This window comes from Brachyhypopomus gauderio, chromosome 21 (genome assembly GCF_052324685.1).
Source record: "Brachyhypopomus gauderio isolate BG-103 chromosome 21, BGAUD_0.2, whole genome shotgun sequence".
Taxonomy (NCBI): domain Eukaryota; kingdom Metazoa; phylum Chordata; class Actinopteri; order Gymnotiformes; family Hypopomidae; genus Brachyhypopomus; species Brachyhypopomus gauderio.
Genome location: NC_135231.1, coordinates 3,542,744 through 3,831,101, shown reverse-complemented (window position 1 = coordinate 3,831,101; position 288,358 = coordinate 3,542,744). Strand labels below are relative to the sequence as shown.

The 288,358-nt window shown below is 40.6% G+C and overlaps 8 protein-coding genes and 1 long non-coding RNA gene across 29 annotated transcripts in view; 5 read left to right on the top strand and 4 right to left on the bottom strand.

Moving 5' to 3' along the window:
• Positions 1-9,844, top strand: part of ccm2l (CCM2 like scaffold protein) — a 15,396-nt gene extending 5,552 nt beyond the window's left edge. For all 4 annotated transcript variants that reach the window (XM_076984307.1, XM_076984306.1, XM_076984304.1 and 1 more), the window contains 9 exons: positions 1,584-1,751; positions 3,602-3,685; positions 3,772-3,955; positions 4,481-5,088; positions 6,817-6,946; positions 7,332-7,395; positions 7,809-7,968; positions 8,148-8,286; positions 9,470-9,844. In XM_076984307.1, coding sequence (XP_076840422.1) covers positions 1,584-1,751; positions 3,602-3,685; positions 3,772-3,955; positions 4,481-5,088; positions 6,817-6,946; positions 7,332-7,395; positions 7,809-7,968; positions 8,148-8,286; positions 9,470-9,750 — 1,818 coding nt within the window. In that variant the 3' untranslated portion in view covers positions 9,751-9,844. The remainder of the gene's footprint in view (positions 1-1,583; positions 1,752-3,601; positions 3,686-3,771; positions 3,956-4,480; positions 5,089-6,816; positions 6,947-7,331; positions 7,396-7,808; positions 7,969-8,147; positions 8,287-9,469) is intronic.
• Positions 9,845-12,303: 2,459 nt separating this feature from the next.
• On the top strand, positions 12,304-39,998 carry cables2b (Cdk5 and Abl enzyme substrate 2b). The gene is made up of 9 exons (XM_076984310.1): positions 12,304-13,230; positions 19,813-19,905; positions 21,280-21,357; positions 24,081-24,189; positions 25,238-25,388; positions 32,095-32,189; positions 33,488-33,594; positions 34,844-35,048; positions 37,361-39,998. The coding sequence occupies exons 1-9, from the start codon at positions 12,698-12,700 to the stop codon at positions 37,499-37,501; spliced, it is 1,512 nt and encodes a 503-aa protein (XP_076840425.1). The 5' UTR covers positions 12,304-12,697; the 3' UTR covers positions 37,502-39,998.
• Positions 28,921-30,785, top strand: LOC143485105 (uncharacterized). The gene is made up of 2 exons (XM_076984311.1): positions 28,921-29,968; positions 30,115-30,785. Exons 1-2 carry the CDS (start codon positions 29,890-29,892, stop codon positions 30,705-30,707), a joined length of 672 nt encoding a protein of 223 aa, XP_076840426.1. The 5' UTR covers positions 28,921-29,889; the 3' UTR covers positions 30,708-30,785.
• A 10,745-nt stretch (positions 39,999-50,743) lies between the features above and the next one.
• LOC143485112 (potassium/sodium hyperpolarization-activated cyclic nucleotide-gated channel 2-like) lies at positions 50,744-115,759 on the bottom strand. Of its 7 annotated transcripts, XM_076984330.1 has the most exons (14): positions 115,436-115,759; positions 115,004-115,113; positions 114,258-114,453; positions 113,945-114,046; positions 113,149-113,280; positions 112,539-112,691; positions 112,275-112,368; positions 111,829-111,956; positions 111,429-111,575; positions 111,096-111,333; positions 110,821-110,974; positions 51,458-51,653; positions 51,261-51,353; positions 50,744-51,028 (listed from the first exon to the last, which is right to left on the bottom strand). In XM_076984330.1, the coding sequence occupies exons 3-12, from the start codon at positions 114,438-114,440 to the stop codon at positions 51,611-51,613; spliced, it is 1,374 nt and encodes a 457-aa protein (XP_076840445.1). In that variant the 5' UTR covers positions 114,441-114,453; positions 115,004-115,113; positions 115,436-115,759; the 3' UTR covers positions 50,744-51,028; positions 51,261-51,353; positions 51,458-51,610. The 7 variants fall into 7 exon arrangements, with proteins under 7 accessions (XP_076840445.1, XP_076840444.1, XP_076840440.1 ...); XM_076984329.1 differs by lacking the exon at positions 115,436-115,759 and having other exon boundaries at positions 111,829-111,872; positions 115,004-115,406; XM_076984325.1 differs by lacking the exon at positions 115,436-115,759 and having other exon boundaries at positions 50,746-51,028; positions 115,004-115,405.
• Positions 115,760-116,510: 751 nt separating this feature from the next.
• Positions 116,511-118,169, top strand: LOC143485022 (uncharacterized). The gene is made up of 3 exons (XR_013122774.1): positions 116,511-116,602; positions 117,337-117,430; positions 118,076-118,169. It is a non-coding gene; the product is annotated as an uncharacterized LOC143485022 (long non-coding RNA).
• A 7,830-nt stretch (positions 118,170-125,999) lies between these two features.
• Positions 126,000-198,319, top strand: syt2a (synaptotagmin IIa). Of its 5 annotated transcripts, XM_076983791.1 has the most exons (10): positions 126,000-126,279; positions 156,828-156,977; positions 175,134-175,356; positions 179,029-179,189; positions 184,222-184,359; positions 185,352-185,519; positions 191,973-192,140; positions 193,632-193,749; positions 194,276-194,409; positions 195,104-198,319. In XM_076983791.1, the coding sequence occupies exons 3-10, from the start codon at positions 175,161-175,163 to the stop codon at positions 195,317-195,319; spliced, it is 1,299 nt and encodes a 432-aa protein (XP_076839906.1). In that variant the 5' UTR covers positions 126,000-126,279; positions 156,828-156,977; positions 175,134-175,160; the 3' UTR covers positions 195,320-198,319. The 5 variants fall into 5 exon arrangements, with proteins under 5 accessions (XP_076839906.1, XP_076839905.1, XP_076839907.1 ...); XM_076983790.1 differs by lacking the exon at positions 156,828-156,977; XM_076983792.1 differs by lacking the exons at positions 126,000-126,279; positions 156,828-156,977 and adding an exon at positions 159,879-160,066 and having other exon boundaries at positions 184,228-184,359.
• Positions 198,320-201,312: 2,993 nt separating this feature from the next.
• On the bottom strand, positions 201,313-241,019 carry LOC143484901 (protein phosphatase 1 regulatory subunit 12B-like). 4 transcript variants are annotated; one of them, XR_013122738.1, is made up of 9 exons: positions 240,711-241,018; positions 229,999-230,015; positions 229,746-229,866; positions 212,941-213,045; positions 212,089-212,139; positions 211,755-211,805; positions 210,996-211,076; positions 203,636-203,750; positions 201,313-202,960 (listed from the first exon to the last, which is right to left on the bottom strand). XR_013122738.1 is itself a non-coding variant. In XM_076983941.1 (8 exons), exons 1-7 carry the CDS (start codon positions 240,813-240,815, stop codon positions 203,664-203,666), a joined length of 537 nt encoding a protein of 178 aa, XP_076840056.1. In that variant the 5' UTR covers positions 240,816-241,019; the 3' UTR covers positions 201,313-202,960; positions 203,636-203,663. The 4 variants fall into 4 exon arrangements, 3 of the variants coding, with proteins under 3 accessions (XP_076840056.1, XP_076840057.1, XP_076840055.1); XM_076983941.1 differs by lacking the exon at positions 210,996-211,076 and having other exon boundaries at positions 240,711-241,019; XM_076983942.1 differs by having other exon boundaries at positions 201,313-203,750.
• Positions 241,020-248,844: 7,825 nt separating this feature from the next.
• On the bottom strand, positions 248,845-266,381 carry LOC143485279 (uncharacterized). Its single transcript, XM_076984661.1, has 6 exons — positions 266,244-266,381; positions 265,206-265,296; positions 264,646-264,858; positions 249,159-249,282; positions 248,976-249,070; positions 248,845-248,874 (listed from the first exon to the last, which is right to left on the bottom strand). The coding sequence occupies exons 1-6, from the start codon at positions 266,261-266,263 to the stop codon at positions 248,845-248,847; spliced, it is 573 nt and encodes a 190-aa protein (XP_076840776.1). The 5' UTR covers positions 266,264-266,381.
• A 6,283-nt stretch (positions 266,382-272,664) lies between these two features.
• Positions 272,665-284,424, bottom strand: spo11 (SPO11 initiator of meiotic double stranded breaks). Of its 5 annotated transcripts, none has more exons than XM_076984427.1 (14): positions 284,137-284,424; positions 282,976-283,121; positions 282,774-282,887; positions 282,444-282,532; positions 280,293-280,359; positions 278,654-278,762; positions 278,445-278,531; positions 278,028-278,064; positions 276,142-276,251; positions 275,929-276,028; positions 275,469-275,506; positions 273,611-273,687; positions 273,273-273,384; positions 272,665-273,073 (listed from the first exon to the last, which is right to left on the bottom strand). In XM_076984427.1, the coding sequence occupies exons 2-14, from the start codon at positions 283,077-283,079 to the stop codon at positions 272,954-272,956; spliced, it is 1,164 nt and encodes a 387-aa protein (XP_076840542.1). In that variant the 5' UTR covers positions 283,080-283,121; positions 284,137-284,424; the 3' UTR covers positions 272,665-272,953. The 5 variants fall into 5 exon arrangements, with proteins under 5 accessions (XP_076840542.1, XP_076840541.1, XP_076840544.1 ...); XM_076984426.1 differs by lacking the exon at positions 284,137-284,424 and adding an exon at positions 283,205-283,508; XM_076984429.1 differs by lacking the exon at positions 282,976-283,121.
• Positions 284,425-288,358: the final 3,934 nt, after the last annotated feature.

The following is a 288,358-nucleotide window of genomic DNA, read 5'->3' as shown; positions in this document are numbered from 1 at the left end:
TGTCTCTGTAGGAGCTGTCTCTCCACTCTCACTGCTGTCTCTCTGATGATGTCTCTGCACGAGCTGTCTCTCCACTCTCACAGCTGTGTCTCTGATGATGTCTCTGTAGGAGCTGTCTCCAGTCTCACAGCTGTCTCTCTGATGATGTCTCTGCACGAGCTGTCTCTCCACTCTCACTGCTGTCTCTCTGATGATGTCTCTGTAGGAGCTGTCTCTCCACTCTCACAGCTGTCTCTCTGATGATGTCTCTGCACGAGCTGTCTCTCCACTCTCACTGCTGTCTCTCTGATGATGTCTCTGTAGGAGCTGTCTCTCCACTCTCACTGCTGTCTCTCTGATGATGTCTCTGCACGAGCTGTCTCTCCACTCTCACAGCTGTCTCACTGATGATGTCTCTGCACGAGCTGTCTCTCCACTCTCACAGCTGTCTCTCTGATGATGTCTCTGCACGAGCTGTCTCTCCACTCTCTCTGCTGTCTCTCTGATGATGTCTCTGCACGAGCTGTCTCTCCACTCTCACAGCTGTCTCACTGATGATGTCTCTGCACGAGCTGTCTCTCCACTCTCACAGCTGTCTCTCTGATGATGTCTCTGCACGAGCTGTCTCTCCACTCTCTCTGCTGTCTCTCTGATGATGTCTCTGTAGGAGCTGTCTCTCCACTCTCACAGCTGTCTCACTGATGATGTCTCTGCACGAGCTGTCTCTCCACTCTCACAGCTGTCTCTCTGATGATGTCTCTGCACGAGCTGTCTCTCCACTCTCTCTGCTGTCTCTCTGATGATGTCTCTGTAGGAGCTGTCTCTCCACTCTCACTGCTGTCTCTCTGATGATGTCTCTGCACGAGCTGTCTCTCCACTCTCACTGCTGTCTCTCTGATGATGGCTCTGTAGGAGCTGTCTCTCCACTCTCACAGCTGTCTCTCTGATGATGTCTCTGCAGGAGCTGCAGGCACTTCATTCATGTTTAGTGTTGGGTGAACCTGCACAAGAGCAGCTGTTGAACTAAAGCTAAAGCAGCCTAGCAGATCACAATCACTGGCAGGTCACGTGGCTAATTGGGTTTTCTCTCATTTGGTATGATGTATGATGTGGCACAAAATGGATGTCTTCACTCAGGGCTTCAGCTGTGGTGTAATTTCAGGTTTCATAGGAGACATGCTTCACTATCACAATCAGAACATTTAAAAGAAAAGCTTGAATGCTTTCAGATGTTATTTGGGGCCCCTATACAAAGTGCTTTGTTGTGTGTGTGTGTGTGTAACAAGCTAAATGTTTTGTCTGTATGTGTCAATTTTGTCAAATGCACTTCTACTGTTCTAATATAAATTATACTGAGATATACAAAATATATTTATTCTTCATGTCTCTGTTAGACTACTGTGCACACTGCATGGATATATGTATATACTGGACATACTGTGTGTATATATATATATATATATATATATATATATATATATATATATATGTGCAAATACTGCCGATTGGGTGAATCCTTCATCTTCAGCTGGACTTGACTGCTGGCCTGTCCTGTCTTCGCTCCCTTTCCCCACATGACCATGTCTCCGTGTCTCCTCCTGGAGGGGTTCGTCTCACCTATCAAGCGCCTGGTGTTCCCAAAGTCGTCCCGGCGCCAAGCAGAGAGGGCAGGTGCACGCCGGCGCCCCCTCCACACCGTGCCCCTCTACCCGCCCGACTTTCTCATCCACCCAGAGCGCCTCATCTTCGACTATGTGGAGAAGGAGGTCAAGGTGAGTGGCTCACGCCCGAGTCATCACGCTCACGCCCGTGTCATCACGCTCACGCCCGTGTCATCACGCTCACGCCCGTGTCATCACGCTCACGCCCGTGTCATCACGCTCACGCCCGTGTCATCACGCTCACGCCCGCGTCATCACGCACACGCCCGCGTCATCACGCACACGCCTGTGTCATCACGCTCACGCCCGTGTCATCACGCTCACGCCCGTGTCATCACGCTCACGCCCGTGTCATCACGCTCACGCCCGTGTCATCACGCTCACTCCCGTGTCACCACGGTCACTCTCGTGTCACCACGCTCACGCCCGTGTCATCACGCTCACTCCAGAGGTGGGACCAAGTCAGTGTTTTGCAAGTCTCAAGTAAGTCCAAGTCTTTATCCTCAAGTCCCGAGTCAAGTCTCAAGCAAAGACAGTCAACTCAAGTCAAGTCTCGAGTCAAGACAGGCAACCGTCAAGTCAAGTCCCAAGTCTGAAACTTGGAATTTCAAGTCCTTTCGAGTCTTTTTTTTTTTTTACAGGCACGCTTTACGAATGCTACGCTGATGCGTTTCTTTACTCGTTTTGTTGGTGTCCGCCAGCCAAAAGATGACAGATCATTTACATTTTATCTTCTCTTAATTACATAAATGTACTTAAACAAGAATGTTTCGTTACATCATTTTACACGAAAATAGCAAGCTTCATCATAAGCAAGATGCTGTCATTACGAATGGTTATTCTAAACATTTGGATAAAATGTTTAAATATAGACTAATAAAAGGTTAGGGTTATTTTTTCATTGTTTTCTGTTATTGTGGGGTCACGGTGTAGGCTACTATTGTTACCTGGAGATTCAGTGGGGTCACATATTCTGATGGCTGCCGTCAGAATTGGTGACCCCAGTTAAAAAGGCTCACCTGTACATCCCATTCATGATTTCTTTGTTGGCTGCAATGGTGAGGGGATGGTAAATCTTGTTTAAGTACATTTATGTAATTAAGAGACGATAAAATGTAAATATAAACATCTGTCATATTTTGGCTCGTGGACACCAACAAAACGAGTAAAGAAGGTGCATCAGCGTAGTTTACGTAGAATTCGTAAAGCGTTTGTGCCTCTGAACAGAAACTGAAATAGCGCCCCCTGTGGTCACAAAACTCGACGGTCACAGAATCTGGTGTAACACCGGTCTGCGTCAGAAGGACGGAAATGAAATTAATGGGGCGCACTTTATAAATATTAATATACGTTTTAAAATTTAGATTTGGGGTAAAAAAAAAATCAAGTCTTTGCAAGTAAACAGGTTCAAGTCCAATTCAAGTCCCAAGTTATTGATGTAAAAGTCCAAGTCAAGTCTAAGTCTCTGAATATTTTTTCAAGTCAAGTCAAAAGTCTTAATATTAATGACTCGAGTCTGACTCGAGTCCAAGTCATGTGACTCGAGTCCCCACCTCTGGCTCACTCCCGTGTCACCACGCTCACTCCCGTGTCACCACGCTCACTCCCGTGTCACCACGCTCACGCCCGTGTCACCACGCTCACGCCCGCGTCATCACGCTCACGCCCGCGTCATCACCGTCACACCCGTGTCACTACGCTCACGCCCGTGTCATCACCGTCACGCCCGTGTCATCACGCTCACGCCCGTGTCATCACGGTCACACCCGTGCCACCAGCCTCACACTTAAGTTTTGTCGTTCACATTGCTAATGCTTCCACATTTAGAGTCCACTGAGGAAGGGCAGCGTGTCAGCTTTAGGGTTAGATGAGGCCAGAGGGTCCTACCTAGCTGCAAGAGGCCAGAGGGTCACCACTTCCTGTTTCAGTATTATCTTTGTGTATTCCCCACCTCTTTACAGTTCCTAGGTCACCTGACATGGGTGTCGTGCTTGCTAAACCCCTCCAGCCGCGATGAACTGCTACAGCTCCTGGACATGGCCAGGGTGAGTGCCCTCCCACCCCACCGCTCCGCATCCAATCCGGGGCGAGCGGCCGGCCCCGTAAACGCCCCGTTTCCTGGCGCTTGCAGAGGCTGAAGGTCCTGCCGCTGCAGACGAGCGTGGAGCAGGACTGCATCCTGAGCCTGTCGGCCCGCTGCCTGCTGCTCACCTGGAGGGACAACGAGAAGCTGCTGCTGCGCGTCCCCACGCACGAGATCGCCGCTGCCTCCTACCTGCGGGACGACGCACTGCACCTGCTGGTGCTCAAAACAGGTGAACGGAGGCGCCCGTCTTCAAGCTGGGTTTGGGCGTTAGAGGCCCATATTAAGACCATGACTAGAGTACAAAGAATTTAAATTGGCAGTGCAGTTCAAGACAACGGTTAATCCAAGTCTTCAGAGCAGTGACATAGGTGTGATTTACATTGGGGACACTGGGGACATGAACCCACCAAATTTTAGAAATGTACTGTGAATATTTTTAATATACCTTTTTATATAACTTTCAATAATACATATACAGGCTAATACATAACTTTTAAACATAATAAAATTTAATGAGATTTTTTTAAAGCTAATAAAATGAAACATACTATGTTCCTAATAAAAGTAAAAAATGTTAATCCTTAAGTTTTGTCACTCAGAGCTCATCTTTTGAGTGGAGGGGCAGCTGAATTGAATGTTCTACCTGGTCTACATTCTTCAGCACTTTTCAATGTTACATTGTTTTGATTATTTATGAGTGGACAATACTCCCTTATTCAGCTATTGTCTGATGTTTTATTCATATATGTCCCAGGTCTTAACGTGGACACCATCCTAGCAAACGAAAGTCAAGAGAAACGGCCTACAGGCCTCGAGGGTCGCCGCCAGACCATGAGCAACGCCGACCCTCGGCCTGCAGGGGGCACCATGGAGCGACGACACACTATATGCGGCGTGGACTGGAGGCCGTCCACGCGCCATGAGTCTAAGCAGAGCGCAGGCGGGGTGGGGTCTGCCGGGGGAGGGGCCGGGGGTGGCAGCAGCAGCGGAGGGGGCAGTTTGGAACGGAGGCAGGTTGGGGGCAGCTGGGAACGCCGCCAGACCCGGAAGCCGTGCGGGGGCAGCTGGGAGAAGAGGCCTGTAGGGGGCAGCTGGGAGCGGCGTGGCCCTGCGGGGGGTGGAGGGGGAGGGGTAGTGGGTGGCAGCTGGGAGAAGAGGCACGGTCCTGGCGGGAAAGCAGGGGGCAGCTGGGAGAGGAAGCAGGGGCAGGGTGGCAGCTGGGAGCGCAGGCAGGCCTGCATGGGGAGCTGGGAGAGGGGCAAGACTTACGGCAGCTGGGAGAGGAGGAACCACAACCCCCTGGAGCCCACGCCATGCCCTGACGCTTACTGCAACCTGGTCGTGCTGGCTGTGGAGAACAGGGTGAGAGGCTGAAGGTGGAGCAGAGTCATTGTGATTCATGCACTGATGGATAAACAGACTGGAGAACAGATGGTGATGGCGATGGGTGGGATGGGATGGATCCTTGGATGGAGGGATGGATGGCAGTACAGAGAGAAGACTCGTAGATGATTGGTTGGTTAAACAGACAAATAGTCTTCCATGCACTCCTAAGTAGCAGTGATTTCACTGTTTCTCAAATCAATCCCAGTCAGCCAGGGAACATGGAGAGCAAAACAGAAAGTCCAGTGATCCAGTAATAAAACATTATAGTCCAGGATCCAGTAATAAAACATTGTAGTCCAGTGATCCAGTAATAAAACATTGTAGTCCAGTGATCCTGTAATAAAAAATTGTAGTCCAGTGATCCTGTAATAAAACATTGTAGTCCAGTGATCCTGTAATAAAACATTGTAGTCCAGTGATCCTGTAATAAAACATTGTAGTCCAGTGATCCTGTAATAAAACATTGTAGTCCAGTGATCCTGTAATAAAACATTGTAGTCCAGTGATCCAGTAATAAAACACTATAGTCCAGTAATCCTGTAATAAAACATTGTAGTCCAGTGATCCAGTAATAAAACATTGTAGTCCAGTGATCCAGTAATAAAACATTGTAGTCCAGTGATCCTGTAATAAAACATTGTAGTCCAGTGATCCAGTAATAAAACATTATAGTCCAGTGATCCAGTAATAAAACATTGTAGTCCAGTGATCCAGTAATAAAACATTGTAGTCCAGTGATCCAGTAATAAAACATTATAGTCCAGTGATCCAGTAATAAAACATTGTAGTCCAGTGATCCAGTAATAAAACATTGTAGTCCAGTGATCTCTCACTGTATCACGCTTCCTTCTTCGTAGCTTCACTCCATCATGGATTTTTTTGTTGGATCTAAATATTTATCATGGAATTTTCGCTGCATCTTGGATTTCTGGAAACAATGTTTTCTTTTTCTTTTACTGTACATACTGTACATGGGGCACTATTGTTGGATAATATAAATGTTTTATGCGGTTTTACTGTATGGGAAATGTTTATGAGTCTGGTTAGCTTTTATAAGGGCTTATATAAAAATAGTCAAATAATTATATGAATTCGACTTAATGAATTTTCCCACTTCACGTGGTGATCTGGAATGTATTCACTGTGATGGAGGTGGGATCACTGTACTGTGACTTTAGCTGTACAGCCTGAGAATGGAGAGGCTAGAGCAAACGGAGAGGAAACCGTGCAGCATCCTCTCACGTAGCCTCTCACGTAGCCTCTCACGCATCCTCTCACGCATCCTCTCACGCAGCCTCTCACGCAGCCTCTCACGCATCCTCTCACGCATCCTCTCACGCAGCCTCTCACGCATCCTCTCACGCAGCCTCTCACGCATCCTCTCACGCGTCCTCTCACGCAGCCTCTCACGCATCCTCTCACGCAGCCTCTCACGCAGCCTCTCACGCAGCCTCTCACGCATCCTCTCACGCGTCCTCTCACGCGTCCTCTCACGCGTCCTCTCACGCATCCTCTCACGCAGCCTCTCACGTGAGAGAGAGAGAGAGAGAGAGAGAGAGAGAGAGAGAGAGATATGAAATGGTTAGGTTGGTGCATTTCTATACCCTATGTGTTGATGTTTGTGTGTATCTGTGTTGGTTCAGGTTTAGATTTTCTGACATTATTATTGTTCCTTTCTGTCCACGAACACGCTGGCACGGACAGGACGCTGCAGAGGAGTACTGCGCCCTCATATGTCAGATGTTTCAAATCATCTATGGCCATCAGACCATCGAGTGTGTGGACAGGGCAGGATATCACTACGCCATGCCTGACCGCTACTGGCTCCAGAGAAGTGAGTGTCAAGCACAACAGCCAATCACGAATAGACAAACTCTGGACACACATCACCTCAAAACCACACACGACTGCCGTCCCTGGGACGGAAGGGACATGCTGTCTCCAGGACCCTGTTGTCGTGTGGACGTGGTGCATGTGAAGTCAACTGACGTTTTTGCTGTTTTAATGGCTTTGCCCATCCATGCTGTCTTCTGTCACACTAAAGTGAGACCTCCCACCTCCTTAACGCTGTCTCATCACAGTATATAATGAGGTCTGCAAGGCTGGTGCCATTATTTATCACTGCATTATGTGCTCATAAGCACGGGGAAGAAACAAATGGTTGTGTACTGGTTAATGTGCACTACTTTGTCTAATCAGACCTCGCTTCTGTTTCCAAGGTGACAGCTGCCTGACGGATATGACATACGGCTATGACACAGACTTCAGCTGCTGCAGCTCATAGTGAGTGTAGGACGGACACTAATGTCCGTGTGTGTGTGTGTGTGCACATACAAGTGTTTTTTTTGTATCTTATTAGCAGATACCAAATAAGTGTTTATGTGCTATAATGATAAATTCTAAAAAGAAGTATAATTGTGTGTGTGAACGTGCACGCATGTGTTTGTGTATGTGTGTCTGGGTGTACGTGTGTGTGTGTGTGTGTATGCTACACTGGAGAGGACAAACATGTGGGAATATGCTTATGTTTGGAGGCAATCCTCACACAGCACAACAGCACCCTGGAGGTCATGGCCTGAGATCCCTTGATATGCTTCTCCAGTCATGTGGTGTGTGTGTGTGTGTGTGTGTGTGTGTGTGTGTGTGTGTGTGTGTGTGTGTGTGTGTGTGTGTGTGTGTGTGTGTGTTTTCCATAGCGATGGTTCTCAGGACGCCTTTGAACCCTACTACAGCGAGAACTACACCGACAACTCATCGCTCTCCTACCAGGACTCCCATCGCAGTCAGGCGTCTATACACAGTGACTCGGAACCCAGCAGTGCGAGCCTTCAGCTAATGCAAGACTATATGATTACAGTGAGACACACACACACACGAACAGGAACACTTTCTTCTAAGTACCAGTTATTAGGTTCAAACCAATAATGAGCCATCTAAAAAGTGGTGTCCGAGCTACCTTTCCCAAGTGTGGTCCCCTCACGCAGTGCTGTCCCCTCATGTTCGCACATGTGACGTGTGTCCCCTGCTCTGTCTAGCTGCGGAGTAAACTCTCACCCCAGGAGATACAGCAGTTCGCTCTGCTGCTCAGGGAGTACCGCGTGGGCGCGCCCTTGGACCAGTTCTGCACAGACCTGCTCCGACTCTACGGAGACTCGCGCAAATTCCTCCTGCTTGGTGAGCCTCCGTCCACTCCACATACCTCCACCTCCCACCGACCCCACCCTCTGCACTACCCCCTGACCCAGAGACAGGAGCCATCATTTTGCCGTGGGCTATTGCTTTAATCTCCTTCCTTTTAATCTACAATTCTTCCCGCCACCCCCCTGCCCTCTTTCTGTCGAATCTGTCTCAATTTTTACGTTTTTCCCAGTCCAGTGAAGTCGCACCTCCTATTTGAATATTCATGGGCTGTCTGGCTTGTCAACATGTTTAGGGTTGGGAGCATTGGGCTCAAACTTTATCTTATTAGTATGACTAGATACCATCCAAGCTGCTGAATATTTATGAGCACCTGTCTGAATCTTGGATAGATGGAATGAAGATCTAAGAATGTCATTCCAGTGTACTTTCTGCAGTGATATGTTTTGTTTACTACTCCAGAACTACCTTTCGTAGAGGAAAATAGCAATGATGCAGATCATGGAGCAGAATGTTTGCTTTATTCTGAAATGCCTTGAAGTGGTATAAACAACACATTTCCAAAACAAAGATTTCCATGACTGCTCACAAGATCTCAGAGGTGCATATTGGGAAAATTCATGTCATTTTCTAGCGCAGGGCGAACAGGATACACTGGCACGCTTGAGTGTGTATGCTACAGTGACTCGATTATATAACACGGCTGCCTCCACCCCTGTCTGCTCCCATCCCCGTCAAACCATAACCCAGACCTCAGCAGACGCACCAGCCCTCACCCCGCTGCCCGGGGCCTGCTGCATCTGTGCATATGACACACAGCACAACTCTAGATCTACAGCTAAAAAGACCAAACGACAGTGTTGTACCGTACGCGTGCCATTCACAAACTTTGTGAGCACCTTCCTATGGATGATAGTCCAACCTCGTTACATACACCCACACACCAATATGTTTACTGTTTAGAGAAATCCTGGAGACAGATGTGGAGACCGTGTGTACACATGTACTCGCACGGTTTGTTTCTGACCAATCCCTGCTGTGGATGAATAATCTGTGATAATCTCTACATGCCTTGCAGATTGCTCCCTGCTTATTTCATTCTTTCTTCTTTAAAGAGAAAAATGACTCGGGTCCTTCATGCACTGCAGCAGGCCCATGTTGAGAAGGAGTCCTTCCAAAAACCAGCTGCCTCTTTGATCCCATGCATGTTTGTGGGCAGGTATGAGGCCCTTTATCCCCGACCCGGACGTGGGAGCTTTTGAGGCGTTTCTGGAGGGTATCGGCATCCGCGAGGGTGGCATCCTGACCGACAGCTTCGGCCGGATCAAACGCAGCATGAGCAGCACGTCGGCGACGGCCGTGCGCGGCTACGACGGCGGATCGGCGCCGTGCGGAGCGCACGACTTCAACCGTCGAATCAGTGACATCGCGCACGACATCGAGGCGCTCGGGTTTGAGGAGGGAGACGGCGACATCGAGGAGGAGGACTACTACCTCTGAGAGAAGCAGAGAGGAAGAGAGAGAGAGAGTGAGAGGAGAGAGAGAGAGAGAGAGAGAGAGAGAGAGAGAGAGAGAGAGAGAGAGAGAGAAAATGTCAGAGAAATAGCAAATAGCAAAAAGATTATCTTGTCTGTCTTCATGTGAACTTAGAAAATGACCAGAAAATGACCGTTTAAAAACAAAGCTAAATAATTCTCCCTCTTTGCCTCTTGATGTGGCCGGTGCTTAGCACTTTAATGTCAGTAAGTAAGTCTTGCATTCAATTTGCATCTGTGGATTTGCATATCATTTTTGTGCTTGTTCCTGTGTCATGCCTTCCATGTGACTCTATTACAAACTAGATCTGCAGTATAATGAGGGGGAGTGCCTGGGCGAATAATAACACCAACAGCTTGGCAGTAGTGACAGAGAGAGAGAGAGAGAGAGAGAGAGAGAGAGAGAGAGAGAGAGAGAGAGAGAGAGAGAGAGAGAGAGAGAGAGAGCAGTAGGAGGAGAAGGATGCCACTTCTGCTGCTTGGATGCTAGTGTGTAAGAGGCCACGGCTGACTTGTTCTGTGTGCTTGATCAGTGGCCCTAATTCCAGGGGAAACAGCAGATAAAAGTCCCGTATGTCATCCACTCTGGTGGCACTGTCACCTTCCCACAAGCCATTGCCCGCCTCTGGTCTGAGCTGGGAACAGACTGCCAACTGGTACTGCACAGAGAACCCTTAAAGTTACCTAAGGGCACCTGCACCTATGACGCTAATCACCACTTATGCAACCAGCCACTTTTGTTTTTGTTTTTTTTCTTCAGTCACATGATACTGAGTGGATCTCCATTTTGGGGAGTAAACACTGATATGGCAACACTGTAGCCAACAGCAAGGAGATTTTTAAGTGAAGGAAAAATGCATATATTTTGATCTCAGTTCTGAGTTTCATAAAACCACAGAAACTGAAGCCTAATGCAAGCTTTGCTCCAGTTTAATATTTTGAATAATACCAATAAATGTTACTATTTCAGGATCTCCATATTTTAAGATGTAATATGGTAATAAACTGAATCAATTTAGTAATGACATCTAGGCCTTTTTCCTTTTATAGCCTTACTACTGCTTACTAGAATAGAATACCCTATATGGACAAAAGTATTGGGACAAACCTCTTAATCACTGAATTCAGGTGATTCGTTCAGTCCCATTACCACAGGTGTATAAAATCAGGCACCCAGCCATGGTATTATTAAAAAGCAGCCTTTGGTGCAGGGGTGCATAGTACACAGAGGTCGCAAACGCACCGCCGACTCAATTACTGCAAAGTTCGACACCTCTGGCATTAACTCCAGCACAAACACTGCACACTTTCCATTCAAATGGCTCTCCATGGCTGAGCAGCTGCATGCAAGTCTTACATCACTGAGCACAATGCCCAGCATCTGATGGAGTGGTGTTAAGAACACTGCCACAGGGCTCTGGAGCTGGGGAAACGTGTTGAGCTTTGACTCCTCTGTCCCAAGGAAGAGAAACGCTTCAGCATACAGATACATATTGGACAATTGTTGTGTCCAACTTTGTCTAACAGTTTGGCGGAGGCCCTTTTCTGAACCGGCATGAATGTGCCCCAGTGCACAGAACAAGGTCCATAAAGACACGGTGGGGCGAGTGTGGTGTGGGAAAACATCCCTGGCCCCTGGCCTTGGGATGAACTGTAATGAAGACCAGACCCTATCGTCCAACGTCAGTGTCTGACCTCACAAATGCTGGATGAGTGGACAAGAATTCCCACAGCCACACTCCTAAGTCCTGTAGAAACCTTCACAGAAGAGCTGAAGCTGCAATAGCAATAACTCCATATTAATGCCTATGGATTTAGAGTGGGGTGACTTAAAAGCTAAAAGCTCCTGTAAGGATCATTTGTTGGTCTTCCAATACTTCCAATAATATAGTGTAGCTAACGTTGGACTGTATCTCAGTTGGTGTACCGCCCTAACAACAATACTATTATCAACACATACACTACTGGGGAAAGAAATCGTTTTACCGTTAGGTAAACAAACAAACAAAAAAAAACATTAGGCATTACATTAGGCAGGTCACAATGCCCTTAGCTAGTTCTAGCAACATAAATACGACCATAGCGGAAGCACATTTCCTCACGAACGAGAGAGTTGTTATTAATCTGTTATTGATCTGGTGCTGATGGGTCGCGGTATTTGGGAGTACTGCAGTGACCTCTGGATTCGGTACAGCTTCGGTGTGTAATGGAAGGACGCCAGATAGCGATTGTTTGTGCATGGACCAGTGTTGGTGCTGTACTGCAGTGCGCTCTGCCCCGCGCTACAACACTCTTGAACTGATTAGGGGGGAAAACCTCAGAATATTACTGCGCTAGTGTTCTCTTACGGATATCACTTTTATCATACGCTATGTGCGCTTTCTGCGAGCAGGTCGCAGACCGACGGGTACACTACCAGTGATCATTTCAGATTGGGTATGTTTGAAAGGTTCTTAATTATTTTATTTTTTTAATGTAAATGTTGGCGAAATATGTTTAACTTTGTTATTCAGTCATTTCAAACTGCTCTGACATTCGACTTGATGACCTCAGCTTGGTTTTGTTTTTAAGCTCACTCAATGTCTAGCCAAACGCTGAATAGCAAGCAATGAACAACATTAAAGGAACCATGGGGCAGAAATGATAATAAAACCACTGTACGGTAAATCTACTATACTCTACCGGATTCAGACGCCTCGGAATATGCCATGTCCTTTGATGTTTATACTTTGCCGTTAATAGGCGCATGTGATACTGTTTCAAGCGTTTCATGACAGGCCAATCGCATGTAGGGATTCTCTGTCTATTTAACATAATTCCTCACACCGCGCCAATGAGATTGAAGTAGGCGTGGACCGGGTCGTAGCGCCAGGGTAGAAAGCCTGGAGCGTAATTTGTATCCTCACTTGAGAATGGCGGCTGCTGCGTGCGGTACGCAAACTACGTCGAGCGCTTGCACAGGCAAACTGCATAGAGAGCATCTTCGAAAAAGTAGAGATTCGCGAAGAAGACAAGCAGCGCTGTTGTTCCTCACTAATATATCACTCGACGGGCGTCCAGTGCTGCACATAAACAACCCTGTCGCTGCGAGCCAGGGAGATGCTGAACTGGAAGGCGCCGACATTGGGTCCACAATAAACGAACTAACCCCGGCGTCAAGTACTTGTGGACCCTTCCCCAACCTGTCCAGCTGCAGTGGCGGGTGTCCCGTTCCCAGATTCGGGATCTTGAACGTTCCCCCAATTCTGGTCCTGCCGTCCGATGCAGAGTACGGTCATGTGGGGAGCACCGACGTGGACACGACCGAGCACGAAAGGGGGTCCATTTCATCGCAGGGGCATCTCCTCTCGCCGTCAAGCCTTCAGCCCACTCCACTGGGGACGCGAAAGTCCCCGACACTGCTCTCCGTCCACAGTTGCAACTCGTCATTGGACTCTCGACAAAGGTGCGTCGCTATCAAACACTTTGAAGCTCAATGTCGGAACTGTGGCTTTTAGATGCGGTTCGTTGGTCTGACAGCTTCTGATCATTCGTTGTAACTTTAACCAAACTGGTGCTATAGACTTACGTGTTACACTCCCAATAAACTGTGTTTTTATTACTGTTTTATTACAAACAATGTGTATTCTGGTCACTTTGCCGTGCTGTAAAAAAATATGTATCGCATGTGAAACGCTTTCAAACAAACGTGAACGTGGTAGGCGAAGCAGCAGCCAGAGCGCGAGACACGTTGCTGGCGTGACGAGCGCGCGACAATGTTTACATTCGTTATCGCCGCTGTAGTGGAGCTCGTGCTTCATACCGGCCACCGTGTTTTAGGAAAAGCGTAACACTTGCTCTAAATGTTGCTTGTAGCACTTTTCATCCAGGTTATATTTGTAAATATGTAGAGAATTATTATTATTTATTATTATTTATTAACCTTTAATTTAACCAGGCAAGCCAGTAAGAACAATATTCTTATTTACAATGGCGGCCTGACAAGCGCCACAGGACACTTGAGAAGAAAAGAGAAACAGAAAAAAGAAAAAGAGAAGTAAAGAAGATAAAAAATTTAAGAACAATTACAAGCATCAATAAGTAATTTCTTAATGCAGTCCTTGAAGGCAGTTAATGAAATAAAAGTGTCCAATTTTAGGGTTTCTTGCAGTTTGTTCCAGTCGTTGGCAGCAGCATGTTGAAATGCAGTACAGCCTAGAGCAGTAGATGTTTTAGAAGGTTTTAGCTTAATATATGATGAAGACCTTGTGTTATATGTAGCTGAATCTATTTGCAGTAAATTACATAGATAAGGAGGTGAATGACCAAGTAGAGTTTTGTAGATAAAGGTAAACCAGTGAATTTTACGTCGAGTGAACAGAGAGGGCCAGTTAACAGATGAGTAGAGCGTACAATGATGAGTTCTAAATGGAGCGTTTGTTGCAAACCGTATGGCAGAATGATATAGAGTGTCCAACTTATGAAGCAAGGATTTGGAAGCTGATTGATAGATAATGTCACCATAATCAAACAGAGGAAGTATAGTCATTTGAATGAGCATAAGTTTGACCGCTATAGTAAATGAAGAACGATTTCTGTATAAAAAACTAAGTTTTGCCTTAATCTTTAATTGTAACATGGAGATATGATGGGAAAATGATAGTGAACTGTCTAACCAAATGCCTAAATATTTATAAGTGTTGACCAATTCCAGAACCTTACCCTCGATGGATGAGATCTTTAGAGGAGGAGAGGATTCCATCCCTTTTCGACTAAACCACATAACTTTGGTCTTAGAGGAGTTTAGCGTTAGATTGAGGGTACAAAAAGCCTGTTGAATTTGAATAAAACTGTCCTGGAGACCTTTTTCCACAGAAGCAGGGGAGGGGCCAGTGGCATACAAGATTGTGTCATCAGCATACAGGTGAATAAATGAATTTTGTGCAGCATGAAAGATGTTGTTAATGTATATAGAGAACAATGTAGGTCCTAGTATTGAGCCCTGTGGAACACCTTTAAGTACAGAGAAAGGGTGAGAAAGGCAATTATCTAGCCTAACCTGCTGTGTCCTATCAGAAAGATAATGAGAAAACCAGGCCAAAGAATGATCTGAAACTCCGACGCTGACCAACCTACTTAGAAGAATGGAATGGTCTACAGAATCAAAGGCTTTAGCTAAGTCTATGAATATTGCAGCGCAATATTGTTTTGCATCTAATGCATGAGTAATATCATTAAGGACCTTCATGGTGGCAGTGACACAGCCATAGCCTGGGCGAAAACCAGATTGCATCGGACAAAGAATATTATTTTCATCGAGATACTTAGTGAGCTGCCTATTTACGAGTTTCTCTAAAACTTTAGATAAGCATGGCAGAATAGAGATAGGCCTGTACGAGTTTGGATCAGCCTGATCACCACCTTTAAAAAGAGGACGGATAATAGCTGTTTTCCAATCAGCGGGTAATTCAGATGAACAAACAGATAAGTTAAAAAGATCTGTGACAGGGGCTGCAATAAAACGAGCTGCAGAATTTAGAAAAAATGGTGCTAGCTCATCTAACCCTGGGGACTTTTTGGGGTCCAGTGCCAACAGTTCAGTTAAAACCTCACATACTGAGAAGGGCTGAATTGTAAACGTAGAACTGGGCCTGGTAAAAGAAGAAGCTGCAAAGGGAGGGGAAATAGGGAGAGAGTCCAGTAAACTATTTGTCAGCCCAGCAGAATTTAAGGGTTCATAAAACTGACCAGGATTGCTAAAATGTTGATTAAAAATATCCGCCATACGTTTTTTATCAGAGACTAAAATATCGCCAGATCTTAGTGCCGACGGCGTGCCGACTGGTTTATGTTCCAACTCTCTGACAGTTTTCCAGAACAGACGAGAATCAGAACCACAACGTTTAAATTGCTCCTTGTAATAATTAGATTTAGACTGACGCACTGCTTGTGTAGATTTATTCCGAATCTGTCGGAACAGAAGCCAGTCTAGGGGGGACCCAGTCAAGCGTGCTTTGCGCCAAGCAGCATTTTTTTGCTGTAATAGTACAGCTAAGTCTCGGGAAAACCAAGGGCTATTACGATTCTTTAATCGTAAACGTTTGATAGGTGCATGCTTGTCAACAACTGAGTTAAAAAGGTCTAAGAATAGATTCCAAGCATCATTTACCGTAGGGATCAGGCTGACTCTGCTCCAGTTGACCTCAACTATGTCACGTAAAAAAGCTTGAATGTTAAAATGTTTAAGAATCCGTTTTTTACTAATGAGGGCAGGTAGTTTAACAGAGTGACCTTTACGGACACAGGCTATGAAACAATGGTCACTAATGTCATTACAGAATACGCCAGAAAGGTAACGATGTGGGGAATTTGCATAATGAATTCGCTTCATCCAGTTATATTTGTAAATACGTAGGGAATCTGCATAATTAATTCGTTCTACCTAAAAGACTTTCTAGCACTCCCTGTTTTACACGCCCTGTTTGAACAGATAAGCCTGTTAGTAACTTAGTTTGAAAACACACTTTTAAATTATTCAGACAAGAGAGGTACTAAAATAACTTTAACTGTCCTTACACGGGGAACAAAGAATGCAAGGGGACATTTAAGAAAAAGGATACTCTCCCTCTTCCTGGTCAGAAACCTTCTGAGTGAACATTGCAGATGACATCATGATGTGTGTACTGTTTGCCCAAACTTGGTCATTATGTTGCCCAAACTTCGTTATGCTTGACAATAGTTTACTTGTCTAACAGAAGGAAGTGAGAAAGTCACACTCATGGTTATATTTATCCAGCACTCATGACCTAGGTTGATGAGAGGGATATCTGTGTGGTGTTGAGTAGCAGGGGGGGTCGTCTGTCACGTCACTGTCTACACAGCCTCCTCTTCCCCTTTCTTTCTTTAGAGTGGGTGTGGTTATTATTGGTGGCTGCTTGGCTTAGGGTGGGCATAGCCGGTGAATTCTGGGTAGAAGGTTGACATTTTGCGTGTCCTGTGTCCCTCATGCTAGTAAATGGCCGGTGAGATCAAAGCTCCCAGAGCAGCAGCCTGTGGTGTGTGCCAGCCACATAGTTTCTGCAGGCCTGAACACATCACCCCTCCACTGTTGCTGCCTGGCCAGCACTGAGCCAACTGCGGAAATCTGAAAAGAAGAGCTCTTTTAATACCTAATAATTGTGATTGATTGGACATGGAATCCTTTTCCTCTTCCAATGCCAATATAACTATGGCTGCCAGTAATGTTATTGGTTCAGTTACTCAGTAATAAAACTGACGGAAAAAGGCGGTATAAACTGTCATATCACCCCCCGCACTTCTACCACAAGATCGTGGTATTTCAAATTTTTTTGACATTTTTACTTTGAATATGAGTTATGAGCGTCATTTCCTTCTTCTGAGCTGAGGTCAGCGCCGTTGCATTGAGGTCGCGACTTTTCCAGTGTGGCGGTTTCAGACGTCTTTGCCCGAGCAGGCAGGGTTGGGAGGGGGCGGGACTCGGGTCCATGATGCCACAACAGCATGCAGGACCTTTTCCCACCTTCTCTGAGCATACGGGCTCTTTAAATAAGTCAGTGTTTACGGCAGTATGAATTAGCACAAACTGCAGCTCTGAGACAACACTGCAGGAGGTGAGATTGAGAGTCAGGTAGAGGAGAGACAAGACCTGCAAATAAATAAGCTAACAGTTGCTCTTCACTGCTGGATTCGTTGTGTGTATCTGTGTGGGGGTCTTTGTACAGTCAATTCTCTTTGGGGGTGGGACCTTAGCATGTACATATGTGTAAGATGGTGAAATGACTTCCTCTGAGCAGTGGTTAACAGCTTGAACGTAACCACAGGAAGATAGCGCTAAAAACAAATAACTTTAGTTAAAAGATTTTTGTAAATAACTTTAATCATATATTTTAACATGCTTCACTTGACTTCATATCTTAAGAACTGCCACGTTATCACACCTGACTTTGTTTGGCTATACCATCATCATTTGTTCAACAGACCTTTTTAGCATGTCAGCCATGGGCTGATAGTAAAGAAGCCAGAGCAATCGAGAACCCCGCAGTGATTCCTGGGCCCTCGCAAAATATATGAGCCTCCACCTCTCCTCCAGGCTCCACCCCCTTCTGCACTGGCATGATTTGGCTTCACACTGGCCCAGCTACTTTAACCCAAACACCTATCTGACGCTCTCAGCACAAGGTGTGTGAGCTCTGGGACGGCGTGTCCACGGAGGTGAGCCGCATGTCCTCCGGCCCCAGCAGGACCTGGGCTTCAAAGCTGCGTGGCATACAGTCGCGGGAGGATTAGCGCTGGCTTTTTAGCCCCAAATCCCCCAAACGTGGACTGGGGAAGGCGATAACCAGCTCTGCAGTTAAGGGACCACCCATACCACATCTTGAGTCATGGAGATATTCAGGACCTGAGAAGAGAGAGAGATTCAAATCAAATCAAATATATTTGTATAGCGCTTTTCACAACACATTCCTATCCTGAGAGTATGTTATTCCAAGAGATGTCCTTATCCCGGGGTAGGACGGTAATCCCTTTCACTCCTGCTTATCCTTGGTCAGTTTGGCATATTAAGAAGCACTGCAATGCGAAAAGGAATTTATAAAGAGAGACGTATTCTCCTGTGCACAACGGAGACCTTGGTGCTGCATTCATTCATTTATTTATTTCCTTATTTATTCACTTATATTCTCTGACAACCATTCGATATGCACAATTTAAGAAAAAAATGACAAACTGACTGACACAATCTATAGTACAAAAGTAGCTTCGGTTTCGGCGAGCAGCCGTTCGTGGTTGCAGTCATGCAGACTGAAGGCAGGGGCCTCGGTGTGCATATCTAGACAGACAGATGCGCCTGGCTTACTCATTTGATTATATTAGGAGAAGGCAAGCGATTCACCACTGCCAATCACCATGACCGATACCACCGCGTTCCTGATGCGTCCACACGTGGGCCTGTTCCTCTGGCTCTGATCCCACTCGGTTCTGCTCCTCCACTGTGGTACCGGAAGCAGGACGACGGCAGGATTTAAGCAGACACGGGGCAAGGGGGCATGAGCTCTGAGCTGGCCTGATAGGAGCCATGCTCTGGAGATTTAAGAGAATCCTCAGCTGACCGGTGTGAAACCGGTCGCGCTTCTGATGTCCGAGAGAGGAAGTCATCGGCTCTCTCTCCTCCCTCTCACCAGACGCGTCCTCCCTTGCCTGTCTGGCTCGGATAACACATGCTGCTGACCCGTGTGGGCCATTAAGGTCACCGGTCGCTCCTGAAGCCGAACAGATGAAGGGCTTGGCAGGAGAGAGCAGTGCCCAACATGCCGATTGTGTAACGCGGTTTTTCGTATTGTGTAACATGGTTTTTACTGTTGTGTAACATGTCTATATAGAGAAAGGTGCTCTGCCCAGATCTTATGGAGAACATCACACAGTCAGAAAGGGGTGACATTAGGCTCTGGTGAGGCTTTTAACAGCATGACAGCAGACACTACATTTTAAATAGAACTCACACTCTGGGCTTTACAGGATATAACCAGTATGACCCCCCTCTATTAACGTAATATCAGTGTGCAGATAGTGTGCTATTGCCAAACTTTCCAGAGTATCTGTTCTGAATGCAATAAAGGCTTTTTGACAGATACAAAAGCATATGATGGAGGAAAGGGTCACATAACCTCTCCTCCCCACTGTCTGCTGCCCCCAGTCCAGTATCTGTTAGAGCTGAAGTGAACCAGCAGCACGCAGCTGCCTGTTTCATTAGGTGCATTGAGCGATTCCCACAGAGAAGAGAAAAGCGCTCTACAACACCCCTGCCCTCCATACATTAGAAACACCTCAGCCCTAAAAGCACATGTAGACATGCTGTGCAAAGGCTGTTCATTTGTGTTTGATGCTCTTAAACAATAAGATTTGTTTTCTCCATCCCTCTTGCTCTCTGTCTGTTTCTCTCTGTCTTTCTATCTCTCTCTTTCTCTTTCTCTCTGTCTGCCTCTCTCTTTCTTTCTGTCTGTCTCACTCTATCTCTTTGTCTCTCTCTCAGGACCCGTAACCTGTCTGGCTCCTCTCGGCCACGCCCCTTGAAGAAGGTTCACTTCATTAAGAGTATGCGACAGTATGACACCAGAGGTAGCAGGTATATGCGTGCGTTCTCCTCTTCATATCCGGAATTGCTTTATCCCCTTTATTTTGAGGTTCATGTGATTTGATCATAACCTGTACAGTATTTTATAGGAATTTTTGTGTGTATTTCTAGTTTTACCTCTAGTTTTTGCTATTACTGTTTGAGTTCAGTAGGTGAGGGCTGATATCCTGTAGATCAAGCTCTGAGTCACAGCAATAACATGCTTTGCGTTTTCCCAACTCCATAACTCGATTCGCAGAGTGCTTGCTAATTAGCTGATGAGCCATATCACTTACTTCAGACAGAAGCAAAAATGCAAAATGTCATGAACCCTGACCTCTGGGCCTGGGAAGGACTGTCATAGACATAGTCGACCAGGCTGACTCAGAGCCCACAAGGCCCTTCGTAAAAAGGCCCTGGAACTTCTAGAACTCCCCAAAAGAGTCTGCCCTGTGACACACCTGTGACGAGAATGATATATATGAATAACATTTAAAGCAAGACTTTGAAGTCTCAGATCAGGGCTAGACCTTGGTTGGTTATGAGAGGACCTGGGGGGGCAGGTTCAGTGCAGAGTGCCTCTAGGGCAGCGCTCAGTCACCTCTCCTGTTGCTGGAGGGCCTGTCCACCCTGTAGGGCTGGGGGAGTGGAGAGAGGGTTGGGGCTCGCGGAGAGAGATTTGCGGTTGAGAGTTTTTCATGCTGCTTCCCAGCCACCCACCTCCCCGAAGGGACTCTTCTCTGCTGAGGAACAACTGCTGTGTTTATTACACACTCATTATAAAACAGTCCCACACACGCCCTGCTTTTCCATGAGAGTTTTTTTCTTCTTGAGTTTTTTTTTTTACACACACACAAAAAAAAAATACATATACATGCGCACAGTCACATGTCCTATTCAGCGTAATAGGAGGAAGGGGGAATTAGTGACTCCGATAGGCTGATAAGATATTTTCCACTGGCTATTGGCCTACTCTACCCATAATAAACTATTTTTAACTACCGGCAAAAGATAATATGGTCACAGTGGCAAATGCAATTGGTAATGGCAACAGTCACGATAGTGTGTGAAAGAGAGAGAGCGTGCGAGTAAGGTGCGGAGTGATAGAGATCAGTTCCAGCATAGCTCTGTGACTCGTGTGTGTGTGTGTGTGTGTGTGTGTGTGTGTGTGTGTGTGTGTGTGTGTGTGTGTGGTGGAGATGTGGCGTTTGATCTCCACTGCACAGCCACAGTGGCACGTGCAGTCGTGCTGTGTAACTGTTAACCTCGAGGGTGTAGCGGGTCTTTTGAGCAGATTCACCACCTGTCACCGGCTCACCCACAGAGAGGGAGAGCGATTGCGCATTTTAACGTCCAGAGGTTTTGTTTGTTTTTTTTCCACTGCAGGATCGTGCTGGTCTGTGCTAGGGGATCGCTGTGCGCCGCCTTCTCTGTGTTGCCATATGGAGAGAGCTTCCACATCAGGTACTACGACAAGCAAACACTCATGGTGCTTTTGACTAACGCTTCATTAGTTGCTCTACCAAGCTCTGCGGTCCAGAGCGTGCTTCAGTGCTTCAATCAGCTCCCTCTGCCTCCGCATAGTTTCTCAACAATCTCCCCTCCTGTCCTCACCTCCCCAATCTCCCCTCCTGTCCTCACCTCCCCAATCTCCCCTCCTGTCCTCACCTCCCCAATCTCCCCTCCTGTCCTCACCTCCCCAATCTCCCCTCCTGTCCTCACCTCCCCAATCTCCCCTCCTGTCCTCACCTCCCCAATCTCCCCTCCTGTCCTCACGTCCCCAATCTCCCCTCTTGTCCTCACCTCCCCAATCTCCCCTCCTGTCCTCACCTCCCCAATCTCCCCTCCTGTCCTCACGTCCCCAATCTCCCCTCCTGTCCTCACCTCCCCAATCTCCCCTCCTGTCCTCACCTCCCCAATCTCCCCTCTTGTCCTCACCTCCCCAATCTCCCCTCCTGTCCTCACCTCCCCAATCTCCCCTCCTGTCCCCACGTCCCCAATCTCCCCTCCTGTCCCCACGTCCCCAATCTCCCCTCCTGTCCCCACGTCCCCAATCTCCCCTCCTGTCCTCACCTCCCCAATCTCCCCTCCTGTCCTCACCTCCCCAATCTCCCCTCCTGTCCCCACGTCCCCAATCTCCCCTCCTGTCCTCACCTCCCCAATCTCCCCTCCTGTCCCCACGTCCCCAATCTCCCCTCCTGTCCTCACCTCCCCAATCTCCCCTCCTGTCCTCACCTCCCCAATCTCCCCTCCTGTCCTCACCTCCCCAATCTCCCCTCTTGTCCTCACCTCCCCAATCTCCCCTCCTGTCCTCACCTCCCCAATCTCCCCTCCTGTCCCCACGTCCCCAATCTCCCCTCCTGTCCTCACCTCCCCAATCTCCCCTCCTGTCCTCACCTCCCCAATCTCCCCTCCTGTCCTCACCTCCCCAATCTCCCCTCCTGTCCTCACCTCCCCAATCTCCCCTCCTGTCCTCACCTCCCCAATCTCCCCTCCTGTCCTCACCTCCCCAATCTCCCCTCCTGTCCTCACCTCCCCAATCTCCCCTCCTGTCCTCACCTCCCCAATCTCCCCTCTTGTCCTCACCTCCCCAATCTCCCCTCCTGTCCTCACCTCCCCAATCTCCCCTCCTGTCCTCACGTCCCCAATCTCCCCTCCTGTCCTCACGTCCCCAATCTCCCCTCCTGTCCTCACCTCCCCAATCTCCCCTCCTGTCCTCACCTCCCCAATCTCCCCTCCTGTCCTCACCTCCCCAATCTCCCCTCCTGTCCTCACCTCCCCAATCTCCCCTCCTGTCCTCACCTCCCCAATCTCCCCTCCTGTCCTCACGTCCCCAATCTCCCCTCCTGTCCTCACCTCCCCAATCTCCCCTCCTGTCCTCACCTCCCCAATCTCCCCTCCTGTCCTCACCTCCCCAATCTCCCCTCCTGTCCTCACGTCCCCAATCTCCCCTCCTGTCCTCACCTCCCCAATCTCCCCTCCTGTCCTCACCTCCCCAATCTCCCCTCCTGTCCTCACCTCCCCAATCTCCCCTCCTGTCCTCACCTCCCCAATCTCCCCTCCTGTCCTCACCTCCCCAATCTCCCCTCCTGTCCTCACCTCCCCAATCTCCCCTCCTGTCCTCACCTCCCCAATCTCCCCTCTTGTCCTCACGTCCCCAATCTCCCCTCTTGTCCTCACCTCCCCAATCTCCCCTCTTGTCCTCACCTCCCCAATCTCCCCTCCTGTCCTCACCTCCCCAATCTCCCCTCCTGTCCTCACCTCCCCAATCTCCCCTCCTGTCCTCACGTCCCCAATCTCCCCTCCTGTCCTCACGTCCCCAATCTCCCCTCCTGTCCTCACGTCCCCTTTGTTCCAGGATTTTCTGTAAGTAAACATCAGATTGCCACAGTCCTTTCTGAACGTAACCTTCTATTTTCATACTCGTTCTCTGTAAATGAGAGTGTCTGAGGGAGTGATACTCAGAACTTGTGTACCGTGTTGGACCCATGGTGAGCAGGATGGCAGAACGTCCCTCCTGGGATCCAGGGGCGGGCCTGTGCAAATGACTGAAGCAGGAATGTTTCCCACAGTACTGAGCTGAGCAGGACGTGACCCAGTCACTAACCTCCCTGCTTTTCCCACCCTCCCCTCCATGCTTTCTCCCAGACCTGTCCGCTGGAACCCAGAATGGGGAGAACAGGTTCTGGGGAGTGTAGTCCATTTGCTCCTTGTTTTGTTCCATAAACAAGGAGAGAGTGGGAGAGTGAGACATTTATTATTTCTCTCTAATGGAGCCATGACAGATCTGTGATGATGATGATGATGATGGTTAGTGGGGGTATTGTATGTGGATCAAGACAGCTCAAACATCAAGCAGATCTGGTCAGTTTTCATCTGTACGTGTGTTATCGTGTGGAGAGCTGCTGTTCGTGAGCTGTAGATGGTACACAAGACACTGAACCTAATGTGCTGACTGAACACAGACAAGGAAGAGAGGTGAACTATTAGCAGACCTGAGAACTCCTCTCCTGCACAGCCTATGCATTCTAAGTGTGACTAATTTAATCCAGATGTAATTAAAAGAGAATTGGCTTTTTGTTCATTGACACTTCTTCTGAAAGTGATACCCATAATTACTCACCAAAGCACACAAAGAGTGAATTCTGAAGTGTCTCTCTCTCTTTCTCTGTCTTTCTCTTTTTCAGTGACCCAACACTGACCAACCAACGGCGGAGACATTCCTCTGGAGGAATCTCCTCTACCCTCGAGACGCTTCCTGGGTTGGATGGGGTGGAGCTCGGCATGTACGGAAGCGTAAGGATTGGATTACTCCGGCTGTCAGTCATCTGTCAGGAGCTGTCATTGGAGGAACACTTCCTGGTGTTCATGACCAATGCCCTGCTCAGTACTGACAGCTTCATTTCATTTTGACGTGCTTCATGGTGACACGATGATGATGATGATGATGATGAATGTTCAATTTATATAGCGCCTTTCAGAATACCCAAGGCGCTTTACAATTTAACACAGGTACAAGTCACAGACAACCAATCACACACACACCGGCGAGATGCGGCAGGCAATTGCACACAGCGTACTCTCTACCGGAAGCCACAGCCCCCTGGGGGACTGAATGGGTTGCAGGAAGGGGAGAGAGGACAGACCCTAGTGACAGACCCTAGTGACAGAGCACCATCCACCACTGGGCATACAAGCACGCACACACACACACACTACTTTTTATTGAACATATCCCACGCAACACAGGGAGAACATGGAAACTCCACTCAGATAGGGACTTGAACCCAAGACCCCAGTGCTGAGAGGCAAACGTGCTAACCACCAAGCCACCGTGTTGCCCATGGGTGATGATGCATGGGAATTGTAGGGAAGTACACAAAGTTCTCAGAGCTCAAAGGTTTTCAACCCGATGATCAGCAGGACTTCTCCTGGCTATTCCAATGTGAAGCTGATCATCTAACAAGAAACACAGCAGACAACCCCTGTAGTAATGCATGCGGAAAAGTGAATGCTAACCAACACAAAAGGATCAATTGCTATTGTAGCTGCTGTTCATATCTGAACAGGTAAAGTACAAGCAAAGACATCATCTCATACTAAAGGTCATTGCTATTGCTATGGCAGCATTGAAGATAGGAATCTCCAAGAAAACTGATTTATACTTTTAGAACTTTAGAACCCCATGCGATGAATGTTGTGAATGTTAAAGATGTAATGTAATTTAATCTTGCACCTTGCTTGCACAGCTGATTAAGGACATCTGTCTGTAATATCCTGTTTCTCTGGAATTGGATGACGTTTATGGCTGGAATTAATGAGTGTGTGTTTGTGTGTGTGGTAGACTGTATCCTACGCCCAGTTCTTGTACCCCACGAATGCCCTGGTTTGTGAACAAGCGCCAGAGATGTCTCTGCAGATGCCCTACTCCAGAAACAGCATCCAACGGAGCTACCCTTCCTCACGGCTGAGCAGCACAGCGGCCCTCAACCTGGGTATGACGCGCACACACACACACACACACACACACACACACACACACACACATGTGAAAAAACACATTTTTGCTGCATCAGCCAAATCAGCCTGGACTGCAGTGTCACACACACACACACACGCACAGTTGGCTATGATATATTCATGTGTCTCATGTACACAGTCATGCTACATCACTCTCCTGGGAGCAAGCTTGGCCCTGTCCAGCCTTGGCTTACACTGCCCCTCACTGTGGCAGGTTCATCTGAGATTTGAGATTCATTGATCCTTTTGTGACCCGAAACAGATTGAAATACTTTAGGAGTGTGTGTGTGTGTGTGTGTGTGTGTGTGTGTGTGTGTGTGTGTGTGTGTGTGCGCGTGACCTTCAATAACACACATATTGGTGGCCATTACACTGTGAGACTCACACAGACACACAGAGCTGGAAATAAGGCCCAGATGTGCTGCGTGACTCACTGAAGGAGGAAGACCACTGCCCCAGCTGCCCGTTAACATCTCAGCCAGGACCCACACGTGCGCTGGGCAAATCCTGTCTTCTTGTACACTGGAGGGGTCATTAACACAGCTCTTGCTGCTCTCTGCATCCATACCCTTTATTTAGCAACCCTTCATTAACACGACCCATCTCCGCTCTTACTGTGTGTGTCTGTGCGTAACTGTCAGGGCACTTGTAGGCAGACCAAGTACTTGAATGAAATATGGAAGAGCCTTACACACAACACATAAAATTCCAGATTCTTTATATGCAGACTTCAAACACACTTCTCGCACTGGGCTGTCTAGCGGTGTGGTCTGGTCAAGGGCTATTCACTGACTTCCTGTTACAGAGCTTTTATCTGAATGGCATGTGTTCATAGGTTGCTAGCTAACGGAGTGGTTACCAGCGAGAACAGTGATGAGCACCTTGTTGCCTATAGAGACATATCATTGTTCTCCCATTAAACAGATTGTTAGGTGTATTGCATTCAAGAATGATTCGTTATCGGCAGCTGGATGCTTTGTTGGAGATGTTCACACTCACATGTTCGTAAGGTGGGTAGCTATGGTGATGGGATTAGTGTAATTATTGTTAATCTGGTGTGTTCAGATTTGTCAAACGTGTGGAGACAATCAATTTTTGCTTCTTAGGTCTTAATGGGAACGCATTCTAATCGCACCTGTAAGACTTTAGATTCTATAGCACTGCTTTCATATGAAATCACATTCAATACTATTTATTTATGGTCTATTTTGACCATAATGTAATGTTTTATTAATATTTAAGTTTTTTATAAAAGAATACAAAATAAACCACAAAACTTTAATATTAAGAAATGTATTTATATTTACTTTTTCACCATGGACAGCTTTGCTTGTTGATCCTTTGAGATGTTTCTAGATCGATGACTCAAAGGAATGAGAGCTGCCTGAGTGATTGAGAGCACATGAAAACTGGGCTGTGTCAGGACCTGTACCACCACAACACAACGCTCAGAAAAAACTCTCTGCCAGGAAAACCTATCCATAAAACACTTGCACAAAGACCAAGATATTGTGCGGTCCATGGGGTTTTGTACATGCAGAAATCCAACGTGCAGAAATCCAGCTAATCTCTTAAGACACATTTAAATACTGTTTACAGACATGTTATCTTTTTCTTGCCCCAAAAAGCTTCATTGCCGGGGCTTAAACCTTTAGAAATGTGTTTGGTGGAGGTGGAGCTTCAGTTCCTGTAGGTGACATATACCTGCTCAGCAACTCAGACACTGCGGTCCATTACATTACATTCATCTTGCTTATCTTAATTTATTATTGTCACGTAGGGCAACGCCCCCTCTCGTAGCTGTCACTCTGGGTTCCCTCATGTCCATGTTCCCTGCCTGTTTGTCCCGCCCTGCTCGTTTGTCGCGTTTATTCCTTGTTTGTTGCCACGCCCCAGTGTTATTGCCATCACCTGTCCCTCGTTAAATGTCATTGTATAAAAGTCCCAGTATTCCCCCTGTCTAGTATCCATGGTTTTGTTTGTCTACCAGTCGGCTTCTGCTTTGTTCAGTCTGTATCGTGCTCCTGTTACCCATGCTTTCGTGTTTCTCCGTTCATGCCAGTCATCCTGTTGTTCGTGAGTACTCCCCGTTTGCTGCCCAGTTGCCCTGTGTTATCTGTTTGTTTTAGTTATTCTACGTTTTACCCGTGTTTTGTTTTCCTAGTCCTGAGTTATGTCAAGTCGTGTTTCGTGTTCTGATTGCCCCTACGTTATGACCCCTGCCTGTTCTTTCGACTCCGGTTTTGGTATTCCCTGCATTAAATCTCGCTCATCTCTGCATTTGTGTCCGTCTCCTCGCTCCGTTGCTTCTGCAACGTTACAATTATCTAAATACTTATTTATTACTTGAAATGTGCATCAAACATATAATATTATTAATATAATTTATTATTATATAATAATAATATAATATTTTGGCAATTTTTGCAGCATATTAGATCCTGTCCTCCCTTAGGAGATTACCAAACAGTGTGACCCTGTTGAAAAGTGTATTGTGCTGGATGTTGGTCTGGTGAAACTAGGCCGACCTCGATATTTTGTTTAATCCAGCATCAAACAATAACAAAACACTAATACCATAAACAAACAACTGGCAGGCTCATTTTTATTTGTGTTGTTGTTCCCAAAAGGGAATTATGCCTCTTTAGGTGATGACACTTGTTCAAAAGGTTTTGCGAAAGACAAACTTCATTTCACTGATTTATAATGAGAACCAAAGAAGCTGAATGCTGCACTTTGTAATATGTCTGTTTGCTTTGAATAATCAGACATGTTTGGATAGTAGATTGAAGAGGAAGTCTTCATATCTGCTGTTCACATGGTGTTTGACACATGGTGGGATACATGTGACGGTCCAACTGGTTTATTGTACTACGTGTGATGTATATTTACTAGGTCAGTCAATCTACAATATGGCCTTGTAAGTACTTGATAAGTTTATTTTCCAGCATTTTCTCAAAATTATTTGTGTATGTGTAGTATGGATGAGAACACGTCATATACAGCAATCCAACACAGATCAAAAGTTCAGTTCAGCTGATTTCAGCTCAGAATAAGCCAACACACTTTCTTCTTGTCTCTTTACTCTTCATTTTCTTGACAAATCCTTCTTTCAATATCTTTTTTCTCAGAACTTATTAAATCAAATCTGAAGGGAATTTACATCTTAACCTACAAGCTTAATAATATAGTTATTAAGCATAAGACATATGTGTTAGTAGTGACTGAATTATATAGTTACAAGAGATCAGATCGTCACCAGAAACAGAAACTCTTACTTCTTAATTCAGTTCACTGGTCTGAGCCAATTAGCAAGCCAGGCAGTTGGACCAAAATTATTGGGAGGGATTTTAACTTCCTGAATCTGAAGTACAATCCTTTGGGAGGGAATACTTGGCAACCTGCACTGAGGAATTCGTTTTTGAATCCAGGTGTGTGTGTGTGTGTGTGTGTGTGTGTGTGTGTGTGTGTGTTCAACAGCTGTTTTCCTGAATTAGTGTATGACGACATGTTTTTCTGTGCCATTATTGAAAGCAGCGCATCTATGAAGTCAACAAACGTGATGGTTCTTTTCACATACACACATGCCCTGCACTGCCTTCACATGCTGTCTGAAAAATTGTCTGCAGATTTTCATTCTGCATGTGTTTTTATTGAGAAGACTTACAGTGACTAGACTCATGAATGTATATTCACAAAAGAATACAAAAACATCTTGAGCTGATGACATCTGTTTTTTGTTATTCAGTTTTTTTTTCCAAACTAAACAAATAAGAATGACTCCCAGGGTTCAGGGTTGAAAAGTGCTGGAATTCTGCCTAAAGCATTTGAAAATGCTAGAATTTATAACTGACTAAAAGTTGCTTGTATTACGTTAGAAATATAAGCATTGTAATTCCAGCGCAAAACCTGACAATGGGAAGACATTAAGTGCATTTTGAAAATAACTACCTTTACCATTAAACTACCAATATATGCTTGCTTGGTGGCTAATCTTTACCAAAATTAAATCTATTTTAACATTTATTACCATCTATTTTAACATTTACTTTTGCTGTTACCAAACACAGTACCATCTCTTTTAATGTGAAAAAAGTGAATTAATCATTTTGAGGATGTGTGTATTTGTATAAAGGTGTAATTCACTACAGCTGTAAGAAGCTGGAAAATATTAAAAATGGACCACAAATGTGCTTGAATTTGACCTTGGAAAATGTTTAAGAACCATGCAGGTACCAGCCAGGCTGCGTCAGGTTATTGTAGCAGCCTGGCTGGTTTAGTTTCTTTGGTTAAAAAATTGCAAACATGTGCTAAGCAACTTCGGAATGTTTGGTTTAGAATGTTTGGTTTAGAATGTTTGGTAGGGAAGGTGTAATGTTTGAAGCTCAGTTTCCGTGCTGAAAAGCTCACAACTGGTTGTATGTGATTTTGCTTTGCGATTTCCAATCATATATTTGTCCATTTTTCATCTGAATAATGAATTGTTACCTCCGGAGAACTGACCTGCCAGAGCCTGGGCAGGTACACTTCAGAGAGACATATTTTACCACTCATGGTGAGACAAAATATTTGTATCATTTTATACTTGTATATAAGACACTAAATTTAGTAAATGCTTGTCAGTATGGATTTCCTTAAGCTTATTCATAAAAGAATATTCAATACCAGTCTTTGGTATCATGTCATGTGTGTCCATAACAGGTGCAAACCCCTGGCTCTCAATACTGCCGGTGCCTGTCTTTACTGGGGATGGTGGTTATGTCACCGAGTGTCCTCAGATGCCTGACAGCCTAAAGGATCCTTATGCTGACCAGGAGCTGTACCTGCAGCAGCTCTACTTACAGGACCCCTACTTAAAGGAGTACAACAGACTGCACCTCTACTGGCAGCAGCTCTGCCAGCAGCATCCTCAATGTCTTCCGCTCTATTGGGACTGGAAAGTACACAGCCACACCTCGTACCTGTCCTACATGGAGCAATATCGTGCGGCCTTCAACAACATCCGCATTGAGAAAGCTGTCAGGCATCAGAGGACAACTCAACTCTTATCTAATATGAGGAAGAGAAAGAGGGAGGCCTTCTATGTCTCCAACTTGGGGTTGGGGGCTCAGGCTGGTGAGGCTCAAACTCTCAGCAAGAGGCCTCGTCTGAACGTCCTCTGTGAGGAGCCGGATACATTTCATGCTGCCATTACTAAGACAGGAGAAGTGATCTTCTCAGAGCCCATTCTAGACCTGCTGGAGGGGATCCCAAACATTCTGGATCTGGCTGCAGAGATGGGCTTCTGTGTCTGAGGGCCTTTGGGATCGGAGTCTTCCATATTTTTCTTGATTGTTTTACATTTCTTACCTTATTAAAAATAGATGCATTCAGTTCTACACAAGTATTGTATACCTCTTTTCTGAAAAAACTGAACAAAGAATGTTATTCTTTACCATAAACAGGTTCTCTAAATCTATGTAGGCATGTATTTACATTTACATTTATGGCATTTGGCAGACGCCCTTATCCAGAGCGACTTACATTTTTATCTCATTTTTATACAAGTGAGCAATTGAGGGTTAAGGGCCTTGCTCAGGGGCACCTCAGTCACGGCCTCAGGTCTGGGAATCGAACCCACGACCCTCCAGTCACAAGACCAGTTCCCTACCACCAGGCCATGACTGCCCATTTACTGGGGAAAGGTCTTTTGTATAGATGTGTAGACTGTACACAAATTTTTCAACATGATGAATCTGAGTACACAGATGCAACACAAGCTAAATGGTTATTTAAATGGTTAAATGGTTTTAACCATGCAAGACATTTAAGAACTAATTCTTTTTTACAATGGCTGCCTTGTAAGTGCAGAGCACACTTGTAAAGAGAAGAACTCATACTTGTCCAAGACTTGCTGCAAAAACTGACTTAAAGAAAGTAGTGGATATGCAAGATGAGTTTTATATAGCAGTGTAAACCAGTGGGTGTTATGATGACTGTGCAGAGAGGGCCGTGATGATAGATAACACAGAGAGCAATGGTGTGTTCAAGAGGGTCATTTGTTACAAATCAAATAGCAAAATGATGAATGCTGTCCAGCTTCTTAAGGTTGCCTTTGCATGCAGATGTCTAAATGATGTCACTATAATGAAACATGGGAATGATGGTCATATGGACAATTGTACGTGTGGTAACAGTTGTAAAGGAGGAATAATTGCTACATAGAAAATTCGAAAAGTTTGCCTTAAATTTTGACTACAATGTGGTGACATGGTGCAAGAAGGACAATGCAAGCCAAATTACTACAGTTTTGTAAACCATAACCCGCTCAAGTTTGGTGCCATCACTAGTGGTAATTTCAGAACTGGCAGGGAGCAAGGCCCCTTCTGGTTATACCATATAACTAGACAACACCTTTAGACACAAGGCATAACTGAGACAGAAAGCTACATTTACATGCTACACCTTATTGGAGAGTTAGAAAACCATGCCAGACTGTCACCACTAACTCCAATATAACCTAATTTGTACTTCTGGATACTACATTTCTTTAGCGTTACTACAGAACTAACCTAAGTGCACAAGTTTACAAATCTGTCCAGCTCCCAGATAGATACACAACTACACCAGCATAAACAGGCACCCCTATTGAATGCAACATGCAGCATTCACGAAGGTGTTTCTATGTGTGGTCTTTTGCAGGTCTGGATGACGGTGATTATGATCCCAACCTACTGAGTGATCCACAGTGGCCTTGCGGGAAGCACAAGAGAGTCCTGATATTTGCCTCCTATATGGTGAGTTGGAGGGAGGGAGGGGAGGTTTGGAGTTGCTGTTGTGATGTGAAGAGTATCAGGTGAATAGCACTTTGGCAATGGGATGAACAAACTAGGGGCTGCTTGTGCTGATTAACTGTACTTGGTTGCTGGCATTCATGCTGGGGCCTGCAATGTTTTGACCAAAACTATTTACATTTGTCAGTTTATCACACATCCTTGTATCCCTTATCTGGAACGCCCACACTGGCACAGAATGCTCACTGTACACACACACAACACAGACAGAAACTAAAGAGTGATTTGTTAGAGGATTAATTTACATACTAAAGCCTTCCATGATCTCATCACAAATTACTAACCCATTAAGAATATATACGAATTAAGAATATAGGACGTCCTCGGGTTATGCCAGTCCTGAGTTACGATGTTTCGTGGTTACGACACATCTCCCATTTACCGTATAAAGCCTTGTTTCGACTTAAGTGGTTTTGCGTCGTAAACATTTCATTTCCTGTTTTCATTATTAAACGTATTTTATATGTGTTTTTTGATAACTACTGTGTTAGGATAGGATAAGTGCTTACAGTATGTTATTTACGCACAGTATGTACGTATGTTCCGACATGCACTGTAAATCGGTTTATGACGCGATGTAGGAACAGATCAACATCGTAAGTCGAGGACCCCCTGTATATTGTGCAGCCCTAATTTAGACTGTTAGAGCTGCTGGTGTGTGTGTTATGATATTATGATACTATTATTAGTATATTTAAACTTTTCCTTAGAAGGAAATTGCCAGGTTCTAGGTGTTTTGTGCATACACGCCTACTGGAAGAGCAGAATGCTGTCTGCAGTCTAAGGGAACTTCTTCTGCAGTAGTCTGTGTGTGGAAGCCACACTATTACTATGCCTGATCACTTCCTGTTCTCCATCCCTCCCCGATCATCTGTCCTGTCTTTGCTAAAGTGAATCCATAAGTGATTTGTTTAGGTGTGTTTGTGGGGTCAGATTCGGGTTGATCCATGTATCTTCACTAATCGTACCACTCCATCTCTCTCACTCTCGCTCTCTCTCTCTCACACACATGCATACACAGCTAAAGAGGCTTGATGGCTGTCTGTGTGACTCACAGCCTTGGTGCTGTGTGAATGAGCTTCAAACAAAGCCTGCAGATATAGAGTCAGAATGTACACCTTAACACACCTTAATCACCAAGCACACCTTAATCCTGCTGATTGCAGCTTGTGAGCCAACACGTTTGGCGATGCTGGTGCAAGAGAGTAACACACCAGCAACATTCTGTCTCCGTCTCTCAGACAACAGTGATCGAGTATGTGAAACCGTCGGATCTGAAGAAAGACATGAATGAGACCTTTAAAGAGAAGTTTCCTCACATCAGGCTCACACTCAGCAAGATCAGGAGGTAAACATCCCTACACACAGTCCTACACACTGTCTCTACACCAAGAGGAGGTATCCCGGGGCAGATCAGGATTTTCCTATTTGTTTTCCTAGGCTTGTAGCACATGGAGAGGTTCGCATGCACAGTTAGCACATGCTTGCTCATTGGCCCTCTCATTGGTCCTAAACGTCTATCACCCCACACTCTGCTCCATGCCTGACGAAAAATGTCAGTGCTACAAGGAGTTGGGTATGACCGAATGTAAATTACACTCCACAAGGTCTCGATGAGACACACGTTCAACTAATCATAATCAGGCATGTGAGACTTCCAAGACTGCATCAATGGAGACTACATTCACACCAGGGCAAATGGCAAACTATTCAGTCTCACTCTCCTCCAAGCCAAGACCAAGGTCCTCGTTCGAGAGCTGCTGTGTGTGGATGACACGGCATTTTCATTTCTCATTGAATGTCTCTCAAATGCCTGCAAGGACTTTAGGTTGACCATGAGCTTGAAGAACACCCAGGTCCTCGCTAAGGACACCGACCCCCTGCCTGCCATCACCATTGATGGCCTAACCCGGGAGATAGTAGACTCTTCATTGGCTCCACAGTGTCCAGCTGCCTGTCCATAGATGCAGAGGTTGGCAACTGGATTTGCAAGGCAGCCGCCACTATGTCCAGGTTGAACAAATGGGTGTGAAGCAACACAGCTGGATGAATGCTGAACCCATCCCCAAGAAAATGCTCTTTGTCAAGATCCCAGAACGTTCCAGAGTCAGGAGACCCCAGCTCTGATTCCATGACATCTACAAACACAACCTGAAGTTAGACTACATCGACAACTGGGAAGTCATTGCAGAACACCGAGCAGCCCGGGGGAAAAGCAGTATAAAAGAGAGGCCATGCGGCCGCGAGAAGGAAAAACCACGAGAGGAGAAGCAAACTAACAAAATCCTTGTGCCACCAGTCTGACCCTTCCAGGGAGAGCAAGATGTAGGATGCCTACTCTTACAAATTAAGATCACTAATCCCAAAACTTGTAATTCAGTTCACAGAAACTTGCAGGGGCTAAAAAAAGTCTTTCAAATTTAAATTTAAATTAAAGACTTTAAATTTCAGAATGATACAGCATGAAGATGGATTAGCTCAAAATATGCAGAAGCAAAGAATACACAGATGCCATTAGAGGTGAATAAATAATATGAGGCGTGTTTTCATTTCTGTCTGTCTGTCTGTGTCTGTTGGTCCCGGCGCGTCAATGCCAGCCTGAAGAGAGAGATCCGGGTAGCCGGAGAGGAGTGTGGCCTGCAGCCGAGCTCCGTTGCCATGGCCTTTGCTTACTTCGAGAAGCTGGTCTTGCAGGGCCGTCTGAGCAAGGCCAACCGCAAGCTGGTGGCCGCCGCCTGCCTCCTGCTGGCCGCCAAGATCAGCAGTGACCTCCGGAAACCGGAGGTCAAGCAGCTGATCGACGTGAGTGCAAACAAGACAGAAAGGACTGATCAAAGAGTTATACAAGCAAACTGCTAGGAGAAGGAATCAATACACATGCATACAGTGGGATGCGAAAGTTTGGGCACCCTTGTTAATTTTCCTGATTTACCTTTATAAATCATTGAATGTTTGAATAAAAAAATTCAGTTAAATATATCATATAGGGGACAAACACAGTGATATTTGAAAAGTGAAATGAAGTTTATATGATTTACAGAAAGTGTGCAATAATTGTCTAAACAAAAATAGGCAGGTGCATAAGTTTGGGCACCCAAAAAAAACCCTTAACTTAATATTTTGTAGATTCTCCTTTTGCAAAAATAACAGCCTCTAAACGCTTCTATAGCTTCTAATGAGAGTCTAGATTGTGGCTGATGGTATTTTAGACCATTCTTCTTTACAAAACATCTCTAGTTCATTCAGGTTTGATGGTTTCCGAGCATGGACAGCTCTCTTTAAGCGACACAACAGATTTTCAATAATATTCAGGTCTGAGGACTGAGATGGCCATTCCAGAACGATCTACTTATTCCTCTACATGAATGTGTTAGTAGATGTTGAGTAGTGTTTAGGGTCTTAGTAGATGTTGAGCAGTGTTTAGGGTCTTAGTAGATGTTGAGCAGTGTTTAGGGTGGTTGTAGATGTTGAGCAGTGTTCAGGGTCATTGTCCTGTTGGAAGATCCAGCCCCGGTTCAGCTTCATCACTGATTCCTGGACATTGGTCTCCATAATCTGCTGATATTGATTGGAATCCATGCGTCCCTCAACTTTAACAAGATTCCCAGTCCCTGTACTGGCCACACAGCCCCACAGCATGATGGAACCACCACCAAATTTTACTGTAGGTAGCAGGTGGTTTTCTTGGAGTGATGTGTTTTTTCCTCCATGCATAACGGCGCTTGTTATGGCCAAATAACTCTATTTTGTTTTCATCAATCCACTGCACCTTACTCCAAAATGAAGCTGGCTCGTCCAAATGTGCTTTAGCGTACCTCAAGCAGCTCTGTTTGTGATGTGGGTGGAGAAAAGGCTTCCTCTGCATCACTCACCCATACAGCATCTCCTTGTGTAAAGTGCGCCGAATAGTTGAACGATGCACAGTGACTCCATCAGTAGCAAGATGATGTTGTAGGTCTTTGGTGCTGGTCTGTGGGTTGACTCTGACTGTTCTCAACATCCTTCGCTTCTGTTTATTCTGTTTATAGATTTTGCTTGTACTGTACCTGTCTACTTCCATTTTCTCACAATGTTTTTCATACTGGAGACTGAAAGCTGAAATCTCTGACATAGCTTAGCGGTATCCTTCCCCTAAACCATGACAGTGAAGAATCTTTGTTTTCAGGTCATTTAAAAGTTGTTTTGAATCTCCCATGCTGCTCTTCAGAGGAGATGCAAAGAGGAGAAAAACATACAATTGCCACCCTTAACTGCCCTTTCTTATAATTGGAGTCACCTATGTATGGAGGTCAAGGGTCACAGAACTTACCAAACCAAATTTGAGTTCCAATAATTAGTTCTAAAGGTTTTGAAATCAATAAAATGTGCCCAAACTTATGCACTTGCCTATTTTTGTTTAGACAATTATTGCACATTTTCTGTAAATCATATAAACTTCATTTCACCTCTCAAATGTGTTTGTCCCCTATATGATATATTTAACTGAATTTTTTTAATCCAAACATTCAATGATTTATAAAGGTAAATCAGAAAAATTAATAAGGGTCCCCAAACTTTCGCATCCCACTGTACATACATGAATGTGTTTGTGTGTGTCTGTGTGTGTGTGTGTGTGTGTGTGTGTGTGTGTGTGTGTGTGTTCAGTTCGCAGTAATGAATGACATTAGTATCACATAGGAAAAGGTCAACTTTAGTTAAGAAGAGCTTGAATATGACATTGTAATTAGTTAGCGTTTGGCATTGTATTGAAACTACCGTTTTGAGTAGTATTGAATGTGAATACGTCTGCGTGAATGCACCTGTTCTTTGGGTATTAAACAGCCTTTTCTGTAAGGTTGCTTTTAAGTTAACAATAATCATTGATTTGAGTCACTTAAAGTTGACAAGTTCAGAATCATTTTGTTTCATTTTATTTCCGCACAGATTACACACACCAAAGTGCTAGAAAACACAGATGTTAAAATAACAGCTTAAATAACAGCTAACTATAATCATGCTCTGGAGCTCTATTCGCTGAATTCCAAACCCATGTTCCCTTAAAGCTCAGCCAATCAGAGCGAGCGCTGCAGGTCCTTCACTAACCCTCTGCCCCTCACTGTCTCTTCTCTTTACAGAAGCTGGAGGAGAGGTTCCGCATTAGCAGGAGGGAGCTGATTGCCTTTGAATTCAATGTGCTGGTGGCTCTAGAGATGGCCCTCTACCTGCCTGAGAGCAAGGTCATGCCCCACTACCGCCGCCTGGTGCAGCAGTCCTGAGCTTGCCAGCCCCAGCCAGCCGACAGAGGCCCCCTTTGAGTGAATGTTATGCAGACCAGCCTCCGGGAAGGGGGGGGGGGGGGCGGTTTTCACTAAGTGCTTGTGGGTTATACTGAATATTTGTTCTTGCTTTTTGTGTTTGTTTTTGGGACTCATGCGAGGGAAATTAAATGACAGTAATATTAGTTAAGGCCTTTAAATCAACTCCAAACACTCAAATAACAAGGGAGATTTCCAACATCTATATGTATGTGCACGCTAATGACATTATACAACAAAGTAACTTTTTTAAGCACACTGAAAAACAGCCTATATAATTTACTGTAACTATAAATTATTATACTTCTAGGCATTCCTGCTTTTAACCTATTAATGGTGATAATGTGTATAATTTTACGCAATGTATGAATTGTACTACACTTGTACTACACCACTGTCCCACTAGTGGGCAGTATTTGACAGTGGTCTGTGTTGAGACTTTCAAGAAGTATAAGAAGGCTCTGATTGGGAAACTATTTGCTCTACATTAGAGCTGATTCAAACTAAAGCACATTTACTGTGCTTCAATGTTCTAGTTCAGTGTTTGTAAAACTACTTAAAACATGGACTGTGCCCTAAAACTCTGTTTGCCATGCTATTGATCATGGTTCCATGAGTTTTCATACATTTCTGCCTTCAATAAGGAACTGCATTACTGTGTTCTATGTGCAATAACTAGTGGACACACACTGGTCGTTACTTCCTCCTCCACTGGTATACACAGAAAAAAAGCACAAAAATCAAAACATTTACTCTATACTGTAAGTAATCGTAATTTATAGTAATTGAAATACTTTCTCTTCTTGCTTTGACTCATCCTCCACAAGATGAAACTTTTAGTGGTGAAAGTAGCTCTTGTGAGCTTCTGATAGCCTTATCACTATGAAGTGATTTACTTTGCTTGTCAGTGTGAAAGATGGTGCCATTTTATAGCTCATCTATGATTGGCTTATAGCAAAAAACACCAAAATGAGAGTGAAAGAATGTTTCTTCAGTATGTGTTTGTGTTAATATCAAGTTAGCTTTTTTTTATTATTGTTTCTGCTTTCCAGATTTTGTTTATTGAATTTGTGATTATTTACAGTATCAATAATCTATCAAATATGGTGCATATATGTGTCTTTTTCTATAATCATCACAATGACAAAATTTGATAATATATATTTTAGAATGTTGTATGCTCCTACCATAGATACTGTGATTTTCAGAGACTACAGCAAATTGAGAATGTTTGCACTTTAGTGGGGTGGTGTGTATTTATGCTGTAGTGTAGAAATATTGTCCTAGTGAGGGATCATCAAAAACAGTCCCATAGATGCCCTTGTTCTGACTCCCTGGTGTTTGTGGTAAATGCATATAACAGAGTGCTTAGTGGGGACAGTCAGTCTTCTAACAGGACTCAAAGGAACTGGGACAACATTCACTTTCTGCCCATGATTCTTCACATTATGCAGTAGTTTGTGGTATCTTTGCAAAAAAAGAACCGGTGTTCACAATCGTAGGTCATTGAACTTCAAATGCCATTGAACTTGTGGTAAACAATGGTAATTACCATATGTATGACATCATTGGGGAAAAGGTGAATTCATGGAAGTCATTTTGTTTCCCCTCTCAGGCTATATGCCAAATTCATGATAGTCTGCATTTATCTGCACTTATGTCATATTAGATATACACACAATCATTTGATCTTCTTTTTTTTTGTAAAGAATGACTTAACCATGTGACCGCAAGAAAGCTAACGTTAGCACACTAATGAACTTCCAGGAAGCAGTCTTTCTGACTGAGGCATATTTGCCCTATTTTTACCTGGAGAGATATTCATAGAGTAGTAAGTGCCTGAGAGAATTAATTGATTCATAAACGGGAGGGGAAAAAAAGACTGAAAGCCAAACCTGGACGGGATAGTTAGTGCAGCGCTACACTGTGATTTTTCTGTAGAGTACAGTCCCCAACAGCTACAGTTTCTGTGTCACCACACTTGTCATAATGTAAAGTAACGCAATAAGCAGGTAGTGGATTATGAAGCTTTATAAAGTTATTCAGCAGCTCCTGCAGTCTGCTGGTTTCTTCAGCCTGCCTGGTGCAGCACCATTCCTGCTACACAGAGCAGATGCATCACAGAACCAGCAGAGGGTCGTATAGGGCTTGCTGTAGAGGTACAGGAAATTGTGAAGCCTGTTTCACAAGTCTTCTGTTTAATAGTCTTATTTAGTCTTCCCCTTTTCTAAAATCATGTGCAAACTACATTTTAGAAATAGAATGAGCAAGCTTCTCACTGTTTTTTTTTTCTTTAGCAAAATATATTTTTTCCACTTGACTCAATGTCCTTGTTAATTGCCTTTTCCTGTAACGTTTGCATATTGTCATATGTATTTTACCTATATGAGGAGTACTGTGTTTTTGTTTGTACAATATACTACAAAAGAGCACTTTGAAAATATATTTTAAGATTTCACTACTAATTGGAATGAAAGATTTTTTTTGCATTTTAAATGACTAAGCAATGGTGGGTCTCACACTGAGACAGAAAATATATTATGACAATAAAAAAAAAAAATATGAGACAGAAAATATATTTTAAGATTTCACTACTAATTGGAATGAAAGATTTTTTTTGCATTTTAAATGACTAAGCAATGGTGGGTCTCACACTGAGACAGTTGTAATTAATCACATTAATTCCCTCTGAATTAAAAAATATATATCTTTAGGGGTTCTATAAAAAACAAATGAACCAAAACGGTATTGTCACGTTGAGGACCCTGGGCCCTCCCCTTTGGGCGTGTGTTCACGTAGTCCGCGTGTCATCGTCTGCGTCTGTGGATACTCGTGGTGGTGGTTCCGTCTAGTGATTATCCGTCTCACCTGTGCCTAGTCTCGTCATCACGTGGGGCTAATGTGGTTTGTCTACTTAATGTGCGTTCGCGCAGTGTCCTGTGCTCGTCGTTGTCTACAGTCTACACGTTGCTGTGTGCGTGTTTCTGTTCTCCGTGCGCTATTGCGCAATATATGTTAATTAAAGTGACGTCAGTTACGCAAAGCAAGGATCCCGTGTCTCATCCTTCGCCACGAGCCGCGCGTCACAGGTATGATGAAACTGCAGTTATTTTCTCAACAACTATGGTTTGCTCTGATAGTAACAGAATGTAAATGTTTATTCATTCTTTAATTAATTTATTCAGACATTTTTATCAAACACAAATTAAACATTATCAAAACCAATAATATTAATTAAAATAAAATGATTCCTATTATTATTTAAATTTTATTATTATTTATTGCATGGTGTTTTCACTGAAAATCTGCATTCGATGAGAAACAAATTTCCACATTGTGACGGGCAGGGTGAGCAACTCAAAAAGGAAGCGATCACGCCAAGTCTCAGGGAAAGAGGATGGTTTAATAGAAAGTGTGCAAACCAAAAACCCGTGCATTATTCCAAATGAAGGAAATAATAACCAGCAGTCAACTGGTACAAAGACAAGACGTATATAGACGAACAAACGACCCTCAGGTGAGACGGATCACGGGTCCCGCCCACCTGAGGGACGAACATCACGTGACCAAAAACAGGACCGCTGCCGCTGTAACCGTGGGCGACCGGTAGGGGGCCTCCCCACAACGTGACAGACCCCCCCACCAAAGCCGCACTCCCCTCCGGATGTGCGGCTTACAGCGGCAGCACACAAAACACAACAAAGGGGCGGGAGGGCGGGGACAAGACAGGGACCCGTTCCCTGCCGTCCTGAGCTGAAACACAACACATAAGCTCCTCGTCACAGGACGCAGACCAGGCAGGGACCCGTTCCCTGCAGTCCTGGAGCTGAAAACATAAAACACATAGGTTAGCTCGCCTCCTGGGCGGGACCCTGGACCGACTGGGCCGTCAACAATACGATAACCACGCCCCGGTCGGTCATAGGGCCCTCGCGCCCTAACCGGCCTTAGGCCGCTTAAGCCCCACTGCTGTGTGCGGACCAGGAGCACATGGCCCAACACACGTCACAGGTGTGGATGTGTGCAGGCCGCCACACTGGGGTGCGGCCACGGCTTCCACCAACCACCTCCCGAACCTACCTCCTCGCTCGGAGCTGACCCCTGCCCTTTCGCTAGGGGTCACCCCAGACTCCTGGGGAGTGAACCCCTCCCCGGGGCCCCTCATCTCAAGGTGGACTCCTCCACCCAACCCAGGAGCGCCAGAGACCAGGGCCCTGGCAATCCGCAACAGGGACACGCTGGTCACCCCGAGCTCGAAGGAGAGGGTCTCCTCCTGGAGACCCCACTAGGTCCGGGAGTACCGCAGTCCACCACCAGGAGCGACCTGCAACACATCACACACACACGCACACAGACAACACATAACACAAAACGCGCACTGCTCCGACCACTGACCCCCCTTTTACACAGGGGGGAAGGGACCCCTTCTTGGCATGAGGAGACACCCTGTCCTTACACCCCAGGCATCCTCCGCCTACAAAGGGGTACAGGGGCTCCTCTTTGCTCAGGGGTCCCTCCCAACCGGTCAGGTCTCCTGATGGAGCAGTGCCTTCTGAGCCACATGTCGTGGCTCAGGAACCCCATAGCTCCCCCCCAAAAACATTTAGGGGGGGCCCCTCCGGGGAACAACAAAACAAAAAACACAGACACAACATTTAACATATACGCACCCAAGGTGCCCTCCGTGCCACATCCAGTGGCACGGGACCTCTAATGGGCCCCTCCCCACACACAGTGAAGAGGGGTGCAAGAGAGGAATTACATAAAACAAAGCACGCTACACTCTAGGACAAAACGAACACGCAAAGACAGAACACAAACAAACGGACAGGACCCACCGATGCGCGTGCTCTGCGGAGCGCGACGCGCCCACTCCAGCTCTCTCTCTCACCGTTTTCACCACGGGATCCGTAGATCTTTGGAGAGAGAGAGCTATGCGCGAGCGGCTTGCGCGCCACGCCCACAGCGACACGTCCCTCTGGCTCGCAGGCGAAAGGAGCAGAGAGAATCGCGTCTCACGCATTCTAGCGCGCAGCACGCATCGATGGACCCATCTACATACACACACAAACACCACCAGCGAAACACACACCACAGCACACTCACACACTCGCTCACGTCCGCGTCGTTATTAAAACACAACGTACATACACACACACATACAGACGATAACGAATAATGGACGTGCGCAATGTGAGGCACCGGTAGTTTCGCTGGGCGAGAGCGGAGTCTACTGGTCCCCAGCTCTAGTCACTGCCGTGTGATTTTACGGGTTTAAACACAAACAACATTTAAACACGGCGGGACGAGTGGGGACAGACTCAACACTCTCTCAGACAATACACGACAAACACACAGCACGTAGACAAACACTTACCACGAGACATGACCACGAACGAAGGAGAAAGCAAAGGAGACTGGCGGCTTCCGAAGGTGGCTGGTTATTCTGTGACGGGCAGGGTGAGCAACTCAAAAAGGAAGCGATCACGCCAAGTCTCAGGGAAAGAGGATGGTTTAATAGAAAGTGTGCAAACCAAAAACCCGTGCATTGTTCCAAATGAAGGAAATAATAACCAGCAGTCAACTGGTACAAAGACAAGACGTATATAGACGAACAAATGACCCTCAGGTGAGACGGATCACGGGTCCCGCCCACCTGAGGGACGAACATCACGTGACCAAAAACAGGACCGCTGCCGCTGTAACCGGGGGCGACCGGTAGGGGGCCCCCCCACAACGTGACACACATGAACTACTCCCAGGATCAAGATTACCATTATCCTTGTGATTAATGTGTGCCTGGACCATAAACCGTATGTACAGTGTATATATATATATATATATATATAGGGGTGGGATGCGATTAAAAAATTAATCAAATTAATTGGAAGCTTTGTAATTAATGAATCGAAATTAATTGCATTTTAATCACATTTCAGTATTTAACATGAGAAATATTAATTTAAGTTCGAATGATGAATGAATCAATGAACTTAATCAATGAATGAATCAATGAACTTAAGCATAAACTTCAACATCTTGTTTATTTTTCCACCAGTCTACTACACAGACCAATAGATGAGTGCAGAAAACAGTTCAGAACACTGGAAATTCTGACCAAAAATGTTGTTTAATTTTGGGAGTTTTGCTCAGGATATTGGAAGAATTGAAGTAAATCAGATGTTTTTTAATACCATTTTAGATGGTATACTTTTCTTAAATTTCCCAGGCCTCTGCCACAGGCATCTCCATAGTGCCTAGAAGTGGTCTTCTGCATGCTCAAAGCAAATGACTGGATCTTCATCATCTATAGATTCATCATCTATAATATGAGCTGTGACACCAAGATAATTCTTGTTGCTAACAGAGGTCCAGTGATCCCCAGTCATAGTCATTTGTGGCGCTCTTCACAATAACCTGTTTTACTTCCCTTCCTCATCATACAGCTGCTGGATTTTCTTCGACATTGTCTTTCTGGGGTAAGTTTCCCAAAACGTTCTTAGCGTTAAGTACTTCGTAACCTCGTTCTTACGTAAGAAGTACTTAGCGCTAAGAACGTTTTGGGAAACTCACCCCTGGACGGTAGTTCGTAACTTGCATCAGTTGACGCAATGTGCAGCGCTTCTTGTAAGCCTTTATCTTCGACCACAGAGAGCGAACAACACTAAATAATATGACGCGTCATGTATAAACGCTGCGGAGTCGCGCGCTACGGTCACTCGCGAAAGTTTAATCCAGTCTTGGTCCAACAAAGGTAATTTAAAAACCGTATTTAAACCGTATTTAAAAATACGGACGTTTGGTCACCCTATCGTACTAGTAATACATTTAGTAGCTAAGTTATCATTACTGACCTGCGCGTTAACCCCATGTTTTGCGTTCCTACATAAAGTGCAAATAACACTATTTTTGTTTGTACTTCCATAAGTTTCTTATATTTAAATTTCCCCTTCAGTCATCATGATCTTATTGTGCGTCCATATAATCTGTGTGTCTGGAACTCGTGCACTGAGAAACATTCCACGGTGCAAAAGTGTCTCGTCGCCGTTAATCTATTCTTAAAAGTTGGGTTGGGAACTGGGTCAAAATGGGTAAGCAAACTATGATGACTTTCAACTTGATAGTTTAGCTCAGCTGTATTCCTAACCAGATTGCACAGTAGGGGCGAGAACGAGTTTTCAAACCTGTGAATTACAAATCGTTCGTGTGTTTACATGGATGCAGCCACGAAGTCGCCAGGTTTGCTTCATGGAAAATTCATTTTTAGTAACGTAAAGGCTGTGTTCGAAATAGATTACTACATACTGGATACTGCATACTGGACTCAGTATATACTGGATACTGCATACTGGTCCTCGTAGTAGTATGCAGTACAGTTTCCAGTATGTGACAAAAGCAAAGCATACTACGGGGTCACGTGATCGTAGCGTTGCATGATGGGATGCAGTACACCACGAAGATAGCTCTGTTTGCGTACTGGAATATTTTGCGGAAGTAGTAGGTCATCCGAGTATGTTTCGCGTACTGGAAAATTTCATTTTGGTCACATACTGCATACGGCATACTGATTTGGGGCTCGATCAGTACGCCAGTAGTATGTAGTAGTTCGAAATAGATTACTACATACTGGATACTGCATACTGGACTCAGTATATACTGGATACTGCATACTGGTCCTCGTAGTAGTATGCAGTACAGTTTCCAGTATGCGACAAAAGCAAAGCACACTACGGGGTCACGTGAACGTAGCGTTGCATGATGGGATGCAGTACACCACGAAGATAGCTCTGTTCGCGTACTGGAATATTTTGCGGAAGTAGTAGGTCATCCGGGTATGTTTCGCGTACTGGAAATTTTCATTTTGGTCACATACTGCATACGACATACTGATTTGGGGCTCGATCAGTATGCCAGTAGTATGTAGTAGACTATTTCGAACACAGCCAAAGTGTTACCGGAGCGGAGCTCGGAGCGGTCGTTTTCTGCATGGTCCTAGTGCTAGATTTGTCGCTATTTAAATATTTCTTTTTAACCGTTAAAACTACAGAGGACCAAAACTGACTTTTGAAAATTACGTCCGTGAGGTTAAATGTACTAAATGTTGGCTTACATTTCAAATATCATGTTTAGCTGAATAAACATGTTATTTAATGTAGGGGAGAGTGGGGTGAGTTGTGCCAGTTTTTACTTAAAGTGACTTTAAAGTGAGACTATGACAGTAATGCTTCCAACTAGAATATGTACATATATTTCAGGATGTGGGGCATCCCTGGAATCAGTCACTTTGGATGTGAAATATAGTATTTAAGAAATTCAGCTTTTTGAAAAAAGTGGTCTCGTGGCACAACTTGCCCCCAGTGCGGGGTAAGTTGTGCCATTGGAGAGAATACATTGGGGTAAATTGTGCCATTGATTACTGAAGTAAAACAATATATTTTGATCTCAAGAACTGGAATGCTATATAAAAGCTAGTCAAATTCAATACAAAATTACTAATTTAAGGTTTATTTAAAGTTACTTTACAACATCAAAGGCCAATTTTCTACAAGCCTATTGTGCCACATGAGCACACAAAAGATACATTTTCTTAAACAAGGCCTAACACTTCAGAACAAAATGAAACAAAAACAGTAGCAAATATTAAGTATATAGGCATATATCTTAATTTTTCCCTTATTGATCCATTGCAGTTTACATTTACATTTGCATAAGTTGAAGCTATATGCTTTAAATAAGTCCAGTTCTTTTATATCCTATTTCTTTTCCATCTATCTTTTTCTTCTCCATGTATTGTTTTAATGACATATGATCCTGCATATGCTCATCTCCCTCGCCACCTGACCAATAGACTTCCCTTCTCCACCTCTTCACTACTCTGTTCATGTCCTCTAGAGGAGTGGATGCCCTGCATGTCTTCCTCTTATAACTCCGTGGCATGATGGTCTATTTCTATTTTGGGTCTAAAATTAAGAATGTCACATAGTTTAAGTGATTAAATATAAGAATACAATGTACAATTACAAAAAAAAAACAATATGTTTAAAATATTGATAAGTGGGAGTGAGCTGTGCCACTGGCACAACTTACCCCAGGCCCTATGGCACAAATCACCCCAACCCCACCATTTGGGAAAAATGCATCATCCAGTAGTTTTGGGCTAACATCATGCTAGCTGCATAGACTCATAGTGTAGCTTACCAAAGCACTAAAACATGTGTAAAATGTTTTCATACTTCTCTATAACTGTTCGGACACAACAATCAAAAATCCTTGATCATAGGAATTTTACTTTGAAAGGCAAAAAACAGTTTTTTGAAATTAAATGTGCTTTCCTCTCATGCAATGAGGCTCTCTTCTTTGCAGGATGAGTAAAATGAATGTTTTTTCAAAAATGTGTGGTCACATAACCAATTTCTTCTCTGGTTCCCTAGAAACAGGGGGTGGCACAACTTCCCCCCTGGCACAAATCACCCCACTCTCCCCTACAGTATGTAGGCTTACAAATTCATGTTTAACTGAATAAACCGTTGAACACGAGTAGCCTACATTTTATTGAGCATGTTTTTTTTTCTTCAAGTATCAAAGTAGAACAGCTTCCTCAAGCAATCATTGATGCATTTTGGAAACAGGAGATGAGCCCCTGGTCTAATGCACCCTCTGTATTAAGAAACCCTATCTCAAAAACGGACTTTTAGTCATTACTTGGGTAGCACGCATATGAGCCATTTTAATATAGATTAATCTAGATTAATTTCAAGATTTCAGTGAGATTAATCTAGATAAAAAAAAATTAATCTATGCCCACCCCTAATATATATATATATATATATATATATATATATATATATATAATTACATTACATTTCTATCTATTCACTAACTGTAGTCAATGTTTCTTTGAACATACAGCTCGAATTCATCAATGAACAGCAGGTGGCTGACAGCAGTTCAACTCCTGAATACCACACCCACTCTTAATGCATGCATCTCCTTGGTATATACCAAACTTTATCACGATGTGGACAACTGTCCTAGCTTCTAAAGTTGACTTCTAATGTTGTCCTTTAGTATTCCACTGAGTCCTGAATGAAGGCCTTCGTGGTGACTGTAGGCCTAGGTCGGGGGTCAGCAACCCACGGTTCTAGAGCCACATGCGGCTCTTTGGCGCTGCCCTAGCAGCTCCCTGGAGCTTTTTCAAAAATGTTTGAAACTGTAAAAAGATGGGGGAGAGAAATATATTTTTTGTTTTAATATAGTTTTTGTAGGAGACAAACATGACACCAACATTCTTAACGTTTTCCAATGCTGTAAGAATGTGTAGAATAAATTAAATTAAATTGCAACATTTATGTCAACGAAGATTTGTGTCATAGCCTGCGACACACGTTTCTATTAGCAGGGCGAGAAAGATCATGCTTGGCCAAAGCCACAAATGGAGCGAAATTGAAAGCCTCCCAACACCCGAGAAACTTGTCTATGACACATGGAATGCTCTTCCTGACAATTATAGGAACATGAAGACATATGCATTTGGGGTATTATCCATCTTTGGATCAACATACCTGTGCAAACAGATATTTTCAAACATGAACTACATCAACTCAAAATATCGCACCCGCCTCACAGATGAGAGTTTGCAGTCCTGCGTCAAGATTAAAGTTACATCTTACATGCCCGATGTTGAGAAGCTGACCAGTGATGTCCGAAAACAGAAGTCACATTAAACGGGTTGCGGTTTTATTTTTATAAAAAAATTTGCGTTTTATTGCACTTTGTTTAGTGCCCAAATAAGGGGCATGTTATGCACGTTCCATTTTGTTGTTTTTTCGAATCGTAAAAATAAAAATGACATCAAAAATCGGATTTATTTATTGAACTTCTTTAATTTCATCAAATCAATGAAACATAATTAATTAATATTGTAATGAAGTTAAACTTGAGGCAGCGTCCTACAACAGCAGGCATGTGGTGTGTCGTTCTCTACAGAACACACTGCAGGGAGAAAAAACATTTAATCATGAATGGTCATTATGTCAGAGTTGCCAACTCTCATGCAATGAGTGTGAGACACACGCATTTGACTGTCTTCACACACTCACACGTCATACATCCGATTTCTCACGCTGAAAAAAATCAAGTTTATTTATCTCTGATCTACATCTATGATTCGACGAGTTACTAGTTCGCCAACCACTGGCAAACGATTGATCACGATATAATACTTCATTTGTGTGGCAACCCTGTTATCTATTTGTAGTCATTTTGATAGTAGGCTAATATAGATACATACATCATGTATTGCCTTCATTATAAGGCTTATATAAGGCTTTAAAATTTTTTGCGGCTCCAGACTATTTGTTTTTTATTTTTTTGGTCCAATATGGCTCTTTCAACATTTTGGGTTGCCGACCCCTGGTCTAGGTATTCAAGAATCATATGCTTTCTTGTAGTTCACTCAGGCAGCATTTAGGCTGTTCCATTCTGGGCCAGTAGATTATGATTTGAGACTCTGGTGTCAGTAGATAATGATTTGAGACTCTGGTGTGCTCATGTATGTACACATATACTCAGTCAGCTTGACCAAAAAAAATAATTTAACTGAAAGAAATGGGCATGGGTTTAAAACCTGGAAATTTTAGATTTTTTCTTCTAATAAATATTTTCTTTCAAAGGATTTTTGGTGCATTAACCTCCGAAAAATATGATTAAGATGTAGAACGCATTACGATCTACTGCAATACAAGATGTAGGCGTGCACTTAAAAATTCTGCATACATAGCACGACAGATGGCGTAATCGCTGTTAAGTGTGTTACTTTTATTTTGAAATAAAAGTGAGGGACAGGAAATATGTTTTTTTTTATTGCAGCTGTCTTCACAAACTGCAGCAACCGTACTCTAATTACAATTTCAAAGCATCTCACTTTGAAAGAATTTGACTTATCCAATAATAATGCATTATCAAGCATTATCAAGTTCAGTGTTATTTGACTGCCTGAAATCTTCAACACTGCTTTAAATTATATAAAATAAAACAGATGCAACCACTGATAATTAACAGTAACAGAATTAGTTTTCTAGTTTTCATACTGAATTTAGGCTACAGAAACATTTTATTTGTGAAGATGTCACAGAAAATCAGCTCTCTGTAGTGCAACTTACCATTCCTTTATGTTGTTTTAGGTTTGTCATTGTTTGTCAACAAACTGATAAAAAAACAGAGGAACAGCTACTCCTGTCCAACTAAAGACGAAAGCCAGCTACAGCATGAGCAGAGACAACACACACCCTGGACACTGGATTCACCCTCCACGACAAAAGTGATTTGACCTACACAACTAGCTGAGATCAGCACTAGAGACAAATTATGACAAAATTTGTCAGATTAAAAAAAAAAAATTTTATACCTTCTGTGACGCCGAAGGCATCGGGACAGAGGCAGCCGGAGACGTGGGTGGAACAGTAGGGTGTTTATTCTCCATGACTCAAACCGGTAGCAGTAACGACAGCGAAGCCTTAGTAATGCTCGCGGCGCGTTCACACACACACAGCGACGCTTTAGTAATGCACGTAGCGTGTTCATCAACAGAGAAGCTTTAGAGATGCTCGTAGCGCAAACACGGGAAGAGAACTCTTGTGAAAAGCTCGCCGGATCCAGAGACGCCCGTACCGGCAATGTGCAGCACTGGACCGGTACGACCTGCGGGCTTAAAAAGAGCAACATAATAGAGAACAGGTGATTGTGACTGTGGGAGTGGTTGCGTGCTCGGGGGTGTGTGCTAGGATCGGCTGCTGGTCGGGATGCGCGCCGTCCTGTGGCGACCCGGCACCCTCACCGTGACACCTTCAAGTAGCAGAAAAGAGCTTACACAATTCAGTTTCCCACAAATACATAATTAGATAAATTGACATGACACAAAATATAAAATTTTTTAAATCATTTATTGCAGCCACTTCTCATTGGCTACAGAATTTCATCAACTTTAATAAAATATTTACTTTGCAGTTCAGATTTCCTGACAATAACAACACAACTTTGAAATCCAACTAAAAAACAAAATCATTCTTCTCAGAACTTTACTGGCCTTTAAAAAGAACCAGGTTTGTGCACTTCTGATGCAGCTTCTGCTTCTGCAGCAAGGAAGAACGTATCCATAATTATCCATAAATGTATCAAAGTATCCCTAATTTATTAAATTAAACTATTTGTGTTTTTCTGTATAAAACATGATTACTCCATATTCTGTGCTGTCCTTTAATGCTTACTGTGCAGTTTATGTACCTCTATATGCAGCTGATGCTCCAGTTCAGAGTTTATCATGTCTTTCTCTGAAAGCTGTTCCAGCAAAGTCTTGCAGAGAGACTTTGCTCTTTTTTCTCTGTCTTTGCCATTTTTTGCCTTCTTCCTGAGCCTTTCCAAGTCTTCTCCCAGCTTGGATACCTGATTGCTGCGAACGGAATCTTGGTCATCATTTTGATAGGTATGTTCCTGCAAAAAATGACAGTATGATCAAGAATACTTGATCATTAGTTGTAAATGCCAAGCTTAAAAGCAGCTCTCAGAAAGGTCTAATAAATGATAAAAATTCTTGTTTGAAGTTCTAATTCTGGTGTCTGCCAATCTTTGATGCAGATCTGAGCACTGTCATGGACGGAGCAAAGGTTAGTGATGGGCTAACCATTGCTCCGTCTAGTTGCTGACAATAAAACACAACCCTTACCACACATATGTATGACGTACTTGGCTCACTGCATTGAAGGGGTCTCAGGGCACATGCACTGTTATGGCTCCTTCTCTTAGCTGGTAGCTTTTGCTGACAGAAATATGAAATAAAATCCTTAAGTTGTATGATAACATGGATGACACCAGCAAAAATATTAATAGTTAAAAACACGGTAAAAATGTTAGCAATACTACCTGCAAATGGTCTGGGAGGTTGAAAATCTGCGGCACTGCTCCTTCTCTAACATGTGCCCTCTTCAGTGTACGGTTGATATCAGTGGGCAAGCAGTGAGCACTGCATATCCTTTCTGTGGATGACGGTCCTCTCAGACGTCCACACTTTTTCACTCACAAATTGTACAGCTGATATTTTCTTTGTTTGTTGGGAAATCTGTGTAGAAAAATGGCATTTATTATGCGGAGATGACGTCATTTAGCGCGTTCTAGCAGCCAATAGCGTTTTTTTTATTCTTGAGGTGTTGGTAAGGTCGACTCCTGTACCCGGTCATCACAGCCATTCGCACGAGTGCTTTGCAACGAGTAACAGTACGTACGGTGTATACAGTACAGTATTTCAATACTACAAACGTTTTTTTGTAGTACTGTAATAACTATTTCTCCTACATTTATTTTATTGTTTAATTATACATGTTGCGTGTGCCTTTATTAATAAAGAACATGTCTTTTTTTCCACATTTACGCTAGTTTTGTGACTTTTTTAAGGACCGGAACCAATTACTATACTTTACATTGTTAAATTGCTTCGAGAACCGAGCAGTTCGAGATACGAGCACGGGTCTGGAACGGATTAAACTCATATCTCGAGGTACCACTGTACTGTAATGAGCAAGTCGGAGGCAGCTGTACACAAGCAGAGAAGCACACACGGCATGCAGCCCTGGACACTACATACAGCAGGAAGGTTGGTGTAATGTACCTGCTGTAAACTCTCAGTCATACTGTGGCACTTTTTAAATTTACTGGGTAATAAGAGCTGCCACATTATTCACTCTGACCCAACAGACCTGTTGTGTGTGTGTGTGTTTTTGCAGGTACAGCCCTTAAAGACACTGTATGTGATGTGTGTACTGCTGGTACCTACTCAAATGGCTCTCTTCAAACCTGTCAGCCACATCCAAAGTGAGTTCACTTGTCTACTGTCACTGAATGATTACAGTGATCAGTTGTGAATTTTCCAGTGCTGAGTAGTTTAGAGCTATGGTATGCTGGGTGTTCAAGGACTCTATGATATAGAGGACTACAACTACAGTGTAAATACAGTAATGAGTGAAGAGAGAAACAGGATCATCAGAGTTGCAGCTTGTAGTGTAGAAACTGATCCCATCAATGATTTCGGAATCAGTACAGGCAGAAATCTTCGTTATACTTCATACAATTTGTATTCAATATTACTTCATTATGCTTTTGATTTCACTCTGACAGACGTGAAGATTTTGGTCTTGTAGAAAAAAAGCCAGGAACCTGTTCTACTGATGCTGAATGTGGAAAGCAAACCTCTTATTCTGTAATAGCTACAATCCTATTTGGGGTTGATGTGGTGATGGTGGTGGTGGTGGCAGTATTCATGGTTCTTAAAAAGACGCACAAGCCCGTCCAGCATGCAGGCAATGATTTGACACTTATGTAACTCTTAATTCAGTGTCTATTACATGCTATTGTTAAATTATTAAATTATGGAACTTATTAATGGGATTTTAAAGGAAACGTTTACATTTACGGCATTTAGCAGACGCTCTTATCCAGAGCAACTTACAAAGTGCTTTGCATCTGATCACAGATGCTGTGTCATCATCTGTGGATGAAGACAAGTTGAGAAGGTGAGTCTCTGATTGTGAGGAAGCGTTAAGTATTTTTTTTCTTGGTAGAAAAACTCAAATAAATAATATAGCCGCAAGCGGCAATTGGCGGGTTCACACACGAATAGGCCACTTGGCTTCAATAGGCAATAGACCCAATAGGTCCTTTAGACCCAAAAGAAGCTGTTTGAGTGGAAAAAATGCACAAATAAATCAATGTGCAAAAAAATGTTCAATTGGGGCTCTAAAGGCCCAAAAGGATCAAAATAATTTGTATTGGCAAAATGATTCAAATCACAGAACTAAATCACATGCTGAGATCAGCTTTGTGTGTGTGTTTGTGTGGTATTTCATGTGAGAAATAGTTTTCAGTCCGTTCCGATGTTTGGCCACTAGATGGAGCCCAAGTACTACCATACTGATATCTCATTAATCTCAGTAATGCAATATGACATTTTGGTGAATTAAAAGGTTCATTTCTGGTCAGGCAGTGCACTTTTTGTTATAAGATGCAATTGCAATGTTATAGAACTTATTGATCTGGATCATACAAGACCAATTACTTGTCTGTATTCTGCATAACAAGATTGCAGCATGAGTTTTTATGTTTTCTTAGGTTTTTGGGTACTGTAGCGCCCCCGACAGGCCAATTTGAACCAAACTTAGCATACCTCACAAGGACTTCAGGATATAAAAGCCTTTCAAATTGGGAATTGATTGCATACATGGTTTATGAGTTATAGCAATATAGGTCATATATGGCATGGCCACAATGATATAATGGGAAAATGGACCAATCAGAAAAATAAAAATCCAACATTTTTTTACTCAGTTTTTACCTACAGAGTCTACTGATTATGCTCATAGCAATTTTTCCATAATTGGATCAAATTCCTATGACTAGTTTGTAAATAGCTATTTTCAAACAATAGATGAATGTGACAAAAGTATGCATTTTTTAATAGGACTTGTAATTGCAAAGTTGTCAGGTCTACTGCAAGGAATAAAAAGAAACAAGTTGCATGTTCCTAAGTGAAAATTTGGAGGAGTTATGCATGATTTTCACAAATAGCGCCAACTAGTGGCCAAATGTTTCAAAACTGCACAGCATGACACATAGTCCTGAGATATGCAAAGTGGTGAGGTTTGATGTTGTTTGGCCAATGGTAAGTTTGTCAAATGGCCAATTAATTCAAATAAAAATTAATTGGCTCATGGCGGCCATGTTTTTTGAGTGATGATGTCATCATTGTGTGTCTTGATATCACTTGGGGCCCTGATGATGCCTGTAAAGTTTTGGCTTGATGTGACTAATGGTTTCTGAGAAACAGTTTTTCCCATGTTATAGCGCCCCCTATTGGACAATCGTGGCCAGCTTTGACCTGTGACCTCGGAGTCATGTGCCCTAACAACTGTTAAAATTTTATGAAGATCGGTCAAAGCGTTCCTGAGATATGGCTGTTTAAGTAAATTTGGCCACGCCTCGGAGCTATTGATTGACATGTGACAGCCAGACTATATGCAAATCTCAAAATGTTTTTAAGCAACTTTGATAATGAGATTCTCCTGAATATTTTGACACCAAGGATGTGGTGATCCGATAAAAAACCAGGGACTAGTATAAAAAAGTAGGTTTTGCATATTATGCAAATTAGCAAAAAATCTAAGTAGGCGGAGCTTAATGGTTCTTGAGGCTTTTTTGTTTGGCTTGAGCCAAGGAATCCATCAGAAGTGGAATTTTGTTTCTAGGCCCTACGGTTTGGGAGATATGGACCAAAACGCAAAATGGTGCGCTATAGCGCCACCATCAGGCCAATGTGGGTCCCTGTCTCTATTTCTCTCATTGCACACCTGCTGCACCTTGGTGCCAAGTTTGGTCTTTCTGGGCCTTACGGTTTAGGCTGCAGTATGCGTTTTACAGGGGGAAAAATAATAATAAATATAGCCGCAAGCGGCGATTGGCGGGTTCACACAAAAAAAGGCACAAAAGCCCAAAGGGTCTTTTAGACCAACAAGTGATATGAAGCTACTTCAGTCTAAAAAATGGACAGATAAAGTAATTTGCAAAAAATTATTCAACTGGGGCAATAAAGGCCCAAAAGATCAAAACAAAATGTATTGGCAAAATGATTCAGATCATAGAAGTTAATCAAATGCTGTGATTAGCTTTGTATGTGTGTGTTTGTGTGTTTTTTCATGTATGCATTAAGGGCTTTGTTGGTTGGCTTGAGCCAATGAATACAGCTGAAGTAGAATTTTGTTTCTAGGCCATACAGTGTGGAAGATATATGCAAAATAATTCAGACCATACAACTAAATCAAATGCTGAGATTAGGTTAAAAGCACTGACACACTGACCCAGGGGCCTAGTCAAATAAATATACCCTTGGCTGAATTTGACTGAAGTTGTGATCATAGCAGCAGGGGAGCTCTTGTTAATGCCCCACATGTAAACCCCACTCTTTAACCCTTTTCATTTAGCTGACAAAATCTGTCACATGTGAATCTCAAACAAACCAAAGAGTGATGGCTTAGTATACAATAAAATAACACAAATATTCTTACCTTTGCCTGTTCATGATGTTCTCATCCCTACTCTGACATGTTCTCACTGTTGTGCCCTTAGTAGGGAGGCCACTAGGAATGTGTATCTAACAAGACTTTGATGATAAGTAAAGCATGCAGTTATTTAGAGGTTGTGTGTGAAATGTGAATTACATGTCTCTGTCCTCTCTTATGTCATTTCAGGATGTATAGAGGGCATGTGTTGAGAGTGTGGATGGAAAAATGAAGCTAAATATCAGATAGTGTGTTGGAAATGGCTAGAGAAATGTATATATGTAGCATATAGGAAGTCCTGTGTGAGGGTGTGTGGAAAAAAGAAGTTAAATATCTGTATATTAGTCACTGGGTAATTGGTGGTAATGGCTAGAATTAGTGTGTATGTGAAACCTATAGGCCAGAGAGGCCTTTGTTTTTGTGAGTGCATGTGAAAGAGAGAGAGGGAGGAGGGAGAGCCCAAGGGTTGTAAAGTGTTAGAAGCATGGGGGAGTGGAGGAGGGGGGCAGCGTGTGTGAGAATGGCAAACGTGCGTGTCTTATTCAACTGAGGCAATAAAGGCCCAAAAGATCAAAATAAAATGTATTGGCAAAATGATTCAGATCATAGAAGTTAATCAAATGCTGTGATTAGCTTTGTATGTGTGTGTTTGTGTGTTTTTTCATGTATGCAGTAAGGGCTTCTTGAGGCTTTTTTGGTTAGCTTGAGCAAAGGAATACAGCTGAAGTAGAATTTTGTTTCTAGGCCATACAGTGTGGAAGATATTAGCAAAATGATTCAGACCATACAACTAAATCAAATGCTGAGATTAGGTTAAAAGCACTGACACACTGACCCAGGGGCCTAGTCAAATAAATATACCTTTGGCTGAATTTGTCAGAAGTTGTGAACATAGCAGCAGGAGAGCTCTTGTTAATGCCCCACATGTAAACCCCACTCTTTAACCCTTTTCATTTAGCTGACGAAATCTGTCACATGTGAATCTCAAACAAACCAAAGAGTGATGGCTTACTATACAATAAAATAACACAAATATTCTTATCTTTGCATGTTCATGATGTTCTCATCCCTACTCTGACATGTTCTCACTGTTGTGCCCATAGTAGGGAGGCCACTAGGAATGTGTATCTAACAAGACTTTGATGATAAGTAAAGCATGCAGTTATATAGAGGTTGTGTGTGAAATGTGAATTACATATCTCTGTCCTCTCTTATGTCATTTCAGGATGTATAGAGGGCATGAGTTGAGAGTGTGGATGGAAAAGTGAAGCTAAATATCAGTTAGTGTGTTGGAAATGGCTAGAGAAATGTATATATGAAGCATATAGGAAGTCCTGTGTGAGGGTGTGTGGAAAAAAAGAAGCTAAATATCTGTATATTAGTCACTGGGTAATTGGTAGTAATGGCTAGAATTAGTGTGTATGTAAAACCTATAGGCCAGAGAGGCCTTTGTTTTTGTGAGTGCATGTGAAAGAGAGAGAGGGAGGAGGGAGAGCCCAAGGGTTGTAAAATGTTAGAAGGATGGGGGAGTGGAGGAGGGTGGCAGCGTGTGCGAGAATGGCACGTGCGTGTGGGCTGAGCAGCTCTCGTCTTCTCCCTGCACAGCTCAGTATGGAAAATGAAAATATTCACTGTAGAGCTGTTTGTGGACGGATTTGGCTCAAAATTGGCACATCACACCACAATGGTCATGTGAATGTGGATGTCAATTTTCATAACAATCAGACATACTATGGCGTAGTTATTGAACTGTGAATTTGATGTGTTACGATGGTAGCATTGTGATGCATATGAAAAATATTAATTTGTGAAAACCTTAGGATTTTCTCCCTAATCTTAGCATTTCAGAGTCTGCTGAGTATTACAAGGTGTGATTTAAAGGTGATGGAGTTAAAATGCTAGGACTAGTATGAAAATGACAAGTTATATATATTTGATAATAGTGAAAAAGTGGTACATTTTTGCAAAGCACATGTAATTAGAAAGTTGCTAGGAATTCTGCATACAATCATATGAGTGCAAGCATTTCTTGATAAGTGAAAATATGTAGGAGAAATTCTGGATTTTCTAGTATAGCGCCACCTAGTGGTGCAATTCCCTTCTAACATGAGTATGTCTTAGAGGGTGTGTACATGAACATACCATGTCAGTTTCATGTGTATGTACCTATGGTAAGTCTGTCAAATGGCCAATTAATTCAAATAAAAATTAATTAGCTCATGGCGGCCATGTTTTTTGAGTGATGATGTCATCCATGTGTGCCTTGATACCACTTGGGCCCCTGATGATGCGTGTAAAGTTTTGGCTCGATGTGACCAACGGTTTCTGAGATACAGTTTTTCCCATGTTATAGCGCCCCCTATTGGACAATCGTGGCCAGCTTTGACCTGTGACCTTTGAATCATGTGCTCTAACAACTGATAAATTTTCATGAAGATTGGTCAAAGCATTGCTGAGATATAGCTGCTGAAGTCAATTTGGCCACGCCTCAAAGCTATTGATTGACATGTGACAACCAGACTGTATACCAATGTCACAGTTTTGTTGATATTCCTTGATAATGAGATTCTTGTGAATGTTTTGACACCAAGATTGTGGTGATCAGATGAAAAACCAGGGACTAGTATAAAAAAGTAGGTTTTGCATATTATGCAAATTAGCAAAAAATCTAAGTAGGCGGAGCTTAATGGTTCTTGAGGCTTTTTTGTTTGTCTGGAGCCAAGGAATGCACCTGAAGTGGAATTTTGTTTCTAGGACCTACGGGGTGGGAGATATGAACCCAAACGCAAAATGCTGCGCTATAGCGCCACCATCAGGCCAATTTGGGTGTCTGTACTTTAGCACGGTCCCGCAAACAGACTACACCAGTCTGCCAATTTTGGTCTACCTGGGCCTTACGGTCTAGGCTGCAGTATGCGTTTTATGCGGAGAAAAATAATAATAAGAAATATAGCCGCAAGCGGCGATTGGCGGGTTCACACAAAAAAAGGCAAAAAAGCCCAAAGGGTCTTTTAGACCAACAAATTGGCCTCTTGGCCTCAATAGGCAAAAAGAAGCCCAATAGGTCCTTTAGACCCAAAAGTGAATAGAAGCTGTTTGAGTGGAAAAAATGCATAAGTAAATCAATGTGACAAAACATTCAATTCAACCATGGACTTCACAAGGACTTCAGGATATAAAAGACATTTCACTCAAGGACTTCAGTGTATAAAAGCCTTTCAAATTGGGAGTTGATCACTTACATGGTTTATGAGTTATAGCAATAAAGGTCATTTATGGCATGGCCAGAAGGATATAATGGAAAAATTGACCAATCAGAAAAATAAAAATGCAATATTTTTTCCATATTTAGTTAACTACAGTGTCTACTGATTATGCCTATGCCATTTTTGCCATCATTGGATCAAATTCCTAGGACTAGTTCTTAAAGAGCTATTTTCAAACAATTGATGAATGTGACAAAAGTATGCATTTTTTAATAGGACTTGTAATTGCAAAGTTGTCAGGTCTACTGCAAGGTATAAAAAGAAACAAGTTGCATGTTCCTAAGTGAAAATTTGGAGGAGTTATGCATGATTTTCACAAATAGCGCCACCTAGTGGCCAAATGTTTCAACACTGCACAGTATGACACATAGTCCTGGGATATGCACAGTGATGAGGTTTCATGTTGATTGGCCAATGGTAAGTCTGTCAAATGGCCAATTAATTCAAATAAAAATTAATTGGCTCATGGCGGCCATGTTTTTTGAGTGATGAGGTCATCATTGTGTGCCTTGATACCACTTGGGCCCCTGATGATGCCTGTAAAGTTTGGGCTTGATGTGACTAATGGTTTCTGAGAAACAAATTTCCCCATGTTATAGCGCCCCCTTTTGGACAATCGTGGCCAGCTTTGACCTGTGACCTCTGAGTCATGTGCCCTAACAACTGATAAATTTTCATAAAGATAGGTCAAAGCAATGCTGAGATATAGCTGCTGAAGTCAATTTGGCCACGCCTCAGAGCTATTGATTGACATGTGACAACCAGACTGTATACCAATGTCACAGTTTTGTTGATGTTCCTTGATAATGAGATTCTTGTGAATATTTTGACACCAAGATTGTGGTGATCAGATGAAAAACCAGGGACTAGTATGAAAAAGTAGGTTTTGCATATTATGCAAATTAGCAAAAATCTAAGTAGGCGGAGCTTAATGGTTCTTGAGGCTTTTTTGTTTGTCTGGAGCCAAGGAATGCACCTGAAGTGGAATTTTGTTTCTACGACCTACGGGGTGGGAGATATGAACCCAAACGCAAAATGCTGCGCTATAGCGCCACCATCAGGCCAATTTGGGTGTCTGTACTTAAGCACGGTCCCGCAAACAGACTACACCAGTCTGCCAAGTTTGGTCTCCCTGGGCCTTACGGTTTAGGCTGCAGTATGCGTTTTATGCGGAGAAAAATAATAATAATAATAAGAAAGAAGAAAAAACCTAACAATAACAATAGGTTTCCCACACTACGTGTGTGAACCCTAAATATAGCCGCAAGCGGCAATGAGCGGGCTCCTCGCAAGTGGCATAGGTACCGACTTGCATGCCTGCGGCGAAGGCATAGTAGATATGGCTAGGCCAGTGTGTATGTGAAACCTATTGGTAGGCCAGTGCATGTGTGTGCATGTGTAATAGAGAGAGAGAGGGGTTTGGTGTGATAATGTTTGTTTTCATCAGTTAGAGCTGTGTATGTGTGTGAGTGATTGCATATAATGGGCAGTCTTAGTTGTCACAGTGAACTCACATGTCTGACATGACAGTGTATGTGCTCAATTTGTGATGCATACACATAAGTAGGTGTATGTGTGTGTGTGTGTGTGTGTGAATTAGGTGTTTATATGTGTTACTCTAATGTATGAGTAGGCATGGCTAAGGCAGTGTGTATGTGAAGCTTATAGGGAGGCCTGTTTTTTCTGTGAGTGCATGTGAAATAGAGAGAGGGAGGGGGAGACAGAGACCATGGGTTGTTAAGTGTTAGAAGGTTGGGGGAGTGTGGGGGGGAGTGGATGAGAGGGGCACTCTGCGTGTGTGAGAAGTGAGTGCATGTGAAATAGAGAGAGGGAGGGGGAGACAGAGACATGGGTTGTTAAGTGTTAGAAGGTTGGGGGAGTGTGGGGGGAGTGGATGAGAGGGGCACTCTGCGTCTGCGAGAATGAGAGCGTGCGTGCCTGCAAAAGGCTCTCTACCGCTCCTTGCACTGCTGAGTATGGAAATTGAAAATATTCACTGTAGAGTCATTTGTGGACGGATTTAGCTCAAACTTGGCACATATCACCTCAATGGTCATGTGAATGTGCATGTCAATTTTCATAAACATAGGACATACTATAGCGGAGTTATTAAAATATGAATTTGATGTGTTATGATGGTACCATTGTGATGCATATGAAAAATATAAATTTGTGGAAATCTTAGGATTTTTTGCACAACATTTGCATTGCATAGTCTGCTGAGTATATCAAGGTGTGATTTGAGGTGATGGAGTGAAAATCCTAGGCGTAGTATGGAAAGTGGAAATTATACATATTTGATAATATATGAAAATCCGTACATTTTTGTAAAGCACTTGCAATTACAAAGTTGTTAAGGATTCTACGTAGAATCATATGAGTCCAAGTTTGTTGTTTTATGTCATACTATGTGGGCGTAATTCAGGAGTTTCTAGTATAGCGCCACCTAGTGGTGCAATTGCCATCATACCCCAGTATGTCTTAGAGGGTGTGCACCTGAACATGCCATGTGAGTTTCAGGTCAATTGACATATGTAAAGCTTGTAAAGCTTGTGAAATTGTATACTGACAGCTAATTGGTCGATGGTGGCGGCCATATTGGACATATGATGGTGCAGACCTAGGACCTGTCTCAGAGGTGCATGTAGATGATGCATACCAAGTTTCGTGTTATTTGGCCAATCGGTGTGTGCAGGAGAGTTTTTTGGCAGTTATAGCGCCCCCTAGGTGTGAATGTGTGCCAAAATGTATGGGCAGGTGTAGACGCCCAACAGGTACATGTATATGAAATTTGGTGTGAATATGTAAAAGTATGCATGAGATACAGCAGAAAATGTGCATTTTTGGCTGTGAAATTTTTGCCCCTTGACTTGTGTGGCATGTGGCCACGCCCATGTGCAGAAATGTGCATTTTTTGTTAAAGATTATTAAAGTTCAGACTCTTCTGAACGTTTTGATACCACATATGTGCATGTATGTGAAAAATCCAGGGACTAGTTAGCTCTCAAAAATGTGTGCGATTTTGCATATTATGCAAATTAGCTCGAAAACGAAGTAGGCGGAGCTTATGGGTTCTTGAGGCTTTTTGGTAGGTTTGGAGACAAGGAACATGTATATGAAAAAATTTTTAATTTAGGACATACGTGGTACTGGCAATTTACTTGAATGCGTTTGCGTGCGCTGTAGCGCCACCTATGGGCGGATTTGGCTGGCGTCTTGCGCCTGAGTAGCGGGAGGGACTACTACCTATTGACCAAGTTTCAAGTCTGTAGGCCTTACGGTTTGGGCTGTGCGATCCGTTTTAAGGCAGAAAAAGAATAATAATAATAAGGAGAAAAATCCTAACAATTACAATAGGCCTCCAGCACCTTTGGTGCTCGGAGCCCTAAAAAGAAGAAAAAAGAAAAATCCTAGCAATTACAATAGGGTTCCCACACTATGTGTGTGAACCCTAATAATAATAATAATAATAAAAATCGGAACAAAAACAATAGGGTTCCAGCACCGGTGGTGCTTGGACCCCTAATAATCGGAACAAATACAATAGGGTTCCAGCACCACTGGTGCTTGGACCCCTAAATATAGCCGCAAGCGGCAATTACGGGGTCCAAGCTGAGGTTTGGCAAGATTTTGCACCCACTGGCACAACATTATGTAAAGCTTTATGAAATGTACATGAAAGTATATGAAGCACGTTCGTGAATGAAGTACCTGCTCAAAAAACAGAATCTAAACGGCAGCTTTTTAAACTTATGGTGGAATATTGCCTAACGTGGGATTCGAACCCCCGTTGTCCACGTGCATTGCGGCTGGGAGCACATTGCTCTACCCATTGAGCTAATGGGTCTGACTGGATTACAGGCTCAACTCTAACTCTTTTGAGGAAAAGAATGACCTTTGATCTGCATGCATGTTCAGCATAGAAAATGAAAATATTCACAGTACAACCATTTGTGGATGGATTTGGCACAAACTTGGCAGATATCACCTCAGTGGTCTTCTGAATGTGTCTGTCCATTTTCATAACAATCAGACATTATATAGGGGAGTTTTTGAAATATGCAGTTCATATGTCATGACGGTACCATTGTGATGCATATGAAAAATATTAAATTGCAAGAATCTTAGAATTTGTTCCACCAGTTTTGTATTTCACATGCTGCTGGATATTATAATATGTGATTTGAGGTGATGGAGTGAAAATCCTAGGACTAGTATGAAAAGTGTAAATTATATGTATTGGATTATACACAAAAATCTGTACTTTTTTGCAAAGCACTTGCAATTACAAAGTTGTTAGTGATTTTGCATAGAATCATATGAGATCATGATTGTCCTTCTACATGAAAGCATGTAGGAGTAATTCAGGAATTTCTAGTATAGCGCCACCTAGTGGTGCAATTCCCGTCATACTTTGATATGTATTAGAGGGTGTGTAGATGAACATAATATGTGAGTTTCATGTTGATTGGCATATGATAAGCTTGTGAAAGGTGTACTGAAAGCTGATTGGTCGATAGCGGCGGCCATATTGGACATATGATGGTGCAGGTCAAGGACCTGTGTCATAGGTGCATATAGATGATGCGTACCAAGTTTGGAGTTATTTGGCCAATCGGTGTGGGCAGGAGAGTTTTTTGGCCGTTATAGCGCCACCTAGGTGTGCATGTCTGCCAAAATGTATGTGCCGGTCTAGACACCCAATAGGTACATGTGTGTGAAATTTGGAGTGAATACATGAAAGTATGCCTGAGATACAGCAGAATATGTGGATTTTTGGCGAAGGAATTTTCGACGCTTGACTTGTGATGCATGTGGCCACGCCCATGTGCAGAAATGTGCACTTTGGCTCCATAACAATTAAAGTTCAGACTCTTCTGAACACCTAGATACCACATATGTGCATGTATGTGAAAAATCCAGGGACTAGTACGCGCTCAAAAATGTGTGGGTATTTGCATATTATGCAAATTAGCTCGACATGTAAGGGGCGGAGCATATGGCTTCAATGAAACTTTTTTTAGATGAGCACATGCATGATCAGATGAAGTTTACATTTTGTCTCTAGGACATACGGTGTAGGAGAAACACCTGTTTAAACTTTTTCATGCGATTTTGTGCGCTATAGCGCCACCTATGGTCGGATCGGGCCGGCGTGTTGCGCCTGAGTAGCGGAGAGGAGTACTACAAGTTGGCCAAAGGAGAAGTCTGTAGGTCTTACGGTTTAGGCTGCACAACGCGTTTTAGCGGAGAAAAAGAATAATAATAATAAATATAGCCGCAAGCGGCAATTACGGGGTCCAAGCTGAGGTTTGGCAAGATTTGCGCACCCACTGGTACATCATGTAAAGGTATTTGAAATGTATATGAAAGTATATGAAGCACGTTCGTGAATAAAGTACCTGCTCAAAAAACAGAATCTAAATGGCAGCTTTTTAAACTTATGGGGGAATACTGCCCAACGTGGGATTCGAACCCCCGTTGTCCACGTGCATTGTGGCTGGGAGCACATTGCTCTAGCCATTGAGCTAATGGGTCTGACTGGATTACAGGCTCAACTCTTAACTCTTTTGAGGAAAAGAATGACCTTTGATCTGCATGCATGTTCAGCATAGAAAATGAAAATATTCACAGTACAACCATTTGTGGATGGATTTGGCACAAACTTGGCAGATATCACCTCAGTGGTCTTCTGAATGTGTCTGTCCATTTTCATAACAATCAGACATTATATAGGGGAGTTTTTGAAATATGCAGTTCATATGTCATGACGGTACCATTGTGATGCATATGAAAAATATTAAATTGCAAGAATCTTAGAATTTGTTCTACCAGTTTTGTATTTCACATGCTGCTGGATATTATAATATGTGATTTGAGGTGATGGAGTGAAAATTCTAGGATTTGTATGAAAAGTGTAAATTATATGTATTGGATTATACACAAAAATCTGTACTTTTTTGCAAAGCACTTGCAATTACAAAGTTGTTAGTGATTTTGCATAGAATCATATGAGATCATGATTGTCCTTCTACATGAAAGCATGTAGGAGTAATTCAGGAATTTCTAGTATAGCGCCACCTAGTGGTGCAATTCCCGTCATACTTTGATATGTATTAGAGGGTGTGTAGATGAACATAATATGTGAGTTTCATGTTGATTGGCATATGATAAGCTTGTGAAAGGTGTACTGAAAGCTGATTGGTCGATAGCGGCGGCCATATTGGACATATGATGGTGCAGGTCAAGGACCTGTGTCATAGGTGCATATAGATGATGCGTACCAAGTTTGGAGTTATTTGGCCAATCGGTGTGGGCAGGAGAGTTTTTTGGCCGTTATAGCGCCACCTAGGTGTGCATGTCTGCCAAAATGCATGTGCAGGTCTAGACACCCAATAGGTACATGTGTGTGAAATTTGGAGTGAATACATGAAAGTATGCCTGAGATACAGCAGAATATGTGGATTTTTGGCGAAGGAATTTTCGACGCTTGACTTGTGATGCATGTGGCCACGCCCATGTGCAGAAATGTGCACTTTGGCTCCATAACTAATAAAGTTCAGACTCTTGTGAGCGCCTGGATACCACATATGTGCATGTATGTGAAAAATCCAGGGACTAGTACGCGCTCAAAAATGTGTGGGTATTTGCATATTATGCAAATTAGCTCGACATGTAAGGGGCGGAGCATATAGCTTCAATGGAACTTTTTTTAGATGAGCTCATGCCTGATCAGATGCAGTTTGAATTTTATCTCTAGGACATACGGTGTAGGAGAAACACCTATGTAAACTTTTTCATGCGATTTTGTGCGCTATAGCGCCACCTATGGTCGGATCGGGCTGGCGTGTTGCGCCTGAGTAGCGGAGAGGAGTACTACAAGTTGGCCAAAGGAGAAGTCTGTAGGACTTACGGTTTAGGCTGCACGACGCGTTTTAGCGGAGAAAAAGAATAATAATAATAATAATAATAATAATAATAATAATCAGAACAATTACAATAGGGTTCCAGCACCGCTGGTGCTTGGACCCCTAATAAATATAGCCGCAAGCGGCAATTACGGGGTCCAAGCACAGGGTATGGGCACCATCTGGCACGCCTGAGATGCGTAAGCATGTGTGTGTAATCACTGGGTAGGTATCGGTGAAGCAATGTGTATATGAAACCTATAGGTAGGCCATTGCATGTGTGTGCATGTGTAAGAAAGATGTAGGGGTAATTCAGGAAATTCTAGTATAGCGCCACCTAGTGGTGCAATTCCCGTCATACTTGAGTATGTCTTAGAGGATGTGTAGATGAACATAATATGTGAGTTTCATGTTGATTGGCTTATGATAAGCTTGTGAAATGTGAACTGAAAGCTGATTGGTCGATAGCGGCGGCCATATTGGACATATGATGGTGCAGGTCAAGGACCTGTGTCATAGGTGCATATAGATGATGCGTACCAAGTTTGGAGTTATTTGGCCAATCGGTGTGGGCAGGAGAGTTTTTTGGCCGTTATAGCGCCACCTAGGTGTGCATGTCTGCCAAAATGTATGTACCGGTCTAGACACCCAATAGGTACATGTGTGTGAAATTTGGAGTGAATACATGAAAGTATGCCTGAGATACAGCAGAATATGTGGATTTTTGGCGAAGGAATTTTCTACGCTTGACTTGTGATGCATGTGGCCACACCCATGTGCAGAAATGTGCACTTTGGCTCCATAACAATTAAAGTTCAGACTCTTGTGAGCGCCTGGATACCACATATGTGCATGTATGTGAAAAATCCAGGGACTAGTACGCGCTCAAAAATGTGTGGGTATTTGCATATTATGCAAATTAGCTCGACATGTAAGGGGCGGAGCATATAGCTTCAATGGAACTTTTTTTAGATGAGCTCATGCCTGATCAGATGCAGTTTGAATTTTATCTCTAGGACATACGGTGTAGGAGAAACACCTGTGTAAACTTTTTCATGCGATTTTGTGCGCTATAGCGCCACCTATGGTCGGATCGGGCTGGCGTGTTGCGCCTGAGTAGCGGAGAGGAGTACTACAAGTTGGCCAAAGGAGAAGTCTGTAGGACTTACGGTTTAGGCTGCACGACGCGTTTTAGCGGAGAAAAAGAATAATAATAATAAATATAGCCGCAAGCGGCAATTACGGGGTCCAAGCACAGGGTATGGGCACCATCTGGCACGCCTGAGATGCGTAAGCATGTGTGTGTAATCACTGGGTAGGTATGGGTGAAGCAATGTGTATATGAAACCTATAGGTAGGCCATTGCATGTGTGTGCATGTGTAAGAAAGATGTAGGGGTAATTCAGGAAATTCTAGTATAGCGCCACCTAGTGGTGCAATTCCCGTCATACTTGAGTATGTCTTAGAGGGTGTGTAGATGAACATAATATGTGAGTTTCATGTTGATTGGCATATGATAAGCTTGTGAAAGGTGTACTGAAAGCTGATTGGTCGATAGCGGCGGCCATATTGGACATATGATGGTGCAGGTCAAGGACCTGTGTCATAGGTGCATATAGATGATGCGTACCAAGTTTGGAGTTATTTGGCCAATCGGTGTGGGCAGGAGAGTTTTTTGGCCGTTATAGCGCCACCTAGGTGTGCATGTCTGCCAAAATGTATGTACCGGTCTAGACACCCAATAGGTACATGTGTGTGAAATTTGGAGTGAATACATGAAAGTATGCCTGAGATACAGCAGAATATGTGGATTTTTGGCGAAGAAATTTTCTACGCTTGAATTGTGATGCATGTGGCCACGCCCATGTGCAGAAATGTGCACTTTGGCTCCATAACAATTAAAGTTCAGACTCTTGTGAGCGCCTGGATACCACATATGTGCATGTATGTGAAAAATCCAGGGACTAGTACGCGCTCAAAAATGTGTGCAAATTTGCATATTATGCAAATTAGCTCGACATGTAAGGGGCGGAGCATATGGCTTCAATGGAACTTTTTTTAGATGAGCACATGCCTGATCAGGTGAAGTTTACATTTTGTCTCTAGGACATACGGTTTAGGAGAAACACCAGTTTAAACTTTTTCATGCGTTTTTGTGCGCTATAGCGCCACCTATGGTCGGATCGGGCTGGCGTGTTGCGCCTGAGTAGCGGAGAGGAGTACTACAAGTTGGCCAAAGGAGAAGTCTGTAGGTCTTACGGTTTAGGCTGCACAACGAGTTTTAAGGCAGAAAAAAAATTGGCATATGAAAAGCTTGTGAAAGGTGTACTGAAAGCTGATTGGTCGATAGCGGCGGCCATATTGGACATATGATGGTGCAGGTCAAGGACCTGTGTCATAGGTGCATATAGATGATGCGTACCAAGTTTGGAGTTATTTGGCCAATCGGTGTGGGCAGGAGAGTTTTTTGGCCGTTATAGCGCCACCTAGATGTGCATGTCTGCCAAAATGCATGTGCAGGTCTAGACACCCAGTAGGTACATGTGTGTGAAATTTGGTATGAATACGTGAAAGAATGCCTGAGATATAGCAGAATATGTGGATTTTTGGCGAAGGAATTTTCTACGCTTGACTTGTGATGCATGTGGCCACGCCCATGTGCAGAAATGTGCACTTTGGCTCCATAATAATTAAAGTTCAGACTCTTCTGAGCGCCTGGATATCACATATGTGCATGTATGTGAAAAATCCAGGGACTAGTACGCGCTCAAAAATTTGTGCAAATTTGCATATTTTGCAAATTAGCTCGACATGTAAGGGGCGGAGCATATGGCTTCAATGGAACTTTTTTTAGAGGAGCTCATGCCTGATCATATGCAGTTTACATTTTGTCTCTAGGACATACGGTGTAGGAGAAACACCTGTGTAAACTTTTTCATGCGTTTGTGTGCGCTATAGCGCCACCTAGGGTCGTATCGGGCTGGCGTGTTGCGCCTGAGTAGCGGAGAGGAGTACTACAAGTTGGCCAAAGGAGAAGTCTGTAGGTCTTACGGTTTAGGCTGCACAACGCGTTTTAGCGGAGAAAAAGAATAATAATAATAATAATAATAATAATAATAATAATAATAATAATAATAATCGGAACAAATACAATAGGGTTCCAGCACCGGTGGTGCTTGGACCCCTAAATATAGCCGCAAGCGGCAATTGGCGGGTTCACACACGAATAGGCTTCTTGGCCTCAATAGGCAGAGGCCCAAAAGGTCCTTTAGACCCTAAATGTGAAAAGAAGCTATTTGAGTGGAAAAAAATGCACAAATAAATCAATGTGCAAAAAAAGGTTCAATTAGGGCACTAAAGGCCCAAAAGGATCAAAATAATGTGTATTGGGAAATTGAGTCAGATCACAGAACTAAATCACATGCTGAGATCAGCTTTGTGTGTGTTTGTATGGTGTTTCATGTAATAGTTTTCAGTCAGTTCCGGAATATGGCCACTAGATGGAGGCCAAGTACTACCATACTGATATCTCATTAATCTCAGTAATGAAATAGGACATTTTGGTGACTTAAAAGGTTAATTTCTGGTCAGGCAGTGTACTTTATGTAAAAAAAAAAGATTCAGTTGAGGCAGTAAAGACACAAAAGGTTCAAAATAAATTGTATTGGCAAAATGATTCAGATCACAGAACTAAATCACATGCTGAGATCAGCTTTGTGTGTGTTTTTGTGTGGTGTTTCATGTGAGCAATAGTTTTCAGTCCGTTTCGATGTTTGGCCACTAGATGGAGCCCAAGTACTACCATACTGATATCTCATTAATCTCAGTAATGCAATATGACATTTTGGTGAATTAAAAGGTTCATTTCTGGTCAGGCAGTGCACTTTTTGTTATAAGATGCAATTGCAATGTTATAGAACTTATTGATCTGGATCATACAAGACCAATTACTTGTCTGTATTCTGCATAACAAGATTGCAGCATGAGTTTTTATGTTTTCTTAGGTTTTTGGGTACTGTAGCGCCCCCGACAGGCCAATTTGAACCAAACTTGGCATGCCTCACAAGGACTTCAGGATATAAAAGCCTTTTAAATTGGGAGTTGATTGCATACATGGTTTATGAGTTATAGCAATATAGGTCATATATGGCATGGCCACAATGATATAATGGGAAAATGGACCAATCAGAAAAATAAAAATCCAAAATTTTTTTAATCACTTTTTACCTACAGAGTCTACTGATTATGCTCATAGCAATTTTGCCATAATTGGATCAAATTCCTATGACTAGTTCTTAAAGAGCTATTTTCAAACAATTGATGAATGTGACAAAAGTATGCATTTTTTAATAGGACTTGTAATTGCAAAGTTGTCAGGTCTACTGCAAGGAATAAAAAGAAACAAGTTGCATGTTCCTAAGTGAAAATTTGGAGGAGTTATGCATGATTTTCACAAATAGCGCCACCTAGTGGCCAAATGTTTCAAAACTGCACAGCATGACACATAGTCCTGAGATATGCACAGTGTTGAGGTTTCATGTTGTTTGGCCAATGGTAAGTCTGTCAAATGGCCAATTAATTCAAATAAAAATTAATTGGCTCATGGCGGCCATGTTTTTTGAGTGATGATGTCATCATTGTGTGTCTTGATATCACTTGGGCCCCTGATGATGCCTGTAAAGTTTTGGCTTGATGTGACTAATGGTTTCTGAGAAACAGTTTTTCCCATGTTATAGCGCCCCCTATTGGACAATCGTGGCCAGCTTTGACCTATGACCTCGGAGTCATGTGCCCTAACAACTGTTAAAATTTTATGAAGATCCGTCAAAGCGTTGCTGAGATATAGCTGTTTAAGTAAATTTGGCCACGCCCCAGAGCTATTGATTGACATGTCACAACGACACTGTATGCAAATGTCACAATTTTTTCCAGGAATATTGATAATGAGATTCTTCTGAACATTTTGATACCAAGCTTGTGGTGATCGGATGAAAAACCAGGGACTAGTATAAAAAAGTAGGTTTTGCATATTATGCAAATTAGCAAAAAATCTAAGTAGGCGGAGCTTAATGGTTCTTGAGGCTTTTTTGTTTGGCTTGAACCAAGGAATCCATCAGAAGTGGAATTTTGTTTCTAGGCCCTACGGTTTGGGAGATATGGACCAAAACGCAAAATGGTGCGCTATAGCGCCACCATCAGGCCAATGTGGGTCTCTGTACTTTAGCACGGTCTCGCAAAGAGACTACACCATTCTGCCAAGTTTGGTGTCTCTGGGCCTTACGGTCTAGGCTGCAGTATGCGTTTTATGCGGAGAAAAATAATAATAATAAGAAGAAAAAAGAAAAATTCGAGCAATTACAATAGGTTTCCCACACTACGTGTGTGAACCCTAAATATAGCCGCAAGCGGCAATTACGGGGTCCAAGCTGAGGTTTGGCAAGATTTTGCACCCACTGGCACAACATTATGTAAAGCTTTATGAAATGTACATGAAAGTATATGAAGCACGTTCGTGAATGAAGTACCTGCTCAAAAAACAGAATCTAAATGGCAGCTTTTTAAACTTATGGTGGAATACTGCCCAACGTGGGATTCGAACCCCCGTGCATTGTGGCTGGGAGCACATTGCTCTACCCATTGAGCTAATGGGTCTGACTGGATTACAGGCTCAACTCTAACTCTTTTGAGGAAAAGAATGACCTTTGATCTGCATGCATGTTCAGCATAGAAAATGAAAATATTCACAGTACAACCATTTGTGGATGGATTTGGCACAAACTTGGCAGATATCACCTCAGTGGTCTTCTGAATGTGTCTGTCCATTTTCATAACAATCAGACATTATATAGGGGAGTTTTTGAAATATGCAGTTCATATGTCATGACGGTACCATTGTGATGCATATGAAAAATATTAAATTGCAAGAATCTTAGAATTTATTCCACCAGTTTTGTATTTCACATGCTGCTGGATATTATAATATGTGATTTGAGGTGATGGAGTGAAAATCCTAGGACTAGTATGAAAAGTGTAAATTATATGTATTGGATTATACACAAAAATCTGTACTTTTTTGCAAAGCACTTGCAATTACAAAGTTGTTAGTGATTTTGCATAGAATCATATGAGATCATGATTGTCCTTCTACATGAAAGCATGTAGGAGTAATTCAGGAATTTCTAGTATAGCGCCACCTAGTGGTGCAATTCCCGTCATACTTTGATATGTATTAGAGGGTGTGTAGATGAACATAATATGTGAGTTTCATGTTGATTGGCATATGATAAGCTTGTGAAAGGTGTACTGAAAGCTGATTGGTCGATAGCGGCGGCCATATTGGACATATGATGGTGCAGGTCAAGGACCTGTGTCATAGGTGCATATAGATGATGCGTACCAAGTTTGGAGTTATTTGGCCAATCGGTGTGGGCAGGAGAGTTTTTTGGCCGTTATAGCGCCACCTAGGTGTGCATGTCTGCCAAAATGTATGTGCCGGTCTAGACACCCAATAGGTACATGTGTGTGAAATTTGGAGTGAATACATGAAAGTATGCCTGAGATACAGCAGAATATGTGGATTTTTGGCGAAGGAATTTTCGACGCTTGACTTCTGATGCATGTGGCCACGCCCATGTGCAGAAATGTGCACTTTGGCTCCATAACTATTAAAGTTCAGACTCTTGTGAGCGCCTGGATACCACATATGTGCATGTATGTGAAAAATCCAGGGACTAGTACGCGCTCAAAAATGTGTGGGTATTTGCATATTATGCAAATTAGCTCGACATGTAAGGGGCGGAGCATATAGCTTCAATGGAACTTTTTTTAGATGAGCTCATGCCTGATCAGATGCAGTTTGAATTTTATCTCTAGGACATACGGTGTAGGAGAAACACCTGTGTAAACTTTTTCATGCGATTTTGTGCGCTATAGCGCCACCTATGGTCGGATCGGGCTGGCGTGTTGCGCCTGAGTAGCGGAGAGGAGTACTACAAGTTGGCCAAAGGAGAAGTCTGTAGGACTTACGGTTTAGGCTGCACGACGCGTTTTAGCGGAGAAAAAGAATAATAATAATAATAATAATAATCAGAACAATTACAATAGGGTTCCAGCACCGCTGGTGCTTGGACCCCTAAATATAGCCGCAAGCGGCAATTGGCGGGTTCACACACGAATAGGCCACTTGGCTTCAACAGGCAATAGACCCAATAGGTCCTTTAGACCCAAAAGAAGCTGTTTGAGTGGAAAAAATGCACAAATAAATCAATGTGCAAAAAATGTTCAATTGGGGCACTAAAGGCCCAAAGGATCAAAATAATGTGTATTGGCAAAATGATTCAGATCACAGAACTAAATCACATGCTGAGATCAGCTTTGTGTGTGTTTGTGTGGCGTTTCATGTGAGCAATAGTTTTCAGTCAGTTCTGGTGTTTGGCCACTAGATGGAGCCCAAGTACTACCATACTGATATCTCATTAATCTCAGTAATGTAATAGGACATTTTGGTGAAATAAAAGGTTCATTTCTGGTCAGGCAGTGCACTTTTTGTTATGAGATGTAATTGCAATGTTATAGACCTCATTGATTTGAATCATACAAGCCCCATTACTTGTCTGTATTCTGCATAACAGCATTGCTGCATGAGTTTTTATGATTTCTTAGGTTTTTGGGTACTGTAGCGCCCCCGACAGGCCAATGTGAACCAAACGTGGCCTACCTCACAAGGACCTCAGTGTATTAAAGCCTTTCAAATTGGGAGTTGATCACTTACATGGTTTATGAGTTATAGCAATAAAGGTCATTTATGGCATGGCCAGAAGGATATAATGGAAAAATTGACCAATCAGAAAAATATAAATGCAACATTTTTTCCATATTTAGTTAACTACAGTGTCTACAGATTATGCCTATGCCATTTTTGCCATCATTGGATCAAATTCCATGGACTAGTTCTTAAAGAGCTATTTTCAAACAATTGATGAATGTGACAAAAGTATGCATTTTTTAATAGGACTTGTAATTGCAAACTTGTCAGGCGTACTGCAAGGACTCAAAAGAATCAAGCGGCATGTTCCTAAGTGAAAATTTGGAGGAGTTATGCATGATTTTCACAAATAGCGCCACCTAGTGGCCAAATGTTTTAAAACTGCACAGCATGACACATAGTCCTGAGAAATGCACAGTGGTGAGGTTTCATGTTGATTGGGCAATAGTAAGTCTATCAAATGGCCAATTAGGTCAAATCAAAATTAATTGGCTCATGGCGGCCATGTTTTTTGAGTGATGATGTCATCATTGTGTCCCTTGATACCAATTAGGCCCTTGATGATGCCTGTAAAGTTTTGGCTTGATGTGACTAATGGTTTCTGAGAAACAGTTTTTCCCATGTTATAGCGCCCCCTATTGGACAATCTGGGCCAGCTTTGACGTGTGACCTCAGAGTCATGTGCCCTAACAACTGATAAATTTTCATGAAGATTGGTCAAAGCGTTGCTGAGATCTAGCTGCTGAAGTAAATTTGGCCACGCCTCAGAGCTATTGATTGACATGTCACAACGACAATGTATGCAAATGTAACAATTTTGTTCAAATTTATTGATAATGAGATTCTTCTGAATATTTTGACACCAAGATTGAAGAAATCCGATGAAAAACCAGGGACTAGTATAAAAAAGTAGGTTTTGCCTATTATGCAAATTAGCAAAAAATCTAAGTAGGCGGAGCTTAATGGTTCTTGAGGCTTTTTTGTTTGTCTGGAGCCAAGGAATGCACCTGAAGTGGAATTTTGTTTCTACGACCTACGGGGTGGGAGATATGGACCAAAACGCAAAATGCTGCGCTATAGCGCCACCATCAGGCCAATGTGGGTCTCTGTACTTTAGCACGGTCCCGCAAACAGACTACACCAGTCTGCCAAGTTTGGTCTTCCTGGGCCTTACGGTTTAGGCTGCAGTATGCGTTTTATCCGGAGAAAAATAATAATAATAAATATAGCCGCAAGCGGCGATTGGCGGGTTCACACAAAAAAAGGCAAAAAAGCCCAAAGGGTCTTTTAGACCAACAAATTGGCCTCTTGGCCTCAATAGTCAAAAAGAAGCCCAATAGGTCCTTTAGACCCAAAAGTGAATAGAAGCTGTTTGAGTGGAAAAAATGCATAAGTAAATCAATGTGACAAAACATTCAATTCAACTGAGGCACTAAAGGCCCAAAAGGATCAAAATAATGTGTATTGGCAAAATGATTCAGATCACAGAACTAAATCACATGCTGAGATCAGCTTTGTGTGCGTTTGTGTGGTGTTACATGTGAGCAATTGTTTTCAGTCAGTTTCGGTGTTTGGCCACTAGATGGAGCCCAAGTACTATCATACTGATATCTCATTAATCTCAGTAATGCAATGACATTTTGGTGAATTAAAAGGTTCATTTCTGGTCAGGCAGTGCACTTTTTGTTATGAGATGTAATTGCAATGTTATAGACCTCATTGATCTGAATCATACAAGCCCCATTACTTGTCTGTATTCTGCATAACAAGATTGCTGCGTGAGTTTTTATGATTTCTCAGGTTTTTGGGTACTGTAGCGCCTCCGACAGGCCAATTTGAACCAAACTTGGCCTACCTCACAAGGACCTCAGTGTATAAAAGCCTTTCAAATTGGGAGTTGATCACTTACATGGTTTATGAGTTATAGCAATAAAGGTCATTTATGGCATGGCCAGAAGGATATAATGGAAAAATTGACCAATCAGACAAATAAAAATGCAACATTTTTTTCATATTTAGATAACTACAGTGTCTACAGATTATGCCTATGCCATTTTTGCCATCATTGGATCAAATTCCTAGGACTAGTTCTTAAAGAGCTATTTTCAAACAATTGATGAATGTGACAAAAGTATGCATTTTTTAATAGGACTTGTAATTGCAAAGTTGTCAGGTCTACTGCAAGGTATAAAAAGAAACAAGTTGCATGTTCCTAAGTGAAAATTTGGAGGAGTTATGCATGATTTTCACAAATAGCGCCACCTAGTGGCCAAATGTTTCAACACTGCACAGTATGACACATAGTCCTGGGATATGCACAGTGATGAGGTTTCATGTTGATTGGCCAATGGTAAGTCTGTCAAATGGCCAATTAATTCAAATAAAAATTAATTGGCTCATGGCGGCCATGTTTTTTGAGTGATGATGTCATCATTGTGTGTCTTGATACCACTTGGGCCCCTGATGATGCCTGTAAAGTTTGGGCTTGATGTGACTAATGGTTTCTGAGAAACAAATTTCCCCATGTTATAGCGCCCCCTATTGGACAATCGTGGCCAGCTTTGACGTGTGACCTCTGAGTCATGTGCCCTAACAACTGATAAATTTTCATAAAGATAGGTCAAAGCATTGCTGAGATATAGCTGCTGAAGTCAATTTGGCCACGCCTCAGAGCTATTGATTGACATGTCACAACGACACTGTATGCAAATGTAACAATTTTGTTCAAATTTATTGATAATGAGATTCTTCTGAATATTTTGACACCAAGATTGAACAAATCCGATGAAAAACCAGGGACTAGTATAAAAAAGTAGGTTTTGCATATTATGCAAATTAGCAAAAAATCTAAGTAGGCGGAGCTTAATGGTTCTTGAGGCTTTTTTGTTTGTCTGGAGCCAAGGAATGCACCTGAAGTGGAATTTTGTTTCTAGGACCTACGGGGTGGGAGATATGGACCAAAACGCAAAATGCTGCGCTATAGCGCCACCATCAGGCCAATGTGGGTCTCTGTACTTTAGCACGGTCCCGCAAACAGACTACACCAGTCTGCCAAGTTTGGTCTCCCTGGGCCTTACGGTCTAGGCTGCAGTATGCGTTTTATGCGGAGAAAAATAATAATAATAATAAATATAGCCGCAAGCGGCGATTGGCGGGTTCACACAAAAAAAGGCAAAAAAGCCCAAAGGGTCTTTTAGACCAACAAATTGGCCTCTTGGCCTCAATAGGCAAAAAGAAGCCCAATAGGTCCTTTAGACCCAAAAGTGAATAGAAGCTGTTTGAGTGGAAAAAATGCATAAGTAAATCAATGTGACAAAACATTCAATTCAACTGAGGCACTAAAGGCCCAAAAGGATCAAAATAATGTGTATTGGCAAAATGATTCAGATCACAGAACTAAATCACATGCTGAGATCAGCATTGTGTGCGTTTGTGTGGTGTTTCATGTGAGCAATTGTTTTCAGTCAGTTTCGGTGTTTGGCCACTAGATGGAGCCCAAGTACTATCATACTGATATCTCATTAACCTAAGTAATGCAATGACATTTTGGTGAATTAAAAGGTTCATTTCTGGTCAGGCAGTGCACTTTTTGTTATGAGATGTAATGGCAATGTTATAGACCTCATTGATCTGAATCATACAAGCCCCATTACTTGTCTGTATTCTGCATAACAAGATTGCTGCGTGAGTTTTTATGATTTCTCAGGTTTTTGGGTACTGTAGCGCCTCCGACAGGCCAATTTGAACCAAACTTGGCCTACCTCACAAGGACTTCAGTGTATAAAAGCCTTTCAAAGTGGGAGTTGATCACTTACATGGTTTATGAGTTATAGCAATAAAGGTCATTTATGGCATGGCCAGAAGGATATAATGAAAAAATTGACCAATCAGACAAATAAAAATGCAACATTTTTTCCATATTTAGTTAACTACAGTGTCTACAGATTATGCCTATGCCATTTTTGCCATCATTGGATCAAATTCCTAGGAATAGTTCTTAAAGAGCTATTTTCAAACAATTGATGAATGTGACAAAAGTATGCATTTTTTAATAGGACTTGTAATTGCAAAGTTGTCAGGTCTACTGCAAGGTATAAAAAGAAACAAGTTGCATGTTCCTAAGTGAAAATTTGGAGGAGTTATGCATGATTTTCACAAATAGCGCCACCTAGTGGCCAAATGTTTCAACACTGCACAGTATGACACATAGTCCTGGGATATGCACAGTGATGAGGTTTCATGTTGATTGGCCAATGGTAAGTCTGTCAAATGGCCAATTAATTCAAATAAAAATTAATTGGCTCATGGCGGCCATGTTTTTTGAGTGATGAGGTCATCATTGTGTGCCTTGATACCACTTGGGCCCCTGATGACGCCTGTAAAGTTTGGGCTTGATGTGACTAATGGTTTCTGAGAAACAAATTTCCCCATGTTATAGCGCCCCCTATTGGACAATCGTGGCCAGCTTTGACCTGTGACCTCTGAGTCATGTGCCCTAACAACTGATAAATTTTCATAAAGATAGGTCAAAGCATTGCTGAGATATAGCTGCTGAAGTCAATTTGGCCACGCCTCAGAGCTATTGATTGACATGTGACAACCAGACTGTATACCAATGTCACAGTTTTGTTGATGTTCCTTGATAATGAGATTCTTGTGAATATTTTGACACCAAGATTGTGGTGATCAGATGAAAAACCAGGGACTAGTATGAAAAAGTAGGTTTTGCATATTATGCAAATTAGCAAAAATCTAAGTAGGCGGAGCTTAATGGTTCTTGAGGCTTTTTTGTTTGTCTGGAGCCAAGGAATGCACCTGAAGTGGAATTTTGTTTCTACGACCTACGGGGTGGGAGATATGAACCCAAACGCAAAATGCTGCGCTATAGCGCCACCATGAGGCCAATTTGGGTGTCTGTACTTAAGCACGGTCCCGCAAACAGACTACACCAGTCTGCCAAGTTTGGTCTCCCTGGGCCTTACGGTTTAGGCTGCAGTATGCGTTTTATGCGGAGAAAAATAATAATAAATATAGCCGCAAGCGGCAATTGGCGGGTTCACACACGAATAGGCCTCTTGGCCTCAATAGGCAGAGGCCCAAAAGGTCCTTTAGACCCTAAATGTGAAAAGAAGCTGTTTGAGTGGAAAAAATGCACAAATACATCAATGTGCAAAAAAAGGTTCAATTGGGGCACTTAAGGCCCAAAAGGATCAAAATATTGTGTATTGGCAAAATGATTCAGATCACAGAACTAAATCACATGCTGAGATCAGCTTTGTGTGTGTTTGTGTGGTGTTTCATGTGAGAAATAGTTTTCAGTTCGTTCCGATGTTTGGCCACTAGATGGAGCCCAAGTACTACCATACTGATATCTCATTAATCTCAGTAATGCAATATGACATTTTGGTGAATTAAAAGGTTCATTTCTGGTCAGGCAGTGCACTTTTTGTTATAAGATGCAATTGCAATGTTATAGATCTCATTGATCTGAATCATACAAGACCAATTACTTGTCTGTATTCTTTATAACAAGATTGCAGCCTGAGTTTTTATGATTTTCTAGGTTTTTGGGTACTGTAGCACCCCCGACAGGCCAATTTGAACCAAACTTGGCATACCTCACTGGGACCTCAGGCTATATAAGCAGTTCAAATTGGGAGTTGATCACTTACATGGTTTATGAGTTATAGCAATAAAGGTAATTTATGGCATGGCCAGAAGGATATAAGGGAAAAATAGACCAACCTGACCATTTAAAATTCCAACATTTTTTAGTCAGTTTTTACCTCCAGACTCTACAGATTATGCTCATACCAATTATTCTATAATTGGATCAAATTCCTAGGACTAGTTCGAAAAGAGCTATTTTCAAACAATTGATTAATGTGACAAAAGTATGCATTTTTTAAAAGGACTTGTAATTGCAAAGTTGTCAGGTCTACTGCAAGGAATAAAAAGAAACAAGTTGCATGTTCCTAAGTGAAAATTTGGAGGAGTTATGCATGATTTTCACAAATAGCGCCACCTAGCGGCCAAATGTTTCAAAACTGCACAGCATGACACATAGTCCTGAGATATGCACAGTGGTGAGGTTTCATGTTGTTTGGCCAATGGTAAGTCTGTCAAATGGCCAATTAATTCAAATAAAAATGAATTGGCTTATGGCGGCCATGTTTTTTGAGTGATGATGTCATCATTGTGTGTCTTGATATCACTTGGGCCCCTGATGATGCCTGTAAAGTTTTGGCTTGATGTGACTAATGGTTTCTGAGATACAGTTTTTCCCATGTTATAGCGCCCCCTATTGGACAATCGTGGCCAGCTTTGACCTATGACCTCGGAGTCATGTGCCCTAACAAGTGTTAAAATTTTATGAAGATCGGTCAAAGCGTTGCTGAGATATGGCTGTTTAAGTAAATTTGGCCACGCCTTGGAGCTATTGATTGACATGTGACAACCAGACTGTATGCAAATCTCAAAATGTTTTTAAGCAACTTTGATAATGAGACTCTCCTGAATATTTTGACACCAAGGTTGTGGTGATCCGATGAAAAACCAGAGACTAGTATACAAAAGTAGGTTTTGCATATTATGCAAATTAGCAAAAAATCTAAGTAGGCGGAGCTTAATGGTTCTTGAGGCTTTTTTGTTTGTCTGGAGCCAAGGAATCCAGCAGAAGTGGAATTTTGTTTCTACGACCTACGGGGTGGGAGATATGGACCAAAACGCAAAATGCTGCGCTATAGCGCCACCATCAGGCCAATGTGGGTCTCTGTACTTAAGCACGGTCCCGCAAACAGACTACACCAGTCTGCCAAGTTTGGTCTCCCTGGGCCTTACGGTCTAGGCTGCAGTATGCGTTTTATGCGGAGAAAAATAATAATAATTAGACCCAAAAGAAGCTGTTTGAGTGGAAAAAATGCACAAATAAATCAATGTGCAAAAAAATTTTCAATTGGGGCACTAAAGGCCCAAAAGGATCAAAATAATGTGTATTGGCAAAATGATTCAAATCACAGAACTAAATCACATGCTGAGATCAGCTTTGTGTGTGTGTTTGTGTGGTATTTCATGTGAGAAATAGTTTTCAGTCCGTTCCGATGTTTGGCCACTAGATGGAGCCCAAGTACTACCATACTGATATCTCATTAATCTCAGTAATGCAATATGACATTTTGGTGAATTAAAAGGTTCATTTCTGGTCAGGCAGTGCACTTTTTGTTATAAGTTGCAATTGCAATGTTATAGAACTTATTGATCTGGATCATACAAGACCAATTACTTGTCTGTATTCTGCATAACAAGATTGCAGCATGAGTTTTTATGTTTTCTTAGGTTTTTGGGTACTGTAGCGCCCCCGACAGGCCAATTTGAACCAAACTTGGCATACCTCACAAGGACTTCAGGATATAAAAGCCTTTCAAATTGGGAGTTGATTGCATACATGGTTTATGAGTTATAGCAATATAGGTCATATATGGCATGGCCACAATGATATAATGCAAAAATGGACCAATCAGAAAAATAAAAATCCAACATTTTTTTAATTACTCTTTACCTACAGAGTCTACTGATTATGCTCATAGCAATTTTCCCATAATTGGATCAAATTCCTATGACTAGTTTGTAAATAGCTATTTTCAAACAATTGATGAATGTGACAAAAGTATGCATTTTTTAATAGGACTTGTAATTGCAAAGTTGTCAGGTCTACTGCAAGGAATAAAAAGAAACAAGTTGCATGTTCCTAAGTGAAAATTTGGAGGAGTTATGCATGATTTTCACAAATAGCGCCACCTAGTGGCCAAATGTTTCAAAACTGCACAGCATGACACATAGTCCTGAGATAAGCACAGTGGTAAGGTTTCATGTTGTTTGGCCAATGGTAAGTCTGTCAAATGGCCAATTAATTCAAATAAAAATTAATTGGCTCATGGCGGCCATGTTTTTTGAGTGATGATGTCATCATTGTGTGTCTTGATATCACTTGGGCCCCTGATGATGCCTGTAAAGTTTTGGCTTGATGTGACTAATGGTTTCTGAGATACAGTTTTTCCCATGTTATAGCGCCCCCTATTGGACAATCGTGGCCAGCTTTGACCTATGGCCTCGGAGTCATGTGCCCTAACAACGGTTAAAATTTTATGAAGATCCGTCAAAGCGTTGCTGAGATATGGCTGTTTAAGTAAATTTGACCACGCCTTGGAGCTATTGATTGACATGTGACAACCAGACTGTATGCAAATCTCAAAATGTTTTTAAGCAACTTTGATAATGAGATTCTCCTGAATATTTTGACACCAAGGTTGTGGTGATCCGATGAAAAACCAGGGACTAGTATAAAAAAGTAGGTTTTGCATATTATGCAAATTAGCAAAAAATCTAAGTAGGCGGAGCTTAATGGTTCTTGAGGCTTTTTTGTTTGGTTTGAGCCAAGGAATGCACCTGAAGTGGAATTTTGTGTCTAGGCCCTACGGTTTGGGAGATATGGACCAAAACGCAAAATGGTGCGCTATAGCGCCACCATCAGGCCAATGTGGGTCTCTGTGCTTTGGCACGGTCTCGCAAAGAGACTACACCATTCTGCCAAGTTTGGTGTCTCTGGGCCTTACGGTCTAGGCTGCAGTATGCGTTTTATGCGGAGAAAAATAATAATAATAACGAGCGGCAATTGGCGGGTTCACACACCAAAAGGCCTCTTGGGCTGTATAGGCAAAAAGATCCCCAAAGGTCATTTAGAACTAAAAGTGAAAAGAAGCTGTTTCAGTGGAAAAAATGCATAAATCAATGTTCAAAAAAGGTTCAATTGAGGCACTAAAGGCCCTAAAGGTTCAAAATAAATTGTATTGGCAAAATGATTTAGATCACAGAACTAAATCACATGCTGAGATCAGCTTTGTGTGTGTTTGTGTGGTATGTCATGTGAGCAATAGTTTTCAGTCAGTTCCAGTGTTTGGCCACTAGATGGACCCAAGTTCTACCATACTGATATCTCATTAATTTCAGCAATGAAATAGGACTGTTGATCAAATAAAAGGTTAATTTCTGGTCAGGCATTGCACTCTTTGTTATGAGATGTAAATGCAATGATATAGACCTCATTGATCTGAATCATACAAGACCCATTACTTGTCTGTATCCTGCATAACAAGATTGCAGCATCAGTTTTTATGATTTCTTAGGTTTTTGGGTACTGTAGCGCCTCCGACAGGCCAATTTGAACCAAACTTTGCATACCTCACAGGGACCTCAGTGTTTAAAAGCCTTTCAAATTGGGAGTTGATCGCTTACATGGTTTATGAGTTATAGCAATAAAGGTCATTTATGGAATGGCCAGAAGGATATAATGGAAAAATGGACCCACCTGATTATTTTAAAATCCAATATTTTAAAATCAATTTTTACCTCCAGAGTCTACAGATTATGCTCATACCAATTGTTCCATAATTGGATCAAATTTCTAGGACTAAGTCCAAAAGAGCTATTTTCAAACAATTGATGAATGTGACAAAAGTATGCATTTTTTAATAGGACTTGTAATTGCAAAGTTGTCAGGTGTACTGCAAGTAATCAAAAGAATCAAGCTGCATGTTTCTAAGCGACAATTTGGTGTTGTTATGCATGATTTTCACAAATAGCGCCACCTAGTGGCCAAATGTTTCAAAACTGCACAGCATGACACATAGTCCTGAGATATGCACACTGGAGAGGTTTCATGTTGATTGCCCAATGGTAAGTCTGCCAAATGGCCAATTAATTCAAATAAAAATTATTTGGCTCATGGCGGCCATGTTTTTTGAGTGATGATGTCATCATTGTGTGCCTTGATACCACTTGGGTCCCTGATGATGCCTGTAAAGTTTTGGCTTGATGTGACTAATGGTTTCTGAGAAACAGTTTTTCCCATGTTATAGCGCCCCCTATTGGACAATCGTGTCCAGCTTTGATCTCTGACCTCTGAGTCATGTGCCCTAACAACTGATAAAATTTCATGAAGATTGGTCAAAGCGTTGCTGAGATATAGCTGCTTAAGTCAATTTGGCCACGCCTCGGAGCTATTGATTGACATGTGACAACCAGAATTTATGCAAATGTCACAGTTTTTTTGATAATTATTGATAATGAGATTCTTCTGAATATTTTGACACCAAGATTGAAGAAATCCGATGAAAAACCAGGGACTAGTAGGAAAAAGTAGGTTTTGCATATTATGCAAATTAGCAAAAAATCTAAGTAGGCGGAGCTTAATGGTTCTTGAGGCTTTTTTGTTTGTCTGAAGCCAAGGAATGCACCTGAAGTGGAATTTTCTTTCTATGACCTACGGGGTGGGAGATATAGACCAAAACGCAAAAGGCTGCGCTATAGCGCCACCATCAGGCCAATGTGGGTGTCTGTACTTTAGCACGGTCTCGCAAAGAGACTACACCATTCTGCCAAGTTTGGTGTCTCTGGGCCTTACGGTCTAGGCTGCAGTATGCGTTTTATCAGTAGAAAAATAATAATAAGAAATATAGCCGCAAGCGGCAATTGCGGGTTCACACACGAAAAGGCAAAAAAGCCCAAAAAATTGGCAAAATGATTCAGATCAGAAGTAAATCACATGCTGTGATTAGCCTTGTGTGTATGTGTGTTTGTGTGTTTTTTGATGTAAGCAGTACATCTTGGCTTGAGCCAAGGAATACAATGGAAGTAGAATTTTGTTTCTAGGCCCTACAGTGTGAAAGATATTGGAAAATAAAAGTGAAAAGAAGCTGTTTGGGTTTGGCCAGTGTGTGCTCTACAGATTGTGTGTGATGACATCTGCGTGTGTCAGAAAGGGAGACACAGAAATAGCACATCTGGCTAGGGCTGCATCTATGTGAACAATATAGGAAGGCCTGCATGTGTCTATACATGATTGGGACTGTATATTACCGACAGAGAGAGATTCAGGGAGCCAGAGACTTTGCTTTGTTAATTCTCTCCTTGCACACCTTGCACGCCTAACATGACTGTCCGTGTATTCAAAGTATGAACGTAGTCTGCAAAGCCTGCCATAACATGACTGACATGACTGGCATGACTGACATAACTGATATGACTGGAATGACTTCACTGGCATGACGAACAAAAATAACATGACTGATATGACTGACAACTGGCATGACTGGAATGAGTGACATGACTAGCATGACTGTAATGACATGACTGATATGAGTGACATGACTGGCATGACATGACTGATATGACTGACACGACTTATGTCTGACATGACTGGACTGACATGACTGACATCTGCTTGTGTCAGAAAAGGAGACACAGAAATAGCACATCTGGCTAGGGCTGCATCTATGTGAACAGTATAGGAAGGCCTGCATGTGTCTATACATAATTGGGCCTGTATATTACCGACAGAGAGAGATTGAGGGAGCCAGAGACTATGCTTTGTTAATTCACTCCTTGCACACCTTGCATGCCTAACATGACTGTCCATGTATTCAAAGTATGAATGTGGACTAACATGACTGATATGACTGACATAACTGGCATGACTGTAATGATTTGATTATTTGATTTATATGACTGACATGACTGATATGACTGATATGACTGGACTGAAATGACTGGCATGGCATGCCTGATATGACTGATACGACTGACATTGCTGGCATGACTGACATATACTATACATATATTATAAATATGCATACAAACTATACATACATTTAGGTAGAAGTGTGTGTGTGTGTGTGTGTGTGTGTGTGTTTGTGGTAGTGTATGTTCTGACATTAATCAGATTAAGCAAACAAAGTTACCCAATGTCAAATGTCTTGAATCTCAAGAAGATATGCAGGGGCCCATGGGCCATATAGGATATGAGCATTGTTTAGAGTAAATAATTAACCTAGGATTTGAATACATGTAGCATGCTCTGAAGTATCAGTGTCCATTTAACTGGCTTATGAGTCACCAAGGCCCAAAAGGTCACAAAACATTGTAATGGCAAAACAATTCAGATAATAGATCTAAATCACTTGCTGAGATTATCTTAGTGTGTCTTTGGATGGCAAAAATAAGCTAAACATCAGTTAGTGTGTTGGAAATGGCTAGAGAACTGTGCATATGAAGCATAATTGTAGTCATGTGTGTGAATGTGTATAGAGAAAAAAGTTAAATATCTGTGTGTGTGTGTGTGTGTGTGTGTGTGTGTGTTTTAGTCAAAGAGTAATGGGTATACATGGCTAGGGCAGTGTGTATGTTAAACCTATAAGTAGGTGTGTGTGTGTGTGAGAGAGAGAGAGAGTGTGTGTGTTTTCAAAAACAGAAGCTAAACGTCAGTTTGTGTGTTTGTATCTGGGTTACTCATAGAGAAATGGGTAGGTATGGCAAGGGCAGTGTGAAAGCTACAGAGGCCTGTGTTTTTGTAAGTGCATGTGAAAGAGAGGGGGAGGAGGTAGAGCCCATGGGTTGTAAACTGTTGGAAGCCTGGGGGAGTGTGAGGGGAGTGGAGGAGGGGGGGGCAGAGTGTGTGAGAAAGGCACCTGCGTGTGTCTCTAATCCTCCCTCCACTGCTGAGTATGGAAAATGAAAATATTCACTGTAGAGCTGTTTGTGGACGGATTTGGCTCAAAATTGGCACATCGCACCACAATGGTCATGTGAATGTGGATTTCAATTTCCATAACAATCAGACATACTATGGCGTAGTTATTGAACTGGGAATTTGATGTGTTATGATGGTAGCATTGTGATGCATATGAAAAATATTAATTTGTCAAAAACTTAGGATTTTCTCGCTAATCTTAGCATTTCAGAGTCTGCTGAGTATTACAAGGTGTGATTTAAGGTGATGGAGTTAAAATGCTAGGACTAGTATGAAAATGACTAGTTATATATATTAGATAATAGTGAAAAAGTGGTACATTTTTGCAAAGCACATGTAATTACAAAGTTGCTAGGAATTCTGCATACAATCATATGAGTCCAAGCATTTTTTGATAAGTGAAAATATGTAGGAGAAATTCTGGATTTTCTAGTATAGCGCCACCTAGTAGTGCAATTCCCTTCTAACATGAGTATGTCTTAGAGGGTGTGTACATGAACATACCATGTCAGTTTCATGTGTATGTACCTATGGTAAGTCTGTCAAATGGCCAAGTAATTCAAATTAAAATTAATTGGCTTATGGCGGCCATGTTTTTTGAGTGATGAGGTCATCATTGTGTGTCTTGATACCACTTGACCCCATGATGATGCCTGTAAAGTTTTGGCTTGATGTGACTAATGGTTTCTGAGAAACAGTTTTTCCCATGTTATAGCGCCCCCTATTGGACAATCGTGGCCAGCTTTGACCTGTGACCTCCGAGTCATGTGCCCTAACAACTGATAAATTTTCATGAAGATTGGTGAAAGCATTGTTGAGATATAGCTGCTGAAGTAAATTTGGCCACACCTCAGAGCTATTGATTGACATGTGACAGCCAGGCTGTATGGAAATGTCACAATGTTGGCGATAAGTTTTGATAATGAGATTCTTCTAAGTAGTTTGATACCAAGATTGTGGTGATCAGATGAAAAACCAAGGAGTAGTAGGCAAAAGTAGGTTTTGCATATTATGCAAATTAGCAAAAAATCTAAGTAGGCGGAGCTTCATAGTTGTATATGAAATGTCCTATTGAATTGAGCCAAGGAATGCATAGGAAGTGGAATTTTGTTTCTATGACTTATGGTATGGGAGATATGGCCCAAAAAGTCACATAGTGTGCTATAGCGCCACCATCAGGCCGATGTGGGTCCCTATAAGTGTGTGTGGTCCTTTTGACCTAGAGAACAAGTTTGGCAAGTTTGGTGTGTCTAGGCCTTACGGTTTAGGCTGCAGTATCATTTATAGACAGCAAAATGGGAAGAAGAATAATAATAAGAAAAACGCTAACAATTACAATAGGGTTCCCACACTATGTGTGTGAACCCTAAAGAAGAAAAATTCGAGCAATTACAATAGGTTTCCCACACTACGTGTGTGAACCCTAAATAGCCGCAAGCGGCAATTGGCGGGTTCACACACGAATAGGCCTCTTGGGCTCTATAGGCAAAAAGAAACCCATAAGGTCCTTTAGACCTAAAAGTGAAAAGAAGCTGTTTCAGTGGAAAAAAGGCATAATTACATCAATGTGCAAAAAAAGGTTCAATTGAGGCACTAAAAGCCCAAAAGGATCAAAATAATGTGTATTTGCGTTTTATTTTTTAGAGAGGCCTGTGTTTTTGTGAGTGCATGTGAAAGAGAGAGGGGTGGAGGCATCGCCATTGGGTTGTTCGAAGGACGGGGGAGTCTGGAGGGAGTGGAGGAAGGGAGGGCACTCTGCGTGTGTGAGAATGGCCAGCGTGCGTGGTTTAGCAGTTCTCTGCTTAGGCCCTACAGTGTGGGAGATATTGCCAAAATGATTCAGATGTGTGTGGGTGTGTAGATGAACATACCATATCTGTTTCATGTGTATGTACTTATGTTAAGCCTGTGAAATGGCCAAAACCAATTAATTGGTGAATGGTGGCTATGTTTTTTAAGTGATGATGTCATCAACGTGTGCCTTGATACCACTTGGGCCCCTGATGATGCATGTAAAGTTTTGTCTTAATATGACTAATGGTTTCTGAGAAACAGTTTTTCCCATGTTATAGCGCCCCCTATTGGACAATCGTGGCCAGCTTTGACCTGTGACCTCTGAGTCATGTGCCCTAACAACTGATAAATTTTTATAAAGATTGGTCAAAGCGTTGCTGAGATATAGCTGTTTAAGTAAATTTGGCCACGCCTCGGAGCTATTGATTGACATGTGACAACCAGACTGTATGCAAATCTCAAAATGTTTTTAAGCAACTTTGATAATGAGATTCTCCTGAATATTTTGACACCAAGGTTGTGGTGATCCGATGAAAATTCAGGGACTAGTATAAAAAAGTAGGTTTTGCATATTATGCAAATTAGCAAAAAATCTAAGTAGGCGGAGCTTAATGGTTCTTGAGGCTTTTTTGTTTGTCTGGAGCCAAGGAATGCACCTGAAGTGGAATTTTGTTTCTAGGACCTACGGTGTGGGAGATATGGACCAAAACGCAAAATGGTGTGCTATAGCGCCACCATCAGGCCAATATGGGTCTCTGTACTTGTGCTCGGTCTTGCAAAGAGACTACACCTTTCTGCCAAGTTTCATGGTTGTAGGATGTATGCCGTAGGCTGTAGTTACAGTTTTAGATTATTATCTAAGCAATTATAATTGCCAATATAGCCGCAAGCGGCAATTGGCGGGTTCACACACGAATAGGCCACTTGGCTTCAATAGGCAATAGACCCAATAGGTCCTTTAGACCCAAAAGAAGCTGTTTGAGTGGAAAAAATGCACAAATAAATCAATGTGCAAAAAAATGTTCAATTGGGGCACTAAAGGCCCAAAAGGATCAAAATAATTTGTATTGGCAAAATGATTCAAATCACAGAACTAAATCACATGCTGAAATCAGCTTTGTGTGTGTTTGTGTGGTATTTCATGTGAGCAATAGTTTTCAGTCAGTTTCGGTGTTTGGCCACTAGATGGAGCCCAAGTACTACCATACTGATATCTCATTAATCTCAGTAATGCAATGACATTTTGGTGAATTAAAAGGTTCATTTCCGGTCAGGCAGTGCACTTTTTGTTATAAGATGTAAATGCAATGTTATAGAACTTATTGATCTGGATCATACAAGACCAATTACTTGTCTGTATTCTGCATAACAAGATTGCAGCATGAGTTTTTATGTTTTCTTAGGTTTTTGGGTACTCTAGTGCCCCCGACAGGCCAATTTGAACCAAACTTGGCATACCTCACAAGGACTTCAGGATATAAAAGCCTTTCAAATTGGGAGTTGATTGCATACATGGTTTATGAGTTATAGCAATATAGGTCATATATGGCATGGCCACAATGATATAATGGGAAAATGGACCAATCAGATAAATAAAAATCCAACATTTTTTTAATCAGTTTTTACCTACAGAGTCTACTGATTATGCTCATAGCAATTTTTCCATAATTGGATCAAATTCCTATGACTAGTTTGTAAATAGCTATTTTCAAACAATAGATGAATGTGACAAAAGTATGCATTTTTTAATAGGACTTGTAATTGCAAAGTTGTCAGGTCTACTGCAAGGAATAAAAAGAAACAAGTTGCATGTTCCTAAGTGAAAATTTGGAGGAGTTATGCATGATTTTCACAAATGTTTTAAAACTGCACAGCATGACACATAGTCCTGGGATATGCACAGTGGTGAGGTTTCATGTTGTTTGGCCAATGGTAAGTCTGTCAAATGGCCAATTAATTCAAATAAAAATTAATTGGCTCATGGCGGCCATGTTTTTTGAGTGATGATGTCATCATTGTGTGTCTTGATATCACTTGGGCCCCTGATGATGCCTGTAAAGTTTTGGCTTGATGTGACTTATGGTTTCTGAGATACAGTTTTTCCCATGTTATAGCGCCCCCTATTGGACAATCGTGGCCAGCTTTGACGTATGACCTCGTAGTCATGTGCCCTAACAACGGTTAAAATTTTATGAAGATCGGTCAAAGCGTTGCTGAGATATGGCTGTTTAAGTAAATTTGGCCACGCCTTGGAGCTATTGATTGACATGTGACAACCAAACTGTATGCAAATCTCAAAATGTTTTTAAGCAACTTTGATAATGAGACTCTCCTGAATATTTTGACACCAAGCTTGTGGTGATCCGATGAAAAACCAGGGACTAGTACAAAAAAGTAGGTTTTGCATATTATGCAAATTAGCAAAAAATCTAAGTAGGCGGAGCTTAATGGTTCTTGAGGCTTTTTTGTTTGGCTTGAGCCAAGGAATCCATCAGAAGTGGAATTTTGTTTCTAGGCCCTACGGTTTGAGAGATATGGACCAAAACGCAAAATGGTGCGCTATAGCGCCACCATCAGGCCAATGTGGGTCCCTGTCTCTATTTCTCTCATTGCACACCTGCTGCACCTTGCTGGCAAGTTTGGTCTTTCTGGGCCTTACGGTCTAGGCTGCAGTATGCGTTTTACAGGGGGAAAAATAATAATAAATATAGCCGCAAGCGGCAATTGGCGGGTTCACACACGAATAGGCCACTTGGCTTCAATAGGCAATAGACCCAATAGGTTCTTTAGACCCAAAAGAAGCTGTTTGAGTGGAAAAAATGCACAAATAAATCAATGTGCAAAAAAATGTTCAATTGGGGCACTAAAGGCCCAAAAAGGATCAAAATAATGTGTATTGGCAAAATGATTCAAATCACAGAACTAAATCACATGCTGAGATCAGCTTTGTGTGTGTGTTTGTGTGGTATTTCATGTGAGAAATAGTTTTCAGTCCGTTCCGATGTTTGGCCACTAGATGGAGCCCAAGTACTACCATACTGATATCTCATTAATCTCAGTAATGCAATATGACATTTTGGTGAATTAAAAGGTTCATTTCTGGTCAGGCAGTGCACTTTTTGTTATAAGATGCAATTGCAATGTTATAGAACTTATTGATCTGGATCATACAAGACCAATTACTTGTCTGTATTCTGCATAACAAGATTGCAGCATGAGTTTTTATGTTTTCTTAGGTTTTTGGGTACTGTAGCGCCCCCGACAGGCCAATTTGAACCAAACTTGGCATACCTCACAAGGACTTCAGGATATAAAAGCCTTTCAAATTGGGAATTGATTGCATACATGGTTTATGAGTTATAGCAATATAGGTCATATATGGCATGGCCACAATGATATAATGGGAAAATGGACCAATCAGAAAAATAAAAATCCAACATTTTTTTACTCAGTTTTTACCTACAGAGTCTACTGATTATGCTCATAGCAATTTTTCCATAATTGGATCAAATTCCTATGACTAGTTTGTAAATAGCTATTTTCAAACAATAGATGAATGTGACAAAAGTATGCATTTTTTAATAGGACTTGTAATTGCAAAGTTGTCAGGTCTACTGCAAGGAATAAAAAGAAATAAGTTGCATGTTCCTAAGTGAAAATTTGGAGAAGTTAAGCATGATTTTCACAAATAGCGCCACCTAGTGGCCATATGTTTTAAAACTGCACAGCATGACACATAGTCCTGAGATATGCACAGTGGTGAGGTTTCATGTTGTTTGGCCAATGGTAAGTCTGTCAAATGGCCAATTAATTCAAATAAAAATTAATTGGCTCATGGCGGCCATGTTTTTTGAGTGATGATGTCATCATTGTGTGTCTTGATATCACTTGGGCCCCTGATGATGCCTGTAAAGTTTTGGCTTGATGTGACTAATGGTTTCTGAGATACAGTTTTTCCCATGTTATAGCGCCCCCTATTGGACAATCGTGGCCAGCTTTGACGTATGACCTCGTAGTCATGTGCTCTAACAACGGTTAAAATTTTATGAAGATCGGTCAAAGCGTTGCTGAGATATGGCTGTTTAAGTAAATTTGGCCACGCCTTGGAGCTATTGATTGACATGTGACAACCAGACTGTATGCAAATCTCAAAATGTTTTTAAGCAACTTTGATAATGAGATTCTCCTGAATATTTTGACACCAAGGTTGTGGTGATCCGATGAAAAACCAGGGACTAGTATAAAAAAGTAGGTTTTGCATATTATGCAAATTAGCAAAAAATCTAAGTAGGCGGAGCTTAATGGTTCTTGAGGCTTTTTTGTTTGGATTGAGCCAAGGAATCCATCAGAAGTGGAATTTTGTTTCTAGGCCCTACGGTTTGGGAGATAAGGACCAAAACGCAAAATGGTGCGCTATAGCGCCACCATCAGGCCAATGTGGGTCTCTGTGCTTTAGCACGGTCTCGCAAAGAGACTACACCATTCTGCCAAGTTTGGTGTCTCTGGGCCTTACGGTCTAGGCTGCAGTATGCGTTTTATGCGGAGAAAAATAATAATAATAAATATAGCCGCAAGCGGCGATTGGCGGGTTCACACAAAAAAAGGCAAAAAAGCCCAAAGGGTCTTTTAGACCAACAAATTGGCCTCTTGGCCTCAATAGGCAAAAAGAAGCCCAATAGGTCCTTTAGACCCAAAAGTGAATAGAAGCTGTTTGAGTGGAAAAAATGCATAAGTAAATCAATGTGACAAAACATTCAATTCAACTGAGGCACTAAAGGCCCAAAAGGATCAAAATAATGTGTATTGGCAAAATGATTCAGATCACAGAACTAAATCACATGCTGAGATCAGCATTGTGTGCGTTTGTGTGGTGTTTCATGTGAGCAATTGTTTTCAGTCAGTTTCGGTGTTTGGCCACTAGATGGAGCCCAAGTACTATCATACTGATATCTCATTAACCTCAGTAATGCAATGACATTTTGGTGAATTAAAAGGTTCATTTCTGGTCAGGCAGTGCACTTTTTGTTATGAGATGTAATGGCAATGTTATAGACCTCATTGATCTGAATCATACAAGCCCCATTACTTGTCTGTATTCTGCATAACAAGATTGCTGCGTGAGTTTTTATGATTTCTCAGGTTTTTGGGTACTGTAGCGCCTCCGACAGGCCAATTTGAACCAAACTTGGCCTACCTCACAAGGACTTCAGTGTATAAAAGCCTTTCAAAGTGGGAGTTGATCACTTACATGGTTTATGAGTTATAGCAATAAAGGTCATTTATGGCATGGCCAGAAGGATATAATGGAAAAATTGACCAATCAGACAAATAAAAATGCAACATTTTTTCCATATTTAGTTAACTACAGTGTATACAGATTATGCCTATGCCATTTTTGCCATCATTGGATCAAATTCCTAGGAATAGTTCTTAAAGAGCTATTTTCAAACAATTGATGAATGTGACAAAAGTATGCATTTTTTAATAGGACTTGTAATTGCAAAGTTGTCAGGTCTACTGCAAGGTATAAAAAGAAACAAGTTGCATGTTCCTAAGTGAAAATTTGGAGGAGTTATGCATGATTTTCACAAATAGCGCCACCTAGTGGCCAAATGTTTCAACACTGCACAGTATGACACATAGTCCTGGGATATGCACAGTGATGAGGTTTCATGTTGATTGGCCAATGGTAAGTCTGTCAAATGGCCAATTAATTCAAATAAAAATTAATTGGCTCATGGCGGCCATGTTTTTTGAGTGATGAGGTCATCATTGTGTGCCTTGATACCACTTGGGCTCCTGATGACGCCTGTAAAGTTTGGGCTTGATGTGACTAATGGTTTCTGAGAAACAAATTTCCCCATGTTATAGCGCCCCCTATTGGACAATCGTGGCCAGCTTTGACCTGTGTCCTCTGAGTCATGTGCCCTAACAACTGATAAATTTTCATAAAGATAGGTCAAAGCATTGCTGAGATATAGCTGCTGAAGTCAATTTGGCCACGCCTCAGAGCTATTGATTGACATGTGACAACCAGACTGTATACCAATGTCACAGTTTTGTTGATGTTCCTTGATAATGAGATTCTTGTGAATATTTTGACACCAAGATTGTGGTGATCAGATGAAAAACCAGGGACTAGTATGAAAAAGTAGGTTTTGCATATTATGCAAATTAGCAAAAATCTAAGTAGGCGGAGCTTAATGGTTCTTGAGGCTTTTTTGTTTGTCTGGAGCCAAGGAATGCACCTGAAGTGGAATTTTGTTTCTACGACCTACGGGGTGGGAGATATGAACCCAAACGCAAAATGCTGCGCTATAGCGCCACCATGAGGCCAATTTGGGTGTCTGTACTTAAGCACGGTCCCGCAAACAGACTACACCAGTCTGCCAAGTTTGGTCTCCCTGGGCCTTACGGTTTAGGCTGCAGTATGCGTTTTATGCGGAGAAAAATAATAATAATAATAAGAAAGAAGAAAAAACCTAACAATAACAATAGGTTTCCCACACTACGTGTGTGAACCCTAATAATCGGAACAATTACAATAGGGTTCCAGCACCTTCAGTGCTTGGACCCCTAAAAAGAAAGAAAAATCTGAGCAATTACAATAGGTTTCCCACACTATGTGTGTGAACCCTAAAAAGAAAGAAAAATCCGAGCAATTACAATAGGTTTCCCACACTATGTGTGTGAACCCTAATAAGAAGAAAAAAAAAAAAGAAGAAAAATTCGAGCAATTACAATAGGTTTCCCACACTACGTGTGTGAACCCTAATAAGAAAGAAAAATCCGAGCAATAACAATAGGTTTCCCACACTATGTGTGTGAACCCTAATAAGAAAGAAAGAAGAAAAATCCGAGCAATTACAATAGGTTTCCCACACTATGTGTGTGAACCCTAAAAATAGCCGCAAGCGGCAATTGGCGGGTTCACACACGAATAGGCCTCTTGGCCTCAATAGGCAGAGGCCCAAAAGGTCCTTTAGACCCTAAATGTGAAAAGAAGCTGTTTGAGTGGAAAAAATGCACAAATAAATCAATGTGCAAAAAAAGGTTCAATTGGGGCACTAAAGGCCCAAAAGGATCAAAATATTGTGTATTGGGAAATTGAGTCAGATCACAGAACTAAATCACATGCTGAGATCAGCTTTGTGTGTGTTTGTGTGGTGTTTGATGTAATAGTTTTTAGTCAGTTCCGGAATATGGGCACTAGATGGAGGCGAAGTACTACCATACTGATATCTCATTAATCTCAGTAATGCAATATGACATTTTGGTGAATTAAAAGATTCATTTCTGGTCAGGCTGTGTACTTTATGTAAAAAAAAAGATTCAGTTGAGGCACTAAAGGCCAAAAAGGATCAAAATAATGTGTATTGGCAAAATGATTCAGATCACAGAACTAAATCACATGCTGAGATCAGCTTTGTGTGTGTTTGTGTGGTGTTTCATGTGAGCAATAGTTTTCAGTCCGTTTCAATGTATGGCCACTAGATGGAGCCCAAGTACTACCATACTGATATCTCATTAATCTCAGTAATGCAATATGACATTTTGGTGAATTAAAAGGTTCATTTCTGGTCAGGCAGTGCACTTTTTGTTATAAGATGCAATTGCAATGTTATAGAACTTATTGATCTGGATCATACAAGACCAATTACTTGTCTGTATTCTGCATAACAAGATTGCAGCATGAGTTTTTATGTTTTCTTAGGTTTTTGGGTACTGTAGCGCCCCCGACAGGCCAATTTGAACAAAACTTGGCATGCCTCACAAGGACTTCAGGATATAAAAGCCTTTCAAATTGGGAGTTGATTGCATACATGGTTCATGAGTTATAGCAATATAGGTCATATATGGCATGGCCACAATGATATAATGGGAAAATAAACCAATCAGAAAAATAAAAATCCAAAATTTTTTTAATCACTTTTTACCTACAGAGTCTACTGATTATGCTCATAGCAATTTTGCCATAATTGGATCAAATTCCTATGACTAGTTTCTAAAGAGCTATTTTCAAACAATTGATGAATGTGACAAAAGTATGCATTTTTTAACAGGACTTGTAATTGCAAAGTTGTCAGGTCTACTGCAAGGAATAAAACGAAACAAGTTGCATGTTCCTAAGTGAAAATTTGGAGGAGTTATGCATGATTTTCACAAATAGCGCCACCTAGTGGCCAAACGTTTTAAAACTGCACAGCATGACACATAGTCCTGAGATATGCACAGTGGTGAGGTTTCATGTTGTTTGGCCAATGGTAAGTCTGTCAAATGGCCAATTAATTCAAATAAAAATTAATTGGCTCATGGCGGCCATGTTTTTTGAGTGATGATGTCATCATTGTGTGTCTTGATATCACTTGGGCCCCTGATGATGCCTGTAAAGTTTTGGCTTGATGTGACTAATGGTTTCTGAGAAACAGTTTTTCCCATGTTATAGCGCCCCCTATTGGACAATCGTGGCCAGCTTTGACCTATGACCTCGGAGTCATGTGCCCTAACAACTGTTAAAATTTTATGAAGATCCGTCAAAGCGTTGCTGAGATATGGCTGTTTAAGTAAATTTGGCCACGCCTTGGATCTATTGATTGACATGTGACAACCAGACTGTATGCAAATCTCAAAATGTTTTTAAGAAACATTGATAATGAGATTCTCCTGAATATTTTGACACCAAGGTTGTGGTGATCCGATGAAAAACCAAGGAGTAGTAGGAAAAAGTAGGTTTTGCATATTATGCAAATTAGCAAAAAATCTAAGTAGGCGGAGCTTAATGGTTCTTGAGGCTTTTTTGTTTGTCTGGAGCCAAGGAATGCACCTGAAGTGGAATTTTGTTTCTAGGACCTACGGGGTGGGAGATATGAACCCAAACGCAAAATGCTGCGCTATAGCGCCACCATCAGGCCAATTTGGGTGTCTGTACTTAAGCACGGTCCCGCAAACAGACTACACCAGTCTGCCAAGTTTGGTCTCCCTGGGCCTTACGGTCTAGGCTGCAGTATGCGTTTTATGCGGAGAAAAATAATAATAATAATAAGAAAGAAAGAAAGAAGAAAAATCCTAACAATAACAATAGGTTTCCCACACTACGTGTGTGAACCCTAAATATAGCCGCAAGCGGCGATTGGCGGGTTCACACAAAAAAAGGCAAAAAAGCCCAAAGGGTCTTTTAGACAAACAAATTGGCCTCTTGGCCTCAATAGGCAAAAAGAAGCCCAATAGGTCCTTTAGACCCAAAAGTGAATAGAAGCTGTTTGAGTGGAAAAAATGCATAAGTAAATCAATGTGACAAAACATTCAATTCAACTGAGGCACTAAAGGCCCAAAAGGATCAAAATAATGTGTATTGGCAAAATGATTCAGATCACAGAACTAAATCACATGCTGAGGTCAGCTTTGTGTGCGTTTGTGTGGTGTTTCATGTGAGCAATTGTTTTCAGTCAGTTTCGGTGTTTGGCCACTAGATGGAGCCCAAGTACTATCATACTGATATCTCATTAATCTCAGTAATGCAATGACATTTTGGTGAATTAAAAGGTTCATTTCTGGTCAGGCAGTGCACTTTTTGTTATGAGATGTAATTGCAATGTTATAGACCTCATTGATCTGAATCATACAAGCCCCATTACTTGTCTGTATTCTGCATAACAAGATTGCTGCGTGAGTTTTTATGATTTCTCAGGTTTTTGGGTACTGTAGCGCCTCCGACAGGCCAATTTGAACCACACTTGGCCTACCTCACAAGGACCTCAGTCTATAAAAGCCTTTCAAATTGGGAGTTGATCACTTACATGGTTTATGAGTTATAGCAATAAAGGTCATTTATGGCATGGCCAGAAGGATATAATGGAAAAATTGACCAATCAGACAAATAAAAATGCAACATTTTTTCCTTATTTAGTTAACTACAGTGTCTACAGATTATGCCTATGCCATTTTTGCCATCATTGGATCAAATTCCTATGACTAGTTTGTAAATAGCTATTTTCAAACAATAGATGAATGTGACAAAAGTATGCATTTTTTAATAGGACTTGTAATTGCAAAGTTGTCAGGTCTACTGCAAGGAATAAAAAGAAACAAGTTGCATGTTCCTAAGTGAAAATTTGGAGGAGTTATGCATGATTTTCACAAATAGCGCCACCTAGTGGCCAAATGTTTTAAAACTGCACAGCATGACACATAGTCCTGGGATATGCACAGTGGTGAGGTTTCATGTTGTTTGGCCAATGGTAAGTCTGTCAAATGGCCAATTAATTCAAATAAAAATTAATTGGCTCATGGCGGCCATGTTTTTTGAGTGATGATGTCATCATTGCGTGTCTTGATATCACTTGGGCCCCTGATGATGCCTGTAAAGTTTTGGCTTGATGTGACTAATGGTTTCTGAGATACAGTTTTTCCCATGTTATAGCGCCCCCTATTGGACAATCGTGGCCAGCTTTGACGTATGACCTCGTAGTCATGTGCCCTAACAACGGTTAAAATTTTATGAAGATCGGTCAAAGCGTTGCTGAGATATGGCTGTTTAAGTAAATTTGGCCACGCCTCGGAGCTATTGATTGACATGTGACAGCCAGACTATATGCAAATCTCAAAATGTTTTTAAGCAACTTTGATAATGAGATTCTCCTGAATATTTTGACACCAAGGTTGTGGTGATCCGATAAAAAACCAGGGACTAGTATAAAAAAGTAGGTTTTGCATATTATGCAAATTAGCAAAAAATCTAAGTAGGCGGAGCTTAATGGTTCTTGAGGCTTTTTTGTTTGGCTTGAGCCAAGGAATCCATCAGAAGTGGAATTTTGTTTCTAGGCCCTACGGTTTGGGAGATATGGACCAAAACGCAAAATGGTGCGCTATAGCGCCACCATCAGGCCAATGTGGGTCCCTGTCTCTATTTCTCTCATTGCACACCTGCTGCACCTTGGTGCCAAGTTTGGTCTTTCTGGGCCTTACGGTTTAGGCTGCAGTATGCGTTTTACAGGGGGAAAAATAATAATAATAAGAAAAATCTCAGCAATTACAATAGGTTTCCCACACTACGTGTGTGAACCCTAAATATAGCCGCAAGCGGCAATTGGCGGGTTCACACACGAATAGGCCACTTGGCTTCAATAGGCAATAGACCCAATAGGTCCTTTAGACCCAAAAGAAGCTGTTTGAGTGGAAAAAATGCACAAATAAATCAATGTGCAAAAAAATGTTCAATTGGGGCACTAAAGGCCCAAAAGGATCAAAATAATGTGTATTGGCAAAATGATTCAAATCACAGAACTAAATCACATGCTGAGATCAGCTTTGTGTGTGTGTGTGGTATTTCATGTGAGAAATAGTTTTCAGTCCGTTCCGATGTTTGGCCACTAGATGGAGCCCAAGTACTACCATACTGATATCTCAATAATCTCAGTAATGCAATATGACATTTTGGTGAATTAAAAGGTTCATTTCTGGTCAGGCAGTGCACTTTTTGTTATAAGATGCAATTGCAATGTTATAGAACTTATTGATCTGGACAATACAAGACCAATTACTTGTCTGTATTCTGCATAACAAGATTGCAGCACGAGTTTTTATGTTTTCTTAGGTTTTTGGGTACTGTAGCGCCCCCGACAGGCCAATTTGAACCAAACTTGGCGTACCTCACAAGGACTTCAGGATATAAAAGCCTTTCAAATTGGGAATTGATTGCATACATGGTTTATGAGTTATAGCAATATAGGTCATATATGGCATGGCCACAATGATATAATGGGAAAATGGACCAATCAGATAAATAAAAATCCAACATTTTTTTAATCAGTTTTTACCTACAGAGTCTTCTGATTATGCTCATAGCAATTTTTCCATAATTGGATCAAATTCCTATGACTAGTTTGTAAATAGCTATTTTCAAACAATAGATGAATGTGACAAAAGTATGCATTTTTTAATAGGACTTGTAATTGCAAAGTTGTCAGGTCTACTGCAAGGAATAAAAAGAAACAAGTTGCATGTTCCTAAGTGAAAATTTGGAGGAGTTATGCATGATTTTCACAAATAGCGCCACCTAGTGGCCAAATGTTTCAAAACTGCACAGCATGACACATAGTCCTGAGATATGCACAGTGGTGAGGTTTCATGTTGTTTGGCCAATGGTAAGTCTGTCAAATGGCCAATTAATTCAAATAAAAATTAATTGGCTCATGGCGGCCATGTTTTTTGAGTGATGATGTCATCATTGTGTGTCTTGATATCACTTGGGCCCCTGATGATGCCTGTAAAGTTTTGGCTTGATGTGACTAATGGTTTCTGAGAAACAGTTTTTCCCATGTTATAGCGCCCCCTATTGGACAATCGTGGCCAGCTTTGACCTGTGACCTCGGAGTCATATGCCCTAACAACTGTTAAAATTTTATGAAGATCGGTCAAAGCGTTGCTGAGATATGGCTGTTTAAGTAAATTTGGCCACGCCTCGGAGCTATTGATTGACATGTGACAGCCAGACTATATGCAAATCTCAAAATGTTTTTAAGCAACTTTGATAATGAGATTCTCCTGAATATTTTGACACCAAGGTTGTGGTGATCCGATAAAAAACCAGGGACTAGTATAAAAAAGTAGGTTTTGCATATTATGCAAATTAGCAAAAAATCTAAGTAGGCGGAGCTTAATGGTTCTTGAGGCTTTTTTGTTTGGCTTGAGCCAAGGAATCCATCAGAAGTGGAATTTTGTTTCTAGGCCCTACGGTTTGGGAGATATGGACCAAAACGCAAAATGGTGCGCTATAGCGCCACCATCAGGCCAATGTGGGTCTCTGTGCTTTAGCACGGTCTCGCAAAGAGACTACACCATCCTGCCAAGTTTGGTCTCCCTGGGCCTTACGGTCTAGGCTGCAGTATGCGTTTTATCAGTAGAAAAATAATAATAATAAGAAAGAAAGAAAGAAAAAACCCGACAATAACAATAGGTTTCCCACACTGTGTGTGTGAACCCTAATAATAATAAGAAGAAAAAACCCGACAATTACAATAGGTTTCCCACACTACGTGTGTGAACCCTAAAAATAGCCGCGAGCGGCAATTGGCGGGTTCACACACCAATAGGCCTCTTTGGCTGTATAGGCAAAAAGAAGCCCCAAAGGTCATTTAGAACTATAAGTGAAAAGAAGCTGTTTCAGTGGAAAAAATGCATAAATCAATGTGCAAAAAAGGTTCAATTGAGGCACTAAAGGCCCTAAAGGTTCAAAATAAATTGTATTGGCAAAATGATTTAGATCACAGAACTAAATCACATGCTGAGATCAGCTTTGTGTGTGTTTGTGTGGTATTTCATGGGAGCAATAGTTTTCAGTCAGTTCTGGAATTTGGCCACTAGATGGACCCAAGTTCTACCATACTGATATCTCATTAATTTCAGCAATGAAATAGTACTTTTGGTGAATTAAAAGGTTAATTTCTGGTCAGGTATTGCACTTTTTGTTATGAGATGTAAATGCAATGATATAGACCTCATTGATGTGAATCATACAAGACCCATTACTTGTCTGTATTCTGCATGACAAGATTGCAGCATCAGTTTTTATGATTTCTTAGGTTTTTGGGTACTGTAGCGCCCCCGACAGGCCAATTTGAACCAAACTTTGCATACCTCACAGGGACCTCAGTGTTTAAAAGCCTTTCAAATTGGGAGTTGATCGCTTACATGGTTTATGAGTTATAGCAATAAAGGTCATTTATGGCATGGCCAGAAGGATATAATGGAAAAATGGGCCCACCTGAATATTTTAAAATCCAATATTTTTAAATAAGTTTTTACCTCCAGAGTCTACAGATTATGCTCATACCAATTGTTCCATAATTAGATCATATTTCTAGGACTAATTCCAAAAGAGCTGTTTTCAAACAATTGATGAATGTGACAAAAGTATGCATTTTTTAATAGGACTTGTAAAGGCAAAGTTGTCAGGTCTACTGCAAGGAATAAAAAGAATCACGTTGCATGTTCCTAAGTGTAAATTTGGAGGAGTTATGCATGATTTTCACAAATAGCGCCACCTAGTGGCCAAATGTTTCAAAACTGCACAGCGTGACACATAGTCCTGAGATATGCACAGTGGTGAGGTTTCATGTTGATTGGCCAATGGTAAGTCTGTCAAATAGCCAATTAATTCAAAATAAAATTAATTGGCTCATGGCGGCCATGTTTTTTGAGTGATGATGTCATCATTGTGTGCCTTGATATCACTTGGGCCCCTGATGATGCCTGTAAAGTTTTGGCTTAATGTGACTAACGGTTTCTGAGAAACAGTTTTTCCCATGTTATAGCGCCCCCTATTGGACAATCGTGGCCAGCTTTGATCTGTGACCTCTGAGTCATGTGCCCTAACAACTGATAAAATTTCATGAAGATTGGTCAAAGCGTTGCTGAGATATAGCTGCATAAGTAAATTTGGCCACACCTCGGAGCTATTGATTGACATGTGACAACCAGAATTTATGCAAATGTCACAATTTTTTTGGATAATTATTGATAATGAGATTCTTCTGAATATTTTGACACCAAGATTGAAGAAATCCGATGAAAAACCAGGGACTAGTAGGAAAAAGTACGTTTTGCATATTATGCAAATTAGCAAAAAATCTAAGTAGGCGGAGCTTAATGGTTCTTGAGGCTTTTTTGTTTGTCTGGAGCCAAGGAATGCACCTGAAGTGGAATTTTGTTTCTAGGACCTACAGGGTGGGAGATATGGACCAAAACGCAAAATGCTGCGCTATAGCGCCACCATCAGGCCAATGTGGGTGTCTGTACTTTAGCACGGTCCTGCAAACAGACTACACCATTCTGCCAAGTTTGGTGTCTCTGGGCCTTACGGTCTAGGCTGCAGTATGCGTTTTATCAGTAGAAAAATAATAATAAATATAGCCGCAAGCGGCGATTGGCGGGTTCACACAAAAAAAGGCAAAAAAGCCCAAAGGGTCTTTTAGACAAACAAATTTGCCTCTTGGCCTCAATAGGCAAAAAGAAGCCCAGTAGGTCCTTTAGACCCAAAAGTGAATAGAAGCTGTTTGAGTGGAAAAAATGCATAAGTAAATCAATGTGACAAAACATTCAATTCAACTGAGGCACTAAAGGCCCAAAAGGATCAAAATAATGTGTATTGGCAAAATGATTCAGATCACAGAACTAAATCACATGCTGAGATCAGCTTTGTGTGCGTTTGTGTGGTGTTTCATGTGAGCAATTGTTTTCAGTCAGTTTCGGTGTTTGGCCACTAGATGGAGCCCAAGTACTATCATACTGATATCTCATTAATCTCAGTAATGCAATGACATTTTGGTGAATTAAAAGGTTCATTTCTGGTCAGGCAGTGCACTTTTTGTTATGAGATGTAATTGCAATGTTATAGACCTCATTGATCTGAATCATACAAGCCCCATTACTTGTCTGTATTCTGCATAACAAGATTGCTGCGTGAGTTTTTATGATTTCTCAGGTTTTTGGGTACTGTAGCGCCTCCGACAGGCCAATTTGAACCAAACTTGGCCTACCTCACAAGGACCTCAGTCTATAAAAGCCTTTCAAATTGGGAGTTGATCACTTACATGGTTTATGAGTTATAGCAATAAAGGTCATTTATGGCATGGCCAGAAGGATATAATGGAAAAATTGACCAATCAGACAAATAAAAATGCAACATTTTTTCCTTATTTAGTTAACTACAGTGTCTACAGATTATGCTTATGCCATTTTTTACATCATTGGATCAAATTCCTAGGACTAGTTCTTAAAGAGCTATTTTCAAACAATTGATGAATGTGACAAAAGTATGCATTTTTTAATAGGACTTGTAATAGCAAAGTTGTCAGGTCTACTGCAAGGTATAAAATGAAACAAGTTGCATGTTCCTAAGTGAAAATTTGGAGGAGTTATGTATGATTTTCACAAATAGCGCCACCTAGTGGCCAAATGTTTCAACACTGCACAGTATGACACATAGTCCTGGGATATGTACAGTGATGAGGTTTCATGTTGATTGGCCAATGGTAAGTCTGTCAAATGGCCAATTAATTCAAATAAAAATTAATTGGCTCATGGCGGCCATGTTTTTTGAGTGATGAGGTCATCATTGTGTGCCTTGATACCACTTGGCCCCCTGATGATGCCTGTAAATTTTGGGCTTGATGTGACTAATGGTTTCTGAGAAACAAATTTCCCCATGTTATAGCGCCCCCTATTGGACAATCGTGGCCAGCTTTGACCTGTGACCTCTGAGTCATGTGCCCTAACAACTGATAAATTTTCATAAAGATAGGTCAAAGCATTGCTGAGATATAGCTGCTGAAGTCAATTTGGCCACGCCTCAGAGCTATTGATTGACATGTGACAACCAGACGGTATACCAATGTCACAGTTTTGTTGATGTTCCTTGATAATGAGATTCTTGTGAATATTTTGACACCAAGATTGTGGTGATCAGATGAAAAACCAGGGACTAGTATAAAAAAGTAGGTTTTGCATATTATGCAAATTAGCAAAAAATCTAAGTAGGCGGAGCTTAATGGTTCTTGAGGCTTTTTTGTTTGTCTGGAGCCAAGGAATGCACCTGAAGTGGAATTTTGTGTCTAGGACCTACGGGGTGGGAGATATGAATCCAAACGCAAAATGCTGCGCTATAGCGCCACCATGAGGCCAATTTGGGTGTCTGTACTTAAGCACGGTCCCGCAAACAGACTACACCAGTCTGCCAAGTTTGGTCTCCCTGCGCCTTACGGTTTAGGCTGCAGTATGCGTTTTATGCGGAGAAAAATAATAATAATAATAATAATAAGAAAGAAAAATCCGAGCAATAACAATAGGTTTCCCACACTATGTGTGTGAACCCTAATAATAAGAAAGAAGAAAAAACCTAACAATAACAATAGGTTTCCCACACTACGTGTGTGAACCCTAATAAGAAGAAAAAAAAAGAAGAAAAATTCGAGCAATTACAATAGGTTTCCCACACTACGTGTGTGAACCCTAATAAGAAAAATCTCAGCAATTACAATAGGTTTCCCACACTACGTGTGTGAACCCTAAAAAAATCGAAACAACTATGGAGATGTAGCCAGTCATGACGGTGTTGTTCATATTATCTACATAATCAGTCAGTGGCTTCAGCAGGATTACTGCATGTCTTGTATATTTTATTACAGAAAAATTACTTTTGTTCAGTTTTCTTATAAACTCTAGTGGGACTTATCAGCTGAAATACACCTCCACTGAGTGCCCAATAACCTAAGCTTAGTCTTAGGAAAACACTGCATGCCAATGGGGAATTACTACCAGAATCTTCTTAGTCCTTCCCACAAGTTCACAGTAGCATTGAGCAGTGATGAGTAATGATGGTGTTGGTTTTTTTTTTTTTTAGCTCATTTAATTTTCTGACCCATAATTTGTTAGGACCATTAGACTGAACTTTGAGTTTGCCGCTTTTGTGCACTGGAGTGTACAAAAAAATATATTTAAATATTTTTAAAAACATACTATGTCTGTAAGAATTTTGATTTAATGGGCTAAATTGAAGTAATTTAAGTGTTTTAGTATGTATTAGGATGAAGTAGCCTACTACTCCCTCCCCCAATACCGATCCGTGGGGTCCATACTGTGGTGTGAACCGAACCGTGAAGTTTGTAAACCGTTACACCCCTATTGCTGAAATATAACAAAGAGTTCACACATTTGAAGAGAGTTCGAAAAGAGTAGACTCACATTTATTATGTGCAAACAATAATAACAATCAACATTTGCCATCGGGTCATTTTTTGATTAAACAAAAAATTTGTGAAAAACAAGTGTAAAAAAACACAAACAAGCAAACAAAACAAAAAACAACATATATCTCTCAGGATCAAAATCAGCACAGGTCCTCATCACCATGTCACTCAGGCTCAGGTGAGGAAGCAGCATGTTTCTGCTCTGCTTCTTTAATAAATACAAAACATGCTTTTTTTTTTTTTTAAACATTCAGGCATATTTAACAAAGACATTGTAAATACAGCAGAGATGTACAGAGCAGAGCGTAGAGTACAGCAAAGGGAGTAGAGTAAAGCGTAGGGAGTAGAGTACAGCATAAGGAGTAGAGCATAGGGAGTAGAGTACAGCATAGGGAGTAGAACGTAGGAAGTAGAGTAGAGCGTAGGGAGTAGGCCTGGGCGATATGTCGAGATTTTGAGAAATATCGATATATTTTCATACGAGATATAAGATGAGACAATATCGTTATATCGATATAGTCTATGTCGCGTTAGTTACACGTGTTATGGGTTGCGTACGAAACCGCTTACTTCCATACTGAATAGTCAGTGTTGTGCCAGTTCACAGCTTTTCTGAACTAGTTCGAGTTCAGTTCATACATGCTCAAAGTGAACAGTTCACGTTCAAAGTTCACAATTTTAATTATGAAATAGTTCAAAGTTCAGTTCACTTTTTTCGTGAGATATTCTAATGTTTTTTTTTCACGATTTGGCTGTTGCGCATTCAAGGGGCGGACACAAATGCGAAGTAGAGAGTACAATCTCATTCGATTTTATTTCACATCTTACATTTGCAGACGACACGCGAGTGGACCGCGAATGACGTGGCATGATGAATAGAGAACTAACGCTTAATATACTAAAAGGCAGCGGAAATGACAAGGGCACAAAACTAGACCAAACAAGAGTACAACTAATTGTTACATACACCGACATGAACAAACACACGGGAAGCAAGTAACGGCCATATATGAACATGAAGACTAACAGAACATACATGTATTGCCAGGCACGATATCACGCGTTAGAGAACACAGAGACCAAACATGAACTGAAAACCTAAAACACTACGAACCTGAAAATGGAACAGAGACTTTAACCACACACAAACACGAAGCTAATCAAAACCACGAATCACAGATAAGGCGTGAATACGGCCGTGCACATCCAACTAGGAAATAAAGAAACGACAGTGATCCCCGAAGGTATAGTCTGGACATAGGCTATATATACACACCAACTAGGAGATAAAGAAACGACAATGATCCCCGAAGGTATAGTCTTTACATAGGCAATACAAACACACACACACACACATTTGTAAAACTAAGACGAGCTAACACGGAACAGCTGAAACAGAGGGGCGTGACAAGAACAAGGAAAACATAAAAACGACGAGACTAGAAGGGGCGGAGCCAGACGTGACAACTACAAGCTAGAAATCACTATACGTACTATACGTGCTATGCCTACCCCGCTCTGCTGCAATTCATCACGGGTAACGTCGTGCGGAAGCCAGTATGTTATTAACTAGCCAGTATGTTAACTATTCTCAGCCGGACACTACGTTGCCCACAATGCATTGCGCACACAACGTCAAAACCATTGGCGCATTTCCACTAGGGCCTGCTTGGCGCGGTACGGTTCGATTCGCGACGGTTTGTGAGTGTTTCCATTAGTACCACTTCCCTGTGAGCCCGCCCCTTTGGGTACTTTTTTCGTACCGACTCGCTCGAGGTTCTAACCGTTCCGAAGCGGTACAGTTCTGTGACGTGGAGGAACAGCATGACACTGATTGGCCAGGGAGTGTCGTCACAGGTTGCGTCAGGAGAGCGACTCCTCCGCTATGCTATGGACTCCTCAGCCATTTTTAAAACCCAAGGAGCGAAGTCTGTTCCCTGGTCAAACGCCGAGGTACAAACCTTTCTGTTAATAATCAGCGATCAAAAAATCCAGGGCGAACTGGACGGGGCCACTAGAAATGTAAAGGTTTTTAGCGAGGTTTCCGCGCTAATGGCCACTCATAGCTACCAGCGGTCCGTTCAGCAGTGCCGGTCGGTCCAAGCTAAAAAAGCTTAACGCGATTACCGGGCGGTGAAGGACCATAACGGACGCCACGGAGCAAACCGCAAAGACTGGAAATGGTTCCAGCAAATGGATGTCATATACGGTCACCGGACAGCCAGTAACGGAAGAGAAAACGTGCCGGACAATGTCGGTGCTGGAGGCCACGGAGAATGGTGAGTGTATTGTGATTTCAGTTTTACTACTAGGCTCGTAAAAGATGTAATATGAACGTAATATGAACGCATCTATTGTAAACGCAGGAATTTAGAGCTGTGTTTGTAGTTAATGTTACCACCACAGTCACTACTGTACAATAGCTAGCTCTTAGCCTTGCTAGTTGCTAGCTGTAGCCATAAACAAAGCACGAGCAGCGATGACGTGCTACACATTTTGTGCAGTTACGCTATATTGTTGTTGCTTTCACGGGAATGCTTGTGTTTAATGTTTGTTATTTTTTACGTTCAAGATTCCCCTTCCACTGACGAGGCGAGCGGGAAATGTTTCCTTCAACCGGGCTTTCCTCGGGGTGCTTGGCGAACTTGTGAACACCATGCGAGACAGATGCCAGTAAAAGCACACAAAATGTTGCTTGTAGTACTATAAATATTTATTTCATATAAAGCTATACGTTATTTTTAGGTAATTTGCTTTTTGCACTTTTTTAACTATAACTATTTTATTTACATATGTTGTACTTTAAATATCTATATTTCATAATAAAGTTTGATTTCATTTGATTGTATGACTGATGCTTTTTATGCAGGGTGTGTTCAGCCTGTTTGAGTAATACCAAATTATCAATAATTAGAGCAACCACATACAATAATGAAGATAAATATAAATAAGATACAATAATGCTATGTGTTATGGGGCATCGACCGGTGTTGTGGTCGCATACAAATGATGTCACGACACTACAACCCGCGCGCCAACAGCGACTCCACCCACATTGGGGTGGTTCACCATTGTAATGGAAACACAACGCGACCGTACCGTTCCGTTGCGAATCGACCCGTATCGAACCGTACCGCGCCAAGCAGGACCTAGTGGAAATGCACCACATTTGTCTGGTGATACATGATTTAAGTGGCACCAGCGAGGGATGAACTTTCTCTCATTGCGTTTCAAAAGAGAAAACAGATGTCACTCAGTTTTCAATGGAAAACAAATTCCAACGTTCATTTACAGCAGTGGTTCTCAAACTTTTTCAATAATTCCCCACCTCAGAAGATGGGGAAATTCTATGCCCCACCACCAAAATGGCGCGCCCCACACTTTGAGAAACGCTGATTTACAGTGATGTCTACCGTTCATGACACAACGTGAACTAATTCACGTTCAAGTTATTAAAAAATGTGTTGCGTCCAGTTCAACGAACACAATGAGCGTGTTCAATGAACGCATCATTCACGCACAACACTATGAATAGTGAATTTACTTGAGTTTCTTTTTTAACAACTTCCGCCCTGCCCCGCCTCTCTTCCTCGCTCAAATCATTTGGGACGTAGATTTGACTTATTACTGCCTCTTTGTTATTACCTTTTGGGAAGAAAAAATATCGAGATATATATCGTATATCGCCATTCATCTTAAAAATATCGAGATATTATTTTTGCTCCATATCGCCCAGCCTTAGTAGGGAGTACAGCATAGGGAGTAGAGTTGAGCGTAGGGAGTAGAGTACAGTGTAGGGAGTAGAGTACAGCGTAGGGAGTAGAGTAGAGCAAAGAGAGTAGAGCGTAGGCAGTAGAGTGTATGGAGTAGAGTAGAGCAAAGAGAGTAGAGCGTAGGGAGTAGAGTGTATGGAGTAGAGTAGAGCGTAGGGAGTACAGCGTAGGGAGTAAAGTAGAGCAAAGAGTGTAGAGCGTAGGGAGTAGTGTAGGGAGTAGAGTAGAGCGTAGGGAGTAGAGCGTAGGGAGTAGAGTACAGCGTAGGGAGTAGAGTAGAGCAAAGCGAGTAGACCAAAAAGAGTAGAGTGTAGGGAGTAGAGTAGAGCAAAGAGAGTAGAGCGTAGGGAGTAGAGTGTAGGGAGTACAGCGTAGGGAGTAGAGTAGAGCGTAGGGAGTAGAGCATAGGGAGTAGAGTAAAGCATAGGGAGTAGAACGTAGGAAGTAGAGTACAGCATAGGGAGTAGAGCGTAGGGAGTAGAGTAGAGCGTAGGGAGTACAGCATAGGGAGTAGAGTTGAGCGTGGGGAGTAGAGTACAGCATAGAGAGTACAGCGTAGGGAGTAGAGTAGAGCAAAGAGAGTAGAGCGTAGGCAGAGTGTATGGAGTAGAGTAGAGCGTAGGGAGTACAGCGTAGGGAGTAGAGTAGAGCAAAGAGAGTAGAGCGTAGGGAGTAGAGTGTATGGAGTAGAGTAGAGCGTAGGGAGTACAGCGTAGGGAGTAAAGTAGAGCAAAGAGTGTAGAGCGTAGGGAGTAGAGTGTAGGGCAGGTATCACCAAATGGCGGACCGCGGTTAAAAATTAAAAATTTTAACGGGAGACTATATTTTAAACCGGAGAATTTATTTTCAGACGAGTGTTACGGTCACCACCCATTTGAGTGTTACCCCCCCCCGCTCAACAACTCAACAACTTTCGTTCGCCACCGCGGACCCGGACCTAAGGTCTGAGCTATCTGCCAAAAATGGACCGCGGAAAGATTTAATTGATTACCCCTGGTGTAGGGAGTAGAGTACAGCGTAGGGAGTACAGCATAGGGAGTAGAGTGTAGGGTGTATAGTAGAGCTTAGGGAGTAGAGTACAGTATAGGGAGTAGAGCGTAGGGAGTAGAGCATAGGGAGTAGAGTACAGTATAGGGAGTAGAGCGTAGGGAGTAGAGCATAGGGAGTAGAGTAGAGCATGGCTTCTGTCAGACTATGTCTGGCTAACAACTAACCTCCAACATACTATATGTCAGGGGGTTGGTATATGCAGAAATGGTACTACCTGCACACACTGCTCACCAGTGAGCAAAACTGACTTAGTTTTTCGACACTACAATCCACTGCAAACACGTAAGCAGTCTACTCACTCCTCACAGCGCTGCTCACTCTGTATGGTAATCATGGCGTCGGGGTACTCCTGCAGGACCTGATCAAAGTCATCTACGGAAAGGGAGAATAGACGGCAGGTCGACAGAGCGCGAACTGTAGCTCCTTGCCCTTCTCTGGTCAGGAGGGTCATCTCTGGACAAAAGCACAAGCCAGGTCAAAGGTTAACAGAGCCCTGTCTTTTATAATAAATAACACCACAGAGCTTCTGTGAATCCTATTGTGTAATCTCACAATGAAACATGTATTTCCTAACCTCCAAAATGGCCCCCATCACACAGTTCCTCCTGAAAAGAGCTTGTCTCCACAATGACCTGTCCATGCTTGATAAAGAACATACGATCACCTGGAGCATTCTGCTGAATAATGACGTCTCCTTCCAGGAACACTTCATATTTCAGTTTTAAAATTATGGAACTGATTAAATTTATATCACAGTTCTGGAACATGGGACAATTCTTCAGCAGGTTTCCACACATCACCGTCAAGATTTCCTACAGAGAAGGAAGAAATACATCGCAGCTTCATAGAACATTGTACTTTAGAATAATACTAAAGGAAAAACACTTCAATCAACACTGTTAAGCACCTCTCTCAAAGACCTTGACACCAAACTGAGGGTGCTCTTCTCATTAATCCACTGTCCTTCGTAACGTGCCTTGTAGTACTCTCTGATCCGAGCGCGCAATTCCCTAGGAAGCTTCCTGTAGGTCATGTAGTCTTCTAGATGCTGCATCTGAAATACAGCACGCACGGCAGTGCAGTGATGCTCCTCCTGCTGGAACTGAACTCAGCTTGAGCTACAACAGTTTGTGTTGTTTACTGATATTGGGCCAATAAAGCTCAGCTCTCTCACTTATTCTGCCAGGCATATCATCAGGTGTCTGGTCACTGGGTCTTATAAGAAACAGACTGATGAAATTGGGTACAAGTACTTTTATGTTAAGATTGGCCTAGTTCTTTTTCTGACATGGTACATACAGAAGTACCTTTTTCTTGAATGTGGATTCTGATCCATCGTTGTTAACCATCACTGATAGCATATTGGTAAATAACATTATGTACATTACTGCTCCAGACACCGCACTTATCATGACAACCCATATATCCCACTCATCTGAAGAATATATAAGAATATATCATATATCATATATAAGAAAACAGTTCTAACAGTCTCATTCTCCATTTAGCAAGTCTTTATATAAGCATAGACTGCAGTAGCTTGTGCAATGACACTAGTATCTTGAACTCAGCTCACTTCCGCTGAGTTCAATGTACATAACATTGTTTTTACTAACTAATAAACCAGTTTGCCTTAAGGGCTTGTTAGCAAACACAAAAACTGATGTTGACATTCTAACATACATATTATCTATAATTAATACTCAAAATCAACCCAATCAAATGGAAGACAGGGTTTGTAACCTTGACATACCTGTGGGTGGGTATTCAGATCCATAAGAAATCCTGACCATATGAGATACTGCTCGAAACAGGCAAAATATGTATTTTTCCTCAAATGTACTATTCTGTAAAGTTTAAAAGATAATTTACTACAAAATATGCACACACAACCTCACCTCTCAAATCCCATATTAAAAAAATAGGGGAAACATGTCTGCCTCCATCCACACAGACATGACGACATAACCCTTTCATTACTGGATTTATAGCACATGGCACAGAAGGGGAAGCTCACCAAAATATTCTCTTTTACAATCCAGCAGTCTGATGGAAATTCTTGAAGCATTGGAACAAAGTACTGAATGCAGCCGTTCCAATGGCACAGCAAAATCATCATCACAAATAAAAATGTAATTCTGAAAAAAAGCTGAAGACTTATTTCCAAATCCTGTAAATGGACGAGACACAAGACACGTGAGATAAAAGTAATTAAAATGTGTAACACTGTCCCTTTGAGTATGGTACGGAGGCCCCATACTGGATGCCTCCATCAGCAGCGGAAGTGTTCGTGCTGTCCTGTGTTGTTCGTTGTGTGTACTCAAATGGGTGGTGCTCATTAGTGAGGGTTGTGTATTTGTTCATCTGTATGTTTGTACCAGCCCGTCGCTGGTTGTGTCTTATTTTAGAACATAACAGGTTTTTATATTAGATCGCACCAAGAATCAGCGATAAATTATAAGGGCCAACAGGGGTAAAGATATTCAGTGTTAAAGTCCACAAGATCAAGATAATTCAGGTGCATTTTCACTACACTGAAGTAAAGCTGAATGGCTTTCATAATCATGTACAGTAGCAGATATTAAGTGATGCTTACACTAATGTGATCAAACACTGGCATGACTCACCCGCTGCAAATCACAGAAAAACTTCACAAGTTTGGAGAAACGCAGCACACGCAGTAAACTGAAGACCCGTGCAAACATGAGTACTTTTATCATCTTTCCAGTTTGTATTTCAGTTGTCTTACTGCCATGATCCTGAAAAGAGTTCCAGATTTTTACACTGCATGTCATTGTGCGTGTGTCCATGTGTGTATAGATGTGTTATGCGTGTCTTTTTTATATACAGTACAAAATGAAACACCGTCTTGACCAGCCTTAGACCTTAGTTTCATTTCATGTATGTACACATGAACATCATGTTTATCATTTCCCAGTTGAAGTCTAGAAACACCACTGACGAAACTAGCAAATTAGCTTAATGTAACTGCTCACATCACACTTGGAGATGAGAGAACACAAATGTAATTGTTGCTGCAGTTCAGTCTCATGGTGTTGTATTCTGTTTTCATAACCAGGTTAGTCCTGTTACATCCTCTCACTGCATTTGTAAGCACTGACTCAGCTGACACGAGCGGTAGGGGGTGTAGTGAGCACAGAGCACTGACCGGCTCTGACAGTACTGTACAGAAGCAGCCGTGGGAACCACAGAAAACAACTGCGTAAAGCACGTGGGACGCAAGTATTTATGTGTTGAAACAAAAAAATGGCTCCATGGAAAATTCTTCCAAGCTTCTGACATTTCTTGTTACTTTCTTTTGGTTTAATGTTTATTTGCATTAACATTTTACTGCAATGTATATGCATGGGCACAGCAGGGGTGAGATGCTAATAAAATAAATATTATTCTTTGTATTCTTACCATTAGAATAATGATCAAGTCGATGGAAACGGCGGACAGAATGTCTGGTATAAACCAGGTGGTGAAGTATTCTTTCCTTATTGCTTTTAAATCAAGCACTATCTAAAGAGAGGTAGAGATGAAAAAGAAAAGATTTACATACACAGTTCAGAAGGGGAGAATGAGAATATACCACAAACGGTACAACTCTGTTTCAAATAATTAATAATAATAATAATTAATAATTATTTGAACATCATTTCCAGCAGATATCACTGTCAGCTATTGGCATATATTATTTTGCAAGAAGAGTGAACAGAAAAAAGATTCTTACCTCACTGTCCTCTGTGAGAATGCCTGTTCGGAAATTAAGGCAAATATCAATTAAAAATAGTATGTCACAAAAGAAATTAAAGGCCAACCGTATGTTACTTATTGAGCCAAATGCTTCTCCAAAGAACGCCATCTCCAGAGGAACTGTTACTAGATTCACAAATGTCAACAGCACCATAAACATAACATAGTAGTGCCTGTGGGAAGAAGAGAAGGGAAAAAAAATATTCAACAGATTTACCAAAATTCACACTGATCTCCACACGTATTGTTCTTCTGAATCTGAACTACAACATCATTAATTCATTTAATGTTTCAAGTTTTTTCTTGAGGTGATAGATCTCAAGTTTCTGGTGAAGTTTAAAAATAATCGGACTGTATCCCAACCTGGCCCTACGCCCTGGGCCTTTCACATGCCTTTAACAACAGACCACCTCACCCTAAACTGAAACATTAGCACTTGGGAAGCAAACCAAAAGACACACACTACATGTAGCTAGGCTAGGCTAGGACCACGACCACTGTGATGAAGATGAAGGCAGCTTTCTAACTAGCTAAGCTAGCTAGCTCATCTGTCTACTCTAAGTGAACAAGCCACCACCATGTGCAATATTGTATTCGGAATGAGCGAACTAGCTATGAAGCACTCAATAAGTAACATGTTTACTTTATATATTTATACAGGTAGACACCTAGCCAGCTAGCTGATGCAGGTTAGCTACTTAGCATGGCTAACGGTGAGAGGACCTTAGGGGGCTGAGAGGATGGATGACCCAGTGTCCTGTTTGCTGCTGCCGATCACACTCCTCTTCGATCGCCGCTTCACTCCCAAATATACTCAAGGCTAGTTTATTTATCTGTGGAAGATGCAGCCTTTTAAAAAAACCCAAACGAGTATTTGCTTGCGTACTCTCCATTGTGGACCGTTGACTGGAATAGACCGTTAAATAACGGACACGTTGCGTTGTATGCAGTGATGCCGGTAACGCGTTACTTAGTAACGCGTTACTGTAGTCGGACTACTTTTTTCAGTAACGTGTAGTCTAACGCAACTACTATTTAAAACTAGTAGTCAGATTAAAGTTACTTATCTAAAACATCGTGCGTTACTATTTCTGCATTTCGGGGGAACGTAGGTTATATTTATTCATTCTTATTTTTTGGCTACACGTTTCTTACGCGGTTACGTCATCTCTGCTCTGCGGCGCCAAAGTCAGATGTGAACAATATGGAAGTTGAGGTTCGCCTTTAGCAGCTGGAACTAACTATAGCACAAAAAAAATGAACAACTGATCTAAGAGAAGGCCACGCCCATTTGGAGTGAAGGTCGACCTGTTTGGAGTTTAGTCCCTCCTATTTGGAGCTGATCCAGCCTGCAGGAATACGTACTTGGGAAATACAGGCATTATTTTGATTTTATTTCGGCTAAGGAAGACAATATTAAGGTCCGTTGTACACTCTGTGCTGGCGACAGAGTGCTGTCTACTTTCAAAAACACAACGTCAAACCTGAAAAAAAAAAAAAACCGGGGGTTGGCGGCGAACGTAAATTGTTACCGGGCGGGGTGTAAAATGGACTAAATTCAGTATTATTTCGCGATCTATCGATCGCCGGTGGTTGGCGCCAGATCGGACTAGTAACTCATTGAGTCATAGATGTGGATCAGAGGTAAATAAACTAGATTTTTTTCGGCGTGAGAAATCGGAAGTGTGGCGTGTGAGCGTGTGAAGACGGTCAAATGCGTGTGTCTCAATGCGTGAGAGTTGGCAACCCTGTAAGTGGGCGGAGTTGAACAGAAAGACTGTCTTATTTATTTATTTAAAAAACATGTAAGCCTATTTCAAGAAAAAGTTTACAAATGCCAGTGTCATTTTTGATGTTCCGGTTAAAATACATGTCAATAAAGTGAGTATTGGCAGAACTAGTCATTTTCATGTTATAGGGGCGGGGGATCAGCCTCTGCTGAAAGTAACTAAAAGTAATCTAACTTAGTTACTTTTAAAAGCAAGTAGTCAGTAACTTTACTGAGTTACTTTTTAAAGAAGTAGTCAGTAGTCGGATTACTGTTTCAAAGTAACTATGGCAACACTGTTAGCGATTAGTATAAGCTACTAGCGATTGACTTAAATGTGTAAATATACGATGTAAAGTGTAAAAAGAGTTAAGCCTAATATGTTTCAATACAGTTTTTTGAGTACAGGTTGTTTTAATTTATCGGAAAAAACGCGCAAACTTTCAGAGTCCAAGATGGCCAGCCGACCCGAGGCTACACGTCCCAAAGTACAGTGCGAGTGACGTTTGCAGCTGAGATTTATCAACCTAAATCTGTGGATTACATTCCCCGTGGTGAGAACCATTGTGATATAACGATTCAAAGAGCCTGTAAGTTAACTAACGTAGCTACTGCGTTATCTAAAGGTTACAAAAGGATGGACCAACCTCATATTGAAACCTTTGTATTAGGAATGGGATGTCACCTAAGCTCATATATGTGAGTCAAGGAAGGTGAGCGAATACTTTTGACAATATAGTGTTTTTATATTTTAGGGTTAGAGTGTTTAAAAGGGTTTTTTTTCCACTGATTCCATGTATTGAACATTGTGTTAGCGACATACTGATGTGTTCACTTTGGATAAATGTAAATACTTTAAAAAAAATGTTGCCTATATTACACTTAAATTTCCCACTAACATCAAAAATCAAGAGATGTAAAAATCTCTGTGCTTAGATGGGAATTATTGTTTCCACATGTAGGAATGGTAACATGTAGGAGTTGAAGGCCCCAAAGACAGGAGTTAGCACAGAGGGAGGGGAGACCACTGCTGTAGGTGGTATCCCTTAATGGATGAGGCCCTGGGGCAGAGGGAGGGGAGACCACTGCCTTATCCTGGAGGTGGTACCCCTTAATGGATGAGGCCCTAGGGCAGAGGCCTTCCATACGTCCTCCTGTTCTAGTGGACTCATCTGCCCAGGATGTGGAAGTGGCCCCTCCCTTCTCTGTGTTGCCCACAGACCCACCCCCTTCCACCCAATTAAAGAGGAAATGGGATCTCACTGGCTCTGTCCTCACAATTATGCAGGAGAGAGAGGAGGACAAAATGTTTATTGATCGAGAGGAAATACAAGAGAGACAGGCACTGGAGAGAGAGGAGAGGAAGGAACGAGCATCAGAAGGTGAAGAAAGACATAAAAGAGCAGAGAGAATGGGAAGAAAGGCAATGAGGGAAAACAGGGAAGAGGAGGGAAAATGATTTTTTCAATTTTCTGTTGATTAAGTAAATTGCTGGATTGGCGTAAAACGTAATGAGTCAAACCTATTCAGTTCAAAATATATTTATTGGCATGCTGTTCAAAAAACATTTCAAGCGTATTTAAGGTAACAGTGATAAAGAAAACTTTGTTTTAGCTATAAGAAACCAGACTCATAAAGGGGGAGGCCATCTGCTTCAATACAGTCTGTGGTGTGTTGAAGTACCGCTAAATGCATTTTTATTCATACCAACATCAATCTAGGATGGTATGAAGCAGTGAACCTACTAGAAGGGACACAATTAATAGTACATTAATAAGAATATGATTAATAAGGCAAGACTAATAATAGAAAACTTTATTATTAGTTTGAATGAATTAGTCTGTCTCTCCATGAGGAAAGGGCATAGTGTAATATCAACAAGGGTAACACTGAAAGAATATTGGAGCAAGTCCTCACCAGTTTTGTAGTCATGCTCTCTTAATGCAATGGCAGCTTCAGGAGCAGATAGAGTAGCAGATCTTCATCTCCATGTCATTCTTCTGCATCTTCATGCTCATCCACTGCAGGCACCATGAGGTCATCGTTGGTGAGAGACAAGTTGGGCAAGAACAAGCGATTACCACTGGGGCAAAGGTTGAATGCACCTGAAAGCAAGGTATGATTTTTGTTATATTACTGACACAGAAAGTATTCTGTAATTTTTAGTGCTTAGATTGATTTACAGGCATGAAAATCTGTCACCTTTTGGAGAAATTCGCTGTTTTGAAGGTGGGGGGGGGGGGGGGGTTTAAATATATATATATATATATATATATATATATATATATATATATATATATATATATAATATTAATAATAATAATAATAATAATAATAATAATAATAATAATAATAATATTATCATATTGACTTAATAAGCAAACAGAACACTTGGCCAGCAATTTCCGCCCAGAACCATCATAGAGGCCAAATTGCGTCCAATCATACGAACGTTCTTCATTCATGTTGTGCCGCAGGTCCTAGTGCTATCTACGCCGGGGACAAGGCAGAAGATCGTACATTTACCACTACATTTACCAGATCGTACATTTACCACTACATTTACCAGATCGTACATTTACCACTACATTTACCAGATCGTACATTTACCAGATCGTACATTTACCACTACATTTACCAGATCGTACATTTACCACTACATTTACCAGATCGTACATTTACCACTACATTTACCAGATCGTACATTTACCAGATCGTACATTTACCACTACATTTACCAGATCGTACATTTACCACTACATTTACCAGATCGTACATTTACCACTACATTTACCAGATTGTACATTTCCCAGTGGATTTAATTGGGTGATTAATGGTTTCAATTGTTTTCATATTTTGTGGTAAAACAAAGTTACTGCCGTTCGCTACAGCTTGCGTTGAACACTGTCAGAGCTAGCCACAAGCTCTTGTGATAAATAGGTAGATAGATGGGCCTATTAAGTTCGCGTCAACCCAGTGTAGTTAACAGTGACATAAAATAAGAAACAAGATTTTTTTCTAGTGTCTCTGTAGTGCTAACTGGTGAATCCAGGGACGTAAACTCTTGTCATTTGATAGCCTACCCTGTGCTTTTAGCCCATGTTAGAAGCCTTTTGTGACTAAATAAAAACACGTGAACCCTGATATTTTTTACATTCATTTTCGCCGCTGATGTTATTTATTGGTTCACTAAGACGTAATGGTTTTGACTGAGCCATCTGGAATGGTGAAAGTGGGCTTCTCGCGTTTACAGATCTGGCTCCATCCATTGAGACAGGTCAAATTTTTTCATTATCGTGAGAAAAGACGACAGGGAAGACCGTGTCACGAAAGGCTTGCCATGTGAAAGCTACTAAGCTGTTACTATTATGTTGCTATTATTTTTAGTCGCTGCTGTAGCTTCTGTCACCGTTTTGCTACATTCACAATCATAGTAGCCTACTAGTTACTCGCTCCTGGAATGTTCGCTAGCGTCCCCGCGGATCTAAAGATGTAAACTAATCCGCACTCTGCATTCCAATAGCCACGTTTCAGTATTGCCTTAATTTTGGTATTTTTAGTATTATGCCATACTGTCGCCGTACCCCCGTGGCATCACCTGTTGCTGTACACTAGCGCGCACCCCCCAAAGTCACCTGTCACCGTATCAGCACGGTCTTCTCACCTTTTTGACCCCTGAACCATTTTCATGCCTGGATTTACTATAAAGGACCTTTTATATATCCCATTTCTCCTCAAGAGCCTTTAAAAAGATTGTTCGCCATCAGGCCTTCATCATTCCAAATGCCCTCTCTCCACTACAGATCTGGCCTTGGACAGGTGCCTGTTGTACCTGGCTTGCACTGTATTCTGTACTGGCTCTCTAAATGGAGTCATGAGGCAGATGGGTGAAGCCAAAAAGTGAAAACCTCCATCTCCAGTGATGCACCAGCCTTGTGGTGGATAGAGCTGCTGCTAAGACCCGGACATCATGCCCTGAGCCAGGTAAGCCTGTGAAAATTCAGGAAAAGGCCACTTTGGTCAAAGATGGCCTGCAGCTAAACAGAATGAAAGAGTTTTCTATTAAGTAATTCCTCTTTAAAGTCCTTAAGTGGCATTATCCAAATGTGGCTGCAGTCAATACTGCCAGCCACATGGCAGAAAGCAGAAGCCAGCACCTTCAGTGTTGTCCTTCATTTCAGCAGAAGGAAAATGGACCACTCTTTTGAAAATTCCCATAATCCCTTCAGTAGTGCGGTGGACAGCATCATGCACGGTTGTTCGGGGAACATCAAATGCCTCGAAAACCGTGCAGTAGGATGTGGCACTGTTGAGCTAATAAAGAAAAATGCCCGCTTCCAGGGCCTTTCCCAGCTGTGATGGTACCATCCAGAGCATGGACAAGGGAGATGACAGTAGCTTGTGATGGGTGAAAGTCTTTTTTTTTCAGCTCTGCATCACTGAAGTACAGATGAAGGACAGGTGTACTGAGATTAAGTTGACAGTAATGACCCCTTCTGTCAACCTGTATGAAGGGCTTAAAAAATAGGAATTGTTAATATATTTAGAATATTCTTAGCTGTCTTAGATGTTTTCAACTCACCTTAAACTCCTCCGAAGTGAAAGCTATAACAGCAGATGTTCTTAAAATCTTCTAAAAAGATAAATAGTCTGACATTTTGAGAATCGCTCATCTCTGGTGGCTAGACGTTCATGTGGCCCATAGTATGCTTTGCTTTTGTCGCATAGTGGAAACTGTAATGCATACTAGTATGAGGACCAGTATACAGTTTCCAGTATATACGGAGTGCAGTATACAGTATGTTGTAGGCTATTTTTAACAGAGCCAAGCATGTGCATTAGAAACTAGACAGGACAGTATTTCCGCCCCAACCCCGATCACATTCGTTAGGGTACGCCTATCATTAAGCACGGGGTCGTGCGAGCTTAACCAGAGGGTCTGTTAGGACTAAACTAGCTAGCTACAGCTGAACAAAGATATAGTTTGACTTAAAATATGTAAAATTTTATTAAGCTGTTATCCATCAGAGTTAGATATAAAATGTTTTAAGTCAAAGGATATTTAGTTTGATGTGAAGAACCTCAACTCCAACTCTAAAGTAAAAAGTTAGCTAGCTAGCTAGTCAAATATCAAACTGAGCCACTTACCAAAAGAACTGTAAAAAACTTGATCATGATGGTCCGTAACAACAATTTACTGCTAAACATGACATTGTTTCTTTAAAATGTCAAAAGTGTTGTTAACCCGCATTTAAAGGGTAAAACGAGGTTTAATACAGCTGTCAAGTTGAATAATTTTGCTGTCTAACTCGTTCACAACATTTGATGATAACTGCCCAAAGAACATATTTGCTGTGTAGTATAAATCCAGAGCGTGTCTGTCAATCATTTACATGGGAGTGGGCAGGTTAAATGTTGTACTGCAGCCAGCCACTAGATGGCAGCTGTGACATGGAGGATTCACTTTTCAACCGTTGTTGAACAGTTCACTAAAATATAATGTCTGTGCTTTCCAGTGTCAAATTCACGCACTTTCAAGGTCCATTTTAAATATTTTACATTTTTTAATATTTCAATATTTTACAGCTGTGGTGAATTACATATTTATACATACACACAGTGACACATATTCAAAATGATTCACTCACTTTGTATCACATAAAACACAAAGAAATGGAGAGAGGGAGGAGGGAGGGGTATGTTGGTGGGAGAACACAGCTGATGAGAGGTTGTTTCCATCACTCACACGTTCTGGGACTCATGGCATCAGAGTCCTCAGCCGGATTATTTAATTAATATCAAAAGTTTTGTTTGTGTCATTAAAATCTAAATAAAAAACACTTAAAATCAGGGGTGCATTTCCCAAAACGTTCGTAACGCTTAGTACTTTGTAACCTTGTACTTAAACCAAAAAAAAAAGAAAATTATTGTGTGTATCTAATATGACATTTAAGTGCAAATAAATGCAGGAATTTGGCATATAGCCTGAGAGGGGAAACAAAATGACTTCCATGAATTCACTTTTTCCCCAGTGATGTCATACATATGGTAATTACCATTGTTTACCACAAGTTCAATGGCATTTGAAGTTCAATGACCTACGATTGTGAACACCGGTTCTCTTTTTTTGCAAAGATACCACAAACTACTGCATAATGTGAAGAATCATGGGCAGAAAGTGAATGTTGTCCCAGTTCCTTTGAGTCCTGTTAGAAGACTGACTGTCCCCACTAAGCACTCTGTTATATGCATTTATCACAAACACCAGGGAGCCTGAACAAGGGCATCTATGGGACTGTTTTTGATGATCCCTCACTAGGACAATATTTCTACACTACAGCATAAATACACACCACCCCACTAAAGTGCAAACATTCTCAATTTGCTGTAGTCTCTGAAAATACCAGTATCTATGGTAGGAGCATACAAAAATAATATATATTATTAAATTTTATCATCATGATGATAAAAACAAGACAAAAACAAATAAGACTTCACCATTAATAGATTAAAAGCAGGAATACCTAGGTGTAAAAAATTTTATAGTTATAGTAAATTATATAGGCTGTTTAGAGTGCCTAAAATACACCATTCAAACAAGTGTGTGGGATAGTATTCCAAGATCCTGAAGGCAAGCAGTGTGGATGCAGCATTAACCTAATCAGTATATCAGCTATCCATTGTATCAGCTATTGGCAGTTATTACATGTATTTGCTGGTGATCAGGTGATAAAGCAGTACAAGTGTGCAAGTTGGCACGTGTGTAGGTATGTTTACCTCCTGATCTTGTTGAGTGTGAGCATGATATGAGGAAACATCTTGTTAAAGGTCTCATTCATGTCTTTCTTCAGATCCGATGGTTTCACATACTCTATCACTGTTGTCTGAGAGAGACGGACAAAGAATGTCGGTGGTGTGTTACTCAATTATGACTCGTCTTTTGGATGTGCACCTGTTAAATCTTGCTCAAGCCCAAGACATGTTTTTACCAGTCTGACATATGTTGTAAGGGTCTCATTAGTGTTATAGGGATCTCATTAGTGTTGTAGAGGTCAGTGTTAGAGGTCTGACACCTATTGTAGAGGTCTGATTAGTGTTGTAGAGGTCTGACTAGTGTTCTAGGAGTGTGACTAGTGTTGTAGATGTCTGACATAGATTGTAGATGTCTGAAATATTTTTAGCGGTCTTAGTGGTGTTGTAGGAGTCTAACTAGTGTTGCACAAGTCTGGTTTGTGAAAGATGATATGTAAATATTATTATTATTATCAGAGGTGGACATTCCAGGTTCAGAAAGTAAAAGTCCTCACCAGGATTTTACTCAAGCTTGCTGGATTTTCTAATTAGTGCAATCCAGGTAAAATTAGTGGAATCAACACAATCCAGGAAGCCTGAGCAAAATCTTGGTGAGGACTTTTAGTTTCTGAACCTGGAATGTCCACCTCTGATTATTATTATTATTACCTGGTAATTGCTTGGGAAGACAATTTCTAATCATAGGTGGACAAAGATGAAGGCTTAACCTAGTAAATCTAGAAGTTTGTCAATTGTGAAAGGAAAACACGAGCAGAAAAAACTAATGGAGGGAGAATAGTTGCCTTCTATACTGGGTAAGAGATTAAGTGTAATGTATAGTGCAGCATTGAATGATAAAGAGAAAGTTCTGGCACTAAAGAAGGAAATGGTGGCTATTAATTAAGAGGCTGTTATAGCACTGAGAAGTTATTTCACCAGGTAAAAACAGGTGAAACTGCAGTGCGTACATTTTGGCTGGCAGGGATGTGAGGAGGGCAGCACCCACAGTACCTTCAGGACTGTGCAAGGGCTAACAAGTATAATGATGAAATACATTTAAAATAACATATATTTAACGCTTTAGTAACATTAAACATGATTTGTGCAGGCAAGCTTCCCTTTTTTGTGTTCATAGCTAGAGCAGGCATGCTTCTGTTTACTGTATTGATAGTTCAAGCACATATGATTCTGTTTTTAGTTAATAATATATTGCAACAGTGTCATAAATGTTTGTTTCATTGTGACCTTGATGAACCACAGTCAAATAGTTGTTTTGTGTAAATTGTCAAAGTGTAAGAGGTCAGTTATTTTAACTTTTGCAACCACAATTCTTGTCAAGTACCATATAACTAAGAATGAGAAAATAACCTCAACTCATTCTAAGACCTGACAACTGTGCATCTTCCGTTGGGCTCAGGTGTTTTACAGCACCTCCTCTTCTAGGAGTTTGACTGACTGAACCAAGATTATCAGATTCTGATAATTTCCCTAACATTTCTACATTTTCCAAATCTGCATTAGCCAATCATGTTTACTGTCACTGCCATTTGTATTTGATGCAACCCAGCAATCCAGCAAAAAATCCGGGGGTAACAGCAGGAACGTCCCCCACAGGTTTATGAATTGAATGAATGAATGAATGAGTGAGTTGGGCGCAGTGTGAAACAGTAATGGTTTGGCACAGGATATTGGCCTGCTTATCCTCTGTATAATTGCTTTTTCAGTTGTTTCGAAATTTTGATTTATAATCAGGCAAGGAGCAAGTCACTCTTCTACATTTTCTTGACCTTTCCATCATTCTTCACTCGTACTGTACCCAGGCACGTTTTTATGCATGTGTGTTTTTCATACATTTGCTCCTTTTTGTTAATTTTTTTGGTTAGTACAGTATAAATGCTTTTTACTACCTTGTTGGAAAAAAAATTAATATACAATGTGTGTTTTGTGGAGGGGGGGGGGGGCATGCATGCTGTGTAGACTTGTTGGTACCATGTCTTCCAAACTTCTTGTTTTCATTTACTGTTCTTCTTTTCTCTCTCTATGTGCCATAATCAATTACTATGTGTACAGAAAACAAAAATTTGTGTTGTTTTAGATATATTTCATGGCTCTTTTGCCTATGCATATTGAAACCATTGCCTCTTCATTAATTACATAATTGATCATATTTTTGTTATATGTATAAATCCTCTGAAAGATTTCAATTGTTCTTGGCTAATAAAGTTTGTACCAAATCAAGATAACCTAGTGTAGAGTGCAGAATAAAATACAAGTTAGAATATAGCATTTTTAAATGATCATCTAATCTTTATTTCTTTAGCTTTTTTGGACATAAAAATTGCCATGATAAATATGAAATATCTTGATTTACATGCAAGATATAGACAACGGAACTCAATGATCCCACAATATATCTCTCACAATATATCTCAAAAATGACTTATTTTCCTTATGTGTGCTAAAAATGTACACAGTGATAACAGAGCCTAGACATTGTGAACCTTATCCAAAGCACTTTCATCATTTTGGTTTTTTTCAGTTCAGATGTCCGCTGGGGGATGGGGTTGTAGAGGTTTAATTATTCATGGGCATTAAAGCACTGTTTTCCCACAATGCATCTGCCATAGCCTTTCCATGGGTCTTTGGTCTTGCCATCACTGCTCCCAACCCCCCACCTTGCTATTGGGGAAAATAGGACTGCACAAACCATATATAGCAGATATCAAACAGATGAAGTGCCCATCACTGAAGCGACAGGGAAACCACTTCAAGAGCTCATATTTTTATGTTTTTATGGTTTTAACCCTCTTCAATTATATAATTTTTTGGCTTGCTGCAAAACTGAAGTCCTGTTTTATATCTTATATTCCTTATACGTTTTGCCTTTCTGACCACGATATACTGTCATGCCTTTAACCTTTTTTTCTTTTCTTTTTGCACTGTGCCTAATACTGCAGAGCTCAGCAGTCCTCTCTTTGTGCATAAGCTTGCACTTATGTGCTTTAGCATGAGGATGTGTGTGCCTGCCGGCTTGTGTGCATGTCAGATTCAAGGTGGAAGGAGGTCTTTGTTAGACAGCAGAAGCTCCCCCCTCCCATTTAAAGAAAAGGGCATACATTACCTCAGCCAATCAGAGGACACTACAAGCTAGTGAGCAGCAAAACTGCAGCAGGGCAAATGAGTGAGAGAGGAGAAAAATGTCTGGAGTGTGCACACACTCTTCCCATGTTCAGACCTCTCAGTGTGCGTCTGGTGTAAGTGACTAGTGTACATGTCAAAGTGAGGAGCTATATTATTGCTGAACAACAGAAGAATTCCACAGTAGTCCAGGAGTTTAGGGATTTATGTTGAAGAGAACATTCTTAGGATTCTATTTTTCTCTCTGAGACTTTTGGTTTGAAGACTCTTAGTTTCCTTTTGCGGAAGAAAGTCCCATGTGGTAAGTAACATGATTTATTTTTAAACAGGAAAAATGTATGACTTTTTATCAGCTAATATGAATTCATAATTCAGTCACAAGTTGTGTTTAGTCTAGAAAATGTGTCTTCCTGGTCTGTGCTGGTAGGTAAAGGTTCATGCTGGGACAGTCCAGTTAGGTAAGGTTAAAATATTTTAAATACAGAATAATAACACAAAAGTGGCCTATGTGATTTGAGTAAAACAAAGTCCGTAAAAGAGAGCAGTAGTTGAAATGTGTACATTGTAATAAGAATTTACACACACACACACACACACACACACACACACACGCGCGCGCACACACACACACACATACATATCAGTGTGGCTGTTTGGTTGCTGTCTGGTTATGACTCCTTGAAACTTTCTCTGCACTATATGTGTGTTTTTTAAGCAAGCAAATAAGTGTCTTGTTTACTTTGTAAGTATCCTGTCAACTGTTAAGTTGGAACAAGATTAAATATTTTAAAAGAAAAAGTGGAAAGTAAAAAGTGGAAACTTTGTCCTAATGGCATTTTTCTTATTGCAAAAAATACACGACATGACATTTAAAAAACAGTACAGAAAAATCTAGCCAGTGTGGTACACAGTCAAGTCCCCTGTTCCCAATAAAATCATCTTTAAACTTTACCAATCTTCAAGTACAGTGCCCTCTAGGGCAAAAGAAATATATATTATAGTAACAGTAATTTAGTACAGGAGCTGAGTAAAGTTCAATAGTTCAGTCTTTTGATTTTACATAATATATTTAACTTCCAGGTGTATTGTTTTAATTATAATAAAGTACAGTATTCTGCTCTGGCTTATTCTGTAACGTATACTGAAACTAATATGAAAGCAATCAGTACTATGTTCTGGAATTGGCATGTAGACACTCAAATTCTATAAGAAAAAATTAGGAAGATAAGTGACCCTAAATCTCCTAAATGATGTTATCACATATGCTGGATAACTGGTAATCAGGTACATGCTGTTATTATTATTGGGGAATAAATATCACAGTTTTTGTGAAAACACTCTTATTTGAGTTGTTTGAGACTAATTATTGATAAGTCATGCAGTCCTCAGTGGCGCAGGTGTGCTGTACCATACCAGACCGGGGCATTTCATCACCCATCTCCTGTGTGTGTGTTTGTGTGTGTGTGTGTGTGTGTGTGTGTGTGTGTGTGTGTGTTGTGTGTTTGCTTGCATCTGCTTGCAAAAGAGGAGATTAAGAAAAATAGGTATAAAAAAAAAGCACAGTGGAGGAGTATGTAGAAAACAGACTGTTAAACAGAAAACAGATTGCAATGTGGGGCAGTAGAAAGCCAAGTGCATGTGGGAGAGCATGAAAGAGAGACAGGTCTAAAATATGTGTGTGTGTGTGTGTGTGTGTGTGTGTGTGTGTGTGGGGCGAGGGGCAGGGGGGAGGGGTGAGCTAGAGTGAGTGTGCTGAAAGCTCTGAGCACTGCAGCATACCGCGGTGCCCAGCCCCTGCCTAAAATGGACCACTGCAGCACGCTCGTTTACGAACACTCGGAGGACCACAGATTCACTCACAGTTTTGCAAACATAGCAGCATGACTTTGTTTAAAACAGCCGATTAAACGATATGCACATCATAAAATGGACTCTGTATTATTGCAGCAGTGTGAGATCTTTGTATCCCACTTGACATTCATGGCAGTAGCACCTGCTATTTTTGTCATGTCTTAAAAATCACCATGCACAGCCTTCCATTCATTGTCAACCCTATAACAATTTCAGCCCCATTTGTCTGATTCAGCTCCATTTGTCTGAAGGCAGTCCTCTTTAGATGGTATAAATGCATGTATTGATTTCTGGTTTCACAACACTTAATCTAATGTACGATAATGATCACAGGACTGTTATGTTCAACTGTACTGCTTTTATTTCTTTAAGTCCTTGACGACGGCAAAGCAGCAGACTGTCTATTGCCTTCTGACAGAAACACTTTTTGAAGGTCACCCTTTGCTGTTCCTGGTAACTGTAATACCGCATATGTAGCATTTGCATGCATCCCTAAACCGGTCTAGCATTGTCAGGCGGGAAGAAAAAAGATTTAATTTGTTCAGCTAAATTTGTTCTTTCTGATAATCCCTTAGTCTGATAATTATCGGATTATTCAAATAAATAGAACCAACAAAATGTTCTTTCTTGGACATGTATGTAATTGCATGGCTCGTCTATGCTCTTAGGAAGTGCTGGATTTATAGAGCTATGTGTAGAACATGCTAATCTTAGCACCAGCCTTCATTAGCTTTGGGGTGTTAAGACAAATGGACTGGTGGCAGGCTGCTGTGCTGGTACTTCAGAAAGCCACACTGTCCTTCTTTTTAACTGTTCAGTGCTGGCACTAGGGCAGACTTGGTTTCTCCGTCCCATACTGTAGCCACCAGGAAAGCAGATTCGTGTTAGTTATCTAGTAGTTATCTGACCGTTTGGATTTTGTACTCATTGCAATGTGGAAAAGGAGGAACAAAGCAGACCCATGAACAGATACATACATATATACATAACATTTCATTTGCTTATTAGCAATCACCTGTCAGAACCTCAAAGAATATAGCAGTAAGCAATAAGCTGTATGGACCTCAGTCTAATTCTAAATTAGATTTATGTAATGTCTCGGGTGTGATAGGTCTGACATTAAGAGGCCGGACAACAATGTGAATGCATGAACATACTTCCAATGTGAAATAACAACATGGTGGTGTACACAGACAAACAGCAATTTGCAGTCTTGGCTAACAAACAAAATAACAAGTACAACTAAACAATGCACTGTACTCCCAAAATCCAGATAATTAAAAAAAATCCTCTCATAACAAGGTGGACTGCCAAATAAATGAACAAAACAAAAGACAACATCTTTCCTATCAAAGACAGAGTAAGGTTCCCACTCCTGACCTAGTGTATCTACAGTATACATCAACAATAAGATAAGCTAAATGATAAGAACACTCCACTTACCTGTCCACATCTTGTGGTAAACAACCAGCATGGAGATGATTAATGTGTAATGCTAAACTGGTACTATAGCAGAGCCAAAAAATAACAAAGCCAGACAGCTCTTAGGTAGCACAAGCATAAATACACATATGGTACATAAATACAAGCAGACAAAACAACCAGGTAACAACAGCCAAGACACATGTGTCCTTTTAGAAAAGCGTTCCTTGTTGATGGATTGCTACGCTATGTCTGGTCATGCATTTTTCCCAGCTAGGGACTGAGAAAACACCCAGAGAATATATACACACTACACTTGCATCTATCAGCTACTCTTAAGTTCTTAATCAAGCTAGCTCTCTTCTCTCTCTTGCACCTGCAGGCTAACTCAACCAAAACATCACACTTCCTCCCTTTGGAAAAACAGAAAAGTAAAAAACTCGATCAATAACAAACAAGATCCTATGCAAACATATTTATACATACAGTCCATCTATGACACAATAAATCCATGCTGAATCAATACAAATTCACTTCAGTCAATATATAGAACCTTCAAGTGTCCAAGTCTCTGCAATCAGTATTGTGGTTCTTCTTGAGTTTCTTAACATCTCTGTTGGAGCCGGTTTATGCTGTGTTGAATGTTACCTCACCACTGATGAAGTAACTCTAGGTTACTGTGGGCTTTCTTGTGGTGGCAGTGTTTGTACATGGGGGAGATGGCCTGAACGTCTCCTCCTCAAAGAAATAGAGGGGCAAGTGGGAACAACACTTCCCACAACTTGAGGCACAAATGACTTGAAGGCCATTGACCCAGACATAGCTGTATACCTAGATATAGAATCCCATGAACCAGCTCTGAGGGTTTATAGACGTGTTGAAGGTGCCCCAGCAGACCGATATGGCTTAGAATGGTGCTATTGAATGATTCTGGAAGCTACATGAGGTTTCAATACATCACACACAAAATGTTGTGAATGATACTGTCAGTAATTGATATGGTACAGTCCAATTTGAAATCCCGCTTCTTCTGCTGTGACTCAAGATTACTTCCTGAAAGGCCACCTCGAGGTGTTGAACACGTGCACTTCCATTGTGTTCTACTGCCCAAGGAGAAGCAGATGTTGGTGAGGTCAACTGAGCATTGGCAGGCAATCTAGGCTTCATACCATGAAGCAAGAAAAAACAGAGTGGAATGGGGCATAGAATTGAAAGAACAGCTTGTACATATCGATCTCATTCACCAGTGCCTGAATGCAGCACTTGTTAACTATTCCTCTGTGGTTCAATCGAATCTTTCTATCATGTCATTACCTCTTGGAGTATATGGAGAGGTTCTTTTTTATTTGACATATCACAGTTTCAGAAGTTGTCACTCATTGTTGACACTAATCAAAGAATAATTCCTCTGGAACACCATGCTGACATGCTGAGTTGACCACATAATGCTCACATAATATGTGTTACAGTAAATTATGTTTGAGCTTTCATAGAGTAAGCATTAACATATTGAGTGAAGTCATCTTGCACCATCAGTACATATATGTGCCGCAATGACGTTAATGGCAATCTAGTACGAACAAATTGGATGGGTCTAGAGCAGTGGTTCCCAAACTTTTTCTGTCGTGCCCCCCTTTAGTAGATGAGAATATGTCGTGCCCCCCCCCCCCCCCCCCCATATTGACTAGGGATGCACCGATTCACGTTTTTCACTTCCGATACCGATTCAGATATCTGAGGCTTAGTATCGGCCGATACCGATCCGATACCGATTTGATAGAGTAAAACAGTGCTGAATCGACTTAAAGCATTTTTTTTTTTACACAGACATAGGCTACTGAATTACAAGTTTCAGCACCAGTATAGCACACTTAAACACACATAAAAACATGTAAAAACAACATAACTTGCATTTGTTCAGTCAGTGCAATTATGAATATAACACTGAATGTAAAATAAATAATACCAAAGAACCTGAAACTGACAAAAACAATAGGTTCACTTTGGTCAAACATGAAAAAAATAAACTGCAAGAAACCTTTGAAATGGTTCAAGAATTCTAAATATAATTTAAAATAAATAAGGAGATGAAATAAGAGAAACAGCTATACCTATGTGGCTAGTTTGCTAGCGCAGACATCACGCAGAGCACAAAGCATGTAACGGCCAGAAATATGTGTACTGTCTCTTTAAGGGAGCGAATTGAGCGTGCGTATGGAATATTGTTATTTTTTTAGCTTTCTGCCGTAGACCGACTCAGACCACTGCTCTTTAATTTATTTCTGTAAGTAACGCATGCAATGAGCTTTGGACAACTCACCAGTTCATGTATGAACAGTCAAGTAATGATGGAGCCCAGGTTTATTTTGGTCAACCAGCAAATAAACCGACTAAGTGTAATACCACCAGCGCGAGTACGAGTCAGTGATTCACCTCTCCTCTGTGTGCTTCGTGTTTCACTCGCCTGTTAACTGTCCAAGTTCACTTCTATCTGGGTCAGAGTGGATATTTAAGGTTGAACTAACTCCTAAAAACGTTACAAGCATAGAATTTGACTGAATAGATCTGTTTTTATGGATCGGTCACATTGTCACCGATACCCGATCTAGAATTTTTTTCAGATTTTAATATCGGAATCGGTGCATCCCTAATATTGACACATGTGCACATGTTTTGCTTCCAAGCTCCGCGCCCCCCCTGCAATAGCTCCGCGCCCCACCTAGGGGGCGCGCCCCCCACTTTGGGAACCACTGGTCTAGAGTATTTTGATCATCATATAACATCATTAGGTAACTCCAAACACTGGGACTGCCACCAACATCTAATTTCTTTTTATCAGTTATGTCTTCAAAACTTGGCCTCATTTGTTTCTTAACCCAGCTATACACCTCTGAAAGAACAGGGTCAAAATTTTGATGCAACCAGTGATAAGGTTTATCACATTTCTGAAGTGAATGAAGATGTCTGGGGATCAGCTGTGTCTGAGAAGTACATTGGTGATCTCACACAATATTTATACTTCTAGCAGGATATGATGGGGAGGACACATCTGAAGGTGGTTTGTCATGTCTGATTGTGAAGTATTACATAGTTCATCTGCTCGATTCTCAGGATTTTGATGTTGCCTACTTTCTCTGTGTACAATTTTCACTAGTATTCATTGCCCAATAAACATGATGTCCACTGAGTTCAGCGCTAAACTTCTGTTTCAGAAAATCAACAAGGGGAAATATGATATGTCACAATTGTGAATAGCATGTTGCACAGGTAATGGTGAATGTGTTTAAACTCCCACACTATGACCCATAACTCTATCATAAGTGGACCATTTTCGTTCTGTGGGAAGATGACTTCGATAGCCTATGACACATTCTTTACCATTTGAGATTTTAAAGAAAATAGATGTGTTAGATGCGTTTGTATTCAAATCACTGAACAAAATCAGGGAATGCCACTACCAGTGAGAATGTCAGTGCATTTTCAGCTCACAAAATGCTTCTGTGCATTCATTGGTCCATTTAAGGTGTACAAATTTGAATCTGGGCTTTGTATGTATAATTATGTACAAAATGGCTATAATAACTGCATAGCCTGAGAAAGGCTCTCACTTTTGTAGGTGATCTACAAAAACTTGACAAAACTCTGTGGCTATAGCTATGGCTATACTATCTTTAGACACAAAGGTGTGCCACGTACTTAACTGCTGTCTTACAAAACTTTATTTATTTATTTTTATTTACTTTTTTTTTAACTTATTAAAACTTTTTTATTTTATTTTTTTATAAACCTGCTACTCATAATCTGGTAAAATCTCTGATCTGCATGCATTTCCTATGCAATCTGCTGTAAATGCATGACACATTTTGTCCTATGGTGTACTCTTAGCAAATAGTCTTTGGAATGTGGATGGGCTGCTTTTCAACATCACTGGCTGAATTGGTAGAGGTTCTAGTTCTACTCGTCAGTATACTGAAGACATGTGCAAGACTATCATCTACTCTACGCAATGAACATGCATCTTTCATTATAGTCATAGAGTTTCATCTACAATAATCTACATGTCAGTTGTTTTTTTTTCCTGTCACTACAGCTGCATGAATTGTTTCTATATTATTGGCATTGTGATCCTCAGATTTCACTCTGAGATGGATTGAACCTTTATCTGCTCTAGTAATGGTCAATGATAAGCCCACAGTGCAGTGTTCAATGTAAATGTGCTCAAACACCTATGTAGACACGAGCCAGAATGCCTGTCCCTGACATACTTGGATTGGTAACAGTCAAAGACACTGCAACATCCACTAAATTATGATAATGACTTCTACTAAGAAAAGGTACTGAGTCACGTCCTACCTCAAGAAAAATATTTTTAGTATTAATGACGTTTGCAGATATGAAGACCCAGCCCAAGACTACCAGCGTTGGGGAATTTCTAATCGCATGAAATATATGTAAAACTTGCCTTTCCCCAACAGTAACTTTAACTGACAATGTGTTAATTGAATCTAATGAATCAGCAGAACTAGACGTGAATGGAATGAACATTTGATTAACTGCCTTCTATGCAGCGTGGGAGTGGACATTCTGAAATCATCACCAATTAGTGAAACATTAGCTCCATTGTCCAAAAATGCATGTGCCAAATGTTCAGTGGGAGTTGGCACATACTGATTGGCCACGTCAGCACTATTGACAGATTCTGATGCATTTGTCATGTTGCTATCACACTGTACTTTAGTCTGATCAGTAGTTGGCAACTGGCAATCATTGTCATATACCAGCAATTTTCCAAGTGGGATTTGATGAGCATCTAGGAGACTGAAAATGCAAATGACGTGGGCTTAGAGAAAACAGCTGTAACGTAGCTTGCGCCACGGAGCGAGGAGACGGACACAATCGCTGAGAAGAGCGAGATTTATTCAGGGGAATACCGTATTCATCGTCGGATAGCCAGGCAGGGTCAATCACAGGAGGGCAGTCCGTAAAACAGGCAAAGACAGGCATCACAAGACAGGGGGCACGGGAAACAGGAGAAACACGAAAACGGTCAGGCACAGAGAACAGCGGTGGGATAGACACGATCACACATAAATTCAAAATACCGGACAAAGGACAAGGGAGACTCAGGGGCTTTTATACACAGAACTAAACTAGGGACAGGTGATGACAATGACACAGGGGCGTGGTAACAAACGAGGGATTCATAAAACTAACGAGCAGGGCGGGACAAACGGGCAAGAACACAGACACGAGGGAACCCAGAGTGACAGCTAGGAGAGGGGGCGTAGCCGCACGTGACAGAACCCCCCCTCAAAGCGTGCCACTCCGGGGCACGCAAGGGCAGACAGGACAGGGAACCAGACTAGGACAAGACAGGGAACCACGGAACACGGCGAGGGACAGGGACAGCAGACACGGGACGGACCGGAGGAACAGACCAGGGGAAAGCAGGGCACGGAGACCGGGGCACGGCAGGGACAGGGGGACCAGAGACGGGCCAGGAGCTGGGCTGGGGCATGGCGGTACACGGGGCACATGGAGACCGGACAGGGCAAGGAGCAGGGCCGGACAGTACAGGACCGGGGACAGACACGGGAGTGGGGCCAGGGGACAAGGCGGAGGCAAACACAGAGGCAAAGACACCATGAACAACGGAGACAGGCACAGGCACAAGGTGGGTGACAACTTGGGGAACAGACATGGGGACAGGGACAGAGACGACACCACAGGAAACAGACACGGGAACAGGAACACAGACCTTGACAGACACAACCACGGGGACAGGGACCAAAACAAAACCAGGGATGGGACCAGGGAGCAAGGGGAACACGGGCAACGGAACATAGGAGGCAAAGGGCGGAGCAGGGGGAACACCAAGTCCATGCCCAACAGGGGGCAGCACAGTCTCTGGGGCGACAGGTGCGGCCGGGCGGCAGGCAGCGGGAACAGGAGCCGGCAGACAGGCAGCGGGAACTGGAGCCGGCAGACAGGCAGCGGGGACAGGCAGGGTCCGCTGGCGGGCAGCGGGGACAGGCAGGGTCCGCTGGCGGGCAGCGGGGACAGGCAGGGTCCGCTGGCGGGCAGCGGGGACAGGCAGGGTCCGCTGGCGGGCAGCGGGAACGTGAACCGGCGTGGACGACCCCTCCAGGGTCGCGGGGACAGGAACCGGCGTGGATGAGACACCCTCGGGGGGCGGAACCACCGGGCTGACGTCCTCAGGGGGCGGAACCACCGGGCTGACGTCCTCAGGGGGCGGAACCACCGGGCTGACGTCCTCAGGGGGCGGAACCACCGGGCTGACGTCCTCAGGGGGCGGAACCACCGGGCTGACGTCCTCAGGGGGCGGAACCACCGGGCTGACGTCCTCAGGGGGCGGAACCACCACCATACTGACGTCATCGGGGGGCGTGACCGCCATACTGACGTCATCGGGGGGCGTGACCGCCATACTGACGTCATCGGGGGGCGTGACCGCCACACTGACGTCATCGGGGGGCGTGACCGCCACACTGACGTCATCGGGGGGCGGGACCGCCATACTGACGTGGCTTGTACTCCCCCCCAAAAAATACTTGGGGGTGTCGCGATGAGTCGCTGGCGGGATCAGCGGCGGTGGGTCCTCCTCCCCAGGGTCCTGGGTGAGCCTGGCAGAACACACAGACACAGAAGCTCCTCGGTTGCTCTCTCTGCTGCGGTTCCGCCTCCCTTGAGGCGCCGGGAGCTCGCGGTGGTCAGAGAGAGTCAACCGAGGGTTAAGTGAATACTTGTCTGTGCGCTCAGACCGTCTGCCCGCTGCTTGCACTACAGGGGCTTTTTCCCCGTCGTGTTCGCAACACCGGGCAGACACACAGCGCTCAGATGGAGTCTCGTCGCGGAAGCCAGTAGAAAGAGACTGCGCTTTCTTTGGTCGGCGACGAGACTTCCTTGTACCCGCAGCGCCAGGGGTATTCCTGTCTCTGGTTTGTTCGCACTGAAATACCGGAGAGTCGAACCGGATTAAACCAGCCGACATCCATTCACAGTGTTTGAACTCACCAGAGTCTCGCTCTCTCGCTGTGTCCTTGATGGGTCCGGTATTATGTAACGTAGCTTGCGCCACGGAGCGAGGAGACGGACACAATCGCTGAGAAGAGCGAGATTTATTCAGGGGAATACCGTATTCATCGTCGGATAGCCAGGCAGGGTCAATCACAGGAGGGCAGTCCGTAAAACAGGCAAAGACAGGCATCACAAGACAGGGGGCACGGGAAACAGGAGAAACACGAAAACGGTCAGGCACAGAGAACAGCGGTGGGATAGACACGATCACACATAAATTCAAAATACCGGACAAAGGACAAGGGAGACTCAGGGGCTTTTATACACAGAACTAAACTAGGGACAGGTGATGACAATGACACAGGGGCGTGGTAACAAACGAGGGATTCATAAAACTAACGAGCAGGGCGGGACAAACGGGCAAGAACACAGACACGAGGGAACCCAGAGTGACAGCTAGGAGAGGGGGCGTAGCCGCACGTGACAACAGCTTCCCACTATCAGGTGATAGACCATATTTGTTAGGGTCAGTAATACAACCAAGACTAGAACTGATGCAATACAATTATACAATACAATTAATACTATAATAATACAATAATATAATTGTCTCGGACTCTGATAATAGTAAGCTTGCTGGTGTTTTTATGGCGGATCTCTATCAGTGTAAGTGTAAATGTCCCTGTAGCCTGAATCATTAGCTTGATTATAATTCCTGTCTGTAGGCACTCTGTGTGTCTCAGGTTAGTGGCCCTGTGTGTGGTCACGACTATGGCTACGAAAACAGGTTTTGCTACCTCCATCTGGAGCTGATCCATATGCTCAGATAACCTATCCAAACATCTATGTATTTATATGTGGTCATTTGACATAATGAAATTAATGGCAGGTGGATTAGCCAGATGCCACCTGGGGCTCTGGGTATGTCCAACTGCGAGGAGACCCTGGGGAAAACCCAGGACACGCTGATTATATCTCTCGGCTGTCCTGGGAACGCCTCGGCATCCCCCCAGAAGAGCTAGAAGAGGTGGCTGGGGAGAGGGAAACCTGGGCCTTTTTGCTTAGGCTATTGAAAATGGATGGATGGATGGATGGATTAGCAATGACAGGAGCACTGAGGAATGAATAAAACATGAACTGGCACAGGCTGACCACCAGTGAAAGGTGTTGTCTGAAAAATTGATATGGATTGAGATGTTGAAATACATGTTTGGGTTTAAAGTGGTTCATTTCAGCTGCAAAAACATGCAGGGCCTCATACATGAACTCCAAGTGATGTTCCCTACTAGAAGGACCATTTGTTATCCATTCTCTCAGTAACTCACTATTGTGGATGATACCATTAAAAGGGGGCAAATGGAATCACAATTCAGCTTGTTGGGACATTTCTCATAATTACATTTAAAAACCACAACATATTTTTAACAGGCCCTCCCTGAGATATTAGTGACATTAATGACATTATAAACCTATAAATATTACGTGAATATTAATGTGAAAAAAATTAATCTTAAGAGTAGCTCCTTAAATCTGTCCTGCCATGCCATGCTGCCATGAGCTACTAGCACAACTTTCATACTGCTGCAAAGGATTTCAGGGCATTCATGGTCTCAGATGGATAAGCTAAAATATGCTTCATGTTTGTCTTGTACTATTTAATAATAGTGAAATCCACCTCTTCTGACGAAGTACTGTCAGTAGTATCATCCTTAAAATGACACCTTACAACCTATTTAATACACATTGAAACAAATGGAAACTATTTGAACTAATCCATGGATGCACCTGCTAAAGCATCAGTTGTGCAGACCAAGTTGAGGATATCGTGGGCATAATTGAGTCCTTCTGTGCAACAGCATTTGCAGCAAATGTATAGTATAGTATCCCTGGAGCTGTTTGCATGCTAAAGCAGCAGAGCATCTCTCCAGAGTGTCAGGATTTATCCAGTGTAGATACCATGCCAACCAGCAGGTGCAGCTCCACAAGCACAGAGCAAACTTACTTCAATGGAAGAGAAGCAGTGTGTACAATAGCACATGGAAGTCAGGTGTGTATATACCGTCATTAACAGAACTCTGGTTTTCCTTTCATTAAGATTAGACATCAAAGACAAGGGAAGCTTTCACTCTGTAGTCTTTCATGCAGCACCCCATAAACAAAGTTTAAGACGGTGTTAGCAACTTTCCTCTATGACACTCTTCAAGTGTCCCCTAACTTAAGTTTCTTAAAAAAAACCCCACTGTTGACCCCCACCATGTACTTTTACACTTTTATGTATATCTGACTGCATGGATTTTCTTTAAATGTTGAAACAAATTAGTAGGGTTTCTGGGGTTTGTACTGTATATCAGCATACAGATATACTGAACCCCTTCCATGAATGTGGGGTTTCCTTTCTCTGTCAGCAAGAGTAGAACACTCACATTTATCTTCACTTTTTCTCTCAGTGCTCTTTCCACTAGCCATCATGGCATAACATGCTGCTGTTCAAACATTCTCCTTTTTTTTTTTTTTTTTTTTGGCCCACCTCCACCCCCCCATCTTTGGAGGACAACTTTGTTTTTATGTACAGATTTAAATGGCAATTATAACAATTCTGTATAATATATAGTATAGTGATAACAATATATAGTGATAACAATATGCAAAGTGATAATTATTGGGGTTAGGTGGACCAAGAAAAGAGGGGGAGAGAAATAATAAAAAGGGAAAAGACAGAGGTAGGAGAAGAAAGGAGAAGAAAAAGAAAAGAAGAAAAAAAAAATAATAATAAAATAATAATAATAATAATAATATTAATAAAATAAAACACGCAACCAGCTCAAATGACCACTGCAAAGAAGTACAGAAAGTAAACCAAATACATATAGTGCAGATGAGTGCGATGTATGGGTGTGTCTGAGTGTGTGTTTATGTGCAACCTAGAAGTGCAACATAGGATAGATGTATGGAATGTACTTACCAGCAAGGGTGGGTAGCTGCGACAGCATTCCCCCAGAGGCCAGAGGCGGGTGGAGAGAGACCCGGGAATCCCACCCGCCCACGGCCCCCCACAGAGCGGTGGAGTACCAGAGCCGCACTTCCCAGAAACCCTCACCCGCCCGCCCCCGCAGGCGGGAGAGAGAGACCCCAGGGGAGCGGGCCAACCGCACCTACGCCGGGGGGCCAAGCCGGACTCCGGAGCCCCAAGGCGCCCCCCCCTCTGGAGTGGTGCAGTAGTCTCAGGGGAGTGTCCATGAGTGAACCGGGCACGACCAGCCCCGACCCAGAACCAGCTGTCCTCACCCACATAACCAAACCCACCCTACATTCGCCCCTATTCAAACATTCTCCAACTGAGCATGCAAATCGGTGTGCAGCGTGATGGTGCGTTGCGTAATCCGTCTTGTGTTGGTGGCGCTATTGATATGGGAAATAGAAGCAAAAGTTTATCAAATTCTATTGCCCAAAGCCTATCATTGTTATCAAGGAATGATTTAGTGCAATTCACATTGAGATTGTTCATATAGCCCAGCACTATGTAGAACTATGTAGAAGCAAGATCTAGCTAGTCCCACACAAGCCAGGATATTTACTGCTGTATGTTGATGGCAGGGAAAAGTGGTCCAGTTGGGTTTTGCCTGCGAGAGAGGGTCAACAAATCATACCCATTCACCTTTGACCTCCCAGACCACTAAGCCCCAATGTAGTCAGTCATCTTATCTGAGTTTACTAAGGACCTTGTGTGAGGATCTGTTTACATCAGGAAGAAGGGGGACGACAGCCACATGTCAAGTGGTCCTCAATGGTGTCTTTAAGGCCACACAGTAGTGAACTTGTACTTCTTTACACTGGTTTCTAGAAGGTGCTGCACAAGTTGAAGATTATTATTGTTTAGTCATCTACAGGACTGAGAAAAGCAGTGAAGAAAAATAGTGAAGAAGTATAAAACCTTGGTGGTTAATATTTTTATGTTTTCTTTTTTTGTTATGGCACTTGTTCATTGGCCAATCAACAAATAAATGAGGTGTCAACAGTATGTTTATTCACAAAATCAGAACGCAATAGTAAGGCAGGCAGGAGGAGGGGACATCGACAGCAGATCCACGGTGAGGCCATCAGTGGAGCGTGCAGTGGGAGGCAGCCATATACAAGTCTGGCATAGCTCCCTGGCTGGCACTGAGGAAGTCCTCTTGGCAAACGTTCTCCTCAATCCTCCAGGCAGTTGTATATTGGGAAAGAGGCAAAGGAAACAGCAAGTTAGCAAAAAAAAAAATGTGTACATGGATAAAGGCACTTACCCTCTTGAGCCTCGGATAATATTTTTCTTGTGACAGATGAGTGAGCGGGAACAGGTGCGGTGAAAACGTGCTGCCGGCCCGGTCTGGTTCTTGGGCCTGCCCCCTGAGCCATGCTGCGTCGGCTGCTCAAAACAGTGGTGCTGTCTATAACACCATGGGCAGCACTCCACAGCAGTGCAGGCTAATGTTTGGCTGTTCCCTCCCCCACGTAACTTGTGGACATGCATGTTCTCCATGAAAAGAGAAATGCATCACAATGAAGGACATTTCTTGTTTTGCGGCTTCTCACTTGGTAATGATGATGACAGCTCACATATGGACTGACAAGCAAATGCTGTTCTACACGTTATTTGTTTTTCAAGAGGAAGCAGATCTCTGATGCTCATACAGTACTCATTTGTTTTGTTTTTGTTTGACTATTTCAATGAATGTATTTATTACTGCTACTGATACTGCAACAGCTATCTCAGGTTTTTTCCCCAGCAATTTTATTTGCATTTCACATTTTTTATGGCCTTCTTGCTCATCTTTACAATATAGCAATAACAGGACACTAGTGCAGCAACACCAGTTTACAGAGCTTGGCATTGTTGTAGTTTCTTGTTATGTTATGGTTGGCATAACACAATAAATGTAACAGAAAACTTGCCAGAGTGCCCAACAGGATTATTGCAGTTTTTAATCCATGTAGCTAAATGGAAAATCTTTTTTCCCAGATGGTTTTATCAGAATACTGGTTTTTGTGAAAATAAACTGACCAAGGGATCATGTTTTCACTCTCCACTAGTAGAATCAGCATTTTTAAGAAAAAAAAAATTATGTAACCTCTCTCTCTGTTGTGCATAACAGACATCCAACTGTCTGCAATCTGCCATACCATACAAAGTAGCCATCTTGTTCTTCATTATTCAGTCTAACCTTGTATATGCAAGGATGGTCTGTGCTCCTCTCTTTTTTGCTACATATATACGTTTATATACCTAATTTTAAATAGTAGTAGTAGTAGATTAAGAGTATGGTATTCCAAATATAAATAATTAACAATGCTGTTTTTAAACTCATTATATATAACAGTATAATACAATGCACCAAACATTCTGGCAGCAGGCTTATAAATATGCATTTTCAGTGTGTGTAGGCTTTGCATTTTTAAACGTATATGTTCCATCCTCCAAACTGAATTACATTACATTCAGCTCTATAGACCTGCTGCCCCTGAATTTGACATTCTGGAAAAAACTCCAGTCAGCAGATGAGATAAAGTAGAGGCTGCCTAGCACAGCTTTGTGAAATTTAGAATAGAAATGGTTTATTGTAGAAACACCAGAGATCTGGTTCTTCTTGAAAATTTAAGTGTTCTCTGTGTTACAGTCCAGCTATGACTAAGGGGGTTCTGAGCTTTCCATTCAGTAACAGTCTTTAAATGTCATGCAGAATGCGAAGTCATTTCTCATGATCCTTGACCCTCTTGACCCAATGGTAAATGGACCCAATTAAATGGTACAATGTACAATTTGTTTTACTCATTGTACTATTTAATCCAATTTGTATTGGTAAAGCTTACCAAATGTACAATTCAATTATTTGTCAGACCATTTTAGATTTAATGGAAAAATTCATCACTTAGTATTTTTTGGCCACTTGGATGTCTTTCTGTTTTCATATTTGAGAATAAACTCATAATCATAAATAATTACAAAACCATGCTAGTCCCAGACTGGACACAAATAAACAACAAATAAACAACGAATGTGTGAGTCTGTACCCACCTTGGGCTAATATGTTTTCCTGTTAGCTACTGTATTTTTACTCTTTGGCTCTCAGGACACAAACAAGTAAGAGGACGATCCAATTACATCCCTCAAGTAACAGAGCCAATTTCCCTTAACGTGATTGTCTCAGTTCTGCCACATTAGGTTTACTTCATATTTTGGGATGACAACAAACATAATGTCAGGTTGCTGCTAGCCCTATGTGTGTATGTATGTTTGTTTCAAATGGACATGTCAATCTGTTTGATCTAGCTGGGGCAAGGTCTGCCGCCATGCTGTGCATGGTGTTTCAAAGTTTTGATGCATAAATTAACTTTCACCTGTTCAGAATAAAAATAATAGGAAAACTTTGCAGCACTTTTGCTCGAAGAACAGCTTCTATTTATTGGCTTCAATCCACACATGAGGTGTCAGGTTATACAGGGATACTGTCCCATGCAGACTCTAGTGCATCTCACACTTGGCTGGTAGTGGACTATTTTGAATAGTGTTAGCTTTGTGGCACGTGTCATTGCAGAAAATAATACATAATTTGAATGAATTATAAATTTTTATAGCACCTTTGAAGATACCCAAGGTTGCTTTACATCCAGCAAGAAGCAGCAGTCTATTGTGTTCAGCATACTCAAAGCTCAGCCTCCTGGGGGACTGGATCAGGAGCAGCAAGGGTAGAGAGGACATCACCTAGAACAGGGCACCAACCACCACTGGGCACACAGGCACACATTCATATGCACTTACAACTGTTAGACATAGAGACACACACAGTCATTCACACAAAGACAAGAGGAATTTTGTATCCAGTTTACTTAAACTCCATGTTTTTGTACAGTGGAAGTAAACCGGAGATCCCAGAGAAACCCATACAGACATGTGGAGAACATCAAAACTCCACTCAGATAGGGACTTGAGCCGAAGACCCCCAGCTGACAAGCAAATGTGCTAACCACCAAGCCTATTGGGAATGATGTTTTGTTAAATTGGGAATGAGATGTACCTATTTGGCAATGATGATTTGATACATTCAAGCATAATTCTTTTACATAACTTTACATAACTTTTACAAAGGGAAGCCCAAAACACATGGCACAGCACTACACCACTGCTGACAATGCGTCAGCCTATCAGCAGAAAACAGCAGGGGCTATTGGGGCACAGCAATGTTGGTTGTGACTTCACTGATTTATGTAAACTAATTCAACTTTAGGTTTTACTTGCCTGAACAATTCATGTCAGCCTCCTTTCTTGTCATTCATCAATGATCCTTTTTGACAACTGCTGTGTAATGTATTCTGGTCGACTGGTCAACGTGCATGCACTTAGGACACTGTTGAACTTAAAATCGTCCAGCAATTGTGCAGTCTTTGATACACTGACAACAACTCACCTGAACTCATGGGCAAAATGCTTCATGCCCTGCTTAAAAGCACTATTTTTCTTTGCTCATTCTCCCTGTCATACAGGTTGATATAATCTTTTGTTCACAATCAAGCCATTGTATTGTGAGTATTATGAAGACTTTGTACTATGAAAATACAAATTAAATTTCATAACCAGTCCTCTTACTACATTAACATGTGATCTAGCAAAAGTTAAATCAAATGTTAGTCATGGAAGCCATTTCAGATGTTTTCAAGTTTTTTTCTGGTTTCAGTGATACCAAACTCTTGCACCTGGAACAAAAATGTCCACACAAACCAGAACATGTTTCAGCCCAGGCTATTTTACCCAATCATCATGTGTTCAATTACATCACTACATATACAGTTGAGTAATTACTTTGACTGTTTATTAAAAACGCCACCAGATTGTTAACAACATTGTTAAAAACACAACAATGTTAACAATGCAACCAATGTCATCACCACAAAATGACACTACCAAACTTGACAGTCAGTGGTCAAACTAATAATTTTCTGCAAATATCAGGTTTGAGTAGTCACAGAATACATGTAATGTAATTTCATTTTTAGAAATATGGTGATCCTCCCCTCCATGATCCCCCCCCCCCCCCCCCAATCAAGTGAATGGGTAGCGTGAGTGTTGTTGCACTAAAACAGGCCTTTGACTTCATTCAGTTTGACTGGAAAAGACATACATTGGTGATATATTTCTTCAGCAATTTATGTATTTCTTTACTTTCATGAAGAAATTGCAGAATGAATGCTAATGACTTTGTTAATGTTGATTGTAAACAAGTGATTTAGGGGCTATTTCTTGGGGCATGAGATATGTTTATCACTATCTGATATACAAAAGCTGCTCTCCTATCTCCAAAACGTTTTCTAAATCAGTTTATTAGCATCTGTGTGGAAGAGCCAGAAAATAACATTTTAAAATGCAAAACAGACACACTTTTTATTATGCAAAGGAATAGCAACAGAAAAGACTTGAGGCGAATGGGAAGATGGGGAGGGTAACTAAACACGGTCACGCTTGGTGAGGGTAACACCCTAAAAATACTAAAAAGAAAATTAGGGGAACGTCAAAGCGAATTAAACACTTACATAATTAAACACTCATCAATGCTAAACATAGACTTTCAAGTAATTTACAGGTTGTGGGGAGGAACATGAAATGGTGGGAGTTCCTGTTGTGTCCTCCCTGCTTGCTCTCCTTCAGAAAGTTGCCAGGCACCATGCATTCCAACACAGTAACACACGTTCAGTAGGAAGAACTTCCTCACCTATCTCAAAACATTTGTACCTTTCTGGGATGTCTACCAATGTGATATGATTGGGTATACTGCAACAGAGGGCCTTCTCAGCACTGCTCACCTGCCAAGAAAGAGACATGGTATTTAGATGGAGAACAAATGTTTTCTGAGTTGTACAAATCTGTACACACCTGTTACAGAATGCACTTTTAAAGCAACTCTCCCAAGCCTGATGACCAACTGCAGGCATACTCTTCATTGACTAGGCTATAGAGCAAAGCTCTGTTTACACACCATGACATTATGTTTGAGCTATGACATTAATGTTAGGGTTTGACAGCCAGCTTCATAATTGTCACAATCTCTGTTGTACCTCGCTCTCTATTTTTTAGTAGGGACAACTGTCTTTTTATATATAAATAAAAAGTATGTGGTATTCTTGGATCTGGCTAATGCTTTTGGTTCGGTACCACATGCTTTGTTATGGAAAGCATTTGAATTTTTTCAGATTCCAGATGAGATTACGAGGTTAGTTAAAGCTTATTTTGGAGACATTCAGTTTTGTTTCAGCACAGAGGAGTTTGTTACATCTTGGCAACGTCTGGAAGTAGGTATAATGGCAGGGTGCACAATCTCACCATTGGCATTTACAATGGCAATGGAGGTGATTATTAGGGCTTCTAAGTGGGTTGTAGGTGGGGAGAGGCTGCATGATGGCACCCGGCTCCCACCGATTAGGGCATACATGGATGACATGACTACATTGACGACAACTGTTCCATGTACTCGGCGGCTGTTGGAGAAGCTAGGTGATAATCTTAGGCTGGCTAGGATGAAGGTTAAACCCAGTAAGTCTAGGAGTGTTTCAATTGTGAAAGGGAAGTTGACACAAGAAAAGTATGTGATGGAGGGAGAAGTTATACCGTCTATTCTGGAGAAATCAGTTAAGAGTCTAGGTAGGTGGTACACCGCAGAACTGAACGACAAAGAGCAGGTTGTAGAGTTAAGGAAGGAATTGGGTGAGGCTATTAATAGTATCGATAAGTCCTTTTTGCCAGGTAAATTGTGGTGTTTGCAGTTTGGATTGTTGCCTCGTCTAAGGTGGCCACTGACAGTGTATGATATTCCAATGACTGAAGTTGAGAGGCTAGAAAGGATTGTTAATAAGGCTGTAAGAAAATGGCTTGGGGTTCCACATTGTCTTAGTAGTGTGGCATGGTTTGGGAGAGGAGTACTAGAACTGCCACTAACAAGCTTAGTTGAGGAGTTTAAATGTGCCAAGGTAGGCAGAGAAATGTTGTTGATGGGGTCGAAAGATGCACTGATCAAAGCAGCGGCACCAGTGACACGTACAGGAAGAAAGTGGAATTCCCAAGAGGCAACTCAGGCAGCAAAGAGGGCATTGGAGCATAGAGATGTTGTAGGGCAGGTGCAAAATGGGAGGGCAGGACTAGGGTCAGGTGATACATGGAGGGCATTCAGCAAGGCCACATCTCCTGAGAGAAGACGAATGGTGACTGGTTTTATTCGAGAGCAGGAGGAGGAAGTAAGACGGGCAAAAGCTGCAGGACAGAGTAAGCAGGGTCAGTGGATGAAATGGGAAAGTGTAGAGAAGAGGAGAATCACCTGGCAAGAGTTGTGGGCATTGGATGCGAGTCGTATAAAGTTTCTTGTGGGAGCTACTTATGATGTGCTTCCAACTCCACAAAACCTTGGGCAGTGGTTGGGTGAGGATCCAACTTGTAAGCTATGTGCAGGAAGTGGTACATTGAAGCACATCCTGTCGGCATGCAAGGTGAGTTTGTCACAGGGACGTTATACATGGAGGCATAATCAGGTACTTAAATCACTGGCAGGTGCACTTGATAAGAAGCGGTTGGAAGTTAGTGGCATGCCAGTTGCTAGTTCCAATAGAGTAATTAGGTTTGTGTGTGAGGGGCAGCATAGCAAGGAGCCAGCACAGTTTTCAAAAGTTGGCGATAAGTGGGCTGATGCAAGAGATTGGAAACTGTTGGTTGATGTAGGCTGTAAATTGCAGGTTCCAGAGTGTATTGTTGTCACAAACTTGAGGCCAGATGTTGTGTTGTACTCTGAAAGTAAGCGGATAGTGTATTTCATAGAGCTAACTGTTCCATTTGAGGACGAAGTTGATGCAGCATACGAAAGGAAAAGGTTAAAGTATGCAGATTTGGTGGCTGAGGTAAGAGAGCGGGGCTGGCAAGCATATATTAGACCTGTAGAGGTAGGGGCTAGGGGTTTCGTGGCGAAGTCTGCCACAAGACTACTGGCTGAGTTTGGATTTAGAGGCTGTGTGATGAGAGCAGTGGTAAAGGAGTTGTCAGAGGTAGCTGAGAGATCTAGTCAGTGGGTGTGGCTAAGAAGGGCTGAGGGTAGGTGGGGTAAGGATAGTACTTGAAGAGATAAATTGTTTGGTGGGTGTGATGTTGAGATATGGGTAGGATTGTCACTTGGCTTTTCCGATAGCCGTCGGGTAGCAGGGTTGTTGGTAATTTTGTGATGGGCTACATTGTGAGCTTGGAGGGGGGTGGGTCTGGGACGCCAGACTCCACTGATGAGCCTTCTGGAGGTGTTGGGGACTCAATTCATCGAAACACCAACGAAGGGAGGTGCCTTCCTGATGACCCCAAGGAAAAGCTTGCAAGGTATTGTGTGTGTCCATGTCACTTTGTTTTGAAGGTCAGTCCAGGTTTGTTTGGTGGTCTGAGTACTTGGCAGTTGAGGCAATGGACCATGAACATAGTGCTCTGTGCTTCTGGATCCTTGTCGAGCCAGTATCAGATTGTAGCTGCTGCTGTGTTCTGTTCAAGCAACTAGTGTGTGCATAGGGTGTGGGAAATCTATCTTGTCTTCTTAGTAGTATTGTGTAGGTATTATTAGATCATGGTTGTTGGTTGGTTAATACATCCTAGCCAAGCCTGTTGCATGACTCCGGATGTTAGGTGCAGGATTTATCATCTTCCTGTTTTATGTTACTATAAATAAGATTGACATGTTTGCATGTTAAAACATATTTTCTTTGTGTGCACAATTTCACGAGATACCATCAACATGCCTTACATACATATATTTTCTCGGGTACACTAATGTAGGAATTTTCTTATAAATTTTCTTCTTCTTACTTATTTGGATCACTTTTTTGGAATAGCTATTTTCTGGATTTCCTTTCATTATCAAATTAAAATATCCGGTGGTCCTCCCCTATAAAGACCCTTGATGTCAGTGCATTACTGTATTGCTGTACATTGTTTGAATGTATGTACAATGAAATGTCTGTGCACATTAGTTTTACATTTGACATAAAAACATTATAAAGAAACTCAAATCAAAACTGATTATTGTAATAGACATATGTGCACTTTCAATTTCCACATCAAGTTGAACGTCGTAAAAATTTGTTTTTGGCTTGATTTGGTGTAAGAGGAACTATATATGATTTATAATGGGCTCTTCATTCACTTACCTTTCTCTCCTATACTGCATGTTGACAGCCTGCTATTCATATCTTCCTTATAATACTAAGCACTGCACAAACCACTCTCACCGATATGTTATCAGACCCATTACTAGGAAGGTCTAAAAAAAAAATTGAGATGTGCCAATTAGTCCAAAACTGTTCAGAAATATATTTTTTTGCATCTTTAGCTGCACCCAGTTGTATGAAGCAGATATTTGAGGCACCATTTGAGTGGGGAGATGCTCATCCAGATGGCTCTATTATGGCTGGAGGCACTTGCACTGGTAGCTGTAATAATGCCGTATGTTCTTTTCTTTAAATATAACTTTAATTATTTCTTTTAACATTAAATTTTGAAAAATGAAATTGTTAATAGCAGATCATGTGTTTAGATTATGTTTTTCTTGAGTAATGTATTAGAGAATGAGATGCATTATGGCTGTTGTGGATCAAATACATTCGAAGGATGACTTTTGTTGTTAACGTCATTGGTTAGAGGTCACTGCATGACAGCATTTCTGGTGCTTAATCATCACAGGCAATGTTGCATTAAGCTAATGATTATATGTTAGCAAGCAAATAAGTAAATTAGAAATGATCAAAATTAAACAGGTTAAACATTTTCTGAAAATTGAGAGTGATTCTGCCAAGAGTAGGAAAAACTGTGTGCTAATGCTGGTGCTAGCGTCCCTGTTCCGTGTTCCTGTCCTCATTTGGCATTTTGATTTTCATTGTAGCAGCTTGTTTGGTTTTGCAGTCTTGTTTCTAGAGATGTCACCTAGTAAAGTTCGGGGTCATGGAAAAGCAAACCTAACAGGCATTTTTCAACAACAAAGTTAATTACTCTATGGATTTAGTGTATTCAAACCACTTGTAGAAGTAGGAAACCAGCCAAGTTTATAGTTAGACTGTTGAGTTTTAAGGTTGAAAAATCATTAATGAAATGAATTTTTTAGACTAATTACATTTATATTGGTTAAACATTACATTTATAAGTGGTTAAATGAAGAGAAAATCATAGTACAGACAGCCTTTGTCAGTACTCCCTACAAAATGCAAATCTCTAAAATTCAAGAGCTTATTTTGTTATGTGTGGAGTGTAGTAAAATGGCGAGGGGAAGAAATGCAGATTAACTATAGCATACATTTCAGGAGTCAGTGAATGTGTATTCATCATTCATTTATGATATCAGTAGAATTATAGTTTCACCCAAATGACTGAACCACAACTCCACAGTGTTTTTTAATTACCGGTAATTGCAATCAGATCAATACAAAAAAATTTGGTTTTATGCCATGTCTAGTTACAATCTTTATGCCTAACTCCTAAATGAGGGAGTCTGTAGTATGCTTTGCCAACCCGCACTGCATGTTTCTCTGGGCTTTAATTAATATACTATATAATAATATAATATGTTGCAGCCTATAATTTCGTATAATGCTGCTGATTTTCAGGCCTGTTGGCCGAGCAGTGAAATGCAAGCAGTGGTAATTAGTTTTATGGTGGTGCTGTATCAGTAATGTGCAAAAAAAAAATCCCTGAATGAATCTCTCTCTTGCTCACTCACTTGCTCACTAGTAGTTTTATGTGCGTGCTCTGAAACCTAGACATTAAAGATATCCTACAAGTGGGAGGGTGGTTCTACAGCATACTGTGAAATATAATCCTTCCGGTGCCACTGGCTGGAGGAGCATGATAATGCAAAGACCGCGGGGAAACTAAACTGCAGTGATTTATTAGGACCCTGGTCTTTTACTGATAGAAACCACCCCCCATCCCTTGGCCTTCACATGAGTAATTTCCCTGATTAATTGTTGCTTAGAAAATCCTGCGCCATTCTGATGAGCACAATCGGTTTCAGTTCTTTACAAATGTTTCTGTGTAGAATTTTCTGTAAAAACACTTTCTTGTGGTACACAGTAATAGTTATTGATTTCTTTCACAGATGGACAGAAGTTCAGATAGATCCCATTATGGTTTATTGATGTCACTTATGACAATAACATCAATGGCAATCATTGATCACACTGTACTCTCTTCAGAATAGATTTCAAAAACGTCATCCTTCCAACTCAAAAATGGGTGTATTTTCATGTATTTTTTCTTGCTGTTTTTCTCTTGCTGTATTTTCATGTATTTTTTCTTGCTGTTTTCATCCACGTGCATCCTTACTGCAGAATTCAAATCACAAGTTCAAGAGCTTATTTTGTTAGACATCCTTAGATACCCTTTATATGTCAAGAATAGAGGAGTGCTGTTTCTAGCCCAGTTTTGTTCTGCAATGCACCATGAAAATGCTTGCATAACCCAGCAAATCTGATGCCAGATGAGTACTCCTGTTTGACCCTTTCTTCATGTTAAGGCCCATAACATCCTGTCAGTGAAAAACAGGCCAAACTCAGTGTGAGTCCTTGTATCTTGGCTACAAATGGTTTCTCTCTGCCCAATTGTACAGTGCTGCAGTCTACTGCCAAAGATACCCCACCCTGCACATACTGCAAGCTGTCACCAGGATATTGCCTCTTAGCTGACTACAACATACACAATCAAAACAAACAAACCAGGAAACATTTGAAGGAGAGGAAGAATACATATGAACAGACAGAGTGAGAAACAGGGATTGGGTAAGGAAAGAAAAAAAGAGAACAGGCTTTAAAATGCTGTTCCTATTGGAGGAACAAGCTGACATAGGATATATATTGCAAAAGATTTCTCAGATTTGTGTCACAATTACTGATAACACAAAATCTAATACATTTAAATAAATTGAATAAAATCCAAATATTATTTATTTATAGGTTACATATGTGCCTTCTTCCACTCTAATTTTATCTCCAACAAATCCCAGGTAACTAATAAATTGAAAGCCAAAATCAATGCATTAGGCTAAAACAAGTGTGCCATCAACCCTACACAGACTCCCAGGCATTAATGTTATGGGCCATGATGCATCTCCCAAACTGAAACCAATTTGGGTTCTTCTAATTCATGTGTTCAGTATTGCATATTTTGCAGTCTCCATTTCTCAGTGCCTCTTTTATGGCTATATTTTAGAAACATACAATGAACTATAATTCGTAGTCTAGTAAAAGACTCTTCTGTGGCTACTTCATTATATTGTTCTGCAGGATGTTCTTCTGAGAGATGAACGCCTCCCTCTGCTGCCTGCTATGGTAGGTTCTGTGGCTTTTTGCAGCGATATGAACTTCAACCTGGTAATCAAAATTAAGATGAACTGTGGCAATGACTTTCATTCAATTGTATTTTCCCTGTTGGGTGATTAGCATGGAAAATACATTTGAATTGAAGTAATTCAACGTTAATTCTGTGTCAACTTATAAAAGTTGCCAGTTCTACAATGTGATCATTTATGATATATCAAAATTATAAATGCCACATCACAAACCTGACAAATTGTGGGATGTACACTCACAGGCCACTTTATTAGGTTCACCTTGCCTAATAGTACCTAATAGTGCTAGGGGGCAGTCATGTTCTGGTGGTTAGGGAAACGATCTTGTGACCAGAGGGTTGTGGGTTCGATTCCCAGGCCTGAGGCTATGACTGAGCTCCCAGAGTGCCGCATGTGTGCACCACAGCCCCCTAGTAATCACTAATGTGTGTGTCTGTTAACTGCACAGATGGGAAAATGCGGAGGACAAATTTTGATTGAGGTGAAAATCACAATTGACAAATAGGGTAGATTTACATTTATATTTTTACCGGGTTGGACCACCTTTTGCCTTCAGAACTGCCTAAATCCTTTGTGGAATAGATTCAACAAGGTACTGGAAACATTCCTCGGAGTGTCGGGTCCATATTGACACGATGGCATCACACAGTTGCTGCAGACTTGTCAGCTGCACATCCATGATGCGAATCTCCTGTTCCACCACATCCCAAAGTTGCTCTATTGGATTGAGATCTGGTGACTGTGGTGACTGTGGTTACTATGGAGGCCATTCAAGTACATTGTTGTGTTCATGAAACCAGTCTGAGATGATTCGGGCTTTATTACATGACACGTTATCCTGCTGGAAGTAGCCATCAGAAGATGGGCACACTGTCATAAAGAGATGGACATGGTCAGCATTGACAGCATGGTGGCATTGACACGATGCTCAATTGGTACTAATGGGCCCAAAGTGTGCCAGGAAAATATCCCCCTCACCATTGCACCACCACCACCAGCCTGAACCGTTGATACAAGGCAGGATGGATCCATGATTTCATGTTGTTGACGCCAAATTCTGACCCTACCACCCAAATGTTGCAGCAGAAATCGAGACTCATCAGACCTGCTGTAGCCCATTCACCTCAAGGTTTGGCGTGTTGTGCGTTCAGAGATGCTCTTCTGCATTCCTTGGTTGTAACTGATTATTTGAGTTACTGTTGCCGTTCTATCAGCTGGAACCAGTCTGGCCATTCTCCTCTGAGCTCTGGCATCAACAAGGCATTTGCGCCCACAGAACTCACTGCATATTTTCTCTTTTTGGACCATTCTCTGTAAACCCTAGAGATGGTTGTGCATGAAAATCTCGGTAGATCACCAGTTTCTGAAATACTCAGACCAGGCCGTCTCGCACCTGACAGACAATTAATTTCATTGAACGTGACAACCATGCCACGTTTAAAGTCAATTAAATGACCTTTCTTCCCTATTCTGATGCTCGGTTTGAACTGCAGCAGATCGTCTTGGCCATGTCTACATGCCTGAATGCCTTGAGTTGCTGCCATGTGATGTGATTCGACATTTGTGTTAATGAGCAGTTGAACAGGTGTACTTAATAAATTGGCTGGTAAGTGTACATTGAAATATCAGAGATAATAGAGGCAAAATATGTAAAGAAAACCTATGAGATGAACTAAGGACAGATTATACTGCTTAGTAAACAGATGGGAAAAGGGTTTTTCCTGGACTGAGGAGGTTATAAGAGGTATGTGATATAATGCAAACTCGATTTAGCTTTACATCCTTGCTTATAAGTATTTATAATTTAATACTTGACAGGGGAAGGCTAAAGTCTAGGGGACTGTACTACTGACTGTCTGACTAGTCTAATCTATTCTGCTGTGAGACTATCCTGACTCACGAGGTAAAACCTATATTTCACCATCCACATTGGGATAGAGTCTGAGCTAGACTGCAAGCAGGAGGTGGCATTGGTCAACAAGGTAGTTCATCTTACCATCACAAAAGATGTCCCATGTGACCTCTTCTGGGAGGAGAAGCACACTCCTTTTGGCACAAGTCTTCTCTGAGGTTTCTGCATCTCTGGTACGAGAGGCAGTGGCCCCTAAGGAGCCCAGGCAGTTGAGTGGAGAAAGGGTGCAGCACAGGGCTGGGGTTATCAGATTGGGGAGGTTACATCATGTACGAGAGTGATGTAACAGTGTAAACAGTGTGTAAACAATTGATACCAACTGGTAACAAATTGGAAATGCAAAAATTACAGTCTCTCGGTCTCTGAATTTGTCCTGGTAAAGGAAGCAGAAGGCCAAATGGTCACAGCAGGACTGATAATCCCTGAGCAATCAAGGGTCGTTTTATGGCTGCTAGAGATCTTGACACCACGGGGTCCTGGTTCCTGTCCATGAGCAGAACCAGAATAAACTGTTTACTGTGGGCAAATCCAAACAGTTCATAGTTGGAAGAACCAGAAGATACTGAGACATTACTGAAATACATATTGAAACCACAAATGAAATGAGAAACCAAGAACATGAACTTATAAAAATGAGAATGACACAAACAAAGCACAAGAAATTTACAACATGAAACTTGTAACAACAAGGAACAACCATGAAATGTTGAGAGCAAAGACAAACAGTCAGTCAATACTCTAACAATGATTGACACAACTGACAGGGAAACACAGGGTATAAACACTCAGGTAAGTCAAGAGAAAACAAGACAAGTCATACTAATGGAGGGCAGAGATAGGACAGGGGAAAGAAAAACAAAATGAAACAAAATAATAAAAATTGTGTCATGACAGTATTATCTCATCGATGGATCTCTTGGCACAACCAAATCACAGCATTTACATTTGTTATTTAGTATCAAATGACGAGTAGATTTTAACGCTAGTTTTGCTTAATAGCGTTTTAGAATATTGTATGTTTTCGGGATGCTGCTAACCACTTTCCTCTAAATGGCTAAAAAAATCGATTTGCAACCACACTTCAATAAACATTAACATTGAATGACAGCTCAAATTCCATTAATTTATGAATTATGACTAAATATGACTACTAACTAGGTCATTTAGTTACCTAGTTAATAACTAAATTACCTAGTGAACTTTATCAAGTTTTTTTCCCCAAACCTTGAATAGATGTTAAGCAGACTTTCAACAAAAGTTTTAGAATATTAAGAAACATCTGGGTGGCAATCAAGTTGCTCTTTTTAGTTCTTCACATAAAGCCACATGTATGCTATTAAACATTCAGACTAGGCATATTTAGTGTAAATCTAAGGGCAGGAATCTGCTAATGATGTTGACAACTTGGAAAAGAAGATCAGCATTTTGTGTTTTGTCGTATAATTATAATGTATAACGTATAATTATCCCATTCATCAGTGCCAACATCAGATGGCATTAACTCTTGAGGGACCTCTGCATCTTCACCTCTCCATCATCTGGTTCTAGCAGGGGAGTGACAAGTTGTTCCCTTCTTTCATCAGACATCTATTCAAGGTGCCATCCCATAATTCTGGACCCATATGGGGTCTAGTCACCTCTGTCCTCTGGTGAACTCAAACTCCTTGCTGAAATAAACAAGACCTCAGTATATTATGATTTGCATATTGTGCAAAATTTATTCTTCCCATTACGAATGACCAACCAGCACTCTTTGACCCGGTAACAGTGGTTGGTGTAATGCAAGGTCAGATATGGCTGGACGCAAATGCACAGTCTAATGCAGTTTATTAAAATAAAAATTGGAAATAAGATGATGACAATATCTAACAAGGTTACACCGAACCAAACTGCAGATAGCAAACTAACAGAACACTGACAACACTAAAACATCAAAACATCAAGCAGAGGGGTCATGGGATATACATAAACATATATACATATGTATTGATATTATAAAACATGATAGAGCAAGGTATAAAGAAAGCAAAAGAGAGACCAGAAACAATAATGCTAAGAAAGACCAACAAACAGGGTTTTAATAGATCAATAACAGAAAAAGACATGCAAATGGTTGCTCTCCTTAATACTTTCATCCAAAGCTGGCTGTACCCAATATCAGTGCTTATCAGTGCAGGAATAAAAGGATGTCTTCACCATTTGATGATGGCATTTTGGCCATTTTTGTTTGTTTGTCACTGAGAAATCTTTTGAATGAGCAGCAATTTTTTTGTGTGCACAGCTTCTGATGACAAAACAGTATCTTTAGACATTTGCGGACTAACATGCAATTTTGGGCTTGTGTTCAAGAGAAAAAACACAAAGTCAGAGGTGGGAGAAGGCTTGGGGCAGCCTGATAGGACCTGTTAGGGCTTCTGATAGTCTTAATCGGAGATTTTGGGAAAACTGTTATGATGAAACACTGTGGGTACAAATATTTGCCATGCTATGGGGTCACTGGTATTCACAGCCTTTATACGCCTCACGTTCTCAACTGATTTATGACATTTCTACTTCACTAAGATGTCAATTTCTGGTTTCTGGTCAAATTCAACCCACCCAAAAGTATTTTGAATTGGTGTGTGCCAGATGCTGTAACCTTTTGGCGAATCATTAAATTGCAGGAACCCTGTGCTGCTGACAGTACTGTGGTCTTGATGTCACCATTCCTGTCACAGTTGATAAGGAATATCTGTAGGTGCAGGTGAGCAATTCTGATCATGAAATGCTCCTTTTTGATAACAAGAACCATTTTGCTGCTCTTCCTTAATTGGGAAGCTTTCTTGATAGGGAAGAGGTATCCTGGCTGAGATATATTCTACCATCATACTGAAGGAGAATTTCCTGCAGCGATTGCCTCCTCAGAAAGCTCCCTTTTAGAGTTTCTGTGCTGATGAAGATATTGAAAAGGCAACTATAACAACTATAGGTATTCCAGAAAAGAGGATCTGGCTCCATCTGAAAGCTGATGTGTGGCTATGAATGCTTCTGTATGTATTCCCTAGTGCATGGTGTGGGACTGTCAGGCTCTAACCCTAACCCTTGCTTGCGAGCATTTAACTGAGCTTGTTGTCGCTCCCAAATGCTGCCTCTAGTACTTCAGCCTTTGCTGTTCTTACTACAGCGGTTTTCTTTATATTCAGATCATGTGGTGAAGCTTCCAAATGTGCTTTCTGTACTTTCATCCTTATTTCCTTTTCCCTTTTTCAGAAAATGCAGCCAGAGCTTTAGGTGTTTTGGCTTCAGCAGGGGCTGTTGCAGCTATTGCAGCAGCTCTGCTGATGGAGAACCCCTGTGCATAGTTGATATGTGTGTGTGCCTTGAGGACCGTGAGACCTTGGACCTTGTCTTCGGTGAAACGTAAGAATAGCTTTGTATCCTGCCCTTCCATTATAATATGAGGATCTGATTGTAACTGCAGATTGTCAATGTCCAAATAGTCTTGTCAAGACAAAGAATCAGTCCCTCTTTTCCATTGTACTAAGAAACAGTCTTGGTTAAGATGTTGTTTTACTGTTCTGTCCTCCTTATACTCAGGGAATAGTTACAGTCAATTAACTCTTCCCATTCACTCTGAGAAAGTTGTAAAATTCTGCCTTTTTATATGTAAATATGAAAAACCACATTCCACAGTATGTGTGCTGAAAAACAACAACAACAAAAGACTAACACTTCAAAAGGCTTCAACATATACCAGATGGAATAGGATTTGGAGAGAGATACATCAACCATGCTTGACTTCTTACTTCCTCACAGTCATTTACTGATTATGTCATCACGAGAGGATCACAAGCCAATGATTTACTGTAAAGAAAAGGGGAAGAAAGCGTCACCAAACTGAAATGATATAAACGTCCAAGACATAAAAAAAATTCATGAAAAATGGGAACAATGTCATTCTTTAGTGTATATGTACATTCACCGGCCACTTTATTAGGTCCATCTGTCCAACTGCTCATTAACGCAAATGTTGAATCAGCCAATCATATGGCAGCAACTCAGTGCATTTAGGCATGTACAATGGCGGAGCCAAAGGGGGGGCAGGGGCAATTGCCACCCCCAACAGAGCCCTTGCCACCCCTAGTGCCACCCCACTGGAAATGGTCATTTTAAGAGAAAATATGTGTTTCCTTTCGTTCATCATTTGTATATGGACCCCTCTGATAAAACCTTGGTCACCCTTTGGCCACCCCTTGAAAAAAAATTCTAGCTCTGCCACTGGGCATGTAGACATTGCCAAGACAATCTGGTGCAGTTCAAACCGAGCATCAGAATGGAGAAGAAAGGTGATTTAAGTGACTTTGAACGTGGCATGGTTGTTGGTGCCAGACGGGCTGGTCTGAGTATTTCAGAAACTGCTGATCTACTGGAACTTTCACACAAACTAGGGTTTACAGAGAATGGCCCAAAAAAGAAAATATCTAGTGAGCGGCAGTTCTGTGAGCACAAAGGCCTTGTTGATGCCAGAGGTCAGAGGAGAATGGCCAGATTGGTTCGAGCTGATAGAACGGCAATAGTAACTCAAATAATCAGTTACAACCAAGGAATGCAGAAGAGCATCTCTGATGCACAACACGTCAAACCTTGAGGTGAATGGGCTACAGCAGGTCTGATGAGTCTCAATTTCTGCTGCGACATTCGGATGGTAGGGTCATAATTTGGTGTCAACAATATGAAAGCATGGATCCATCCTGCCTTGTATCAACGGTTCAGGCTGGTGGTGTTGGTGCCATGGTGTGGGGGATATTTTCCTGGCACACTTTGGGCCCATTAGTACCAATTGAGCATCATTTCAACGCCACAGCCTACCTGAGTATTGTTGCTGACCACGTCCATCCTTTTATGACCACAGTGTACCCATCTTCTGATGGCTACTTCCAGCAAGATAACACGCCATGTCATAAAGCACTAATCATCTCAGACTGGTTTCTTGAACATGACAATGAGTTCATTGTACTTGAATGGCCTCCACAGTCACCAGATCTCAATCCAATAGATCACCTTTGGGATGTGGTGGAATGGGAGATTCGCATCATGGATGTGCAGCCGACAAATCTGCAGCAACTGCATGATGCTATCATGTCAATATGGACCAGACACTCTGAAGAATGTTTTCAGTACCTTGTTGAATCTATGCCACAAAGGCAGTTCTAAAGGCAAAAGGGGGTTCAACTCGGTACTAGCAAGGTGTACCTAATAAAATGGCCGGTGAGTGTACACTGTACTTAAAAATATATCTTTCTACTTTTATTGACTCAACTGATTGGTTTGCAACATACAAATTTCTGTTAAGATTTTGTCCATAAATATCAATAAAGTCTGGAAATAGAATAGTGCAGATTTTGTTTAGCTGTAAAGTGAAATGCACCAATGTTCACTTTCCTCCGGACTGATTGTTTGGTTTTATTCTCAAGTGTTTATAGATAGGCACACTTGTATTTGGGGGACTGGTATTTACAGAGAAGTCAAAGCCGTAAGATTGACAGGGGAGAGGAAGCTGTTAGCAGACAAAGTAAAGGGTCTGTCTGGTCCATCTTTCTCCAGAGTTTGATTTGTTGCTTATCATTCAGTGATGTCCTTGGAAGTACTGATGATTTCATGACTTCAGTAGCCTACTAAAATGTCTAATTTCTGACAATAGTAAAAAATAGTAAATTATACTAAAACTACAGTAAAAAAGTGATGCAGCTAAATCTGTTTCAGTTATTTCACACATGTTAAAGCTCTGTGAAAAGCTCCCATTACTTCTCTCTCATGCAAGATACAGTGTCCCAATGTCTTATCACTCTGCAGCCTCCTCTTTTCAAGCCTTCTTCACTCAAACCCCTTCCCCCTTTCTCTTTCCCTCATTGATTACTCCCATCATAGATTTTTTTCCTCTTGTGCTTCACATACCCCAAAATGTTCTTCTTGTTTTAGAAATCAAAACCAATGGGCAAAAAAGAGGAGTATGTTTGCATATTTATTTCCTCTGATAATCCATTACTAGGAGAGGTTCCAGAGAGAGAAAATAGAATCAGAACTGTGTGAGCAGCATCTACAATCAGACAGCTGAGTGAGATGGATTAAGGAAGTGGGGGGAAGGAAAGAGGGGAGAGGAAGAGAGGGTTGGGGGTGGGAGGGAATTGCTTTGCAGAAGAGAGCGAAAGTGAGAGAGCCGGAGAATGAGAGGAGGAGAGGGGAGGGGAAAGCATGATGGATGGGGGAGGAAGAGGAGTGTGGTCCTGCGTGCTCCTGTGTGTGTGTGTGTGAGTGAGAGAGAGAGCGAGAGAGAGAGAAAGTGCTGCAGTGGCGAGTAGAGGGGGGGATGACTGCAGTTTCTCCGGCTGATGAGAGACAGAAGACATTGCTTCAGCACTGAAACATTTAACCCTTAAGTGCCTCGCCACTGAATGGGTCTGTCCCGAGCACCGCAATAGGAATAGGACCGAGGAGAACCCTACAGACAGGTGTGTAATGCCTTTCGATTTTATTTTCACTGGACAAAGACGGGAATGGGGAGGCAAGGTGCACAAAACTGTACAGCAGTACTATACTGTAACAGAGGTGTTGTGCATGGGACTCGGCGCTGGCTATTACTTAATCATGCTGTAAGAAAGGATTGTCAGAGACTGAAAGAATAGGGAGGTACTGCATTAGAAAACAGTCTTGCTATTGATTCACTCAGCCTTGTGTTCATGGACCCGTTCTGATGGAACAGTTTTCTACACAAGCATTTAACGTGTATCAAAGAGAAGCAAATGTGCCCTCAATAAACTGGAGAATACGTGGTGCAGTGCTGTTTGGACGGTGCTATACGGTGCCCTGATCTTTTTACCATGCGAGTGTTGCAGCAGTGTTTCAGCGTGCCTGTCCCAGGAGCACTGTGTGTATGAGGGGTGTCAGTGCTTGAAATCAGTCATTATCTTTGTCAACTTCAGCACATGTTAGAAATCCTCGCAGCTTTCCACTTCAGACATACCTGGTCCTATGTCCCTTTTCTCGACCGTATCCTTTTAGTAATTGGTCAGATTATCTGATCCTAGGTCAGCATGGGGGGGTTTCATGCAACCTTGAGCTGTCGACGGCCAAGTGGGAAGGCACATGGGGGCTATTTTTCTTTTTTTTTTTTTTTTTTTTTGTTCCCTGGAGAATTTCCAGTGTGCCGTCCCTGCTGACAGCTGCTGTGTTTACCCTGAGGGCGGTGTGGATTGACAACCTTCTCTGCACCAAGGAACAACAGTGAAAAGCCATGTAGTCTACCTCTGCTGATAATGCACTTATTCCTTTCTGGTGGAATAATCTTGGATGTAGGATTAAAGATTAATTATTAAACCTACCAATTCCAGTATTAACATGAACACCGATTCTGTCACTGGTTTCATTATAGCTTCATACTGTAATACATATTACATATAATGCTGAATGTTATTTTTTATAGTGAAGGCATCTTAAAAGTTTCATGATCACAAATTCTAAATATACTAAGTACATAAGTACATCAAGTGTACATTTTAATGGAATGCTCCATAAGAAATTAAAAACAGTTTAGATAGATAGATAGATAGATATCTCAAAGGGAAATCAAATGTTGAGTGATACTAGAGTTGGAGTGAGTGGGATCTACTTCCCCTCTCATCTCCACTGGGTTCTTATGCAGTATTCTGGGCATTACAGGCAGGGGACGTTGCCAAGGACACATGCTGTTTTCTGACTATTAAGGAATTAATTTACTTTTATTTGAATAGTTGGAAATTGTTTCATTTGTGCTGCATTGTGGGATTTTAATTTACTCTGGGCATTTAGGCTTTGAGTTTGTGTGTGGATCATACAAGAGTTTTGGATAAGGATCAGCCCAGCAAACACAAGGGTGTTCCTCTCATTATGAGTTATCTTGTCATTCAATTGTGAGTGCTCAGAGTGTGGAATGCTAAAAGCCATATAGGTCTCTAAGGACTGCACGCTGTCCCCACCATATTAAAGTACTTCCAACACCCAGACCCACTAATGTAGATTCATGTCCCGATGGTCGAGTGTCCACATTTGAAACTCACTGTGCTGAGTGGGTAATGCTGGAGAGAGGCTACAGCTATGGCCATGCTGCATGGCTTTCTTCATTTACATGAAAAATATAAACAGTAGGTTTTAATAAAGGTGGACATGTTTTACATTCTTATAATAACAAAGAGAAAAAAGTAAAATATTACAATAAATTATTATGAAGTATACCGCAATTCTTTATTGCTTGAACTTTAAAGCTATTAAAGAATTTGACATTTTACTTAAAATGTACTTTTTGAGATAATTCCGTGTGGTGGTCAGAGTTAAATTTTCTTCCTCTTCCTTGGTACTGTCCAGCTACAGCTGACCTCGGAGACAGAACAATCTGTCCAAGCAAGACAGGCTGCATTCAGTTACAGCAGTTACAGCCATCTGGGGGGTAGGGGGTCCTGAATGTGATGCCAGGTTATTCTAATTGGGTTCTGCTTACCTGTGGTAATGGTCTAGACTCACTCAATATTGTGGACGCACAGTAGTCCTCCTGAAACAGCAGTTGCTGTAATGCAGGGAAAGCACTGGTTTTGGGTGCTTGGATACCTGAATGAAAATGTATGATGCTCTTTGTTATTGTTACGTTGGAGAATTCTGAGGTTTACTTTGGGCCTGTTACAGAAATAGAATATTAAAACAAACTACTCACTTACTGTTTTATTAGTGTAATTTATTTTCAGTAAGTAGTAACAAAAACCCAGTTACTGATTGAAAAGTCAGTAATAATGTTTGATATTGTTTTCACTCTGGTGAACTTGGTGAATTAATAACCACATTTTGGCAATCAATTAAACTAAATAGAGTTCACTTTGTTCTCTGTACAGAGAATAAGGACGCCTCTGTCAGTATCTTTGCAATTATGAAAATAAGAGGACACGTTACAGAAGCACTCTTACACGTTACAGAAACAATCTTGAAGTGAACAATACATTCTGTGTTCAACCCTCCTTTAATAAGTGTGACTGAAGAATCCCCAGTCACTCCAAAGATGTTCTTTACTCGTGTCCATCAAACACAAATGCGCATTTATGTTCTCAGTGGTCATTGTCCTTTTCGTCTTCTGTTAGTTTATGCTTAAGGTGTTTAATAACAATAGCACTGTTCACTGTGTCCATGATCATACAGGAAGAAATAAGTTCCTATTTTAATTAACCCCTTTAATCTCCCTCAGATAATTTATCTATGGCATTTCAAAAAGAATGACTGTGTAATGAAAACACAATACAAATGTACTAAAATACAATAAAATATGCTAATTGACATATTTCTAGATATAGCCATCTAGAAATTCTATTACAGTATACAATCTATTATAGTTAAACCAAAAATTGTATTTGCTTGTATAGCCATTATTGCCAATAGCCAAGGTTCCAGTTGCTGGTGTGGGCTGTGGTTTGGCTTAACTAAGCTTTGCTTGTGATGCTTGTTAGTTTAACTACAGATTTTTTTTCTTACTCTCTGAGTGTGCATGGTGGCTTGCATGGCAGAGCAGATAAATGCCCTGGGCCAGTCATATGATTACATGATCACAATTCATCCCTGTTACATCATTACAGTGACATAATGACAGCAGAGTATAAAATGCCTAGAAACAAAAACATGATATTATTTGAGTACTTTTATGTAAATGTGAGGTCTCTGATGGTCTCTGATGGTCTCTGATGCTTGAAGCTGCCAAGACATGGCAGTGCAGTGGGGAGATACAAAGCAACGAGAGCAGACTATCTGCAGAGACCTTGTTCAAACAAATAATCATGTGTTTTGCCCATGTGCAATAATGTAGCAAAATTCATTACTAAGTCATAGAACCATTACAACTGCTAACACAACTGGGGATAATACATGCTGAGTAGTAGACTACTCTAACTCTAACTTGGTTAATCCCAGAGTCAAACACACAGTAATAATCTGAAAAAGACAGTTCAAAATGCCAAAACAATATAGTGTTGTGTGCACCATAATTGTGAGAATATTATCACGAAGGAAGCATATTCATGGATTTGCATTTGTGAATGTGAGGACACTAACACAATTAGTAATGTTCAGAAGCTAAGAGCAAACTACACAAATAAATAAGTAATTGTGACTTTAAAAAATTAAATGTATTCAAAATTTACAATATAACAATAATTGTTTTTAATATAATGCACAATAATATAAATGTAATATTTTCACAAAGATCTTTTATTGATTGAAGAAAAAAGTGTATTGTGTTTTACTTTCCTTTACTAATACAGTACTCACTTACATTGAAAGGAAATCATGTTAAACTTTAACATAATTCTTAACGTTATTAAGTTTCACTTCAAGGCACTGGTGGGCAGTGACAATAATATTAAATAACATAAGGATCATTGTAGAGGACTTAATATATTTGCAGAATTACATAAGCCATAAAGTCTCACATGCTTAATTTTATTTCCATAGTCTCTTTGGGCTAGCAAAATACATCAGTGGAGCCTTTCAGAATGCATAATAGCAATAAATATGATGAAATGTAACACTGTGTGATATTATTGAGCTTCAGGCCTGCAGAAGGAAGCCATTCCTCCCATGACTTCTAGGCTGTTTTCATTTAGCCAAAGCACAGACTGAACATTCTTATTTTGAGAATGTTTAAGTCATGGCAAGGTGATTAGGTTTTGGTTTCAGAAGTGGGAGGAACACTCTGAAGACGTAATTCACCCTTGTTCAAGTTGCATAATTCATGGACACACACAAAATAATGGTATCAGAAAACTTGTGTTCATTTGTTCATGCATTGACCAGAATTCAAAGGTGTCAAAAGTATTCACATTCAGTACTCAGGTAGAAGTATAAATACTAGGGTTTAAAAATACTTGAAGTATCAACTCAAGCTTTCTACTCAACTAAAATAACAATTAAAAAATCTACAATGGATGGCTTTTGAAGTACATTACGGTTGGCTGGTCAGTTAGCTGATGCTTAGCTGGGACATTTCGCTCGGGTTCTTGAGTCTATGCCATGAACATCTAAGCTACACATGTCTGCTATGTCATTGCTAGAGTGTGACTTGACATGTGCGATGGATCGTGCACAAACCAATAGGGTGTCAGAATGATATATGTTTATACTTTTCATCCCACTACAATCATATCCATTCCCACGGGATGGCACAATTTATCTGGATAGTTATATAGGATAGTTATATATATATATATATATATATATATATATATATATATATATACTAATTCATATCTTATATAAACCAGCATCTTTACACCCTACAGCTGAACATGGAAATGTTATATGAGATGTGATCTTGAATAACTAATACATTTAAGCAATGGCTATATATGACTATTTCTAAATGTCTTTATTAAGATACAGACATAAAATAAATATGTATGCAAAACCAAAAATTCACTTTTTGATAGTTTCTACATGGTAAGTATTTAGTGTGACCTCCTTTGGCACTAAGCACATGTTGAGTTCTTTAGGGGAGATTGTCCTGAAGTTATATGAAGTAATCTTCTGGTACCATTGCATTCAGATTCCATTACATTTTACTTTGAGAGCCAGGTACCTGCTTTTGCTTAAGTGTAAGGGAAAGTGACTAAGTATAGGAGGTGTATATTCTGATTTTCTTTTTATATGGTTTTCAGTGCTGCATATAAATTATCTTTATTTTGTGGTTGAGATTGAGAAATAATTGTATGTAGTCATTGTACTAAAGTAACAAATCTAATGGTAGCCTAAGACTTTTGCACAGTACTGTATGCATATAGCAAAAAATAATACTGTCATGTCAAGGAATTTGCTCATGTGGAAATGAGAATTGACCAGCATGGTAGAACTGACTATGGTTAAGGATTCAAAATTCATCTGGATATTGTGTGACACGTTCATCCTCAGTGTTGATTGCAGTGCGATTTCTGTAACTGCAGCATACCAGAGGAAACTTAGACTACCGTTGTTTATCTTGGAGTATTATACTTTCTACAAGTAAGTTTACCTTATATATTTTGGTTATCAGACAGAATGGCTATTTGTTAGAGCAAGACAAATGGGGTATTACAGGTGTCCCCTTTGCAACCTGCTTTTTTAATTAAGATAAAATACAGCCTGACATCAAGAATGCGTGCTTTAGGTCAATGATGAAGCATGTGAACATTTTGGTCTATGAAGTGGTCTGTCATTGTGAACAATATGCATTTTGTTTTATAACACAGCTTGACAGTCAGTCACTGATTGGGAGTAATGTTGTGGCAGCATCAACAGGCTTATGGTGAGAAAAGAGCAGTCAGTGCATGTCAACGCAGGTTATTGATGAATGTATCTGCAGTAAAAGTTAGTCACAGATCAAATTCACTCACATTTTAAATTATGAACATTTGAGCTATTTTAGCTATTTCATCAGAGCTTGAACCAAGTGAGTGCATATCATTTTCAGTGAGACCAGTAGTGAACCGTGACCATTAAACCTGCCCCCCCCCCCAGGAAAAAAAGTGTTTCCTCTCCTAATTAACTGCAATAAATAAAGAATAAAAAACTGAGACGACAGTACAGCTTTAGAAACGCAATAAACAATAATATCTGTACTAGATAACTTCTTAAGCAAAATAAGGTTCCAACAAAATAAGGTTCACAGCTCCGTGTTCCTCGGGAGCGGAATACAGTATGTAAACAACGTGCACGAGGGCATCAAAGGATTGAATCAAAACTAGCTAGCGGTGGTGCTAACGCCAGCTAGCGTCGCCACAGTGGGCAGAAATTATCATACAGTTAAGCCCGCCCACTAAGAGGGAAGATATGATTGGTCAATTTTGCTGTCATTTGAACGAACAGCGGGCATCACAGTCCTGATAGGGGGGGGACACAGGCTCACAGGCTTCCATTTAACTTAACCCCTCACCTTCCAACACAGATTAAATAGACACGGGTGAATAATTTATTTGCTTATATTTCTGTAATTGTTTAGATGTCGATTGTCAAACTGTAAGTAGATGCAAATTTTTAAATAAATTATATATATTTATATTTTAAGAATATTTTAGGCCCTCTGAGAGGGCGTAGAGGGCCCTGGCGGTTCCCCACTGAGTGAGACTGTAGTATTTCTTCTGCAACCCAAAATACTTGTCACAACTCCTGTTATCCTTCAAACAGTACTATTTGATCATGAGAGTTTTAACACTATATAAATCTGTGTTTTATAAGTGCTCTTATCTCTCTAGGAAAAGAGGGAGGATTGGCATCATGGTCAGTTTGGTGGACAAACTGTTTTGTTTTATAGCATATTTGTGGAGAGGGCTTTGATGAGGAGTGAGATTTCTCCGATATCAGACATCAGATTTAAATGTCACATGCAGGTCATTGCAGTTGGACATTTCTGGCTTCTCAAGTTTGGTTTCTTCTCCTTATATATTCACTGACATCATTATTGGCTCTGTGGACATATATACCCAAGTACGTAATGGCATTGAAATCTCAGAAGACTGTGAGAGTTCTATGCAGGCAGAGTAGTTAATTCATGTTTGGTTTCTTAGATTACACATCGTTTAACCAACAGATCAACTAGTTTTATGTTGATCCTGACTATTATTTTGTGGGTGTGTGGTTTGTAGGTGTTCAGTTGCTACAAAAACCATCAATAGAGAGGTAAAATGTACGGGTAAAATGTACGTCCCTGTCCAAAACAATGAGAGGAACAGCCAAAATTCTGCAACAAAGGTGAGGTTGTGAAAGAAAACATATATTTTCTTTTCAACATCATATTTTCTTTAATGTCACAGGTAATACATAGTGTTATTAGGTGGGCTGCCCAAATGGAGGATTCGTTGGGAGGATCCCAAGGTTTCTTCCTAATCACCACCTAGGGAGTTTTTCCTTGTCACTATTTATTATTCCCTTGGCTTGCTCATTAGAGATTTGGACCCATGTGTTTGTAAAGCACCTTTGTAACATGCTGTTAAAAAGCGCTATATAAACTCGTTTCACTTTGTATTTGACATCATGGCAAGACTGCACACAACACCAAGTCACATGGTAGTGATACTGCATCAGCAAGGTCTCTCCCACGCAAAGATTTCAAAGCAGACTGGGGTTCCAAGACGTACTGTAGGAGGTCTTTTGAAGAAGCACAAAGAAACAGGCAATGCTGAGGAGCGTAAATGTGGTGGTCGGCCAAGGAAACCAGCTCAGAACTGGCAGAAAATGACAGTACCCAGATACAACCATCTACTGTTCTGAGAAGTCCGGTCAAAAGTGGTCATCTTGGAAGAATTGTAGCCAAAAAGCCATCCCTTCCATCCCTCCCATGAAACAAGGCCAAGTCATGTTATGTTGCAACTGAGTTGCAGAAAAATGCATCTGTTCTGGCGCAATGCATCAACATTTGAAGCATTCGACTATAACAGAATGCAGTTTATTTAATGAAAGACCAGACAACAGAACCGATGAGTCTGCAAGCAACATTAAAGTATGGTGGACGTTCCTTGCACGTTCCTTGCATAAGCTACATTTCAGCAAATGGAGTTTGAGATTTGATTAATGGTGTCCTCAATGCTGAGAAATACAGGCAGATACTAATCCATCATGGGGGCATCTGTTTCTGCAAAAGGACAATGACCCCAAGCATACATATAATGTCTAAAAACTAGTGCTGTCAATTCCAGGTGCCGCGATTAAAAGTCCTCACCAGGATTTTGCTCAGGCTTCCTGGATTGTGTTGATTCCACTAATTTTACCTGGATTGCTAATTAGAAAATCTAGCAAGCTTGAGTAAAATCCTGGTAAGGACTTTTAATGGAATTGACAGCACTACTAAAAACGTCTTCATTGTAAAGAACTAGGAGTCTTGGTATGATCATATGGCTCCCTCAGAGTCCTGTTCTCAACATCATCAAGTCTGTATGGGATTACATGAAGAAACATAAGGATTCTCCAAGAACAAACTACCTGTCAAATTTCTGCAAAAACTGTGTGCAAGTGTTTGAAAGAGTAATCACATAGAATATTGATTTGATTTACATTTCTCTTTTGTTAATTCACAAAAATAAACTAATTCTAATATTTTCTAAACATTATTACTTTGCAGAATTTTTCCATGCCTGCCTTAAACATATACGGTACATATATACATATACATATTCCAAATATTGCTGGAACGGAGATGACATGAGATTTCCTTTGAATAATTTTACCATGAACAAAGTAAAAAAAAAATTGGTTATACCCAGCCCCAATGACACTCATTATTGCATGTTCAATGCCACCAGTTCCATATGGGATTTACAGACTACAGCAACAGCACACACTAAATTAACCTCCCTTTTTGTAAATTAACCTCCTGTACCAGCCCCATTAGCACCAGTAATGCATAATTAGATCCACCAAATCCATATGGATCTTACCCAGTATACCAGAAAACATTCCCCAACACAATAGATCCATACTGGCCTCCCAGGTGACAAAGCCCCATTGGCACATATTAATGTACACTCAGCGTCACTGGTTCCATCAAGTTCCACCTAGATCTACCATTCCAGACTAAAATTACACGCTGATAAATTATGCTCCCAGCATCCCAACTCCCAGACATAATTTACAAGGATTCTAATCTACACACTATTCAAGGTTTTGGAAGACACTGTAAATTGCACTAGGCTACGTAAAAACTTTTTGTCACATTCATAGTCCACTGTCTGTGATTTCCTGCTCCTCTAAATTCTCCCAACTAAGTTGGTGTCCTTGTGTTGTGAGTTTTCTGTTGTGTACCTTCCTCTTCTTTCCTGTACTTTGCTTATGAATTAAACTATAACCATTTGGTTTCTTTGTGGCAATGTTAACTTACTAAACACTTTACATGAATTACCCAAGAGCTTCTGCTACCATGTCCATATGTCACTCTTAACTAAATGTTCCATATCCTCCCTGGTTTTGTGACAACAGCACAAAAATAAAATAATAGTAAGTTACTTCATAAACGGCAGACTAAATAAGGGAAATAATAAAATGCCAAGTTAATATTCAATGTTTACTAAGATCAAATAAAACAATTGCAGGCTGAGTGGAAGTGACTATTATTGTCCATTTGACAACATGATGACAACTCTCATCACTCACACTGTTTAAGGCACCAAACTCAAGGCACTGTACATTGAAATATAAAAACTGATATATGGGAGATGTGATCACTACCTTATTACCTATAGGAATGGGAGTGGGAGATTTTTGCATCTTCTACTAGGTGCTATAGCATTGAAACCAGTAAAGAATTTTTTTTTTATTAGATACAGACATGTATAGTTGATCTTAATATATATATATATATATATATATATATATATATATATATATATATATATATATATATATATATATATATATATATATATATATATTGAACTATCTATTGTTGAATGGTGTAATCCAGATCATAACAAAGGCTGTGTGAGGAGACTTCCCTTTAGGTATGTCATCTGTTAGACTTCACAACCAAATTATGTTGTGCTTTACAAATGCTGCTGAGAGTTGTCAGTTGGGGGTCATGGGGATGTCCTTCTGTTTTTAGTCAATGAGTCATGGGGCTACAGAAGTCACTAAATTTAACCCAGGACTGTAATGTTTTAATGTTCTGCTGGTCACAATTAATGTGCATAAATCATATGGATAATATAAATGAATGGTGGCAGCAGTGGGATGGTAGTGAGAGGCCACTGAGGTCATCACCAAGGTTACAAGAACCACACCCTCCTACACCAATCTGAGAGATGATTTCTAGTCCAGACAGTCACAGTGTGTTGGTCAAAACCAATATAGTTTTCTTATTATATCACTTTTTAAAAGGAGTGATCGACTGTATTAAAGACTTGAAATGTTTCTTTCAAATGATAGTGGTAAAAACTGTATAAGATGAGTGTAACAGCACAGATTGTGCTTTGCTTTTCTGACTGGTATTCCCCCAAAGCTCATTATCCCCTGAGAAATGCATTAGAACACTGAATGATGTAGGAAATGGTTGCAGTGACACCATCATAGGAGCAGGGCGAAGCAAGGCCAGAGACTGCAGGCAGGGTGGCATCACTGACCCCAGACCATCATGGAGACCCGACACACAGGGGTAACACAGGCATCGTCACACCTTCAGATACACAATCAGGCAAGGACACACATCCAGGGACTTAGAGAGTAACTTAGGGATGGGAGCACATAGGGCTGTAGACACAGGATGGGGAGGAGACATAACTGCTGACTGTGGGAACAAACCAGACCACTGATGTAAAACAAGCGAGATGGTCACACCCTTGTGCAGACTGTGAACCTGACTCTGGCATTGATGTATGTTCTGAAGTGTATGTAGGATTTTTTTTTTTTAAGCCTTGTAGACCACACACTTAATAAGACTGAATGGTGCAGCCACTGATGAACCACTGTGGGCAGGCACTAATGAGCTGCTGGAAGAATGGTGTTAAGCAGGTGTGGAGAGTTGACTGGGATTAGTAAGGAAGACTGTTGGTTATCTTAGGAGCAGAAATCTAGAACCTGCTCATAAAGGAACGGGGAGAAACTGACAGGCGAAATGAGTAATGCCCACACAGGCAAATGCACATGCACAAACAGACACAGATGAATGAATACACACAGACAAGCCCCTTGGAGGAGTCAGGGGCATAACATAACACTCACTAAGACCTGGCTCACCCCGTGTAGCTCCACAAGAGCTACACGAGCCAAGGTGGAGACAACAACCAAAACTAAACCACATGGCAGTTGCCTGGAAACAGAAAAAAAACAACAGAGCCACATGGCACACCGTGACAACAAGGAGGGCGAAAATATGTTAGGCACTCAAACAAGATGCTTTAGAGAGGGAGAGAAGGAAGAGGGAAAACTCTGTGATTCAATTATAAGCAAAGAAATGTTTTTGGTAAGTTCAGGCAACCAAACGAAACCATCCTCTGGTGCTTGAACTGACCAAAAAAAATCTTATTATAAAATTTTATTGATCTAAATATTTTGATTGATCTAAATATTTTGTACATTGTATCTTTCCTCTGTTGATTTGACAATATGTTTTATTTATATTGTTGAAATCATAAATATTACATAGCTGTGGAACTGTTATAAAACTATTTGCAATTCATAGCTCTTTGTGTATTTTTGTGTTTGAACAAAGATGATTCCCATTCAACACGTTCTGTTGTTACACCAAAATCAGTGACAACCAAATTCTTTGGCTGTTCATTAACCTTCTCTTAAACTGTTTACCTACACTAGTGAAAACTGTTTACCAGCACAAATGAAGCACTGTTACACCAGGGGCGTTAGTGAGCAATGAGGTACGCATGTGCTGAGCAGAGCGAGGTTTATTAAGGGCATATCCATAATCAAAGTCGGGGTCACGGTCCAGGTTCATATAGACAACATGGATATCTATAACAACAAACAGGGGAAAAAAATAGGAAGACTGAACTTGAAACAAATAGGACGAGTAAACTAATAAACAGGCCAGGAATATACATAAACACAAAGACATAATTACAACTCCCTAATGATAGAGATACATATACCACCAACCTGAAACATTCCAACAAACCAAGTCATTCATTCATTCAATAATCAGCACCAAACAAGTCAAAAAACAGGGTTTAAATACAATGGACTAACAAGGGAAACAACTAGAAACAGGTAAGAATGATAATCATGGGGCGGGGTTAAAAATTACATGGGAGTGGCAGGAGAAACACATGGGAAACACACATAGAGCAAAACACTGATGTGAGTGACAGGTGGGGGTGGGGTTAACCGTGACAAGCACCAATAAGCAGGAGTGCTTTTGTGCGATTTGGACATTTATACAGGGCCGAATGGAGAAATTAAACATTAAATGAAAATAATTAATGTTTAAAATCTCGAAAACAGAACCTGCACAAATGTTGATTTTTACTGCATAAACCAGCACAAACACAGCACAATCAAGCATAAATAAAGCTTCTCGCAGATCAATTTGCATTGAGAAAATGAGAAAGTTTTGCAAAAAGGACAGGTGCTGTTTCCCCTTTGTATTTTGCCATCTTTTTAGCTTGGTGGTGAGTTTGAAAATTACAAACGTGTTGTTGTTGAATGCAAATACACATTAAAAGAAAAACATTTTAATTATTATGTTGTTGCATGATAACATGAAACATGCTAATTCAAATCGGGAAATACATTAAAGCTACACAAAGAACATCCAAATGTCTGTGCAAATGAAATAGAAATTTAAGTTTGAGTTCAAACTTGCATGTATGAGTGTAACATTGAAATTCAAATTTAGCATTACATTGCCATTTTACATATTACATTTTCATTTTCATTTTGGTATTGAATTGCTTCTATAGATTTTATGGTCTTACAAATAATGAGAAGAGGAATTAATACTCTAAAGATATATGCCATTTTGTGTGTGGTGTATTTCCACTTCGAGACTCATCAGACCTGGCAATGTTTTTCTAATCTTTCATCTAAATTTTGGTGAGCCTGTGCAAATTGTAGCCTCAGTCTCCTGTTCTTAGCTGACAGGAGTGGCACCTGGTGTGGTCTTCTGATGCTGTAGCCCATCTGCCTCAAGGTTCAACATGTTATGTGTTCAAAGATGCTCTTCTGCATGCCTCGGTTGTAATGAGTGGTTATTTGAGTTAATCTTGCCGTCAAACCAGTCTGGCATCAACAAGGCATTTGCATCCACAGAACTGCCACTCACTGGATTTTTTCTCTTTTTCGGACCATTCTCTGTAAACCCTAGAGATGGTTGTGCATGAATCTCCCACTAGATTAGCACTTTCTGAAATACTCAGACCGTCTGGCACCAACAACCATACCACGTTCAAAGTCACTTAAATAACCTTTCTTCCTCATTCTAATGCTCGGTTTGAACTGCAGCAGATCGTCTTGGCCATGTCTGCCATGTGATTGGCTGATTTGACATTTCCGTTAATGAGCAGTTGGACAGGTGTATCTAATTAATTTAAATTAAACGTTAAATGTGCCGTATTTTGTCAATTGTGATTTTTACACCGCAATCGAAATTTGTCCTTCGCTTTTAATCCATCTGTGCAGTTAGAACACACACACACACGCTAGTGATTACTAGGGGGCTGTGGATCACACGTGCCCAGAGCGGTGGGCAGCCCTAGCCTGGCGCCCGGGGAGCAGTTGGGGTTAGGTGCCTTGCTCAAGGGCACCTCAGTCATGGCCTCAGGTCTGGGAATCGAACCCACGAACCCACGACCCTCTGGTCACAAGACCAGTTCCCTACCACTAGGCCATGACTGACTATAAAGTAGTCAGTGAGTGTCATGGTTGTAATCTAAAGCATCCCTCTGATATTTCTCAAGTTTGTATCATTGTAATTCAGTTTTATGGGTGGATATACTCGCTTCCAAACATTTCTCAAAAATCTACTTAAGTTGTTTCTCTGAGATTTTTTTTCTGACTCCAGGATGATAATTTCCTCACGTAGTTTCTTTATTTTGTCATTCTGGCTTTCAATTACCAACAGCATCAAATCCAAATTTATTTAACATACCATTTCTACAAAACATGGGATTATCCCTCCCCGGTGTAGGGTCAGTCATTATGCACAGTCCTCAAGGAATGTGTTCGATCTGCCAAAACAGAGAAAGCAGTGAACCCTAGAGGAATGTCCTTGTTTCTTTTTATGGAAAATCTCCAGTGCATTATATTGAGATTGTTGTGTTTGTCAGCATGGACATGAGGAAACAATCATTTGAGAGTTAGAATATCAGTAGGCAAACATGGTGGCTCTTATATCCTTGAGTCATTTAATGTCTTCATGTAACATGACGGGAGGTTCCATTTACATAGTCTTTCTCATACCCATAGTTATTTAAAGTAGTTTTAATGGACTGAGAGGAAGTCCCCCCCACCCCATTATATTTGCTACCCATTTACAGGCAATTGTGGCTCTGCCTCAGAGGTCTGATGCATGTGCTTTATTCATTCACAAAACCCAGGCCACCTTTCTCATAAAATACAATTGATACAGAAGAATTGGTCAGAGTGCAAAGCCTTTTAAAGATAAATCCACTCCAATTTTCCACTTATTTCTAACAGTGGTTTGTAGTCTTCTGTTAAATAGACTTGCCTTTATTGGAAAAAGAATAGTGGACTTGCTTGAAGGTGCATTTTACACAGATGATGAGTTCAAACAAGGTTTTATGCAGAGTGATTCATTATAAAAACTATTCAAGCTAAAAATTTGACAGCCCTTTTAGAATCCAATAATGAATTTTACAAAATGCTGTAATTGCTGTATATATTATGGGTAATGGGTAATGGCCAAGTTTCAAAATAGCTGATCCCTGTAATCAAGGTGTTCTGGGTAATCTGAAGTCCAGTATGTAAGATTATGGTTGGAGCCAAGCACAACAAGAGAGTATATATCCACACCTCAAGAATCTCTATCCAATTAAATTTTGCAACCATATCATGACTGCTATATATTCTGTATTCTTGCAGGTTTTGTGTGTGAACTAGTCGTCAAGTATGAAGTGGAATTTGTTTAAGAAGAAGCCAGAGGCCATGGTGGGCCCAGAGCCCACTGGTGCCAGTGCCATCACTGTGGCTCCCCTCCTGTCCACAACAGCAGAAAATGCCACTGGGTCACAAGGGCCTGTCAACAAGAATGATGTGTTTGGTGACATCAAGAACAAGTTCCTCAATGAGATCGACAAACTTCCATGTAAGTTGTGGAATTCTGTATTCTGTGTTTTTAAAGTCATTTCAAAGTTACTTTTTTCTCATATTGATCTCATACAACAGATTTTTCTTTAGACTATATCAGTGTTAGTGAATCTTTTCAAAGTACATTTCATCTGACTTCTAGTTCTTGCATTCAGAGATCTGTCTAAAAGTCTACTTCTTGTGTACCCTTAAGAACCTGCTCTTTATCTGCTACCACCCTAGTGGAGTCCATTGTGAAATCAGCAGTGAAATTCACACCATCCACCCTCAATTTCCAGAGAACATAATTACATAGTATTTCCACTATAACCGAATAAGAAAGAATGGGAGCATGCTACAAACACAAGTAATTCATTTTTTGAGTAATTTATCTCTTACCTAAAGTCACTTAGTCACTTAAGGTACTTTTAATGGCATCTTCTGCATCTACTGCTTTCCACAATGTTTATCTAACACTCAGTTCCAGTAGGAAATTTCACTTAACACTTTTGGCTTTCACATATTCAAATTCAAAGTCACATTGTAAGTCACTCCAAGCAAAAACTTAATGTGACTTATATCCATTGTTTGAAACTCTTGCCAGGTGATTCCTCACTTCTCTATATTCTCCCAGCTAAGTTACTGTTCTTGATTTCCTTGGTTATTGTGCACCATGCTTCCTCAGTCACATATAAAACTAGTAACACTGATGATGTAGCCTTACTAAATGCTTTTCATGAATCACTGAACCCAAACACTATCTTTCTCCTTCACAACGTATCACATCCCTATGCAGAAAAGCTTTCTTAGCTAACTGCACCTCCTCTCACAGATTCCACTTTCTCCCTGCTTTTATCACTGCACCCTTAGATCCTACTAAACTCATCATCGTGACTTGACTTAGCACATTTAAATTTCTCAACTAAGCTTTTCAGAAGCTCCCATTCCAGGACACCCAGCCATTTCCTTATTCATAATCCACTTTGGTAATCACAACTTCAGTGGTGATTTCAGTAATCTCAGTAAGCCAAAACAACGTTTACCTCTCAATGCTAGTAATAGCCTTCAACATGTCACATGTGACTAATATATATCAGTTTTTGTGCAATGTATATACTACCGTGATGCTGAAGTTTGTGCTGAAGTGTTATCTCTTATTCTTCCTCAAACCCATAATTATAACGATCTACTTAATCCTACTTAATCACTTAACTGGTTTTTCCAGTGTAGAAGGCATCAATTCTTCCCATATCAATGTTTCTGCACCCATTGTCCTTTCACAATTGTCAACGATCTAGAGATCATCATTTTTGTGGAAACCTTCATCCTTGCCCACCTAAGATTCGTTTCTTTAGCAACTGTGAGGTTCATGGCAGAGCAGTTCTCAGCGTGGTCATGTCATCCATGTCTACCCTAACTGAAGGCAGCCTGGAACCATCCTACAACTGCTCCTCACCTACAAACCTAAGAAGCCCGAATTATCACCTCCATTGCCATCATAAATTCTAATGCTGAAATAGTACAACCTGCCTGTGTCATTGGGGAGTGTCAAGGGAGCGGGACGGACAATGACACAATCCTGGGGCACATATAGACGTTAAATCCCAACAAACCAACCCTTTAACCCTCCTGATACCGTTGATACCGCTACTGTCAATGACTGGTTCACCCGTCAAAGCTTAAACCGCAGATGGCTTCTGTGGCCACTGATTGCTACAGCAAACTCAGGTCTTGTATGAGCTGTTACTGACTGCACCAGTCCCGAGAGGTATGAGGGCTGTCTTGTTTGTACAGCACTTTCCACCCCCATGTTTTGGCTGACATGGTACGGCCATGTGTGTGTGTTTGTTGTTTTCACCAAGTGCTTTTGTGTATTTTGTTGTGTATTCACACCCACTTGTTAGCTTGCTACATCTGTTGCTTGTTCTGCCCTCATTTGTTTCAGGTATTCAAACCCTCATGTTTAATCCAGTATTGTCACTTATTGTCCTTGTGTTTGCAGTTTTGGTCAGTGTTTCATGTATATATTTTTGCTAATTGTTGTTTCATGTTCACTTTCATTTTTTGTATTAAACATCTGTGTGCGCCCAGACTTGTTTCTATGTCCATCCTTCTCCTCCGATGCTCCCCAATATTACACTGCCTTATACCCATTTCCAATTGACAACTGACAGGACATTTTATACTCTTCTTATTAGAACAAATCTGAATATCTGAAAAAACTCACATTCTTTCCACAAAAGATCATGTGCTATTAAACTAAAGGCACCGTACCCTCTTTCTTCACTACCTGAATATGATGTCTGAGATTCCTGTCTTTCATAAATTATCTTATGTACCTTCAAATATGCACCCAGTCTCCAAGAAATCACACTAAAGAAAATCTTACTCTCCACATTAAGAAGGTAGCAAGTAGCATAGCATACAAATAGTATAGCTTCTCTTTTATTATTAGAATACCCACTGCTCTTCAATCACTATTTATATTAAGTCCATTTATTTCATATTATCATTATCTTCAGTGTATACCTCAAAACCATTTGGCCTGGTGCCTGCTCATTACCTGACACACCACATATTGCTCCTCACTCCACTTAGGTTGGGCAATATCCATTTGAATTAATTAAACTTAGATTTATATAGCACCTTTCAAGAATCCAAGGTCACTTTACAATTAACACAGGTACAAGCTTTTACTACCATTCACACACCAGCCAGAAGCCTAACCTAACCTAACCTCCATGTACCTAACCTCCATGTTTTTGGACTGTGGGAGACCGTGGAGGAAACCCACACTACCACCAAGCCACTATGTTGGCCCTGTATGTCACTCAGTCATGAACACTGGTTGAATATGTGCTGGCAGCTCCATCTTCAAACACACCACCATAGTGATCCAGTAAGTATCTATTTCCTAGTTTTAGCCTCTCAGATTTCTGCTTTCTAAATATGGAGATCTAGCTTTAACAACCATCTTGATTATGCTTCTCTGGAGTGCCAAATGAAGATTCAGTTAATTTTTTCCACAATTCTGAACGGTTTCTGAGAGTGTTAATAGCCTCTAGTGAATTGCAAATGTTTGATTTTTGTTACAGTTGTTTTCCCACCTTTCCCCATGATTACTTACTGAGTTTCTGCATCTCACCTGACAGATTTTTTTTTGTTCATAAATACATGAGCAAAGACCTTACTGCAGGGACAGGGTGGGCCCCTTTTTCAGTCCTGGAGTTTCATGCCGAAACCCGGCCCACAAAATCATTTTTCCCCTCCAACCACCCTAAACTCGAGATTGACATTAAGAAATCCTCCTGATTCTCCAAATCAGCCACTCCAGCTCTGCCTTACTGCCTAGTTGGTATACATACATATACTGCAAAATCAGGTCAGAAATAATTAATTTGCTAATATGTTAAAAGTAAGTAGCAAAAAAGTAAATGCATAAATAATAAAAATCATCACAATCATGTTTTGAGAAACAAATTCTATGACTTGCTTTGTGTCATTACTGTTTTAATTATTTATTTTCACATTACTGAAAACACAAAAAACTAGGTTTTCAACATCTAACTGGGCGACAATAGTCTTGGTCCCATTCTAAACTGATAAATAATATAATAGAGATTTGGCTTAATCCCAGTTCAGTGAATACAACCTTGGTTTGTTTTTCTGCACCCCTCCCCTCCCCCCACAGTGCCTTCCTGGGCCATCATTGCCATCTCCATTGTTGCAGTAGTCCTCATCCTCACTTGCTGTTTCTGCATTGTGAAGAAGACCTGCCTTAAGAAGAAGAAAGGAAAGAAAGGAAAGAAAGGGAAGGGAGACGTGAGCATGAAGAATATGAAAGGAGGCGAGGTACAATCAACAATTAAAAAAGGGGGGATTCGCTAAAAACTGCTTTTGTCATTTACATTTGTTTACACATGATACACATGATTTTTGGTTAAGAAATAAGGACATTATTAATGAAAAGATAGATTTCTTAAGAACAACACAGCTGTCATACTGATCTAGTTTTTCCTACTTACATTAATCAAAGTAAGAGTTCCTGTTCACTTCTGTGTCTATTAAATTAAGGAGTGTGTAAGACTCTTCAAAACAGATAGATAAACTATGCAAAAAGATATTTTCGATTATTAACTTTACCTTCTGGTAAGTAAATGGATCGTTAGTAATCGGAAGTGTTTTTTCTTAGTCTTTCATGTTGATGGCATGAAATATTTAATAGTGCCTATTACTGGCAGCTAATAAACATGAAGAATGTTGCACTTTGTTTCATTTTCAGGGTGGAAAGCCGATTTTCAAAAAACAGCAGTGCAGTCAAAATTGTGCTATTTACTTCTTGCTTATTTTTAACATGAATAATGACATTTTTTGTTTATTTTGTTTATGTTTAATTTGAGGGTGGACTACTATAATGGGAAATCGAAGATAAATGATCCTTTAATGGAGACAGAGTACTGTGGCTTGTAAATGCAAGACTAAACATTCCATTTGTCATTTTTCTAAATTTCTGTGCTTTTTTATGTATAACATTATAATCTGAGTAACAAGTGTTATATATAAAATGTGTGTCATTTTCCTTTTTGTGTGTCCATCAAGAGTCACTTGATTTCCACTGCTCTGATTTCCTTCTCGAGTGTGTGTTATGAGTTCAATCTGTCCCTCTCTCTCCATTTCTCTATCTTTTTATCCCTCCTGCTTTGTGTCTCATATGTGCTTCGTTTATCTTGACTGTGGCGGACCTTTCACATGGTAGGTGTGACACAGTTTGCAGTGCCCCTCTCTGGACGCTTTGTATAGGTGCAGACTGAGGCAAGGGGCATTTGGTCTTGGGAGAGGGGGTGGCTATGGGAATGAGTGCTATGGCTTCTAATTTAATTCTGCAAGCTCAGTTGTGCTGAGGGTGCTTGAGGAGGTCATGAAGGGGTCGGGGGTCTTTGCATTTCACTGTTTTGATATGCTGTGCCAAAAACCCAGAACCTACCATTTTTTTAGAGGAAAAAAAAAAGGTGACAAAAACCTAAGGATAAAAAAAAGGTTATGCAATTGCTTATGAAGTAAAACATACATCCAGCTTACTGTGATTGTGTATGATTGCACAGAAACAACACATCAGACCTCACTAACCTGCATGTTTAAAGGGTATAATTGGTCATTTGTCAGTTAAGTCCTGCTTCACCTGTTCAAGATCTTCAAGCATCTTGTGAATCTTGCTGAAATTTTATATACCAATATTACATTGTAAAGTATGTTAGTCTGAAAACCGTGATTGCAGTAAAAGAGTAAATGTAGACTAAAATTGTATGAAGCAGTATTTTTTGACAATGCCCAAATTATGCTCTTAAAGGGGGTTCCAGTGAATGATCATGACTTGACTTGAGAGTAACTTTCCTTAATGACCCATTACTTATAAAGAAACCTTTAAAAAATGTTATCTTTGTGTTAATACAAATGCTTGTTATACAATTAATACTATTTACTATTGCCACCTTAAACAATACTAATTCTTGGCCTCTTAACATTCTGCTTTTGGTCTATTCTTATGTATTATATGAGCAGGCATCAAAAAGCTTCCTATTAGTCATAATATTGTACAGTACGTCCCATCTGCTGTAATCAGAGGTAGTCATATTGTTTATATAAAGTTCATATGAATAAGTTGATCTATCAAGCCAGCAGTTTATATTTAGCTGTTTGGGCCAGTATGGGTTTGATTTAAATATTGCAAGGGAGGTATAATTTTTTGGACTGTGAACAAACTGGTAGTTTTTAGCTGTCTGAAACAAATGTTTCTCAGCCTTTTAAAATCTGACCCACTCCACAACCCAGTGAAGTACATTGGTATTTGCTAATCTGGTCAATCCCAAACTGGTCATTTTGTCCAATTGCTATGCGTACTATGTACGCAGCAGTTTAAGCTGCATATTGTGATTATGTTTTCCCCCTTACCATTTCTTAGTCCATCTGCTACCTTTGCAAAACTGGATGGTATGTACTGGGATTTTCAAAATTAGCATGACTGCCTTTGGATGCATAATGCTAGATACTTGTCAGGTTCTGGAAGGAAATGCAAAACTCACACTGTTTGGCTAGCACCTTTCATGTTAACTTTAATAGAAAAATATTTCATTAATCATAAACTTCTGCTGCCATTGTTAAATGCAATCAACAAAGATTCTTTTCAGATTTGTGCATTTTGTGGCTTGGCATGCTTGAATGTGAAGCATTTAATACACTAGTCAAAGGTACTATAAAATTGTTTGTGTGCGTGCGTATATATGAGAGAGAGAATCAAAGAGAAGTGAGAGAAAGAGAGACTGGCATGGGCATTTTGGTGGGTATGGAAATGAGCGGTCTCTATGGAAGCATGCTATGTTTATAAACATTTTGAATTGATCTGTTCTTCTTTCCCTTTTCCCCCCAAGCAGAGTCAAATAACCATATGTCTTCATTTGTGAGATTACATTTACTGTTTTTTTTCATATTATAACTTCTAAACAACTACATCAAAAAGAATTATTGACCTTCCCATGGGTTTGAATATGCTGATACTATAAGTATATACTAAGTCCTACAAAGTCCAAATCACACGATATAACTTATGATGGCACCAAATATAGCAACAATATTAGGCAGTATTTATATAATGTGAAGAATTTTTAAAAATCTGTAGTTTAGATAATTTTGGAGCTCTACTTAGATCCACCAAAATTATGCTTGTATATTTTGCAAGAAATTACTTTTGGATTTAAAGTTCTTAAAGTCAGAGATGGTTAAGATCAACCCTAGTGGTAAGTTTTAGTAGATTAGTCTTTTGTTACAACATCAAGAATTTTAAATTAAACATACTTGGTCATCTGTTTGAATTATTTTATTTCAGATGTAGTATCTTTTGAGGTACATCTCTAACAGATCTTAAGCAATAAGTAGGCAGAGAGCAGAGAAATGTTACAAAAAATAAAATAAAACAAAATGTAACTGCAGGTTGATCACAAGCCTGACACAAGATGACTCAAGCCTATTTTTTCTTTTTGAACCCAATCCTAGTTGCACTACATGGTATTTGTTGGCATTTGAGATTATGACTTTATTTTGATAATGGGTGAGAAATTATTTCACAATTTAGTCCAATACGCTACAATTCAATATCAAAATATAAACAAGTTACTTGATAGCAATAGATATATGCATTGTTCTGCTCTTAGAAGTGGTTGGAACATTATACCTAACTTGAGCTTAAAGGTTTTACAACAAATCGGGTCAGTGGGGTTGTTTGGGAAGTAATCAAAGAAAGGACAATAATTAGATGAGTGCCATCAGTGTAAATGCAGTTTTGGTCAATACTTCTTTTATGCATGTTTTAAAGGTGTAAATTTTGTTTATCTAAGTTGTTTTCTGTGTGATAATGGATTGAGGAAAAAGACAGATTAGATAGAGTTAGATAGAGAGGTACTATATGTACGAACATGTAGTTTTGTGTTTTGGGTTAGCAGTTGAATCTTGATGCTATGTTTCTTGGAATTGGCTTGAAAATTCAAGTAGTATCAAAATCACTGGGTTTGTATGGGAATTCCAGATAAATTAACGGCCATCAATGCATGCAGTTTTGTGTTTTGGGACAGCGGTTGCAATTTTATAAATAGTTTGCTTTAACAAAAATCAAAAAGTATTCAAATATTTTTAGTTTCATAGAGATCTGAAAAAATAAGGTAATGGAGGGACAAACGTATGAAAAGCTGATGTTCTTTTTTCTTCATGCATGTTTAGAAATGTTTAAGAGATATATGGGTTATAGAAAAGGAAGAACTGCCTAGGGCATGAGACAAATGCAGAAATAGAAACATTGATAATATTAAAACAACACCAAGCTGACTTTCTAAACAGTGTAATCAAAACCCGAAAAACTTTGACTAAGAGCTACTGCTTCCAGTAGCAAATTATGTTAGTATAAAAAGTGTAGGTTTAATGTTACATGTATTTGGAAATTACTTCTTAGTTGAAGATAAAAGTATTTATTTTATGTCACACATGTATCCTAATTTTCTATGATTTTGTCATGCTGGAATTACATACCAAAAGTAGATAATGGCCATGATTTTAAATGATGTAAATGTAAATTTTATGGAGATTTTAGCTCAGATTAATCTCCTAAATATCGAATGAAACAAATTATATATACTAAGGCTGACACTACTACACTATTCAGTGTCCTCAAATGTTAGGGCAACAGTCTTATCATGTGCTAGTTAATCTCAGCGGATCTCAGATTAATTAGTTAATCATTAGTTAAAAAATGAAATGCAGATTTCAGGAGAAAATTATACCATTATCTCAGGAAAACCGTTTAATATCATCCTGTGATACTGATGCAAATGACTTGTGATTTCATAAAAATCCCATGAAAAAGAGTTAATTAAAATGTGTTAACCTGTGTTTTTTAGGGCTCCCATAATTTCCTGTCCAGGCTTCATGATCAATTGCCCCTTAATGCTCTTTTCTATAAATTGTAGATCACAAGATCTCATGCCCTAAAAAACAGAATCGATTTGAGGAGAATAGGTTCCCCAGTCCCCACATAGTAATTCATTCATTTCAGCTTCTCTAAATGTATATTCCACAAAAAAAAGCTAATTATAATAAAATGGTGTCATGAAAGGAAAAGTGAAATCAAGTCATGTTTCTGCTAGAGTCATCGCTGACTTTTGGCATTTAATTACACTTGGTTGGTTTAACACCTGGCACACTTCAGGTAAGGCAAAAACCTGGCAGGTGGGTTGCCCATGACTGACTCAGTGACAAACATTTGGATTGACTGACAATAACTTAACTATAACTCCAGGCCATAATTACTCTTGCAATTCTGTCTCTCCATTTGTCTTTTCAGAAACAGGATGATGATGATGATGAAGATGACATAGAAACAGGGATGACTGGGGATGAGAAAGAGGAAGAAGAGCCCAAAGAAAAGGAGAAACTTGGAAAACTACAGTTCTCTTTAGATTATGACTTCTCTGACAACAAGGTTAGATTATACTTCTGTGCAAAGTACTCAACTATGAAACTTGTATAGGGGCCAGTACAGGAAATTAGCCAACCCACCTGATTCTTTAAAAAGAAATAGTTACACTTTCTTACCTATCACCTTACTTTCTTACCTATTTGCCTGGTTCACTCACACTGCACAAATGCAAGCATATCAGAAAGTAAAATTATGTAGTGAGGGTTATGTGGGAAGGGGCAAGTCTTTCGGAACCATGGTGTCAGAAAATGTAAAAAAAAAATCGACTTTTCTTTTTCTTTTACACAAACTCATTAATTGCTACCCCATTAAATAGTTTCTAATGCATTTTTAGGGCTTTGTTTCTTCTACATGTTCTTTAAAATTTTGGAAAAGCTACTTTAAAAAGTTAGCCTGCTCCACAAAATCAAAACCACCTGCAAGAAGCTACATAATGATTAATTTAAAATATATATATTCTTTAAAATAAATGCATTTTACTACTCATTTCACAAAAAAGTAGCAATGCTACCTCCTGAAATTGGAAAACACAGTTGCACTAATGGGTTCACTACTAATGCCTAAATACAGTTCTATGACCCAGTTCTATGGGTCATAGATTAGTTCTATGAAGAATTTATCACAACCTAATTCTACAGAATTTCAGTGCTGGTCTTTGGGACTCCAGTTGTCTTTTGTTTATCCAGATTGGGCAAAATAACACATAGTGCTCTTGGTACATTTCCTATTATTGAGTCAAAATGCATTATCGCTGCACTAGTGTTTGTTTAGATGCCTTAGTCTGATTGTTTTGTAAACATGCATGTCTAAATATAGAGCACCATGGAAGAAAACATGCTATGTCAAGCTGACCAAGTGAAAATGTGCCCTAATACATTATTATTTTGTTTCTCTCCTGTAATGCAAACTGTCTCATAAAAGTAGTTTCCAGGCAAAGATGTAATACATTGTTATAAGAGTACTCCTTTACTCAAGATTATGTATTAATTTCACAGTTGACAGTAGGGATTCTGCAAGCAGCAGATCTTCTGTCCATGGACAGCGGAGGCACGTCTGACCCATACGTCAAGGTCTTCATTCTCCCTGACAAGAAGAAGAAGTATGACACCAAAGTGCACAAGAAGACTCTCAACCCTGTCTTTAATGAAACCTTCAACTTTAAGGTCAGATAAACTTCACCTGGCTTCACAGCTTACTCTATATTGTCAACAATATATTATATTATATTATATATATATATATATATATATATATATATATATATATATCAACAATATATATTATTATCAGCTTTTTATTAATGTTTTTAATTAATTTATATTTAACAGCATTTTCACAAATATACCAAGACCTGGTACATCACATTCTCTATGGACTTTAAGGGCAGAACTCCAAGAATAATAATTTTTGTAAAGTGAAAGATACTACTGTAATAGTGCGAGGGAGGCAGAGTTGGTTACATTGCCGCTTTATTTCACACACTACAGTAAAGTCTAAATGTCATCCAAGAACTGACACAGATGCAGACTAACACTTAAATACAATAAACCTTAACAAGACAAGCGACAGGCGATCACTCTGATGCACATACATAAACAAAGGTACAGACAAATATAAACACACACACAGACGCGCTCGAGGGAGGAGTCAGGGGCCCCAGCAAGCAGTGCTTTCTCCCAGAGCGCCCTGTGCTAGCAGCTCGCCCCCAGACCCCTGACAAATGGCAGGACTAGAGCACAGAGCCACTGGAACCGGGAAACTCTGGGATCACTCTCCTCCTCAGAGGGGTGCACCTCACCTCTGCCTTGGCACCTCTTTTTGCCTTGGAGGCATGCAACTTGGTGGGATGCACACTGGCCTTGGAGGAGCAAGCAGTGGTCTGGGGGAGGAATGTAGAGACACCTCCCTCATCCTCTGTCTCCATCTCTGAGTCGGGAGAAATCGCGAGTTCCTCCTCCTTGGAGGTGCTGGAGAAATCCTCCATTTCCACATCCTCACCAAGGCGGGGGGGGGACTCCCCACTTTCAGAACCGCCCTGCTCCAAGTACTCCAGGAGGTGGGCCTCAAGGAGGTCTCAGGGGAGTTCCGCCGTGGTGTCGGGGCTGTTCAGACTCCTCCTCTGATTTGGAGTGGGAGCATGGCCCCCAAGTGCTGACATTTTCCACCATGAGGGCTGGAGACTTCCTGGAGGACTCAGGGGAGCTTCCCCGGACAGTCAGGGAAGAATCTGAAAGGTTATGCTAGTCCTGAAGGCTCGTCTTCCTGGGTGGTGAACCCCCAATGAACATAACTGGGTCCTCAGTGGAGAGTGAGCTAGCGCCAGATCCTCTGGCTGGGGATAGCTGTGACACAGAGGGGAAGAGCCCCTCGCTGGCTGTCTAGCTTCTTGCTGGCTGCATGGGCATTGAAGTCCCTGTAGAAGCTAGCCAGACTCTCTTCCAGCTCCGCAGGAGAGCAATTCCCCAAGTATCTGAAAAACTCTGAGCCAGAACTCCAGTACGCCTTCCCTGAGGTGCTGGCTCTTCTCTGACAGGGTTGGGCAGGAGGTGGAGATTGGTGCTTCCTACCACTCCTGCTATGTTTGCATCCTGGTTGGTCAGTTCTTCTGTAATGGTGCGATGGAGGCATGTCACAGAGATGAGAGTTGGATATATTGCCACTTCATTTCACACACTACGGTAAACACTAAACACATACACCAAGTAATTGGGATGAACATCATGCGACTTACAACAGGCACACTAAAATAAACATAAACAAGACACATGCAACACATAACGTTAACAAGACAAGCGACATGATTAACAAAGGCAAGGCAAGTTTATTTATATAGCACTTTTCATACACACTGGCAAATCAAAGTGCTTTGCACAAAAAAAAGAAAGACGCTTATTACGACCTGAGATCTATCTCCTTGGGAAGGTCATTGCCGACAAAGAAGAAACATTCACTCTGTTGCACACACAAACACAGGCAGACGAACATAAAAATACACACACAGACATGGCCGAGGGAGGAATCATGGGATGTACCATGACTACCATGTTCCCTAACACTTTCTGAACACACTTTCTGACTACCATCCCATGTAATGCGTATATGTTCAAACATTCTGATGCTATGTTAAATGGTTTTGTACCAAATTTAATAATAATATTAGAACATATTGGAGATTGGAGGTGCCATTTTTTGTCAGTTAGTATCCCCCCTGGTGCAAGAAATAGAGAAAGTAGCTATCAACACCAATACTATAGGTTTGATTATCCTGGTACACACATACTGATAGGTAAGTCACTCTGAATAGATTGTGTTAAAAGCTGTAAATGAAACCCAGTTACCATGAAAGGTTTCATATGGTTGCTTTAAATCCTTGAAAATGCTTGAATTTTAATGTTGCATTTTCCAGGTTTGGTGCTGGAATTTTGTGCTAAAGTGCTTGAAAATGCTTGCAATTATAACTGTATTTTGCATCACAACAAATAGCTATCTGACTGAATACTTTGATTGCATTACGTTACAAATACAAGGGAATTCCAGTGCGAAATTTGAGAGAACATGAAGACTACCATTAGTAGTTTGTAAGTTGTTGACGGGGGGCGAACATAAAATGGACACAAATTAAGTGTTATATCACGATCTATCGATCGCCCAGTGGTTGGCGCCAGAGCAAATTAGTAACTCATTGAATCATAGATGTGGATCAGAGGTAAATAAACTAGTTATTTTTTTTCCGGCGTGAGATATCGGAAGTGTGGCGTGAGAGCGTCTGAAAACGGTCAAATGCGTGTGTCTCACGCTCAATGCGTGAGAGTTGGCAACCCTGGTTACAATACATAATTGAGATATTTCCACAAAATGTAAGGTAAATGTAGGCCTGCAGATGATTAGCAAACACAATGAGATGAATTGTCAAATTAGCCTCATTATTTGAGAATCTTGTAGCTAGAGCCAGCAACTCAGCCTTAACCCTCATAGAAGCTGCCTCGTTTGCTTTAAACATCACAAATCCACAAATACTAATACATATTTTAAAGGTTGTGAACCTGAATCTTCCACTTGGTCAGTTTTCAAAATGCAACATTGAACTACACAGTTTTTAAGTTTTTTTTTTATTTGTAAGTGATGTGCACTCAGTAAAATAATTTAAACAGTGGACGAAACATAAAAATGGTAAAAAGAATTTCAACCACTTTCAACCATTGTAGTGTTGTGTTGTCTGAGTATATAAAGGGGATTACTCCTCAAAACACAGAATATAGTGTGAGGTGGCTTCTTGAGGTGGCTACAAACTGAACAAACTCTATGGTGAGATGTTATTAGAGGGCAAGTCAATTATGCTATCTTGTAACAAAACAAACGTCTCAAGTTCCAAAAAGGAGTTCACTACATGAAACTTGCATAATGAAACCTGTGTTGTCAGCATCTTCAAAGGTATATTCCACATAAACAAAATAGGGTTGTGAAATAGACCAATTCCAAGAATCTGACTGTAATACTTACGCAGGATGAGCAAGATGCAAATGCAGGGAAACTGAGATTAATAAGAAAAATGAACAGTAAAGAAATAACAATACTAATGGGAAATTCTACACCAATCCAAATCAAAGATAACCAGCATACACAACTAACAGGCAAACCAAACACACTTACACTTATGGGAGACATGGATCAGGGGGAATAATTAAACAGAATTCAAAACTCAGTAGCAAACACATGGGGGGGCGACTCAAGCACAGATCTAGACACGGATACTAAGAGTAACATGACAGGGGGGAAGAAACTAGAATGAAAACCAAACTTACAGAGCATAACCATAAAACCATAAGACTGGATATCGGGCACAGGGAGAAATCTGGGAAACCGACTTGCAATAACCGACAAAGGGACTGGCAAACACAGGGATTAATATACACAGACTAATCGAGGAAATGAAACAAGACACAACTGAACATAATACAAAGGCAGGGACACAAGGTTCAGGGGCATGACAGCAGAAGGGAAACCAAGGAAGCCAGAAAACAAGGTGGTCCTAAGGAAGCCAGAAAACAAGGTGGTCCTAAGGAAGCCAGAAAACAAGGTGGTACTAAGGAAGCCAGAAAACAAGGTGGTACTAAGGAAGCCAGAAAACAAGGTGGTACTAAGGAAGCCAGAAAACAAGGTGGTACTAAGGAAGCCAGAAAACAAGGTGGTACTAAGGCTTACGACACAAGACAGGGGCCAAGGGCGAAGCTATACGTGATACTGACACTGACAAATGCCATGAAAATGTGTACCAGCCCACATTCTACTCCAAGATATATGGTCAATATGGTCCTGCCCTGCCAAAACTTTAAAATTTCAGCAGATATTGTGAAGAACAAAATAATGACAAAGGAGCAACAGGCATGGTTGACATAAATTTAACATGATCCAGGACTGCGACACCATCCCACTTCTGACACAATGAGTGGCCAAAATATTAAAAAATAAAAATAAAAAATAAACCAACCACACCCACCACACACAAAAAAGCAATATCAGTGGTGTCTCATCCAGGTCTCAAACCAATATCCTACAGGCAAGAAACACATGACCTGACCAGGGGACCAAAGAGCACTTATGTAACTCTCTTACATATCAGTCAGAGCACCCATTTTACCTGCCTGAAGTAATAATTGTTATGTGGTTTATGTTTCATTTATTTGGTTTTGTGTTGCACATTTTTTATTTGCATGTCTCGTGTGTATTTTTTGTGTGTGTGCACTTCTTTGTGTTCACCCATTTGTCATTTTCCCCAAATCGTTCTGTCTATTTATGCATTAGTTTGTTGGTCATTGATCCTGCTTTGGTTTCACTATGTACTGTGGGTTTGTCTCTCAGTTTCCCAGCACCGTGTCCCTAGACCATTTTGTGAACAATGAGTATTGAATTACAATTAATAAACATTGCTTGACTCAGCACTTGCTTCATGCCTTGCCTGCCTTTACATTACGGAATGACCAAACAAAAAAGGATGCAGTGAGCAAGCAATGGCCCAGTTCATGCCTGTACTGTTGGATGAAACTCTGAATATTTCATAGCTTGTTGTAGGTTTAAGAAATACCAAAAATGATTCCTCCAGTGGACAATAGTCCAGGTGGTGTGCTGATTTTTTTGTTCAGCGTCAGTGCTATTTTAAGGAGTACCCAATGGCACAAAGTTTTATCTGTGAATAAGGCAGCATTTTGAATAAAGGAGGCTGGCAAGGTGTAAACAGTGTGGGGAAGTAATGTGGCAGAAATCTGGTATGATTTTTATGCCTTCTGCTGGATTGCTTAGATCTTCTAACGAAGAACATCGCCTTGTCTCCTGTGTTTTACATGCAGCTGATGTCTTGACTCTGATGTGGAAGACACATACTTGGCATACTTTGGTCCAAATTGTGTACCATACATAATATGAGGCAGTTGATGGCTGAGAGACACATGTGCCTTTCCATGACACACTTTGACTATAAATCATTGAGGGCTTGGACAATGCTGAGAAGAACGAGATTGATTGTAGATAAATCCATACTCAAAGTCAATTAAACGGTTCATGGTCATACCAGGTGAGCAATCTGACAGAGATAAAACCAACACATAACAACCTAGAAGACATTATATCAAAACATAAACGTTACCAGGCATAAGAAACAAACGTTACCAGGCATAAGAAACAAACTTACAGACACTGTCAGGGAACAACTCGAACCAAAGTCAAACCCAGGAGATAAGCATAAAGGGATCCAAATACTAACCAAAGACAGATTCTCAAATCCAATACAAAACCTACAAACATCATACCAACAATAACCAGCCCTGAACAAAGGAAAATACAGTGCTTATAAAGGGCAGACAAGGAACAGGTGGAACAGATCGTAAGAGGGCAGAGTCACAGATTGGAAGAAGGGACAGACAGGCATGGAAAATCACTGGCACATGGAGGAACAACAAACAAGGAAGTGCTATGGTGGCTAAGTGGGGCCAAAGGGAACCAAACAATAAGATTGACAGGAAGGGGCGGAGCCGGGTGTGAACATGTATAATTTTAGTCTTTGATAAAAAATGGAATAGGTAACGCACCTCACAAATGTTTTTGTTCTCCGCTGAAGGTGTGAGTAAGAATAAATCAACAAAATGGTTGGACAGCACTCAAACTATGCCAATTGGCTCATTATTATCAGCTCAGTATTCACTGAGTTGAATGTACAGTTTTGCACATACGAGTGCTGTCCGACCACCATGGTCGCACACAATGTCAAACACAAATGGCAGTGATAACAGTACGTCACTTCTGGTTTTAGCCAGGTAGAGCAATCTGTGACGTACTACTGGATAGTGTCACTCATAGTTCTAACCTTGAACCAGTCCTGTTCAGCCAATCAATTTATTTTAGTCAGTTCTGGAAGTGTTTAACTATATTTTTAGCTTATTATTATTTTACTATAATTACTATTAGTAATATTAGTTCTCATAATATTAGTATACCTGCTATTTAGTTTTTCATTATTTTGATTATACCGTTTTTTTAAGCTGTCCATTTAAAGAATAAGATTTAATTTTATTAACGATTAAATTAGTAAAGATTAGTGAAATGTTACGTCTGATTCCATTCAGATTCCTTTCCAAGAGATGGGCGGGAAGACCCTCGTCATGTCTGTGTATGACTTTGACCGCTTCTCCAAGCATGATGTGATTGGTGAAGTGAAGATTCCAATGAACACATTAGATCTGGCCCAGCCCATTGAGCAGTGGAGAGACCTGGACAGTGCGGAGAAAGAGGAGGTAACCTTTTCAGCAGTCATCTCAATTTTGCTTCATTTTCATTATCTATTTCACAATAGCTATATGGTGAAAGATGCATTATAAACTGTATAAGTAATATTGGTTGTCCTTTATTATTTTTGCTTGAATGACATAACACCAATAAGCAGTGTGGTGTAGTTCAATTTCAACATAGCCTCACGCCCAAGTCAGACTGCACAAGATCAGTCCAAATATCCAGTGTTAGACCTAATTACAAGAATGGCAAATGTGAAATGGGTCTTGTAGTGTGACATTTACATTTACATTTATGGCATTTAGCAGACGCTCTTATCCAGAGCGACTTACAAAAGTGCTAAGTGTTTAGTCAGAATATGCATCTCTATCTAGTATAAACAGGTTTAAGTCCAAACTACTCAAGCTCAAGCACTGCCATAAACAGTTGCCAGTGCTGATACCTAGAAAGAAGACAACAAAATATAAGATTAGACACAGAGCAATACCTAGCAAGACTGAAATACCTACAAGACTACATTAGCAAGTGTTCCCAGAGATAAAGTGCAATTACATTTTATACCAATGCTTCAGTAGATTAGTGCTTATAAGTGCTTTACAAAGAGATGGGTCTTCAGTCTGCGTTTGAAAACCGTGAGAGAGTTCGCTGTTCGGATAGCGAACATAATTGAAGAACAGCGATGTGGTGTCTGAGACATCCCATGACCGCTTATTGTTGGTCTGACATTTTCTCCCACATATTTTTTGACACTGACGAATAGTATGTCAGTGTTCTCAGGTATGCATGTGCAAAAAAGGCAAAGAGAGATCCTGCTCTTCCAGTGAGGATCCAGTGGCAACAATACATCCGCATTTTTGACCTTTCATAGATGGAGTACCATGACACATTAAAAAAAAAAGGTATATAGTTAGTGTAACCATGGTGCATAGCTACTTATTTTAGGTTATCATAGTCCAGTAGCACAGCCCATACTGTCCTCTTTATGAAAGCCTTGAATGGGTTTACGAAAGATGCTCCTGTAGCCATGATCCCATAATCTGCAGTTTGTTGACCCTCCTCCCCATCAACGTATGAGGTCAGAGAGGACGTAAATGATGATTTCTTGTGCCAAATGTGTAATGTGGGCTGTCTCCCCACGAAGACATGACACAAATTTATGCCTAATCAGACTATAGTGGCCATCACAATAATCAGAAATAATGTGTAGTCTGACCACAGCATTAGTCACTTCAATGCTGATGCCAACACATGTCGTTGGCGCTCATCTCTAAGTGCAGTTTTCACAAATTTGCCTTCAGTTTCTAGACTAATACATCTATATACGACTTTAATTCATTACATTACTGTGTGGGACTGTGATTAACACTGGGAGAAATAAAACATGCATACGCATATTTAAATTTTTATTTGCTAAATTGTCAACCAAGCTGATACCTATTCTGAAAGGTAATAATGATTCACTTTTCCTTATTCTGTCTAAAACCAAAACCACACAGCCTGAAAGGCTGGGCGATATCTGTGTGTCTCTGCGTTATGTGCCCACTGCTGGGAAACTCACCATCTGCATCCTGGAGGCAAAAAATCTGAAGAAAATGGATGTGGGTGGCCTGTCAGGTACATACACACAGACACATATTCATAAAAATCTTGTCTTTCTGTCCTTTGGATAAATATGGCAGCAGCAATAAAAATAACAACGGCATTATAAATTTCTTTTTTTAACACCACCGATTTTACTGTTTTTTCTTGGATGAGAGTCAAGTGGGCAAAGCTGGTGCAGCATTATTAACGTTAGCCTGGTGCACCAGTCCTAGTTGTAACCATGCAAAATTAATGTTCACATGCTTTCTGTGTAGTCATCTAATTCTAATTCACAGAGTCCTGTGTGTCTAGCATCTCTCCCTGCCTGTAATACCGCTTACACAATCTTGCAGCTTATGTGTTGAAGATAAGCTCTTATAGATGATCTTATAGATGCTTTATTGAGTTTGACACGCTGCCCTTTCCTGACATTGACTGATGCCATGACACAATGAGACAATGGCATGATATAAATGTCAGCAATATAAATGTTGGGTTGAAATGAGTAATGTAGGATGAAGATGAAGGTTGGTTGAGTTTAGTTTGTGGGTGGTTGCAGATCCTTATGTGAAGATCCACCTGCTCCAAAATGGCAAGCGGCTAAAGAAGAAAAAGACCACAGTGAAGAAAAACACACTGAATCCATATTATAATGAGTCTTTTAGCTTCGAAATACCACAGGATCAGATGCAGGTAAAGTTCAAAGCTCTTTACTGTGTTAGGCTGATGAGACTGTTCTCAGTACTTTATAAATAATGCCTTTGCAACCTCACACCACTATACAAATCATTACTACCACCCGTTACTGTATCTGTTACTGATGTTTTGAGCTATGATATTTGTGGCAAATGGATGAATTGAAACTTGTAATGAAGAGAATATTTTTCCTCATATCCACATATACATATACAATAAAATGTAATTGTATTGTCCAAATACACAAATGAGAATAAATCAGGAATAATCAGATATATCAAAATGAAATGGGAATCATAGCACCAGGAAGCTCATTCCAAATTTTAATTAATTGAACATTAATTGAATTCATGTACAGCAGAAGGTCTCACAAAAAAGGAGACTTAGCAAAATGCAAAGGTTTTGCATAGCATTTTGAAGATAAATGATCCATTCCTTACACATATTAAAATGTATGTAAAATAATTAGCATATTTACTAAAATAATTAGTAATTAGCATATTACAGTTTTCACTGTTATCATCTTTTTTATTATTTAATGTAATCTTACAATCAATAGTCTTAAAAACTATTTCTGAACTCTTTTACTCTTTTAATGTAACTAATGAAATATGGTTGTGTTTCTTTACAAGTTTTATGTTTTCTGATATTAGCCAACCTACATGCAACTTACATTTCTCTTTATTTGCAGAAAATTCAAGCTGTGATCACAGTCCTAGATTATGACAAAATTGGCAAGAATGATGCCATTGGGAAGATTTGGGTGGGCAACAAATCACAAGGAACAGCACTGAGGCACTGGTCAGACATGATCGCCAATCCACGGCGACCAATCGCCCAGTGGCATCCGCTCAGGCCTGAGGAGGAAGTGGACGCTGAGCTAGCAGGTCTCACTGCCAAGAAGTAAACCTTCCATTCACTCGTATTCACTGCTACCATCCTGCTACCATCCTTCTCTTTCACAATTCTCGTTTCCCAATCATTAAACTAGCACAGCATGGAAAAATATATAAACCATAGAAAAGTATACATACATGTATGCACACATACATGCATTCACACACACACATTGGTCACTTTACTAGGAAAAGCATATTTATGGATAGGACACCTGTGTGCTCTGAGAACAGCCTTGGATCAGCACAGCATGGATGATCCATGTTGAAAATATTGCATCATGCTCATGCTATGAATCTTGGATTCTTCCATATGCCAAAGGTGCTCTCTTGGACTCAGACCTTATGATTAGGTAGGCCACTGAATTACACTGAACTCATAGTGATTGGTATGGAACCAGTTTCAATCACATGTGTTTTGTGACACAGCATAGTGTCATGCCGGATGTAACCATTATGGTATTGGTAAATTGGATCCATAAGGAGATACAAATAGTCAGCAACATTACCATAGGCTGTAGCTTTCAAATTATTCATAGTTAGTATTACTCAGCCCAATGTATATGAAAACAATCCCTGCCAAGTTTCAGCAGACCAGGCAATCTTTTTGGACCTCCAAATGTACAGTTTCAGTGACGTTGTGCCCACACAGAACGGATTCCTGTTTGTAAATAACAAGAGTTGAACCAAAAGTGGTCTTCTACTGTTGTAGCCTGTCCACAACAATTTGGGATACTTTTTACCGCAGTTATAGAGAGTGGTCACCTTTTGAAAAAGGTTTGTCACTGAATGCTACCGTTACACATTTGTTGTGAACATTGCTGAAGCCTTTTACCCACACCTGCATGACTTTATGAATTGATCACACTGCTCCCACACATGGTTGGCTCAGTGGATAATTATATAAATGTAGAGATTCCCAAATTGTCTGGTGTTAAAGTCCCAAAGTGTGTGTGTAAAGGGAGAGAGATTAAAAATGTGTGTGTGTGTGTGTGTGATATAGATATGATATAGAATATAGAATATAGATAAATAGATATAGATTTATGAAATATAGATTTCTTTGCTCTCAACAGACCTTGTTTAAAGGTATTCTGTATTTGTAATCCCCTTGCACAATGAACAATAGATTGAAAATCATTCCAAAGTTTCATATAAGGTTTTGTGTAAGGACCAGCAAAGCACCCAATCTTCCATACACACCATCATATGACATCTTTTCATTCTCGTCATCTGATTTCTGATAATAAGGATAAACCTTACACCCATTGTTCATGTATGAAAAGATGGGGGAGGAATGGCTTGTTAATGTGAAATTGTGGATAACATCAAAAAATAATTTGTGGTGATTGATATTTGGACTGGATACCTCTGATCCTGCGAGAAGAATTCTGTTGGGTATCGAATCTACTGCCTGCAAACTACCACCTCAACAATTCTACTGTATCAGTTGTAACAGTGCTGGACCTTCCCACAGCCTCACAAACAAACCCCGTGTCTGTCTTTCTGACAAAAGGAGACAAGCCTTTGAATATCACAAAATAAGCAATTTTTAACTGCCAGGGACGCCTTCTTATTAAATCCATGTTTTTTTTTTTTTGCCCTTAATTTTATTTTCACACATTAAATACATTCCTTTGCTTGGGCACTTTAAATAGAAAAAGCAATTATCCTTATTTTATATTTTCTGTCGAATGATTTCACAAAACTCCTTCATTGACTACATTTTCATTATTTTCCTGTGTACTCTGTTTTGTACCATTATTGAATGACTGCATACTTTATTGACCTGTTTATTTTATGTAAGTCATTTCTGTAGGGCCTGCATTAGTTTTCATGTTTTTTACTTCATAGCAGCTGTAATATTATGCGTCCAGTAATGGTAAATCAGTGTGAATACATTTTGATTTCATATTTTTATTTATTATTTTGTTACCCATTATTTATTATTGTTTGAAATAGAATAAGATGGTCTGAAAGTGGGTACTGTTATATGTGTATTTTATACACAACTTACCAAACTGCTAAAACTATTTGCACTACTGGATATAGCTATATTATGTGGGTTTCGGTTGTGTAATTCTATCTGTCTACTTATGTGATAGTAGGTGCATTCTTTATTTTAGTCATATGCTATGTTGCCAGATTCTGAGCATTTTCTACAAACATGTATTACTGGAATGCTGCACTGAACATGGATCTCTACCCACCAACCAGAAACATTTTATAAATGAATCACACCGTTGATATTCCCCATGCACCTAAAATTTACTATACTGCTTCCTTAAGATAACGTCATGGCAAATTTTTGAAACTATACTGGGAATTTCAACTTTAAAATAGCTTAAATACAGAACACAGAGAGTATTTTTTAATGCAACATAATGCTTTCAGTTTTGAAATCTGGCCAAGCAGCATGTTTAGAAAACCTCTGGTGGATTCAGAATAACAGAAATCAACCTATTTAGAGGTTTTTGTATACTTGATACACTCATAGCCAAACTTGAAAAATTAGCAAAAATGCTCTTTTGTTAAGATACACTTAATTGCAATAATATCAACTCTAAAATAGCAGATGTTTACATGCCACAAATTTACTGGGCAATTTGACAGTTTAGTCTCCTTGGGAGTATAACTATTCTTTTATTTATGTATGTATTGATTTGGTTTTTAAATCCCATGTATACATCAATACTTAGATTCTTAATTTTATTTATGTCCCATCTTAGTTCTGGAAATACAAAGAAAATACTTCAAACAGAACCCATGATCTCTGACCACTGGTGTGTAGTTTTGCCTATATATGCATATTACCTGCTTATTGATATTGCATGTTTCAATAAAAAAGATAAGCATGTACCAGAGACAAAGCAAAAATATATGTGTACAAGTAGGTGTTATTTGTCATTTTAATAACAAAAAAGAAGGGAGAAAGATGTAGTTTATTTTCTGCCTGAAGAAAATATGAGTAGGTTCTTGAGAGAATGTGAATTAAACTAGACGTCTGCCTTTATAGGTACATTGAGAAAAGATGTTAAGTGCTTGGTGTGAACTATTAGAGGATGCAAATGTATCTGCATGCTTGACGTCTCTTTGCGGAAGTTTTACCAAACAGGCTGTATTTATTAAATTATGTTGATATATTTATTAGTAAATTATTTATTTTCATTTTGTAACATATTCTGAAGACTTTTTTTGTCAAATATGTTTGTGGAAGTAAAAACTTCACCAGGGCTACAAGTCCAATCATTAATGTCCCTATGACTTGGGAACATGAGCAATATTCTAGTGTGGAATATCTCTTAAGTGTGGACGTCTGATGATTTTCTGGATTATAAAGTGTTTGTTGCTCTGATTAGGATTAATTTCCTGTTTTCAAGTCCCACTTCTCTAATCAGTGGCAATAACAGAAGACACGTGCACTGCCATTTTATCTGACTATCATTTAATATTGTCTGGACCAAAATTCAACAGTTTTTTTTTTTTTTTTTACCTTGGCAAGAAACTTGCCTCAGCACAATAGTTCCATTGCATTTTGGAGAAAAACGAAAGTACAAGTTGGCGTCCCCTTGTTTATTTATTTTCTACATTTATTTATGATGAAATAGCCACATATTACTATATTGCAGCATTAAACTAGCCAATAATAATGTGTTAGTGTGTATGTGTGTGGGTGTGGCTGTGAATAAGATAAAGCCATAAGATGTGAGCACTAATTCCTTGGAGCTCAGCTATGTAGATGAAATTCTTAAAGTAGTTTTAATGTCTCCTTTCACATAGGCCTCTCTCCTCAACATTCCATTGAGTCTGTAAATCTGAGGCAACACTGTTTCCTGAAAACGTGCAATTTTTAGAGTCAGAGGCAGATGAACATTCAATAGCCAATATCTGCTACTGATGTGTATATTATTTTATTTTTCTGAACATTTATATTAGAATACATTAGAATGATTTTATTTCGTACTACTACTTTCATTTATTTATTTGTAAATGCTTTGTTTTGACACAAAGTGTGCTATGAAAGTATGTATATAACTGGCAATTATCAATACTTTACAAATGATATATGTTAGTTCAAAATCATATAATTGGTGTACAGCTCAGTTCCTGTTTGTAAAGAGTTTGCATTTGTGGGCAGTGGAGAGTTTGTAAGGATTGTATAAACAAACAAATGCACTTTCAAGAGCACTAAGGTTTTTATCTGTTCAAAATGAAATAATGGTAAACAAGCCAGAATGGTCGTTTCACTTTCTTGGGTAGAACTAGTAAAGAATACAAAATACATTTTCTTAGTTCCCAAGTAACAAATTAACATTTCCAGTGTTTGCCTGATGTGTGTTTGTACATGACACTTGAGTGTAACTTCAATAAAAAAGCATAGGCCCTTTAATAAGTAATCATGTTTTGTGTGAACTGAGCACTGCCATATGCCTTTATGGCTGCATGCATTATGGACAATGATTAGAAACATGCCTAGATATCACGTACTCCAAAATTTGTCACATAAAAACATCTGAGACCAATTGAAAAAATACATAGTATTGTTTTTAAGGTAGTTCTTTAAAATGTGTCAAAAAGGTTACATGAAGGGTATTAATTTGCTCTGTTCATCTTGCTTTGTTATATTGTCTTCTGTAGCTCAAATTTTATATCTGTGTATAAATGTGAGGACTGCTTCATTGCAGAGACACTTTTATTGCTCTTCTATGGTCTTGTAACAAAACAGAAGCCGATTTCTATCTTCTTCATGGGTTAGGACTGAAGCTGACATCAGGTTAATTTGCAACATTGAATATTACTCTCTTTCTCTCTCTCTCTCTCTCATATATATATATATATATATATATATATATAGAGTTTTCAGTTTTTTTCTTTCTCTGTAGTGGTTTTCTTCTTGAGTCAGCTGCGGGGCAAGGTCCTCAGGCTGTGTTGGGTCTCGTTTTAGTGTTGTGGTGTGTGTGCATCTGTTTGTTCATGTCCGTAATGTTGTACCTACCTAGTGTGGACCAGTCGCATGCTTTAGCCCTTGATGGGACACTTTGCAAAGAAAAACGTTGCTCACAGACTTTCTCATGACCCTCTTGTGGACAGTACGTGTTATCAATACTTGTGAAGACCTCAAGGGAACCAACTATCTCAATACAAATTTATCATATGTGTTACCAGCTCTGTAACAAAAAGAAATTATAAAAAATAAAGGCCTTTTATTAAAAAGCATTTCTGTCTATTGCATCTTTACCTGAAAAAGTAAAATGTGTTATATAAATTTTCCATGTTCCCTTTAAGAATTTAGACCATACAATTATAGCAGATATTCAGTGCATCAATTTATTGGGATTCATTCAGATTCATTTTCCATAATTATATAAATGCAAAAATGTATTATACATATTATATAATATATATAAACGTAGGGTTACTTTGCATTTTTCTACTGGTAATTTTATCCTCCCATAAGGCATGTGCAAAATGTGTGTGCTCAAAAAAACTGGCAGTTCATGAATAATAACTGCTATCTATCTAGCTAGAGATTTTTTTTTACCAATTTGTATCTATTCCATTCATATAAATATTTTGTTGGTTAACTAATGACTGGCATCCTCTCAAAGACTCTAGTGTCCTCCCCATTCAACTGGGTTACTATGATTATGTCCAACTCGTATGTCACATACATATGAGTATGTCTCCTGATGCTAAAAATGATACAGATGGAGTATAAACTCAGTATGTTCCAGATTCGTTTAATTTAAAATATGCTCTAACTCTCTACCAAAACATACTTAAATGTTAGTGTTTTATAAGGTATCTAGCCAAGTTATGTAAACAGTCCTACCTACAGGTGCTTTGCCACTTACTGGTTAATATAGCTGTGTTAGCTGATTATCTAGCTAAAGATGATAGCTACCTAAAATTATGCACATCACAGCACGTTAACCATTTTATTTTCTGCAGACTGCTAACTGTGTTTGCTAATTGGTGTTTGCTAATGACATGCCCACACGACTGTGGGTGCTTCTGATTTGTTTATTACTTATTTGATACTTACATACATGTATTATCAGAAACGTGATAATTTCTTGAGTGCCAACTTAATAAGGCATTTTTCATGTGTTCACTTGAAATAAGATTGACTATTTTATACAGCAGTACAGTCTGAAAATGTTGCAGACATTATGTTGTGCATAATTAATTACCAGCAAACATATGCAAATCTAGTCAGCATGAAATTACTAAAAATGTATTGCAAATACTTTCTTCATGATTAGAACGTATGAAATAAAAGAACATCTCTTTAAAGAACATGTCTTTAAAATCATCTTTCTAAAGTGTTAGAATTGTCCATTTTCCAGTAAAGAATCACCTTCAGAACGGTCTTCTGATATCCACACAAGACTTGGAAACCAACTCTTATATGAATGAGTAATACTGCTTTTTCTTTGCTTTTAGACTGACATAAATGAAAAGGAAAATAATTAAGAACCTCTGCATTACATAGTTTTGTTTTTTTTTTTTGTCATTTTATAAGATATGCAATATGTGAAATACACTATTGCTTTGTGCTAATGGGGCATGATGTCATGGTTTCATTCATCAGTACATGTTTAGAAAATTCATTGAAAATGCAAGAACTCAAGAAGCCTCAGTGTGCTCTCAACAGAGGACATGCAAAGAACAGCAGATGGCAGCAATACAAAGTATGTGCTACACAAACACACTCTGATCATTTTTACAGTGCATCGTCATAAATATTTGTCATAAACAAGTGTACCGTGTGCTGCACTGCATTACTATGCTTTAAGAAACTTGCGTGATGCATTTACTTTGATTTTTGCTTATTATTATAAACCTAAGCATTGTAAATACATGACATATGTTACTCCGTGTATACCACCAAACAAAGAAATATAGATCACTCTGACGGCATCTCTAAGATTGCATCATAATAACTAAGATAATATTATCATTTTAAAATATTTCAAAATAATGCTGAGTGCTTGTGCTGCTTTGAATCTCAACAGCCAATCAAATCCAGCCACTCAGTGTTCCATTCAAAATGACAAGTTGAAATGCCACTTTGCTCTGACTTGGTGAATTTAGGTAATATTTCATGTTTTTTTCTTCTTGATTACAGAACATGGGCCTCACTTATATAATGTGAATGTACTAAATTTGTTCTTAAGGAAAGTGCTCTATGAGTACGATTTCTAAAAATGTATATAAGGAAGAATATACTTATAAAACCTTTAGTTCTTACCTCACATTCTGATTGGCTGAGAAGCTTTATAAGTATACTGATATTTGTAATAACAGGGTTTACAAACTCTATTAACCATAGATCTTTTGTACTGTTAAGCAGGCTACTGTTACTGTTGCACAGCAAATGTTTGTTTCATTGTAGAGTCCCACCAGGATTTCGCAGGCCTTTTTTGTGATTGTTGCAGGCTAAAATGTTTGATGTTGCGGGTGTTTTTCAAAAAAATTGCGATGCAAGACTGCTTTTCCCGATCTTTTGCCGTTATTTTCGTCGGCAAGTGCGAAACGTTCGCCTCGCTCATGCTGCTTTCAGTCTGCTCCTCTTGAACGTATACACGGAAGTAAGGCGGGAGTTTGTCGACGTCACATCAAGACGATGCAGACTTGTGATCTACAAACTTAAATAAAAATTATTCTAGAATTGAGAACAAATGAACTTAGATTTTCTTAGATCATATACATATTTTTGTAGTGCTAAAAATGCAGCCATGCCTTTGCTACAACAGAACTGGTACTCTAATGTTTGTGTCAGGTTCAGAAATGCTCATAGGTAAGGTTATAAATGTTGATCAGAGCACATCTTCACTTTATAAAACATTACTTAAGCATGAAATTTCACTGTTTACTACTTTAAGATAAAATCCTTGTGTACAAATCTTATAATTGAGGCCCCAGATATTTTGCTCTGAGCATGTTTTATTGTTATGTGAGGAAATATTTTATAATATACTACAAAAAAAGGTTTTGATTGAAAATATGCTGCCTTTAAAACACTTAAAAACTGGAAGTTTATGTAAAGATGGTCCCATTAGCATCCTTACACCTGACAGAGAAACCTTTTATCTTGCGTTGTAACAATCATTATATATATATATATATATATATATATATATATATATATATATATATATATATATATATATATATATATATATATACACACACACACACACACACACACACACTGGTGTATATATATTATATTATAATGTACATTATAAGTGAGTATATTGTACACTACAATCCTCAGGAGGCACTGGTTTCTAGGAACATCAGCTTGGGTGTGAGTGAACCTGAGTGAGTGTTTGGTGTTCTCCTCTTTCACTTTGACAGTTTACTGATGACTCTGATTAAAGCCCCATTCTCATCCTTCAGTCGCTGGTTATCTGACTTCAGCTCTGTCAAAACCTAAGATATGAACACACAGAAACATGAATACTATGAGACATTTATGAAAATATTTAAAATACTTTCTACTGTTTAGAAATTATTTTCCAATACGTTACATATATAAAACTAAACCAGTGATAATACGCACTGTATTGTATTTAAATTGCTTCAGTTATTCAAAAACTACACACAATTAACATTTACATTACAACATTTACATTTACACAATTACATTAATATGTAAATATTATGGAATAGATTAAATTCACTGTCACTTTTTGGGTTTCTTATATAGATGAAGATACTTTTGACATTTTTCACATAGGACTGAAACGCAGTAATGTCAAATAAAGACCATTGTCTACAAAGTATTCTCATGTACATGAAAAACGTGCAAAGAGTTTCGTACGTACGAGACAGGTATAAGTAGCTTGGCTTGTGAGCTAAGCAAGCTACAATATGATGTGCATTACTATGGCTCCTGTGAGGTTTAAATGGGGGAAAAAACAATGTGATTCAGTGTGGGGGGGAGGGAATGAGGCTGATAAATAATGGGCCTTGAGGTGTGAATGTGTGTTCCAGCCTGGACAGCAGCTGAGGCATGAAGAGCACAGCAGGTTATTCATGCAAAGATTACAAAACCGCAAAGAAATAAAATAAATGATAAAGAAATAAAGCTGTAGATTTCCAAATCTGTCACACAAACATACGATCATGCAGGTGACTGTTGAAGGAGGAAAACACATCCACCCCAGATCTCCTTTGTTTAGCAGAGAAGTGATTTAAACAGATATTACAAACAGTAAAGGTCGAACGAGAGAAACCATTCACTCGTGACTCCAGTGAACACATTTAGAATGAGCACAGAAGCTAGATAAAACGATGACGGTTTGTGCCTTCCAAAATTAACTCAACAGCACCCCTCTTTCTCACACACAGCACTGAGTGTGTATCCCCCATGTAATCAAGAGAATTATATTTTTGCCATCACTAGCTAAAATCAGTCATCCACCACACAACACATACGGCTGTTAAGGCCCACCTGAACAAGCTTTAGCCATTTCAGTGGTATTACAAACAGCATGAAATGGAAATCGTAATGCATTTTGCTTCCCTAATGTGATTTCAGAGATATTCAGGAACACAATATTCTGCTGGTGGTGGGATTTGTGTTTATCCACTGGGATTTGTTTGGATCGTGCCAACAAGATACATTTGGTTAAACTTGTATTTTCATGCCTGCTCAGCTTTGGTGATGTAGTCAAATGTCAAAAGACATTTTAGGAGCAGGTGAAAATGTTTAAATTACAATACAAATGAATTATGTATGTTATAACCAGGAACATGAACTAATCAGATAAAACCATGTTGTCTTTAAATGATTGTAATCATAAAAACCAATTTTTAATATAATATGGGAGGGTTTATCTATTAACCAGAAAAGTACCAAGTCAGCATTCTACAGCAGTGTGAACTCAGTACCAGACAATGTCAGAGTCTCATAACCATGAAGCAAGTACAGCTATAAATAACTTCAAAGGCACTGGCTCGGGGAAGAATTGACTGGGAGAGAGGAAGGTGGGGGAGAAAGAGAGAGAATGTGTCAAGAAATGCAGGGCAGAGGTGAGAAGCAATGAATTAAAAAGACCTGTCTTGGAAATGTGGAGGACGATTTGATGGAAGGCACAGAGCACAGGCAAGATGGAAGGAAGGTGAGTAAGAGAGGGGGATTAGAGATCCTCTGTCTCAGGGAAGGAAGCTGCCTGGGTGAGGCAAGTTGAAGACATGGAGCATACTTCTGATCTCTGCAAGAAGGTGCTCACTGGCCCTGCAGAGAGCACACGGCCTAGCCAGGGCAGGGCAGTTCTAAGTAGAGAGATGCGCAGAGAAGATGATGTGTAGAGGTGAACAGAGAGAAAAGAGGACACAGAGAAGTTTTGTATTACTGGGTACAAGAGTATGTATGGAAAAGAAAAAAAAATGATTTAGCAAATGTGTCTGTGTAGTATAAAGTCACAAAACATCAGAAAGTAAGGAATGGGGAAAAGGACAAAGCAGGGTGCAGGGCAAACACAGCAAAATTTACAAAACAAATTTCCAAAATTACTTTAAATCATGGTGAAAAGGGACAAGTGGAAAGAGGACAAGATCTCATTAATCTGGGGTTATGTTTATCTTTGGTGTCAATTTTAGACCACCACCTTGAAACAGGAATACCTACAGATGCGTCAGTCATACACAATCTGTTCAGCTGGCATATTTTTCATTGCTTGAGATGCCTAAAGCCAAATAAATAAAACTATTCCTCTGCACTACTGTATATTGTCACGTTGAGGACCCCGGCCCCTCCCCTTTGGGCGTGTGTAAACGTTGTCCACGTGCTTTGTCTGCGTCTGCGGAACTCTGTGGTGAAGGCTATGTTGTGTGAATAATGTGTCTCACCTGTGAATCGTCTCGTAATCACATGGGGCTAATGTGGTCTGTCTATTTAATGTGCGCTCGCGCAGTGTCCTGTGCTCGTCGTTGTCTAATGTCTACACGTTACGTGTGAAGTGTTTGTTGCTCGTGCGCTATTGCGCAATTTTGTTTAAATAAAAAGTGACGTAAAAGAGGAGGATTCCTGTCTCGTCCTTCGTCCCTCGCCGAACGTCACAGAACGACGAGCCTTCAAGAGACAAAGATGCCAGGCTACAAGAGCAAGCCCAAGAAGGGAAAAAAGCCCAGCAAGCGGCACCACCGCTCTTCTTCCTCCCCCCCGCGCCGCGAAGCCCCGCCGACTTTGGCGCAGCTCGAGCTGGACCCGATCTGTGCGTCCCTGCTGCGACAGGCGCGGGTGCATCACGACCCCGAGGCGGCGGAGAAGCTCCGCCAGGAGGCGGTGCGGCTTTGGGGAACATACCACCCCACTTCATCCAGGGAGCCCTCACCCCTGCGGGTGAGCTCCTTTGCGCTCTGTGGGGTGGAGAAGACCCCCGAGAGCGAGTTTGGGGAGGGGGACTCTCCAGGCGAGGAGGAGGAGCTGGAAGACGAGGAAGACAGCTACCCTCCGTCTTTATGCGACGCCTCCACCGTCAACTACGGTAGGGAGGAGGAGTCAGAGGAAGACGGCTATCCTCCGTCGCTAGATGACGTCTCTACCGTCGACTACGGTGAAGAGGAGGAGGAGGAGTCGGAGGAAGAGGACTACCTCCCTCCGCCCGTAGGTCCCTCTCCCCCTGTCGAGGAGGGCGAGGAAGAGGGGGAGGAGCAAGAGGGCGACGAGGAGGAGTACCCCCCCGTCGGAGTGCTCCGCATGCCCCGAGGAAGACGGTGGGGAGGAGAACGGGGATTACCCTCCGTCCGAGGGCTCCTACACGGAGGAGGAGGAGAGCCCTCCCCCCTCGGAACTGTCCGCCGGGACGGTGAGGAGTCCAGAGGCGGGTTCATCCCTCAAGCGCTCCCCAGCCAGCGACATGGACTGTTCCCGGGGTGGCAGCTCGGGGCAGCCCATGAGCTGGAGCCGTGGCAGTGAGGAGGAGATGGAAGCGGAGGAAGCCACTCCCACTGCCAGGTCCGGAGGGAGATCCCCGGACGAGGAGGGTTTCCCGTACGGCCCACCGAGGGGAGGGGCCAACCGCGCTGCACCTGGCGCGTCGGCCAACCGCGCTGCACCTGGCGCGTCGGCCAACCGCGCTGCGCCCGGTGGAGGGTTTGCAGCAAGGGCAGGAGGAGCACCGCCCACCGCAGCACCTGCAGCACCAGTGGCTCCCGATCTCACTCCCCTCATCGCTCTCCTTCTGGCGCGCAGCCTGGCGCCGGTTTCATGTGTGTGTGTGCCTGTGTTCGTAAGTCTACCCGTATGTGTACCTAACCCCCTCTTCCCGTTTGTGTCTATGTGTGTAAGCGTGCCTGTTTGTGTTTTTGTAACCGTGCCGTTGTCTAACGTCTTTTCCCCTGTGTTCCCAGGGAGGGTGTTCTAGGCGGTCCGTGGCGGACGCTTCCCCGAGGGCGGTCACCTCCCAGACGCAGGACGAGCGCGTCGGATCCGCCCATCGTCGTGGGTTCGGGGCACTCGGTCCTGTTGGCACCCCGGGACGGGTAGTGCCCTTGGAGGGGGCGTCTGTCACGTTGAGGACCCCGGCCCCTCCCCTTTGGGCGTGTGTAAACGTTGTCCACGTGCTTTGTCTGCGTCTGCGGAACTCTGTGGTGAAGGCTATGTTGTGTGAATAATGTGTCTCACCTGTGAATCGTCTCGTAATCACATGGGGCTAATGTGGTCTGTCTATTTAATGTGCGCTCGCGCAGTGTCCTGTGCTCGTCGTTGTCTAATGTCTACACGTTACGTGTGAAGTGTTTGTTGCTCGTGCGCTATTGCGCAATTTTGTTTAAATAAAAAGTGACGTAAAAGAGGAGGATTCCTGTCTCGTCCTTCGTCCCTCGCCGAACGTCACATATATAAAGTAATGTTTGAGGGATCTGTGGTTAACCTTAGTGGGTTCTCATACCAGGATCGGAAGGATACTCTGGGCTGACACTATTTCAAAGGAAAGCCACTCTAAAATGCACCCTCTCTCTCTCAACCAGATCTTGAACTACCAACTCAGGTTTCTTTTTCAAATCTGTGGCTGTGAGATGACCCCAACTTCATTTACAGGATATCCAGCAGTTGGCAGCTTTTTTCTGCCTACAGTAATTCACTGTTTAGGCTTACTCTTTGCATCAAACAAGCCTTCATTGTGATTAATAGTTCTATCATGATTAATGATTCTAATAAGTATGCATCCTGCTGCACTGACTTAGAGTAACACATGGAACCCCATATGTAATGGTCAAAGTATGGATTACGGTGAATCGGCAAAAGCAAAGATCATAAGGAGAAACTTGATTAATGTAGCAACGTACACACTTTGCAGATTAACCTATGAACATACATTTAATTACAGTAATTTCATTTTCACTCTTCAGACTTTGAGATCAGTAGACACCTTCATCCTTCCAATGCAGAATGTGCACAATTTTGATTGCACACATATTTCCTTTTCATTTAATGATTTTCAAAAATACCCAGATTTGGCTATCTTTGGTGGTCTTGTATCAATTTCGCATTCTTAACGTATATTCCATGCATGCATGAAACTAAAAGAACAAAGAAGCAGCATTGTGTGTGTTTATGTACCAAAGATCTCGAATACACTACCAATACTTCACAGCTTAAAACATATCTTTATTTTAGTGTATATTTTAATTATTAGTTGTCACTGGCCGCCTCCGTCTGCAGCGGCCAGTGACAGACGCTGTTGTCTTCTTGTGATGATGTGTTTCCCTTAGGTGGGCGGGGCCCATCAGGATACCAGACACCTGAGGGTCGTTTGTCTGTCTATACATGTCTTGTCTTTCTCAACTCAACTTTATTTATAGAGCACTTTAAGAACAGCAGCCAAAAGAAAGTGCTGTACATAAGAATAGAACATTAGACATAAAACAAATTATAACAAAAATGGACAAAACGATATTAACTAAAACTGTAAAAGGAATCAATAGAACAAATCAAAGAATAAAACAAAAACAGTAAAAACTAAAAACATACAAAGTCTTATGCTGTGTTTAATCCAATGAATAAAAGTGGGTTTTAAGACTTGTTTTAAAAATAGACAGTGAAGGGGCTTGTCCAACATGCAGTAGGTTGTACCATAATCTAGGAGCAGCGATGGAAAAAGCTCTATCCCCTCTGAGCTTACACTTTGACCTTGGCACCTCCAGGAGCAGCTGATCAGCTGACCTGAGGCACCGAGCGGTGGTGTGGGGATGGAGCAGCTCAGCGAGGTAAGGCGGGGCTAGTCCATTTAAAGATTTAAAAACTCTAAAATGCCTAGGTAACCAGTGGAGGGAGGCCAGAATAGGAGTTGTGTGCTCTCTCTTGCGTGATCCCGTTAAAAGTTGGGCAGCAGTGTTTTGCACTAACTGAAGACATTTGAGAGAGGACTGGCTGACTCCAAAATAAAGTGTGCTACAGTAATCCAGCCAAGATTACTTAGATTTTCGTGCGAAATGATTGTTTTTACCTTTGCCAGCTGCCTCAAATGGAAAAAAACTGGACCATTGCATCGATTTGGTGGTCCAATTTAAAATCACTGTCCATTTAAAAATCCAGATTAGTGATAGTTTGCATCACATATAATGTCAAAGGGCCCAAATCAATAGGGGAAGCTTCATTGGAACCACTAGGACCAAACACCATCACTTCTGTTTTCTTTTCATTAAAATTTAAGAAAGTTTAAAGCCATCCAGTCCTTAATATCATATCTCTCTTCTTCAGTGGGACATATATCTGGGTGTCGTCAGCATAACAATGAAATGAGATGCAGTGTTTCGTTCAAATGGAACCCAGTGGAAGCAGATACAGGGAAAAAAGTAGGGGTCCTAAGATAGAGCCCTGTGGAACCCCATATGGCATAGGAGTCTTTGTAACAGTTGACTGCTGGTTATTGTCTCCTTAAGTTGGATTAGTTCACAGTAGTGCTGTCAATTCCAGGTGCCGCGATTAAAAGTCCTCACCAGGATTTTGCTCAGGCTTCCTGGATTGTGTTGATTCCACTAATTTTACCTGGATTGCTAATTAGAAAATCTAGCAAGCTTGAGCAAAATCCTGGTGAGGACTTTTAATCGCGGCACCTGGAATTGACAGCACTAGTCAATTGGGTTTTGAATTTGTGCACTTTATCCATTAAATCCTTCCTTTTCCTTCAGTCTGGTGTGATTGCTTCCTTATTTATTTTAACTCCTCGTCTGTCACATTACTAATATCCCCTTTTTTAATTTTTGCATTTTAATTATTTTTCTGTTTTATGTATTCACTATATTTATTCTGTTTCTAATTTTGTTTGCAATGTTCCTTGAGTTACATTGCTAATGTATGAAAGATGCTATATAATTAAAATGTATTATTATAGTTGTTGCTGACAATTTTCAGGTTAAAAGAACATTATTACAGTTTTACAGTTTGACCCATCATACCAACATGACTTAAAATACTGTCAACTAGCAGTCACCAATAACATCTGCCATTTGCCAAAGGCTAACTATTAAATGACTGCTCTTTGAAAACAACAGAGAGGTTTAGCATGAGGAAGAGCAGCAAAACACCTAATGCCACTTAAAAGGAATAAAAAACGTGATCTGGCTGACACACTGAACTGCAGTGGGCAAAATGTGTGAAGGTTCATGCCTTATTGTGGAAGATGAATGTCTGTGAGCAGGTAACCACTAGTGGTCTTCACCACTCACCATGTTTCCCCTTTGCCCCTACTCCAACTGAGGATCAACTCAGGGCTGGTAGCCACAACGAAATCTCACTGCAGCTGGCTTCTAAGGGCAGTGGGGACAATATGAACCAGTCAAATAAGTTCCTTCTACTTCTTTAACTGTGGTGAATCTACTTAACAACCTAGTACTAATAATTACATTAGAGTGTTTAGAATATTACAAATGAGATTTTGGTGCTAATTCATGTACTATTTTGTGCCAAAAAGTGCAGTAATGTAATGTTTTACATAGCAGCACAAGCAGAGTTATGAAAAAAATTCGAATGTGTGCTGTCCTTTTTTTCTAGCCTAGCAGACCACAAATAAATCCACCTCTCACTGATTCAGACTCTCATGTTTCACTGCTAAATAATATTTTAATTGTCAACTGATCAAATATTTTTGAAGCACTGAACAAAGATATGCTGTGTCCCAGACTTTTAAGACCTGGATTCTGTATAGGGCCCAGTGTAAAAGGTACTAGGTCACTGTTAACTGAAGGAACCAAGGGCCACTGGGGCTTTGGTGTATTCTCTCACACTTGCTTTTGTAACTTATTGTGACTTATATAGTGACCTAAAACAGTGTCAGCCAGCATACAAAAACTGTAAATAGCTACTGCTAGTTTCAGTTGTCACCTAACACCTACAACACATACATTAGAAACACAAAGAGCTGGTTTAATCAACATGAGTGTTGCAGTAGTATAGTAGTATAGTCAGTAGTATAGTCAGAGTCTTACTTTAATCTCTTCTTCCATGTGAGCGACCTTCTTCTCCAGTGCCTGCTTCTCCTACACAAGATAAAAATGGCACGTATGTAATCATTCAAGTATGTATGTATGTATGTGTCTGTCTATCGCTTAACATAATTTCAATGTAACACAGTTTTCATGTTTTTAGTTGTACTGTAATTTTAGCATCCAGACCGAGATGACAGTAACAGCAACATGTTAATGAAAGCATTATGCAAAAACAAAACAAAATGGCAGTAAACCTGAAGATCATCTTGTCAAGTAAGACCTTTTAACACATTAGATTAGCTACATGCATACAGTTAATATAGAAAGTAAATACCCTTTTCTCTGATTCAAGTACACTGGGCTTCTCAGATATTCTGTCCTGTTTCTGGAACACAGAAGTAAGTGTTAGGTCATAGTAGGTCACAACAGGTCACAGTAATGAATCTCTATCATCATGGAATTTGTGTAAACATATGATTAAACCAAACAACAGAAATGATTATGAAAAAGAATCAATTATTTGTTACATAATAGTAATATAATACATTTCAAATGAAAATTACTAGACAAAATTACCAGCAGTAAAGAAGCGGACACAGCAAATGTGTGTGTGTGTGTGTGTGTGTGTGTGTGTGTGTGTGTGTGTGTGTGTATATATATATATATATATATATATATATATATATATATATATATATATATATATATATATATATATATATATATAAAATATTAATTATATTAATATTTATAAGTATATTTAAGATTTATAATTATTTTAATCCTTCTCATAAGAGTTTTTCTCTTTAGATTTTTACTGTAATGTATTGCAATGGAGCCTTAAATAACTCAATAAAAACACCACCATATACCTGGACTGATATGAATACAACGCTACTACTGGTGTACTCACTGACACACATAAACCATAAACCAATTGTGTAACGGTCAACCCCAAACCTGTTGTTTATTGCACACTATGTTTTTGATTTCCTATATAATAAAACACACACACACACACCTTCATGTGCAGACTCACATACATACTTTGTTGTCTTCAAAGAAACCTAATGGTGATTAGAGGCCAGAAATAACTGCTCTTCATTTGTCTTTGAAGATATTGGAAACAATGTTTATCGCAAGACCAAATTTCCTTGATGTTCTGTCTGGATGAGGGTCCGCTGACCTGCGTCACACTGTCCAGCTGCGAGCGGATTTTTGTTAGCTCTTGCTTGCTGTCTTCCAGACGAGCTTTGAGTTTCTCATTCTCTGCCAGTGCATCTTCATACAACTGGCAAAATAAAGCAAACACAAAGTCAAAGTCAGTTAACTGTAATTTAAGAACCTCACTAATAAAATTTCCTCATGAACTCATTGTGGATGTACTGGCTACTGATGATAGCCAGTACAGATAGTACTAATGATACATTTGTATGGGGTGATTTTTGTTTCAATAATTCCACAGAAGCAAAAGTAAATCCAAGAGCAGAAAGTATATGTTATGAATGCAAAACAGAAAAAATATATCAAAAGTATATTTTTTAAATATAATTGGTTATTTGAAACTTATTTTCGTTTGCATTTTGACAAGTTTTTGGTTCCATTGTTTTTGTTTTTTTGGATTTTCCCAGTAAGGTCTTTTGCTTCTGGAATCTCTCTTTGCTTCTGCTTCGTTTTTTGCTTCTGACTTTTGGAACACATTTCACGTGTGGGAGGGGCTTAGATGAAGGCGTTCCTCTGCAATCTCCATTGGTCACTGATTCCTGACTGACACAGAGCTCTGAAACCGCCTCTGGGACCAAGCCACGCCCACCCCACCAGCCTCCCAGCGTTTTCAAACATGGCGGAACGCGGGGGTTCTGTTTCACAGCAGCATGTAAACTGAGTTTTACCATTAAAGTTTATACAAAGGTTATAATTAATTGCTAAATGGTCTACAAAAAGTAGGATTACAACTGGCATCATAGCTCAGATTTCATCACACAGTAATGAACTATGGAAAAACTATGGAAAACAATTAAGCACATTAAATGTAATCTTCTGAGTAATTAGAATAGGCTTTAGAATTCTTTACTCCTATCCAAGTAACTAACAGCTCAAAATCCACCTGCTTACTAGTGTCACGTTGAGGACCCCGGCCCCTCCCTTTTGGGCGTGTGTTAACGTTGTCCACGTGCATTGTCTGCGTCTGTGAATTTCTGTGGTTATGGTTATGTCGTGTGATAATCTGTCTCACCTGTGACTCGTCTCGTAATCACATGGGGCTAATGTGGTTTACCTATTTAATGTGCGCTCGCGCAGTGTCCTGTGCTCGTCGTTGTCTAAAGTCTACACGTTGTGTGTGTGCTTGTTTCAACGTTACTCGTGCGCTATTGCGCAATACCTGGAAAATAAAAGTGACGTCTGTCGCAGCAAGGATTCCGTGTCTCATCCTTCGCCACGAGCCGCGCGTCACAACTAGATTCATTACCTACACCTGTTCTTATTGAAATTATATATTCATTACCTACACCTGTTCTTATTGAAATTATATATTCATTACCTACACCTGTTCTTATTGAAATTATATCTGAATTCATCAAACTAAGTGTAAAATTCTTCCCTGTACATGGCAAATTTTCTGTCACCAAATTCCTCATCAAGAAAGATAACCTTGACCCATGTCTGTTGCCAAAGAATACTGTAGGTCAATTTCAAACCTTCCTTTCATTTAACATCGTAGAAAAAGCTGCATCTCATTATCTAAACTCAGTTTCCTTCTAGCTCTTTATTTTAGCAGTGCGGATGTAGCTAGATCTGCATGCAAGGAGAACCTTCTAAATTATTAAAAGGCACTTACAACTGCTCAAACTGCTTACCTCTCTACCCTCCTAAAAAAGAACAAAAACACTGCTAGGCTTTTAATACAACTGCACAACTAAATAGGATTGAGAGCCACAGAGTGCTGATGGTCCATAGTCCTCTTGTCTGTTTTCTTCTGGCTCTATGTGCTGCCATAACTAGATCTGCTGGAGTTCATCCTTGCACACTAGAATTCCCTAATTTACACACTTTAGTATTTGGATGCCTAACAATCTATCCTCTCGTCCAGTTAAGGTACATCCACTCCTGTTGTTATGATGTTCCTGAACATGAACTCATCTCAGCTGCTGTGGCCTTGATCCAGGGAGGTTTTTGATCATTCCCCCTCTAGTCAGGACCCAGGTGAACAACCACTTCAGTTGAAACAGTGAACACGGCCTGTCATTTCATGCGCTGGCAGCTCAGAGTGGATGTGATGAAAAAGTACTTAAAGCCATCTACTGGGAGAGCCTTAACAGCCTTAAGTCTGAATTAGCTTGTAAATGTGAACTATTATCATAAATCATCAGTCTGTCTATCACAAAAGACCATTTGTTCTAGATATCAGGGTTTACTGACGGTGACCTCCACCCCCACATTTATTCTGCTTCTATGGGCCAAGAGCACATGGAAACCATGCAGACCACGCTCTTTCCTGGGAAAAGGCAAACGCTTATTCAGCATAATCCGTCTGTGTTGTGGCCAAATCGGTCACTTCAAGCCATGTTGCATGTCGCTGCCTTCTGCTTCTTAAGTACCCCAGGTGAGTGCTTCTATAACTCAGATAAAGAACAGGACTTTTATTGCACTGGTCAGCCTTACCTGGTGCTCCATTCATGCCTCTGACTGAGCCCTAATAGATTCTGGAGTGACGGGGAGATTCACTGACTTGCAACTGATCTAGACATTCCTGTTACTGACTGTAAAAACCCTTCTTTTGCAATCCCATCAGCTCTGGCAGATCATGTACAACATTCCCTCCATGCTAATGTAAACTGTCCTCCTAATAAGAGACTATTATCTTTCTCTATTCTTTTATTTCTCTACCTGTCTAAACACGGCCCTGTCCTGTGGTGGTCAAAATAACTGATACAGTGGAGGTCCTATACTGCAATTTCTCCTTATCCCTGCCTTGTCACTCCGCAAGTATCCAAAGCCTGATGGATAGTTATTGTATGCATTGTAAACAATGTCTTGTCATTATTGTAAAATATTTTTAGTAGGATGCAGTCAATAACCAAATCATCCAAAGTGCTAAACTGTTATAATTGACAACTCTGTGAGATATAGATATAAATTTGGTTTTCCTTTAATTTTTCACTAGCCTGTGTAAAACAATTACTGTAAGAACAATATTTGTGTAAGGTTTAATCAGTGTTAGAGTAATTTTACTATTGATTGCAAATAAATTAACAATAAAGTAACAAATACTGCAATTTATATTTGATTAATCCCGATATTCAAGGGGAACATTTGAGATGTACTGTTGTTGCTGTTGCTCGCTATTGTTATGAACAAGTTAATTTCTTCATAGCTACCATTCATCCACATGCATAAAAAATGTTTTAATGGTTCGAGAATGGTTTATTCCTTCAGTGTCCTGTATAATCCCTGAATCTCAACATGTTCTACCATCTTTGAGATGGGGTAGAAACGGCTTTCTAAAACAGCTATGCAATAATTTCCATATGCTATAAAATTTTTGCACAACACATAAGGCATCATGTAGTGTCATTACTCAGAAGGTCATGCTGTTATGAAGGCTAAAGGAGGTGCAACACATTTATAGATAGGTGATAGGTGTATCTACTGCCTAAAGGGGCAGTAAAACAATCTCAGCTAATTTCTTTTTTTTTTTTTTATTCTTTATTTTGTGACAAACATATGTTATCTTAGTATACATCATCAAAGTCAATGTTGTCACTTAGAACATTTTGTGCATTTATAAGATTATGGAAAACAAAAAAAAAATAAAAATAAACACACCCACAATATACAGTATATATATATATATATATATATATATATATATATATATATATATATATATATATATATATATATATATATGCATACATATACATTCACATACATACATATACACATGCATACATACATACAAACAAATAATCAGTCACATGTCTGGCAGGTGATAATTTTACCTTAATACTCGAGCATGGGAAAACACTTCTAATTACATAATTAATATGAACAAACACTGATGTCTACTCACTAGTTATTTCAACAAAATGTGGTCATAAGGGCTTTACATAAGTTACCCATTTTAGCCATAACTTGCAGAATCTTTTCATTTGTAAACGGAGTGAAGAGGTAATTTTTTCTAAGATATAAATTTCGTTCACTAGATCAATCCAGTTATCTATTAAGGGGGGGATCAGGTGTATACCAAGACCTTGTTATATTTTTTTTACAAGCAGAGATCAGAACCCCAAACAAATGTTTTTCAGGCCTTTCCCACATCCAATTTCCCAGGTATAGAATCTCAAATTGAAATGGTATTTCCATATTAAATATTTCCATCAGTGCTTTATGAACAGCTAGCCAATAGTCCTGTATCACGGTACATTCCCAGAATATATGCCAATGATTAGCCATCCGATTCCCACATTGTCTCCAGCATGTTGCATTCCCAGTAAAATGTGCCTTTTGTTGTGGAGTAGTAAAGAAACGTACTAGACATTTCCATCCAAATTCACGCCATATATACGAGTTGGTATGTTTCCATTGAGATTCCACAAACTTTGTGCCATTCTTCTTCTGAAATAACAAAGTTGCCTTCTTTCTCCCATTTATTTTTAATATATTGTGTAGAATGAGATTTTACCATTGTAAAGCCCTTGTACAATCTAGAAATTATGCCTTTACACAGTCTAGATGAATATGCATCAATCATTATTTGTATCATAGGTTCGTTCATGTCTGGAGTTTTCAGTTTTATTTTATGATCAAAATAATGGCGTATCTGGAGATATCTGAAAAAATCTTGTTTTTCTAATCCGTATTTTTCTGTCAATGTCTGGAAATCGTGCAACTGGCCCTTTTCTGTTAATGAATAGTATGTCGTTATCCCTTTAGTTAACCAATATTTAAATCTATTATCCATTTTATTAGGCTTAAAATCCTTATCATAGGCACACCATCTAAATATTCTAAGTTTTTCACATAATTTGTATTCCTCTTTAACTGTACTCCAAATTTTTAATTCAGATTTCATCCAGGGATTTTGGATTTTATCCTCATATATTTTCCAATCATTTTCTGCTAATATTGCTTGCATTGGTGGATCTTTGATTATTGACAATTCAATATCTTTCCATCTAGCTTGATAATCTGGGTTACATAAGCAGATCAAGTATTTGATTTGGGCTGTGTAGAAATAATCTGTAAGATTTGGGAGAGCCATTACACCTTTCTCCTTCAAAAGTTGTAATGTTTTGAACCTAATCCTGGGTCTCTTCCCCTGCCATATGAATCTAGATATAATTTTATTCCATTCTGAAAATTGTTTTGGGATTATTTCTAATGGAAGAGCCTGGAATAAGAAGAGAAATCTTGGGAGGATATTCATTTTTACTGTGTCTATTCTGTGACTAAGATTTAGGAAGGATATGGAGTTCCATCTCTGTATGTCAGCTTTAATTTTTGTTAAAAGGGGGTCATAATTTGTCTCTGTTAAGGTAAAAATGTCCTTTGGTATATTTATGCCGAGATATTTTATTGTGTTCTGGTTCCATTTGAGGCTAAACTTGTCCAAGATCTTCTTGGAGGGCGTATAGTTAAAAACCAATATTTGAGTCTTCTGTACATTTAGTTTGTATCCAGCATATTTCCCAAAACGTTCCAGTAGGTCCATCAATTCAAGAAACGAGTTTGATGGTTCCTCCATGTACATCAAAACATCATCTGCATAAAGTGCAATCTTGTGTTGCTCCCCATGTATAGACACACCTTTAATTTTTTCTGTTTGACGTATCCATTGAGCGAGTGGTTCTATGTATAGGGCAAAGAGTAGAGGCGAGATTGGGCATCCCTGTCTTGTTCCCCGTTGTAATGTAATAGTGTCAGAGAGATATCCGTTTATTTTAATTTGTGCTTTTGGTTTATCATATAAAGTCTGAATTCCCTTAATAAATTGGTCATGAAATCCAAATCTTTTGAGAATGCTATATAAAAAGGACCAATTTACAGAGTCAAAAGCCTTTTCAGCATCCAGACTCACTAGACAGGCTTTTATTTTACGTTGCTGAATATGGTTCACTATGTGCAATGTACGTCTAATGTTATCATGGGTTTGTCTTTGTGGGACAAACCCTGTTTGATCATTGTGTATGAGTTTGGGCAGGATATAGCTTATAGTCCACGTTGATAACCGAAATAGGTCTATATGATGCACAATCTGTTTTATCCTTTCCTTCCTTGGGAATGACTGAAATGATAGCCTCCCTCCATGAAGGTGGTATTCTACCTTCCAACAGTGCTGTATTACAAGTTTGAAGGAGATTCGGTATTAATTCAGATCTAAAAATCCTATACCATTCGGATGGAAAACCGTCCGGGCCCGGAGACTTATTGGCCTTCAACCTTGAAATGGCCTTCTGCAGTTCATCTTCCGTTATCTCTGCTGTCAATTCCAATTTTTCTTCTTCCGACAGGATAGGTAAATGGAGGGATCCCAGGAAACTATCTATTTGCGGGTCATTCTCTGTGTGTGGTTGAGAATACAGTTCTCCATAGTAATTTTTAAAGGCTTTTTGTATCCCATCCCTGTCATATATTAATATTTTAGAATCTGCTTCTCTAATTTTATAGATCATATTTTCTGATTCCTGTTTTTGTAGTCTTCTTGCTAATAATTTGGTAGCCTTTGACCCTGACTCATAATATTTTTGTTTTGTAAATAACATCTTTTTTTCTATTTCTTGCGTATATATTGCGTTTAATTTATTCCTAATCATCTTTATTTTTGAAATTAGATTCGGGTTTTGTTTTGCTTTGTTTTTCATTTCCAGCTCTTTTAATTCTTTATTTAAGTCTGTAGGTACCATGCTAAACCAGCAGGTGGCAGTACCACTGGCAACACATGGAACAAGCTTGCTTTGACGGAAGTAAGGGTGTGTCTACAATTCAGGTGTTTAAATACCCTGAACAGCCATTCATCTCTCTCTCTCTGGTTTGACCGACACATAGGTTAGACCTATTAAAGAGAGGCTCCGTAATATCTCCCTCTCTCTCTGGTTTGACTGACACCGAGGTTAGACCTATTAAAGAGAGGCTCCGCCACTTCTCTCTCTCTCTCCGGTTTTCTTTGAGAACACGCGAACTTTGCAACGACTAACAGCAAACAGCTGAAAGTCGTACTACTTAATTAACGAGCCCGAGTTACGGTGCAATCTAACCAGTAACCGATCAACGGTACCGCGACAACAGATTCACCTAACTACTTCAATCAAGCTTGCTAACGCGGCCACACGGACTGAAACAAAGGCGATCAACTCCCTGTTGTTAAACCGTGAACGAGACTCGCGTTCCTGGACGATTCCCCAGCACACCTGGACGACGTCGTTTAATCAACGAGGAGCCTGCGGTGGAAATTCCCTCCTAATTCCAGGAGAATTCAGGGAGGACGACACTACCCCAAATCCTCAACACGTGAGACTCTTAACGCTGGGCATAGTTTATAAGAGGGCAAAGTTATTTGAACTGTAGAGTTAACCAAGCTTTCTGTTAATACATTCTGAATGTGTTTAACTTTATTTTCATAATCTTCATTAAGATTTGTACACACAAGTTCTCCACCTGGCATGCAATCTCCATGTTTTATCTTCTGAATATTTGACAACTTGTTCCCATTCTCAGACACACTACATTAATTTTTGGTTAGTAAGCCAGCGCCATTACTCTTTGTTCTGACCATGTTGGAATAAACCAGCTGAGCTCATTAACATAGTCACGCTGCTCTACTGTTTAAAGTCGGCGCCATTTTAGTTGCTTTGTTCTCCATAGGAGAACTGAGATTACAACTCCGCCTCCTCACACGCGCACAAGCGCGCACACTTACTCCTCCCCTTTTTTTTATACACACACACACACACACACACACTAGATGCTGAGTCTTCACTGTAAATATACTGATCCATGTTGATGCTCTTTGTGTTTTAGAATAGTTGGTTTTAAATAAATGTATCATTTATTTTCACCAAATTGTCTGTGTTGATGTCATTCAAAAGTGGTTGTTGCCAAAACCTCCAAAGAATTCATTGTTAAATCCTTCAGATACCAAACCATTCATTACCTTTAGTTGATAACTAAACTTGTGGTTCTGGTATAATTAGAATATGAGACTGATTCTAAAATTAATGAGACTGATTAATAATTAAGGTAAAACAAATTATATCTACTTTAAAGGATTAGTAGGTGAAACCCCTACATAATTGGTGCCCCTGCGTGAGGGAGATTTCTGGCTCAACCATATTTGTTTGATATCAACCATATTTTTCACATCACAGGCTTTCAAGCCATTAGAATAGGACCATCTCCAAATTCGCCAGAAGAGGGCGCCAGAGCGCTTCCCAAGTCTTCCTATAGAGGAAAGCTAGTACTTGGTAACTACAGTTTGGTGATAGTGTTCTAATTTGATTACCATTTGGTTACTATTCACATTCATTGAGCAATCAACTGAAGATCAGTATATTTATTTTACTCATTTAATTTCTGATTACTTCAATAGTAATTCAGTTGCTTTAATTTGTGTGGCATCCCACTGATTTCCCCTGTACTGCAGAAGTATTAGGATAATTATTTAGCACAGTTATCAGAATTCACTGTCTTTGTATAACTTCACTGTTGCAGTCTTTGGTCCAGTGTGCTAGTGTTTAGTTTCAGAGACCATAATCACCTTTGGCACAATTCTTTTTACCCCAGTTTCAATTTGGCTTGTCCACCTAGGTAATTACCCTTTTTACCTGCCCAGACACAAGGTCCTGGCACAATAGCTAAGCCAGATTGTACTGAAGCTGACTTGATTTTGTCCCTTTTTTTGAGCTAGTCTATAAGTACATTTAGACTAACCATGGCTTTTCTAAAACAGAATACTTGTCAATCTTTGCTTCAGCTCCTTCAGATGCTTGAACCAGCTAGGAAGGATGTTGACAAACCTCTAAAGGACTCCTTTGAGGAGACCCCTACCGTTCCAGATGTAGTTTTTAAAATGTTCCTTCTATGTCAGCAGCAGGCTCGCTTAGAAGTAGAGGCACTACGCAAGGAAAATAGACTCCTCAAACAGGATACTGCTAAGCTCAGTTCTGAGGTTGAGAGCCTTCGCCACAACCTCCAACTGACCACTCATGCGCTGAATGACGTGCTCACCGTAAGTGAACGTCACACGGGCTTAACAGAAACTGCCCGCCTCCAAAGGGAGAGTGAGCTTGCTCGTGCGAGAGCGCAAGATTTCCTTGCAACTAGATCTGGCACCTCTAGACCTTCTTTATTAGTTACAGTAGAAAGCCCATATAGTCGGCACTCCACAGGTGATGATGCACCTGTCATACATCCTAAGGCCCCGGCTCCAGTCCCCATGAGTCTTAGATTAGATGCAACTAGTTCTTCCTCAGAGTATCCATATGATACTACTGACGGTTCAGCTTCTGAAGCTCAAAGTGAAGCCTCTGTGGAGAATCACCCTCCTAGAGCAGATGCCCTGTCTGCATCCTCTTGCTACGAGTCAGCAGAGCCCTCTTACTCGTCCCTAGCTTCTGCCCCCTTACTCTTGAGTAACAAAAAGAGTAAAACTAATCCTGCTATGTTTTTTTGACCCTCCTTATTCTCTGCATGATGTCCAGACCAGGGACATCCCGTCAGGTACAGCAGCTAGGAAGCCTTACTTAAAAGCTGAGCATCATTCCACTGACCCACGCACAGGCTGGCACAGTGACGTACATGTTCCAGCTTCTTCCTCAAGGAGAAATGCAGGTATTTCTCAACTTGAGATGCGCAAAGGCTCACTGTTGCCCCCTATGGACAGAGACCAGGAAGGTAGAAAGCATGCTGGTGACCATTATCCTCCGCATGATGTCCAGACCAGGGACATCTCATTAGGTACCACAGTTAAGAAGCCTTGCATGAATGCTGAGCATCATTCCACTGACCCACGCACAGGCTGGCACAGTGACGTACATGCTCCAGCTATTTCCTCAAGAGGAAATGCAGAAATTTCCCAACTTGAGATGCACAAAGGCTCACTGTTGCCCCCTATAGACACAAAGCAGGATGGCAGAAGGCATGCTGATGTACACCACTGGCAGAACGTACAGACAAGGGACGTCTCACCAGGTAGAGCAGATAACAGGCCTTACTTAAACGCTGAGCATCATTCCACTGACCCACGCACAGGCTGGCACAGTGACGTACATGCTACAGCTTTTTCCTCAAGGAGAAATACAGATATTTCTCAACTTGAGATGCATAAAGGCTCATTACTGCCACCTAGGCACAGAGAGATAGGAGGCAGTAGGCATCCTATTGACCAAGAGTTACACCACTTGGATAGTGAAGGTCCACCTTCCTATTCTAATAGACATGTCCTTGAACATTTCCCTCGGTTAAAGTTACTAGATTCACTAGCCAAGGACATGGAGCCATTCGACCCAGCAAGGTCAAACTACCATGTTGAAGACTACCTCAAAGAAATTGAGTGTAGCCTCTCGGACTTGCCTTATGCAACAGAACGAGAGAAAGTGAAGCTGATTTGGAAAACCACCTCTAGATCAGTTCGCACATTCATAGAATCACAGCCGTTTTCCATTAGGGACAGTTACACTCAGCTATGCAAAGCCCTCGCTGAGGAGTATTCCCCTTATTTTGACGAAGCGTCAGCATTCATGTCAGCCATTAAAATTAAGCACAAGCGTTCAGAGCATCCCAGGGATTACTTTAATCGCTTGAAACAAACATTTTTCCAGGGAAGAAATGGACCAGGTCTCACAGAAGACCGAACCTTCAAATCCCTATTTTTGCACAATCTCCAACCTTGTGTGAGAACCCATGTCACACTTTTAGCACGCCAAGGTGACCTGTCGATGCGTGAGATCAGAAAGACCACGCAGACAGTTTGGGAGACTGTTGTGCAGCCCAGTCTGCCTGAAGGAGACTCCAAAGAGCTCCAAGATCCTCCCTATGATTTCCCTGTAAATTCAGACACTGTTCTTTCTGCAGGCCCCTCTCACTACTCTCGTCACAGGGACAGAGCCAAGAGGTGGAAAGAGAGGCAGAACCAGTGGAAGGGGGGACAGCCATAGATAAGGATCAGTTAGTGGACCTCCAGCCTGAGCCAGGAGGAGGTAGAACTGACGAAGTTACATGTAAACCTTCAGCCTGTAAACATGTAGCTATGTTTCCAGATCTCTGATCTTTTAAAGGGAGATGTTCCTGGCATCATCTCCGCTCACAGTTCTGTACTTTTGCAATAGGTTCTTTACTAAGGGGGGTGTACCCGGCGTTACCTCCTAACTGCTATACTACATTTTACCCCTCACACATCTTGTATTCTCTTCTCTACCAGCATAGCAAGAGCTATTAACTTTTGAGACGCTATATGGCAGTCCAGCTTTGTCTAACAAGACTAGTGAAACCGTTTCTCAAATGTGCACAGAATATAGGAAAGCACATCCGCTACCACTGTGATGCAGACTTGGCGAATAAGTCTGGCATAAATTGCATAACTATTCCTCAGGACCACTAGAGATGTTAGTTAGTGCATGATGACAGCTCCTGATGCTCAAGTCTACACTTAGCAATAGCAGCATTAGAAATGCATTTTGGTTGTTTAAATACTTCACTGTCACAAGATAGGATGAGGCATTACACCTCAGTTAAACCCCCATTTACATTTTACAATTTACAATTACCTTTAGATCCCACAAGGAACCACACTCTAACTAGACATTAACCCAAATGTCCGTCGTGGTCCAACGAGATCCTTCACTTTAAACATTGTTAGGTTTGTTCCAGCCAACAGACTAACACAAACATGTGCTAACTCCACACCTTTCTCCATGCCTGATGTACTTCCTCTCCTCCATCAAAGGCATTTAATCCTGCATGTGACCTTGTTTTCTTATTGTAAAGCCAAGAGAAATCTAAGCCATGCATTAGTATCCTTTCATTGTTTTTCTTGATTTGGTTAACCTTAGTTACTGTTCAAGAACTGCCCAGTAGTGAACTTGTTGCCCAGATGTGTCTCTACAGCGTCTCCCAGCCATCTCATGGATCATGCTATGAGCGGGATGGACAACTTGACTCATGGAATTGATCACCTTCCAGTGGATGCTACAGGGAACATGGACTGCATGGATAACCTTTTGTGCTCTTCAGGACTGTGACATCGGCCCCAGTCTGAAGACCAAGGGGGGAATGTAGGTACCATGCTAAACCAGCAGGTGGCAGTACCACTGGCAACACATGGAACAAGCTTGCTTTGACGGAAGTAAGGGTGTGTCTACAATTCAGGTGTTTAAATACCCTGAACAGCCATTCATCTCTCTCTCTCTGGTTTGACCGACACATAGGTTAGACCTATTAAAGAGAGGCTCCGTAATATCTCCCTCTCTCTCTGGTTTGACTGACACCGAGGTTAGACCTATTAAAGAGAGGCTCCGCCACTTCTCTCTCTCTCTCCGGTTTTCTTTGAGAACACGCGAACTTTGCAACGACTAACAGCAAACAGCTGAAAGTCGTACTACTTAATTAACGAGCCCGAGTTACGGTGCAATCTAACCAGTAACCGATCAACGGTACCGCGACAACAGATTCACCTAACTACTTCAATCAAGCTTGCTAACGCGGCCACACGGACTGAAACAAAGGCGATCAACTCCCTGTTGTTAAACCGTGAACGAGACTCGCGTTCCTGGACGATTCCCCAGCACACCTGGACGACGTCGTTTAATCAACGAGGAGCCTGCGGTGGAAATTCCCTCCTAATTCCAGGAGAATTCAGGGAGGACGACACTACCCCAAATCCTCAACACGTGAGACTCTTAACGCTGGGCATAGTTTATAAGAGGGCAAAGTTATTTGAACTGTAGAGTTAACCAAGCTTTCTGTTAATACATTCTGAATGTGTTTAACTTTATTTTCATAATCTTCATTAAGATTTGTACACACAAGTTCTCCACCTGGCATGCAATCTCCATGTTTTATCTTCTGAATATTTGACAACTTGTTCCCATTCTCAGACACACTACATTAATTTTTGGTTAGTAAGCCAGCGCCATTACTCTTTGTTCTGACCACGTTGGAATAAACCAGCTGAGCTCATTAACATAGTCACGCTGCTCTACTGTTTAAAGTCGGCGCCATTTTAGTTGCTTTGTTCTCCATAGGAGAACTGAGATTACAACTCCGCCTCCTCACACGCGCACAAGCGCGCACACTTACTCCTCCCCTTTTTTTTCTTCACTGTAAATATACTGATCCATGTTGATGCTCTTTGTGTTTTAGAATAGTTGGTTTTAAATAAATGTATCATTTATTTTCACCAAATTGTCTGTGTTGATGTCATTCAAAAGTGGTTGTTGCCAAAACCTCCAAAGAATTCATTGTTAAATCCTTCAGATACCAAACCATTCATTACCTTTAGTTGATAACTAAACTTGTGGTTCTGGTATAATTAGAATATGAGACTGATTCTAAAATTAATGAGACTGATTAATAATTAAGGTAAAACAAATTATATCTACTTTAAAGGATTAGTAGGTGAAACCCCTACAAGTCCAACAGTCTGGATTGTCTTATTTTCTTTTGATAAGCACAGTGGGCTATTATTTTGCCTCTCATGACTGCCTTTAAAGTGTCCCACACTATCTCTGAACCCACTTCCCCATCGTCATTCTGTTGAAAAAACATTTTAATTTCTTCAGCCATTTGTGTTTTGAAATGCTGATTATTTAAAATGCTTGAGTTAAGCCTCCACAGTGTATTTCCCATAGTTCTATTAATTTGGATACTCAATGAAATTGGTGCGTGATCTGACAAATCAATTATACCTATATCATTATGACGTATTCTGTGTCGGTCTCTTTTAAATAAAAAGAAGTAATCAATCCTTGAGTAAACATTGTGGGGCGGGGAGTAATATGTGTAGTCACGTCCTGTTGGGTTCAGGTCCCTCCAGATATCTATTATACCCAATTCTGTCATAAGTATAGACATTTTTTTATGTAATGCATTCCTTGAGTTATCTTTTGTCGAGTCCAATCTTGGATTCAAACGTATATTCCAATCTCCCCCACAAATTACAATACCTTCTGCTTTTGCCATAAGGTCAAACATTTTCCTATAAAATGTAAAATCACTACCAGGTGGTGCATAAACGTTCAATATAGTTATTAGAATGCCCTCTACTTTTCCTGAAACCATGACATACCTTCCCTCTTTATCTTTTATTTCAGATATTTGTTCAAATGGTATTTTATTAGAAAATAAAATTGCAACCCCTCTCCTATGGCCTGATTTATAAGATGAATAATAAATTTTTGAGAAACCTATCCTTTTAAGTTTTTCATGTTCACTAGAATCCAGGTGTGTTTCCTGCAGAAGGACAATATGTGCTTTTTCCTTTTTCATTTTTGTTAAAATCTTACTTCTCTTCACTGGGTTTAGCAGCCCGTTTACATTAAAAGAAATTACTTTAAGATTTTGGTTGTTCATAGTTTATGAAGCATATCCAGTTCTTTCTCATAATTTCCCCACCTCTCTGAGCTGAATTTAAAATTCATAAACATCATGTGACACGTAAACTTCAAAAATCCACACAAAAACAGTGTAATAAAAGTAACTATGGTACATTCAAACAGAACAGCAGATTCCAATGCCGGGGGTCGTTTCAGAAGAGCCCTTTGGGTGCTTAGGTAGTCAATACACCCATAAGGGAATATCCCACTCTTTAGGCAGAGTAGGGCCCTTAAAAGAACGTCCGTGGTAGCATTCGTTATTTCTTTTCCTTTTTAGATCCTGACTTGTTAACTTAATTCAGAAACTTTAATTTCAGATGGCGTAGGAATAATACCTCGTGTGAAATAAATAGTCATGTATGACCGATGTTAATTAAACCGATTAACTGAGAATGTATGGATAACTTATCTATTCCTGTAGTGTAGTTCAGAACGTCTGATCATAGTTCAGTCCTCCACAGTAGGTTTCCGCCTGAACTCCCGCAACTTTTCCCTATAACGTGGTACAGAAGTCGTTTTCCCTGGCTGTGTAGATCCTGTAGCCGGAGCCTGAGCCCGGTGATGTGGGCGACGAGTAACCACCTGCCATTCCGATAAAAGCTGCATCTCTTCGAGGGCCGAATCGGTCTGTGGTTCGAGCACTTGCACCGGTATTCCCCGCGAGGCCATGTCCTTCGTTGCGTCCGCCGCGTTCTGATACAGCCTGGTACCATCCTCGTAAAACACGCGGAGTCTCGCTGGGTAAGGTGTCTGGAATTTGATTTTCTGTTCTTTCAATACTTTCTTTGCTTCCTTATATTCACTGCGTTGTTTAAGGATAGCAGGAGGATAGTCGTGATCCACATAAACACGGGTATTATTATAGAGAACCTCTTTCTTCTGCCAAGCTTTACGAAGCACCACTTCTTTGATTCTATAGCTTGTGAATTTTGCCACTACTGACCGCGGTCTTCCCTGTGGGCCGGATGGTTTCGGGACCAATGCTCTATGCGCTCTCTCGATTCGTAGGTTTTCATCTTGAGGGAAGTCAAGCGCATTGGTAAGAAAATTCTCCAGAAAACTGATCATGTCCTTTCCCTCTGCATCTTCGGGGATGCCATAGATTCGGAGGTTGTCTCTGCGCGAGCGGCCTTCTTGGTCAATTAGCTTGGCCTCCATTTCAGTTTGGCGTCGGAGAAGATGCTGGATCAGCGATGTTGCCGTCTGCAGCCTCTCCTCCGTCTCGCCGATGCGTTCTTCCGCTTGCTCTAATCTGGCGTTCGTTTTATTCAATTCTTGCTTTATGTCTGCAAGCTGTTGCCGGTTGTCCCGTCTGAAATCTTTCAGCTCGTTTAGAATGCTAAGCAGGCTGACCTCTTGTTCTGGCCCGCCATGTTGTTCTTGCTCGGGAGAACCGCTTCGGCTTCGCTGTTCAGCAAAATTCTGGGTTGTGTCGGTCGTCAACATATTTGTCCTTCGCCTTGTTGCAACCCCTTTTTGCATTATCTTAGAAATTCACTTCGGTTTTTATATTCGTTGTGTTTTTAGGGTTGTTTTACTGGAATGTCAGGAGGAGAGCCAAATTACGCTGCCATGTCGTGCCGCGGCGGAACCGTAACCCTCAGCTAATTTCAATGTTACGTTTACCAAAAACAGAGGTGACGCAAATGCAGAGTGATGAATATTTATTAAAAGGGGAACTACAAAACACTAGACAGAAACACCGAACACAAATAGGCACTACGCTATACAACGAAAGGCTAAGACTATGGACCGAGAAACCCAGACAACTAAGCAAAGTAAACACACATAGGAACATACTACACGCACGCTACTTAAACGGAGACGGGGAGAACCATAACACCAAGGGGAGTAACGACAAGGGGAGAGAGAGTAACAAAACCTGACTACACTTAAACACAACGAAGACAGGTCTACAACCGAACACGACGAGGTTACACATAAACCCAAAGTACAAGACGAGAGACGAGACTGACAACAAGGAGCGGAGCAGAAGGGCAACGGGATAAACCATACACAGACAGGAGTGACCAGAGTAAACAAAGAAACATAAATCAAGGACATCAAACCTAGAATATGTATGAAACAGGAAGGCAAGGAGACTCACGTACAATGACAGACGACAAGGGGTAGAACGGAGGGGTTTAAATACACAGAAAACATGGAGGTGAAACGAGACGCAAGTGGGAAAATTGAGGACATGGGCGTGGCAGACAGAGGGGAAACCAAGGGAACAGGGAAAACTAGGCGGGACCAGTTAGGAGGGAGGAGCTGGACGTGATGCTCAATCTCAGCTAATGTTCTGTGATAACATTTGAATGATGAAATCAAAAACATTTTTATGTGCCTTTAAGATTGTTTATAATTCATCATAAACTGAATCAGTCAAATGCTTATCTACCTTCTTGTAGCTCGTACTGGTGGAGTCATCGTCCGTCTTATTTAGAGAAGCTAAGCGGTCTCTACGGGTGTAGCTGGTTTTGTTCGGTCTGTCTGAACATTCCACACCACTGGAATCGGACCTGTCACAAATAAAGGTACACATTTTAAGTTAAACACTTCGTTATTTCTGGAAAAATTATTTTTCTTATGTCTTCCTATGAATGAGAGCAAAAAAAAGAGGAAATGCTTTAAATCTAAAGTTCTATACTCACCTAGATATTCTGTCATGCTGTAAAACAAAGCAAATTCAATGTTATTTTATGATAGCATACTATTATATCACCTTAAATATGTATACTTATTCGATCTATTGTGAAGTCTGCATAGGAAAACATGGAACAAATAACAACAGATTCACTCAGCCTTTAAGAACCAGCATGCACAACACCAGAGATTAGCTCCAACCTTACACTAAAAAGGTATGAGCAATGAAAACTACAAATCCTGAAAATTGAATCACAATCAGAAGCATTACATAATAGAAGGATGTAACCAGAAAATATACTGTACATATATAATACATATACACATTTATGAACTACATGAATAGCTAATTATAATTATTACCAAGTGAACTGTGGTTGAAAACAATCTAACAATCTAACTAACAGAACTTCAGTAAACCTCTTTGGGGACCTTTTTTAAATTTAATTGGTTTTGTGTCCAATACTTTTGTGACTGTTTACCCTGGACAGTCAATGTTACAATTGCTTAGCCAACCAAAAAAAAAAAAAAAAGCTAAAACATCACCAGGGGTGCTGAGTCTTATCCTGTGAAGGCAGACTTTCTACAGTTACAAACACTCCATGTACACAATAAAATAACTTTAAAAAATCTCTCCACCCAAAGCACTTAAAAGAAACCTAAAAGTAAAAAAATATGAAACAGAAAACCCAGACCTGCATTGATTTAAAAACACCTGTTTACATCCTGCTTAAGTGAATCATGCCAAAAAAGGTCTGACGCTACACAGGTGACAGAATAAAATTAGAATAAAACCAGGCAAAACAGCATCAGAGCCACTGGACAACAAGAACCGTTGAAGCAGGATTCAGCCTATTACCATCCATGAATTAAACATAGCCAAAAATCTTTAGATTGGTCGGCTATTGCATATGGAATTATGTGGAAGTTAGTTCACCGATATATAACCAGAACCTGAGGAGAGCTTTACCAAAGATGACACCAGCAACCACTGCTCAATTTACCGCAACAATGCAGTCAGCGTGAGGTTATTTGCCTTGACAATAACTTTCTAAATAAGAAAAACAGTTTTCAGCATCTAGAGAAGTAATATTCAGACATGCCACAGCCCACAAACACTTGCTTCAGAACACAATGTTCTTGGTATAACAGGCAGGGAGACTTCTCAGGTGTGGGTCAGCTTATGGCTTTCCCCCCCAAGGCCATTTATACACTGCAGCTCCTCATGAATTACAAGGTAATCAGGCAGCAAATTAAAGACATACCCAGAACTAAGTGGCCAGGGAACGTTAACCCTTAACCTGCCACATATAGTCAGTTCGGATGCAAGTGACGCAACTGTTCAAGGTAGACCAGGACAATACGTTTACCATATAAGCAAACTGATGTGGGACCAGAAGAAGCAGGAATAGACATTCTTATGTGTGCCAAGGCAAGTTGATGAAAACACTTAATAATAATTATGAGGGTCAATGGCACTGAGCAACAGACTTTGTGTTTATCGACAGCTGTTTTGGAACAGGGGTGGTGGTCGCTGATTTGTGAGTGTGTAAAATGTTTGCAGTTCTCCAGTGCAGTGCTTATGGAGGTAATGAAATAACAGCATAAAAGTGTTTAAAGTTAAGAATGCAAGGGGAGTCTGGGACAAAGAAGGACCTGTGCCAAGCCAGTGTTTTATAATAGATCAGAAGATATACAACACAAGCTGGGTTTCAGCCATTCATCTGGCTGACTTATAGATATAGAAGTGCTTATTGTAATCTCTCTTAGTAGTTGATATAGTTTGATAATTTGGATAAGCAGATGTTTACTAAGTTGAACTTTAGTAAGCACTTTAAGCACAATGCTATATTGTTACTATGTCCATCCCATAACTACCGTACAGCAGTCAGGATAACTGAATTATGTTAACAAAAATAGCCATAGTGAAAAAAGTTATTAAAACATAAATCCTCTGATTGATCATAAGTGTTTAATCATAGTTTTCCTTGTTAACCTCAAAGGCTAAGGGCTTGTACATACTTTTTTTCTCCACACAGTGGAAAAAGCATGAGACATGTCCCCATTCTTTTTTTAAATAAATAAAGGATCATTTAAAAAGCCAGATCGTGTGTTTACTGCAGATGGGGAAATTGAAACTTTATCAGTATTTTTCTTGGTAATATAAGTGTCATTGTAATATATGAAAACAAAATAATGTAACAGTATAATAGCTGTTGGCCTAATATGGTTGGTTAGAAGGGAGAAACAGAAACAGGCAGAAGTGTGTGTGTGTGTGTGTGTGTGTGTGTGGGAACAGGGATGTAATTTGGATTGTATATCCACCTCTTACATTCCTTGATATTAGAGGTTGATCTGTGCCACTGAGTGAGAGTGTAAGAGATGAAGATGCATCCTGTTTAGATAAATCCACACTGAACTGTATAATGTTGTGGAAGAAAATGTTCTGTCCTGTCTGAATGACCTTAAACTACCAAAAAAGGACACCGAATGACCACAGTGATTTAAAAAAAATCTAAAATTGAATGAATGAATGTTCGATTTATATAACGCCTTTCCAAATTCCCAAGGCGCTTTACAATTTAACACAGGTACAATTCACAAGACAACCAATCACACACACACCGGTGAGAAGCGGCAGCCAATTGCGCACAGCGTACTCTCTACCGGGATCCACAGCCCCCTGGGGGACTGAATGGGGTGCAGGAAGGGGAGAGAGGACAGACCCTAGTGGCAGAGCACCATCCACCACTGGGCATACAAGCACACACGCACACAGACACAGACACTACTTTTTATTGAACATAGAGACACAGACACACACTCAGGGAGAATTTTTTGTTGACTGCCAAGTTACCTAACCTCCATGTTTTTGGACTGTGGGAGGAAACCGGAGATCCCGGAGGAAACCCACGCAAACACAGGGAGAACATGGAAACTCCACTCAGATAGGGACTTGAACCCAAGACCCCAGTGCTGAGAGGCAAACGTGCTAACCACCAAGCCACCGTGTTACCCACGGTAATATAAGTGTCATTGTAATATATGAAAACAAAATAATGTAACAGTATAATAGCTGTTGGCCTAATATGGTTGGTTAGAAGGGAGAAACAGAAACAGGCAGAAGTGTGTGTGTGTGTGTGTGTGTGTGTGTGTGTGTGTGTGTGTGTGTGTGTGTGTGTGTGTGTGTGTGTGTGTGTGTGTGTGTGTGTGGGAACAGGGATGTAATTTGGATTGTATATCCACCTCTTACATTCCTTGATATTAGAGGTTGATCTGTGCCACTGAGTGAGAGTGTAAGAGATGAAGATGCATCCTGTTTAGATAAATCCACACTGAACTGTATAATGTTGTGGAAGAAAATGTTCTGTCCTGTCTGAATGACCTTAAACTACCAAAAAAGGACACAGAATGACCACAGTGATTTTAAAAAAATCTGAAATTGTGCTTAGAAAGGTCATTTCACCATGTCCATGTTTGCAGCTTGCATGTTAATAAAGACATCAATGCCAAGGGCATAAACACAGCCACCCTGAGTGAGTACATGAGTAAATAGGTGAATTAATTCATTAGTGAGTTAGTCATGCTTGGCCATGTCTTGTACCTGTACACATGTTGTTTCACATCTCTTTAAAATGCCAGTTTTTTTCTTAGCTCAGTGGTGCTGAGTATGAGGGGAAAGTACACTAGGAGGCACGAGAGCGGAGGACACGTGCTGGTCTTAGAGAGGCGCAGTCTTGAGAATGTTTACACAGCTCTGGCAAAGACGCCTGTCCTTATGTGGTCATACTACACAGCGCTGCTGCTTGAAAAACTTGCTGAATGCAGCCCAGCTGAACTATTCACCACAGCACACAGCCACATCACACATGCAAATTTATCAAAATGTATCTACTGACCACATAGTATATAGAGGTCTGCTTACCAGACCACACATGTAAGTCTAGTGAGTCATTTAAGTTTGCACAATGAAATTATTGCAGATTGAGACATCCTCACAGAACTAAAGTCTGCTAAATAAACTGAAATAGCATTCAGTGCATGTTGAATCATGCTCTCTTCCTGTATAGCAAAATCTTAAATGCAGTATTTGATCCACAGTATGATGGTCCACAAAGTGCATTTAAACTGAGCAGAAAAAAAAGACGCGTGTGTTGTTTTGAACATCAGGAGTTGATTTGACTGGATAGCAAGGCAAACTCATTTTACTAGACCACCATCTACAGCCCAATGCTGGAAAGTCTCAGAATAAAGTATTTTTAAATAAATTGTGTGGTCTACTGTGTCTATCTGGTATCTTGCAAACAAATCTGCTGTGTTCAATGCCAAAATAATAATACTTTGAAACTGATCTTTATAACCACAGTAAACAATGAAGTCCCTTGTTTGTTAACATAGCTAGATACCTAGATAGCTACTACACTAATGTGTTCAGACCTACCACTAAGAATCAAATCATGTCCAGGCAGTCATGGCCTGGCGGTTAGGGAACTGGTCTTGTGACCGGAGGGTCGTGGGTTCGATTCCCAGACAGGCCATGACTGAGGTGCCCTTGAGCAAGACACCTAACCCCAACTGCTCCCCGGGCGCCGGGCTAGGGCTGCCCACCGCTCTGGGCACGTGTGATCCACAGCCCCCTAGTAATCACTAGTGTGTGTGTGTGTGTGTGTGTTCTGACTGCACAGATGGGTTAAAAGCGGAGAACAAATTTCGATTGGGGTGTAAAAAATCACAATTGACAAAATATGGCACATTTCAATTTCATTTCAAATCTGGAAGCCATCCTCCTCATCACGCAACAAACAAAAGAATTCATAGTGTTAGTGACTAGTGAGACCACACCAACATAATATAGTTTTGTTTTACATTTATGCTGTTTTTAATTGTTTATCTATTGGTGAGATTGGTGTTCAACAGCTGTGTTGCACATGGCGTAATTAGTGTGTTAAAGTGTGTGCCGTAAGAAATGCAGTTTTAAGACGCTAAGACTCTAAGTTAAAAACAGTTTGTTGTGCAGCACAGCTCTTGAGTTTTAATTCCAGACTGGGAGTCGAGCAAGTGTTTACAAGCTTGTGTTTATGCCACAACAGCATAATTACTTTATTTCTGTGGCTCACTTGGTAGAGGTAGAACAAGGCTTTAACATTATCAAGGTTATGGATTCAATTCATGACGCACACACGCCATCACACTGATAAATAATCTTCAATGTTCATAAGTTCTCTCATATCACTCCACTACTGCACTGTGGCTGCTTGAATTGTTACTTGTCTACAAAGCTTAACATGAACCTGCTCCTTCCTGAATGATAGCAAGGGTGAAAATCTGCTCTGAAGCCCAGGCTTCAAGTTCAGCCCAGGTTCACTTTATAGTTCAAGATGTTTTTTTTCTGTTTTGGTTTCCAGTTGGGGGAATAAACTCCCACTCACTCCTTACTGTCTTCACACCCTAACTGAAGACTCGTCTCTTTGAACATAATCTAATCATGGAGACAGAATAATCATGGACTTATAGGAACACTTTACATTCACACTTGAACTGTCTTGATTTAGCAGTTTTTGTAGTAATTGCACATAAATTGCATTGTATTTCATAGCATTGAATTATTATATATTGCATCTCTAAATGTTCATCTCCCTGAAAAACCTACTGGCGTCATCTTGCTTCTGACAATATCTCACATTAAGGGCATTGTTGGACTAGCTCAGTACGCTATTCCAAATGTCTAAGTAGACAAATAAGCACTTTTGTCATTCCCTCTGGATAAGAGCATCTGCTTAATGCCATAAAAATGTAAATGTAGATGTAGATAAATTACCATGAACAAGAGCATCTGCCAAATGCTAAAAATGAAATTAAATGCACACTTTCTATTACAGCAACATCTTTAACCCTCTGTGTAGCTGAAAAACAGTGAAACATCTCATAATGTCCTCACCTATCGGTACAAAGACACAGTCCTGCATGTCAACACATATGAACCAACAGTTAATCAAAGTTTGTTATACTGTTAAAGCATCTAATCATGAACCAATCCACTTTAACATAAATGCAAACATCCAACCAATTATCCATAATCAATTAAAACATTTTCCTTTTAACCATAAGGTCCTCTGTAACTGGTATGCTCACAGATGTGTTTCACCTGTGCTGCTGAAACAGCAGAATGTCCCTCGTGACAGGTACTCCAGACTAATATTTTGAGGTCCATATTGTGGGACATGACAGCTTCTGGTCTGGCTCCTAGTTGATCACTGTAATCATGTCCATGTCACAACTAGAGACCTTATGACACTGGTCCTGTTTGCTCAGTAATGATACTAGGAATCCACAAACCTTTTCAAAGTACATACCTGACATTGCCATCCTTCTATAAGTACTCTGGAAAGTACACAGTTCATTCGAGTAGTTCTCCCCCACCTGTTTTGAGTTGAGTCTTATCCAGGTACGCATTATGTAGTGCACGGAGTGTTTCTGTGACAACTGAAGTCCCTAAATCAGTTGTTTTAGCTAAAGGAAGGTGAGACAAACACCTAAGGGACAGCTAAGTGAAAGCAGGATAGCACAATGCCATTTGCCAATGCTTCACATGCAAATGTGACCCACTAAGATCATAGTGCAATAACATTTTGTCCCTAGTTCTTAGCACTTTGTAATTCTTGTGGTGGTGGTGCCCCTTTATAGCTCTGAGCTTGTCCATGACTGGTGTACACCCTCTCTATCCAGCATATAACGCAGATTTGAATCTGTGTTTTGCTCCATCCACACTTATCAAGGAACACATCCTCCAAGTTCTACAAAATCTCCTTATTATTGTTGCCTGACCCTAGTAGGTCATACAGACAGACAACAATACTAAGATCCTTCAATACGTTTTCTATAATCCTCTGGAATATTGACACTGCAGAACTGATGCTAGAAGGAAGTCTATTGTACACAAACATGCCTCAATTTGTATTTATGGTAGTGTATATTAGTATATTAGTGTACTCAGCATGTAGCAGCATTTGTTTCTGAATCTAATTAAATTGGACATTTACTACATTGCTCAAATTTCTTTAATCCTCAGTAGAGGATGCTTCTACACCTGTCTTCCGATATACAATAATCTTTTAATCCCCACATATATGCCATGACTTGTACAGCTTGACTTGAGATTATTGGATCCCCCACTCACTATCTTTTCAATGAGATCATGTCTTTTCTAGACTGCAGTTCCTTGTATACCTGCTCTTTCATTGCAAATGCCAGGGGGCCATTCTCCAAAAACTCATCTGCATCTGACTTTTCTAGGATGTGTAATCCATCCCTGAAAACCTGGAACCCCCCTTACCCCCATGTTCTTGCTGTCCTGCTTTTCCTTCTGCCTTTAATCTACCACCAAATTTGCCTAGTCTTTTGTAGCCAGTTTATTCTGAATAAGGCTTATCCATCACCCACCCACCCCCCCACCCCGCCCATGAATATGACTGACTGCTTAACATTCTGGACATCATAGCATATCGTAACATTAAACTGTCATTTGACATTTATTTCTTGTGTGTAGGCTCACATCTGCTGTTTGTCACCCAAGATGAATGCTAATATGTGAATGTATATAGTTTCATCTCCTATGCTCAAACACTCTTGCAAACATTAAGCTGTCCTCAGTCAGTAGCTGCCTTGCTCTGTATTCCACATCGTCGAGGCTGATGCCCAGGTGGCCATGAGCACCACACCATTTCAGCACACTGTGTCACCATTTACGCTCGCATCGGGCTTAAAGCAACACCATTCCGCAGTGACCAGCAGTTAAGGCTCATTGTACCTCTTCAAAATGTTCACTATTTGTTTGAATACCTCAACCTTCAATCTTAGCTGGCTGTGTGAGGTTTCTCACCAACCTATATGATGTGGTGACAACAGCACCGCTACTTTATTTTCAAAAGTTACGCATGTTTTAAATATGCACTCCACTTGTGCACTTTGTATCTTAATGTCAGGTTTGAGTTTGTTTATTTTGCCAAAAAATGCCATTAAACTTCATCACCACTTTTATATGTCTCACATAAACTTGACCAGACATGAAATCACTACTGAATGTGACCATTAAGGCTTCTTTCCCATAAAACACACACACACTCTCTCAATCTCTCTCTCGCTCTCTCTGTGCATGCATTCTCTCCATTACAGCAACAGTGCAATGTTAATCACCACGTAGCATTCAGTACTTTACATCTTCTATGGGTGAGCACAGACATCATAGGCAGAGACAAAAGCTGTTTTATATTATTTAAAAAATAAATAAAGATCCAATTGCCTGTGTGAGAGGTCTATCAAGATTGTACATGATATGTTGTTCTTGCTCTCTACTGGAGCAAAAGTTTAAATTGAACTAATTAAAAATTTTCTATGAATTTTGCCTTTTTTATTATGAACTTGCACTTATTAAACAGCAGTTTAGTTTATTCAAGAAATGATTTTAGCTACGCAAACTGAGGGAACAGGAGGAACTGACTTGTGCAACCATGCTGACAATCTGCCTGATCATTGTTCCTTCAGGGAAGAAGAGGGAAAGACAAAGAAACAAAATCACAGACTCCACACTGTAGGCAAACAAGGAGCGGCAGAGCAGACGTAGAGCAGACAGTGCATCTGCCATATAAGGATCTCACTGCATCAGACCCATGGTGATGGTCCCCAAAACAGATACAGTATATGTGCGAGCAACACCGTCAACTAAACTGGCTCATAACTGCAGGTATGTGTAGTATGTGGATCGAAAAAGTCGGGATTTCAATGGGGGAGTTTGAAATGGAATACAACAAAGAAACATCTACCAGTGTATACGTACAGTCCCACATGCATTCAGTATCAGGATGCTGACAATATGCAATATGTTTATAATGAGCATGGTCTTCCATAGTCAGATATGCTTTCAGTAAAATGCAGGCCTACATCAGAAAAAATAGTGGACTTTTCCTTACTAAAGTAAGCAGCATGTTTCAATGACAAAGAGGTCTGTAGGCATACATTGGTGATATCTTAGTGCACACATTCAGTAACATTTACTATAGTAAACTAAAGAAGTGTGAACATGTAAATAATCAGATACCTATTCAGCTTTTATTGTACACTCTTATTTTTCATTAATTCTCACATTCCCTCTTCCTACATTCCCCACTAAAAGCTCACTGGTTCTTGCCAGCTCGCAAAGTGGAAAAGGTAAGTCTGTATACCCAAATGTAGTATTACAATACAAACTTCCATAAAAGCTATTTTTAGTGCAATACTATTTCTTATACTCTCAGATTTCTTTCTCTGATTAATGTGAGACATATTTCATTGCCTGACTAATTTCTTGCCTGATCCACACCACCACCACGATATGTCTCCTGCTTCTACCCTGTCACTCCTCCTTTTTCTTAGAAGGAAACCGAGCCAGACCAAGTTCATCTTCATCATGGAAATTTCTGGTCCACTTGTATAATCTTAGATTTGGGTATGATGAAAAAACTGTTTAAGCATTCATTCACTGAGTGGCCTATATCGCTTATGCCCATCTGCTGTGGATTTGAAAATAATATTTTGTGAACATTTGATATTTATTCCTGAAATACTACAAAATTAGTTAACTCTCCCAAAAGCGATTTCTAAACTGTTCATAGATTCATAATTTTTTTTATTTGCATAGTTCCACTAATCATCTTAAGGCTAAGCAGTTGAGGTGCTTGTGGTGGATGCAAACATCATGCATCACATCACTAGAGTCAGCCCAGCTGAAGAACAGCACCTGCTGATTTACAAGCTTCTTTTTACTGAAGTAAACACGTCATCTCAGATCCACACTGCCTTTAATGGTCACTTACTCTCCCTGAGCTTGTGTTTGTTCTGAGGTCTAAAAAGAGGACCCATAAATAACTGTAGTCATAAGTGACAGCATATAATTGCAATGCAATTAAATATCTATTATATCCATCTCCGTATGTCCTTCAATGCAAAGCAACAATCTATTATTTTACAATTCTATATATCTTAGTTAAAAACTGAAATACTACTAGTACTAGTAAATGAACTAGTACTAGTACTAGTAAATGAACTAGTACTAGTGCTCCATATCCTCAATTATGCAATGTTTCTGTAAAACCTCATTGTCTGCTTATACTTTAAAGCTCCAATTAAGTTGTTTACTGATGCTGTAAAGAATTGAGAACGACTTTTAAAATTAATCCATAAAAACATTAATCCAGTCAAACTTTGATCTACATGACTTATCAAAAGCAAATATAATAAACTGTATTACAGTACAGTTTTCATTTCTGTAAAGTGAAAACACTGAAGCGTTAAAAAAAACAAAAAAACAAACAAAAAAACATTGCGGTGTATGCCATATTCCCTCAGAAATCATAACCACTAATTATTAACTGCATAAAATAAACTTAATTTAAATACATTTAAAATCCTTGTACTTTGTCATGGTCAGCTGTCACTGATCATTGATACGCAAGTCACAATATCATGACAAAACATGACCTACAACGTGATCTATTTCTTGAACTAGTCACTATCTCTGCAAGTTCTGCTCACTGTACTTTATAGTAAGCCAATGGCTTAAAAGTCTTTCCTCCTGCCAGTCACAACAGTTCTATTACTCTGTTCAAACAGCATAACAGACCTCAAGCACAACCCTCCAATTTCCTGCTGAAAAAAAAAACCCGAAACACACACAGCTGGTTCTTACTCGCAAGCTTTTGGAGCTGGGGGACGGGGAGGAGGGTGGCGAGTCCAACACAGACTTCCTGGTGCGAGAGGACAGGTCCTTGTTACGCGAATAGAGGGACGACATATCTCCAAAATCAACAACGATGGTGAGTGTAGCAAAACACTCAGAGAACAGCAGCTGAACTGGCCATGACAAATAACAGAGAGGATGCACTCAACAGGTGTATATATATAGGAGACAGAACGAGAGAGAGAGAAGGAGTGGAGTGGAGTTGTTCTCTCCGTGTTCCCTGTGCTGGGACTCTCCGCCGTTCTGAACTTCCCTCCTCCTCAGAGTGCAGCGATCATTAGAGAAAGATGGAGGGGTGGAACTGCTGCTCCCCCCCCCCCCCCCCCACAACATCTCCACTCCCCCAATCTCTGTTTCTCTCTCCCTTTCTCCGTGTCTCCCACAAACACACTCCCCATTGATAACCTCAACCTCAAAATTATCTGTTTATGACTTTTTACAAGCTGCTCAAGTGTTACACCAGTTGATTTATTTTCATTGGTATGCTGGCTGATTGTTTTCTTTCTTATTCTAATTCGTTTCAGATCACATCTGACCTGAAGCTCTATATGAAGGAAACTATGGTCAAGGATATTCTGTGTGCATGTGTCTGGTGTCATGAGCAGTGTTGACTGAAGACTTCATAATGTACACTAAAACAGCAGCAGTTAAACAAAAGGTGTTGAACTGTGGTGAATGTTTCTGAACCATTTATAAGTTTCTATTTTTCTGCATAAATTTGACCTAAAATCCTAAAAGTAGATAAAAAGAAACAAATCAAACAATTGAGTAAACATATTGCAGTCTATCATTTATTTATTGAGCAAAATGAACTTTCAAGGACCACTGTAGCTATATGTCAATTACCTTTGGTAAAGGTAAAAAAAAAGATTTATCTTACTTTCACAACAGTATTTTTTATTGTTTGTTTAAATTTTCCTGACTAATAATCTTAAATTGAATTTGCCATCATCTGCAGAGATGATCTGGAAGCTTGGAGATCACTTCATCATATAGACCTCTACTGCTTCTATTTTCTACTGACCTGCAGGCCAGGCCTGTGGAGGCCTTGAGAGGCTCATTTAACAAAGTGGATTTCTGTTGATGCAGGAAGCAGGCTGCCTCTAGAGTTTAGGTTCAGCAGAGCTGACCTAGTCCTCCTCTTTATGACTTTCCACATGGAACAATCCTATCAGTGAGCACAGAAAAGGCCAGTGCACACTGCCTCCTCACATACCCAGATGTTCAATCCAATACATGACCTCACCTTCTCTTCTCTAAACCTAATATATTTACTCCAGTGTGAGAGGCACTTCTTGCATAAGGTCTTGACACAGCATGCTGTACTAAAGGTACTAAATGTGTGTGTGTGTGTGTGTGTGTGTGTGTGTGTGTGTGTGTGTGTGTGTGTGTGTGTGTGTGTGTGTGTGTGTGTGTGTGTGTGTGTGTGTGTGTGTGTGTGTGTGTGTATAAAGTAATTCAGCATCGTCAACGGCAGAACAGGAAATGGAAAATATTTCTCACAGAATGTTAACTGTGAGAAGATCTTTCTGTGCTGCATCTGAAAGCCTAGGGTCAAGAGAAGGCCAGTTCCACTGTAAACACACAGATAGGCACAAATGCACGCAGACACAAATGCGTCTCCCCACCCCCTTAGCCCCAAATCAGGAACAAACACACAATCAAAAGTAATATGACGAGCTCTACACAAGAAATGTATTTACACTAGTCACAGTGGATGAGTTATAAGCATTTAGAGTACTGATTTTGCCATTAATATTTGAATTTATGGTCAGTCATATGTGGAAAACAGCAATAGGCATAATGAAAAGGGAAGCTGAACTTTGACACTGAGGCACACATACAATAAGGCACACATACAATAAGGCACACATACAATGAGGCACACATACAATGAGGCACACATACAATGAGGCACACATACTCTTTCTTTCTACCTCCCCCAATCAAAGATTCAAACAATAATTATAGTAATGGTATAAAAAGTCATGTTCTTTTTCTTTTGTTTCATTCACATCCCTATGGGAACTGCCAGTGGGCAGACCTGCTACTGTCGCTTTGCTAATACAACCCAGTCTCACTTCTAATTGTGATACAGCCACATATATGTCACATACATATAACAAAGACATGCATTGAGATCATACCAACATCATACCAACAGTGAGACTGGGTTGGTATGAAATACATATGGATATGGTAAACCCTATATAGTGTGAACCTGTACCGCATACACAGTAAAATAGGTTAACATAGGTGATATTTTTATACAGTTATTTTTAAAGTCTACTGAAAAAAATAGAATTAAAAGAGTAAATCAACATTCAAACCAATACCAGATAGGCTGCTGTTGGTTCTGTATTACAATCAGTGCCAAGCAGAAATTATCTTGATAATGATACTATAATTATGATACTGCCATGTGTGTTGGAATATGGAAAATGACACACCATTGGCATGAATATACTGATGCCAAAGGGTTCTGCCCAAGCTTTAACACATGAGGACTGAGGAATGAGAATGGCTTGGCATAGAGACAGCCTCCACTGCATTAAGGTATTCTGGCCTCAGACTCTTGTCTTAAAGAAGAGAATGTGCAAAGCTGACCATAGCCAGGCATATATACCGAGTTGGACACTTAATAATGCATGATAATGCACCATATCACAAGGTCTGTATGGTAACTGAATGTGTCCAGGAATATGACAGAACTATAACCTATTTAAGCAGTTTTGGGATGCTTGAATCCCAAAGCTGCTTTACAGCCATGCAATTTGCTACAACTGTGAAATGCATCTATTTACATATGGTACAACCGTCCTGCACAATGCATTCATCATCATGTAACGTTTTTAACGTCGTTCAGCTAGCTAGGTGCTGCACATTACACTGTTCTCCTTGTTGATTTTTGTTTTGACTCGAACACAACCACTGACAAAAATAAATGTAGCAAAAGCCCAGGACTCTACCTCTTTGGTCTTAGTAGAAAATAACATACACCGATTTTAGAATAATGCCGCATTAAAGCTTCCTCCTATCACAAGTTGGCTTGCTCTGGAAAGTCTAACTGTGGGGAGGAAGTGGAACAGAGAGAACGGATTCACTGCTCCTTCTGTATGAGCTCATGCAGCTCCCACACAGTGTGAGCCTACAATGGAAGTGTTTCTGCTTCTGTACCATCAAAAAACATTCCCTCTCCTTCACTAGACACTGAGGTGTCTATTCGTGGACCTATTTTGTGAATACCATCCACAAACTTTTGTCATTAGAGGGCTATCTACTGAGATCTGCTAATTAGCATGGATAGCGGTACACCTCACAGACTGGAGTAATCAGCAGTAACTCTGGAACATATTTCATCCCTTAAGGTTGGATACATTCTTACTGAAATGGGAAAAACACATTCCTCTATCTAGTTCTAAAGAGAGAGATTCTGTTTCTTTTGGAAGAGTCCAGGTTGCTCCCTTACTCTATCAAAGTCAATTGGGAATGTTCGAGCCAGTCAGATATTATAGCAGTAGGTAAAGACAGAAAAAAGAGAGGAGAGAAAGGGAGCCAGGCAGTTTTCCCTACATGGTATGGAATGTCAAGATACAGTTGCACATGTGATCTGAAGCAGGGGGCTTTGAGGAACACAGTTGGAACTTTGCCTGGTTGCCTGTGTGTGTGTGTGTGTGTGTGTGTGTGTGTGTGTGTGTATGCGTGTGGGATATGTATATGTGCATCCATGTATGTTAGAATACACCCATAATATTGTTTACCATCTGTCACTGTGATTGTTTCAGTTAGGGAATGGTGTTTTTGTTTTGAATGCCTTTCATTAAAATAAGGAAACAACAACTCCACCTAGTGGTGTCAAATGAAGTAAGGCAACGGTGAATTTACCCACACTAAGATCCAATGTAGTTCATCTTAATGTACCATTGCTTTTGCAACTTTATTTTGTGTTAAAATTATATCGACACGAAGCATGAGCGCACACATGTTAGGACATTCATACTGCAAACACTCCACTCTCTCATGCCACACTAATCTGCTGCACTCTGCTTCGTCACTGACGTCATCAAACTATGGCCTCTTGTGAAAAAAACATACTACATATAATTTATGAAAATAAATATGTGCTGCCTAACATTTTCTTTTCTACCTATTCGGTAATAATGGATCATTTGGTGAAAGGTGACAAAGGAAGTATGAATTTATGCAAATATCACACAATAGAGTGTGGTTAAGCAGTGCTATCTTTTTTCCCCCCTTTTAAACAGGTCTCTCATGGCAGCAATACAAGACTGTCCATAGTCCATTAGTACTGAAGGGTGAATAGTCCACTGAATTATTGGTGGACCACCTTATCTTCACAAAGGGACAAGCTAAGTACCATAAACACCCAAAGTTGTTTCTACATATTTCAAGCCATGCAGTCAAAATTAGTGTACCAAGAGCTGTTTATCTCACTGCTGTTTGTATAGTACACTCCAGGTTTTAATTTACTTATAGGCATGGAGTACCTTGTTTAGGTGTTCCTGTTACCTTGGCTTCTGACACTCTTCCAGTATGTCCAACATACCCAGCAGGGTCCTACTGTATTGTTCTGCAGGATTAACTTGAGGGTGATACAGAGAGGTGCGTGAATGGCAAATACCACACTAGTCTTGGAGCCTATGAAAGAGAGTGTTTTCAAAATCTCTCCCCTGGTCATGGTGAATCTTGGATGGCAAACTAAAACTCATAATAAAGTCATCAAAGAGCTTTCTGGCTACAGCCTTCCCAGACTAGACTTTTGTTGAATATGTTGAATGCACATACTTGCACAAAATGATCCACTACCACCAATATGCACTCCTCCCCTCCCTCACACCTGTCTAAATGTAAGTAGTCAATGGAGACCATCTGAAACGCTGCGGAAGTCTCAATGCTCTGGATAGGTGTTCCGATGATCCTATTAGGTTTTTGCCTTTTTATGCAGCAACAGACTTGAGTGACATGGTGTTCCATTTCCTGCCTCATCTTAGGCTAGAAGAAGCGTTTTCTTGCAAGAGCCAGCATTCGGTCTGCTCCTAGATGCTCAATCTCTTCATGTAGGTGTTCGGGAATCAGAAACAACTGATTTCTCATTGCAGTCTCTCTCCTGAGGATGCCATCTCCATTTAGATGAAGACGCAACCACTATCTTTGACATCATCCATATCTCAAGTGACTACATGTTCTTTTCAGGGCCAGTAATCTGCGTATGGCTAAGTCTGCATTCTGTGTAGGCCTGATGGCTTCCAATGTAAGGGGCCGAGCTTCTCCTATGCACTCAATGTCTTCCTGTGGACAGCTCTGTAAATTCCTGCCCTGGATTGGATGAGATGGTGGTAGCTGAGCAGTTGACTAGCCCCCATTTTCTTTTGGTTTTGCTTCTGTTCAAACCTGGGCCAAACGGGTCATAGAGAGGTTTGACTATCTTGGAGAAATGCGCTATATATGATCTGTAATAGCTAAGGAAAACCATCAGTTTTCTCACCTCCCGCATAGTGGTTGTGGTCTCAAGCTTCAGTGCTTGGACTGCTTCCACTTATTTTTGATTCATTCTGTATCACTCTACAGATTACTCAAACCACATAACAGGCTTCACATTTGAAGAAGTTACATTTCTTCTGCCTTCAGCTTTATCCCAAACTATCTTTGTCATTTCATCACCTACCTCACATTTTGCATGGGTCTTTCAAAAGAAGGACTAAATACGCAGACATTATTCAAGTAAGGGACACTTACGGCCTAAGCTTTTGTCAATAGTGGAAATTTACATTACTTTTACTTTTAAACTTGTAGTATAATAGTTTTGAAACCAGTACTGAGTTTACGAGGCAAGTCGTTGTCACTTTTATCAATGGTTAGAAAGAGTATGCTATGCACTGTCTGCATTAGAACAACGTGTCTTAAGGGAATCCACAAGCATAATTTGTTCAAAGATATGCCCAGTTACATTTCATGCAATAAAGATATATGAAAATAATTTACAAATAAAAGTACATTCAAATGCACTGTGGAGCATGTTGTTTTGCTAGTTAGCTAAGATGGAAGTTTGGGTTAATATCAGCATTGCATTTAGATACCTGTATTTCTATCCCTAATCAACTGTTTAACAGGAGAAAATAAGTAAGAGTTTAATAAAATTGCTCCTACCTGATAATCAGAAGCTTTGGCAGGTCAGTTAGCTAAGTTCATTTTAATTTCTTCATCAGGCTCATTTTGATAACGTGATAGACTTGAAGTGTTTTGGCTGGTGTGTATGTTGGCCCTGGGGCTTTATCATAATTTGTTTTCCTGAAAATTTTACTTCAACTTCCAAAAGAGCGATGAGCATTACATTTGCCATCTTGCATTTTATTTGAAAGCATTTAAGGCCCTACAGCGTAGTAAAATGAAGGCTTTTGTGAACTACTGCACACACTGGAGCCAAAACACAACATACCCACTCGACAACATTTCAGTGAAATTTGCATAACGGAGTTGTACAGAGAAGTGCAGGATAACATTAAATGCGCGCTAATCGATGCAAATAACATTGTCTCTCAACAGCACTTCAGTGAAGCCTGCATAACGAAGTTGTACAGAGAACTGCAGGATAGACGTACTGTAACAGTGCATGATAATGACAACATTTTCACACTTGGGTCCTTCTTGCAGCGGTCACAAACGGACACGTGACACTGACAGGCGAGTTCTGGTCGTGAAGGGACTAACTTACTTACTGTTGAGAACATTAGATTTCATATGACTGCACCATGCTCACTCTTACCAAGCAAAACCCACATTTTCAACAACTCTGACTTTCCCATGAATAAAAAACCCTTCCTTCTGAAAGGCACATCTGAATCGGACACAACACCGGCCGATTCAGAACTTGTAACGAGCAGCCTCTCCCTTCCTAACTCTCATTCTCATGACTGTCTCTTCCCCTTGTTTTCCTGGCTTCCTACTTCGCCTAGTTTCTCCTGTTAAAGTACCTTTACATTCCCGTGTCGTCCCTAGTGCCCGTGTCTCCTGGCGTCGGTGTTTCGTTTGTACAGGCATAGTTGCCAAGTTCGCGGTTTTCACGCCAAATTGGGCTAGTTTGAAAATCCAGCCGCGGGTAAAAATTCTGGGGTCGCGGGGTGGGTTACTTAGTCTATTTGTCTCCATTTTACACTCGCCACCCCCTACCGTCAACAACTTTAGGGTTTGGGCTAGTTTAGGCTTCTGAAGGGCGGGTTTTACACTGAATTTGTGCGGGATATTTTTGTAGGACCTGGCAACCCTGTATGCTCAGTGTTTCTCCCTGCACCTCCCTTTAGTGCCAACAGCGTTACTCGGTCCGCTGCCTTTTCTGTATTTGTTGGTTTTTATTTCGGATCGCGTATTTCCCTACCCAGCCCTGGTCATGTGTTATAATTTTCCTTACGCGTTTAAGCAATTTGATCGGTAGTTCCGTGTATTTTTTTTTCAATCTCCAAAGGTTTTGGTTTAGCTAATTGTTTTGGTTGTGTGTTTTGCTACTGGTCAGTTATGTTAAGTGTTTGTTAAAGAAGGTGCGTGGGTCTCTCTCCGCCTCAGCGTTCAATCCCTTGTGTGCCAAAACTCCAGCTTGCGCTCACCCTCCGTTTTCTGTGATTCACACACGTTACAGAACCATACGACATAACTCGTAAATCAATTTACCAATCTCCGCTAACAATGCACACAGACACACGCGCACACACCTGCAGCCACTCCCTCTCTGTCACCCCAGTACTGACATCTCATTCAAATGTGTCTTGTTATTCCCATTTTAAATAACCCCACAGACGTTTGTTCATGTTTCTTAAGTGTATTACTTATCCTATTAATTTTCGTTACGTTGCATTTGCTTCTTGTTTATGTTAAGGTATTTAATGTGTGTCAATTCTGTGCTTGTTGCTCAATTTTGTTAGAGTCAACTCCGTTAGGTACCCCTGACCTTTCTTGTAGCCTACTACTTTGTCATTTTTGTGTTGCATGTGTGCTAAGTGCTTTCGTGCTAAGCTAATAATAAATGTTCTTTGTGGAGGTATATAAATCTGGTATGTTTTAGCAGAAAATGTCAAGCTGTGCTGGACTCTGCACCCATGCCCTGTGTTATAGAAGCACAATGATAATGGTGTGAATGAATGGTATTTGTATGGCAAAACTCCAACACAGTTACGGTACCTCAATAAAAATGTTTCTGCTTACCACAAAACTGTCATCACTTATCCACTGATGATCCTGTATTTTCACTCGAGACGAAGCATAAACAGTGTTTTCATTTTCATCCTTCCATTTGATACCTGATCACAACAAAGCAGTAGTACAGTCTTTAGATCATCTCTCACCTGAGCTTTCAAGTCCATTTTTATTTTTACAGCAGAGCATTACCTGATGGTGATGTACAATTCATCAAGCATGGAGTAAACCCACAGGCTCCACTGGCTGATAGAGAGATGACAGAATATGTTGATCTGTCATTCTTGTCTTCAACCGTTTTTCTCCAGTTGTCTTCCTGTATAACAGATTAACATTAATATATATATATATATATATATATATATATATATATATATATATATATATATATATATTCTTAAGTCAGTTTCAGAGTCTCCTCAGCTTAGAGACATTATTGTTCAACTTGTTCTGTTCATTGTGTTTCAATACTGGTACTCTGTTGGCTGTCTATTCATGAAACAATGTTTTGTGCTTAGAAAAACAAGTTTAAAATCTGATTCTACACATTAATTATACCCTCGTTGTCTCCATAACATGATGTTAGCAAGTGTTTAAGGAAAATGACAATCATGTTATAAAACAATCTTTAAATTTCATTAAAGTGTTGAAAATTACGTTATCTGAGTCCATAACAGAATATTTGCAATTTTTCTTTTTTGGTTTGCCTTAATGTTCCAAACACCAAGTGTCAAGGTGAATCTATCCAGCACTTTTTACTCCCTACCTTGTCACAAAGTATTCTAAAAAATGCTTGGGTTCAGATCCCTAATGAACACGTCAGTAGCACCAGTGACAAGATTATATTCCCCCTGGCTGAAATAAGGAAGATATCTTGGGGGAACCAAGTTTCAAGAGAGAACCTATAACACCTTGAGCAGTCCAACCTGTAAACAGTCCATTCTTTATAACATAATATAAAGTTCATGCAGCCAGTGCAGGATAGGGGTCAGCTTCTCCTGTTTCTGCATCCATTTTGAGTAGATGTATGTCAACATTAGTTCATCTACTGCCAGGACATTTTATGGCATCTCAGATTCTCTGTCACCCATAACCAGGTCCAATCTGGTAGTGACATCTCAACAGTAACATGCAGATAAAACAAAGATATCTACCTTATCTACAACATACAACAGTAGACATACCAGTGATCAGCATGCCTCAAGAAGACCTATATGCAACTAAAAAGCAGAGCCAAAAATATATTACATATACATTTTATAACACAGCCACTAAATTGCACAAAAGGATCAACTGTCATCACCATTCCTCATCATGCCTTACTGCAGACTATTTTACTTGCAAGAGGTATAATTGGCTTTACTTCGCATTACCTCTACAAAGTAATTGGCTTTACATGATCCAATCATGCAACGATGCAACCTTCCATTAGAACAAAGTGTCAGTGGCAAGTCATTTTAATACTAATTGACACTGCATTATTGACAGATCCTTTTGCATTGCCAGGGCAGCAATGACACGATGACAATACTTTCATACTTTGGGTTATTTGACAGGTGCAAGATTCAAAAAGGTCAGAGTAAATACTATTAAACTGTCCACAACTGTCACTACTGTCCACAAATCTTTCAATAGTTGACAAGATGGGTTGATAAATAGTTTTTACTAAAATTGGTTGCCAATGAAAGCAGTCCATTATGGTTGTCTCCTTCCCCATGCCACCTAGCTGAGATATTGCTTCACTTTCAGGGGAAGCTACTCAGATTGACTAGCTTATCAATGTACTGTCAGTTAGCCCTTCTGTGCAAGCTTTACAAATGGACTTTGATGTTCATGGGGTTTTTCACCTTGAGAAGTATTCAGCATATTTTATCACCTGTTTCCACAAGACTCTTGCTTTTATGTTTCTCGCAGTCATATTCAAAGACATCCCATATAGGACTCAGCTGTTTGCTCCCAACTTTTGCTGTTCTCATTTTGTAGGCTAGCGTAGTAAGCAGAAGCGGACTGTAAACAGGAAATGACATCATGGACCATGAGGTGTCTTATGGTCCTGCCAGCTAATGTAAATCTAGAGTGGAAATATTTTTTATCAATCTACAAGGCTTATAAATTGACATGAAAACCAAGGTTATTCTATCAGTAATTTCAGAACGTTTAAGATAGGTTTGCAAATACGTAATACAGTTCTAGTTGTTTTTTTTTCTTTTAATTACCATTTTTATTTATTTAATTTAACGAAAATGTTTATTTTTTTTTGCTTTCGTTATTTCTTTGGTTTCATTAACGATAATAACCTTTTCACGGTTAATTTAAAAGTCACGGGCGTAGAACGTGCAGATAAGAAAAGGAAGCAAAGGTGCCTTTGCTTCAGGTCTCCACCTGAAGCGTTTAACGAAACCGAATATGAACGTGCAATAATACAAATGAAAGAAGCCACATAACAGAATGACCAACAATGGACCTAAAGAACAGAACAGGGCTTAATTAATCATATAATAACCAAGTGGTGTGACTATTGACATCTAGTTCACACCACTTAAGGGAGGCGTGGACTAAACTCAACAAGTGACATATAAACACAAAACACACTGGCCCAGTGCTTCTCTGGCACCTCTTCACCTAGCCAGTGTTTGTTACTGCCGGAGGAGTGACTACCACCATACTCGTGCCTGCACAAAGACCTCACTTAGTTAGACATGTCTGCCTGCATAATGGACAGGCATAGACCAGTCAACCCATAGAAGAAGGACCCTGGGTTCACTATGCTCACCCCCTACTCCCTCGTCAGAGCAAAGTGGGTACTACTGTACTACAATTGACAGCCATAAGCCGTCCGGAGAGGGTACTGAAGGCTGTGGTGGTAGCTCCTCACTCCTTCACAGAGTTGGTAGTCCGGCATCACAGCTCGGCATTGCCTGAAGCAGACTTCCCAGCCGACCTCTCAGCCAGGCCCTCCATCAGCCATACACCATAGTAGCGCCATGTATCCTTGATGGGACCATCCCTGGACCCCTCATTGATCAGGCAGAGGACAGGAAGAAGGAAGCAAAAGCACAAGTCTTCAACTGAAGCGTTTAACTATGAAAGGATCTGTGTGACAAGTTAGTTGAACTTTACAAAACAGGAAAATTATTTTTAAAAGATATCCAAAGAATTGAGAATACCAGTCAACAGTGTTCAAACTCTAACTAAGAAGTGAAAAATGAGGGATAATGCTGAAACCATGCCAAGGTCAGATAGATACAAAAATTTCAGCTACAACTGCCACGAAAATTGTTTGGGATACAAAAAAAAACTCACAAATAACGTCAGGTGACATACAAAATTCTCTGAAAAAAAGTGGCTTGGCTGTTTCAAGATGCACAATAAGGAGACACTTGAAGAAAAATTAGCTGCATGGTCGAGTTGCCAGAAGAAAGCCCTAATCTGTGTGTGTGTGTGTGTGTGTGTGTGTGTGTGTGTGTGTGTGTGTGTGTGTGTGTGTGTGTATGTCCTTATGATGCCAATGCCACAAAGCAGCCCACTTATGCCAAAAAGCACACAGACAAGCTTCAAGATGTCTGGAACAAAGTTATTCGGAGTGATGAGACCAAAATTAAACATTTTGGCCACAACCATCAATACTACTTTTGGAGACGAGTCAACAAGGGCTATGCTGATATTTTGGGAATGTGTGAGCTACACAGACACAGGAAACTTGTTAAAATTGATGGCAGGATGAATGCAGCATTTAAAATACTGGAGGACAATTTGCACTCATAAGCCCAGAAGCTGCCAAGGGACAAACTTGGATGTTCCAACATGACTGATCCAAGACACAAGGCCTGTCATGACCTACAGCAGAACAAAGTGAAGGTTCTAGTGTGGCCATCTCAGTATCCTGACCTCAGTATCATTGAGCCACTTTGGGGAGATCTCAAATGTTCAGTTCATGCAAGACAGACCAAGAATTTACAGGAACTGGTGGCATTTTGCTAAGAAGAATGGGTAGCATTACCACACAGGAAAGTGAAGGGCCTCATCCACAAAAGACTTCAAGCTATCAGTGGGTACAAGTTGTCAGTATGTAAACTTTTCATTTAGGTTGTTTCTGTTGTCCTTATGATAAAAAAAAAAACAATTTAAAAAATAAAAAATGGCTAGGCCCAACCAATAAACATGAATAAAAGTAAAGGCAACAAATTGACCCCTTCAAGCAGTCATGTCGGTGTGCGTGTGGATAAGTCATCTGCCTCTACGTACATTTTTATGTCCGTGTGCATTTGGTGGTGGTGTGTGTGTGTGTGTACATGTTATTTGTATCACGTGTTCTTTGTTTCGTTGGCATGTGATAAACAACAAGATAAATGTGTATTTCAGCGTGTGATTTGCCCTCCTTCTTTGTCAGTAAAGGCTGTAAAGTGTATGTGTTTATCATTCTACTGCACTATTCATTAATAATAATCCTAACATTTTTACGTTGCTATCGTCTCAGCTTATTGCCTACCCTTGCTACATTGCATTATTATTATTATTCTCTGAAAAAATATAAATTCTACAAGTATGTAAACTTATGAGCACAGCTGTTTTCATTGTAGATTATGTTATTTTTGTCTACATGGTAAGGAATGATCACCTCAGGGGGGTGTTCCAAGAAGCGGGTTAAGCGAGAAAACCCGGGTAAGTTAACTCAGAGTTCACGGAAACTCGAGGTTTTCCATTCCAGAAACCGAGCTTAGAGAGAACCGGAGTCAGTTACTATAGCAACTTATGCTCTGAAGCTAACCTGCTCGCTGGCAGGTTAACTTGGACCTGACCCAGAGTTACAAACACGTCATCATGACGTGTCCTTTCCTCGAAGATCATGTGGATATTGAAACTCAGTTTATTCGCTGAGTTCTTCGTCGGGAACGCCTTATAAAACCCCGAAATAGACATAGGCCTACTATCATTTTCGGATTATTTTTTTAATGAACGTTATCGTTTTCAGCACAATCCATTCCTTACATCAATAACTGTATTATTATAATAACATTTCAAATATTACACATCGCGGATCAGCCCTAAATTCTCTCCAGATTGTTATATATCGGTCTTCGTTTTTTGCTAGTGGAAGTTTTCTTTATAGTGTAGGAGATGCGGAATCTGTCAGCAAAGCTACTACTGTATGTCGGTCTGTCCGAAAACTATGTCCGGCATTAAAATGACTAGTGCCCGGTTTTGCGGTGTTTCCTGGGCTTAAGCCAGTTATGGACATCAAAGAGGAATTCCACAGCATCATTGGTTTGTCTTTAATTCACACGGACAATAAAGAAATTAAGCAAAGGAGAGGCAATATATAACGAACTTCATTCCATTTACATTTTAAGGATTTCCTAGAGTGATTGGCTGTATTGATGGAACCTACATATGCTACCTATTCCAGCACCATTAGAACATGAAAATTCATCCATAGCATTAATGTACAGGTACTAACCTTTATAATCCTTAATGAATAATGTAATTATCTTTAATGGTAACAAAAATAACGTAGCTATTGTAACTGACCGTTCTCCCCATCAAGATCATATGTGATGCTTCCCACCTCGTCACAAATGTTGAAGCCAGATGGCCAGGATCCGTGTATGATTCCACACTGTACAACAAATCTGAACAGAGTAGGCCTGCGGTAGTTTTGCTAGTTGTTCACATGCAGTGTAATAGTTAAATCATTGCAAACCCTAGTGTGATTATAGGACATGACGGCCTCCTTCATGGAGACAGAGGGTATACCTGCCTGTCCTTTAGGCCTACTTTATGACTCCCTATTCAGATCCTGCACCTGGACCACAGTCCCGCTACAATCAGGCCCACAGCAAAACCAGGGCAAGAATTTAAATGACCCTAGGAATCCTCGAGGCCAGGTTCCAGTGCCTGAAGGGGCTCAGAGTAACCCCTGATAGGGCGTGCCACATAATAATGGCATATGTGGTATTACACAACATTGCAACCATCCAGGAAGAGCGACAGCCTACCATCTCTGACATGCCCACGGATGATGAACCTTACATGCATGTGGGTGACAACAGAGATGGTGGAGTTGTCAGAGACTCCATCTGCAATCACTGCTTTCCACATTAAATCATGCACCACCACCCACCCCACCATCCACCCTGTAACCTTTTAATATACATTACAGTCAAATTCACTGTTATGTTTCATTATTTCATTTTTCCTGTAAATAAATATATTTTATAATATATTTTAAGAATAAGATATAGTTATGTACAGCCATACCACTTTGTACAATATTCTTATACTTCATTTTTATGTGTGTTTCACACCACTCAGATTAGACCTGGAATTAGTAAGTGTTCAATAAAAAAATATTTAAAAACTCAATACAGTATTATAAAGGTGGAGAAAATAATAATATAATCGCACCCTTCTGCTAAATATAAAAATATCATTTTCACTCACGCATTAACTCTGTTGGCAATTTTTTGACATGCTGACTGCCTTTCTCTAGCAGCTACCGCAGTATTACATTTACGTTTAATAATATCTAAATATTCTGCATACGCAGTCATTAATACTTCAAGCTACAGTGGTGTGAAATACGATGTTCGGCTGATTTTCGCGTTTAAGTCCATGATAAATCCTATTTATCTGCGTTCCATTAAGAATGCCTTTCATAGTTACGCGTGAACGCGCTTCTGTCTGGGTCAACCTACTCAGAGTTGAGCAACCCTGATTACTTTAACTCCGATCCGCCGTTTTGGAACCGAAAACTCTGAGTATGTCAGATCGGGGTAAGACAACTCCGAGTTCAGGGTTAAGTTTAGAGTTTGTTAAACCTGCTTCTTGGAATACCCCCCAGGTTGCAGATCATAGAACTGCCCTCCCTACTATACCCATACAAGTCACAGGGCATGCACTCTGTATTCTCAGCCTTACCTGGTGGTTTTTCAGCTGTTCTATGTGCAAAGGATATCTAATCCTGGTTTACTATTAGTACAGACCATAAGCAGTTACACATTCCCTATAATTAGGTCATTAAATCAGGGATTCCACAACTCACCAAGCCTATTTCCTATATCTTCTAGCAAATATTATAACGGGTCCCCCTGAGACATCGTGACATATTGTCAAATATACCAATCTCTTCTAGCAATCCCAAGATACAGATTTCATAAGTAGTTTTGTAGTCTAGCTAATAACAACCTTGTAGTAATATCCTGCCATTGACACTGAATGCATATGTAAATGGAAGGCACTTAACAGCAATCTTGAGAAATAAACAAAGACTCTGAGCTTGGAGCATGCTTTGTACCCTTAAATAATGTGCTCACTGTATTCTTACTATTATAGCAGTACACAGTCAGCAGCCAGATGAGCCTAGAAGGAAAACGTAAAGGCTTTAAATGCTGTGGGAACCCAGAAGGCCACGAGGGGTTTGTGGTCCAGTGCAAACTCTAATTCATATACTGCCAGGAAAGATGGAAAGATGGAGTTTTGCACACTGGATGTCTCTATGTGGAGGAACAAACCGCTTGTGGACACCTTCATGCAGGGTCTATGAATGGAGCTGCAAGTTGAGCTACAAACAGGAGGCAGCATCCTTGAATGACATCATGTACCTGGAGATCATCTCCTGGAAGAGAAACACCACTCCCTTCTAAGGAGGTCCCTGAGGCCGCCTGTGGCCCCTTTGCACGTGGGAGCAACCCCAAAAGCCCTTGCAGCAGGGTGGTGCCAGAATGAAAGGCAAGGCTGAAAAAAAGAGGGACATCTCCCACCTCTGTGATGTTCCATGTGCATGCTGGGGTTTCACACATTCTTTTCTTGTTCCACCCTGATTGACTCAAAGCAGCATGGCAGCATGGCAGCATGGCAACATGGCAGCATGGCAACATGGCAGCATGGCAGCATGGCAGCATGGCAGCATGGCAACATGGCAGCATGGCAGCATGGCAGCATGGCAGCATGGCAACATGGCAGCATGGCAGCATGGCAGCATGGCAACATGGCAGCATGGCAGCATGGCTGGGAGTCCGAGCTGTTCCTCTGCCATCCGTGTTGTATGTGCATGCATTGGACCGAGGTTCTATGGACAAGGGGCATATTATGTACACTAATCCCTGGATCAAACTGCAGATCCCTGTATCAAACTCTGCTCACCTACTTTTACAGCACAGTAGGGCTCCCTTGGTTATGTGCACACAATCCCCTCATTTCCTAGCCATGTAAGTGGATCACATAGTGGGCTCCCTCATGCCTCCTTGCCTCCAAAAACAAGAACCGCCATGGTGCACTGAGCACCCAGCCAAAGGGACATGCCCCCCCACCCCACCACTACACACACACCATGTCTCCCTCATTCCTGATCACCTCATGTATTAATCATGAACACTTGTGTCCGGGTTTGCTTCTCCCATATGTACTCTCCTCATGTACTGGCCTCATTCCTATTCATACCAACCATACTGCACCTAAACTGATGCTCACCATTGTGCCCTATTGTACTTATCTTATGGAGAATAAAAACACTCCTTGTCTGCACATGAATCTTGCTCGCTGCCCACATCACAGTAGAATCTGAAAATTTTCCAGTTATCTAAGCTCTTTGGAGTATTAGGTTCATGCTATACACGGCTGGATGTATTGTATACATAATTACCTAGGATTTATACCATGACTGGCGTAAAGTGTGATTCGTGCGATTCTCTTCATTAATACAGAATGTGTGATTGTTAGATTTTGCTTCCTGTGTTCTATTCAGATTTTAGCAGGCTGTCTACTCATTGTAAAATCTACCACTATTTGGCAGGAAGACACGGTCCTTTGTTTCTAATGAATCACCTTCAACTGGCCAATCTATCTGTGGCCCCATTTCTCACCAATGTATAACCATCATCATGACATCACTTGTATCTATGTTGTATCGGAAGAAGGCAGAACTTTCTGTTCTCATTCGACATCTGGTTGGCTGGCAAGCTTTTTGCTGGTGAGCTGAATTGTTTTGCCGATCATATTTTGATATAGCTGCGGAAGCGACACCTTCTATTAGCTAGCTAACTACATACGTAACATAGTGATTTTTATAGTACATAAGAGTGATGAATGTAGTTTGAAATCCTGAGGAATCCGATTAAGTAGCATAAAAGATTGATGGCAGATTCTAGCTAGCTAGAAGCTGCCTCTGTGCAAAATTCATGTAATTGATTCATTATAAATTTTTTTTTTTTTTTTAGTTTTTTGACTTTTGTCTACTTTGACTGTCCATTAGTAAATGTTGACTTTGTACATTTCCGAGTGTGAAAGTATAATATAGAATAATATAGAATAGATGAGTGGATTTGTTTTGGCCATGCTGAACACTGCTTTGTGCAGTTTTTGTTTGTTTTTATAGTTGCTGTAATTTAAATCCTGCTTGCGCACATAAATCTTGCCATTTTGATACTCCATGCAGCTTGATATGTAATAATAAAAAAATAATAATTGGTCACATTTTCTCAGTCCCTCAGTCCACAATTTTATGCAATAAGTGATTGCAAAAAAAATTTTTTTGCATTATTTTTACACATTTCTATACTAGATTATTAAAATATTTCAATATTTTTTGTGAAGCAAACACCTTTTCAAACTCATTTCAAACATCAGTATAGTTCGTTCATTCAGTAAAGGTGTGGTTTCATACAAGATATGAGAAGAATTTGAAATATACAAAAATAGTATGTTTAGAGACAAATTTAGGAAAACACGCTTAAACAGAAAAGACCTTAGAAGGATAAAACATCCCTAAAGCATAAACACCTGTCTTAGGTACTGGTGCTGGATTGTTTACAATTACAATGCATTATAAACATCGATATTTAATTTTTTACCATCACATGTAGTGAAGAATGACCACCCTCCTTCTTGCAGTTTCACCTTTGACTATCCCTCACAATATCATACTTGAATGACCCGTTATCCCTTCTAAGAACACACACAGCCCACAGGGCTCAGGATAACCCTTCTTATCAGACTCACCAGAGCCTTGTTATGAGAAAATATCGCTTCCCCCAGAACAGAAGGCAACTGCTTATGGTTCTTATAATGCCACATTCTGAGATAGATACTCGATTCGAAGCCATCCCAGAGGACACAGCTCTTCAAGACCAATCCAAGGACACCAAATATGAAATTATTCTGATAAAGAATGGTCATCAGATCATGGAGCCAAAGTGCTATTCAGTGTCTGCAACATAATACACAAGCAGCTAACCATACATTGTGCCATCAGGACTCTGGTAGTTTAATACTAATAAATCTTTTTGTATAGCACCTTTCATAGTGCTACAGAATAAATAAAACAAAACATTAAAAGGGAGCAAAGATAAAAAGGAAACAAACAAGTTAATAAAATGAGAAGTTATTAAAATTAGAAAAAATAATGTAATAATGTAAATAAGATGGCAAACTAATAAACTAAACTAAAAAATAAATAAAAATAATTTGAAGATGAAAACTCATTATTGTTGAAATACCATACAACATTGTAACGTGCATTTTCTATACTGACGTATACTGACGTATTTCCCACGTTGTGCATCGTGTTAAAATGTAGTTGTCGCCAATCCTACCTCAGACCACCAGAGGTCCCCTGTGTAACCTGTAATTTTGCCTACATCAGTGTACACTGATCTGTACTACAAACTTAAAAGTGCACATTATGGTTGTGTACAAGTATTAAATAGACAAGCAGACTCATTATGCAATGTATGAAATATGGTATCTCATTGTCTTAATACAATGTTAACAATGTCCGTACTTAATGATTACCTTTAATAATGATTATTCATATGACCTAATTTTTTGTAAAGGTAGATGCTTATTTATTTTCTGATTCAGGAAAATAGTCTACATATTAATTTCAAGGGAATTTTGTGCACTTTCAACAACTATTGCCTTGTCTGATCAGTGTTGATGGTTTAGATTCCCTTGATGTTACTTTAATTCATAGGCGCAGTAAGAGGTTTTAGCCTATTTTGCTGTCAGTCTTGTTTTGCCCATCATATTCTACTAAGCCTGATGTTTATACTGTTATATTCTCATTTTCTATTTACAATTCCTGTCTTTTAGCTTGCAATTTGGATTGTTCTTTTAAACCCAACTCCTTACTCCATTTTATCAGTCATTAATCAGACTCTGCCCCAATAAAGCCTTCAAATTTCACTTGGACGTGACTCATCGTGTCCCCAACAGCGGACACACTGTGTGTATGTATAAAATACTGTTGGACAAATTTAAATTGTGCACAGTGGTCAAAGAGAAAAGAAGAGACAGACTTAAGGATGTTTAAATGTCAGAAAGGAACAATTTTCCCCTTAGGATGTGGCAACCTTTAAAAGTGACAATCATGGAACGGATGTTACTTTTAACTTTTTATGCTGTATGTTCTTTATAATGCATGTTTGTATGTTCTTTATAATGCATGTTCTTTATAGTCTTAAAGGCATTTTAGTTAATGGTTTATCTTTACATTTCCTTCTAAGATGAATATAAATAGTTAATGTTGATGGCCTATATGATTCCCCCCCCCCCCCCCCAAACAATGTATACAGTATAAATAATAAATGAAATAAAAATTAAACATTTAGGTAGGGGTGGGACGCGATTAAAAAAATTAATCGAATTAATCGGAAGCTTTGTAATTAATTAATCGAAATTAATCGCATTTTAATCGCATTTCAGTATTTAACATGAGAAATATTAATTTAAGTTTGAATGATGAATGAATCAATGAACATAATCATAAACTTCAACATCTTGTTTATTTTTCCACCAGTCTACTACACAGACCAATATATGTGTAGTGTGCAGAAAACAATTCAGAACATTGGAAATTCTGATCAAAAATGTTGTTTAATTTTGGGAGTTTTGCTCAGGATATTGGAAGAATTGAAGTAAATCAGAAGATGTTTTTTAATAGCATTTTAGCAATTTCTTTAATTTCTTGCCACAGGCATCTCCATAGTGCCTAGAAGTGGTCTTCTGCATGCTCAAAGCAAATGACTGGATCTTCATCATCTATAGATTCATCATCTATACGAGCTGTCACACCAAGATAATTCTTGTTGCTAACAGAGGTCCAATGATCCCCAGTCAGAGCCACATTTGTGGCGCTCTTCACAATAACCTGTTTTACTTCCTATTCCTCATCATACAGCTGCTGGATTTTCTTCGACATTGTCTTTCTGGGGTGAGTTTCCCAAAACGTTCTTAGCGCCAAGTACTTCGTTACCTCATTCTTACGTACGAGGTTAAGAAGTACTTGGCGCTAAGAACGTTTTGGGAAACTCACCCCTGGACGGTAGTTCGTAACTTGCATCGATTGGCGCAATGTGCAGCGCTTCTTGTAAGTCTTTATCTTCGACCACAGGGAGCGGACAACACAAATAATGTGACGCGTCATGTATAAACGCGTGCGGAGTCGCGCGCTATGGCCACTCGCGAAAGTTTAATCCAGTCTTAATGGTCCAATGAAGGTAATTTAAAAACCAGGACATTTCCTCACAGGATGTGAATTACGGACGTTTGGTCACCCTATCGTACTAGGAATACATTTAGCAGCTAAAGCTGGGCGTACACTGTGCGATTTTTGGCCCATTTTCAGCCGATTTTTCACTCGTTTCGGCTCAATCGCGTGTCGTGCATCGTATAGTTTACACAGGTATACGAGGAGCGATTCACAACTCCCGATCAGAAATCGCAGCGTCGCAAGAATATCAAACATGTTTGAAATTCAAATCGCTCCTCGTGAGAGTATCGCACTGTTGAAGCAGCTCCACGAGCCGACTCTCCCTGCGATTTAGTCGTACAGTTTGAGCTGGAGCTGAGTACACGATTTAAAATATCGCACAGTGTACGCCCAGCTTAACTTATCATTACTGACCTGCGCGTTAAGCTGGGCGTACACTGTGCGATTTTTGGCCCATTTTCAGCCGATTTTTCACTCGTTTCGGCTCAATCGCGTGTCGTGCGTCGTATAGTTTACACAGGTATACGAGGAGCGATTCACAACTCCCGATCAGAAATCGCAGCGTCGCAAGAATATCAAACATGTTTGAAATTCAAATCGCTCCTCGTGAGAGTATCGCACTGTTGAAGCAGCTCCACGAGCCGACTCTCCCTGCGATTTAGTCGTACAGTTTGAGCTGGAGCTGAGTACACGATTTAAAATATCGTACAGCGTACGCCCAGCTTTAGCCGCAACATGTTTTGCGTTGAGGTGGTAACGAAGGGTGGAAGTGCTCCTGTGATAAGCGAACTCCTTCCTACATAAAGTGTAAATAATACTATTTTTGTTTGTAGCCTACTTCCATCTGGAAGTTTATATTTAAATTTCCCATCCACCAGCGTAGCCTCTTCAGTCATATCCATCATGATCTTATTGTGCGTCCATATAATCTGTATGTCTGGAACTCGTGCACTGAGAAACATTCCACGGTGCAAAAGTGTCTCGTCCGTTAAATGCGTTAAAATGCGTTAATTTTTTTAGTGCGTTAATTTTCCTGTAATTAATTAATCGAAATTAACGCGTTAAAGTCCCACCACTACATTTAGGCCCTCATCCTACAAGTGATCAGCATCCAAGAGAATGTCTTCTAGGTGGCTGCTTTATGAAGCTGGTTAAGAGCATCCAGACCCATCATCCCAACGTGTCCAGTGGCTCTGAGGAATCTACAGCCATCTATTAAACCATCCATCCATCCCCTGTCATCCGCTGATCCGGTCGTGGTGACAGTAGCCTAAGCAAAGAAGCCCAGATTTCCCTTTCCCCAGCCACCTTTTCTAGCTCCTTTGGGAGAATACTGAGGCGTCCCCAGGACAGCCGAGAGATGTAATCTCTCCAGAGTGTCATGGGTCTTCCCTGGGGCCTCCTCCCAGTTGGACCTGCCTGGAGCGCCTCAAGACCCAGTGAGGGCACTCCCATCATTCCAGACCCAGAGAGGGCACTCCCATCTATTAAACCATCTATTTTGGTTTAAGTTATGGTATTTCATTATTTTGATATGTTCACGGCGTTTCAACAGTGTCACCAATAAAAGTCAAACTGCAATAGAAGCTTGATAAAAATACAATCAGAAGTGTTTGCAATACGTTGCCTCTTAAACTAGTTTGTGATGATGATTTGGGTGGGAAGCAATGTCTCAAGGCCCCTTTAGTTATGCTGCTATAGATAAGCCTGCTGGAGCCACACGCTAATCACTGGCACTAGTACACACGTGTACAAGAATGTTCAATTCAATGCATATTAAACCTGCATTTTCTATCCTGCTTACATGTTTCTACAAAGGCAATGCCTTAAAGCAACAGCCACCAGCAGACACACCAAATGCCATGTATGCGTCAATGCCACCAGCGGACTACTCAATCTAGAAATAAAATTAAATAGGCAGGCTACTACCTGGGCCACTCAATGAAGGATGGATTCCCTTGGTTCTCCCAGCATTTCTTCCTAATCCCTGCCTAGGGAGTTTTTCCTTGCCATCGTTACCCCTGGCTTGCTAATTAGGGATTTGAACCCAAATTTACTGTGACAACATATGCTGTAAAAAAATGCAATATAAATAATATAAAATTGACTTTAAAAGCAGATTCAATATATTCATAGATCAGATTCTTAAAGATGTCAATAGGACTGCAGTTGACAGCAGTGTAAGATTGAAAGTATCATTTTATTCTGCAAATGCATTTGCTAGTTGCCTGGTTAGCTTAGACAATTATGCCTGTGACATTACTATAATTAAGTAACATTAAGTGCATTTATTTCCAAAATGCACATCATGAACATTTCTGAATTTTGATGAGACCAAGGTGCCATTAAGATGATAGAGCATCAATAAGCAAATGGTCTAATTGGTTTTGATGACTTTAGAAACACCCAAAACTGTTGACTCAATCACGACACTCAAATATGTAATATTACTAAAACTGTCATTTCCTTTTATATAATCTTACCAAACAGAGCTATAGTTTCTAGGACTAGAAGTTTTTAACCATACTAAGCTCTGCACTAGCTTCCTGGTAAATTTCATATTAATTAAAAAAAGATTCACTTGCCGACATATAAATGGTCTGGCCCCAAGATTTTACTCATTTTTAAAGCTTTTGGTTAGCTTCCTGTATTTAAAGGTACAGAATGTGGGGTTCGGGTACAACATTCACTCAGGCTGTGGCAGCGATATATGTGGAACGCAATGTCTCATTGTACCCTCAGAACTGTGATCACCCTTTTAGTTTTAATGCTACAGATAAACTTGCCAAAGCTTTGTGCAATTCATTAGCATGACTACTGTATACGGACTGTTCATGTACAAATACAGAACTAACCTATATCTGTTTAATTTGTAAGCTACTGTAGAGATAATGCAAACCTTCTTATTTGTAGGCTACTGTGGACATGACCTGATTATAGATGTCAAAGCATCTACAGTAGGTTGTGTGTATTCACTCAGGATTGGTTAAATGCATAGAGGAGTTTCATTAAGGGGATTAATAAAGGTATTAGTATCTGTAAGCCCATGTGGTCTTCTCACCATTTAATTAAACAAAAATGTAAATAATCTTAAATTGATTTTTTTTCTACATCATGCTGAACTGAACAAACTTTGATGCTGCTACCAAGAGTGCACAAAAAATATGTTCCTAATACTCGAATTAAGCCTACCTCATCAAACGTCCTATGACTGCGTGTCTGAAGGTGTTCAGTCTGCTGAAGCACGGTATGACTGCAGAGGAGTTCCGTCGTCTCCTGTGAGAAAGTTCTCTGGCCACACTGGCCTTCAGTCGAACTCCTTAGTCCACCTGTCTGTGTCTGTTTCTCCAGCTGAGACGGGTCAATGACTCTCTTAGCCTCCTTCAGCTCTGAGAGAGTCACTCCCTGGAATCAACACAGATATTTGGAAGTTTGTTCTAAATGCGTTTAACTATGGAAAGGACAATAGAGTTGGTAAGCATAACGGATATTTTAGCTGACTAGTGTAGATTTTATCTTGCAATTAATAATGTCATTTACCTATATTCAGGAAAGATTCATTAATTCAATTTATTCATCATTACATTACACTGTCATGACTTGTACGTAATGGCAATCTTAAAGGTTTATGTTTGTGAATCATCATATGGTAGTGAGTTCATGCAAGAATGCATATCATTTTTCTGAATTAGAAGAGGGCCACTGTCTGGACTAATACAGTATTAAATGACTTAAGTGTTTTACCCCAATACCTGTGTTAGTCTCCTTCTCTGCCTGGCCTGTCGTGACTTTGCTTTCCTTTGAGATTCTGCCTCTTCATCCCTCACTGGTTTCAGATAGGACCTAGAGGTTACACAAGATTAGCAGCAGTGTACTGAATCATGTGACCATACGAAACCATATCTTTATGTTTGCCACACAGGATCAAAATACATCAGTAGCAGACAACAAATGCAAAGGAGGAAAACGAAAAATCCCAAAAATACAACAATTTAAAAATGAGACTGAAGTGTCCTTGTTGTGCAAACTGGCTGTGCATAAAAGCCAAAGCAATGGCAAACCATGAAGAATCCAATTTTACGATGATGCATTACTGAAATGTTTTCCTGTTTTTAATTTTTAAAATCCATTACTATCATACAATGTGACGTGTTTAACATATATAATCAAACATTCCATATGCCAGAAGTGTCTCTGCAGTCCAACTGCAATGATTAGATCATGTTGCAAATATTGATTAATACTTCCCTGAGTATAGGATTTCCCTCCTGAAAGCACTTACAGGACCACGTGATTAACAACCTCTAAATGACATCCTGCCCTGTGTGGTTACATAGAGGCCAGAGAAGCAGGAAAAGCTAAGTAAGCATTCTGGCTAATCACTGTATCAGATCATTTAGCTACTACACACTGCCTTACAAACACAGTAACCTATTTATCTTTGCTCATGACAATGAGAAGGTTGTTAAGGGAGAGAGTGAATAACAGAGAAATCACAATTTCAACTCTTCATGTGACAAGTGAATGTGGTAAATCTATTTACCAGCAAAATATTTTCCAGTTGGTGTAGAAAAACAATTCATTAATTTGCAATGAACATTAATCAAAAGGCATTTCTAATTAAAAAAAGGTTCACTCCCTTAAATCACTGCTAAAGAGGTAACTAGTCATAAGAGCAAACATTACATCATGACCACTGTTTGTTATGCTGTATACAAAGCAATAGTATGGGGAAACATGCAGCAAGTTTAGGGCAAGCAGCAAGTCAAGCTTCAGTTTGAGTACATTACCTGGGCAGACACGTTTGCATGGTCGACTTTGACAGTGGGAGGCTGCAGTTACTGATGACAGTTGCTGAGGGGATACCGAATTACAAAAAATACATTCATTAGACTGAGAGAGAGAGAGAGACAGAGAGAGAATGAGGGCTGAGAGGCACAGAGTGAAAGAAACAATGAGAGAAACAGAAGATGGAGCAAATGTGAAAGGAGGAGGGAGATATGGGAGTGGCATAAGAGAATGATCGAAAGAATAAAAGGCATAAGGATGATCCTATGGAACTTTAACTGATATTTCTAAAATACTGAGAAATTTACTTAGATATTTAGATAACAGATATATACTTATAATAAATACACTAATCTCACTCAAACCTTTATCAATGGGGTATCATTAAAATAAACAAAATTCAAAATTCTTTTGTGAGATCCAATATTTTGGTAATGACCAGAGACCATAGTATATGCATATGATGTGTAGGAATCCAGTTTTGCTTTAGTGTACATGCTAGGATTTTTCTCAATCAAATAAGTAAAAAGACAGCTGGCCACCGAACTGGTGGCTATTTTGACAATATATCCTCCAGGTCCCACTTTTCTGGAGCCCACATTGGGGCTCTGCCCTAGCTGCCTAAAGAGACACTATTTTTTTTTTTATCTCAGGACTCCATGCCCTTACTAACTCATTCCCCAGTGTGGATAATGTAACTGGGTGACAGGATGACAGACTCATTGTAACTCCAGTGTATGGCTAATGCAGAAAACATATTTTTAATAGTTTGCAACCAAAGACAACTGTTTTATGCGTCACAGAGTATTAAAGTGCAGTTTGCCTCAAAGGTCACTTGTTTTTGCATTCTTATTTTGGCACAACATGACATATTTGTCATTATTCTGAAGATCTTTCCAGTTTCAATCCACTTGTTTCTGTTGTTTTTCTACCAACACAATGCCGGTGGTAGACTATAGAAAGAATTGTAGGTTACCAGGAGGAAGCTATATTGCATGTGAAGTGGGACAGTCATTGTTACTGAAATACAATTGGGGTGATACTAGCAGTTCTTTTGGAGTTGGAGAGTATTCTAACAGCTGAGGTTTGGACATATTGCAGAGAGTTAATGGTTTTGGTTGGGATACGATTAGAAGTGAGTTACATGTGTTTTTTTTTTTTTTTATTTAGGTGGCTTAGCTTTGTTGATAGCCCTAAGATTCGTTTAGATTCATCTATAAAACTTTTAAACTTATAGAGATAAGCTCTATAGATATAAGTGTGTGTCCATGAATGACAGGTAATGAATTTTGTTTTAAAATGAACATTCAGATTGCTAAAAATACATAAACATTCCTAATCATTAGCCGTTCTTAAGATTCAAGTGAAAACCGGAGGATATTCTGTCGAGTTGTGCTACCGATCGATATGGTGTCATGGTACAGTCCCTGACCTCTCCCTTTTACGTGTGTATATGTCTGTGTTTGGTCGTTTTCATGTGTGTCTTGTTATGTGTGTTTGTCTGTGTTATTCATAGCACCTGTTTCTTGTCTCATTATTGTGATGTGCTCCTCTCATGTCTTGTTTTATTTTGTGTATATAAGTGTGCATGTCGACTGCATCCTTGTCAGTTCTTGTTGATCCTCGTGCCTGTTCGGTGATTTTGTTTTCACTAAAAGTCAAAGTCAAATTTATTTATATAGCGCTTTTTACAACACATGTTGTCATAAAGCAGCTTTAAAATTGCATGGGTCCAGATCCCTAATATGCAAGTCAGGGGTGACAGTGACAAGGAAAAACTCTCTAGGCAGGGATGAGGACGAAAACTTTGGAGGACCCAGACTCAAAAGGGAACCCATCCTCCATTTGGCGGCCCGCTAGGAAGTCTAGACAGCAGAAGCCTGCTCTTTCCTCAGCTTCCTGATTTTGCCTCACAAACATTACAGAAGAACCGACCACCCAGGATGCCTAAGGGTAAACATGGTAAGAAGGGGCACAAACGGTGCCTTGCCCTGGCCACCATGCCTGACACAGCAAGAGTAGACACCAGTACATGAGAGTACTGGAGTAACGCCACCAAATGTTTTCGATACCTGGCAGAATGTTCTCCTGCAAAGCAGGAGAGACGATTGTGAGACGAGCCTAGCCTAGCCTAGCCTAGCCTAGCCTTTTTTTCTTCTTCCGGCTTTCATGAGAGGCGGTCGCACTTTCTCTCTGCTCCTGCACTCCCTTCCCTCTTCAGCTAGCTTAGCTTCTTTGTCTCGTCTTAGTTTCCTGACGTTGTTCTTCAAATTTTGACAAAGAAAATGGATTTGATCAGGTGCTCTCTCAACGCAATTGGCACAATTTTTTCCACATGGAGTCATGGTGTGGGAGAAGCCACATGTCTGGACGGACCATTCTCATCTGGATATGTGTTTGGCTCAGGGCAGACGTGGCGTAGTTTGTGTCTTGCGCCTCTCTCCCTGGAAGATGTTGAGTACGTGTTCATATTTGGAACTTTGATCGCTGGGTTTCTGCTGATTGGATTAGGTGTTGCCCTGGTGTATCGGGAAATTAAGAGTGGGGTCAGTTATTGAACGCCCATGCCAAGTGCCCAACATGATTGATGCGGTGGGTAAAGCTGTGGAACACAGACTGACTGTTAAAAGCTGGAGTCGATCGTGGATGGAATCAATGCTCTACGCGTGTGCTCAAACGCTCAAGGACGAGCTCCTTGCTAAATTCTTCATTCTCGATTATCTGCATTGGTGCCCAAATAAATTTCTCCTAGAAGGTCGTCGTCTTGGTTACCTGCTCCTACCCCCACACAGAGTCTGTCAGAGATGGCTCTCACCTTCCACCGCGAACTTTGACACTGGCTCCCCACTCCCTCTTTGAATGAATCACGCCTCTCTCTGCTTGACTGTCTGTGTTATCAATGCTTGTATGTGCTATGGGGATTTTTTGCATGCACACAGACTGTTGTCCTGTTTGTGAGAATAATCTGTGGTCATATTTTTTTGTCTCCTCCTAATGTTTATCTCTCTATGTTTCTCCCCTAATCTGTAAATGGCAGCAACTTGAAGCGTGGCCACTCTAGGTTCTCGGTGCTTTTACACTCGTGGGATCATTAAAGTTTATCATTATCATTATCATTAGCCAGCCAGGTAGGGACGTTCTCTGCACTGAGAACTCTCCCCGGGTCTGCCACAGAATCTTGTTAATTCTCGTCTCACTGCCAGTCTATACTGCCACTACTATTTCAATTAAACAGGCTCACTTAAACAGGAATCAAAACGCTTACCAAGGAGCACAAATAACCATAGATGGATAAATACAATTTAAGAACAAGGCCGACAAGTGCTATCTACTGAGTTAGTAGTAATTTAAGTACTCAAAAAACACCTCCTGTGTAGTTTAAGCAGGAGGACGGCGTAGTGCCTCTGGAGAGCTATAGACTGGACTGGAGAGCTAAGGTCATCTCGTTGGCTGCAGCGCCCCTGGAGGTCATCCCTTTGGTAGTAATGTCACCTGAGCTCCGAGCAGGGACTGCATCTTTCCCAGATGCCTGAGAGGAACCTGTCTCTGAGGCCCGAGAATAGACTGCACCTGTCCCTGAGGCCCGAGAATAGACTGCACCTGTCCCTGAGGCCCGAAAATAGACTGCACCTGTCCTTGAGGCCCGAGAATAGACTGCACCTGTCCCTGAGGCCTGAGAATAGACTGCACCTGTCCCTGAGGCCCGAGAATAGACTGCACCTGTCCCTGAGGCCCATTCCTGTTCTTGTAACCCGAGAGGGGTCAGCGTCCAGGTTACTTGTCATGTATGAGTCCCTCGTCTATGCCTATGTTCCCGTCTCCCATCCCTGGTTTTGTCTTAGTTCCAGTCAGTGTTGCCATGCCTGTTCCTGTGTCTGTTCCCATGCCTGTTCCTGTGTCTGTTCCCATGCCTGTTCCTGTGTCTGGCGTCGTTGTCTCCATTCCTGTTGTCTGTCCCTCGTTATGTAACCCATCTTGTTTTTGTTCCCATGTCCATTGTGTGTGATATAATATTTTTGCTTCCTCATGTGCCCCCTGTCCTGGTCCCATGTCTTTAGTCCCTGGTCCCATTCGGTGTGACCCAGTCCCTGTTTCATCTACTCCTGCTGTCCTACGCCCTGTGTCTGTGTCTTCTGGTGGTGTCTCTGTGTCCGGTTCTGTGTCCGCATCCAGCCCTGTTCCCCAGTCCGGTCCTAACATTGTGTCTCCCGTTCCTGGTCCTTTACCCTGTACCCCAGCTTCTGCTTCATTCCCTGATCCAAGTTCGGTTTGTTGACCATCCTGGTTCCCAATTCACATTTTCCACACATCTAGTTTTGCTGTTCCTGTCCATTCTCGTCTGGTCCCTCTGGCTTTTACCCATCATCCTCTGGCTCATGGTTTTGTTTCTTTTGTTTGTTTTTCTCAGGTTTTGTGTGTTCTAGTTTTGCGTGCCTCTGTGTGGTGCACTTTGTGGGGGAGAAATTTCAGTTGATCCTTCCTGTAACCACATCCCTTGGCAAGTTATTAGAGTATGGTTATTCGCGTGAGCTATTCGAGTATGTTTTTCTAGTTTTGGTTGTTTGTGTTTGTATCTTTAGACCTGAATAATATGTTACTGTTCTTATTGTGTTGTATGTTTGGTTTATGTATATTATTCCTGTCAGGCCCGTGATGCCTACCTGTCCTATTATATCTGTGCCTGTCTTGTCGGACGAACTTATCTACACTACCCAGAACACCACGGGGGCTCATATGATTCCCCGGTGTTCGGACTAACCGTTCTACTGATTGAAATCACCTGTCGCACACCCCATATATTTTGGGAATGAGTAGTCATTCTTTGCTGAATATTTGCCGAGGTGTATTCATCTCTTCGATGCGTTAGCCCGTCTCAAATTAGTTTGATCTTTGCCTTGTTGGTTTCGTCCTTGGTTTGGTGCTCTGCTATTCAGTCTCTATCTGTCATTACCGATCTGGACTGTTTCTCGTCCCTGTTGTTGGTAAGCCCCTCTATAATAACTCCTGTTCAACATCTGCGAGTGTCTGCTATTCTGTCTTGATGTGACAATTCCTGCAAAATAATAAACCTTCTTGTACTTTAAAGTTTCCAATGTTGAATAGCTAAATTCCTTTATAAAGGGTCCTAAAGCAGTGCACATATATCCTCTACTCTCTGGCCATTTGTTTAAATTTCTTCCAACTGAACAGATTCACTCTTTATGGTTTCATTTTCCATAAAATGGCTGTTCTCAAATAGTCCACTTTACAGAGACCAACCAGAGTGACTGAAATGCACATGTGTAACAGTGGTAGACAAAGTATACAAGGGAAAGCAGAGCTGCTTGCATACAAGTAAAAAATTAGAGATACCTTAAGTAAAAATATCATGGGAGTAAAAATACATTTTCTCTATCTATACTTGTTCTTGAAAAAAATATGAAAAGTATGCTTTAAAATATGAAGTATGAAAAGTTTTTATTAAATTAATTATAACAATTTCTAAAGAGAGTTGTGGCCTCCTCTCCAGTATGCCAAATTTATCTTAAAGCCTTGGATGCCACAATGCCCTCACCTCCACAGCAAATGCTTGTTTGTTAGATGTGTTGATACCATATACAATTAAAAGATGTTCTATATTATGGCAGCAGATTCAATGACTGGATTGGTTCAATCATATTCCTTCTAATATTTAAATTTTGTTATATCAATATTGTTTAAATGCATTTAAGTACATGTATTTAAGTAGGCTTTACATGTTTACATGTATTTATAATGCTATATAATACTGTATAATACTACTGTCGAATGCTATGTAGCCATATTAATATAGCCATCATAAAACTTTCCATCATAAAACTAGTGCATCAGTAATGAATTTGTCATCTTCTAGCGAGCAGTTAGGACAAGCTGATATTTCTCTGCCAGTGGGAAGTCCTGCTTCAGTCATGTCAGGTCAAAGGTTTGGTTTGCATTTTTAATTCTGTATACTGAGCTCTGTATCCTAATTCTTCTTGTAATGCTATATTATTATTTCTGTATGTTATTTTTAAGTGACTGCAGGCATTTCCCTCAGAATTTGTACATTTCATTTCAGTGCTTTAAAGGCAAGCATAGCATCATTATTGCTTGTAGCAAAGACTGTATATAAGGCAAGTCAAGATAATGTAAGCAAATTCAATAGGTCATCAGGATGTAAAGTGTTCGAATGTCTTTCTGCATAATTGAGTATGCTAGCTTGCATCATCCCACTCTGTCCCCTCCTACCACTGTGGAACAACTGACCTTAGCAGAGGCAAAATTAATTTTCTTAAAATTGGCTCACCAGAAAATGCTTATTTTAAATAAATCACTAAAATGACCACAGGCGCAGTGTAATCATCAAAGGGTAAGAACAATTTATAAGGGTTGGTGAAATGTGAAAGAAGTTCACATTGACATCAATTGCAGAAGTAAATGAAAAAATTTTCTTTAATGGAATGTTGAAATGAAACTGTACCATAAAACAAAGTAAGACCTTGTAAGATATTGGATAGTTTGAGCCAGTTTAGAGTTAGAACATTTGGTTCACAAGACCATGCAAATTATAGCATTACCAAAACCTCACACAGCAGGTAACAATATACCAAAAAAGCAATTAAAAAAAAAAGCTTAACGAGAATTCATTGTTCATATATAACTATTACAGTGCTGTTGCAGTACAGGTAAATGTCCGGCAGAGAGCAATGTGGTTTTATATCCAGTCTCCATAACGCAGCTTATTGGGTAGGTAAGCACGGGTGAGGAACTGAGGCGCTATGGATTCAAGAGACTGGATTTCAGCTTTGCACTTCCGTCTCATCATCAGCTCCATCTAAGAGACACCAACAAACACAGTGAGACTTAAATCACCAGGAAGGTTCAGTCATCAGGAAGGGATTGTTTATAGGTCTTCTGATGTGTGTAACGATCGAGACTACACTAATTTATAAGATGAAAAACAAAAAGCAAAAAGTTTTGTTTTCTTTTTGCCAAAGAACACAAATAAGGAAATTCTTAGTAAATTTTTTTACCTCACTTTCCCATGCAGGCTGGCAAGAACTATAAGGTCTTTTTCTGAGACTGTTCATCTTCTTCTCATCTGCCTGTGTAAATGGAATTAGAGCATCTCGTGCCACTCCAAATCTGCGCACCCCCAACAAAGGAAACAATATTGCACAAATTTCAAGTATTAATTCGACAGGATACAAAAAAATCAAGAGAAAAGATTAATTCATTAACACACATTAAAAAGCAACTTCACTGAACTAAATGACAAACAAAACAACAAAAACACCACCTCAAAAGGCAGATATCCAGTGAGTCTAGACTGTTCCCTAAGCCACAGAGTGTAGTAATGTTGTATTCAAACCTCTCAATGTCTGAAGGCCAAAGGCCCAGCCACTTGATGGAGGGAATGGTTAGACTGGCACCCTCAAAGGCCATCGACTGGAATCAGAAACTTTAGTGTACTGTATGTAGGTTACATAAAATTCCAGTTACATGCACAAACTGAAACATCAAAACTGGTCAATTTTGACACTCAAAGATAACCAGAAAAAAATAATTTCAGCAAAAATGAACAAAGCCTTCATATCTGTGTAATGCTGGGGCCATCAAGAAAGATGGAGCAGTGGGTGAGGATGACTGAGGTATATCTGTACTGTCCATACTTCAATAATATACAGCAACAGACTCACACACTGAAATAACTTGGCGTTTAAACAAAGCAATATGTACAACAGTAAAACAATTGCACAAAGTGTTCAATAAGCAAGGCCTTAGACTTGTTCAGAAGAAGGGAAGTCAGACCGTTTCACTCTAGAGCCCTAGAGGTCAGAACCTGTGAGCTTAAATAGGGATGGTGATTAAAGGGGAAATGAGGTGCAGGTGAGTTGGCATCTCCTGAGGGCTGGGACCGCTGTTCTGAAAATCTACCCTACCCATCAAACCAACCTACCAGGGTCTACTGCGCATGTGCATGAAACAACCACGTCATTATTCAGAGCACACAGGTAGCATGAATTTACAGAAATAAAAATCTGTCGATTTGTGCCATCATGTCAAAATGCTCAATCACTGCACATATATACATTATAATACATTACATATTACTCATGTAAATACTGTAATTAGTAATAATAATGTAGGTAGGATTATTTGACATGCTGTGTAACCTTATCAGAATGTGCTTCCAGTGATAGTACTGTAGGTAGGATGATTTTACATGCTGTATAACATTATCAGAACGTGCTTCCAGTGATAATGTAGGCAGGATGATTTTACTGATGTACTGCGTATGCATTTGGAAAACTTAAGGGAAAGTTTCTATAGGTACAAGTGATGAAGGAAAAAATAACCTCTGAATGTGTGTAATACCAAATTAGCTAAGTTCCCAATTGTCATAACACGTGCATGCGCTTACAGGTTGATAAAAGTATGCGGAGGTGATGAATAACAAAAGTTATATATTTTACTATTACCAACTAAAATGCACACTTCTGAAACCATAAAGCAATCAATAACATGTAGCTGGCTTTATAAAACCAGACGAGAAAAACTCGTAGGATGATTGTTCAGGAAATGTCGCCAAGCACCAGAGTAGTGACGCAATTGTTTCAGGCACATGCGCAGTAGACCGTGATAGGATGCATGCGTATGCGCAGTACACCCTGATAGGATGCATGCGTTTGCGCAGTAGATCCTGGTAGGATGGATGCACATGCGCAGTAGATCCTGATAGGATGGATGTGTATGTGCTGTAGATCCTGGTAGGACGGAAGCGTTTGCGCAGTAGACCCTGATAGGATGGATGCACATGCGCAGTAGATCCTGGTAGGATGGATGCGTATGTGCAGTAGACCCTGATAGGATGGATGCACATGCGCAGTAGATCCTGGTAGGATGGATGCGTATGTGCAGTAGATCCTGGTAGGATGGATGCGTATGCGCAGTAGACCCTGATAGGATGGATGCGTATACGCAGTGGACCCTGATAGGATGGATGCGTATGCGCAGTAGACCCTGATAGGATGGATGCGTATGCGCAGTAGACACTGATAGGATGGATGCGTATGTGCAGTAGACCCTGATAGGATGGATGCGTATGCTCAGTAGACCCTGATAGGATGGATGCGTATGCTCAGTGGACCCTGATAGGATGGATGCGTATGCGCAGTAGACCCTGATAGGACGGGTCTTATATCCAGAAAACAGGGCGTAACACTCACCACTGATCCATACTTGTAGATGCACATGATTTCAATTCCTGAGAAGAAAGAGATTCATCACCACCAGTATGTCAATTAAACTAATGTTTTATTTCACTAAGAACAGATTAAAGCATTATGAATACATTCTAAAAAGCAGGAAAAACTGGGTGACACAAAGTAACAATATCATAAATAGATTATGATCTTCAACACTGTATTGCACCATTAATGCTAACCAGTGCATGACACTATTATCACATAATTTTCTTGTCATTATTTGAGTCAAAACATAGGGCTTAATTTCACAGGATTTTTACAAAAATGTTCAGTGATCACGCGATCAGTCACCTCAGAATCCAAGCTCACAGGATATACCGGTACAATCCTCTGGTCTTTGCAACCCATGACCATACATGTTTATGCATTTTATTGCCAATTTATCATATACAAATACATATATGGGTGTATATAAGCATACCATGCGGATCAGCATCTACTAAGGCAAAGACTGGAATGTGCAGTGTGTCCCACAGCTTCCTCACCATTAGCCTGCTGTTGACATCTGGTACACCTTTACCCTAAGAAGTACACAGATTAACAAAGGAACTCTGAGAAATGACTCTTCTGTCCTCTCTCTCTCTCCCACACACACACACACATTAATATCTTTTAGAGCACCTGGCATACTTACAGTCATTATAATGCATGGATACAACTGTGTGCAAAACTCATCATCCATGAGCCTCTGGAAAGTTGCATCCTTCTCAATAATTAGAACAAATTTTGCAGATGACACAATATCTTCATGCTATGAAAGAACATACACAAATGCTATGCAATATACACACACTCTAAGCACACTAACACACAGAGTATGTGTGGGTCTGTGTGAGATATTGTTTATTAATTTTTAATTGTTTAATCCAAAACAACCTCTGAATACCTTGTGTGTGTGCGCATGTTTATATATATACACAAGGTTTTCAGAGGTTGTTTTGGACAGAGGTCCTTTATCAGATGTGCAAAGTGCTTCTGAAGTTGTAGCAGTTAGATCTCATTGGTACTAGTAAATTCATTCATTCATTCATTCATTCATTCATTCATTCATTCATTCACTGGGGTCTTAAAGTTCTGAGGCTATAGATCAGTTTTTTCATCTATTACTTTCTTGGGAAATCCTGTTGTGCAAATATTCTCCATGTTCCACCAAGCTCTAGAATATACATGAAATACAGCACATTTTGGCTTTATTACATGTTTCAGTTAAGTCTGAAATTTTTGGTTTAAATACCTCAATCTGTAATCAGTCCTACAGATTTTCATTTGTATTTACAGGACAATTCTTTACATTCCAAGGCTGGCAAGTGCCATTTAAGTGCATTTGCAATGAAGCTTTTCTCCAGAAAAGTAATAAATATGTGAATATTTTCATAACTTTGGGTTTCTTACAGAAGCCCTAGATGATGCTTTTGCTCGTGTTATACCTGTTCAGACACCCTGACACAGAAAAAAAATCTAGCTTAACACAGTATTAAGATTAGTGGTGTCCTCACCAGAATTTTGCTCAAGCTTGCTAGATTTTCTAATTAGCAATCCAGGTAAAATTAGTGGAATCAACACAATCCAGGAATCCTGAGCAAAATCCTGGTGAGGACTTTTAATCTCTGAACCTGGAATTGACACCTGTAATTAAGACAATAAAATAATAAAAGCTCCCTTGGCTCTCACTTAACATCCTACAAATAAAACAGTGGCTAATGTTATACATAAACATTTCAGAATTCTTTAGGATGATGTAGTGACTTCATCCCTTTTTAAGGATACCCCAATGATCTACAGAATCGACAAAAACATCAAACACATGCTCATCAAGATGAAGATAAATCTGAATAATAACTGGTACTGCAGCTTGCTACCAGTCTACATGTGCTACATGTAAACGTATTAACACGGTGACTAAAATAACTACGAATTCTCACCTATTCCTTCTCACTGAAGGTTACTGAAGGTTGTTTACTGAATTAGTTGCAAGAGATGGTATCAGCTTTACACTGGAGAAGTTGAGAGTTGACCTGTTGATTGTGTTGTTGAACACCTTTAGACCAAGAGAATTGCTATTTCCAGTGGCAAAGCATTTTAATGCTAATGGACATTGCATTCTCGACTTGTCTTTTCGCACTGCTTATCTGTTACCATGACATTTCTACAATGAAGTTAGAAAGAAAAAGAACAGTCAAACTCAAAAATGTAAATGTACAGCCCCATGGAATGAATGTTATGTTTTAAACATTTACATTTTTCTAGTGTAAACAAGATCCACCTCCTTCAACTTCAGAATCACTGTGCTTGCACAGCTGAAGGACTGCTGTCTGAAATATTCGGTTTCTCTAGAAACCTTTTGTACTTCAGTACAATTTGGATTATTTTGGTAAATTTACTTGGACTTGAATTCAAACAGTTAAAAATCAATTTTTATTCTGTATGTTCATGAACTCTGATCCCTCAGACATCACTGTCTTAAAAACCACCATGATGAAAATTGAAATGTGTTTTTGTATTTAAAAATATAAAGGATACTTTTGATCCCACAGACATTAGATGACACAGCAACTGCCTGTACAAACATGTACTGTCATAAAAAATTCATGCTGCTTTTAAACATATACAACAAACCCACTTTGCTTGAAATATCCTTTTGATAAGTCCAGCTAAAAATATGGATAACCAAATATTCAAATATCTGCTAATTAGAAGAATTTGTTTATATTTTAATGCTTTGGATACTAGATCATTGCATTTCAATTAATACACTAAACAATTAGACAAAAGAATTTTGGATTGGGTTAATGTGAGCATTACAATTTCACAATATTACAATTCAGAATTGTTGAAATAGCTTTAGTACAGTACAAGCAATCCTAAAATGTTTTGGCATTGTATAAGGACTGTGTAAACGTTAGACTAATGTCTAGGTGGAGTCTCACACTGACTTACAGTGGAACTGGAATTACAGTCCACTCTTGTGCCATCCTCCTCCAAGTAACACAGATCACCAGAGATAAATCCTTTAGATGTGGCAAGCTGGTAAACAACATGGACACAAATACCAACCCCTTTTTGGGTGCATTAATAATCAACTGCAAGAAAAAATTAATATTCAAGTACATTCAATACTTGAATGAATAAACATGGTTTCACTATACCACATGTAGACTCCTCCGAGGAACTTTGAGCATGCATGAAATATCATCCACTATGGAATCCACACTCTTCTGTGACCCAAACAGCTGAGGATCATTATAGTAGATGTCCCTGTTGATCATAATGCAAAACCATTCTAGTGTGAATATGCATTTAGCAACTCCACCTACTCTTATACTGTATGATTTACAGTCACCAGCCACTTTATTAGATACACCTGTCCAACTGCACATTAACACAAATGTCAAATCAGCCAATCATATGGCAGCAACTCAATGCATTTAGGTATGTAGACATGGCCAAAACGATCTGCTGCACTTCAAACTGAGCATCAGAATGGGGAGGAAAGGTGATTTTAGTGACTTTGAACGTGGTATGGTTGTTGGTGCCAGACGGGCTGGTCAGAGTATTTCAAAAACTGCTGATCTACTGGGATTTTCACACACAACCATCTCTAGGGTTTACAGAGAATGGTGAGAAAAAGAGAAAATATCCAGTGACTGGCAGTTCTGTGGGCACAAATGCCTTGTTGATGCCAGAGGTCAGAGGAGAATGGCCAGACTTGTTTGCGCTGATAGAACGGTAACAGTAACTCAAATAACCAGTCATTACAACAGAGGCATGCAGAAGCATCTCTGAACGCACAACACATTGCACCTTGAGGTGGATGGGCTACAACAGCAGAAGACCACACTGGGTGCCACTCCTGTCAGTTAAGAACAGGAAACTGAGGCTACAATTTGCAGAGGCAATTTGCACGTCGCCTGGTCTGATGAGTCTTGATTTCTGCTGTGACATTCGGATGGTAGGGTCAGAATTTGGCATCACAGCATGAAAGCATGGATTCATCCTGCCTTGTATGAACGATTTAGGCTGGTGGTGGTGCAATGGTGTGGGGGATCTTTTTCTGGCACACTTTGGGCCCATCAGTACCAATTGAGCATTGTGTCACTGCCACAGCCTACCTGAGTATTGTTGCTGACCATGTCCATCCCTTTGTGACCACAGTGTACCCATCTTCTTATGGCCACTTCCAGCAGGATAACGCGCCATGTGTGATAAAGCGTGAATCATCTCAGACTAGTTTCTTGAACACGACAATGAGTTCACTGTACTCTAATGTCACCAGATCTCCACCAGGAGGCAGCAGGTGCCTCCACAGTCACCAAATCTCAGTCCAATAGAGCGCCTTTGGGATGTGGTGGAACGGGAGATTCGCATCAAGGATGTGCAGCTGACAAATCTGCAACAACTGTGTGATGCTATCATGTCAATATGGACCAGACCAGAAACTGGAATGTTTCCAGTACCTTGTTGAATGTATGCCACGAAGGATTAGGGCAGTTAAGAAGGCATAAGGGGATCCATAATTAAAATAAAATAGTTTCAGACACATTTGAAGGGTGGAAAACATACAAAATCCAGCAGATTAAAGATTTGCTGTGTTCAGACTGCCAGTAACAAATATTTGCCAGAAATCATATTATGATCATTAATTGTACTACTACTACTATCACTACTACTACTACTGCTGCTACTACTAATATTACTACTACTACTACTACTACTGCTACTACTATCACCACTACTACTACTACTGCTGCTGCTACTATCATTACGCAAATTTTTGGGTATACATACCTTTTGGTTGCATACGAGTCACTTTGGACTAGTCTGTAAATTGATAACAGGCATTTCAGAACCTGTGCTGTATGGGGAAAAACAACAGATTAAATAAAAATAAATAAACATAAAATGCTCTTTAATTACACAAGAATAATGGAGGAGCTAGTTCTGAAGATTGTCAAATACAGAAAATAAATATTTCACCAAGTTTTATTTTTAACAGGCAAATACACTACACAAAATAATTAAGGGAATACAATCATTTATACATATAACACCAAATCAATTAAACTTTATGGATATCAATCTGTCCAGTTAGGAAGAATAAAAGACTGTGAATCGATTTCTCCTGCTTTGGTGCAAATGATAATGACATCAGATGCACTGGAGAGGCAACAACATGACAGACGAGAACAGGCTCACACTAAGCACATGTGACAGAATGAAAGAGTCTGGAGATGCCATGGTGAACATCATGAACAACACCCGTTTTGTGGTGGGTCAGTGATGGTCTGGGGAGACTTATCCTTGGACAGTCACCAACCTACATGTGATAGTTAGCAGTACCCTGAATACTGATTAGGTACTTGTATTGGTGATTGTTTCCAAGAAAGTAATTGCATAGGCATATACACTATATTGCCAAAAGTATTTGCCCACCTTCTTTGACTCACATATGAGCTTAAGTGACATCCCATTCCTAATCCATAGGGTTTGCAGCTAGAACAGCTTCAACTCTTCTGGGAAGGCTGTCCACAAGGTTTAGGAGTGTGTTTATGGGGATTTTGATGGGGCAGTCATGGTCTGATGGTTAGGGAACTGGACTTGTGACCGGAGGGTTGTGGGTTTGACTCCCAGGCCTGAGGCCATGACTGAGGTGCCCTTGAGCAAGGCACCTAACCCCAACTGCTCCCCAGGCACTGGGCTAGGGCTGCCCACCGCTCTGGGCACATGTGCACCACAGCCCCCTAGTAATCACTAGTGTTTGTGTTAACTACTCTGATGGGTAAATGCGGAGGACAAATTTTGATTGAGGTGAAAATCACAACTGATAAATATGTCAGTTCATTTTTGACCATTCTTCCAGAAGTGCATTTGTGAGGTCACATACTGAGAAGGCCTGGCTCTCAGTCTCTGCTCTAATTCATCCCAAAGGTGTTCTATTGGCTTGAGGTGCAGGCCAGTCAGTCTATCAGATTGCCAGATGGAGAAGCGCAATTCTTCACTCCAGAGAACGCGCTTCCACTGCTCTAGAGTCCAGTGGCGGTGTGCTTTACACCACTGCATCTGACTCTTTGTATCGCACTTGGTGATGTATGGCTTTTATGCAGCTGCTTGACCATGTAAATCCATTCCATGAAGCTCTCTGTGCACTGTTCTTAAGCTAATCAGAAGGCCACATGAAGTTTGAATGTCTGTAGTGATTGACTCTGCAGAAAGCTGGCAACCTCTTTGCACTATGCGCTTCAGCGTCCGTTGACCCTGCTTCGTCAGTTTACGTGGCCCACCACTTCGTAGCCGATTTGCTGTCATTCCCTATCACAGTTCCATGCTGGAATTCACTGAGCTCCTGAGAGTGACCCATTCATTTACAATTTTTTGTAAAAACAGTCTGCATGTTTTTGGAAGTGATTGAAACACCTGATTCTGATAATTTAGATGGTGAATACCTTTGGCAATATAGTGTATGTTTCACCTTGCTTGATGTACAAAACGTAAGTTACTACAAAATGACTAAATATACGCTCTTCACATGACACAGAGAAACCTAGTTTGCACTCTTATTGCATTAGTTAGGCCACTGTGAGGCTCTGCAGTTTGACCGATATAAAAATCTTTGCTGCCTGTGTTAAGCTAAATGTAAAATTCCGGTACTAACCAAGGCCACCTATGTAGGCTATTTGGATGTGCCATAACTTCCCTTGCATGCACAAGAGATTATATTATTTTTTGTCTATTATGTCCTTGAACATTTAATAGTGGTTACTGGATAATCTCAAGGACTTTTTTTTTATGCATTTGCATTATCATCACAAAAAGCCATTCCATTTTAGCCTTAGGTTCCAGCACTGAAGCTTAAAAAAACACTTCACACATAAAGCTGAAGTTTACCAATTACAAAACTATCTACCAAAATCATTATATAGAAGTGTTAGAGATTCTCACCAAACTTGGTTACAGATGATGGGCAGTCACTTCGTACAGTTGTGATAGTGGCATCTGAACTCATAAGCAGACCAAGGGACTGGTCAAATCTGAGTGTTAGAAAAAAGGTTAGACAAAATGTAGATCACTCAAAAATGTAAAAATTATTATAGATTATATTTCAATCAGGTTTCTCAGTCAGCTAACACGTGTGCTGATACTCTCCATATTTCTGTGTATTTAAATTAGTCGACTAAGTACCTACATGAACACCATTGGGTGCTCTATTCTACAGCAAACACATAACTTTAAGGATGAGTTATGCTTTAATTATTCTAAATCCAGGTCTACCTCACGTTGGACCAGCTGGACCGATTCTTCAAGACCAAGACGGGTGCTTCTTCCCTTGATAAACTCTGAATTATCTTCAGAATAACATTTTCAATTCGCGTTAAAACATCAATCCTAGAAATAATAACAAAATAAACGTTCAGGAAAATTAGGTTTCAGCTTAGACCGGTAACAAAAAAATCATCACTTAATTTACCTTTACCTAGCAATATCCCCAGAGTGGCCGGTTGAGGTTTCGCTATGAGCTTGAATGCTTTGGAATAGCGCAGCTCGTAGTTTGTCCACCTCAGAAAACTGTTCAGACATAGCTAGCTTTTCAAGTTAAAATCCAAGTCGAAGGTTAGCCCTCTGTATTAAAAAACGAAGATAGTTAACTGGCTAGCTAACGTTGGTTAACTAACATCAAGTAACGTACCTGTTAAATCACTTACAAGTTCTCCGTAAATGAGGCGCGTGCCCGACCGTTAGCTAGCGTTGGATTAACACTTTAATTCTGAATCTTCAGAAGATTCTGAACACTGAATCTTTGTTTCCAGGTGGTTAGGGTACTTAGCTCTAGTTACTTTTTGGAGCTAAAATATCAGAATTATCGCAATGTTGATTTTAGGACACATTAGTTATAGTTATTATTTCCACATGAACAAAACCATTTTCTGAAATGTTTCATGTCAGTGTTTCCAATTGCTCTTCATTTCAAAACCGTGTCTGAAGGCTCACATATTCATATTGTAGCGTCGTCGGGCCAATGGGGGTGACACCATTACCCATGAGCCCTTGCGGCCCCGGCCCTGTTATGTTTAATTATGCGATGTTTATGTTTGTATAGTGTTTTTAATGATTTTAATTATTGTGTGTTATTAGTTAAGTCACCCCGGTCCATCTTTTTGTGTACCTGTGCATTATCTTAGTTTCCCCTCCATGTATGTGTAACGTTGCCGTCGTCATGACCTCCCCCTGTGTTTCATGTTCAAGTACTTAATTTAGGCCTCGAGTCATACTGATTATGCCTGTTTTATTACAAAGCACAATAAAACTTCTGTTCTGTTTTGAGAATGCACTTCTCTGCAACTTCTTTCTCCCACACCACGCCACAATATAATACATTTTAATCGCATAAAGCCCATAAGTTTTAATTATTAATATTTTTCGGGGCAGGGCAGTGTTCGACGAGATTAGCGCATCCGGGTACTTTGCCCTTGCGTAACTCCGTTCCTTTTTTGGGTAAACGCGATCCCTCTAATTTAATTGGTGGTATAATTCCGAAGCCTTTGCCAATTAAATAACCAAAATTATCGATAGATAATCACGATATAACACTTAATTTGTGTTCATTTTACGTTCGCCACCCCCATCGACAACTTACGTTCGCCAGCAGACACCAGAGACATCAACAGCTGAACACATCGTCAGTTGGCCTGTCTGCACTCGTGTACAAGTATGATGCAGGCCTGCTCCAGGGTCTGCTCCTCTGGGGGACAGATGAGAATGTCTGTAGTGGTGACTCCCCCCAGCCTGAACAGCTACCACCACCTGGGCGGTCTGGCTAGCCCAGGTGTGTGCCCAGGAGCTTGATTATCTGGCATGCTCTCCCATTCCAGGTGTGAGCGCAGAGGGTAGCTGGTGCACCTGAGTAGGGGAGGAGCCCCACAATAGTGTGCCTCTTCAGAGCAGTTTTATTAGCCTATCCACATCCTGTGTGTGTGTGTGTGTGTGTGTGTGAGAGAGAGAGAGAGAGAGAGAGAGAGAGAGAGAGAGAGAGAGAGTTTGGTTTATCTAGGATATGTAACAAGGTAATGCAAAACAGGTGCTCCCTGGCGTGGACAGCTGTTCTTAGCTTCTGAAATACAGTGGGTGCTCTATATGGATCACAAGAACCCAAACCTTTATTGCCTGTAACAATTGGAAAATAAACAGGTCTGTGCTGACTGTCATGTTGGAAAGGTTCATGTGTCCTGATTATGACAGTATCAATAAACTGCCAGTGCAATTATGTAAGGACTGGGAGAAGGTCTGCACAGCTATCACTATTAGAATAGCTAATGTTTAATTGTTAATTTTGGATGAGTAGTTGAATACAGTGCAATATTGGCATCACTAGGTAATAGCAATATGCTAAAATATTTAATATATATATATATATATATATATATATATATATATATATATATATATATATATATATATATATATATTTTTTTTTTAGTAGTATAAATGACTACTAAATGAATTCTTCAGACATTTAAACATGTGCATTGTAAGGGAAATTCATGTAATGTATAGAAAAATAAATTATAGTTAAGCATGGAACATTGGATGATTAATTTCTCATTTTAGTCACTCTTGTCTTTCAAGTGTACCTAGTGAGGGAGACCTTAATAAAGACTTCCGTCTGTCAGGATAAAGTGTTAATTCACTTGTACATACTCTTTTGAGTGGAAGCATATATGGGAGAAGGCACTAAAAGTCTGTAATGTTCTTTACTGGATGGCTAGAGCCACCTTCTGTTATGTGGTCTTTGAGGTCTTTTGATGTTCCCCAGACAATGGTTCACAATGCAGTAGTGCTCAGGACATGTGCATTTTTAAAAGAATGGTCCATTTTCCATCTCCTGCTGAACTTGAAAATATTGCAGCAGGCTTCTGCCATCTTGTTCTCCAGTTTTCCATCACATGGCTTGCAGCTTTGACGGCAGCCGTATTTGTATTAAACCACCTGGGGAGTTCAAAGATGATTTTTTTTAACCTCAAACTCTTTCTTTCTGTACACCTGCAGGTCATCTGTGATCACAAAATCTGCTTTCTGAACATATTTACAGGTCTGCCTGGTTGAGTACATGGTGTGCAGCACATTTCCGGTGCAGCAGCTCTATCCCCCAGCAGGCTGGTCCATCAGGCATGCAGGCTATGCCTGTCTGTCTTCATATGTCTGATTAATGACTCCGTTTAGAGACCCAGTGCACAGCCTAGCGCAAGCTAATGGTATTGGGGACGATGAAGACCTAGTGGCGATCCATCAGGCTCTTGAGGTAAAAGGGGGATAAAAACTGAATAAAAATGTAGGAGACACCCACACAAATATATTACATGAAACTATTTTCCATTGAAGTTGTTACAGGAGACAAAATGTATGAACTTTGTATCATGTAAAATCATGTTGTTCTCTTAGGTGAAATATATATTTCCACAACTGGTGGTGTCCAGCTCTAGGTTCCTGCACAACCTTATCTTACCAACAGTGATACTGTGAAGCCAGAAGAGGATGGGAGTGAAGATGAGACTGAGGAGCAATAAGATTGAGGGGACCAGTCAGAAGCAGTGGTACAACCTGGAGACAACAGCCACCACAGACTGACTGCTGCTGTACCTGATTCTGAAAGATTACAACATTAAGAGAACATGAATATTCTCTGTGCATATTTTTGTTCATATGTGAAATGTCATGTCTTGACACATGTTGCTACTCTCATATCAATTTTCCACTCCTAGTATTCATAATATAAAAATCCATGATTAATTGATACCACAAACATTTTTATTTGTTTGAAAAAAATAAAATAAAAAAAAAGTAAAAATTATTTTGTTTTGAAGGAATTTTATTCATATTCTAATTTTTACAACATAGCCTCATAATACAGTGAACATTAGAAAGTATAAAAAAATAAAATAAATAACATTTAACAAATAACATAAAATAAGGACAACATGAAAAGGACAAAAACATTAAGCCTGCTTTACTAGTAAGACACCATTTGGTGTTACGGTGACAGCTCCGGACCCTTCCCTGTGGGCGTGCCGCTACGTTGTCTGCGTGTCGTTATGTCCATGTATGTACTTCCGTGGGTGTGGGTTGTCCGTGAGCGTGTTCGTAGTCTCACCTGTGCCTTGTCTCGAGATCACGAGGGTTTTGTGTTTGTCAATAGTGTTGATCACCTATTTAATGTGCGTTCGCGCAGTGTCTTGTGCTTTGTCTAGAGTTTCGTGCCAGTGTGAGTGTCTGTGTTTTCGTGCTCACTCTCCACACGGAGCTTACACGTCTTTTGTGAAATAAATGTTCTGTGTTGCACCGTTATCGTCGTGCCTCATCCCTCGAGTGTGACATTTGGTAATAACAATATGCTTAATAATAATGGAAAAAAAAAACAAAAATGTGTTTTCTTTATATCAAAAATTTCAAAACAACTAAGACCTACTGCTTTCATGGCGTGATTCATAAACACTCATGATAGCCTGTGAGCAGTTACTTGTGAAACCTGGGTGTTGAATCAGATCAGTGCTTGATTCGTTTTTGCTTCAAAATCAATCAATCAAAATGTATTTATATAGTGCTTTTTACAACAGTTGTTGTGAATAGAATTATATTCTATTGACAAAAGTGAAGTTTCTTTCACTTTTAATTAACAAAAATAATGTGTTTGGGTAAAATAAAATGGTTTTTGTTGTGTTACCAAAATTCTTTAGCTTCATTTTGCAAGCTCTCAGGGCTGGCTCGGATGCAGTTCCCCCAGCCATTGCTAGGGGTACCAGAGGGGTACAGCGTAACCGTACACAGCCAGGTCCCTGCTTTCTCTGTCTGTTATGATTTCTCTTTACTTATTCGAGTATCTATCTCCTGCGTCGCTTCCTGACTCATCTCAAGTTTTCCCAATCCTGTATTTCTTCCTATCCGTTTTGCCTTTATTTTTGGGAAGGGTTTTATTTTGATGTTTTTTGCCAGTTACGTTTTCGCGTTGCATTTATCTGTGCTGTTTTTTAGTTACTGTTATTTTGCTTCTTTCTCCCGTCTCTCTGCGGTTGAATGTTATTTTCCACGTGTTGTATTTTCTATTTACTCCGTGCCCTCACAGTTTTTTTTTATTCTTTTGCGCATTGAGTCTTCCGCGTTGTTTGTTTGTTCGTTCTGGGTCGCTGTGCGCATTTCCCTCTCGCTAATACATTTGACAAGTATCAAACGTCTTGCTCTTGCGAGCCGGCACTTGGGTCCAGCCTTCTCTATATTATTTCACTTGGGTCCACCCTTCTCTATTATTTCACTTGGGTCCACCCTTCTCTATATTATTTTACGCGGTGTGTACGTTCCCGTGCTCACCACGTTACACAAGCCTTGAACACGAGCTACATTGTGTCAAGTTCGGTCTTCCCTGGCATTCGGTAAAAACCAAAATGAACCCATATTTCAGCCTTAAATGAAGACGGGACAGGTTGAATATCTCTTTCCTCCATTTGTTTTGAAACTTTTCCGCACATGAGTGTGTCCCAGAATCTGCTGCGTAAAGTCTCGCATAATTTTGTAATTACGTAACGCGAGACTTCACCACGACTTAGAATCGATTTTGGGACATTTAAAATCGATTCTGAATCGTAGTAAATGAGATTCAATTTTTGATATATGAATCGATATTTGGCACACCTCTAGTAGTCAGTAGGTAGTTACTGTGACCCCTATCTAAAGAGATAATGTGTGTTTATAATAGAGTTATTCATTCAGACTTAAAACCTTTGCAAGGTTTTACCGCTGACCGCTGGAGGATAGTGCTAGTGATACAGGAAGGACTTCAAGTGATGCAGAGGACTTCAACGCGTCAGAGA

What these genes read in the sequence shown, in the direction of transcription:
- cables2b (XM_076984310.1), top strand. Translation starts at nt 12,698, where the DNA reads ATGGCGGCTGCTGCGTGCGGTACGCAAACTACGTCGAGCGCTTGCACA. An exon ending in TGATATTTGCCTCCTATATG is followed by an intron (nt 32,190 to 33,487) that starts GTGAGTTGGAGG and finishes TCCGTCTCTCAG; the next exon opens with ACAACAGTGATCGAGTATGT. An exon ending in AGGTCAAGCAGCTGATCGAC is followed by an intron (nt 35,049 to 37,360) that starts GTGAGTGCAAAC and finishes TTCTCTTTACAG; the next exon opens with AAGCTGGAGGAGAGGTTCCG.
- syt2a (XM_076983790.1), top strand. Translation starts at nt 175,161, where the DNA reads ATGAAGTGGAATTTGTTTAAGAAGAAGCCAGAGGCCATGGTGGGCCCA. An exon ending in AGAATATGAAAGGAGGCGAG is followed by an intron (nt 179,190 to 184,221) that starts GTACAATCAACA and finishes TTGTCTTTTCAG; the next exon opens with AAACAGGATGATGATGATGA. An exon ending in ACAGTGCGGAGAAAGAGGAG is followed by an intron (nt 192,141 to 193,631) that starts GTAACCTTTTCA and finishes AAAACCACACAG; the next exon opens with CCTGAAAGGCTGGGCGATAT.
- LOC143484901 (XM_076983940.1), bottom strand. Translation starts at nt 240,815, where the DNA reads ATGTCGTCCCTCTATTCGCGTAACAAGGACCTGTCCTCTCGCACCAGG. An exon ending in CCAGTACGAGCTACAAGAAG is followed by an intron (nt 213,046 to 229,745) that starts GTAGATAAGCAT and finishes TTATTTTGCCAG; the next exon opens with TTGTATGAAGATGCACTGGC. An exon ending in ACATGGAAGAAGAGATTAAA is followed by an intron (nt 203,751 to 211,754) that starts GTAAGACTCTGA and finishes TTCATATCTTAG; the next exon opens with GTTTTGACAGAGCTGAAGTC.
- spo11 (XM_076984427.1), bottom strand. Translation starts at nt 283,079, where the DNA reads ATGTCTGAACAGTTTTCTGAGGTGGACAAACTACGAGCTGCGCTATTC. An exon ending in ACTGTAATTCCAGTTCCACT is followed by an intron (nt 278,065 to 278,444) that starts GTAAGTCAGTGT and finishes ATGTTTGTACAG; the next exon opens with GCAGTTGCTGTGTCATCTAA. An exon ending in AGCCTGCATGGGAAAGTGAG is followed by an intron (nt 273,074 to 273,272) that starts GTAAAAAAATTT and finishes GGTGTCTCTTAG; the next exon opens with ATGGAGCTGATGATGAGACG.
- LOC143485112 (XM_076984325.1), bottom strand. Translation starts at nt 115,173, where the DNA reads ATGGAGAGTACGCAAGCAAATACTCGTTTGGGTTTTTTTAAAAGGCTG. An exon ending in TGATGGGGGCCATTTTGGAG is followed by an intron (nt 110,975 to 111,095) that starts GTTAGGAAATAC and finishes GCTTTTGTCCAG; the next exon opens with AGATGACCCTCCTGACCAGA. An exon ending in AGTGAGCAGCGCTGTGAGGA is followed by an intron (nt 51,654 to 110,820) that starts GTGAGTAGACTG and finishes TTTTCTACACAG; the next exon opens with ATTTCCCAACAAACAAAGAA.
- LOC143485105 (XM_076984311.1), top strand. Translation starts at nt 29,890, where the DNA reads ATGAATTGTTACCTCCGGAGAACTGACCTGCCAGAGCCTGGGCAGGTA. An exon ending in GACATATTTTACCACTCATG is followed by an intron (nt 29,969 to 30,114) that starts GTGAGACAAAAT and finishes TGTCCATAACAG; the next exon opens with GTGCAAACCCCTGGCTCTCA.
- LOC143485279 (XM_076984661.1), bottom strand. Translation starts at nt 266,263, where the DNA reads ATGCAAACGTGTCTGCCCAG. An exon ending in ATGCAAACGTGTCTGCCCAG is followed by an intron (nt 265,297 to 266,243) that starts GTAATGTACTCA and finishes TGTAACCTCTAG; the next exon opens with GTCCTATCTGAAACCAGTGA. An exon ending in TAAGTGATGACAGTTTTGTG is followed by an intron (nt 248,875 to 248,975) that starts GTAAGCAGAAAC and finishes TCTATAACACAG; the next exon opens with GGCATGGGTGCAGAGTCCAG.